This window comes from Ranitomeya variabilis, chromosome 4 (assembly GCF_051348905.1).
Source record: "Ranitomeya variabilis isolate aRanVar5 chromosome 4, aRanVar5.hap1, whole genome shotgun sequence".
Classification (NCBI taxonomy): Eukaryota; Metazoa; Chordata; class Amphibia; order Anura; family Dendrobatidae; genus Ranitomeya; species Ranitomeya variabilis.
In genome coordinates, this window is record NC_135235.1 from 489,849,897 (window position 1) to 490,138,254 (window position 288,358).

Consider the following 288,358-nt stretch of genomic DNA (forward strand, 5'->3'; position numbering starts at 1 on the left):
AGGGCCGCGCTTAGTAACCCGATGTTTACCCTGGTTACCAGTGTAAAATGTAAAAAAACAAACAGTACATACTTACATTCGCGTCCCCCGCCGTCCGCTTCCTTCCTGCACTGACTGACTGCCGGCCGGAAAGTGAAAGCACAGCACAGCGGTGACGTCACCGCTCTGCTGTTAGGGCCGGCGCTCAGTCAGTGCAGGAAGCAGACGCCGGGGGACGCGAATGTAAGTATGTAGTGTTTGTTTTTTTACATTTTACGCTGGTAACCAGGGTAAACATCGGGTTACTAAGCGCAGCCCTGCGCTTAGCAACCCGATGTTTACCCTGGTTACCCAGGGACCTCGGCATCGTTGGTCGCTGGAGAGCGGTCTGTGTGACAGCTCTCCAGCGACCACACAGCGACGCTTAGTGTGACGGTACCTTTACTCTGTACAGAAAAAAACAGCATAAAATCATTCATTAACCAAACTACCCAGTTTATTATTAAATAGAGATATAGGTCAATTTGAGAATGCAGATAATGTAATATTTGTATGCAGGTGAAAAGTGCGTCCGACTTTTCGGGGTACTGCCCCTCGTCAGTGCAAAGCAGAGATCTGGTTTGGCTGTGTGAGAGGCGTCTGAGCATTGCAGCTTTAAGTCTCCTCATCTCGGCATGCTTAGCATGTCAATCTCCGCAAGGAGAAACGATACTTCTTGGATATTGGTGAGCCCTTGGCACCCCAGTTCGACATTGCCCATACACTTTAATGGCCGAGACTGATCAGCAAAACTGATGAGATTAGGACATGCTCTTATTCTCATAAATCAGACACACAGACCCATTTTTAAAACTAATATGTGTATGGATCAATGAAATGCTATAAGTCAGTGTGCAGTCTGAGAGAAAAATCGTCAGCAATAAGATGTGGCACACGGATGTGTGAACGTAGCCTAAGGATGATCAGCTTTTCTTCTTCTTGTGTAAGCTGAAGTGATCTGACCTGCTTAGCCTTGGTCACTAGTTGTTTTGGCTACAATCATTATGGCAATGGCAACAGTGTAAGTTTGACAACAGATCATCTGTGCTAATATCCAGAAGGACTCAGGACACTTTGTGGGGCCTCAATAATTGTAATTTTTTACATCTTGTCTCGTACAGTACAAGTTCTGTACTTGTTATAAATTAAAAGAATTGTACTGCTCATTAAATGAATGTTTGTCGTCCTGAATTCTCAGTAATGGCGTACTAAAGTAATAATCACTGTAGAAGACCATAGCACCGTGTGATCATCTGGGCAATGTGCTGAGAAGGTTGTTACTGAGCAATGTGATCAACAGATAAGCCACAAGAGAGACATGGGTCATGACACTGCGTATACCTACTGTATGTAGCACACAGCTGGGTGTACAGGGAATTCTCATGATAGTCACTGCTAGGATACAACAAAAAGTGCCGTGAGAAAATATTCATACCCTGTGAACTTTTCCACTTTTTTTCCCTTTACACCCACAAACTTAGATTAATTTTATTGGGATTTTATGGGATATACCAACACAAAGTAGAAAGTATGAGCGATGTGCAAAGGAAATGATACATGTTTTTCTAATTATTGTAATGACCTAAATCTGAAAATTGTGACGTGCAGTTGTATTCAGCCCCCTGTAGTCGGATATCATTAAAAATAAAATCCCGAGTGACCAATTGCCCCCAGCAGTCGCATAATTTGTAAAGCAAGTCCACCTGTGTGTAATGTATTCTCAGTATAACTACAGCTGTGTGAAGGCCTCAGAGGTGTGTTTGAGAACATTAGAGATCAAACACCATCATGAAAACTGACATCCCAAGCAAGGAGAGCACTACATTTCTAATTAGTGAAGCAGTCAAGAGGCCCATGATCACTCTGGAAGAGCTGCAGCCATCCGCAGCTCAGGTGGGAGAACTTTTGCACAGGACAACTACAGGTGCTTTTCACAAAATTAGAATATCATCAAAAAGTTAATTTACTTCAGTTCATCAATACAAAAAGTGAAACTCATATTATATGTAGGTCATTACAAAAAGACTGATCTATTTCACGTGTTTATTTCTGTTTATGTAGACGATTATGGCTTACAGCCAATGAAAACCCAAAGTCATCTCAGTAAATTAGAATTATTAACAAAAAACACCTGCAAAGGATTCCTAAGCATTTAAAAAGGTCCCTTGGTCTGTTTCAGTAGGCTCCACAATCATGGGGAAGACTGCTGACTTGACAGATATCCAGAAGGCAGTCATCGACACACTCCACAAGGAGGGTAAGCCACAAAAGGTCATTTCTAAAGAAGCTGGCTGTTCACAGAGTGCTGTTTACAAGAATATTAATGGAAAGTTCAGAGGAAGGAAAAAAGTATGGTAGAAAAAGGTGCACAAGCAACCGAGATAACTACAATTCTTTCAAGGCTGAAGTTAAGTAGTGGAATGCTGCTGGAGTCATTGCTTCAAGAGCCATCACACACAGAAGTATCCAGGACATGGGCTACAAGTGTCACATTCCTTGTGTCAAGCCACTCATGACCAATAGACAACGTCAGAAGCGTCTTACCTGGGCCAAAGAGAAAAAGAACTGGACTCTTGCTCAGTGGTCCAAGGTGTTTTTTTAAGATGAAAGTAAATTTTGCATTTCATTTGGAAATCAAGGTCCCAGAGTCCAGCGGAAGAGTGGAGAGGAACACAATCCAACCCGCTTGAGGTCTAGTGTGAAGTTTCCACAATCAATGATGGTTTGGGGAGCAGTGTAATCTGCTGGTGTAGGTCTACTGTGTTTTATCAAGACCAAAGTCAGCACAGCCGTCTACCAGGAAATTTTAGAGCACTTCATGCTTCCCACTGCCGACAAACTTTTTGGCAATGGAAATTTCATTCTCCAGTAGGACTTGGCACCTGTCCAAACTGCCAAAAGTACTAATACATGATTTAAAAATAACAGTATCACTGTGCTTGATTGGCCAGCAAACTCGCCTGACCTTAAACTCAAAGAATTTATGGGTTATTGTCAAGAAGAAGATGAGAGACCCCAGACCCAACAATGCAGACGAGACGAGCTGAAGGCTGCTATCAAAGCAACCTGGGCTTCCATAGCACCTCAGCAGTGCCACAGGCTGATTGCCACTATGCCACACCGCATTGATGCAGCAACTGATGCAAAAGGAGCCCTGAACAAGTATTGAGTGCATTTACTGAACATACATTTCAGATTTTAAAATCATTTTTCAAGCTGGTGTTATAAAGTATTCTAATTTACTGTGATAATGACTTTTGGGTTTTCATTGGCTGTAGCCCAAAATCATCAACATTAACAGAAATAAACACTTGAAATAGATCACTCTGTTTGTAATGACTCTACAGCTCTGGCAAAAATTAAGAGACCACCACATCAAAACCCTGTCATGGGCAGCCCAATCTCCAGACCTGAACCCCATTGAAAACCTCTAGAATGTAATCAATCAGTAATCAGTGTGAAACACTGGTGGAAAGCATGCCCAGATGCATGAAAGAGGTGATTAAAAATCATGGTTATTCCACAAAATATTGATTTCTGAACTCTTCCTGGGTTAAAACATTAGTATTGTTGTTTCTAAATGATTATGAACTTATTTTCCTTGCATTATTTGAGGTCTGAAAGCACCATTTTTTTTAATTTATTTTATTTTATTTTTTTAACATTCTGACCACTTCTCTTTTTCAGAAAACAATATACAAAATGTATTGCTTGGAAATTCGAAGACATGTCAGAAGTTTATAGAATAAATGAACAATTTAAATTTTACTCAAAAATATACCTATAAAGAGAAAAATCAGACAAACTGAATATTTTGCAGTGGTCTCTTAATTTTTGCCAGAGCTGTATATAATATACGCATGAGTTTCACTTTTTGTATTGAAGAACTAAAATAAATTAACTTTTTGATGATATTCTAATTTTGTGAGAAGCACCTGTATTAGTCGTATACTCCACAAATCTGGCCTTTATGGAATTGTGGCAAGAAGAAAGCCATATTTGAAAGCAAGCCATAAGAAGTTCCATTTGCATTTTGCACAATGACATGTAGCGGACATAGCTAGCATGTGGAAAAAGGGGCTGCACATCACTCTGAAAACACCATCCTCACCATCAAACATGATGGAAGCATCATGCTATGGGGATTCTTTTCTTCAGCAGGGACAGGGAAACTGGTCAGAGTTGATGGGAAGATGGATGGAGATAAATACAAGACAATAGTGGATGAAAATCTTGTCCTGCAAAAAACAAGCCGCCATACAGCTCCATCAGCAGAAAATAGGGATTTTTGTGTACTCACCATAAAATCCTTTTCTCCGAGCCAATCATTGGGGGACACAGATCATGGGTGTTACGCTGCTGCCACCAGGAGGCTGACACTGAGTAATACAAAGAAAGTTATCTCCTTCTCCACAGTATACACCCTCATGCTGAATCCCAGAGAACCAGTTCGGTGCAAAAGCAGTAGGAGATCAATAACAACATATAAGAGTATAACATGTCAAATTACAGAACAAGCACAAAGCCATTAACAGGGTGGGGGCTGTGTCCCCTAATGAGTGGCTTGGAGAAAAGGATTTTACACAAGAATCCCTATTTCTCCTTCGCCTCATTGGGGGACACAGACCATGGGATGTCCCAAAGCAGTCCCTGGGTGGGGACAACATGACAGATCAGGCCCTGTGTAATCGCTGCCTAAAAGCACGCTACCGTGGCCTGCAGAGTCCGCCTGCCAAGACTCAACTGCAGAAGTCTGGATGTGAATATTATAGTGCTTCAAGAATGTGTGCGGACTGGATGAAACCGCAGCCTTGCAGGCCTACTGTGCAGACACCTGGTGCCCAGAGGCGTAGCTAGGGTTTCAACTTAGGGGGGGCGAAACATCTGAGTGGGCCCCTAACCAGCTAACCCTGATTACAGCTACGGCTGCGCACTCTAAATGTGAATATAGGGGAACCTCAGAATATGACCCTACTGTTATTGAAAATAAATCTATATACAAAAACGAACATTGACTTTACCACCATATTGTGACCATATGCGACTTTGATGGTCACAATACTCTGAGTGCCCCTATAACAATAATGCTTAAGTGCCCACTTAACATTTAATAATGTCCCCTAAGTTCCCCCATGTACTGCTCCATTATACACAGTATGGTGAGCTTAAAGCTTCCTTATACACAGTCTAAGGCCCCCACAGCTCCCCTATACACAGTATGATGATTCTATAACTCCCCTATACACCGTATGATGTTCCCACTGCTCCCCTTTACACAGTATGATGTTCCCACTGCTCCCCTATAGATAGTATGAGCCCAATGCTCTCCTATACACAGTATAATGCTAACAGAAGTCCACTATAGAAAGTATAATGCCCCCCAGAGCTCCCCTATATACAGTGTAATGGGCCAACAGCTCCCATATGCACAATATGCCTTCACAGTTCCCTATACACAGTATGATGGGCAAGCAGCTCCCGTCAAATAGTATGATGTCCCCTACAGTTCCCCTGTACACAGTATGATGGGCCCACAGCTTCCTTATACACAGTATGATGGGCCTGCAGCTCCCATCAAACAGTATGATGTCCCTCACAGTTCCCCTGTACACAGTATGATGGGCCCACAGCTCCCTTATATACAGTATGATGGGCCCGCAGCTCCCTTATACACAGTATGATGGGCTCGTAGCTCCCTTATACACAGTATGATGGGCCCGCAGCTCCCGTATACACAGTATGATGGGCCCGCAGCTCCCGTATACACAGTATGATGGGCCCGCAGCTCCCTTATACACAGTATGATGGGCCCGCAGCTCCCGTATACACAGTATGATGGGCCCGCAGCTCCCGTATACACAGTATGATGGACCCACAGCTCCCTTATATACAGTGTGATGGGCCCGCAGCTCCCGTATACACAGTATGATGGGCCCGCAGCTCCCATATACACAGTATGATGGGCCCGCAGCTCCCTTATACACAGTATGATGGGCCCGCAGCTCCCGTATACACAGTATGATGGGCCCGCAGCTCCATATACACAGTATGATGGGCCCGCAGCTCCATATACACAGTATGATGGGCCCGCAGCTCCCTTATACACAGTATGATGGACCCGCAGCTCCCGTATACACAGTATGATGGGCCCGCAGCTCCCGTATACACAGTATGATGGGCCCGCAGCTCCCTTATACACAGTATGATGGACCCGCAGCTCCCTTATACACAGTATGATGGGCCCACAGCTCCCGTATACACAGTATGATGGGCCCGCAGCTCCCTTATACACAGTATGATGGACCCGCAGCTCCCTTATACACAGTATGATGGGCCCACAGCTCCCGTATACACAGTATGATAGACTCCCAGCTCCCTTATACACAGTATGATAGGCTCGCAGCTCCCGTATACACAGTATGATGGGCTCGCAGCTCCCGTATACACAGTATGATGGGCCCACAGCTCCCGTATACACAGTATGATGGACCCGCAGCTCCCTTACACATTGTATGATTGGTTCGCAGCTCCCGTATACACAGTATGATGTGTGCACAGCTTCCTTATACACAGTATGATGGACCCGCAGCTCCCTTATACACAGTATGATGGGCCCACAGCTTCCGTATACACAGTATGATGGGCCCGCAGCTCCCTTATACATAGTATAATTGGCCTGCAGCTCCCGTACACACAGTATGATGGGCCTGCTGTCCCTTATACACAGTATGATGGACCCGCAGCTCCCTTATACATAGTATGATGGGCCTGCAGCTCCCTTATACACAGTATGATGGACCCACAGCTCCCTTATACATAGTATGATTGGCCTGCAGCTCCCGTACACACAGTATGATGGGCCTGCAGCTCCCTTATACATAGTATGATGGGCCTGCAGCTCCCTTATACACAGTATGATGGGCCCGCAGCTCCCTTATACACAGTATGATGGGCCCGCAGCTCCCTTATACACAGTATGATGGGTCCGCAGCTCCCGTATACACAGTATGATGGGCCCGCAGCTCCCGTATACACAGTATGATGGACTCACAGCTCCCGTATACACAGTATGATGGGCCCGCAGCTCCCGTATACACAGTATGATGGACTCACAGCTCCCGTATACACAGTATGATGGACTCACAGCTCCCTGTCATGGTTTGGATGCCCTGGTCATTTACTCCTCCTCCGGCGTATTCACTATTTTGTGGCACTGCTGCAGTGCCGCTGCTCAAACTTGTGAGCGCAGCTTCTGACAGGCCAGAAGTTAGAAGCTATGTCACAAGCGCTCAATGTAAGACTATGAGGCTATGTGCACTTGTTGCGGATTCACCGCGGATTTCCTGTGTTTTTTGTGCAGATTTCACCTGCGTTTTACCACCTGCGGAATCCTATACAGGAGCAGGTGTAAAACGCTGCGGAATCTGCAAAAAGAATTGACATGCTGTGGAAAATACAACGCAGTGTTTCCACGTGGTATTTTCCGCATCATATGCACTGCAGATTTGGTTTTCCATAGAATTACATGGCACAGTAAACCAGATGGAAAACTGCTGCGAATCTGCAGCGGCCAATCCGCAACGTGTGCACACAGCCTGAGAGTGAGAAAGAGGCCAGAACGAGGCTCCCACAGACTTACATTGATTAGTGACCTCTGCGCTGCTCCATGAAACACTGGAGCCGCAGACAGGCCACAAACTGCAGGAGACGGAGCCGAGCGGAGACTAAAACAGATGAAAACGCCAGAAGGTGAGTATCAGACAGGGGGCAGGGGACGGGGATTATCAGCACCGCTCCAGCAGTGAAATAAATAATAATGCTGGAGTGGTGCTGTAAATGCGATACAGCTCTTGGTTACTGTAAGTGGGCTCCTTATACTAATACTCATAAAAGACCCAGGTGGTACGTATCAAAAGCCCCCTACTCCCCATCTCCAGCCTCCCCAGACAGCAAATATTACATGATGGAGTACATATAATATCAGAACAAAACATTATAATATTCAGCCCCCAGTGACCTGTCTCCCCTCCCCCACTTCAGCCCCAATACCCCCATCATCTCACATCCACCCTTCAATGCCTTGTCCCACCTCACCCACCTTCTACCCTCACAGCACCCAAATGGTCTTACATTCACCCCCCCAGTACCCTGTCCCCCCCTCACTCACTTTCAGCCCCCACAATACATACCTCCCAACTCCCAACGGTCTCACAGTGACATACCTGAATTTAATAACTTAATAAGTTCCATCCCCACTTACTGATAAAGTTTGCAGGCAGGACCAGGAAGTGTAAGTGAAATGCAAGGTGGGCACTAGGACCCAGCGTGCCTGAGCCAATCCCAGCGTGCACAGAGTGAAGAAAAACCGCAGCCAGGAAAAGCTTCATGGTCAGGTCAGAGGGGCGAAACCATTCACTGCAGGAGGGAGACTGCAGCCGGCACTGTGCTAGCAGCCTGCAGAGTCTCCGTCAGACGGGAGCAGACATTATACTGCTCTGCTCCTATGCGGTGTTCTGCCTCGTCACAGAAGTGTCCCTGCCCTGGCTCCCAGTGGGCCCCTTCATGTGACAGGGCCCGGGGCGACGACCCCCTCTGCCCCCCCCAGTAGCTACGCTACTGCTGGTGCCTAATGGCCCAAGAAGCCTATTGACTGAGTGGAGTGTGCCCTGATTCCCGCTGGGATAGGCTGACCTCTGAAGTGGAAGGACTCCTGGATGGTGCAACGAATCCACCTGGCGATCATAGTCGATAAAGCTGCTAAACCCTTCCTGTGACCATCAGGAAGTCCGAATAAAGCGTCCGACCTTTGGAAGGATGCCGTCCTCGATACGTACCTTCTGAGAGCTCGTACTTCGACTAGAGTGGAATGGTGCCGAACAAGATGAGGGAAGAATGATGTCCTCATAATGGTGGAAGTACGATACCACCCTGGCAACAAGGGACAGGAACTGCCTGAGGACAACCTTGCCTTGATGGAAATAAGGAAAGGAGTCTGAAAGGACAGAGCGGGTAGCTCCGAAAAGTCACCTGAATGACGTGACTGCAGAGAAAAAAAAGGTGACCTTCCATGACTGTAAAGTCAGTCCAGATCAAAAGGAGTCTCCTGCAAGACCCCTAGGACCAATTAAGGTCACAAAGATCTAGCAGTATGCGATAGGGAAGTACCACATGAGGCGAGACCCTAACGGCAGAGGAAGCCTGCCACCCAGTTTCCTACTCCTGGGATGTGCCCTGCCGAGATCATCGGATTTCGATGGGGTGACCCGCCAGAAGACAGTGGAACTGCTGTAGGGCAAGCCGTAATGCTAGGTTCTCCAGAATATTGATCGGGAGCCTGGATTCCAGAGTTGACCGGCGGCCTTGAGCAGTGTGGTGAAGACTGGCATCGGTAGATACTATTAACCATTGAACCAGGAAAAAGGATCTCCCCTAATTGAGGGAGGAGCTCAAAGTCCACTTTCTGAGAGCCTTGTTTCGAGGAAGAAGCACCAACCCTCAGGAGGTGTCCAGGACCATCCTCAAAAAGGATATCCACTGGGCTGGAAATGGGGAAGACTTGCTTAAGCTTATCAGCCAGCCCAGGTGAGACAGGGTATTGCAAGTGATACAGAACGACTCAGCGCAGTCCTGGAAGTACGGTCCCTTGACTAGAAAGTCGTCCAGATAGGACAGAACAACCACGCCCCTAGAGTGCAAGATGGACATGACAGCCACCATGACCCTTGTGAACACTGTGAGAGCGGTAGCAAGGCCGAAGGGTGAAGCCGTGAACTGAAAATGCTGTTTGCAAATGGTGAAGTGCAGAAATTTTGGTATAGGGGAAAAAAAAAAAAATCGGAATGTGGAGATAAGCATCCCAAATGACGATGGATGTTAGAAACTCCACCTTTGTCCATTGAGGTAATAACCGAACGGAGGAATTTCATCCGAAAAAGGCAAACCCTGATAAACTTGTTAGAAATTTGAAGTCCAGGATCGGTCTTACTTTTCTGTCCTTTTTTGGGACCTAGATCCCTTAAATCTAGACTGTCTTGGACAACCCTTCCACTGCTGGTTGGGTCCATAGGAAACCTGCGATCCTTTGTTCCTGCGTGGGGAACACCCTGATTGGGAAGTAGTGGTCCAGCCTGGATTGGTTCCAACTTTTCGGGGAATAACCGACCACTCTGGTAAGGGAGTGATGTCAGACTTTTTTGGACGCAGAGTCCGCTTCCCTTTCTCTGAGCCATGATGCCCTTTTGATTATGGATGCCATTTGCGGCTGATAGCGCCACGCAACTAGTCGCATCCAAAGAGGTGTACACCACATAGTCTCCCACTCGAGAGATTTGATTGGCAAGCTGTATTGCCTCCGGGAGAAGGTTCCTGTTCCCAGTCGGGATACTGGTGGGTCTACTACAGGAGACTCAGCCCAATCTTCCCTCAGATCTCTATTTTTTGTTTTTTAACATGTACCCAGAGAAGCTGCCAGGTGGTAGAATTCGCAGCTGTATCCAGCAGGTCAGGATAAACTGTCTCTAGCGGTCGCTGCTGTCTTTAGACGGTGCAGAGTTAAGGTGATGAACCCTCGATCCACCATCGGCGGAGAGGGACCGTCCGCCTCCTTGCATCATCCGCTAAACAGTGGTGATGCAGTGGGGGCTGCTTGGACGCCAAAAGGGGGGTGCCTCTGTACATCGATGAAGTTCAAGCCCCCCGGGTGGAGAGGGCTAATTGTCCGGCAATGGCCTGGCTGCAGAAGAGGATACATGGAGGCGACACTCCATGTGCTTGTCTGTTGATGGTGTGGGGAGATCGGAAACTTGAAAGGATCCGTCGCCCCTGTCATCTGACAAAAAAGATGAAAAATGAAAAGGATTAAAATGAAAAAGGAATTTGGTCTGAAAACCAGACCCGGCATGGCATCCTACGTTGCGGGGGAAGATACATGGAGACGACACATGCTCGCCTGTTGGCTGAAAAGGATACCGCGCTGGCTTCCTGAGTGAATCGCTTACCTGTCATTCACCCGGACGCTCCCGGTCCAGGTGAATGACAAATGTTTTATGAGGGAGTTTAGACGTTTTGGAGGAGTTTAGTAGTTTTGAAGGACACTGCGTGATTCGGAGCAGAACCGGAGTGCTCGTCAACCTACAGAGGTTGGTTGACGGCTTCAATAAGTAAATCCACTATTTTCCGGAAAACTGGCAAGACCAGATCCAGTAAACCTCCGAATCATACTGAGAATCATCTGGTGAGAGATAGACCGCGAGAAGCGGTGCTCGCGGATCCCAAGGCATTTGATAGCTTGGTAGACGTACTACGGATCCGTTATCTAGACGCCTGCATGTTTCTAGACTGCTTGCGGCCCCTGTTAGCCAACGGCTCCCTTGTAGAGGAGGATCCATCTACCTCAGTCATGGGAGCTGCCCGATTTACAGAGGGATTCAATCGCTTCGGCCAGAGAAGCCATAAATTGCGACAGTGATGAAACCCACTTAGGAGAACTAAGTACACTGGGCTCGGCGACTGTGGAGGGCTCCTGGGCGTATTAGGGGTCGCAGTTTGTGTACCCTGCAAGGAATGCTAGAGGTATATACCAGCTCAACTCTAAGGCAGTGCAGCACTGCAAAGTTGTGCAGCAGAGCACTCTGTCTAAAAAGGGGGAGCCTGCGGGTATTGTGGCAGTGTAACACTTACCCAGTTCCTGTGCCCCTGAGAACAGTCGTTTTCCTATGTGGGGGCAAAAGGCAAAAAGAAATGCTGTACGCTATAGTATGGCGGCTTGTGGGACCTGCGTGCCTCCAGAGCAGCTTGCCCGTCACCTGAGTCCAAATATGGCCTCCATGAATCAAAGAAAACACTCTTGCAGTGGGCGAGAAGTGCCAAGCGTATTGCAGAGTGAAGAAGACTGTAATTGGGGACTCTAGACTGGTCATGCGCCTTTAAGACCAGGGAGTACACTAACCATAGTAGCCAGAACAATATTTCAAGTGACTGCAGTTTGTAAAGCCCCATTAACGTCAGTTATACTACTATACTACACTAGACTGGTGCGGCGAGAGTTTACATGGTGGCACCCCTGCAGTTACATGGAGAGCTCTGCATAAAAACAGCTAAAGAGGAGCCATCACTGGGGCAGAAATGTACAGTTTTTGCCCTCACCTAATTTCTCTGCCGGAGGTACTGCGGGGAGGGGGTGCGGGGGGAGAGTACAGCGCCTCCTTTCCCGGATCCTGAGTCCTTGAGTTCGCATTGGATTAGCGCTGCCCCCAGCGCTGAATGCCGCCGGGTCCTATGCAGCAGCCGCTTCCGGATGCCAGCTCATGAGGTGGTCATGGGGGGAGCAAGATGGCCGCCGAGAATATCAGAGCCACCACAGCGCGTCATAGTGCGGACGGGGTTAGGGGTTGCGGTCTAGTGAAGGCCAAAGCCGAGGACTAAATTCTTCGGCACCAACGCAGGAAAGGGCCGATACGTGCCCCCTGCTGCCAGGATGGGCCCCCTTATCAGCGCCGCCCCAGACCGCCTGTATGGAGCCCTCCAGCCCCGGCACTTACCCGGAGAAGCTGCCGGGTGGCAGGTAAGCCAGCTGTATGATGCAGGTCCTCTTGCTGCTGCTGGTCTTGGACGGTGCAGGGATAATCTTGCGTTGCGTTGAGAAACACGTGATGGTGTCTCCGCAGCTACTCTACAGGCATTTGCATATTTCCCATAAGGGATGGGGGCAGTGTTCTGGATCACTGCGTTGAGAAACACGTGATGGTGTCTCCGCGGTGTTGGGTGTTTTGGTCTCCCCGAGGTCAATCATCCGTGCCTTTACAGCCTTTTTACTAGGCACTGCTCCTAATAGCCAGTTTCCTACTCCACACTGATGAGGGGCAAAAACCCCGAAACAGCTGTCTGTGGATGGATACCATGCTTGGCATAGGTGGTTTTCCTTTATTGGATGTTTTCCTTTATTGGATGCTGCCCTTCCCGTGGTTGTTCCTTCCCGGGGAAAGGCCTGGCTATGCACTGCTTGCGTTGAGAAACACGTGATGGTGTCTCCGCAGCTACTCTACAGCCTCCTGGTGGCAGCAGCATAACAACCATGGTCTGTGTCCCCCAATGAGGCGAAGGAGAAAATACAAAAGTTATAGCTCTCAGAATAAAGGAACGCAAAAAAATCATTATTTTTTCTATTAAAGTTTTCATTGTGTAAAAGCACCAAAACATAAAAACACGATATAAATGTATCGCTGTAATTGTACTGACCCGAAGAATAAAGCTACCTTATCAATTATACTACAGAGAACAGAAAAAAAAATTCCTGAATTGCTGTTTTTTGTTCTTTCTGCCTCCACAAAAATCGGAATAGAAAATTATCAAAAAACGTCATGTGGCCGAAAATAGAAACAATAAAAACATCAAGTCATCCCATAAAAAAATAAGATGTCACATGACTGTCGGCTGAAATATGGAAAAATTATAGCTCTCAAAATATGTCGATACAAAAAAAGTTTTGCAATAAAAAGCGTCTCTAAGTGTGCGACAGCTGCCAAACATAAAAACCTGATACAAATTTGGCATCACTGTAATTGCACCAACCCGAAGAATAAAGTCATCTAATCACTTATACCGCACGAGGAACAATGTAAAAAATAAATAAAACCAATTCTTCACTTCCTGTTGATTTGTTCATTCTGCCTCCCAAAGATCGCAGTAAGGCTCAGCTCACATTTATCCTGCGCTCTGCGCTTACACTGGGGTTTCTGTGTGAATCTCTGAAATACGCGATTCAGATAGAACCCCTGGTCGGAAGATTGCCTATAATGACGCAGATGGAGGCACTTTGGACGCCGTCTAACCTTTGATCTGGTGGTGTCAGTCTTTTTAGGTCTGCATAAAAAATAGGTCTGCCAGTTTTTGCACTTTTGAAAAGAAGGACAATGCTGAACAAGGCCAGGGGGGAGTCCAGAGTAACTCTGCTGCCTTGGGGGTTTCATCTGAATCAGGTCACTCAGAGATTTAGATGGAAACCTCAAAGTAAGTGCTCAGCGTAGAGAGCCGAATAAATGTGATCCCATACGTTATTTAAATGTTCCCAATAAAAGCTTCAACTAATTCCACAAAAAAAAGCAAGTTCTCACTCAGGTCCGTCAACTGTTGATGGAAATATAGGGGGCTTCCATGTTATTGGTAGTACACATGCTCTAGAAAAGATACCTTGAGTGCTCCTGATAATCAGCTGTTCGGCACCATAGTTGCATGTGTCGCGGCGGTGTGACAGTGACAACACATGCATGGATAGCCTGTTTGTTGGGTTCTCCATGAATGTGTTGTGACTGTTACACAGCCGCAACACAGAACAGCTAATTATCGGGAGTGATCCAGGTTACCGAGGCAGCTATTCGGTAAGCACTATAGCTATTCAGATAAGTGCTTATCCGATGCTATTCAATCAACACTAATAAAGACAGCTCAAAGTCATATCGAAAAATTTTACCACTATCATGAAGTACCATGTGTCACGAAAAAAAACGATCTTAGAATCAGTGGGATTCGTTGAAGCATTCCAGAATTATAACCTCACAAATTGACAGTGGTCGGATTTAAAAAAAACTAGGCCCGTTCATTAACCTACAAAGTGACTCGGTCCTTAAGGGGTTAAAGCATGGAGTCTGCCACAGCAGGATCTGCTACCTGACAGTTTGCTCAGGATGCCCCCTCATTGCCATCTATATAATTCTAAATGTGATTGCCATTATAAGAAACCCCAATTTGGGTATTGTCTGCTCTTGAAATAGCAGGATTACTTACCGTTAATGCTCTTTTAATGAGTCCATGAAAGCACCCACTGGAGAGATAGGGATCTGCCCCAAGGAACAGGAAACCAAAAGAAGAATAAAAGGGGCGGTCCGCCTCTCCTCATCAGTTTAAGGGGTTAAAGCATGGAGTCTGCCACAGCAGGATCTGCTACCTGACAGTTTGCTCAGGATGCCCCCTCATTGCCATCTATATAATTCTAAATGTGATAGCCATTATAAGAAACCCCAATTTGGGTATTGTCTACTCTTGAAATAGCAGGATTACTTACCGTTAATGCTCTTTTAATGAGTCCATGACAGCACCCACTGGAGAGATAGGGATCTGCCCCAAGGAACAGGAAACCAAAAGAAGAATAAAAGGGGCGGTCCGCCTCTCCTCATCAGTTTAATTTTCAGAGTACCCGGAGGGCCGCCAGTATTAGTCAAAATATTTACAAATATATATCTTAAACTTATATACTCAATAGTAGTAATTCAATTGAATTTATAATTTAATAGGGAGGCATGTGACTGGGTGCTGTCATGGACTCATTAAAAGAGCATTACCTGTAAGTAATCCGGCTACTTACCCTTCGCCATGACAGCACCCACTGGAGAGATTTCCAGAGACCAACACCTAGGGGGGGGGGGGGGACCACCGTGCTGAGGATAGTCCTGCCAAAGTGTAGGTCAGAATTTGATGAAAGATCAAGCCTGTAGTGATTATAGAAAGTAGAAGGAGCCAACCACGTTGCTGCCTTACATATGTCCTCAATTGGAACGTTTCCCCTTTCGGCATAGGAAGATGCCATAGCTCTGGTGGAATGTGCCTTAACGCCCTCCGGAGGTTCCTTATTTTTCATGGAGTAGGCCAGCCGGATAGTGTCTCTAATCCATCGGGACAATGTGGCTCTTGTGACTCCATACCCCTTCTTTTTTCCCTGGAAGGATATGAACAGAGCCTACTCTGCCTCCAACTACTAGTTTTTTCAATATATTGTAAAACTATTCTCCTGACATCTAGAGTGTGAAATTTTCGTTCTTCAGGAGTGGAGGGGTCTAAAGAAAGTGGGAAGGTGTATCTCTTGTGACCTGTGGAATTTTCCTGCTAACTTAGGAAGGTATAAGGGGTCTGGTTTTAAAATTAGTCTGTCTTGAAATGTTAGAAGGTAAGGTGGATCTATTGATAAGGCCTGAATGTCGCTGACTCCTCTAGCCGATGTTAACGCTACTAAAAAGGCTGTTTTTAGCGACAAGTGTTTTAGAGATAATGTATCTATAGGCTCAAATGGAGGTTCTGTTAGAGAGTCTAGGACTAGGTTTAGATCCCAAGGAGCTACTCTAGGTATGTGGACAGGAGTAACTCGTTCACAGGCCGTGATGAAGCGGGACACCCATTTATTACCAGCAATATTATGGCCATAGAGGGCACCCAGAGCGGACACCTGGACTTTTAGTGTATTAACCGACAGACCTAACTCTTTCCCTTTCTGTAGAAATTCTAGGATAGATTTTATTGGAACTTCTGAGGGGTTTGAACCTGTATGGAACTGAAGAAACTTCTTCCATATTTTAGTATAAATCTTTGTAGTAGATGGTTTCCTGCTAAGCAGGAGTGTATCAATTAGACCTTTTGAAAACCCTCTGGAATTTAATATCTGCCTTTCAAATTCCAGGCCGTCAAGTGGAGGCTGTCCACTTGGGGGTGGAAGAAAGGTCCCTGAGAGAGTAGATCTGGGATTGAGGGAAGGACCCATGGATCTGTCACCGACATTGATTGCAGGCACGAGAACCATGGTCTCTTGGGCCAGAATGGTGCTATCAATATTATCCTGGCCTGTTCTTCCCTGATTTTCCGTATTATTTGTGGAAGCAGAATTATCGGAGGGAAGGCATATGCCAGTTTGAATTGCCAGGGTATTTGAAGAGCATCTAGAATGTCCGGGTGGTCTGCACGGGACCGAGATGCAAATTTCTGTACTTGTCAGACCTGTTTGCTATGAAACAGAACAATCTGGGGCCTGCCCCATAATAATGTTATTTTGTGAAAAATGTGAGGATTTAAACACCATTCTCCTTGATGTAGAGTGTGTCGACTTAGAAAGTCTGCCTGTTGATTGCTCTCTCCTTTGATGTGGACCGCAGAGAGGGACAACAGATGCTTTTCGGCCAGGATCAAGGTATTCTTTGCGGAAGACATTAGAGCGTCTGATCGAGTACCGCCTTGTTTGTTTAAATAAGCCACCGTCGTAGTGTTGTCTGAACAGACTCTGACATGATTTCCTCGAAGCTGTGGGAGAAATTTACGCAGTTCATAGTTTACTGCATTCAACTCTTTTAAATTAGATGAATATAAGATTTCTTCCTCATTCCATATTCCCTGGCAGAAATTATCCCTTATATGTGCGCCCCACCCGTGGGGACTAGCATCAGTAGTCACAGTGTAGGATGGCGTTATCACCCAAGGGACACCCCCGGTTAAATTCTTATTATCTTGCCACCACACCAAGGAAGCTAGGACCTCCTGTGATAACGTTATTTTTGATTCAAGGTGCCCTAGGAATTTTCTCTGTTCCCGAAGAATTTGGGGTTGCAATGTTCGGGTATGGAGTTGTGCCCACTGGACGGCTGGAGTACAGGAAGAAAGGGATCCTAATAAGGACATTCCTTCCCTCAGGGACATTCGGGGTTTGTGAATAGTAGCCGCTACTTTCCCCTCTATTAGACATATTTTTACCTGAGGGAGTAGACATTTTTGTTTTGTGGAATCTAGATGGAACCCTAGAAATATCTGGAGAGAAAGTGGGAAAAGTCTGGATTTTTCGGAGTTGATGATCCAGCCTAGGTTTTGTAAAGATGAGACATTGTCAGCTAAACGTTCAGCACACTGAAGGGATGAATTTCCTACAACTAAAAAATCACCCAAATAGGGGATGAATAGTGTCCTTTTGGCAAAGGTAGGCCATCACCTCTAAGATTACTTTGGTGAAGATTCTTGGTGCTGTGGAAAGACCAAAGGGCATGGCCGTGTACTGGAAATGATGAATCTCCCCATCGAGTTTTACTGCGACTCTGAAGTATTTTTGATATCTGTTATGGATAGGGAGATGGTAGTAGGCATCTTTCAAATCAATGCCGCCCATTTTACAATTTGGATAAAGGAGCTTAATGGTAGATCTAATAGATTCCATTTTAAACGTATAATTTTTAATAAACGTATTGAGTTTTTTAAGATTTATAATTGTTCGGAATGAACCATCGGGTTTAGGGATTAAAAATAATGGAGAGTAGAACCATCTACCCTCTTGTCCCTTTGGTACTTTAACTAAGACATTTTTATTTATGAGACTTTGTATCTTTAGTTCAAGGGCCCTTTGTTGTATTGGTGAGCTAAGGGCTGTTAAAACAAAAGAATCATGGGGAATTTGGAGGAATTCTATTTTAATTCCTTCTTTAATAATATTTAGAACCCAGGAATTTGACGTAATCTTTTGCCATTGGGGAAAGAAAAATTTTAACCTACCCCCTACTGGGGTGACTGGTGTCTTAAAGGGAACCTGTCACCCCGTTTTTTCGGTATGAGATAAAAATACTGTTAAATAGGGCCTGAGCTGAGCATTACAATAGTGTAGTTTGTGGACCCCGATTCCCCACCTATGCTGCCGAAATACGTTACCGAAGTAGTCGTTTTCGCCTGTCAATCAGGCTGGTCAGGTCAAAAGGGTGTGGTGTCCTCCCCCAGATCTTGCGTAGTTTTCCGTTGGTGGCGTAGTGGTGTGCGCATGTCCAAGGTCCAGATTCCTCTGCCAGGGGATTTCAAAGAGCGCGGTGTCCGTTATTGCATTGGTGATCGGTGGGCGCGGCCATCTTCCTTTGGCCGCGCGTGCGCAGAAGCGGCGCTGTGCTGGCCGCGACGCTCTGCTGGCCGCGGCTTCAGGAAAATGGCCGCCGCGATATCCATCTGCGCACGCGCGGCATCCCGCGGCCATTTTCCTGAAGCCGCGGCCAGCAGAGCGTCGCGGCCAGAACAGCGCCGCTTCTGCGCACGCGCGGCCAAAGGAAGATGGCCGCGCCCACCGATCACCAATGCAATAACGGACACCGCGCTCTTTGAAATCCCCTGGCAGAGGAATCTGGACCTTGGACATGCGCACACCACTACGCCACCAACGGAAAACTACGCAAGATCTGGGGGAGGACACCACACCCTTTTGACCTGACCAGCCTGATTGACAGGCGAAAACGACTACTTCGGTAACGTATTTCGGCAGCATAGGTGGGGAATCGGGGTCCACAAACTACACTATTGTAATGCTCAGCTCAGGCCCTATTTAACAGTATTTTTATCTCATACCGAAAAAACGGGGTGACAGGTGCCCTTTAATATTTATTGTCTCTACGGAAGGGGGGGCCTTTAAACATAGTACCACTCGGTTTTCCCTCTCTCGTGGCCCACCGCGACGGTCTTTCATTTTGCCTTCTTTTTCCGAACGGTCTCCTCCTAAAAGTCTTCCTATAGAAAGGAATTGAGGGGTCAGGGAAGGCTTTTTTCCTTTCTTTTGCTTTTTTGAGGATCTCATCCAAAGCTTTTACAAAATAGAAACTCACCCTCACACGGAATAGCACAGATCTTGGCCTTCGATTGTGTATCCCCCTTCCAACTCTTCATCCACAACGCACGTCTGGCATTATTTACTAGACCTACCGATCTTGCTGCGAGGCGTAGAGAGTCAGCTGATGCATCGGCCATGAATGCTGCTGCTGCTCCTCTAAATAATGGTATCGCATCCCGCAATCTTTGTCTAGAGACTCCCTGTTCGATCTGTTGATCTAACTGATCAATCCAGACAAGCATGGATCTAGCAGTGCACGTACTGGCAATTGTTGGTTTAAATATGCCCGTGGAAGCTTCCCATGATCTTTTTAATGACGATTCCGCTTTCCGATCCAGAGGATCAGAGAGTAGGCCTGCATCTTCAACCGGTAAAGCTGATTGTTTTGAAGTGGAGGCGACCGCTGCGTCCACTTTAGGAATCTTAGTCCATGATATTAGCTCATCGTCATTAAAGGGGTACTTCCTTTTGGAGGCTGACGGGAGAAAACCTCTCTGGTCTTGTTTTTCCCATTCAGTCTTTATCAATGCCTTAACAGCAGGAATTACTGGAAAGGCTCTTCTTTTTCTCTCTGCTAACCCTGCAAACATGATGTCTTGTGCAGTTTGGTCATCTTTTGTATCCTCACAATCTATTGTATTCCTGATGGATTTTACTAGGTTGTCAACCCCATCAAGGGGAAAACAAGACCGACCTTCAATGTCAGATGGTACTGAAGAATAGGATGACGTATGCGAGGAGTCTGAGTGGATGACGCCTTCATCATCGGACTCAGAGCTGGATACTACTTTCTCTTTACTGGATTTCTTAGGGGGTGCGCTGGCTTGTGTAATGGCCTGTAACTCTTCCCTGATTATGTCCCGTATATCTGTAACAGACATAGATGGACTCTGCATGGTTTCAGTAACACATTGGTTGCAGAGTTTTTTAGGGTAGGAATCTGGGAGAGGTTCATCACACAATGCACACTGTTTGTGTTTGGATTTTTGTTTCTTTTTGGCCTGGGTGAAGAAGATATTGTGGAAAAGAGTGTCAGCTTTATAGGCAGAGGTTTTTTACACTCACCCAGTGAAGCTGTACGGTACCGGATCAGGTGGCCGAAGCGCCTTCCTGGATCTAGAATCCGTGGCATCGCTCCTGCGGCTGGCATCTGAGGACCTCCTGCTGGCTGGATCACCTGCTGGGTCCACCGTCTTGCCTGGGGATGACATGTTGCATCGCCTGTGCGCTCGCAACTATCCCCTTTTATAGGTAGAAGACCCGGTCGCTTTTTTTTTTTTTTTAAATTTGCGGTGTACTGTGCATGCGCGAAACCGCGCTTTCCCCCACCGCTGTTGAACGCCCCGGAAGTGCTGTAATCACTTCCGGGCAGGTAATAGCGACTCACACTATGCTGCCCATGCGCGGCCGCTCACCTCAGCGCTATGGAGCAGTATTCCGGCTGCAGCTGCCGCTGGGGACCATGCCATGGATCCCGGACTCCATATTTCCGGCCCGTGTCGAGCCTTCTTATAGGCCGCACATCCCGCTGAGCTTCTCTAGTGAGGCCGGGAGGCCTCTCCCGGACCCGGCCATCACATACGCCGGTCAGACGAGGGGGGAGCCATCTAACGGAATCTCCCCCGACGCTGCATCTGGACCGCATCCCCTGCCGTTCCCGCAGAGACCACACAGGCGGATGCCCCTGGCCCAGGTATGGTCTTCTGAGAATCCGGAGAATCCAGAGATCCTGTCCCCTGGGAACAGGAAACCTAAACTGACGAGGAGAGGCGGACCGCCCCTTTTATTCTTCTGTAGGTTTCCTGTTCCTTGGGGCGGATCCCTATCTCTCCAGTGGGTGCTGTCATGGCGAAGGGTAATAACACTTGTTATTTTTCCAGTTAGACTACATTGCCACATTGAGTATTTGATGACTTTTTGATGCTTCAGATCTTCTGTACCTATTATCTAGATTAGAGATTAGGTTACTTGTGTTTTTTCAATTGCGTTTTTGAGTGCTTTTTTTTTTAACATACGTTTTTATTGCTTTTTCACTCTTGTTGGTGTGTCATTTATTGAATAAAGCCGCTTTGTTTTTGATACTTCCTGGTATTTGGCTTTAACAAATCTATTGATACAGTCATGTGCTGATTACATGTTCTGGAGGGTCACGTGTCCTACAGAAATCTATAGTCGGCCTTTCCCTACCCTCGAGTTTCCACGGCATTTGTTGAACGTGGAAATTCGCGATATTGGTTGAAAATCACGAGTAATAAAGATAGCATATTGTGAAGATAAGATTTAATAAAATTATTAACATTAAGTATTTACAATTTACACTCATTAGAAATCAGATAATGGAAGGAGTTGTATTCATTCCTATCTAGTACATGCCGTGTACTGCAGAGAAGGGTCCCGAGGGGAACACATGGAGGTTCTGGTTTGCCTTTATATCATGTGCTCTTTAAAGAGGTTCTCCGGAAACAGAAAGAACTAAATATCGTTCTAAATAAATTCCTAAGTACATTGAACAAAAATATAAAGGCAACACTTTAATTTTTGCTCACGTTTTTCATGAGGTGACCTAAAAGATCTAAGACTTTTTCTATGTAGACAAAAAATTGTTCAGAAATGTGTCTAAATCTGTGTTAGGCTGTGTGCACACGTAGCAGATTTTTCGCGTTTTTTTCGCTATAAAAACGCTATAAAACCGCGAAAGAAACACTCACATTAAGCATCCTATTTAATAGAATGCAATCCGCATTTTTTGTGCACATGCTGCGTTGTTTTCCTGAGCGGAATCGCATTCCAGAAAAAAACGCAGCATGTTCATTAAATTTGCGGAATCGCGGGGATTCTGCACACCTAGGAATGCACTGATCTGCTTACCTCCCGCATGGGGCTATGCACACCATGCGGGAAGTAAGCAGATCATGCGCGGTTGGTACCCAGGGTGGAGGAGAGGAGACTCTCCTCCACGGACTGGGCACCATATAATTGTTAAAAAAAAAAGAATTAAAATAAAAAATCGTGATATACTCACCTTCTGATGGCCCCGGAGTCTTCCCGTCTCTCAGCGGTGCATGCAGCCGCTTCTGTTCCCATGGATGCTTTGTGTGAAGGACCTGCAATGACGTCGCGGTCACGTGACCGTGACGTCATCGCAGGTCCTACACAAAGCATCTATAGGAACGGAAGCCGCTGAGGAGATCGGCTGCCTTTGGAAAGTGAGAATAACCTTTTTTTTATTATTTTGAACATTATATCTTTTACTATTTTTGCTGCATAGGCAGCATCAATAGTAAAAAGTTGGTCACACTTCTCAAACACTATGTTTGACAAGTGTGACCAACCGGTCAATCAGTTTTTCAAGCGATGCTAGATCGCTTGGAAAACGCTAGCATTCTGCAAGCTAATTATGCTTGCAAAACGCTAGTTTTTAGCAGGAATAGCATGCCAATTCCGCATGTGATATACCCGCATCAGGAGTTGCAGAATTGCCGCGGAAATTTCCGTGGCAATTCTGCGACGTGTGCACTTAGCCTTAGGCCTCTTTCACACTTCCGTCTTTCTTTTTCCGTCACAATCCGTCGTTTTGTGAAAAAAACGGATCCAGCAAATGTTTCTGCTGGATCCGTTTTTTCCCACAGACTTGTATTAGTGACGGATTGCCTTCCGTTTCATCCGTCATGCACAGGATCCGTCGTAAAATTGCTGTCCGTCGGGCAGAAAACGTACAGAGGAACGTTTTTTCTGTACGTCGGAAAATCACTTAGCGACGGATCCTGCGCTGTCAGTCGTTGGCTATAATGGAAGCCTATAGACGCAGGATCCGTCGCTGACTGTCAAAAGCAGGAATCCAGCGACGGGTTGTGTCTTTTGAAACTGAGCATGCCTGGAAGAATTTCCCATCAGGGAAATTCTCTCTCTCTCGCTCTCTCTTTTTACTATTGATGCTGCCTATGCAGCATCATAGTAAAAAGATATAATGTTAAAAATAATGAAAAAAAAAAAAAAATCGTGATATTCTTACCTTCCGGCGTCCCGCACGGCCCCTGCAGCCTTCCCGATGCTGCCAGCAGCTCCCGTTCCCAGTAATGCATTGCAAAATGACCCGATGACGTCATCACAGGTCATTGCTCGCAAAGCATTACTGGGAACGGGAGCTGCCGGCAGCATCAGGAAGGCTGCGGGGGCCGCCGGAAGGTAAGAATATCACGTTTTTTTATTATTTTTAACCTGGGTTGTGTTGTGTGTGCATTTTTGCAGTGGAAAAAAGCGGCAAAAACGCATACACAACGTGCGCACATAGCCTCGACGGATCCGTCAAAAAAACGGACCCAGTGCACCCGTTTTTTACAATCTCCACAGGATCCGTCTTTTCAACATGTTGACGGATTGTGATGGATTGTAAAAAACGGAAGTGTGAAAGAGGCCTTAGTGAGCAGTTCTCCTTTACTTGGTTGATCCATCCATCTGACAGGTTCGGTATACCAAGATGCCACATACTGTGAAACTGCACGTTAGAGTTGCCTTTTAGTGTGGCCATCCTAAGGCACCTGTGCAATATTCATGCGGTCTAATCAGTATCTGGATATGCCACACCTGTGAGGTGGATGGGTTATCTCGGCAAGGAAGAGCTCACTCACACAGATTTTAGACTCATTTGTGAACAATATTTGAGAGAAAAAGGACTTTTGTGCACATAGATAAAGTCTTAAATCCTTGAGTTCCGCTCATGAAAAATTGGAGCAAAAACAAAAGTGTTGACTTTATATTTTTGTTCAGTTTACATTTAATTAGCAAATCACAATCGCTTTGTCTAGTATTGCTCCACTAATACTACTGGCCTGTGACCATGAGCAGTAGAAGCTCTGTCCTCCTTCATTTGTAGGGAGATGTGCTCCACTAATATCACTGGCCAGTGACCATGTGCAGTAGACGCTCTGCCCTTCATTTGTAGGGAGATGTGCTCCACTAATATTACTGGCATGTGACCATGAGCAGTAGAAGCTCTGTCCTCCTTCATTTGTAGGGAGATGTGCTCCACTAATATCACTGGCCTGTGACCATGAGCAGTAGAAGCTCTGTCCTCCTTCATTTGTAGGGAGATGTGCTCCACTAATATCACTGGCCTGTGACCATGAGCAGTAGAAGCTCAATGCTAAATGTTGTACAAAAAATCTGAATACCATAGATGTATGGCTAGAACAGTATTTAAAAAGGTGGTTATATATATATATATATATATATATATATATATATATATATATTCAGAAAGTTGTAGAAGAAAAAGATGTGGCATACTATACTGACAAAAAAATATATCAGAAGTCCCAAAATAGTGCTCAGCACAACTCAAAATCATGATATTAAACCAAAAATCCCCAAAACATACTAAGGGAAAAAGAGGCATAAGCAAATACAAACAATGTCAAAAGAAACAGGGTAAAGCTCAAAGTATATGCAGCTGGGAATAGTAACCACACCAGGTAATATAATAATCCTATATATCAGCAGCAAGCAGGGATAAAGGTATATTGCACAATTTTTAATTATCGTGGAAACCAAGTTCCTAAGGTGCTCAATCTATAAACCTCCAATATACTTTGTAATCTGCCCAACTAAAGGTGCTAAAGTGCCTAAAGCAAAGGGCATATCCATGTGCTGACATATCCCATATTAATGCAAGATGTGAACTTACATATCTGGATTTCCTGGTGGTTACTATTCCCAGCCGCATATTCTTTGAGCTTTACCCTGTTTCTTTTGACATTGTTTGTCTTTTAGTTTACCTATTAAAAATGGTTTTAAAAGTATTTATAGCTTATGCCTCTTTTTCCCTTAGTGTGTTTTGGGGATTTTTGGTTTAATATACTATACTGACAGTACAAAGATCTCTCTCTGGCTGCCGGATCTTATTCGCACAGATGAATGATATTAAATCAATTAAATCATCAATGGGGACAGATCATATCCTCCAATTTCTTTACTTATCACAAAATTGAAATTATGCATAGAAACGCATGTAGTTAAATGTTTCATATTCAGGGTATTGCTGTGTACCTCTCTAACAGTAGACAGTCCACATTCAGATATGCAGGAAACATAGCCAACGATGAAATGAGCAGGAAATGCAGTAGTAATATTACAGAAAAGATAAGTGAGCGATGACTGGTGATTATTAAGGCAAATGCTGTTTTAGGAATGGTCTGATACAGTGCAGTTAATGATAATCTGACCCTGGAAAAAATAATCCCAAAGTCAGATTACCAAGACACTGCTATATGGCACTGACCCTAAGACTATGTTCCTACAATGCGTTTTTGGTGATTTTACGCTGCATATTTCAGGTCCTATACCTATAAGGTTCTTTGTTCATGCCCCATGGTAATTTCCAATAAACCAGCACTTTGTTTACCACCATGCCAGATTATAGGAATTTTACTGCACATAACCAACACTGCTCTGCTACAACCATGTAAATCAGTGCAATTAGAGAAAAGTGATATCTACTGCTAAAATCCCTGATATTCCAAGTCTGAGGGTTTCCTGTAATTCACTATTTTGCAGGTTTGGGTTTGTTGTATATCAAGAAGTCGGAGATGTCGTGCCAGATGTTGCTGTCGTCATACAGGTAAGTCATGGAGGACTGTAGAGATGGCTGGAGAGTGTGTCTTTGGTATTCAAAGAGCCACAGGACAAAACCCCATACTAAGGCAGCAAACCAGGGGAACACGTCATGTTTCGGCTCTGGGATGTACCCTTTCTCTACTGCCAGTCTTGACAGACCAAAGAGGACACGAGACAGCAGGTACATATTTATCTGGTAGGAAAACAAAAGCGTTAATACAATACAGCTCACATAAAAAGGGAATGTCTAAAGGTACCTTCACATTAAGCGACGCTGCAGCGATAGCGACAACGATGCCGATCGCTGCAGCGTCGCTGTTTGATCGCTGGAGAGCTGTCACACAGACCGCTCTCCAGCGACCAACGATGCCGAGGTCCCCGGGTAACCAGGGTAAACATCGGGTTACTAAGCGCAGGGCCGCGCTTAGTAACCCGATGTTTACCCTGGTTACCAGCATAAAATGTAAAAAAAACAAACAGTACATACTTACATTCGCGTCCCCCGGCGTCCGCTTCCTGCACTGACTGAGCGCCGGCCCTAACAGCAGAGCGGTGACGTCACCGCTGTGCTGTACTTTCACTTTCACTTTACGGCGCTCAGTCAGTGCAGGAAGCGGACGCCGGGGGACGCGAAGGTGAGTATGTACTGTTTGTTTTTTTACATTTTACAATGGTAACCAGGGTAAATATCGGGTTACTAAGCGCGGCCCTGCGCTTAGTAACCCGATGTTTACCCTGGTTACCAGTGTAAAACATCGCTGGTATCGTTGCTTTTGGTGTCAAACACGACGATACACGCCGGTCTGACGACCAAATAAAGTTCTGAACTTTGTTCAACGACCAGCGATATCACAGCAGGATCCTGATCGCTGCTGCGTGTCAAACTAAACGATATCGCTAGCCAGGACGCTGCAACGTCACGGATCGCTAGCGATATCGTTTAGTGTGAAGGTACCTTAAGATCATGAAGTGTAGTTATTTTATAATGAAGAGTTACACAATTTTGTCATATACACTGATCAGCCATAACAGTTATGCAATTGACGTGAATAACAATCTCCTCATGACAATGGCACCGGTCAATGAGTAAGATATATTAGGCAGCAATTCATTCTTGAAAGAAATGGACAAGTGTAAAAATCTGAGTACATCTGACAAGGGTTATACTGTGATGACACATAGACAGGGGCAAAGTATCTCCAAAATGCTCAGAGTGTCCATGCTGACCCCAGCCCACTGTTGAGCATCAGAAATGACCAGTAAAGCAATGGAAGAAGGTGTTGAAAAGGTCTGCAAAGACCCTCATACACAGAGTAAAGTTGTCAGAACCCATTGTTGGTGGGACCAGATGGCCATCTGGTGCTGATGGAACCTCCTGATTCTCCCCAAACAGAGGGGGGAAAGAATAATTGGATACCTCACATGAAAACACTATATTCCTTAGTTCACAGGAGAGGCTGTCAGTGATTTTATTCTCTCGACTCCCATTAATAACATAGTAGCCCAGAAAATTGTCCTAAGGTCATAAATGGTTTACTCTCTGGAAAAATCCCTTAAAGATGCTATTTTGGCAGAGTTCCTAATCAAGCAATTATCCTTACCTGGCTATTAATGTTATTATTCTCTCCGAACACCAGCCACCCGCCTACACAAGCTGCCAGGAAGGAGTGAAATTGCCATTTGCTTCCATGTATTTTCTCTTGAGCAGCCAGGAGACTCTTATATGTGAAGACGAAGTAAGCCAGATTCCGAGAATGTGTGAACGTCGCTTGGAAGATCGCTTTCAACTTGTCTTTTAGACTGAAGACACAAGAAGAAAATAATCAGTCTTGATATGAACATTTCCACATGATTGTGGACTCATTTCACCTCCGATAACAGCACAGCAGTAATGACGTTAATAAGAGAGAGTGTAATAGCTCAGTACCATGACCATCTTCATAAAATGGTGACAGATTCCTTACAGTAACATCAGTACCTACAGCTGAAACCGGAAGTTTACATACACTATATAAAGAGACACATATGGATGTTTTTCTTAATATCTGACATGAAATCAGAATAAACCTTTCCCGTTTTAGGTCAATTAGGATTACCATAATTATTAATATTTGCCAAATGCCAGAATAATGAAAGAGAGAATGTCTTAAGATATTTTTATTACTTACTGTAAAGTCAAAAGTTTACATACACTAAGATTACTATGCCTTTAAACAATTCTGGACAGCCCATATGATGATGACATGTGTTTGGCAACATCTGATATAATTAGAGACACACGGGTGGATGTATTTTAATGCACACCTGAAACCCACTGCTTCTTTGTGTAGCATCATGGGAAAGTCTAAAGAAATCAGCCAAGATATCAGGAAGAGAATTCTGGACTTGCACAAGTCTGGCTCATCCTTGGGTACAATTTCAAGATACCTGAAGGTGTCTCATTCATCTGTACCAACAATTATACGCAAGTACAAGAAAGATGGGATTTCCAGCCGTCATGCCACTTAGGAAGGAGAGGGGTTCTGGGCCCCAGAGATGAACGTGCTTTGGTCCGACATGTGCATATCAACCCAAGGACAAAAGCAAAAGACCCTGTGAAAATGATGGCGGAAGCTGGTAAGATTCTGTCAATAGCCACAGTGAAACGAGTACTGTAATAACATGAGCTGAAAGGCCACTCTGCCAGGAAGAAGCCATTACTCCAAAAGAAACATTAAAAAACCAGATTAATGTTTGCAAATGCACACAGGAACAAACACCTTAATTTTTGGAGACGTTCTGTGGTCTGATGAAACTAAAATTGAACTTTTTGTGTATAATGACCATCGTTACGTTTGGAGGAAAAAGGAAGAAGCTTGGAAGCCTTAGAACACCATCCCAACCGTGAAACACGGGGGTGGTAGCATCATGTGTTGGAGGGTCACACTAGGGTGTGATCTTCTTAATTGTCTGTGGTCAAGTTGTATCTCAGAGATTAACCTGCACATGGAGAAAAACCACTCGTGATTAACGCCACAGTCACTAGCAGCAAATCTGTCCATTTTGTCTGCAAGCGTTCATTTTGGATATCTTCATTCAGGATACATATCATTAACAGATGTTGGGGGGTTGTTTTGCTGCAGGAGGGACTGGTGCACTTCACAAAATAGATGGCATCATGAGAAACGAAGATTACGTGGCAATACTGAAGCAACACCTCAAGACATGAGCCAGGAAGTTAACGCTTGGGTGGAAATGGGTCTTCCAAATGGACAATGACCCGAAGCATACTGCTAAATGGTAACAAGTGGCCTAAGCATAACAAAGTCAATGTTCTGGAGTGGCCATCACAAAGCCCTGATCTCAATCCTATTGAAAATTTAAGGGCAAAGCTGAAAAGGCCGGTGCGAGCAAGACGACCTACAAACCTGTATGAGTTACACCGGTTTTGTCAGGAGGAATGGGCCCAAATTCCGACCAACTATTGTGAGAAGCTTGTGAAAGGATATCCCAAACATTTTACCCAAGTCATTCAGTTTAAGGGCAATGGTACCAAATACTAATGAAATGCATGTAAACTTTTGACTTTGCAGTTAGTAATAAAAATGCCTTAAAACATGAGTGGGCAATTAATTTTCCCGAGGGGCCACATGAGAGACCGTGACTGTTGTGGAGGGCCGAACCAATAGGGTGAAATTAATTCTACTCAATGTTAATATCTATATATTATATTATTGATAATTATATTAATATTAACACTGAATATTAAGCAGAACTAAGTATGCCGACATACCACTATATATCGTTTGAACCAGAGTACAGCCCTTCTGTATATAATATGAGCCCCCCCACAGCCTCCTCTATATACTGCATGAGCCCCACACAGCCTCCCCATGTGCAGCGCGACACCCCCTTATAAGCCTCCCTATGTGCAGCGCGACACCCCCCACAGCCTCCCCATGTGCAGCGCGACACCCCCACAGCCTCCCCATGTGCAGCGCGACACCCCCCACAGCCTCCCCATGTGCAGCGCGACACCCCCCACAGCCTCCCCATGTGCAGCGCGACACCCCCCACAGCCTCCCAATGTGCAGCGTGACACCCCCCACAGCCTCCCCATGTGCAGCGCGACACCCCCCACAGCCTCCCAATGTGCAGCGTGACACCCCCCACAGCCTCCCCATGTCCACAACAACCCCATAGCCTCCCCATGTCCACAACAACCCCATAGCCTCCCCATGTCCACCCAAACATCCCATAAACATGAAAAAAAGGAACACCTCATACTTACCTCGGTCCCATTCCCCCAGCGCTCTGCTCCTGTCTCTGTGTTTCTGGTGCACTGACTCTCCACAGTATACAGCTGACACAATGAAAGGAAGTCATTGCATCAACTGTTTCACAAGTTGATTGGTGGAGGAAGTGGCTGGAGGCCCCTCCTCCACCAATGAAGTCAGCGCAGATGGAGACAGCGAGCGGGCAAGCACGGTGCGGCCCATGGGCCTCTGTTTTCCAGCCCCACAGCTGTCTTGGTCCGTGGGCCGGACTGAGACAGCCAGAGGTGTTATGATCTGACCTTGGAGCCGCATGAGACTTTCTCAGGAGTAGGTGGAACCTGTACTGACCGCAAACCCTAAACTATCACCGCAACTAGAAGTAGCCGTGGGGTGTACATAACACATCCTAGACACTTCGACACAGCCGGAGGACTAAATACCCCTATAGATGGAAATGGGAATTCTATCTTGCCTCAGAGCAGAACCCCAAAGGATAGGCAGCCTCCCACAAATATTGACTGTGAGTATTAGAGGAAAGACACACGCAGGCAGAAATCAGGATTTAGCAAAAGAGGCCACACTAGCTAAATAGGAAAGGATAGGACAGAATACTAAGCGGTCAGTATTAAAACTCTAAAAATATCCACAGCAGATAATACAAAAATTCGCCCTCTAACTAAAGACATGGAATGCATATCTGCATCTCCTGAGAATCCAACTTGACTGAAATATCCAAACACAGTCTAAGCTGGACAAGAAAAAACATTGAATAGTACTGAATTGTAAAGCACACAGCATGTGTGCTGTAGAAACAAAAACCAGACACTTATCCTTGCTGATTTGACAGCAGGGCAGGAGGAACCAGACAGAGATGCAAAACCTCCAAGAACAATGGACAACTGGCAAGGGCTAATGAATCCTGCACACCTAAATATCCCAGTCAGAGCTGCAATCAGCAGGGGCACCTGCCCAGGATTGCAACCCAGGGACAACTGCATTACTACCAACAACCACCAGAGGGAACCCAAGAGCAGAATTCACAACACAGAGGGCCGGATGTGGCCTGCGGGCCACACTTTGCCCAGGTCTGCCTTAAGACATTTTCTCTCTCATTATTCTGGCATTTGGCAAATATTAATAACTAGATGGTGGCCCGATTCTAACGTATCGGGTATTCTAGAATATGTAGGTAGTATATAGCACAGGCTACGTACTATATTGCACAGTGACGTAGTATATAACATAGCTACGTAGTATATAACACAGCGTACGTAGTATATAGCAGAGCTACGTAGTATATAGCAGAGCTACGTAGTATATTGTAGAGCCACGTAGTATATTGCACAGCTACGTAGTCTATTGCATAGCTACGTAGTGTATTGCACAGCTACGTAGTGTATTGCACAGCTACGTAGTATATTAGTCAGCGAAACGTATTTTATAGCAGAGCCACGTAGTATATAACATAGCCACGTAGTATATTGTAGAGGCACGTAGTATATTGCATAGCTACGTAGTATATTGCATAGCTACGTAGTATATTGCACAGCCACGTAGTATATTGCACAGCCACGTAGTATATTGCACAGCCACGTAGTATATAACAGAGCCACATAGTATATTGCACAGCTACGTAGTATATAACAGAGCACGTAGTATATTGCACAGCCACGTAGTATATTGGACAGTCACGTTGTATATTGAACAGTCACGTTGTATATTGCCCAGCTACAAAGTATATAGCACAGAGATGTAGTATATAACAGAGCCCACGCAGTATGGAACACAGCCCACGTAGTATATAGCAATGTGGGCACTATATGCGTGGTTAAAAAAGACTTAAAATCTACTATATAATTGTCTAAGGGTCACTTCCGTCTTTCTGTCTGTCTGTCCTTCTGTCTGTCAAGGATATTCATTGGTCGCAGCCTCTGTCTGTCATGGAATCCAAGTCGCTGATTGGTCGTGGCAAAACGCCCACGACCAATCAGCGACTCGCACAGTCTGGAAGAAGATGGCCGCTCCTTACTCCCCGCACTCACTGCCTGGCGTCCGCATACGCTGTCCGGTCACCGCTCACACAGGGTTAATGCCGGCGGTAACGGAGTGCATTATGCCGCGGGTAACGCACTCCGTAACCGCCGCAATTAACCCTGTGTGTCCCCAATTTTGTACTATTGAGGCTGCTTATGCGGCATCAATAGTAAAAAAATGTAATGTTAAAAATAACAAAAAAACTGATATACTCACCCTCCGTAGTTCGCCGAGCCGCTGGCGCCGGCCGCCATCTTCCGTTCCCGGCGATGTATTGCGAAATTACCCAGAAGACTTAGCGGTCTCGCGAGACCGCTAAGTGTTCTGGGTAATTTCGCAATACATCCTGGGAAAGGAAGATGGCGGCGGCGCCAGCGGCTCGGCGGAGCTTCGGTGGATCCCAAACGTCGGTAACCGCTTCCTGGATCCAGGAGCCAACGGAAGGTGAGTATATAACTATTTTTTTTTTTTTTTTTTTAACAGTGATATCATTCCCACATTGCTATATGCGTGGGCTGCGCAATATGCAACGTGGCCTGCGCAAAATACTACATGGGCTGCGCAATATACTATGTGGGCTGCGTAGCATAATACGTGGGCTGCGCAATATACAACGTAGGCTAGGCAATATACTACGTGGCCTGCGCAATATACTACGTGGGCTGCGCAATATACTACGTGGGCTGCGCAATGTACTACGTGGGCTGCGCAATGTACTACGTGGGCTGCGCAATGTACTACGTGGGCTGCGCAATGTACTACGTGGGCTGCGCAATGTACTTCGTGGGCTGCGCAATGTACTACGTGGGCTGCGCAATGTACTACGTGGGCTGCGCAATGTACTACGTGGGCTGCGCAATGTACTACGTGGGCTGCGCAATGTACTAATGGGCTGCGCAATGTACTACGTGGGCTGCGCAATGTACTACGTGGGCTGCGCAATGTACTACGTGGGCTGCGCAATGTACTACGTGGGCTGCGCAATGTACTACGTGGGCTGCGCAATGTACTACGTGGGCTGCGCAATGTACTACGTGGGCTGCGCAATGTACTACGTGGGCAATATACTATGTGGGCTGCGCAGTATAATACGTGGGCTGCGCAATATACTATATGGGCTGCGCAATATACAACGTGGGCTGTACTGCGTGGGCTGTGCTATACACTACACATACATATTCTAGAATACCCGATGCGTTAGAATCGGGCCACCATCTAGTAAAAAATAAACATATACTCACCTTCCGAAGGCCCCTTGAAGTCCCGGCGCCTGTGTGCGGTGCACGCTGCAGCTTCCGGTCCCAGGGTTGGTATGAGCGCAGGACCTGTGATGACGTCGCGGTCACATGACCGTGACGCCATGGCAGGTCCTTCTCTCATAGCATCCTTGGCACCGAAACCTGCCGCTTGCACTGCCTAGGACAGCGTGCGACGTCGGAAGGTGAGAATAACCTTTTTTTAATTATTATTATTTGTAACATTAGATCTTTTTACTATTGATGCTGCATACGCAGCATCAATAGTAAAAAGTTGGTCACACAGGGTTAATAGCTGCGTTAACGGAGTGCGTTAAACCGCGGCATAACGCGGTCCGTTAACGCTGTCATTAACCCTGTGTGAGGGCTGACTGGAGGGGATTATGGAGCGGGCACTGACTGCGGGGAAGAAGGAGCAGCCATTTTGCCGCCGGACTGTGACCGACGCTGATTGGTCGTGGCTGTTTTGCCGCGACCAATCACCGACTTGGGATTTCCGTTACAGACAGACAGACAGAAAGACGGAAGTGACCCTTAGACAATTATATAGTAGATTATGGTAATTCTAACTGATGTAAAACGGGAAAGGTTTATTCTGATTTCATATCACCTATTGAGAAAAACATCCATGTGTGTCTTTTTATATAGTGTATGTAAACCTCTGGCTTCTACTGTATCTACAGGCAAGGTGACAAACATTTCACCTCTAGGACTTCTCGTATGATCATGATATAGTGTATGGTGGAAGCTTGCCCTCTGGGGTCCACACAATCCTGACAATGAAAGTACCAATCTGCTTTTTAATTGATCACTTGCTCCCTAATTTAAGCAACTTTCCAAGAAGACTTCACTAAATAGAGTCTGTAAGTCATTTAGCCAAGTGCTTTGTAAAATGGTAACAAATCTGTCAGACCACCAGCTCATGTTCTGATGGCTCCCTCTGCTTTCCTCCTCCCTGCTCTCAGTGTAAGGCCGAAGTCAGCACTACAAATGGCAGTGAGATCTATCTGAATGTGACAGCTTCATGTATTCCTATGCCGCGGTCGTGCTCGGGTCGGGAGCGCCAGAGTGCACTGTGTTCTGATCTTGCTATGATTTATACAACTGCGTCCTTAGTGTCAGGGAGGGGTTTGTACCTAGACTTTATTTCACAGCATGTATAGGGGAGAAAGGATTTCAGGGTTGGCAGGCAAACAGGATCTAGAAAAGGAGGAAAGCGTCTTCATTAGTGAAGCACGCTCGGGTGGTCTCCAAGTAGTTGTTAGTGCTCGGAGATTTAGTTTTTGTTGACGCAGCTGCATGATTTACAGCTATTAGCCAGCCTGAGTACATGTGGGGGTTGCCTGGTTGCTAGGGAATTCCCACATGTATTCAGGCTGGCTAGTAGCCGTAAATCATTCAGCTGCGTAAACAAAAACTAAATCTCCGAGCACTAACAAATACTCGGAGATCACCCGAGCGTGCTCAGGAAAACCCGAGCAACGAGTGTACTCGCTCATCACTAGTCTTCATGTGTAGTAAGTGCAGGATAGAAGCTGTGTATATATGGGCTAATAAAAACGGCAGGTCTCTGGATACACACGGACCTGACATCCACTCTAAAAGGGAAAAACATATTTTTGCCATAGTTATCCATAGTTTGGACAGTATAGTTGCCATTTTACAATTTTTATTTAACCCCTTCACCCCCAAGGGTGGTTTGCACGTTAATGACCGGGCCAATTTTTACAATTCTGACCACTGTCCCTTTATGAGGCTATAACTCTGGAACGCTATGACGGATATTGGCGATTCTGACATTGTTTTCTCGTGACATATTGTACTTCATGATAAAGGTAAAATTCATTCGATATAACTTGCGTTTATTTGTGAAAAAAATGGAAATTTGGCGAAAATTTTGAAATTTTCCAACTTTGAATTTTTGTGCCCTTAAATCACAGACATATGTCACGCAAAATACTTAATAAGTAACATTTCCCACATGTCTACTTTACATCAGTACAATTTTGGAACCAAAATTTTTTTTTGTGACGGAGTTATAAGGGTTAAAAGTTGACCAGCAATTTCTCATTTTTACAACACCATTTTTTTTTAGGGACCACATCTCATTTGAAGTCATTTTGAGGGGTCTATATGATAGAAAATACTCAAGTGTGACACCATTCTAAAAACTGCACCCCTCAAGGTGCTCAAAACCACATTCAAGAAGTTTATTAACCCTTCAGGTGTTTCACAGGAATTTTTGGAATGTTTAAATAAAAATGAACATTTAACTTTTTTTCACACAAAATTTATTTCAGCTCCAATTTGTTTTATTTTACCAAGGGTAACAGGAGAAAATGGACCCCAAAAGTTGTTGTACAATTTGTCCTGAGTACGATGATACCCCATATGTGGGTGTAAACCATTGTTTAGGCGCATGGCAGAGCTTGGAAGGGAAGGAGCGCCATTTGACTTTTCAATGCAAAATTGACTGGAATTGAGATGGGACGCCATGTTGCGTTTGGAGAGCCCCTGATGTGCCTAAACATTGAAACTCCCTACAAGTGACACCATTTTGGAAAGTAGACCCCCTAAGGAACTTATCTAGATGTGTGGTGAGCACTTTGACCCAAGTGCTTCACAGAAGTTTATAATGCAGAGCCGTAAAAATAAAAAATCATATTTTTTCACAAAAATGATCTTTTCGCCCCCAATTTTTTATTTTCCCAAGGGTAAGAGAAGAAATTGGACCCCAAAAAATGTTGTGCAATTTGTCCTGAGTACGCTGATACCCCATATGTGGGTGTAAACCATTGTTTGGGCGCATGGCAGAGCTTGGAAGGGAAGGAGCGCCATTTGACTTTTCAATGCAAAATTGACTGGAATTGAGATGGGACGCCATGTTGCGTTTGGAGAGCCCCTGATGTGCCTAAACATTGAAACTCCCTACAAGTGACACCATTTTGGAAAGTAGACCCCCTAAGGAACTTATCTAGATGTGTGGTGAGCACTTTGACCCACCAAGTGCTTCACAGAAGTTTATAATGCAGAGCCGTAAAAATAAAAAATCATATTTTTTCACAAAAATGATCTTTTCGCCCCCAATTTTTTATTTTCCCAAGGGTAAGAGAAGAAATTGGACCCCAAAAAATGTTGTGCAATTTGTCCTGAGTACGCTGATACCCCATATGTGGGTGTAAACCATTGTTTGGGCGCATGGCAGAGCTTGGAAGGGAAGGAGCGCCATTTGACTTTTCAATGCAAAATTGACTGGAATTGAGATGGGACGCCATGTTGCGTTTGGAGAGCCCCTGATGTGCCTAAACATTGAAACTCCCTACAAGTGACACCATTTTGGAAAGTAGACCCCCTAAGGAACTTATCTAGATGTGTGGTGAGCACTTTGACCCACCAAGTGCTTCACAGAAGTTTATAATGCAGAGCCGTAAAAATAAAAAATCATATTTTTTCACAAAAATGATATTTTTGCCCCCAATTTTTTATTTTCCCAAGGGTAAGAGAAGAAATTGGACCCCAAAAAATGTTGTGCAATTTGTCCTGAGTACGCTGATACCCCATATGTGGGTGTAAACCATTGTTTGGGCGCATGGCAGAGCTTGGAAGGGAAGGAGCGCCATTTGACTTTTCAATGCAAAATTGACTGGAATTGAGATGGGATGCCATGTTGCGTTTGGAGAGCCCCTGATGTGCCTAAACATTGAAACTCCCTACAAGTGACACCATTTTGGAAAGTAGACCCCCTAAGGAACTTATCTAGATGTGTTTTGAGAGCTTTGAACCCCCAAGTGTTTCACTACAGATTATAACGCAGAGCCGTGAAAATAATTTTTTTTTTTTTCTCAAAAATGATTTTTTAGCCCCCAGCTTTGTATTTTTACAAGGGTAACAGAATAAATTGGACCCCAAAATTTGTTTTCCAATTTGTCCTGAGTACGCTGATACCCCATATGTGGGGGGGAACCACTGTTTGGGCGCATGACAGAGCTCGGAAGGGAAGGAGCACCATTTGGAATGCAGACTTAAATGGATTGGTCAGCAGCCGTCACGTTGCATTTGCAGAGCCCCTGATGTACCCAAACAGTACAAACCCCCCACAAGTGACCCCATATTGGAAACTAGACCTCCCAAGGAACTTATCTAGATGTGTTTTGAGAACTTTGAACCCCCAAGTGTTTCACTAAAGTTTATAGCGCAAAGCCGTGAAAATAAAAATTCTTTTTTTTTTTTCACAAAAATGATTTTTTAGCCCCCAGTTTTGTATTTTCACAAGGGTAACAGGATAAATTAGACCCCAAAAGTTGTTGTCCAATTTGTCCTGAGTACGCTGATACCCCATATGTCGGGGGGAACCACTGTTTGGGCGCATGACAGAGCTCGGAAGGGAAGGAGCGCCATTTGGAATGCAGCCTTAAATGGATTGGTCTGCAGGCGTCACGTTGCATTTGCAGAGCCCCTGATGTACCCAAACAGTACAAACCCCCCACAAGTGACCCCATATTGGAAACTAGACCTCCCAAGGAACTTATCTAGATGTGTTGTGAGAACTTTGAACCCCCAAGTGTTTCACTACAGTTTATAATGCAGAGCCGTGAAAATAAAACATCTTTTTTTTTCCCACAAAAATGATTTTTAGCCCCCCAAATTTTTATTTTCCTAAGGATAACAAGAGAACTTGGACCCCAGAAGTTGTTGTTCAATTTGTCCCGAGTACGCTGATAACACATATGTTGGGGTAAACCCCTTTTTGGGCGCACGGGAGAGCTCGGAAGGGAAGGAGCACTGTTTTACTTTTTCAACGCAGAATTGGCTGGAATTGAGATTGGACGCCATGTCGCGCTTGGAGAGCCCCTGATGTGCCTGGACAGTGGAAACCCCCCAATTCTACCTGAAACCCTAACCCAAACACACCCCTAACCCTAATCCCAACGGTAACCCTAACCACACCCCTAGCCCTGACACACCCATAATTCTAATCCCAACCCTAATCCAAACGTAAATGTAATCCAAACCCTAACCCTAACTTTAGCCCCAACCCTAACTTTACCTCCAACCCTAGCCCTAACCCTAACCCTACCCCTAACCCTAACCCTAAACGTGACTGAAATACGTGGCACTGAAATACGTGGCACTGAAATACGTGGCACTGAAATACGTGGCACTGAAATACGTGGCACTGAAATACGTGGCACTGAAATACGTGGCACTGAAATACGTGGCACTGAAATACGTGGCACTGAAATACGTGGCACTGAAACACGTGGCACTGAAATACGTGGCACTGAAATACGTGGCACTGAAATACGTGGCACTTAAATAAGTGGCACTGAAATATGTGATACGTGGCACTGAAATACGTGGCACTGAAATACGTGGCACTGAAATACGTGGCACTGAAATACGTGGCACTGAAATACGTGGCACTGAAATACGTGGCACTGAAATACGTGATACGTGGCACTTAAATACGTGGCACTGAAACACGTGGCACTGAAACACGTGGCACTGAAACACGTGGCACTGAAACACGTGGCACTGAAACACGTGGCACTGAAATACGTGGCACTGAAATACGTGGCACTGAAATACGTGGCACTGAAATACGTGGCACTGAAATATGTGATATGTGGCACTGAAATACGTGGCACTGAAATACGTGGCACTGAAATACGTGATACGTGGCACTTAAATACGTGGCACTGAAACACGTGGCACTGAAATACGTGGCACTGAAATACGTGGCACTGAAATACGTGGCACTGAAATACGTGGCACTGAAATACGTGGCACTTAAATAAGTGGCACTTAAATAAGTGGCACTGAAATATGTGATATGTGGCACTGAAATACGTGGCACTGAAATACGTGGCACTGAAACACGTGGCACTGAAATACGTGGCACTGAAATATGTGATACGTGGCACTTAAATACGTGGCACTGAAACACGTGGCACTGAAATACGTGATACGTGGCACTGAAATACGTGGCACTGAAATACGTGGCACTAAAATACGTGCAACTGAAATACGTGGTACTAAAATATGTGGCACTGAAATACGTGATACGTGGCACTGAAATACGTGGCACTGAAACACGTGGCACTGAAATACGTGATACGTGGCACTGAAATACATGGCACTGAAATACGTGGCACTGAAATACGTGGCACTGAAATACGTGGCACTGAAATACGTGGCACTGAAATACGTGGCACTATGACTGTCAGAAAATGTTCATTAAACGGTTAGGGGTGAGGTTAGGGGTAGAGTTAGGGTTTGGATCCCTTTATCACCTTGATGGTGGTGGGTGGCTTTTCAGTGTGTTTTCTGTTTTTTTCGATAAAAATGCATGCGTTTTTAACGCAAACAAACGCATGTGCTTAAAAACGCAAGAAAATACTGCAGGTTGTATTTCTGAAAATGAACGCATGCAGAAAAAAACCGCATGCGTTTGAAAACGCGACCAAACGCGTACAAAAAAACCGCATGCGTTTTCAATGTTAAATATAGGGAAAAAACGCTGCAGACAAAAACGCAAGTGTGAAACCAGCGACGCTTTTTATAGCAAAAAAGTTTTTGCGTCTCCACATTTTGAGACCTATAATTTTTCCACATTTGCTCCACAGAGTCATGTGAGGTCTTGTTTTTTGCGGGACGAGTTGACGTTTTTATTGGTAACATTTTCGGACACGTGACCGTTTTTGATCGCTTTTTATTCCGATTTTTGTGAGGCAGAATGACCAAAAACCTGCTATTCATGAATTTCTTTTGGGAGAGGCGTTTATACCGTTCCGGGTTTGGTAAAATTGATAAAGCAGTTTTATTCGTCGGGTCAGTATGATTACAGCGATATCTCATTTATATCATTTTTTTTATGTTTTGGCGCTTTTATACGATAAAAACTATTTTATAGAAAAAATAATTATTTTGGTATCGCTTTATTCTCAGGACTATAACTTTTTTATTTTTTTGCTGATGATGCTGTATGGCGGCTTGTTTTTTGCGGGACAAGATGACGTTTTCAGCGGTACCATGGATATTTATATCAGTCTTTTTGATCGCGTGTTATTCCACTTTTTGTTCGGCGGTATGGTAATAAAGCGTTGTTTTTTGCCTCTTTTTTTTTTTTTTTTCTTACGGTGTGTACTGAAGGGGTTAACTAGTGTGGCAGTTTTATAGGTTGGGTCATTACGGACGTGGCGATACTAAATATGTGTACTTTTATTGTTTTTTTTTTTTAATTTAGATAAAGAAATGTATTTATGGGAATAATATATTTTTTTTTTTTTCATTATTTTGGAATATTTTTTTTTATTTTTTTTTACACATTTGGAAATTTTTTTTTTTACTTTTTTACTTTGCCCCAGGGGGGGACAATACAGATCGGTGATCTGCCAGTTTGCATAGCACTCTGACAGATCACCGATCTGCGAGAAGTACAGGCTGCTTCACAGTGCCTGCTCTGAGCAGGCGTCTGTGAAGCCACCTCCCTCCCTGCAGGACCCGGATCCGCGGCCATCTTGGATCCGGGTCTGGAGCAGGCAGGGAGGGAGGTAAGACCCTCGCAGCAACGCGATCACATCGCGTTGCTGCGGGGGGCTCAGGGAAGCCCGCAGGGAGCCCTCTCCCTGCGCGATGCTTCCCTGCATCGCCGGCACATCGCGATCATGTTTGATCGCGGTGTGCCGGGGGTTAATGTGCCGGGGGCGGTCCGTGACCGCTCCTGGCACATAGTGCCGGATGTCAGCTGCAATATGCAGCCGACACCCGGCCGCGATCGGCCGCGCTCCCCCCGTGAGCGCGGCCGATCGGCTATGACGTACTATCCCGTCGGCGGTCATACGGGCCCACCCCACCTCGACGGGATAGTACGTCAAATGTCGGGAAGGGGTTAAAATATAAATATATGCAGCAAATATCTGCCATTCGGTGAGACTTTTGGATACAGGGTGGTGGACTTACGATTGAGCCTGTAGAGAGTTCTGTACGCGCCCCACATAAAAGACAAGTATATATACAGTTATATACCCAAAAAAGTGCTTTAGTAAGTCAGTAAAAAGTAGGTAGGAGTATTTAAAACAAGAAAATGATAAGGGTGCCCATACTTATGCACCTGTCAAATTTTGTTTGAATGCAGATTGCACATTTTCTGTTAGTACAATAAACCTCATTTCAAGGCAGAAACATTACTGTGTCCAACAGTTATTAGATATATGAAACTGAAATAGCTGTTGCAAAAAAAACAAATTTTTATAAAACATTAAGCTTAAGATTAATAGGGGTGCCCAAACTTTTCCATATACAGTAACAGTGCCTACAAGTAGTATTCAACCCCCTGCAGATTTAGCAGGTTTAATAAGATGCAAATAAGTTAGAGCCTTCAAACTTCAAACAAGAGCAGGATTTATTAACAGATGCATAAATCTTACAAACCAAAAAGTTTTGTTGCTCAGTTAAATTTTTATAAATTTTAAACATAAAAGTGTGGGTCAATTATTATTCAACCCCTAGGTTTAATATTTTGTGGAATAACCTTTGTTTGCAATTACAGCTAATAATCGTCTTTTATAAGACCTGATCAGGCCGGCACAGGTCTCTGGAGTTATCTTGGCCCACTCCTCCATGCAGATCTTCTCCAAGTTATCTAGGTTCTTTGGGTGTCTCATGTGGACTTTAATCTTGAGCTCCTTCCACAAGTTTTCAATTGGGTTAAGGTCAGGAAACTGACTAGGCCACTGCAACACCTTGATTTTTTGCCTCTTGAACCAGGCCTTGGTTTTCTTGGCTGTGTGCTTTGGGTCGTTGTCTTGTTGGAAGATGAAATGACGACCTATCTTAAGATCCTTGATGGAGCGGAGGTTCTTGGCCAAAATCTCCAGGTAGGCCGTGCTATCCATCTTCCCATGGATGCGGACCAGATGGCCAGGCCCCTTGGATGAAAAACAGCCCCACAGCATGATGCTGCCACCACCATGCTTGACTGTAAGGATGGTACTCTTGGGGTCGTATGCAGTGCCATCCAGTCTCCAAACGTCACGTGTGTGGTTGGCACCAAAGATCTCGATCTTGGTCTCATCAGACCAGAGAACCTTGAACCAGTTAGTCTCAGTGTCCTCCAAGTGATCATGAGCAAACTGTAGACGAGCCTTGACATGACGCTTTGAAAGTAAAGGTACCTTACAGGCTCGTCTGGAACGGAGACCATTGCGGTGGAGTACATTACTTATGGTATTGACTGAAACCAATGTCCCCACTGCCATGAGATCTTCCCAGAGCTCCTTCCTTGTTGTCCTTGGGTTAGCCTTGACTCTTCGGACAAGCCTCGCCTCGGCACGGGAGGAAACTTTCAAAGGCTGTCCAGGCCGTGGAAGGCTAACAGTAGTTCCATAAGCCTTCCACTTCCGGATGATGCTCCCAACAGTGGAGACAGGTAGGCCCAACTCCTTGGAAAGGGTTTTGTACCCCTTGCCAGTCTTGTGACCCTCCACGATCTTGTCTCTGATGGCCTTGGAATGCTCCTTTGTCTTTCCCATGTTGACCATGTATGAGTGCTGTTACAAGTTTGGGGAGGGTCTTAAATAGTCAGAAAAGGCTGGAAAAAGAGATAATTAATCCAAACATGTGAAGCTCATTGTTCTTTGTGCCTGAACTACTTCTTAATACTTTAGGGGAACCAAAGAGAATTCTGGTGGGTTGAGGGGTTGAATAATAAATGACCCTCTGAAAATACTTTTTACAATTTAAAAAAAAAATAAACAAAGAAATAACATTCTTTTTTGCTGCAGTGCATTTCACACTTCCAGGCTGATCTACAGTCCAAATGTCACAATGCCAAGTTAATTCCAAATGTGTAAACCTGCTAAATCTGCAGGGGGTTGAATACTACTTGTAGGCACTGTAACTGTATATGGTCATGTGTGGCCGCTGGACGGGAGCGGACGAGAGCTACGAGAACGAGAAAGTATGGGTGCAAGAAATAAACTCTTTCCACCTGATTACGGCCTATTACCAAAAAGAGGACAAAATTGCCCTCTAAGTCGAATTCTGTCCGGTCCTACATCCCCTATAGACGATAGCTCACCTTCCACTCTTAAACAGGAATGTCATCACCAGCGCGTGCGGGGCCCGGATCTTAGCTCCATATCTTCAAAAAAGAAGAAAAATTCATTTAATAAAGAAATCAACTTTTCATTGTAGATGGATCATATTACTACAGGTCACAGGGTAAAAGAACCTGCTGCAGTCCCAAAAAGATGGATCTACTGACCCCAAAATGACCAAACCTGGGCCTTCCCTGGCTCTCTAGAATGAGAGATTAATATGGATGCCATAAAAGGGGTCTCATTTCTTATTTTGATTTCCTTCTGTAAGTCACCCAATAGGTCTGCAGAGAAATTGTGTGGCCACCCACAGCTTCATATTGAACGGCACAGTGATATCACGGAAAGGACAAGATACATGAAGCTAGGAGATGGCGGATGTGCCAATGTGGCTACGCCTAATGATCTGGTTATGTAAACGAGTCCAGAAGGCCATATGGTGGCTTTTCTCCCATAATAGTCCCACTGAGGCATTAAAGGGATTGTGTTAGGGTACAAGTCTGCAGTCACATAGACTGTATGCGCTCAGTATTCTCCAATGCCGGGAGCGGGTGGTCATGTGATTTGCACACTTACGGTCACATATCGACTAGACGTGTCTGGCCAGTACATCGCATTGAGTGAGGCCACGCACGTATGCAAATCACGTACTTGCGGTTACAGAAGAATCGCACTGCATGCTGTCAGGGTGCACAAGACTGCAGTCACGCAGAGTAATGTGTATGGTCAGCCTAACAGTTCAGGTCAACATGCTAGTGCCAAAAGTTACATATTGTGATGTGCGAATAGAAGTCTGATGCAAATAAAGCTTAAAGGATTTGTCCAGGATTAGAAGCAGAAACGGCTCCACTCTGGTCCTTTGGCCATGTCTGGTATTACAGCTCAGTCGTATTGACACTGTAGAAAGAGATGTTACACAACCGTCTACTTTAGTTGATGTTTTTAATTTCTAAGATCACTGCAGTGGATAAAAACAAATGAGAGCTTGGCCCAACTGTATGCAGCCAGGGGGTTCTGTGTAGGGAGCAGCCTGGCGTCTAGACTTCCAGCTTACCCTTCTCTAGAGCTCAGCAGTAACGCTTCCATTTACATCGGGGCCATATTGTGACTTTGGTCACGTATCAGGAGTCTCACGCAGACCGTGGGGACTCAAACTTGTCACCCGAGCACCCGCGATACTCGGCGCACACCCGAGCACCCTGGGCAAACTCGAGTAACGAGCACTACAGATGTATCATGGTCACATCTGGACCACAATGACAATTATTACGCTCAGAGCAGTCTTCACCTTGGACAACATATTTACCGTGTGGCCCTGACCTTCCTGACAGCAAACAGAGATCATGGGGGAACTGATCTAGAAAAGCCCTTTAAATGGAATCTGTCAGCAGATGCATGCTTCCCTCTCTGAGAGCAGCGTAATGTAGAGGCAGAAACACTGATTCCAGTGCTATGTCTTCTACTGGGCTTCTTGCTGCAGTTTTGGTGATCTGCTGCAGATCTCCTAGTCTTCTCAATGAGCAGCTCTGACTAACCCGCCCACACCATTGAGTGACAGCTTTTGGCCCACACTGCATAGGCAGAAAGCTTCTAATTAATGGTGAGGGGTGGGGACAGCCAGAGCTCACGAATGGTGGAGACTGCATAGCAGGAGCTCATCACTGAGAGGAAGTTCAGTAAGTGACACATTGCAGTAATAAGGGTCTGTCAGTGGCAAATTTATCTAGCCTTTAAAAATCAATGGCTCTTCCAAAGAATAAGCCACCAGCACTTGACTGGCTATCGGCACCACTTCCACCCAGCTACTGAAGAGGCTGCGGTGCCTAGGAGAATGCCACGGCGGCTGCACACTGGCCCGCACTGGAATTCTAGAATAGGACATTGCACCATTGCTCTATTAAAGTGAAGGGGACGACGATGCAATAATAAGACTCCGGCCCTGGCACGTGTGCCGCAGGGGAACCAGTCTGCATCTGTCCAGGGGTTACGTGCTGGGCTGCACTGCTGGATATGGCTGCCTGCTACACCGCTCCATTCAAAAAGGGGGCACAGGACCCCTGAGTAGCATCAAGTGTTGATTGTGGGAAACCCCTTTAAGGCAGCCATCATCCTTGGTCACCACATCCCTATGATCACCTTATCCATCACGTTGCATGGACGGCTGGCCCTGACAAGTGTAGGGTGTGGAGCCAGAGCCCCTTCCCTGATATCAGGGGTCCCAGCATGCCCCCCTCCACCAGCACGTCCCCCTCCACCAGCATGTCTGCACTCACACTGCTCCATTGCGGAACCCCTTGATTACGGCCAGGGCAGCGCGGTATCGCCTCCTCTTGAGCAGCTCATTCACAGCCCGGAGCAGAGACCTCGGGAACACAGCTCCTGCCATTCTGACAGTTTGCAGCTCTCCACTTCCGGGTTCAAAGACCATTTGCGTTCCACTGTAGGTGTAGTGCAAGCGCTAAATGTGTCCGTGCAGGGAAAAAAAAGTCTTCTTGCCCTTAGTTCCGTTGAACGGCTATTTTGCACTCGGCTTATGCTGAACGGTAATTTCTAATGTATTATCAAGTCCTGCTGTATTACCTCGTAGATTAATCACCCGTCTCGCCATACCTCACTATGTATACACCGTGAGGGCATTTACACTGTGAAGTTCTCGTGCTTTGTATCTATACATTGTTTGCTTTCTTATAATTAAGCAAACGGTGTTTAGATTAGAAGAATTCACGTGTGGTCTGCCGCCCTCTGCTGGCCATGCCGGGGATTGCGCCTAGACGCATTTCCCATAATGCTGCTCTTAGGACTTCTGCAGCCTGCAAGATGGCGCAAGCAATATTTGAGGCATTTGAAGGTAAAAACATCAGAATAGTTGATATTTGATTTTTGATTCTGCATGTTCAATCCATGGCCGGATAATTTGTGAGATTCGTGGAGCGGGGGGAGGGCGACTGCTGGAAGAGCACAGGGGTTATGTGCAGCAGAGGGGGGCAGGCTTCCGGGAAAAGCTCAGTCCCAGGGAGAAGGGTGGGGACTAAGCATCTGTGTGGAGGATATGTCCATGGCCCCTCAGTCATCACTGACCTGTGCACATGGATGTGCTTCCATCCTGCTGATGATGCCTGCACAGGCTCTGGGATCCCCATCCTGCAGATGACGCCTGCACAGGCTCTGGGATCCCCATCCTGCAGATGATGCCTGCACAGGCTCTGAGATTCCCATCCTGCAGATGATGCCTGCACAGGCTCTGGGATCCCCATCCTGCAGATGATGCCTGCACAGGCTCTGAGATTCCCATCCTGCAGATGATGCCTGCACAGGCTCTGAGATCCCCCATCCTGCAGATGATGCCTGCACAGGCTCTGGGATCCCCATCCTGCAGATGATGCCTGCACAGGCTCTGAGATTCCCATCCTGCAGATGATGCCTGCACAGGCTCTGAGATTCCCATCCTGCAGATGATGCCTGCACAGGCTCTGGGATCCCCATCCTGCAGATGATGCCTGCACAGGCTCTGGGATCCCCATCCTCCTGATGATGCCTGCACAGGCTCTGGGATCCCCATCCTGCAGATGATGCCTGCACAGGCTCTGGGATCCCCATCCTGCAGATGATGCCTGCACAGGCTCTGGGATCCCCATCTTGCAGATGATGCCTGCACAGGCTCTGGGATCCCCATCCTGCAGATGATGCCTGCACAGGCTCTGGGATCCCCATCCTCCTGATGATGCCTGCACAGGCTCTGGGATCCCCCATCCTCCTGATGATGCCTGCAAAGGCACTGGGATCCCCCATCCTGCAGATGATGTCTGCACAGGCTCTGGGATCCCCATCCTGCAGATGACGCCTGCACAGGCTCTGGGATCCCCATCTTGCAGATGACGCCTGCACAGGCTCTGGGATCCCCATCCTGCAGATGATGCCTGCACAGGCTCTGGGATCCCCATCCTGCAGATGATGCCTGCACAGGCTCTGGGATCCCCATCCTGCAGATGATGCCTGCACAGGCTCTGGGATCCCCATCCTGCAGATGATGCCTGCACAGGCTCTGGGATCCCCATCCTCCTGATGATGCCTGCACAGGCTCTGGGATCCCCCATCCTCCTGATGATGCCTGCAAAGGCACTGGGATCCCCCATCCTGCAGATGATGTCTGCACAGGCTCTGAGATCCCCATCCAGCTGATGATGCCTGAGCAGGCACTGGGATCCCCATCCTCCTGATGATGCCTGCACAGGCACTGGGATCCCCATCCTGCAGATGATGCTTGCACAGGCTCTGGGATTCCCCATCCTCCTGATGATGCATGTACAGGCACTGGGATCCCCATCCTGCAGATGATGCCTGCACAGGCTCTGGGATCCCCATCCTCCTGATGATGCCTGCACAGGCACTGGGATCCCTATCCTCCTAATGATGCCTGCACAGGCTCTGGGATCCCCGATCCTCCTGATGATACCTGCACAGGCTCTGAGATCCCCATCCTCCTGATGATGCCTGAGCAGGCACTGGGATCCCCATCCTCCTGATGATGCCTGCACAGGCACTGGGATCCCCATCCTGCAGATGATGCTTGCACAGGCTCTGGGATTCCCCATCCTCCTGATGATGCATGTACAGGCACTGGGATCCCCATCCTGCTGATGATGCCTGCACAGGCTCTGGGATCCCCATCCTCCTGATGATGCCTGCACAGGCTCTGGAATCCCCATCCTCCTGATGATGCCTGCACAGGCACTGGGATCCCTATCCTCCTAATGATGCCTGCACAGGCTCTGGGATCCCCGATCCTCCTGATGATACCTGCACAGGCTCTGAGATCCCCATCCTCCTGATGATGCCTGAGCAGGCACTGGGATCCCCATCCTCCTGATGATGCCTGCACAGGCACTGGGATCCCCCATCCTCCTGATGATGCCTGCACAGGCTCTGAGATCCCCATCCTGCTGATGATGCCTGCACAGGCACTGGGATCCCCATCCTGCAGATGATGATTGCTCTGGGATCCCCGTCCTCCTAAAGATGTCTGCACAGGCTCTGGGATCTCACTACAGGAACTGCCCTTGTTACATATTTTCTAGCATCCAGAAAATAATCTCCATCTTTGCAGATAGTATGAGTTGCCCTACATGTGGATTGGGACTGATGCAGCCCAGGCATTTTCATGGATACAGGCCCACGGCTTCTGTAACCTCGCTCTTTAGATAGTGTGTGACTACAGGTCATCCGCACATGGTGTGCGCTACGGAGCTAATCTACTGATTATGGGCAGTTTAAATGGCCCAATAATGGTGCGCCTTCCTGATTATAGGCTCATTTATAGGTCAGTAATCCGCTGACGTGCAACGATTTTTAGCCGGCTTATCAATCATGGTTTTTGGTAGCACGTTGCTCCTGGTACATAGGACATGTGCTCCTGACACATACAGAACATCCTATGTGCACAGAACCTATTCACAGTCGCTGTGTGAACAGAGACATGCAGTTCTGTGTGAATAAGCCATATAGGATGCGGACTGACTTGTATATAGCAGATCAGTGGTCATATACATGTAACAGCGCAGACGGCATACAGCTGCAGCGCGCGTCGTCCTACTCTCCTGCCACATGTAATGACAGTCAGGTCTCACTCAGAACATGTTCGTAAGAAGCGGGTGTCTATCTGTGGTTTTCATTATTTCATTTCCATTATAGTCTATGGTGCTGTTCATATGCCCATGTTTATTTTTCACACTGTCTTCCCCCTAAAAAATCAGAGAGCTTTCTGGTTTTTTTTATCAGCGTCACAGACAAAATCACCTCTGCAAGTTTATGGACCTGCTGTGATAATCACGGATCGCACCAGTGCCCAATCTGTGTGGTCCGAGACTGACATTGTGCTATATGGGAGAAGTTTGTAATTAATTCATTTTTTTTCATATGTGAAAATCACTAATGAAATACTGATGGTAACAACTGTAATGCTGATTAAACTCGGACCATTTTTGAGGACATGAAAAATCATTGACGTGAATGAGACCCAAGTTAGGGGATTGAGATATAAGCTAACTAGAGATGGGCGAACACCTGGATGTTCAGGTCCGGCAGGTTACAAAACGTTCAGGTATCAGAACAGTACCCGAACCTGGACCCCATTCACTTGAATCTGGCTCCCCAAACATCCAGTGTTTACCACACTGTCACTCTATGACACTCTTCCTCCGGCTCCCGACATACTTACCCGACCCTGCGCGCTCCCGGTGTGTGTGCGCGCGTCATCCGACCTCTCCACTTCATGGCTCGTCGCCGGCTCCTGATTCTCGTCGGCTGCACATGCACAATTCGCTTACCAACTTCAGCAGCGCACGCGCACCTCCTCAGGCTGGGCTTTGGTCGCTCCTTTCTATGATCCTGCAGGTTCCTGACCCGGAAGTCCTGCGGTACTCTTCCTATATCAGGCAGCCTCTCCTCCTGTTCTGTGCCTGACTGTCATTTGTGTTTCACGCTTGATCCAGGTCCCTCGCTTCCCTGCGCTTTTCTGTCTACCTGCCTGTCTCCAGTTTTGTGCCCTGCCTTGTATCCTGTGCTACCCTACCCTGTTACCCCTCCGTCAGCTCTCCTAGTGCCATCCGTCCGTCCCTGTCTGCTCCTAGCCTGTCCCGTGTCTCCAGTTCCTCCTGAGTGTTCCTCCTCCGTCGTTCCTTGTCGGATCCGTAGCAGCCCTTCCTGTAGTCTCCAGTCTCCACTACCTGTTCCCTCGTCTGCCTTTTCGTGTGTCTCCAACCTCCTGATCCCGGGTATCAGCTTCCGCAGCAATAGTCTCCCCTGGGCCTGCCCCTGACGCTCCCTGTATAGGGGGTGGTCCACTAGGCCAGCTCACCCTTGGGAGGTTTGTTGTCGCGGTCCTGCGGGTTCACTTTAGGAGTTCCACTAACCTTACACATTCTGACTGGAAATGTGCGACCTTCTTCAATACACTTACATTGAGGTAGGCCACGCATGTCCAGTCGGAATGTGGACGGAAGTATGTATATCACACACTTTCAGTCACATGACTGCTCGGTCTCTTCACCGGCACTGGAGAATCTTCACAGCGTGCTGTGCGAGCTGTAAGGCTTCAGACGTCTGCAGTCACATAGAGTGACTGCTAAAGAGGCCAAGGCAGTAAGCGTCTGACAGGTCCCAGTCATGCACCTCCTACCTGTTACTTCAAAGAGCACTCTGAACATATCCCCACCCCTGCCTGCCGTCTAGTGCTGCCACCCTTCACAATCAAAAATGCCAAAAAGCAGCTAAGCTTATATGCATTAAAAGGCCGGCGTCACACTCAGCATAGGGAAATACGGTCCGTATCCGTGTGTCATCCGTATGGCTTCCGTACGGCGATTATTTTTTTTTTGCGCAGGCTTGCAAAATGGACAAATCATGGATCCATTGGCTAAAATATTCCTAAAAACATATATACAGTCTATGTGTGTATATATATATATATATATATATATATATATATATAATTCAGCGCAAGATAGCATAAAGGCCGGTAATTCAATTGCCGGCTTATGTTCTCTCCTTCACAAACCCGACAGGATATGAGACATGGTTTACATACAGTAAACCATCTTATATCCCTTTTTTTATTACATATTCCTCTTTAGTAATGTAACAAGTGTCTGTGTGTAAAATTTTGAAGCTCTATCTATTAAATTATAGGGTTAAATCCTGGAAAAAATTGGTGTGGGCTCCCGCGCAATTTTCTCCGCCAGAGTGGGAAAGCCAGTGACTGAGGGCAGATATTAATAGCCTAGGGAGGTACCATGGTTATAGGACCCCCCCCTGGCTAAAAACATCTGCCCCCAGCCACCCCAGAAAAGGCACATCTGGAAGACGCGCCTATTGTGGCACTTAGCCTCTCTCTTCCCACTCCCGTGTAGCGGTGGGATATGGGGTAATGAAGGGTTAATGTCACCTTGCTATTGTAAGGTGACATTAAGCCAGGTTAATAATGGAGAGGCGTCAATTATGACACCTATCCATTATTAATCCAATAGTATGAAATGGATAATAAAACACACACACACACACACATTATTAAAAAGTATTTTAATGAAATAAAGACACGGTGTTTTAATATTTTATTATACTCTCAATCCACCTGAAGACCCTTGGTCACCTGAAATAAAGTTAAACAAAACGAGAACAACAATATCCCATACCTTCCGTCGATCAGTCTTGTCCCAAGCTGTAAATCCATCTGAAGGGGTTAAATCATTTTACACCCAGGAGCTCTGCTAATGCCGCTGTGCTCCTGCCTGTAAAACTTGGTGAATGAATGGAATGCAGGGGAATGTCCTATAGTTACCTCGAGTCGCGGTGATGCGCCCTCTGCTGGATGAACTCATATGAACTCGACCGTGGGAGCTTTTCTGAAGACTGATTGACGGAAGGTATGGAATATTGTTTGTTTTGTTTAAAGGGAACCTGTCACCCCATTTTTTCAGTATGAGGTAAAAATACCGTTAAATAGGGCCTGAGCTGTGCGTTACAATAGTGTATTTTGTGTACCCTGATTCCCCACCTATGCTGCCGAAATACCTTACCAAAGTCGCCGTTTTCGCCTGTCAATCCAGGTGGTCAGGTCAAATGGGCATGGTGACATCGCTGTTTCTTCCCCCAGATCTTGCTTATTTTTCCGTTGGTGGCGTAGTGGTTTGCGCATGCCCAACTGCCGAATCCACAGCGCAAGTGAAGAAAAAAAGCGCGACCTGCGCTATTCTCCTGGTTATCGGTGGGGGCGGCCATCTTCCTGAGGCCGCACATGCGCAGATGGAGCGCTCTGCTGCCCGGGGCTTCAGGAAAATGGCCGCGGGATGCCGCGCGTGCGCAGATGGGGGTCGCGGCGGCCATTTTCCTGAAGCCGAGTTCACATCTCAGTGGGGTGGGATCCTGACAGTGGCCTAGCGAACAGAACAGAACGTTACGGAGCCGCGCCTGCACTCGAATGCGGTGGCATCCTAAGAAAGGAAAAGAAGCGAGGTTTACTGTGGAGAAGTGAGAAACGAGATCGCAGCAAAAAGGAGATAAAGCCAGTAGGAGTCGTGCCGTAAGATCGAGGCAACATACTACTGAGGCGCGTAGCCGGTGGCCAGAACGCCGAGGAAGTATTAGGCTCCAAGCAATACTTCAAACAGCGGCAGGACAGTTAATTTTAGGTTGGCTGTCTCACCTAAATCACCTAAGCAGACATAGGGGGCAATTGTGGGAGAGGGGCGACGCTAGGGTCCTGGAAGAACTCCAGGCCTACCCGTCATACGGGTGCGTCCTATCCATATCATCTGGGGGACGGAGAAGAACATCAGAACAGAAACGAGAGTTGTGAGAAAGAACATCAGAAACAGACACAACAGTTGTGAGGACTATCCCGTGGTGCTCAGCAGGGAGGTACTACAACACACAGGCACTAGAAGGTAGGCACTGATTTCCACCTGCAAAGGGAACTCTGGATGTGCCTTCGGATCGGCCGGTCTCAGCCAGCCCTGTTAGCAGTACTCTGGAATGCGGATCCTGAAGCCTTCAGTAAAGAGGTAAAGAGACTGCAACCTTGTGTCCTCCTTATTCATCGCGCCTTGCACCACGCACCACCATCACACCTTTCATTGGACGCCCCTTAGCAGGGTCACGGACCGGGTCTAGCCACCGTGACAACCCCAGGACAGAGACAGAGAGGCCCGGTACCGAGTACCCCGCGGCCCTGCGTCTGGGGGCGCTCCATCTTTATTTCATTAAAATACCTTTTAATAATGTGTGTGTTTTATTAACCATTTCATACTATTGGATTAATAACGGATAGGTGTCATAATTGACGCCTCTCCATTATTAACCTGGCTTAATGTCACAATAGCACGGTGACATTAACCCTTCATTACCCCATATCCCACCGCTACACGGGAGTGGGAAGAGAGAGGCTAAGTTCCAGAATAGGCGCATCTTCTAGATGTGCCTTTTCTGGGGTGGCTGGGGGCAGATGTTTTTAGCCAGGGGGGGTCCTATGACTGTGGTACCTCCCTAGGCTATTAATATCTGCCCTCAGTCACTGGCTTTCCCACTCTGGCGGAGAAAATTGCACGGGAGCCCACGCCAATTTTTTTCTGGGATTTAACCCTTTAATTTAATAGCTAGAGCTTCAAAATTTTACACACAGACACTTGTTACATTACTAAAGAGGAATATGTAATAAAAAAAGGGATATGAGATGGTTTACTGTATGTAAACTATGTCTCACATCCTGTCGGGTTTGTGAAGGAGAGAGCAAAAGCCGGGAATTGAATTACTGGCTTTTATGCTATCTTGCGCTGAATTATATATATATATATATATATACACACCTATTCTATGTGTACACATTTATTCTACCTATTCTATTCTATGCTGTCAGTGTGATTTTACTGTACACAGCACTGAATTGCCGGCTTTTCTCTATAACACCGGTGCATATTTCTCGCAAGTCACACGCATGGTCCGTGTGTAACCCGTATTTTTCTCGCCCCCATAGACTTTCATTGACGATTTTTTTGCGCAATACGGTGACAAACGCAGCATGCGTTCTTTGGAGGGCCAGGTGCCGGGAAAGGTCAGAGAGGCCCGGCCCCTGCGCACTGCAGTACTTTGCTCTGCCCTCAACAGGGCAGACAAAGTACGCCTGCGCAGGAGCCGCAGCAGGAAGAAAAGAAGAGGACGTCATCGCATGAAGATGGGACATGCCGGACCCGGACCACGACACCCATTGTACCAGGACCGCCCCTGGGTGAGTATAATCTAACCTCTTTTTCTCATCTTTTAGGATACATCGGGGGCTTATCTACAGCATTACAGAATGCTGTAGATAAGCCCCTGATGCTGGTGGGCTTAGCTCACCTTTGATTTTGGGGGTGACAGGTTCCCTTTAAGCCTCACAACAGTTTAGCGTGCTGGAGGAAAATAATCTGGCTTTATATCACTGACACCATTAAGCGTAGTGACACATATCTCCCATCCAGTATTTTACCATCAATATATGTATTGCTGCCTGTACAATACACTCAAAGTCACAGCTCTGCTAAACCCAGTCCCACTGTCTGCTTGTTATACAGGCAGACATGTAGTATTGTTGACTCCACCTTAATCACACACAGCTCTGCTATGCATGGATTACACTCACACTTCTGCTTTCTATACACACTCAGTTTTTTAGTGTACAGATTGCTATCACAGCTCTGCTTAAATTTCTGTCCATGTATTCCAAGTTTTGCCAACAAAGGTTTAAAGCAGGGGTAGGGAATTTATTTTCTGCGAAGGGCCATTTGGATTTTTATACCATCCTTCAGGGGCCATACAAACTCTGCCCACAAAGTACATCCTGACTCTGGCACTGCTTTCAGGACGTAATCTTTCATTGCATGCCCTTCAGTGTTCAGTAGTGAACACTGTGTGTGTGCGCTAACAGAGCAAGATGAAATTAATGAGCTTCTGGCAATCAAAATACAGCTCCTTGCCCAAGATTGCGGTCCCTGAGAATCTGCTCGGGGCCCGATAAAAGGTCATCGAGGGCCGTAAATGGCCCTGGGGCCTGAGGTTCCCCACCCCTGGGTTAAATGGACGTCATAACAATACAGCAGAGTTGAAATTGCTGCATATAAACAGCAGAATATTACAGCAATGCGCACTAGTTGTATTTGTGAAACAATAAATGCAGCTCTGACTTCTCTCACCCTCCAGTCATGAACATTGGAAACAAGAGACTGATGGAGCTGCAGGCGAAGCAGCTTGTGTAGATTGTGATACTCTCTGTTTGAAATTCCTCACTCAGCAGCTATTGAAACAAGACAGACAGCTACAGGGTTCATTCAGTCAGCCCCTTCCTCCTGCCTGCCAACTCCTGTCCCACTGCTGGGACCAGGCTGCTTCTCAGATGAGCAGAGAAGTTCAAGCCTCGCCTCATTCTCCTGCTCTTGAGCTGCTCCTTCCTTTCACCACCTCAGAGGGGCTTCTGCAGAGTGAGCGGCCCACAGCAGGGAGCAGTCCCTCTGGCAAATGCCAGAACGGCCAGACGGCCAGTCCGACCCTGCCTCTGACGTACCTATGTGACCCATCACAAGAGTGTAGAATTATAAAGAAAAAGGCTGTGTCAGTAAATACTTCCAGCATCTTTTCTTTCCACTTGGTGTTGTGCTCTTCCTCTGTTATTCCCTCCTGAAAAGTTATAAATAAATTGCACACAGGAAGTTAGCATTTGGGGGAAAGGGGACCGAGTCCCTAGACGGTATCAAATTGTCCAATCGGTGCTGCTGCATTTGATGAGAATAATTGAAACTACTACTGGACCACCCAAGGTCTTATAAGGCTGCGCTGCCTTCCTGATCACTGTGTATAGTATAAGATGCACTGGCAGTGCTTCCGTCTCCTGTCATGTGACCAGAAGCTGGTAAGTCCTAAGCCTCATTGAGGTGTCAGACCGGCCATGTGTATCCTGACCCCAACTTGACAGCCTCATAGGAATCTTCACAAAAAGATTTGGATGAACATTTGGCCTCATGTCTTGTATTATACAGTTTACTCGACCAACGTTATCAGGTGTAGTTGTAAGGTTACCAGCCTCCTCGATTCCATACCATCTTAAGATCCTTGAAGATATGCTGAGGAACCCTGGATCTCCCAGTATTCAGCACACATCATCATCCATATGAGAAGGCTGCACATTTTCTTGTTGTGTAAGGCTGCCGTCACACTAGCAGTATTTGGTCAGTATTTTACCTCAATATCTGTAAGGCAGAGTTCACATTGCGTTAGTGGGTGGTCGCTAACGGACAGCGTTGCACGGCGAAAATGTCGCAATTAACGTCGTGCAACGGCTCCGTTAGCGCACCCATTGACAGCAATGTAAATTTCGCCTGCAGCGCATCGCTAGCGCGTGCCTTTTTCGGCTCGCGCTAGCGATGTGCCGTTCTTTTGTAGCGCACATCGGACGCTGCTTGCAGCGTCCGCGGCGCGCCCGAGGTCCGTTCCCTGCTCTCGCAGATCGGGGATCTGCGAGAGCGGGGACGTTAGCGCGACCCCTAAACGCGGCCCCTACAAATACATTGCGTTAGCGCAATCCGCTAGCGCAAGCGCTAAACCGATTGCCCTAACGCAATGTGAACCTAGCCTAAGCCAAAACCAGGAGAGGGTGATAAATACAGAAGTGGTGCATATGTTTCTATTATATTTTTCCTCTGTTCCACTCCTGGTTTTGGCTTACAAATACTGAGGTAAAATACTGACCAAATACTGCTAGCGTGATGGTAGCCTAAGACATCATTTCCTCACGTGCAAGATATTCGGTTAAAAATAGGAAAAAAATAATAGTAGCCTCACCGTGGACATAAAAATTAGACCCCACGATTCACGAAAAAAAAGGAAGCAAATATTTAAATAATGAGACAAAGAAAATGAAGTTGTCCCTCGGATCACATCTTAAAAACCAACTGTATTTTCCTTACCCTCCCCGATCCAGCGCTTTGTCTTTGCCACTGCCTCGGTGTCAGTGCTGTACCCAAACAACAATCACCACTGTAGACAATCGGTGAGGCCACGGGCTCATGTTGTCATAGGCAGAGCTGCTGAGCTCAGTGATTGGCTGCAGCGCTGTTGATGTGACCTAACCGCTGCAGCCAAACAGAGACTTACGGTAGTTTACACCAGGTAAGTAAGCACAGTTTTTATTTATTTTTTTATACTGATAACTGAGCATGTAGGAAAAAGGTTTGTTAAAAGAGGATAACCCCGGTAAAACTGCATGTATGTAGAGAAAAACAAAAACCCTAGAATTATTAAATATATACGGTATATACAAATGGGATGGCATTTCGTCTGAATATGGTGCTCCAACTGATCCTGAGAATGACGGAGGATGATGCCTTAGTGATATGTCACTGCTCAGATGTCACACATCAATATACATCAGTCTCTGGCTTCTCTTTAAAACTGACTTGTTTTTTGTTTTCTAGGCATGGACAACCAGACTGTCCTTGCTGTTCAGTCCCTGCTGGATGGACAGGGTGGTGTGTCTGACCACACAGCTCAAAACGTCAGCAACTCTGCAGCCCTCCAGGGACTTGGTATGACGATGGTGCTTTTTCACATATTTTGAGGTTTTAGTTGGGTCCCATAAATCTGAAAACATCTAAGAACTATTAAAAACTGACTACTTGACAAATACTTTTTTTTGTACATGAGTTTAGTAATTGACATTTTACCACCACGATTTCTGGCGCTGCTCAATAAATCTGTAAAATGCCATAATTGTAATTCTCATAAGCCTTTTTAATTAAAGGGAATCTTTCAGCACAAAATGACTGTTGAAACCAAGCACAGGCACTCGGTCCACCCTTTTTGTGGTTGAGCAGTTCTGTGTACATGCCCACCTGTGTTTCATCTATCCTCGCCCTCACTTCCTTCATTGACTGCTCTGGCTTTACAGGAGGCCAGAGACGGATGGAAAACAAATAAGCAGGAAGGTGCACTGAACTGCTCGGCCATGACAAGAGAGCACCCAGTGCCTGCACTTGGTTTGAGCAGTCATTTTGTACTGGCACACTTAGCATTAAAGGGAATCTGTCAGCAGGTTTTTGCTTTGTAATCTAAAGACACCATGCTGTAGGGGTTAAAACACAGATTTCAGTGATGCCTCTCTTATCAAGCTCTGAGCTGTTGTTTACTTGCAATGATTGTATTAGCACCAGGAGTTTATCATTGCTGGACACTGCAGCACCTGCTTCCTGGTCTGACTCCTCCCCTTATGGGATAAGCCACTTAGCTACAGAGCCTGGAGTGGGCGGGGTTAGCTTTCTCAGCTCTGCTGTATTGCTAAATCTAAAAGCTCTGATTGTGTTGGAACCACTTCACCCAGTAATGTAAGTGATACATCATTGGATTCAGGGTCTATTTTCCTACGTTATGCTGCTCTCAGATGAGGTAGCAAAATCTGCTGAGAGATTCACTTTATATAGGTGCCCAGTATTATTATTACCACAGTTTTTCTGGGCATTACTACCTCATCCCTCTGCAGAAATTGCACAGTGGATCACACGTGAGGAGTGAGAGAGTCTGACAGGGATATTTTTCCATGCTTTGTGTCACAGATGGACCACTCGTCATTCACCCTATCATGGGTGTAACAGAAAACAATCTAGACAGCTTGGATGTAAGTTATGTGCCAACTTAATCAATGGGAACTAGGTGGGAGCCATCATTGAAGAAAGGTTACCCAACCATATACATTACCAAATTATTGGGATTATATGAGTATATTCTAAAACATTGCCCGAGTGTATCTGTATCTAATGTCCACAGACTGGATTGTGTCAGTACATGATGACAGAAGTGAATAATGAGCCCATATGCAGCATATGCTTATCTCTATATAAAGGCCCCATAACTGATGAGACACTGCATTAACATCCCAAAACTATGCAAAGAACCCCACCCCAAATGGGTATGAATACCTCAAGTCCTAATACTGCTTCTCTTTATTCTCTTTACAGATGATGAAGATGTTTTTCTATGCGGCAAATGCAAAAAACAGTTTAACTCCCTGCCCGCGTTCATGATCCACAAGCGGGAGCAGTGCCATGGCAATACCCCTTCCCTGGCATCGGTCTCTCTGGGTAATCACAGTGTGTATACCCCGCCAGTCAGCTCAGTGCAGCACCCTCCAGTTAACAGACAGGTGAGTCCAAATGGAGACATTGAGCACTGTGCATTAGATACAGGATCCAACCTGGCAGGGGTTGTAAGAAAAAGACTGTCGTTATTCCCCAGGAAAGTAAGTTATTCTGTTTCCGTGGGATAGATGATAACTTACTGATTGCTGTGGGTCCCACTACTACGGCCCCCGCGATACCAAGATCTGCAGAGCGCCACCTTGAATGGAACCTTTGTTCCATTCATGGTCTATGGGACTGCCTGAAATAACTGAGCACTGTCGAGCCCCTAGTGATCTCATATCCTAAAAGTAAGGGTTAAATTACTATTTGGCAATAATATTTAAAGTAATTGAGTTATTATTATTATTACACCTACTACATATTGGCATAGGATCTTGGAGATCAGAGTACCCCTTAAGAAGTCCTATGGGATCGTGGCAGAGGAAGTGTTGAGGGCCTACACTGTGTTACTAATGGGAACATTCATTCACCTGTGGTGATAGTGAGAATTTTAGATACGGTACTTTATATATAAAGGGAGGTTTAAAAGACAAGGTCAGACTCTGTGCATTATTGGTTCAGCCGTCATGTCTTGCGCATTTATTTATGGTATACAGTACATTTAATTTTAATTCTATGTCAAACAGATATCTACGTATATCGCAGTCCCCCCATCACCGCTCATCCAGACCTTAGTGCAGGGCAATGTGTTGGTGAATGATGAAGTCCTGCTTTCTGCAATGTCAGCACTTACCTCGCTGGATCAGCCCATGCCAACCACCCCAGCGCCTGTGCAGGTAACAGAAGGAAGACCAAAGTAATGTGTGTGTGTTTAGACCTGATCATGAAATATACAGTCACTTTATAGATATATATATATATATATATACACACTGCTCAAAAAATAAAGGGAACACTAAAATCCCACATCCTAGATATCACTGAATGACATATTCCAGTTGTAAATCTTTATTCATTACATAGTGGAATGTGTTGAGAACAATAAAACCTAAAAATTATCAATGTAAATCACGACTAATATTCGACGGAGGTCTGGAGTTGGAATGATGCTCAAAATCAAAGTGGAAAATCAAATTACAGGCTGAACCAACTTCAGTGGAAATACCTCAAGACACGGAAATGATGCTCCGTAGTGTGTGTGACCTCCATGTGCCTGTATAACCTCCCTACAATGCCTGGGCATGCTCCTGATGAGGCGGCGGATGGTCTCCTGAGGGATCTCCTCCCAGACCTGGACTAAAGCATCCGCCAACTCCTGGACATGGACAGTCTGTGGTGCAACGTGACGTTGGTGGATGGTGCGAGACATGATGTCCCAGATGTGTTCAATCAGATTCAGGTCTGGGGAATGGGCGGGCCAGTCCATAGCATCAATGCCTTCATCTTGCACGAACTGCTAACAAACTCCAGCCACATGAGGTCTGGCATTGTCCTGCATTAGGAGGAACCCAGGGCCAACCGCACCAGCATATGTCTCACAAGGGGTCTGATGATCTCATCTTGGTACCTAATGGCAGTCAGGCTACCTCTGGCGAGCACATGGAGGGCTGTGTGGCCCTCCAAAGAAATGCCACCCCACATCATTACTGACACACTGTCAAACCAGTCATGCTGAAGGATGTTGCAGGCAGCAGATCGCTTTCCACAGCGTCTCCAGACTCTGTCACATGTGCTCAGTGTGAACCTGCTTTCATCTGTGAAGAGCACAGGGCTCCAGTGGCGAATTTGCCAATCCTGGTGTTCTGTGGCAAATTTTCCTGCATGGTGTTGGGCTGTGAGCACAACCCCCATCTGTGGTCATCGGGCACTCAGATCACCCTCATGGAGTAGGTTTCTAACCGTTTGTGCAGACATATGCACATTTGTGTCCTGCTGGAGGTCATTTTGCAGGGCTTTGGCAGTGCTCCTCCTGTTCCTCCTTGCACAAAGGCTGAGGTAGCGGTCCTGCTGCTGGGTTGTTGTCCTCCTACGGCCCCTCCACATCTCAGTGTTTGCAGCAGTTCTCCCTCTGGCTACGACATCATTCACACGTCTGTGTTTATCACGGATGAATGAATAGATAATGACAAAGCTTCTCCTATCCTTTGCAATGTTATACACAGACAGCACATGGATGGCACACATATTCAATGTATTTGTGTTTTCCAGAGCAACCTCAGCATGCACACCGGTGGCACCTATCTCCATGCTCCCTCCCTGCCTCCCCGACCTCCACATCCACCACCACCAGCCCCTGTGGCACCAGGGCAGAATCTTATGGGGGTTCCTGTCCAGGCAAACAGTGGCAGCTGCAGTACTGTAGTGCAAGTCTACAGCTCTCCCATCAGTATGCCAGGAAACACTGGCATGGAAATCCACGGTTTGGGCATGACACCTTACACTCAGATAGAGGTAATTACAGTTGTGGTATTTTTTTTTTTTTTAAGCAATTTTAACTTTAGATATGTCAGGACTGAATAGTCACATCTTTCCTTCAACAGGAAGCCATCAGTAAGCTTTATCATCTAACACTAGTTGGTGATGGTTGTGAGCCCCTTTGGGGGCAGAGTCTGGTAGTGGATTATTACTGGGTGATGATCTCCTCGGATGATTCTTTCTGCAGGTTCCTAGCCAGTGTGTGGAGAGTACAGTTTATAACACTCCCCCAGTATACAGCCCCGGAAAACAGGGGCTGAAATCCAAAACTACAAATAGCTGTTTACCTTGTGCTGATGGGAACAATATGGGAAACCTGGAGCCCACCATCCCCAACAAGATCCGCCACTCTAAGATGGACAGCAGTGGTCAGAACGGTGAGTGTAGGCCGTGTCAGTCCGCGGCTGATGCTATCAGTGACCTTTGGCTCAGCAGTATGTAAAGGTAGTTGCCACTGCCACGGGTATTGGAGACTTGGATTTGAGCCGGTGTAACTGCATTTTTTTTATCAAACGTTTGATTGGTATCTACAGCTCTGGCAAAAATTAAGAGACCACTGCAAAATGTTCAGTTTGTCAGATTTTTCTCTTCATAGGTATATTTTTGAGTAAAATGTAAATTGTTCTTTTAGTCTATAAACTACTGACAACATGTCTCCGAATTTCCAAGAAATAAATTTTGTATTTATTTTCTGACAAAAATGGTCAAAATAAAATAAAAGTGCTTTCAGACCTCAAATAATACAGAGAAAACAAGTTCATAATCATTTAGAAACAACAATACTAATGTTTTAACTCGGGAAGAGTTCAGAAATCAATATTTTGTGGAATAACCATGATTTTTAATCACAGCTTTCATGCGTCTTGGCATGCTTTCCACCTGTCTTTCACGCTGCTTCTGGCGCAAAAAATGTAAGTAGTAGTGATGAGCGAGTATACTTGTTGCTCGGGTGGTCTCCAAGTATTTGTGACTGCTCGGAGATTTAGTTTTTGTGGACACAGCTGCATGATTTACAGCTACTAGCCAGCCTGAGTACATGTGGGGGTTGCCTGGTTGCTAGGGAATCCTCACTTGTAATCAAGCTGTTTAGTAGCCACAAATCATGCAGCTGCGGCAAGGAAAACGAAATCTCCGAGCAGTTACAAATACTCGGAGACCACCCGAGCAACGAGTATACTCACTCATCACTAGTAAGCAGTTCTTCTTTGTTTGATGGCTTGTGACTATCCATCATCCTCTTGATTACATTCCAGAGGTTTTCAATGGGGTTCAGGTCTGGAGATTGGGCTGCCCATGACAGGGTTTTGATGTGGTGGTCTCTTTTTGCCAGAGCTGTATTTTACCCCATTAGAGGGTCTAGTCTGTAAGTTTAATCCACAGTAAAAAAAATATATATATAATATTTTATTGCAATCGTGGTCTCAGTTGTTCTGATTTACATCCCTGCTTAGGAAAGCTGAAATCTCCAAAGTTGAAGTGTACGTTCTGCGATAAAGCCTTTGGGAAGAACTTTGATCTCCAGCAGCACATTAGAAGGTAAGACCTCTGTCTGTGGTCATTAACAGTTCAGTTGACCAGTACTTAAAGGGGTTGTGACACCAATAGCATTTATATTCTGTAGACCACAAGATTTGAAGCAGTTTTTCAATTCACATGTATTAACAATAATAGTTGTTTTCAAAGGTATTTCCGCTTCATCCTTATAGTAGCCTCTTTTATTGGTGGCCACTTTGCATCCATTTATGATCCTCTGATCGGCCACCCTTGTAGATCTCACCCCATGCATGCACAGTAGTAGAATGAAATTGAGCATGTGAATCTTGTACTTTCATGAGGAAGGGAGTGCGCTGAGGAACCACAAGACAGCGCTAAGAGAGCAGATATGTGACTAGGTGCTCTTACTTACACATGTTCACACTGCTATCAGTTCAGTCTATGCTGCTCTGGTGACTGGGAACCATCATACAGATGTAAAATGGGTAGAATTCTGACCACTTCTCCACTGACAGGGGTGTGTGTCAGGTCCCATTGGAATATAATCCACATTTATGGCAAAACTTGTGGATATACCTTAAAGGGAATCTGTCTCCAGGTTTTTTGCTACCCCATCTGAGAGCAGCATGATGTAAGGACAAAGACCCTGATTCCAGCGATGTGTCACTTACTGGGCTGTGTGCTGTAGTTTTGATGGAACAGTGATTTTTCTCAGCAGAAAATAATCACTAGAGGACTTTTAAACCTGCTGCCATGTAGTCCACCATATTCAAAAGCTCTCTGTATAATCCCTCCCCCACCACTGATGCCTTCTGGGTACACTGCATAGAGAGAAAACTGCCAATCAGTGGTGGGGGCGGGGTTATACAGAGCCTATGAATATAGATCACTACATGGCAGCAGGTTTACTAGTCCTCTAGTGATAATCTCCTGCTGATCAGTGCTTTTATCAAAACTACAGCAAGAAGCCCAGAAAGTAACACACCACTGGAATCGGGGTCTCTGCCTCTCAGCCTGTATCGTGCTGCTCTCAGATTAGGATGCAAAAACCTGGTGACTGATTCTCTTTAAATGTTTAAGATGGTAAAACTTCTTTAAATTGATATACTAGGATGAACAGGCACTTTGTATATAACTATGTCTTCAGATGCCCCAAAGCTATGTCAGAGGATTTCCTGGAGATTTCCTTAGGAAATAAAAGCCTTTGGCATAGATCTTAGATTTCTAATCTCTCGTTAACTTTTTTAGCCCTCTATATCACATTTCCGGGTTAGATTTGTGAATACATGGTGCTGTAAACGTTCCCCATGTTTGTAATGGACAGGGGAATTAAAATAAGTGACAATCACTGATCAGAGTCATTACCTCTTAACCCCAATGAGTAAATCAGGGTGCATACATGTTGGAGATGCTCTTTAAAGTGCAAATTTTAATACTTAGTTTGATGGACCAATTTGTCTTATTTGCACACCAGGGAAGCAAATTCTTTTACTCTGATCTTTCAATTGTAAGTGTTAAAGGTGCTCGAGAAATTAAAGGTCCCAGTAGTAACTGCTGATGCATGTTTCTAGGCTGTGTAGGCGAAATTGCCGAAATAATGACCCCTCCGTTCTGACTCCACTCATGACTCTGCAGCTATTGGCTTCCTGCAATACCACCAGCTTTCCATTCTTAGCTGGACCAGGAGGCAGATGGCCTTCTATCACTCATCACACCATGATTATGTTACACTAGATGGTGGCCCGATTCTAACGCATCGGGTATTCTAGAATATGTATGTATGTATGTACGTCGCACTGTGAGTGGGGGTTAAATTCCGCGCCAATATCGCTGATTGGTCGCACCCGGCTGGCCGATCAGCAAAGCGTGGTTCAAATCTGGCGCCAATTCGCGGCCGGACTGCGCCTGTCGCTGATTGGTCGCGGCCAGCCGGGCACGACCAATGACCGAAGCGGTGTTTAAATACCGCGCCAATATTGCTGATTGGTCGCGGCCGGCCGTACGTGACCAATCACTGAAGCGGTGTTTAAATCCCGTGCCAATATCGCTGATTGGTTGCGGCCGGCCGGGCGCGACCAATCAGCGAAGCATGGTTTAAATCCCGCGTCAATTCGTAGCTGGACTGCGTCTGTCGCTGATTGGTCGCAGGATGTCGGGGGTTCGGGGCGCTGGATGTCGGGGGTTCGGGGTGCAGGATATAGTACAGCCACGTAGTATATAAGACAGCCATGTAGTATATAGCACAGCCACGTAGTATGTGGTATATAGCACAGCCACATAGTATATAGCAGCCACGTAGTATATAGCACAGCCACGTAGTATATAGCACAGCCATGTAGTATATAGCACAGCCACGTAGTATATAGCACAGCCACGTAGTATATAGCACAGCCACGTAGTATATAGCACAGCCACGTAGTATATAGCACAGCCACGTAGTATATAGCACAGCCACGTAGTATATAGCACAGCCACGTAGTATATAGCACAGCCACGTAGTATATAGCACAGCCACGTAGTATATAGCACAGCCACGTAGTATATAGCACAGCCATGTAGTATATAGCACAGCCACGTAGTATATAGCACAGCCACGTAGTATATAGCACAGCCACGTGGTATATAGTAGCCACATAGTATATAGCAGCCACGTAGTATATAACATTGCCCACGCAGTATATATCAGTCACGCAGTATATAACACAGCCCACATAGTATACAGCAGTGTGGGCACCATATCTCTGTTAAAAAAAAGAATTAAAATAAAAAATAGTTATATACTCACCCTCCGGCGTCCACCGAAGTTGTCCCGATGCGTGCGAGGCTGCCGCCAGCTTCCGTTCCCAGAGATGTGTTGCGAAATTACCCAGATGACTTAGCGGTCTCGCGAGACCGCTAAGTCATCTGGGTAACTTCATAATGCATCTCTGGGAACGGAAGCTGGCTGCAGCCTCGCCGCTCGCGCGCATCGGTGAACAGCGGAAGGTGAGAATAGCACCATTTTTTATTTTTTTTGTTATTATTTTTAACATTATATCTTTTTAGTATTGATGCTGCATAGGCAGCATCAATAGTAAAAAGTTTGTCACTTATGCCGCGGTGTAACGCAGTCTGTTTAACGGACTGCTAAAACACTATGTGGGCGGCGGGCGCTGACTGCAGGGGAATAGGGAGCGGCCATTTCGTGGCCGGACTGTGCCCGTCGCTGATTGGTCACGGCCGGCTGGCCGCGACCAATCAGCGACTTGGGATTTCCGTGACAGACAGACAGACAGACGGAAGTGCCCCTTAGACGATTATATATATAGATGACAATTGGTACAAAGCTCTCTTACGATTTGTTTCTGTTGCAGTCATACCGGGGAGAAGCCATTCCAGTGTATTGTATGTGGCCGAGCATTCGCACAGAAGTCCAATGTCAAAAAACATATGCAGACTCACAAAGTGTGGCCAAGAGCTCCACCTGGCACCAACACGCAAGGACCCATGACTGTACAGGTCGTGCCACTTAACCCTTCACAGCCGGAAGAAGAAAGGGTTGAAAATGGAGGTAAAACTAAGTGCATCTGTTATACCAGTATGTAATGACCATGACTGGTTCGTTATGCTCTATTGGTATTTACAGTCTCCAGCCAGGTGCCACCTGAAGATGCATCTTCTCAGGATATAGACCCCTCTCAGAGTGGGGCATGTGACGGATCAGATGGCAAACAAGGAGTTCTGATCGATAGCTCTTACCACTGCCAGTTCTGCAACAGCAAGTTCAGCAGCTATTTCCAGCTCAAATCTCATATGACTCGACACAAACAGGAACAGGTAAGAATCCGGATGTTCATGTATAATTCATGGAACGACTGCTCATACCTGAACTGATATCTCTCATTGCTGCAAATATTTAATCTTGTTCATAAAGAGGAAAAAATCCTTCACATTCACATATTTCTCAAGGAGATGTATGGGATTTGAAAGCTGGACACTAAAGTTGAGCAAAAAGATTTCCAGTATCCTGATCTGGCATCCATGTCTGGACTCCATCTTGAGGTCACAGGGGTCCAGTAATCATCAGAGACACCAAGAATGCTGGCATTTCATTTTCAGCTGGGTCCTGATCTGGCTGCCACAGTCTACCGACATGGATCCTGGACCAAGGTCTTTCAAATCGTTTTACTCATCTCCAGAAACAACGCCACCTTTATTCATACAGTGGGGAAAATACGTATTTGATACACTGCCGATTTTGCAAGTTTTCCTACCTACAAAGAATGGAGAGGTCTGTAATTTTTATCGTAGATACACTTCCACTGCTAGAGACAGAAAATAAAAAAAAAATCCAGAAAATCACATTGTATGATTTTTTAATAATTAATTTGCACTTTGTTGCATGAAATAAGTATTTGATACAATAGAAAAACAAGAATATTTAGTACAGTAACCTTTGTTTGCAATTACAGAGGTCAGACGTTTCCTGTAGTTCTTGACCAAGTTTGCACACACTGCAGCAGGGATTTTCTCTCACTTCTCTATACAGATTTTCTCCAGATCTTTCAGGTTTCGGGGCTGTCGGTGGGCAACATTGAGTTTTGGCTCCCTACAAACATTTTCTATTGGGTTCAGGTCTGTAGACTGGCTAGGCTACTCCAGGACCTTGAAATGCTATTTACAGAGCCACTCCTTAGTTACGCTGGCTGTGTTTTGGGTCATTGTCATGCTGGAAGACCCAGCCATGACCCATCTTCAATTCTCTTACTGACTGAAGGAGGTTGTTGGCCTAAATTTCACAATACAAGACCCCATCCATCCTCCCTTCAATATGGTGCCATCTTCCTGTTCCTTTTGCAGAAAAGCACCCTCGAGGTACGATGTTTTCCCCCCCATGCTTCACGTTTGGGACTGTGTTCTTGGGGTTATAATCATCCTTCTTCTTATTCCAAATACTGCGAGCAAAGTTCTGTTTTGGTCTCATCTGAACACATGACCTTCTCCCATGGCTTCTCTGGCTCATCCAGATGGTCATTGACAAGTTTCAAACAGGCCTGGACATGTATTGGCTTGAGCAGGGGACCTTGCGTGCCCTGCAGAATTTTAATCCATGACTGCGTAATGTGTTACTAATGGTAATGTTTGAGACTGTGGTCCCAGCTCTCTTAAGGGCATTGACCAGGTCCTCCCGTGTAGTTTGGGGCTGATTCCTGACCTTTCTCTGAATCATCCTTACACCACAAGGTGAGATCTTGCATGGAGCTCCACACCGAGGAAGATTGACAGTCATCTTGTGTTTCTTCCATTTTCTAATAATTGTGCCAACAGTTGTTGCCTTCTCACCAAGCTGCTTGCCTATTGTCCTAGAGCCCATCCCAGCCTTGTGCAGGTCTACAATTTTGTCCCTGGTGTCCTTAGACAGCTCTTTGGTCTTGGCCATGGTGGAGAGATTGGAATGTGATTGATTATGTGTTTTTATACAGGTAACGAGATCAAACAGGCACAATTAGTACAGGTAATGGGTGCAGAGTAGGAGGGCTTCTTAAAGAAAAAGTAACAGGTCTGTGAGATCCGGAATTCTTGCTTGTTGGTAGGTGATCAAATATGTATTTAATGCAATAAAATGCTGTTTAATTATTTAAAAATCATACAATGTGATTTTCTGGATTACTTTGAGGTTCCCTTTTTTGGCTGCAAAAACTGATTTTTACATTTAAAGCATGTATGAGACACTGAGAGGTCAACATTTTCAGAAAAAAATGTGCTTTCCTGTGTTTATTTTTTTTCTTAAAAAACAAACAAACAAAAAAAAACACTGCAGCTAGATTTTAGTGGAAAGTTAATAGTTAATTATAAAACATACCACAAACAATAATTTGGTTTTGTCTGTGCTATTTTTTCCCTTCCCCATGACAGCACCGGTACATGAGAGATGGTCCCGCCCCCAAGAACAGGAAACCTGCATAGGAGATAAAAGATGGGGGCGGAACCTCTCTCCTCAGTTTTGGTTTCCTGTTCTTGCGGGGAACCTGCGGTGCTGCAGAGGAGGGGATCTCCTTTGTTTAACCGGTCACTGACCGAGGTCTGCGGTGGGAGCAGCGGCGACAGCGTGCGCGCGTCGCCCACATACCTGGCTGCATGTGCGTCCTTCCCCACCGCGGACTCCTCAGCGTCCGCTCCTGGCCGGAGGCTGGGCTGGGGGAGGAAGAGAGAGAGCATACCCATCCCGACGCTGGCGCCAAGTGAATGGGAGAACTTCCTGTTTGTATACCGGAAGTGACGCTAGACGCCGAAGGAGCGGTGTGCTGACACTCCCCGGGGGGGAGGATGTTCAGGGGCGCACACATCGTCTCCTGCCCACACTTATTTAAACTGCATGGCGGCAAGGAGACGCTGGTAACAGCCTCCTACAAAGATGGCAGATCCTGTGGAATCAGCGATCCCTGCAGAGACACCACAGCCCGTCGTGGTACTGAGGGTCCGGTGGGTGAGTGCCTTTGTAAGGCAAACAACATATCAGTAACACTGTTGTTTCTGTGTGTATATGCAGGGAAGGAAAGTTACCTCTAAGCAAAAGAATGAAGTATGTGCACTCTGTGATAAAAGCCTTCCCAAGACATATGAGAAGCGTATGTGCCGCTCATGTATAAAGGAAACGATAACTGAAGAATCGTCATCATTTCTTCAGAATATAAAAGCTATTGTAAGAGACGAAGTGCAGAGCACAGTAAAGGAGCAATTAAAGCATCATGAGTTGCAGAGCTCCGTAAAGCCGCCTTCTGTGCCCCAAACATCTGATATAGAATCTGAGGGTGAACCAGGAGAGCTTCCGGCCGAGGAACTCTCGGACCTGGACTCTTCGGATGAAGAGTGTGGTCGCCCATATGTGTTGTCAGAAGATGTGGGGAAATTGCTAAAACTGGTCAGATCCACATTGGGGGTGGAGACACCAAAAGAAAAACAAACGGTTCAGGACTCCATGTTCAGCAATTTGGAAGGGAAAAAGCGGAAAGTTTTTCCGTTTCATGATAACATATTAAATCTTATCAAAAAGGAATGGAAAAAAACGAATAAAAAGATTTCGGTTCCCCAGGCCCTAAAACGTAAATATCCCTTTGATGAGGAAATTTGCGAAAAGTGGGAAAAGGCGCCAAAGTTGGACGCGGCTATCGCAAGTACCTCCAGGGGCATAGCGCTTCCTTTCGAGGATATGGGTGCCCTAAGGGACCCCCTAGATAAAAAAGCGGATGCCTTTCTAAAATCAGCCTGGGAAGCTTCAACTTGGGTGTTCAAACCAGGGGTAGCGGCTACTTGCACTGCCCGTGCCATGGTTAGATGGCTAGATGAACTAAGTGACCAAATAAAAAACAAGTGTCCAAGAGACAGACTTCTAGAAGTTATCCCTTCACTACAAAATGCAGCAGGGTTCCTGGCGGACGCGGCCATTGATTCGGTACGGTTTGCTGCCCGGGCAAGTGCCCTCTCTAATTCGGGCAGAAGAGCCTTATGGTTAAAAAACTGGAATGCTGATTTTCAGTCAAAAGTGAAGCTCTGTGCTGTACCCTGTGAGGGGCAATATTTATTCGGGAGGGCATTAGATGAAATTTTAGAAAAAGCGGCGGACAAGAAGAAACACTTCCCTCCACCTCCCTTCTTTAAACAACGTTGGTATGACAATCGTCGGTCCTTTCGAGGATCGGGTAGAGCAGGCCGCGGCCGTCCAACGGATAGAGCCACACGGGGAAAACCCTGGGGTGAAAGAAGAGAGAAAGGTTTCCTTTTCAATAAACCTCCAAAACCAGATCCAAAACAATGACGCCATATTCCAAGTGGGAGGAAGGTTGCGGTTTTTTGTCCATCAGTGGGTAAGCTTACAGCCGTCTCAATGGATAATCAACTTGTTATCCGACGGCCTACATTTAAACTTTATCTCCCTGCCTCCTCACCGAATAAAAGTTACTCGTGTGGCCAAAAAGAACCAATTAGCACTCGAAAAAGAAGTTCACCTTCTTCTAGACAAAAAAGTCCTGGTAAGAGTACCTCCACAGGAAATAGGGAGGGGTTTTTACAGCACCCTATTCCTCACACCAAAACCAGATGGGTCATTAAGAACAATTTTCAACCTAAAAGAGTTAAACAAGTTCATCCGAGTGGAAAAATTCAAAATGGAGACTCTGAGAACGGCGGTAAAACTGCTGTATCCGGGATGTTACATGGCAGTGTTAGACCTTACAGATGCGTACTATCATGTACCAATCAGCATGGAGCATCAACAATTTCTAAGGTTGGTAGTGCAGCTGGGACAGGTCTACACCCATCTACAATACCAATGTCTCCCCTTCGGGGTATCAGTAGCTCCTCGTATCTTTACAAAAATAATTTCGGAAGTAGCATCCTTCGTGAGGAGAGAAAATATTCTACTAGTGCCCTATTTAGACGATTTCCTCCTTATAGCAGACAATCAAGAAGATTGCACAAGAGCAGTTACGAAAGTACGAGAGCTACTAACCAGGCTGGGGTGGATAATAAACTTAAAAAAATCAAGAATGATTCCGGTCCAGATACAGGAGTTCCTGGGAATTCAGTTAAATTCAATCGGACAAGACTGTGTCCTTCCAGACAGAAAGATCGAGGCCATAAAACAGCGAGTAAGACAAGTACAGACGGCCCAATCCGTCTCGGTGAGGGAAGCCATGTCCCTCCTAGGTATGCTAACTGCAACAATTCCGGCGGTCCAATGGGCACAACTGCATTCAAGGGACCTACAGTGGCAGATTCTGTCAGAACAAACAAAAATACCCTACAACTTAAATCGAAAAATCGTATTGTCACAACATGTACGGGACTCTCTAAGCTGGTGGCTAGATTCCGAAAATCTAAAAAAAGGGGTCCCATGGTCAATCCAGAATCCGGTGGTACTGACCACGGATGCGAGCCCGTTAGGTTGGGGAGCACACCTATCAGATCGGATCCTACAGGGTCTATGGGATCCACAGATGCAATTAGCCTCCTCAAACCTGAAGGAATTAACAGCGGTAAGGCAAGCGATTCTTCAAACGGAAGAGGACGTCAAAGGAAGACATCTGGTAGTGTTGTCCGACAACAGCACAACGGTATCGTATATAAATCAACAGGGAGGAACGAGATCAAGTCCCCTAATGGAAGAAGCAAGAAGGCTATTTCGTTGGGCCGAAAACCATCTCTTATCTCTTACAAGTACACACTTAAAGGGGTCGGACAACCTTGTCGCAGACTTCCTGAGTCGTCACGTCCTGCACCAGGGCGAGTGGTCGCTAAATCAAAAATTTTTTGGAGAAATCTGTGCCATCTGGGGGCTTCCTCAAGTGGATCTTTTCTCCACAAGGCAGAATCGAAAGGTAGAAAGATTCTACTCTCTGAACCCGAAAGAGAACCCGGAAGGAGTAGATGCGTTGCTGCACCAATGGAGATTCCAACTAGCCTACGCGTTTCCCCCAATCCCATTAATCCCTACAGTCCTGAAGAAGATCCGAGAGGAGAAATCGCGCATAATCTTAATCGCACCCTTCTGGCCAAAGAGAGCTTGGTTCACTTGGCTCAGACGTATGTCCATCTCGGACCCATGGATACTTCCAGATGTTCCAAATCTTCTGCACCAGGGTCCAGTGACACCTCCTCAGGTTCACAGTCTACACCTCACTGCTTGGAACTTGAGAGGGGACTTCTGCTAGCGAAGGGATTCTCGGATCCGTTAGTTACTACTCCTCTGTCCAGTAGAAAGAAGATCACAGCTGATAAATACCAAAGAGTATGGGGAAAATTTTTAGAATTTTCAGGCCGAAGGATAACAGATACCGTTCAGGAAGTCCCTATATCAGAAATCTTAGAATTTCTCCAAAAGGGTCTGGAGAGAGGATTATCTACCAGCACCCTAAAAGTGCAAGTCTCGGCGCTTAGCGCCCTGTTTGACCAAAAATTGGCTGATCACCCCTGGGTGTGTAGGTTCATTCGGGCCTCCTTTACAGCCAGACCATTCAAACCTCGTCCAAAGGTCGCTCCCTGGGTTTTAAATTTGGTTTTAAATGCTTTGACCACCTCTCCCTTTGAGCCTCTTTCCTCCATATCGGTGAAAGCGCTAACTTTAAAAACGGTTCTCCTGATTGCCCTTACCTCAGCCAGACGCATTAGTGAGCTCCAGGCTATATCTATAGACCCTCCTTACACTACATTCCTAGAGGACAGGGTAATTATAAAATCTGATCCGGCCTTCTTACCAAAGGTCAACTCAAAATTCCACAGGGACCAGGAGATAGTCTTGCCCTCATTTTGTGCCAATCCAAAATCCCAGGGAGAAGAAACCTTCCATTGCTTGGACGTCAGACGTTGCCTACTTCAATATATAGAAGTGACAAATCCATGGCGACAGTCTTCAGCCCTTTTTGTCTCCTTTCAGGGGGCAAACAGGGGAAAAAAGGCCACAAAATCAACCATTGCACGGTGGCTCCGTATGGCTATATCACTTTCCTATTCCTCTGCGGGGCAGGTCCCTCCACCTGGTGTTACGGCCCACTCTACTAGGGCTATTTCCACATCTTGGGCAGAGAGGGCAAATGCATCGATAGAGCAAATCTGTAATGCAGCAGTATGGTCTTCACCCTCTACTTTCTTCCGCCATTATAGATTAAATCTGGGGCTATCAGATCTCGCCTTTGGGAGAAAAGTGCTATCTGCCGTTGTCCCACCCTAGAGGTTCCTTCTATTTCTTCCTCTCATGTACCGGTGCTGTCATGGGGAAGGGAAAAAATGATAATTACTTATGGGTAATTTGATTTTCCAGATCCATGAGAGCACCGCTCTAATTCCCGCCCTATCTTGGTGATGGTTGTGTGATTCACAAAAAAAAAAAAAAAAAAAAAAATATATATATATATATATATATATATATATATATATATATATATATATGTAAAAAATAAATAAATAAATAAATAATATACATAAGATGGGGAAATAACCACTTAATATATAGTCTTTAGAGTTTAATATAATGTATATATGACTAAGACTGACATAGCGGTTACCTTGCTTTCTCTGTAAACAAACTGAGGAGAGAGGTGCCGCCCCCATCTTTTATCTCCTATGCAGGTTTCCTGTTCTTGGGGGCGGGACCATCTCTCATGTACCGGTGCTGTCATGGATCTGGAAAATCAAATTACCCGTAAGTAATTATCATTTTTCTTCTATTTTGGTGCATTTTTCGGGTTTACAACAGCAGACATACTAAGCAATTGTTTTATTCTCCACTGTAAAAAAAAACTACAGGGGAGATTTACGAAGCCAAATACTTAGGGTACCGTCTCACAGTGGCACTTTGGTCGCTACGACGGCACGATCCGTGACGTTCCAGCGATATACTTATGATCTCGCGTGTGTGTGACATGCTACTGCGATCAGGGACCCCGCTGAGAATCGTACGTCGTAGCAGATCGTTTGAAACTTTCTTTCGTCGTCAAGTGTCCCGCTGTGGTGGCATGATCGCATCGTGTAACAAAGGTGTGCACGATATTGTATACGATGTGCGCACAGTAACCAACGGCTTCTACATCGCAAATACGTCATGAAATTATCGCTCCAGCGCCGTGCATTGCGAAGTGTGACCGCAGTCTACGACGCTGGAGCGATAATGGAGCGACGCTGGAGCGTCACGGGTCGTGCCGTCGTAGCGACCAAAGTGCCACTGTGAGACGGTACCTTTAGATGAGAGAAGATACCTGGGGGGAGCAGCATTTGTGGCATAAATTAAGTGTATTGTTGGTATTTTGCGCAAATCTGTCATCATAACTAAAATTGCCAAATCTCCGTGCCCGGATGTAATACACCCCGAGTACTGCAGGAACTAAGTACAGTCATTGATAGACCATTATTTTTAATCTTTAAAGACTCCATAATAACAGGGTCTGTACCACAGGACTGGTGTATAGCAAATCTGGTGCCAATATTCAAAAAGGGACAAAAACTGAACTTAGGAAATTATAGGCCAGTAAGCTTAACCTCTACTGTGGGTAAAATCCTGGAGGGTTTTCTAAGGGATGCTATGCTGGAGTATCTGAAGAGGAATAACCTCATGACCCAGTATCAGCACGGGTTTACTAGGGACAGTTCATGTCAGACTAATTTGATCAGCTTCTATGAAGAGGTAAGTTCCGGACTGGACCAAGGGAGCCCAGTGGATGTGGTGTATATGGACTTTTCAAAAGCTTTTGATACTGTGCCACACAAAAGGTTGATATATAAAATGAGAATAATGGGGATAGGGGAAAATATGTGCAAGTGGGTTGAGAGCTGTCTCAGGGATAGGAAACAAAGGGTGGTTATTAATGGAGCACACTCGGACTGGGTCGCGGTTAGTAGTGGGGTACCACAGGGGTCAGTATTGGGCCCTCTTCTTTTTAACATATTTATTAATGACCTTGTAGGGGGCATTCAGACTAGAATTTCAATATTTGCAGATGACACTAAACTCTGCAGGGTAATCAATACAGGGGAGGACAATTTTATATTACAGGATGATTTATGTAAACTAGAAGCTTGGGCTGATAAATGGCAAATGAGCTTTAATGGGGATAAATGTAAGGTCATGCACTTGGGTAGAAGTAATAAGATGTATAACTATGTGCTTAAATCTAAAACTCTGGGCAAAACCGTCAATGAAAAAGACCTGGGTGTATGGGTGGATGACAAACTCATATTCAATGGCCAGTGTCAGGCAGCTGCTGCAAAGGCAAATAAAATAATGGGATGCATTAAAAGAGGCATAGATGCTCACGAGGAGAACATAATTTTACCTCTATACAAGTCACTAGTTCGACCACACATAGAATACTGTGCACAGTTCTGGTCTCCGGTGTATAAGAAAGACATAGCTGAACTGGAGCGGGTGCAGAGAAGAGCGACCAAGGTTATTAGAGGACTGGGGGGTCTGCAATACCAAGATAGGTTATTACACTTGGGGCTATTTAGTTTGGAAAAACAAAGGCTAAGGGGTGATCTTATTTTAGTGTATAAATATATGAGGGGACAGTACAAAGACCTTTCTGATGATCTTTTTAATCATAGACCTGAGACAGGGACAAGGGAGCATCCTCTACGTCTGGAGGAAAGAAGGTTTAAGCATAATAACAGGCGCGGATTCTTTACTGTAAGAGCAGTGAGACTATGGAACTCTCTGCCATATGATGTTGTAATGAGTGATTAATTACTTAAATTTAAGAGGGGACTGGATACCTTTCTGGAAAAGTATAATGTTACAGGGTATATACACTAGATCCCTTTATAGGGCGTTGATCCAGGGAACTAGTCTGATTGCCGTATGTGGAGTTGGGAAGGAATTTTTTTTCCCCAAAGTGGAGCTTACTATTTGCCACATGTTTTTTTGCCTTCCTCTGGATCAACATGTTAGGGCATGTTAGGCTATGGGTTGAACTAGATGGACTTAGTCTTCCTTCAACCTTAATAACTATGTAACTATCATATAATAGGCATCACTGGCAATACAGTGGCTCAGTGGTTAGTGCTGCAAGGCTGCAGAGCTAACCACTGAGCCATTGGATTAATCTTTTTAATCCTGGGTTCAAATCCCACCACGTACAACATCTGTAAGGAGTTTGTTTGTTCTCCCTGTGTTTGTGTGAGTTTCCTCCAGGTTCTTCGGTTTCCTCCCGCTCTCCAAAGTCATACAGATAGGGAATATAGATTGTGAGCCCCAATGGGGACAGTGATGACGATGTCTAAAGCGCAGCAGCATTAATGGCGCCATATAAGTGAGTAAAATAAATAAATCTTATAGGTGTTTCACCCTTTGAATGAGAAAAAAACGCTTGATCTCCACATTGGTGGTCTACAGCCTGTGTTTCGCCAGCTATTGTGAGTCTCGGCATGCCAAGGTGTGCTGAGACCTTTAGTTTTATCACATCTGGAGCATCCCAGACATGTGAACTAATGCTCCAGTGTTGGGTGTACCATTTTATGGCCAGACTGAGATCATTTCATATTTGATACTGCTGGATGTGATACCTTGTAGTCACTATTGCCTTTTTGCAGGTTTACAAATGCGTGGTCAAGGGCTGTGTTCACACCTCTCAGAAACTGGACCAATATTTGGAACACATCAAGACTCACCAAGAAGAGATGACGTATCGATGCCACATATGTAACAAAGACTTCTCTTCTCTGTATGAGATGGGCGTCCACCAATATTCTCATAGCTTGCTGCCCCTCATTGCCCCCAAGAAGGAGATGGCTGTGTACAAGTGAAGTATTATCCCATCTAATATAATGTGTGACAGATTACCCAGACTAGAGATTCATACCATGATCTGTCCAGGATCACTTGGGGCAGGTAGAGCGTAAAGAAGGCCTACCAGAAGGGTTTTTTCAGTGTACAATTGGTAAAAAAAACAACAATTTTCTCCTATCCAATATCTTTATGGAGATGAAGGGTGGATTAACCATTCCAGATATGGTTATTATGGTGGTTAATCTTGATCTCATTCCTCACAAAATGTAAAAACTAGTTTGATGCACATATCAGTCTAGCATGTCCAGGAGCTGTCCCAATTCTTATGCTCTGTAACTTGCAATCCACTTTTTTTGGAGTGGGCTGTCCTCTTCATCAGCATTTCACCATAACTATAGGTGCTGAAATTTTCATTTCCAAGCCTGCCATATCCATTGTCTTATCAGAACTGAGACCGTGACCATCGAAGGGAACCTGACACATGGTACCCGATCCACAGGCAGCATGTATGAGACACCGATGCATGAACTTTGCCTTGGGAAGCACTGTGGTGCTTAAGAGAAAAACCCACTTTGAAAGGCACCGGGGACCAAGCCGCACATGAGCGTAGTCGAAAAGACAGGTCCCCGACATCTTCTCCCCTCCGGCTCGCCTTGAGTGATGGATCGCTCTCGTTTTTCATGTATAGGAAGAGACCTGTCAGTCATTGGCAGCGGGGAGAGACAAGCTGTAGGGGACCCACCTTTCCAAATTGGTCACCTGTCTGACTTGGTGCCTAGCTGCTTTTAGGCTTTGAAATGCATCACTTCAGAGTCAAACCTAAGTGAAATCAGACAGCCTGTGGATAGGGCCGCATGTTTCGGCTGTCACGTTGTCTTTCTAGAAGACATACTGTTACCTTGGATCTGTATTACAATAATGATACATATAGCGTGATGTGCTGAGAAATATCAGATATCGGCTTGTTATCCAGCTGGATCGCATTGTTCCCTATGTCACAATTTATTTCCTAGATAAACAGGCATGGACTAATATGCATCGCACTCTTTATTTTAGGTGTTTAAAGTGCATGAATAAATACTCCACCCCAGAGGCACTGGAACAACATCTACAGACCGCCACACACAGCTACCCCTGTCCACACTGCCAGAAGGTGAGAATAGCCGCTATCACCCGCTTAGTAAGGCAGCATGCAGACACCTATTAACATTAGTATAATCTACTGCTGGAGTCAGATGTGACAAATGAATACGTTAACATAGAACATTTTTGGGATTCTGTGTGCCAGAAAAGAATGATTAGAAGAAGCTAGGGGGGGCAACTTTTTGAAACTAACAAGTAGAAAAAGAATGAAAAAAATTATAAAAAAAAGGCTTTAATCAAAAACTAAAAACGCTCAATGGTGTCCCCACATTATAACATGATCAAGTTCACGGGGATACTGGGGATACAATTTGTAATTATATCAACTAAAAAATTTATTAATATGGTATGACAAATACATAGATGTCACCTAGATGAATATATATAACCTAGGAAAATTATGACCCTTAATCTTCCTGATGGTGGCATCCTAAGTATGAAGGTAATGGTGCCCCCTCTCAACTCTGAAGATTGAAAGGGAGACAAACCCTCTGAGCATGGGGCATAAAGCAAAACGAGCGAGCACCTCTTCTTATAAATGAGTGGATCTGAGCAGAGGGTTGTCAGCATTGTATGTAAGGGTCAGACTGACAGATTGAGGATGGCCCAACAACCTATTTAATAGCCACCATTTGTATATGTCCAACTTGAGCAAGACTTTTCCCATTTCTGTTCTTAGGTGTTTCCATGTGAACGATATCTAAGGAGACACTTGCCCACACATGGAGGTGGCGGCCGTTACAAGTGTCAGATCTGTAAGAAATTATTTAGAAGGGAGCACTACCTGAAACTTCACAGTCACATCCATTCAGGTAGTCATGCGTCATTATGGAGAGTCGTGATTGGGGAGCTCTCTAGAGGGAGATATTTGTTTCTTAATTCTGCACCGACGTTCCTAATTTTGCAGCTTATTTCTTGCTGTTTTCAGGTGAAAAACCATTCCGATGTACACTGTGTGAGTCTGCATTCAATCGCAAGGACAAGCTGAAGAGACACATGCTGATACATGAGCCCTACAAGCAGTACAAGTGCCCCTTTGCGTACGTGTCTACCCCTCTTGCATTTTGCTGACTATAAATGGATTTTGTTATAAAACCTATATGTACATAGAGCAAGAAAAGTAAGGCGAGCTCTTCATAGGGCAACAGCACGGATACCAATATAGTGGTGAAGCAAAGACAAATTGTCCCCTTATGTTTTTGGGAACAATAAGGCATCAGGTGAGGCGTCTGGTGGCGACTTCTATCCTACTATAGAGAACAAATGCTGCTTAGTTGAACCGAGTGTGCATTTGTAGGGGGGGTAAATTGGCCGACAGTTCACTTTAGTATAAGAATGTGATAACAACAGCTACAGAACAACTTTTATTGTATGCAACGTTTTTTTCAGATCTCACACCGGATGCAACAAGGAGTTTAATCGTCCAGATAAGCTAAAAGCTCATGTTCTGTCACATTCAGGTAAGTTCCTACCTACGGCCAAGAGACTGAGCTTATATGTTTAAGGCTAGAATCCGCACTTTGTTAGCATCGCACATGGGCATAATATACAGGCTTCTAAACATTCTCTATGGCGGACAATACATGTTTGTTACCTGTAGGCGGGTGTGTGAAATTATACCTTGTACTTATTCGCTTTGTTTCCAAATCAGGAATGAAAATGCACAAGTGTCAGTATTGCTCCAAGTCATTCAGTCGTCGCGCCCATATGATAGAACATCAACGAAGCCATACCGGGAATTACAGGTTCTGCTGCCCCACTTGTGGCAAAGGGTTTACCCGGCAGAAGTATCTAAAAGAACACAAGTGTCGCCTCCATCTAGAAAGCGAGAAAGAACAGGTGAGCAGAACAAGGAGGTATTCTAGGCGATCTATGTTTAAGCAAAATAGTTCGCCTCCTAAATAAGTGGCAGGAAATAATTAGAAAGAAACATCTATAAAATATGAGCCTGCGTTGGCGGATACAGTAAATGCTCAGTTTATACACGCCTCTGCAGAGACAGTGTCTCCCTATTTCAAAAATTATTATTATTATTATTATTGTTATTAATTATAATAAAAAAATGTTTGGGTCCAATTCCATATGCGTTTTATAAAATGTGCTTCTATTCAGAAATGCAGCTATCAGAATGAGTGACCGGCCTCTCATACATTTCATGATTGCATGTGGTTTGTCAGTGCGGTGCCCGCTATAGCTGGATCTGTCACCAGATTTTACAATACAAACTGTATACGTTATATATGTCTCTCATAAAATGATTATTTTAGCATCAAAGGGAGAAACCTTAAAAAAAGGATTCCATGGCCATTTTGTCATAGCTTTCAAATTAAGTACACCGCTCCTTTTGATTCACATATTTCTGGTCGTGAAAAATTCAATAGCAGCCTTATGGAAAAACCAGGTTCCTCCTAAATTTACTGACATCATTGAGAAAATCTCACTACATAAAACATATGAATGGAAATTTGACCTTACAAATAATGTGTTTGAAAAATGTTATGAAAAATGGGATCCTTGGAGTCAAATATTCCTTTAATTTGCCTATCTCCGGTACTTATTTTATTTCTCTAATTTTAACTTCCGTGAATTGTGTAATACAGTTGCTGGAGGAAGTTTGAACTTGATGGGCCTAGGTCTTTTTCAACCTATGCAACTATGTAAATATTGTTCTTTTATTGTTCTTTTAGGCTATTGTTGTTTCATTGTTATTTTGCTCTAAATTGTTCAAATATGACTATACAATCTTTGTTCTCCCCTTATTTAGGGTACCGTCACACAGTACCATTTTCATCGCTACGACAGCACGATTCGTGACGTTGCAGTGTCGTATAATTATCGCTCCAGCGTCGTATACTGCGGTCACACGTTGCAATACACGGCGCTGGAGCGATAATTTCATGACGTATTTGCGATGTAGAAGCCGTTGGTTACTGTGCGCACATCGTATACAACCTGTGTCACATGATGCAATCATGCCGCCACAGCGGGACACTAGACGACGAAAGAAAGTTTCAAACGATCTGCTACGACGTACGATTCTCAGCGGGGATCCGGATCGCAGTAGCGTGTCAGATACAGCGATATCGTAACGATATCGCTGGAGCGTCACGAATCGTGCAGTTGTAGCGATCAAAATTGCACTGTGTGACGGTACCCTTACCCTTCTCCTCTTTCCTTTTCTTGCTGCCTTTGTTTCCCATTTTTTTCCCCCTTTCCCTTCCCCATATAAAAATTATTACGGTGACCAGTAAAAATTATTGAAATACAAAGTAAGTACACCAGCCTCACTAGGTTGAATAGTTCTTTGTTAGACACCCTGCAGCAACGCCCACGATTGGTGCTAGCACCGATCGCGGGCATTTAACCCCTCTGATGCTGCTGTAAGTAGTGACAGTGGCATACAGGAGCATCACACAGGGAATGAGTTTCCTGCATGCTTCCATCTGGACAACACGATGCGATTGCGTCGTCCTGATGGTCTCCATAGAGACCTCCGGCTGCAAGATGGCCATGGGGTCCTTCGGGGTCCTGCAGGGAAGGTGACTTGTGAGCACCTGCTGAGAGCCTCCTTCCCTGCCAGTCAGATGCTGATGAGAAACTTTGCAGTGCTAAAGCATTTAAAATTCCTGAATTGCTGTTTTTTTTTTTCATTCTGAAATAAAACCCATTCTTCACCTGCTGTTGATTTTTCCATTCTGCCTCCCAAAGATCGTTTTAAGGCTCGGCGCACATTTATCCTGTGCTTTACGCTGAGTGCGTACACCGGGGTTTCCGTGTAAATCTCTGAAATACGTGATTCAGACAACCCCAGAAGACAGATTCCATATAATGAGGCAGATGGAGACACTGTGGACGCCATAGGACCTGTGATCCGGCGGTGTCCGTCTTGTTAGGATTGCATAAAGGTGCTGTTGGCCACAGTTTTCTGCACTTTTGAAAAGCACACCGCTGAACAGAGGCCAGGCAGAGTCCAGAGTAACTCTGCTGCCTCATTATAGTGAATAGATCCATTGGGATTTTATTAGTGATGAGCGAATATACTCGTTACTTGAGATTTCTCGAGCACGCTCGGGGGTCCTCCGAGTATTTTTTAGTGCTCGGAGTTTTAGTTTTTGTTGCTGCAGCTGAATGATTTACATCTGTTAGCCAGCATAAGAACATGTGGGGGTTGCCTGGTTGCTAGGGAATCCCCACATGTAATCAAGCTGGCTAACAGATGTAAATTATTCAGCTGAGGTGAAAAAAACTAAATCTCCGAGCACTAAAAAATACTTGGAGGACCCCCGAGCGTGCTCGAGAAATCTCGAGTAAAGAGTATATTCGCTCATCACTAGATTTTATCTGTCACGTCACTCGGAGATTTAGATGGAAACCTCGATGTAAGTGATCAACTTAGTGTGCTGGATAAATGTGATCATAAATGTTATGTAAAATGTTCCCAATAAAAACCAACTCAATCCACAAAAAAAAGCAAGTCCTCACTCAGGTCTGTCATCTGTTAACGGAAATATAGGGGGCTTCCATGTTACTGGTAGCACAAAGGCTCTGGAAAAGCGAAATAACTCCTCACTCCCCAAAAGAAATTCAGCAAATTCTCCGCTCCCAAATCCAAATGCCCCCTCCATTCTGAGCCCCAGTGTGCCTAAACCACATTTAGCGCCCACATGTTTGGCATTTCTGTAGTGATGAGAGCTCGCCTAATTTACAGGTGCGTGTCTCCAGAAGCATGAGCTAGGCATAATGTACTGGTCACTACAACAGCAGTTTGGAATTTTCACTCAGCATCATCCACTGCTGCTTGTTTCTGGAAAACACCCATGGAGGCAAAATCGTCACTACATCTGTAGATACATTCCCAAAGGGTTATAATTTCCAAAATGCGGTCACTTGAGGGGGAAATCTGCTTATCTATCACTTAGGATCTCTTTATATGGATTCCGCAAACTATTCTAGGAAAATCTGCGCTCCAGGAGGCAAATAGCGTTTTGTCCCTCCCGAGTCTCTCCGCATGGATAAGCAGTACTGTACAGCCACATATGGGGTATTGCCACGTTCAGTAGAAATTGTGGGACAAATTTTGGTGCCATTTTTGTACCCATTTCGCATTATGAAAATGTAAAACTTAGGGCTAACACACAATCTTGGCGGTAATAAAGGTAAATGATTTTATCTTCATTAAAAGTCTGTGACAAACCTGTGGTGTCAGTATAATCACTGCATCCCTAGATGAATTCATTCAGAGGTTTCATTTGTAAAATAGGGTCACTTATGGGGAGTTCTGCTGTGTTGGCACAATGTAAAATGGCACCCAACAAGTGCAGCAAAATCTGCACTGTAATATGGCGGTTCTTCCCTTCTGAGCTTTGCACTGAAGCAAAGTAGTTTTTAATGGCATATGGGGTATCGGTAAACTCAGAAGTTGCACAACAAATTTTGGGGTCCATTTTCTCCTGTTACCCTTGTGAAAATGCTAAATTTGGAGCTAAAAAAAGATTTTTGCGGGGAAAATTAGATTTTTTATATTTTCACAGCTTTACGTTATAAACTTCTGTCAAGCACCTAGGAGTTCAAGGTGTTCAATACACATCTAGATAAGTTCCCAAAGGGGTCTATTTTCCAAAATGGTGTCACTTGTGGGGGTTTCCAAATACGACATGGCGTCCGCTAATTATTCCACCAAATTTTGCATTCAAAAAGTGAAATGGCGCTCCTTCCCTTCCAAGCCCTGCAGTGCGCCCAAACAGTTGTTTTCCTTCACAAATTAGGTATCGGTGTACTCAGGAGAAATTGCACAACAAATTTTATGGAGCAATTTCTCCTCTTACCCTTATGAAAATGCAAAATTTGGAGCTAAAAAAGATTTATCTGATAAAAATTAGATTTTTTTTTTATTCACAGCTCTATGTTATAAACTTCTGTGAAGCACCTGTGGGTTCATGGTGCTCAATACACATCTAGATAAGTTCCCTAAGGAGTCTAGTTTTCAAAATGGTGTCACTTGTTGGGGGTTTCTACTGTTTGGGCACATCAGGGGCTCTGCAAACGCGACATGGCATCTGCTAATAATTCCAGCAAATTTTACATTCAAAAAGTGAAACGGCACTCCTTCCCTTCCGAGCCCTGCCGTGTGGCCAAACAGTGATTTCCACCACATATGGGATATCAGCATGCTCAGGAGAAAGTGCACAACAAATTGTATGGTCTATTATCTCCTGTTATCCTTGAAAAAGTAAAAAAAAAAGTTACCGGTAGGTCTAAAGGAAATTTTTTGTGAAAGAAAAGTACCGTAAATGTTTATTTTTTCCTTCCAGATTCCAAAATTCCTGTGAAGCACCTGAAGGGTTAATAAACTAATTGAATGTGGTTTTGAGCACCTTGAGGGGTCACGTTTTTAGAATGGTGTCACTTTTGGGTAGTTTTCATCACATAGGCCCCTCAAAGTCACTTCAAATGTGAGGTGGTCCCTAAAAAAAAATGGTTTTGCAAATTTTGTTGTAAAAATGAGAAATTGCTGGTCAACTTTTAACCCTTATGACTTCCTAACAAAAAAAATGTGTTTCAAAGATTGTGCTGATGTAAAGTAGACATGTGGGAAATGTTATTTATTAACTATTTTGTGCGATATGACTCTCTGATTTAAGAGCATAAAAATTAAAAGTTTGAAAATTGCGAAATTTTCAAAATTTTCATTTTTTCACAAATAAACGCAAGTCATATCAAAGAAATTTTACCACTATCATGAAGTACAATTTGTCCGGAGAAAAAAATCTCAGAATCAGTGGGATCTATTGAAGCGTTCCAGAGTTATGATCTCATAAAGTGACTGTGGTCAGAATTATAAAAATTGGCCTGGTCAGGAAGGTGAAAACGGGCTTCAGGGGTGAAGGGGTTAAACAACAACCACAAGACGGATTTCATCAACCAAGGTATCATTTTAATCAGTATAACGGCGCCATCCTGACAGTGTCTGTAGGTTGCTGTGCACAATCCTGCTGACAGGTTCCTTGTAATTTTTTTTTATTTTGACCATTTTTATTTTTTGCTTCCTTCAAGATACATAATGGCTATGGCATTTAAGTGGTTAAACAGCAGCATTTTGAGCTAGCTTTGATTTTTGTGGTTAAAGGCTGTAAGTTAGTTGGCTGTATAACACAAATAACACCTGACTAGATTGGTTCATGGAGCAGATGTCTACAGGCCTGCTCCTGTGTCTTCATGCTTTCAGACTCTACAGGGTTTTGCCATTGGTTTATTACATATACGGTAAGTATCCCTATATAGGGTGACCATGTTGTTAGGGCATGGGAATGTCTGGGAAATCACTGTGGACTAAACAGTGGCCAGAGACCAGCCATATTATTAGGATGTAGGATTAACTAGCCTGGTTTGGGGGCAAATAAGCAAGTAAGATTAAATCCAGCTCACCATTGAAGACATCTTGGTAGTGCTCGGAGCTCGGAATACGCTGCGTCGAGGCTTGAGGTAATTAGGAAGATCCGGTGTGAAAATTAGAAAGATCCGGCTCAACGAACTGTGAACAAACTTTTATTCAGAAAAATGCTTGAAAGGAAATCCGTCCTGTGCTGAATTCTGTTGGGCATGGTCTCATCATTAAGTGGTCAGACTGCTGAAATCATTGTTAGTAGATTGCTGATAGGGACTATTTGTGTTGCAGATTATCTGGATTTCTGGATGTAGCGTTAATCTATGTTATTTGTCTATTCTAGGTCAGGAAGGGACAGAGAAAGCGAGGACGAGGGAAGCAAGATGAAGAGACTGGTGCTGAGGAGGAGGAAGAGGAGACAACACTGACAGAGTTGAAGAGCAGTAGAGAGCAACTCGATGAAACGAGTCCAGCAGAAGAGAATTATCAGCAAACTGACGCTGTTCTTTCTATTGTAGTCGATGGATCGGCAGCTGCCAGTGAAAGCTTGGCAGTGCCCTCCAACCAAGATACTTCAACCCCTACTACTGTGACACTAGCTGAGCTGCAGAATGCCACTGACCCCTCATGTTCAATGCTGGCAGTGCCCATATATATACAAGGTCCAGAGTGACCAAATGATTGTATATATGACAATATATATACCAAAAATTAATTTAGCAGAGAAAAACGTTGGCACTGCTACCACACCACCCAAACTCGAGGAAAACAGGAACAGTAAAAAACATGTAGAAGATGAGGAAAACGGCATATTGATAAAAGGCAACTTTATTCAGTCATGGGATCCCAATCGGAGACATCAAATGAAACAAAGAACAGTTGTTTCGCCTGAGTACACGCTTCTTCTGGCTCAGGTGCCAAAAGAAGCACTTACTCTCATAAAACAGCTATTGCTTATTTCATTTGATGTCTGCTTGCCATCCCATAACCTTATAACGTTACCTTTTTATGAAATAAATGTGGAGGTGCAAAGCTGCTGTGATTTGGAGTACAAAGGCAAAATGATTACAAAGAGCATTCTGAGCATGCTAAGAAATGTGTACACGTGTAGTTTACTGTATTTACTATACCTACAAATGTGAGGTTGTTGGCCTAAATTTTGATCAAATTGTGTGAGGACACCTACCTTCAACAAGGGTCCTCACGCAGATGGGTTCCAGCATTCAGCAGTGTCTACAAAATGAACCCAGGATGAAAACAACCTTAGACAGGTGCATGGAGACTAAACGGAGGCAGCCAGGTATATAAACAAATGCAAAAAGGTACGTTTTTAATACCCTAATGGGCTGTGTGATTCATGCCCTTGTTCCAATCCGTGTGGAAAGCCATTGCTTTCGACAATATTCGGTAATTTAACATCTGAACCATCACTTCATGATTTCTCCATTGTGCCCTTGCTTTTTCTGCTATGTCCAGCCAGTGAGCCAAAAAGTTTGGATTATCAGATCTTAGAAGATGCTGTAGTGTATTTATGCACATATTGTATATACGGAATTTATTTATATATTTTTTTCACTTTACCTGTGCGTAGATATAAGTGGCATTTTATTTGTGCGTGAATTAAACAATTCTGTATTTATACAAAGCCATTCTCTGTGTTGCGTGATAGCCAATGATGTCACAAATGAAAACCGTTGCTTTTAGCTTCTTCTACCTTGCATTGCAGTGCCACATAAGGCTACTTTCACACATCAGTTTTTTGCCATCAGGCACAATCCGGCTAATTTTTAAAAAAACGGATCCGGTGCAAATTGTGAAAAACCGATGCACCGGATCAATTTTTTGTATTGTTTACCTGGGCATAGAGTTTGGACTTCCTGTTCCGGGGAGGAGAGCGTGAGAGAGATGGGTGTCAGTGCTGGGTGTCAGCTGTCAGAATCAGCTAAGTGCAAGGAGCAGTCACAGACCGCTCCCGGCACTTTAACCCCCGAAATGCGATCGAACATGATCGCAGCATTCCGGGTGACGGCAGAGGACTGACAGCCCGTCTGCCTTTGGATCGGGGACCACGCGGTGTGACGCAGGTCCCAATCGTTGCCATGGTGACCAGATTTCGTCATGACGACATCTGGGTCACCAGAGCTAGGAAACATGATGATCATGCACAGTGTTTGATCAGCAAGTCTCTGTCAGTGCAGAGCTGACAGTTTCTACAGCATGGGGATGCCAATATAAATCTGGTATCGCTGTAATTGCACTGACTCAAATAAAAAAGTTGCCTTTTCACTTATACCGCACGAGGAACGGTGTAAAAATAAATAAAACCAATTTTCACCTACTGTTCATGTCATGTCGGACGCTGTTCAGACCAGGTCGTTCGACAGACAACGGTAATTCCGCTTTTGCTCTATGTGCTCATTGGCGTCGGCTAGATTTTATCTAGCTGGTCCGGGGTTAATTTACCTGGTGCTCGGATTGGAAGCTGGGCCATGCCCACTGCCTTTAAATAGTTCTCCTGAACTTTGGGCGTCGCCGATTATAACTTCTGTCTTGTGCGTTGTTATCTCGGTCTGGAGTGGTGAGCTAGGAGTTGGAGTATCGTTGCTGGTGGTGTATTTCCCTTTGTCTTATTTACTCCTTCCTATATTTGTATTTATTTTGCCCTGTGCACTTATTGTGTATTCCTGAGTGACTGCGGCGTGGTGTATATTTTTTCCGTTATCCTTGTCTGTGCTAACTGTGGGTATTGGTGTATTATCGTTTCACTGGGTGGCGGGCGGTGGTTTCAGCCTAGGGTTGAAACAGGAGACAGGGTGAGGTTCGAGGCCTAGACATGCACACCATCAGTGTAAACTCTAGGTAGAGGGTCAGTCAGGATTTCACTAGTCTGAGGGAAATTGCAGGGGCCCGGGTTATTTGCTCTTGCCCGCCTAGTCTTCCCGTGACAGTTCATTTTTTCATTCTGCATCCCAAAGATCGTAGTAAGGCTCGGCACACATTTATCCTGCGCTCTGCATTGAGTTCTTATACTGGGGTTTCCTTGTAAATCTCTGAAATACGTGATTCAGACAGAACCTCTGGTGGAAGATTCCCTATAATGAGGCAGATGGAGGCACTGTGGACACTGTCTGACCTGTGATCCAGCTGTGTCCGTCTTTTTAGGATTGCATAAAAGTGCTGTCGGACACAGTTTTGTTCATTCTGAAAAGGACAGCACTAAACAGAGGTCAGATGGAGTCCTGAGTGCCTCATTATAGTGAATGGATCCCTCGGGGGTTTCATCTGAATCACATCACTCAGAGATTTAGATGGAAGCCCCAAAGTAAGTGCTCAGCGTAGAGCATTGGAAAAATGTGACACCAAACGTTATGTAAAATGTTCCCAATAAAAGCTTCAACTCAGTCAACAAAAAAAAGAAAGTACTAACTTAGGTCTGTCATCTGTTAACGGAAATATAGGGGGCTTCCACTTTACTGGTAGTACCAAGGCTCTGAAAAAGCAAAATGACTCCTCAACCGACATAAAGAAATTCAGAAAATTCTGTGCTCCCAAATCCAAAAGCTCTCCTCTCTTCTAAGTCTAACCGTAGCCCCAATCCTAACCCTAGCCCGAATCCTAACCCTAGCCCAAACCTTCGATATAGCCGAACCCTAACACCAGCTCTAACCCTAACCCTAGCCCAACCCTAAAGGCTCCTATTCATTTGCGAGAAAAACGGACGAGTGCAATCCGATAAAAAAATCGGATTGCGCTCGGACCAATGTTAGTCAATAGGTGACATCTCATTTGCCATTTTTTTTCTCAGCTGAAATCGGACTGAGAAAAAAATTGCAGCATGCTGCGTATTGCTGCGTATCTCGTACGAGACTCGCCAATGCAAGTCAATGGGTGCGAGAAAAAAATTGTACGGCATATGGACCATCTGTATGCCATCCTTTTTTTTACAGATACCTTACCATTCTGTGGCATCTGTGGTAAATGGTCCTGTAAACGATTGTAGAAAAATAGTTGCAGAGAAAAAAAACGGATTGCGTATTCATGTAATACGGATGCTATGTGAGAAAAATTGCATTGTACTCGCATGGCAATCGTCCATTTTTTTTGGTCCAGATTACGGACCGTTTTTTTTCTCTCAAATGAGTATGAGCCCTAACTCTAACCCTAGCCCCAAGGGAAAAAAATACATTTTTTTAATTTTATTATTTTTACCTAAGGGGGTGACAAAGGGTGGTTTGATTTGATCTCGGCGGGCGCACTGCGCATGCGCCCGCCATTTTCTTCTGGGAAAATAATGTGGAGGGCCGTGGGACGAAGCCGGAGGGTCCGGAGATGCTGGAGGTACTGGGAGGGCTCGGGGCACCCCATTTCTCTCTACACTGGGATGCTAGATTATATTATAGGAGAGAGAAATAAATGGGAAATCTGACTTGTTTTTTTTTGCGATCGCCGTTATTCGGTGAATAACAGCGATCACAACACTGGAGACTGTAAAAACTGACCAGAATCATGTTCTCTGGGGTTCAGCTACCCCTGGTAACTATGGATATATCTATCTATAGATATATTTATAGATAGCTAGATACATCTATAGATACATAGATATATCTAACTATCCATGTATCTAAACCATGAAAAACCATACATCTATCTACAACTATCCATAGATATTGTGATGCAGCGGTAGGACCATACACAGTGAAACGGCAGTGACCCAAGCAAGTTCAAACAAAACGTTCTTTTATTGTGTTACTTCACACAGTCAATATAGTATACAGCTTCTTCATACAGTCCAGTAACAATGCATGGCTATATGATGCAGTCTATACACAGGCCGAACTTCCCTCTATCCAGTTTCCCTGGGTGACCGCACGCCGGTAACAAGTCTCTGTACTCACTCAGCGCACTGCACTCTTTATCCTCTGGAGTGCAGCCGGGTACACATAAGACAGCCCAAGATGCAGGGTGTCAGTCTCTCTGGTTCCTTTAGCCTGTGCTGCTCCACACAGAGAGCTCTGCAGACAACTGCCCTGTCTGCTTCCAAGAACACACTGACACACCTCCCCCACTACTCCAGGGCTTTTTAATCAGTCACTGCTTCACTATTCTAATTACAGCCACACCAGGGGCGGACACAGACTGCTTGGGGCCCCTGTGCAGGAAATGTGCCTGGGCCCCCCTCCTTTTAAGGCGACAAAGCTAAGGGACTGTGCTATACATAAGTGAGTACACTTTATACTAAGGGTACCGTCACACAGTGACATTTTCATCGCTACGACGGCACGATTCGTGACGTTGCAGTGTCGTATAATTATCGCTCCAGCGTCGTAGACTGCGGTCACATGTTGCAATACACGGCGCTGGAGCGATAATTTCATGACGTATTTGCGATGTAGAAGCCGTTGGTTACTGTGCGCACATCGTATACAACCTGTGTCACACGATGCAATCATGCCGCCACAGCGGGACACTAGACGACGAAAGAAAGTTTCAAACGATCTGCTATGACGTACGATTCTCAGCAGGGTTCCGGATCGCAGTAGCGTGTCAGACACAGCGATATCGTAACGATATCGCTAGAACGTCACGAATCGTGCCGTCGTAGCGATGAAAATGGCACTGTGTGACGGTACCCTTAGGGACTGATAGACATAATAATCGATAATAATGTCTTCCTCCACCTCCCCCTGTTCTTAAACCCATTATAAATCCCCCGCATCCCATTATTGCCCTCTCCCCCACCCCCCATGATTGACCTTTTCACCACCTCCATTATTCCTTTCTCCCCCACCACCCCATATCATTGCCCATTCCACCACCTCCATCATTGCCTCCTCCCCACCACCCCCATCATTTTCCTTTCCACTGCCACCATCATTTCCTCCTGCCCCACCACCCCTATCATTGCCCTCTCCATCAACCCAATCATTGCCTTCGGCCCCTTCACCCCCATCATTGCCCTCTCCTCCACCTACACACACACACAGCACCATTCACCTCTCTGCACACACACACCTCACCTCTGCTCACACAGTATCCTGTAGCCGCACCATCGCTGGCAGCTTCCTGTCTCACACAGCCGTGGCGCTAAATGATGATGTAATTCAGCCGCTGCTGTGTGGCAGGTAGCAGGATGGATCCATTCCCTGCAGCTCCGCTGCATTTTTCTCTTGCAGGCAGCGGAGCTGCAATCCCATGATGGCAATCTGGCCAGAGGCCCCCCGGAGACGGATAAACTGGCCAGATTGCCCTCATTATTAGCCACTCTGCAGGGATGGTTTTAGGCAAAGTGGGGCCCTAGGCAAAGTTTAAAATGGGGCCTCAAATCCTAACATATAGAGCATAATGCAGCCACCCCACAGAGTATGATGTAACCCCCATGGAATATAATGCAGCCACCCTCATATAGTATAATGTAGCCCCCCCATAAAGTATGATGCAATCACCCCTCATAGAATATAAATATAATACAGCCCCCCATAGAATATAATACAGCCCACCTCCCCATAGAATATAATGTAGCCCCATCAAAGAGTATGATGCAATCCTCCCTCATAAAATCTAATACAGCCCCCATAGAATATAATACAGCCCACCTCCCCATAGAATATAATGTAGCCCCCATAGAATATAATGCAGCCCCCCATAGTATATAACACAGCCGTCCCCATAGAATATAATGCACCCCCCATAGTATATAATACAGCATCCCCCATAGAAGATAACGTATAATGTACCCACCTTAGTATACAACACAGCCCGCATAGTATACAGCACTGCCCGCATAGTATACAGCACTGCCCGCATAGTATACAGCGCAGCCTCATAGTATACAGCGCAGCCTCATGGTATACAGCACAGCCTCATGGTATACAGCGCAGCCTCATGGTATACAGCACTGCCTCATAGTATACAGCGCAGCCTCATGGTATACAGCACACAGCCTCATGGTATACAGCGCAGCCTCATAGTATACAGCGCAGCTCTCCCCCCCAGAATGGCCCCACAGTCCAGTACTCAGTTATAGAGTAAAAAAAAAACAACAAACAACACAGCACACTCCTCACCTCTCCTCGTGCCCGCGCTGCTTTCAGTTCCTGCTCCTGCCGGCTCACAGTGAGTGCGCGGCAGTGTCTGTCAGAGGCAGAGCGGGGAATGATGAGAGAGGGAGCGTCAGCTGACGCTCTCTCCTCCATCATTGCTTTGAACTGTACCGGCAGACGCCGGTATAGTTAAATGCGGCGGGGGAGTCGGCGCTGGCGGCAGGCGGGCCCCCTGCCTCACAGGGGCCCCATAGCAGCTGCGTGATGTGCCGCTAGCTGGGGGCCCCTGGGGGAGCGAGTACCTAGGCAGCTGCCTGCCCCTAACGCCGGGCCTGCCTGCAGGGGCCCCCTGGAGCCTCCGGGCCCCTGTGCAGCTGCACAAGTTGAACAGGCGGTATGTCCGCCCATGCCTCTGTCTCTCTGTCACCAATCTACAAAAATATGGGAAAAAAAATCCCCAAAAATGCTTTTCTATGTAAAAATCTAAAAAAATTAAATATTATACACAGAACAAGTTACACATATTTAAAGACATGCACCCGTAAAGAGAATTTCTCAGTAGTTTTTTTTGTAATTTGAGAGCAGCATAATAAGGAGCTAGAAACCCTGATTCCAGGGATGTGCAACATCAAAAAGTTAATTTATTTCAGTTCTTCAATACAAAAAGTTAAACTCATATATTATGTAGAGTCATTACAAACAGAGTGATGTATTTCATGTGTTTATTTCTGTTAATGTTGATGATTATGGCTTACAGCCAATGAAAACCCAAAAGTCATTATCTCAGTAAATTAGGATAATTAACAAAAAAACCACCTGCAAAGGCGTTTAAAAAGGTCCCTTAGTCTGTTTCAGTAGCTCCACAATCATGGGGAAGACTGCTGACTTGAAAGATGTCCAGAAGGCAGTCATTGACACTCCACAAGGAGGGTAAGCCAATAAAGGTCATTGCCATAGAAGCTAATGTTCACAGAGTGCTGTATCCAAGCATAATAATGGAAAGTTGAGTGGAAGGAAAAAGTGTGGTAGAAAAAGGTGCACAGCCTTGAAAGCATTGTTCAGAAAAGGCCATTTAAAAATTTGTGGGAGATTCACAAGGAGTGGACTGCTGCTGGAGTCATTGCTTCAAGAGCCGCCACACACAGACGTATCCAGGACATGGACTACAAGTGTCACATTCCTTGTGTCAAGCCACTCATGACCAATAGACAATGCCAGAAGCCTCTTATCTGGGCCAAGGAGAAGAACTGGACTGTTGTCAGTGGTCCAAGGTGTTGTTTTCAGATGAAAGTAAATTTTGCATTTCATTTGGAAATCAAGGTCCCAGAATCTGGAGGAAGAGTGGAGAGGCCACAATCCAAGCTGCTGGAGGTTTAGTGTGAAGTTTCCACAATCAGTGATGGTTTGGGGAGCCATGTCATCTGCTGGTGTAGGTCCACTGTGTTTTATCACGACCAAAGTCAGCGCAACCATCTACGAGGACATTTTAGAGCACTTTGGAGATGAAAATGTCATTCTCCAGCAGGACTTGGCACCTGTCCACACTGCCAAAAGTACCAATATACCTGGTTTATAAACAACAGTATCACTGTGCTTGATTGGTCAGCAAACTCGCCTGACCTTAACCCCATAGAGAATCTATGGAGTATTGTAAAGAGGAAGTTGAGACACCAGACCCAACAATGCAGATGAGCTGAAGGCTGCTATCAAAGCAACCTGGGCTTCCATAACACCTCAGCAGTGCCACAGGCTGATCGCCTCCATGCCACAACGCATTGATGCAGTAATTGATGCAAAAGGAGCCCCGACAAAGTATTGAGTGCATTTACTGATTACATATTTCAGTAGTTAAACAAGAAGTTTCCCAAGATAAATATCAAAAATAACAGGTCCAAATTCAAAACGCATTATGAACACAAAAAACCCCAATAGGTGTAATTAAAGTAACAGGGGAATCAAATAATATGTTCAACCATAAAATCAATTTTATTAATAGAAATTAACACTTAAAAATCTGAGCATATTATCACTACCAAAGCAGGAAAGTTAGGGGATCATAAGAGAAAGTATAAAAAGGGGTAAAAATATATAATATAAATAGGTGTATGCAAAGCATAAGGCTTTGCCAAAATTGTACAAGTGAAATTGATGTAAACAGAGGTAAGTTACAAAGGGTTAAAAGATGTGAAAAAGGCAGAGCAACAATAGGGAAAAGTATAAAGTGAAAAGTATGGTCCCCAATAACACAGATAAAAATAGGTCTAAATGTGTCAACATACCATATGGCCATATAATAGAGAAAATAATTTTGTAGAAAGCTAATAATATCAATTATCAATTCATTAAATCAAATGATAAAATCCGTAACCTGATTGTCCACAAGCATCTATCATAATTAAATCAAGTCCATAAAGAGGTTCACAATCCCGGCTGTTCAACAGTCTATCAAGGCTCCATAATGTCTCATAGAAAAAAATAATAAAGAATTCACAGTCTAGCCAGAGACCATTTCTAGAGTTCATATATTCTGCAACAGATCCATGGAGTACAATAGAGGAGAAAAACAAGCTTGTTTGTAGGAAGACTTTCCTCCCCCAATTCTCCATCTCTTTATAGGATGAAAAATGTTCACAAGGTAGAAATCATCACATACATGGATATAGATAGGTGGATTAAAATCCGGCCTTCATGGCTGTATACTGCAGAGCAAACAAATAGGAGTTAAAATCAATAAAAAAACACAAACCCACCTCAGAAAAGATGCCTCCATATTTCTAAAAATGAACCAAACCCCAGATTTTCACTAAGCCTGGTCGGTACCCAATCTAAAAGTCCACTTGCTCTCAACGTAAGCGAGAGTTTTCTTGAGATCACCACTTCTCGGTCCCAAAAGAACTCTGAGAAGACTTGAATCCCTATGATGGAATTGTTGAAAATATCTTAGTAGGGTTTTAAATTGTTCAATATCATCCTCTGTCCTAGATTTGTCCATGTCTCTTAGGGTATGTGTCCACGTTCAGGAAATGCTGCGTTTTTGACGCAGCGCTGAGCCGCAGCGTCAAAAACGCAGCGTCCAGATGTTACAGCATAGTGGAGGGGATTTAATGAAATCCCGTCTCCACTGTGCATTAAAAAACGCATGCGTTTTTCCCGCAAAAACGCACATGCGTTGCGTTTTTTAAGAACGCAGCATGTTGCTACAATGGGCAAAACACGCAGGAACACCGCAGGTGACCTGCCAGTGACCTCAGGTGCATTTTTGGTCAGGATTTTATCTGCATAAAATCCTGACCAAAGCCTGAAGCAATCCTGACCGTGGACACGTACCCTTACATGTTCCTTGATACATACGTGAAGTTCTCTAGCAAGGAGACCAATGTAGATTTTCCCACCTGGACATCGGGCGTGATAGATCACCCATTAAATGGTGTCTGATGTCATATGTCTAATTTAATGACATTCCCCTGAAGGTAGTCCTCTCAGGTGTGTTCATAGTTGTCAATAATTGTGTCCTGTCCTGTTTATGAGACTAGGACACCTGCTGATTGTGCTATGTCGACCCCTTTGGATTGGCAGCTGCGGTACCAGGGACTACTTGGGAGTGGTACCTTGCGGCTACCTGCAGCTCAAGTCTGACTCCACCTTCAAGAGTTTCATTGAACACCAGATAGCCTTTAAGCTACGTCCCTCCCAGGAAGGCTCGGTCCCGTGCCACAATGGGTCCATGAACCACTTGCGAGCGTGACACCTATCATCTGCCACTGGGGAAATATTGACTGATCCCCATACACATCAGATTGTTGTCTGGTCCAGAAAGCTCTAAATCACTGGCTTTGGATGGAATATATCTAATGTGCCCCCCACATTAGATGCTGGATGATGGCTCCTGGACAACGTAACCACTTTCTGTCAGAAGAACCGGAGTTTTATCAGGGTCCTCTACAATACACACAGTGTACCACTTAAATAAAATAGCGCTCCTTCCCCTGGTATCCACAGGAGCAGCTTATCCTGGTCCAGATGAGGAGCAGTGCATTACATGTAGTATGATATTCTACGACTAAGGGCTACAGCCAGAAATGCGTAAGAATGTTACATGATTTTATCATCTGTCTGGACTAATTTTTTTAAAAGAATGAAATAAAGAAGAATTTTTTTTATTGAAATTCAGTTTGCTGATCCAATTTTTTTTCCATTACATGTAGTACTGTGCTGTAGAAAAGTGCTACTAGATAGCCAACCAGTGCATGCCCTTTAGTAGTACAGTTGATTTACCAGTGCTGGTTGGTAGGAACTTTCGGGTAATCACGTGTGCCGCACATAGTCTGTGAGTGCGTTATTGTATGATGTATGTCGTTTTATGGTACAATAGCCAAGAAAAGACAATTGTAAAGTTAAAGGGAGTGCCTTATACTATACAGGCCTATGGGGAATGTATTATACTATATTGAGGACTATTTGTCACATTATACTATATGGAGGCTCTCTAGGGGGCCATCATACAGTGTGGGGATTACAGTGAAGGAGCCATCAAGCAGTTTGGGGGCTACTAAGGGGTCAGTATACTGTGTGGGGGTACATTACAGTGAGGAGGCATCATGTTATGTATAAGAGAGCATCATGCAATGTATAGGGGAGCTGCTCAGGGGGGAGACTAGGGACATTATTCAATGTTAAGTGGGCATTTATTGTTATAGGGGAAATCAGGTTACTGTGACTATCAAAGGGGCACACAGGGCAATATTACTTTCTAGGGAGCAAAATGTGGGCACTGTTTTCTAGGGCACTTGCACCCAGCATTACTATATTATAGAGGGCTGCTTTAGAATTTAGAGGGCACAGAGAACCACACAGCAGGTGCAGTAATAGGGCAGCAGCATTGGGGTACTAGTAGGATGATGAGTTTGTGCAGATTAGGAATAGATGCTGAAAATATGAGAAGTGAAATGTGTCTTTGTTGTAATCTCTGCAGACGAGTCCTGGGTGGAAGAAGTTGTGTCGGTCTGGGCCAGATGGAAAAAGACCGGAAAAGTGGACAACTCCATCAGAAAGAACGTCAGTGGTAAGTCACCATCTGTAACTGTGCTGTGATCTCTTATATGTTCTGCAGGACTGGTATCTACCACTGACCATATGGCGGTAATATCAATATTGGTCTTTATATAGAGATTATTTTCAGCAACAGCACAGTTATCTGCTGAGGTTCTCCACTATTAGGGTGGGTCACCCAGTTATAATCAAGGTTACCTGATTAGGGGCCCACATAGAAGCTTCCCCCCCCCCCCCCGGACCAAAACCCTAGCTACTATGCCTCTGGCGTGCAGGGCCGCATTCGGCGGCCCTGCGTAACCGGACATGCGGCTTGTCTTTCCAGACCGCAGCATATCTTTATCTTGCGGAGACGCTCCATCTCCGCAAGATAAATAACACAGTCTATGAATACTATGCGGTGATTCCGCATGTGTTCAATTAACACATCTGGAATCACCGCGCATACAACAGGGAGTGGCACTTTGGGCGGAGTGGAGTATCCATTGCGTCCAAAGCTCTGGGTTTCCTGAACATGGAAACATACCCTTATTGTAAATCATTCTCGTTTGGATGTTTCAATAATGTGGGCCCATGGTAACCTGTATCTCCCCTCCACACAGTGACATATGTGTGATCGCAAGGTTCCCACTGATCTCTAGACTAGGGGTCCTCTCCTCATACACAGGGCAGCCCATGGAGACATTGGAATAGCGGAAGTGCACAAGAGACCACTGCTCCATTCAATGACCACTGCTCCATTCCAATCAACATCGAATTGGTCATCTGGAAATACTAGCAAATGCCAGATAGGTGGTCTGGCGGTGGGCCGCATCGGCCCACAACACTCGTAATATTATATGGAGGACTATGGGGGTGCATTATATTATAAGGAGGACTATACTTCTTATATGGATCTCCATGACTTCTATGTAGGCCCCTGATGAGTATAATGGTTTATTTTCTTTTATACATTAATATACAACGGCAGTATGGGAGACAAGTATATACCAGGATGGAGCACTGGATAGTTACGCCACTGAGGTCAGACTATACAACATTGCAACAAAGCTATAGGGTGCAAAATGAATAGGGTGGAAAATATTGTGGCATGGGGGCCCCATTTGAAAGTTCGCACTGGGGCCCATAACTTTGTAGTTACACCACGGTCTTCAGGGTGCTCGAATAATATGTTCAATTCCTCTTGGCTGCATGTCTCACGCCTGTTAGACAATCCCTGCGTGTGTGTTGTGGCTGCTGAACAGCCGTGAGACATGCAGCCGCGGGGACTGGAACATATTTTTGAGCATGCCGAAGACACTCCTAGCACCCAAGCATGCTCGGATAACACCTTAGCCCAGCACATTCGCTTATCAGTTATCACTACTCCTGACCCAACCTTATAGCCTCATAAAAAGCTAGGAGTCTGTATACAGACTGTGAGGTACGTCCCTCTTACCCCGGCCTAAAGGTACCTTCACACTGAACAACTTAACCATGATAACGATAGCGATCCGTGACGTTGCAGCGTCCTGGATAGCGATATCGTTGTGTTTGACACGCAGCAGCGATCAGGATCCTGCTGTGACATCGTTGGTCGGAGCTAGAAGGCCAGCACCTTATTTCGTCGCTGGATCACCCGCTGACATCGCTGGATCGGTGTGTGTGACACCGATCCAGCGATGTCTTCACTGGTAACCAGGGTAAACATCGGGTTACTAAGCGCAGGGCCGCGCTTAGTAACCCGATATTTACCCTGGTTACCAGTGTAAATGTAAAAAAAACCCACTACATACTCACCTTCTGATGTCTGTCGCGTCCCCCGGCGTTCTGCTTCACTGCACTGTGTCAGCGCCGGCTGGCCGTAAAGCAAGGCACAGCGGTGACGTCACCGCTCTGCTTTACGGCCAGCGCTTACAGTGCAGGGAAGCAGAACGCCGGGGGACGCGACAGACATCGGAATGGAAGTATGTAGTGTTTTTTTTTTTTTAAATTTACACTGGTAACCAGGGTAAACATCGGGTTACTAAGCGCGGCCCTGCGCTTAGTAACCCGATGTTTACCCTGGTTACCCGGGGACTTCGGCATCGTTGTCTAGATCGCTGCAGCGTCGCTAAATGTGAAGGTACCTTTACTCCTATCTTCTCAGCAGTACATAGTTCATGTGAGCACATGTGGAGAACCACTGCCATCACAATATGACTTCATGTGCCAGGCGCCCTCGTTTCTTTATCACCAGCCATTGCTTTCTGCTTTCACAGCAGTTTTTACAATCCCGATGCTAGTGCTTTATTAACCTGTACTAAAATCACTTCCTCCTTCCCACTTCAAGTCTGAGTCACCCAGCAGGATCTTTTTCCATGTCACATGATGATGACGACATAATGGGGTCACCAAGTCTCGTGCTGCAATGATACTAGTCAGCTATGAGCACATTCTTCCATTCATTCTACAGGAAAGCCCAGACACCCGTCATAGCTGAGCAGTATCGTAGATGCAGGCGGTGTCGTCCTGCAGCACTGCGATCTCACAGCAGTCTGATCATGATGGTGGCATTCTTTTATGATGGGGAATAACGGCTCTAATCGGGGTAACATGATCCGTGCCCTCCATGGCTCACATTATGTGGGGAGTCTGAGTACAGTACTATAAATTTATCAAAGGTCCCAAAATAATTGACACACCTCAAAATCATGCTTCAGAAAACCCACAATCCCCAGAAAATGATCCGGAAAGACAAGGTGTGGACTACATTTAGATTTTAAAATTTAAAATCATCTTTAATAAATACATATAATTAAAATACACAAATAACGAAAAAACTAAGGTAAAATAAACAGTACATATGGTTGGGAACAGTAAGTAAACTATATCGGGTAAAGCCTATTCCATACAGCTCTAAATGACCAATAAATTTAGTACAAAGGCTCAATTTATAAATAGTAAATTAATTTTTCCATAATCTCAAATTTCATGTTTAACACATAAACTGCCTGTACAAGTATATATATTGCTGAGCCATTATATAGCAAAAAAGTGCATAGTGCCTAGTAGAATGGGGTAAAAACACCCTCAGTATAATGCTATATATATATATATATATATATATATATATATATATATATATATGCACTCAACCATCCCGCAGAAGCTTCATTAAGGAACTGGCATATAAAGTGAAGTTCGCATGAACTTACATGATCAGCTGTCCCGATAAGCACTGTCCCAAACACCCCTGACAGCGCCGTTTCGCCTGACTGGCTTCCTCAGATAAGGGGCATATGCCTGAAAATGTATAGGAACATGTTTAAAAGTCATTGAATTCTTCCTTTTATAAAATAATAATAATAATTACCGAATAGGCCTCCTTCACACGTCCTGATATGTACCATGTACTTCACACGTCCTGATATGTACCATGTACTATATATGTAATATGTACTATTTGTGTCATATGTGTACAACCCGTGGGCCATCCGAGTGCACCGCTCATCTTTCTGGCTCTTGTGCTCCCCTCGTGATAACCAGCAGCTGTGAACTGCGGTAACCTCATTGATGTCACCGCTCATCACAGCAGTCGGGTTCTCGCGGAGTTCAGCTTGAGACCGCAGTGGCTGCTGCCCCAGTCTATGGAACTTTGTTCTCTGAACAACACTGGGTGAAAAAGACGGGCATTGATGTGGGACCTCCCTTTGGACTATGGCAGACCGGTGTGGATTATTATTTTTGTAATAAATGGGTGAAAGAGGGAAATTGTCTAGGAGTGATTTTTACAAATAAAGGACTTTTCCCCGTGTGTGTGTGTGTATTTATTTTGATCAGAGGATTAGTAATGGGTGTGTCTAATAGACGCCTCTCCATTAGGATGGTTTCACATGTCTGTTTATTCCCGGTACCAGAGATATCCATGTCCGTGTGTGTACTAAGTGTGGCACATGTGTGCCGCATCAGTACCACACGGACAGCTGCCGGGGAAGAAGTGCTACAGTAAGCGCTGTTCCCCGGCGGCTGGTGCTGAAGCCGGCTCTCGTCAATCTCCCCTGCTCTGCCAGCGAGCAGAGGAGAATGCTGAGCGTTATATTAAAGTCCGAACGACAGCAGATGAGGGCTTTTGGGACTGTTACCTCCATCATCTGACACCTGGTGCCGCTAATAACAGTGACAGTATGTGCGGATGATCGGGGTATTCCACAGCCGCCGCTGTGATCTAACAAAATAAATGAATGAAAAACCCGACGTGGGTTCCCCCTTATTTTCTAGAACCAACCAGACAAAACTTACAGATGCAGGCTGCAACCCTCAGCTGTCAGCCTCAGCATGGTTGGTTATCGAGAATAGAGGGGTCTTCACGTTTTTTACAATTATTTAAATAAATAATTTAAAAAAAACGGCGTGGGGTCCCCTCCATTTTTGACAAGCAGCCTTGCTAAAGCTCACAGCTGGGGGCTGCTATTCTCAGACTGGTAAGGGGCCATTGATATTGACCCCCCCAGCCTAAAAACAGGAGCCCACAGCTGCCCAGAAAAGGCACATCTATTCGATGCGCCTTTTCTGGCGCTTTGCCAGGCTCTTCCGAGTTGCCCAGTAGCAGCATCACATCAAAGACACCAAAAAAGCCAAACATTACAAATTAGTAATGACAGCATTACTGCCTGGGAAATGGAGCATGCAGATTAGCAATGCTAAAGGTACCGTCACACTAAGCGACGCTGCAGCGATAGCGACAGCGATGCCGATCGCTGCAGCGTCGCTGTTTGGTCGCTGGAGAGCTGTCACACAGACCGCTCTCCAGCGACCAACGATGCCGAGGCCCCCGGGTAACCAGGGTAAACATCGGGTTGCTAAGCGCAGGGCCGCGCTTAGTAACCCGATGTTTACCCTGGTTACCAGCGTAAAAGTTAAAAAAACAAACAGTACATACTCACCAGCGCGTCCCCCAGCCTCTGCTTCCTGACGCTGACTGAGCTCCGGCCCTAACAGCACAGCGGTGACGTCACCGCTGTGCTTTCACTTTCAGTTTAGGGCCGGCGCTCAGTCAGTGTCAGGAAGCAGAGGCTGGGGGACGTGCAGGTGAGCATGTACTGTTTGTTTTTTTACATTTTACGCTGGTAACCAGGGTAAACATCGGGTTACTAAGCGCGGCCCTGCGCTTAGTAACCCGATGTTTACCCTGGTTACCAGTGTAAAATATCGCTGGTATGGTTGCTTTTGCTGTCAAACACGGCGATACACGGCGACCTAGCGACCAAATAATGTGCAGACCTTCTAGCAGCGACCAGCAATTTCACAGCGGGATTCTGATCGCTGCTGCGTGTCAAATACAGCGATATCGCTCCCTAGGACGCTGCAACGTCACAGATCGCTGGCGACGTTGCTTAGTGTGACGGTACCTTAAGGCTAAGTTCACATTTGCATATCTGTGTGCAGCGTATCATCTGCATACGCAAACGCATGCCAAAACACATACAAACGCATGGTTACGCGTTTTTTATCTGCATCGGCTTACGCATCACGGCAAAAAAAAAGCTGCGTGTGCATGGGTTTGTGTATTCTTGCTTGCGTTTGCGTTTTTTATGCGCATGAGTTCGATATTTCCAGGAGGGCGTGTCTCAATCAGTTCCTGGACATGCGCAGTCCGAAGTACGCAAGGACATGTAAACGCATGCGTTCCCATAGACAGTGGGTTTTTTAACGCACTCATCCGCATGCGCCTATTTGACGGATTTTTGACGCCTCAAAAATGCAACATGTTGCGTTCACCGCGCCCAGCCGCACACCGCAAGACCACGCATGCGTACGCAAAAGCATGAGAACGCATGTCCCTGCGCACACCATGTTAAATATTATATGTACGCATGAAGCATGCGGATCATACATTGGGTACGCAGGACATGCGGATGTATGCGGATGCGTCGTTTTGACGCGCCTGCCGTACGCACAAAACACCACTTGTTCTGTTCCCGTGCAGTCGACGGACGCGTCCAAACAAGGCATCCGCGTGTCCTGCCTACCCAATGATAAAGATAGGTACGCAGGACGCATGCAGGAGTAGGCGGGGCTTAACGGAGGACGTACGCAGCCCTCCGCAAAGCCCCCGAACGCAAATGTGAACTTAGGCTAGCAGAGTCGCTTCCTCCCATAGGGGGCGTTAGCTTTCCTTGTGGAGGAGGCCTGCTCTGCATGCCAATGTTACCATGCATTACTTAGTTTATGGTTTTTATTTGGGGGGCGGGGGATTTGATTTAACCTATTCCAAGAGAATTAAAGCGACAGCGTCCCCTAATGCCAGAGCACGGTGTGAGCTCACTGCCACATGACCGTGACACAACTTCCATGAGCAACAGCCCTACCTACGTCACCTAACCCGACCTGCACACACCCATGACTAGCACGCATGCGCGCCCTTGTCTGACGTCACGTGACTCTAGTTCCTCCATCTAAGCTTCCTCATTACGGGCGGCCATCTTTGAAGTGGTTACAGCCTTACTAACCATCCTTGTCATATTGTGAGATGAATTTTGCAGCTAAAATAAAACCCGAAAAATGAACAACATAACAATAACAATGTGTCTGTCAGAAGTTTGTTTCCATTTTGGAGAGATTTAAGCAGATGTTCCCGAAAGTAAAATGGCTGCCGGGCAGTCGGAGGAACGCCCGCTTCCCGTGTGAGGGGAACCCGTGACTTGGTGACGTCAGGACGCTGGGGCTGACGGGACTAGTCCGGTTGTTGTCGTCGCAGGGAAAGAGGGTTCTGTGTGTCAGTGTGTGCTGCGAGCTCCAGGCCCGGCCGTGTACCAGAGTGACGTCCTCACCCCGGGGAGATGTCGGTGTTCGGGAAGCTGTTCGGCACCGGGGGGAAAGGTGGGAAAGGCCCCAGCCCCCAGGAGGCCATCCAGAAGCTGCGGGACACCGAGGAGATGCTGACCAAGAAGCAGGAGTTCCTGGAGAAGAAGATCGAGCAAGAGCTGACGACGGCGCGGAAACATGGCACCAAGAACAAGCGAGGTGAGGGCGGGGGGCAGCTTCGTCCTGGGGTGGGGGAGAGCTGCACCACTGCCACCGAGAGGGAGAGCTGCACCACTGCCACCGAGAGGGAGAGCTGCACCACTGCCACCGAGAGGGAGAGCTGCACCACTGCCACCGAGAGGGAGAGCTGCACCACTGCCAGAGAGAGGGAGAGCTGCACCACTGCCACCGAGAGGGAGAGCTGCACCACTGCCACCGAGAGGGAGAGCTGCACCACTGCCAGAGAGAGGGAGAGCTGCACCACTGCCAGAGAGAGGGAGAGCTGCACCACTGCCAGAGAGAGGGAGAGCTGCACCACTGCCACCGAGAGGGAGAGCTGCACCACTGCCACCGAGAGGGAGAGCTGCACCACTGCCACCGAGAGGGAGAGCTGCACCACTGCCACCGAGAGGGAGAGCTGCACCACTGCCACCGAGAGGGAGAGCTGCACCACTGCCACCGAGAGGGAGAGCTGCACCACTGCCAGAGAGAGGGAGAGCTGCACCACTGCCAGAGAGAGGGAGAGCTGCACCACTGCCACCGAGAGGGAGAGCTGCACCACTGCCACCGAGAGGGAGAGCTGCACCACTGCCACCGAGAGGGAGAGCTGCACCACTGCCACCGAGAGGGAGAGCTGCACCACTGCCACCGAGAGGGAGAGCTGCACCACTGCCACCGAGAGGGAGAGCTGCACCACTGCCACCGAGAGGGAGAGCTGCACCACTGCCACCGAGAGGGAGAGCTGCACCACTGCCAGAGAGAGGGAGAGCTGCACCACTGCCAGAGAGAGGGAGAGCTGCACCACTGCCAGAGAGAGGGAGAGCTGCACCACTGCCAGAGAGAGGGAGAGCTGCACCACTGCCACCGAGAGGGAGAGCTGCACCACTGCCACCGAGAGGGAGAGCTGCACCACTGCCACCGAGAGGGAGAGCTGCACCACTGCCAGAGAGAGGGAGAGCTGCACCACTGCCAGAGAGAGGGAGAGCTGCACCACTGCCACCGAGAGGGAGAGCTGCACCACTGCCACCGAGAGGGAGAGCTGCACCACTGCCACCGAGAGGGAGAGCTGCACCACTGCCACCGAGAGGGAGAGCTGCACCACTGCCACCGAGAGGGAGAGCTGCACCACTGCCACCGAGAGGGAGAGCTGCACCACTGCCAGAGAGAGGGAGAGCTGCACCACTGCCACCGAGAGGGAGAGCTGCACCACTGCCACCGAGAGGGAGAGCTGCACCACTGCCACCGAGAGGGAGAGCTGCACCACTGCCACCGAGAGGGAGAGCTGCACCACTGCCACCGAGAGGGAGAGCTGCACCACTGCCACCGAGAGGGAGAGCTGCACCACTGCCACCGAGAGGGAGAGCTGCACCACTGCCACCGAGAGGGAGAGCTGCACCACTGCCAGAGAGAGGGAGAGCTGCACCACTGCCAGAGAGAGGGAGAGCTGCACCACTGCCAGAGAGAGGGAGAGCTGCACCACTGCCAGAGAGAGGGAGAGCTGCACCACTGCCAGAGAGAGGGAGAGCTGCACCACTGCCAGAGAGAGGGAGAGCTGCACCACTGCCAGAGAGAGGGAGAGCTGCACCACTGCCAGAGAGAGGGAGAGCTGCACCACTGCCAGAGAGAGGGAGAGCTGCACCACTGCCAGAGAGAGGGAGAGCTGCACCACTGCCAGAGAGAGGGAGAGCTGCACCACTGCCAGAGAGAGGGAGAGCTGCACCACTGCCAGAGAGAGGGAGAGCTGCACTACTGCCACCGAGAGGGAGAGCTGCACCACTGTTACCGAGAGGGAGAGCTGCACCACTGTTACCGAGAGGGAGAGCTGCACCACTGTTACCGAGAGGGAGAGCTGCACCACTGCTAGAGAGGGAGAGCTGCACCACTGTTACCGATAGGGAGAGCTGCACCACTGCTAGAGAGAGGGAGAGCTGCACCACTGCTAGAGAGAGGGAGAGCTGCACCACTGTTACCGAGAGGGAGAGCTGCACCACTGTTACCGAGAGGGAGAGCTGCACCACTGTTACCGAGAGGGAGAGCTGCACCACTGCTAGAGAGAGGGAGAGCTGCACCACTGCTAGAGAGAGGGAGAGCTGCACCACTGCCACCGAGAGGGAGAGCTGCACCACTGCCACCGAGAGGGAGAGCTGCACCACTGCTAGAGAGAGGGAGAGCTGCACCACTGCTAGAGAGAGGGAGAGCTGCACTACTGCCGCCGAGAGGGAGAGCTGCACCACTGCCACCGAGAGGGAGAGCTGCACCACTGCCACCGAGAGGGAGAGCTGCACCACTGCCAGAGAGAGGGAGAGCTGCACCACTGCCAGAGAGAGGGAGAGCTGCACCACTGCCACCGAGAGGGAGAGCTGCACCACTGCCACCGAGAGGGAGAGCTGCACCACTGCCACCGAGAGGGAGAGCTGCACCACTGCCACCGAGAGGGAGAGCTGCACCACTGCCACCGAGAGGGAGAGCTGCACTACTGCCACCGAGAGGGAGAGCTGCACCACTGCCACCGAGAGGGAGAGCTGCACCACTGCCACCGAGAGGGAGAGCTGCACCACTGCCACCGAGAGGGAGAGCTGCACCACTGCCACCGAGAGGGAGAGCTGCACCACTGCCACCGAGAGGGAGAGCTGCACCACTGCCACCGAGAGGGAGAGCTGCACCACTGCCACCGAGAGGGAGAGCTGCACCACTGCCACCGAGAGGGAGAGCTGCACTACTGCCACCGAGAGGGAGAGCTGCACCACTGCCACCGAGAGGGAGAGCTGCACCACTGCCACCGAGAGGGAGAGCTGCACCACTGCCACCGAGAGGGAGAGCTGCACCACTGCCACCGAGAGGGAGAGCTGCACCACTGCCACCGAGAGGGAGAGCTGCACCACTGCCAGAGAGAGGGAGAGCTGCACCACTGCCAGAGAGAGGGAGAGCTGCACCACTGCCAGAGAGAGGGAGAGCTGCACCACTGCCAGAGAGAGGGAGAGCTGCACCACTGCCACCGAGAGGGAGAGCTGCACCACTGCCACCGAGAGGGAGAGCTGCACCACTGCCAGAGAGAGGGAGAGCTGCACCACTGCCAGAGAGAGGGAGAGCTGCACCACTGCCAGAGAGAGGGAGAGCTGCACCACTGCCACCGAGAGGGAGAGCTGCACCACTGCCACCGAGAGGGAGAGCTGCACCACTGCCACCGAGAGGGAGAGCTGCACCACTGCCACCGAGAGGGAGAGCTGCACCACTGCCAGAGAGAGGGAGAGCTGCACCACTGCCAGAGAGAGGGAGAGCTGCACCACTGCCACCGAGAGGGAGAGCTGCACCACTGCCACCGAGAGGGAGAGCTGCACCACTGCCACCGAGAGGGAGAGCTGCACCACTGCCACCGAGAGGGAGAGCTGCACCACTGCCACCGAGAGGGAGAGCTGCACTACTGCCACCGAGAGGGAGAGCTGCACCACTGCCACCGAGAGGGAGAGCTGCACCACTGCCACCGAGAGGGAGAGCTGCACCACTGCCAGAGAGAGGGAGAGCTGCACCACTGCCAGAGAGAGGGAGAGCTGCACCACTGCCAGAGAGAGGGAGAGCTGCACCACTGCCAGAGAGAGGGAGAGCTGCACCACTGCCAGAGAGAGGGAGAGCTGCACCACTGCCAGAGAGAGGGAGAGCTGCACCACTGCCAGAGAGAGGGAGAGCTGCACCACTGCCAGAGAGAGGGAGAGCTGCACCACTGCCAGAGAGAGGGAGAGCTGCACCACTGCCAGAGAGAGGGAGAGCTGCACCACTGCCACCGAGAGGGAGAGCTGCACTACTGCCACCGAGAGGGAGAGCTGCACCACTGTTACCGAGAGGGAGAGCTGCACCACTGTTACCGAGAGGGAGAGCTGCACCACTGTTACCGAGAGGGAGAGCTGCACCACTGCTAGAGAGGGAGAGCTGCACCACTGTTACCGATAGGGAGAGCTGCACCACTGCTAGAGAGAGGGAGAGCTGCACCACTGCTAGAGAGAGGGAGAGCTGCACCACTGTTACCGAGAGGGAGAGCTGCACCACTGTTACCGAGAGGGAGAGCTGCACCACTGTTACCGAGAGGGAGAGCTGCACCACTGCTAGAGAGAGGGAGAGCTGCACCACTGCTAGAGAGAGGGAGAGCTGCACCACTGCCACCGAGAGGGAGAGCTGCACCACTGCCACCGAGAGGGAGAGCTGCACCACTGCTAGAGAGAGGGAGAGCTGCACCACTGCTAGAGAGAGGGAGAGCTGCACTACTGCCGCCGAGAGGGAGAGCTGCACCACTGCCACCGAGAGGGAGAGCTGCACCACTGCCAGAGAGAGGGAGAGCTGCACCACTGCCAGAGAGAGGGAGAGCTGCACCACTGCCAGAGAGAGGGAGAGCTGCACCACTGCCACCGAGAGGGAGAGCTGCACCACTGCCACCGAGAGGGAGAGCTGCACCACTGCCACCGAGAGGGAGAGCTGCACCACTGCCACCGAGAGGGAGAGCTGCACTACTGCCACCGAGAGGGAGAGCTGCACCACTGCCACCGAGAGGGAGAGCTGCACCACTGCCACCGAGAGGGAGAGCTGCACCACTGCCACCGAGAGGGAGAGCTGCACCACTGCCACCGAGAGGGAGAGCTGCACCACTGCCACCGAGAGGGAGAGCTGCACCACTGCCACCGAGAGGGAGAGCTGCACCACTGCCACCGAGAGGGAGAGCTGCACCACTGCCACCGAGAGGGAGAGCTGCACTACTGCCACCGAGAGGGAGAGCTGCACTACTGCCACCGAGAGGGAGAGCTGCACCACTGTTACCGAGAGGGAGAGCTGCACCACTGTTACCGAGAGGGAGAGCTGCACCACTGTTACCGAGAGGGAGAGCTGCACCACTGTTACCGAGAGGGAGAGCTGCACCACTGTTACCGAGAGGGAGAGCTGCACCACTGCTAGAGAGAGGGAGAGCTGCACCACTGCTACCGAGAGGGAGAGCTGCACCACTGCCACCGAGAGGGAGAGCTGCACCACTGCCACCGAGAGGGAGAGCTGCACCACTGCCACTGCTAGAGAGAGGGAGAGCTGCACCACTGCTAGAGAGAGGGAGAGCTGCACCACTGCTAGAGAGAGGGAGAGCTGCACCACTGTTACCGAGAGGGAGAGCTGCACCACTGTTACCGAGAGGGAGAGCTGCACCACTGTTACCGAGAGGGAGAGCTGCACCACTGTTACCGAGAGGGAGAGCTGCACCACTGCTAGAGAGAGGGAGAGCTGCACCACTGCTACCGAGAGGGAGAGCTGCACCACTGCCACCGAGAGGGAGAGCTGCACCACTGCCACCGAGAGGGAGAGCTGCACCACTGCCACCGAGAGGGAGAGCTGCACCACTGCCACTGCTAGAGAGAGGGAGAGCTGCACCACTGCTAGAGAGAGGGAGAGCTGCACCACTGCTAGAGAGAGGGAGAGCTGCACCACTGCTAGAGAGAGGGAGAGCTGCACCACTGTTACCGAGAGGGAGAGCTGCACCACTGTTACCGAGAGGGAGAGCTGCACCACTGTTACCGAGAGGGAGAGCTGCACCACTGTTACCGAGAGGGAGAGCTGCACCACTGTTACCGAGAGGGAGAGCTGCACCACTGTTACCGAGAGGGAGAGCTGCACCACTGTTACCGAGAGGGAGAGCTGCACCACTGCCACCGAGAGGGAGAGCTGCACCACTGCCACCGAGAGGGAGAGCTGCACCACTGCCACCGAGAGGGAGAGCTGCACCACTGCCACCGAGAGGGAGAGCTGCACCACTGCCACCGAGAGGGAGAGCTGCACCACTGCCACCGAGAGGGAGAGCTGCACCACTGCTAGAGAGAGGGAGAGCTGCACCACTGTTACCGAGAGGGAGAGCTGCACCACTGTTACCGAGAGGGAGAGCTGCACCACTGCTAGAGAGAGGGAGAGCTGCACCACTGCTGGAGAGAGGGAGAGCTGCACCACTGCTAGAGAGAGGGAGAGCTGCACCACTGCTAGAGAGAGGGAGAGCTGCACCACTGTTACCGAGAGGGAGAGCTGCACCACTGTTACCGAGAGGGAGAGCTGCGCCGCTGCCAGCGAGAGGGAGAGCTGCGCCGCTGCCAGCGAGAGGGAGAGCTGCGCCGCTGCCAGCGAGAGGGAGAGCTGCGCCGCTGCCAGCGAGAGGGAGAGCTGCGCCGCTGCCAGCGAGAGGGAGAGCTGCGCCGCTGCCAGCGAGAGGGAGAGCTGCGCCGCTGCCAGCGAGAGGGAGAGCTGCGCCGCTGCCAGCGAGAGGGAGAGCTGCGCCGCTGCCAGCGAGAGGGAGAGCTGCGCCGCTGCCAGCGAGAGGGAGAGCTGCGCCGCTGCCAGCGAGAGGGAGAGCTGCGCCGCTGCCAGCGAGAGGGAGAGCTGCGCCGCTGCCAGCGAGAGGGAGAGCTGCGCCGCTGCCGTGACACATGCAGCTGCGGTACCGGACAGCTGATCAGCTGGAGCGATCCATGAACCCGGGTTCCCCCTGCAGCTTATTTGGTTAGTGCTGTAGCTGCCAAAAAAGCCGTGACCCGATCATCTCTAATCAGGAGTAGAACAGACATTTATAGGACTTTTCAGAAGTTTCCCAAACTCTAATGACAACATTTCCAGCACATCCTGCTTTGTACTACTGCACCCAATTCATTATATATTGTCGGAGTCGGGTGGTCTATTTTATAGCGACTCTCCGATTCCACAACCCCACAGCCCTGCTGGGAACAGGTCCCAGTACTCTTTAGTAAGGCCCGGGAGATGGGGGACACATAGTTTACTACTACAGCACTTGAAAGTAAAGAATTGTTCTAATTCCAGGCTACATGGCATGTGGCACATGGTGGATCTGGCAGGTGACGTCTCATTTAGACAGTTGTCACCCACCACTGTAAGGATTGGAAGCTGTCTGTCTGCTGGTGTCATGTGACCTCCACTGAGGAGGACATGAAAGTTGCTTGCTCAGCCGAAAATCTGCCTCTGAACTGCACAGCCCTTTCCAGTAAGGCCGGCGTCACACTCGGCGTAAGACAATACGGTCCGTATTTTACGGCCGAAATACGGTGAAATGTTCCCAAAATAGTGATCCGTAGGCAGGGTGTGTCAGCGTATTTTGCGCATGGCATCCTCCGTATGTAATCCGTATGGCATCCGTACTGCGAGATTTTCGCGCAGGCTTGCAAAACCGACATCTAATGGATTTATGTGCTCAAATGTTCATTAAAACATATATACAGTATGTATATATATATATGTCATTGAGACACATATATATATATATTCTGTATTTATATTTCATTCAGCGCGATATCTGTGAACAGCCGGTAATTCAATTGCCGGCTTTGCATTTCTCCTTCACAAACCCGACAGGATATGAGACATGGTTTACATACAGTAAACCATCTCATATCCCCTTTTTTTTTGCATATTCCACACTACTAATGTTAGTAGTGTGTATGTGCAAAATTTCAGCGCTGTAGCTGCTAAAATAAAGGGTTAAATCGCGGAAAAAATTGGCGTGGGCTCCCGCGCAATTTTCTCCGCCAGAATGGTAAAGCCAGTGACTGAGGGCAGATATTAATAGCCAGGAGAGGGTCCATGGTTATTGGCCCCCCCTGGCTAAAAACATCTGCCCCCAGCCACCCCAGAAAAGGCACATCTGGAAGATGCGCCTATTCTGGCACTTGGCCACTTTCTTCCCACTCCCTGTAGCGGTGGGATATGGGGTAATGAAGGGTTAATGCCACCTTGCTATTGGAAGGTGACATTAAGCCAGATTAATAATGGAGAGGCGTCAATTATGACACCTATCCATTATTAATCCAATTGTTGGAAAGGGTTAATAAACACACACACATGATTAAAAAGGATTTTAATGAAATAAACACAGCGGTTGTTGTAATAATTTATTGTTCTCGCAATCCATTTGCAGTCCCTCGCTTGGCAACATAATAAACGCACAAGATACATACCTTCTGATGTCCGATCACGTCCCACGAAGTAATCCATCTGAAGGGGTTAACTAATATTACAGGCACGAGCTGCAATAAACCACTCGCTCGTGCCTGTAATCCCCGGGTGCTGAAAGGAAAGCTGGATCTGTACTTACATTGAGTCGCGGTGATGCGCCCCTGCTGGATGTTCTCATGAACTGCAGCCTGGGAACTTTTTCCCACGCTCCAGGTCATATGAGGACATCCACCAGGGGGCGCCTCACCGCGACTGAAGGAAATGTAGGTCAATGACCTACATTTCATTCATTCGCCGGGGATTACAGGCACGGAGCACCGCTGCATTTGCAGGGCTCCTGCCTGTAATATTAGTTAACCCCTTCAGATGGATTACCTCGTGGGACGAGACGGTTCACCAGAAGGTATGTATCTTGTGCGTTTATTATTTTTCCAAGCGAGGGTCTGCAAATGGATTGCGAGAACAATAAATTATTACAACAACCGCTGTGTTTATTTCATTAAAATCCTTTTTAATCGTGTGTGTGTGTGTGTGTTTTTTAACCCTTTCCTACAATTGGATTAATAATGGATAGGTGTCATAATTGACGCCTCTCCATTATTAATCTGGCTTAATGTCACCTTCCAATAGCAAGGTGGCATTAACCCTTCATTACCCCATATCCCACCGCTACAGGGAGTGGGAAGAGAGTGGCCAAGTGCCAGAATAGGCGCATCTTCCAGATGTGCCTTTTCTGGGGTGGCTGGGGGCAGATGTTTGTAGCCACGGGGGGCCAATAACCATGGACCCTCTCCTGGCTATTAATATCTGCCCTCAGTCACTGGCTTTACCATTCTGGCGGAGAAAATTGCGCGGGAGCCCACGCCAATTTTTTCCGCCATTTAACCCTTTATTTTAGCAGCTACAGCGCCCAAATTTTGCACATACACACTACTAACAGTAGTGTGGAATATGCAAAAAAAATGGGGATATGAGATGGTTTACTGTATGTAAACCATGTCTCATATCATGTCGGGTTTGTGAAGGAGAAGGAAAAAGCCGGCAATTGAATTACCGACTTTTCACTAACACCGCTGCGTATTTCTCGCAAGTCACACTGCAGGTCCGTGTGGAATCCCTATTTTTCTCGCCCCCATAGACTTTCATTGGCGTATTATTTGCGCAATACGCTGACAAACGCAGCATGCTGCGATTTTGTACGGCCGTAGAAAGCCGTATAATACTGAACCGTAATATACGGCTAATAGGAGCAGCCCCATTGAGAAGCATTGTGCCGTATGTAATGCGAGTTTTACGTACGTAGTTTCTGCGCTCTTACGTCCGTAAAACTCGCCAGTGTGACGCCGGCCTAATACTTATGGCAATCTCGACCTCATGGACTCTTGCAGATCACACCTAAGATGCCCATTTGGGCCCTTGATGATGCCCCACGGGCCCGTTACTGATGTTACAGATCTGGATGTGCTTGGTGTTTTTGATATTTATGCCTACTAGGTAGGAATAGAGTTTGTTCTTCTGAAAACAGAAGAGCTGAAAGTAATTAGTCTTCTGGGTCTTCCAGATCAGAAAAGTCCGTCGGCCGAGCTTAATTAATTTACCACGGAAAAATCTGTGACTTGGAAGTTCTAAATTGAGGAAAGAAACTGACTAATGAAATAACAGGAGGTAGTAATCCGAGGCGTTTTCTACTGCTGTATGTAACCAGTGCATTTCTTTATTGGTCTGTGTAATCCACGGAGTTCAGTATAATGGCGTAGCCTGTGGAGGGCGCAGTTGCTGCACGTAGCCTGTGGAGGGCGCAGTTGCTGGTGTCAGCAGAAGATGAGATGCTGACGGGGTAAAAGCTCTCTGTCAACCTATCAGCACCTCCTCAGTGCGATCGTGGGTTGCTATGGCAGATATATCACAATTTGTATTAACTAGCTAATGAATGGTTAGTCAGGCTTTATCTTCTATCTCCTTTTTTTCATATATTTCACACAATGTGCACCCCATAAGACCTTAAAAGGCTTTGGGAACATTTTAACAACTTTAATATATATTTATTTTTTATTTCCCCTTTAAATGGGGCTGGTATGTTAACTCTGTTATAGGGGTAACTCTTGTCTGTAGAGCAGAGCTGGCTGGCTCTTCAGGGGCTTAGCAGCTCCTGTTTCCTCTCTACACCTAGTGATTACTATGCCCAAAGGGGAAGCACTGCTGGTACTTCCTAAGGCTACTTTCACACTAGCGTCGTGCACTGCACGTCGCTATGCGACGTACCGACGCTAGCTGTGAATGCGCCGCACAACGGGGGCAGCGGATGCAGTTTTCCAACGCATCCGCTGCCCCATTGTGAGGTGCTGGGAGGCGGGGCGGAGTTCCGGCCGCGCATGCGCGGTCAGAAATGCTGCAGACGACGCACCAAAAAACGTTACAAGCAACGGTTTTTGGTGGCGACGGTCAGACGCAACCGTCGCACAACGGTTGCGATGTGTGGCAATGCGTCGCTAATAAAAGTCTATGGAGAAAAAAACGCATCCTGCAAGCACTTTTGCAGGATGTGTTTTTTCTGCAAAGCGACGCATAGCGACGTGCAGTGCACGACGTTATTGTGAAAGAGGCCTAATCTGAATACACAGCCCTGGTTCTGTTTGTTTATGCAGCGACTGAAAAGGTAAACCTAGTAAGAAACCATTATATGTGGGGGTCTGGCTATGTCTGACAGTCATCTCATTGATCCCACAGCTACACAATCTCATGCAAGGTGCTCACCTGCATTGACGTTTCATTGTCAGGTCAGAGTAAAGTGCGGACTGCCCAGACATTTATAGTTAATGGACAGAAGAAGTGAAATGAAATCAGTAATTCAATATTTACCATGATTTTTAGATGCACTTCCTGTCTTTAAGGAACAGTTCTCCACAGGCTCCTGATCAGCAGGGGTACAATGACTGGTAACCCCTCTATACAAAGCTGATAATACAGGATCCTCCTTTTACAATAGGGATGTCCGAGCTGACCCTACTCCCTCCCTTTACAATGTCCTTTGCACACATGCACATGAGAAGCTTCAATACAAAAGATAAGGTCAGGGTTGTTCCACATGGCTAATACACGTGTTTTTTTTTTTAAGGCAGGAAGTTAGTGTAAGGGTTTGTGCCCACAATCTGGAATTAGCAGCGCCATCTATTGAACGCAGGTGAATCCGCATGTGTTCACTGAACCTTGCGGACTTACTACATTCAATACATTTCTGTTGCGGAGACTCGCAGGCACGTATAGTGGGCATGGGGTTTCTAGAAATCCCATCCACTATGCGGTCACATCTGGACGTTGAACAAGTAAACAGCGTCCACCCAACAGCAGTTCCTGATCGTGTGTGCGCACCTAAAAGATCCCCTGTTATTAGTATGAGATTGCAAGATTTCTATTTTTACTTCCAATTTTTTTTTTTTATTTAATGCATCTTTGATATGGAAAAATCAATTTCCAAAATTAAACTTTACACGCATACTTGACTTAAGCAATAGATCATTTTCTGGTGATGGCTTACCTGTTAAGGGGTTAAAAAGTTCAACACAAGTAATTAACAAGTCGTTCCTCGAAATTCAGCACAAAATGCCACATTTACCAACTACCGCAGTCTCGGAATTAGGGTACCGTCACACAGTGCCATTTTGATCGCTACGACGGCACGATCCGTGACGTCGCAGCGATCGTATGATTATCGCTCCAGCGTCGTAGACTGCGGTCACACGTTGCAATCACGGCGCTGGAGCGATGCCGAAGTCCCCGGGTAACCAGGGTAAACATCGGGTTACTAAGCGCAGGGCCGCGCTTAGTAACCCGATGTTTACCCTGGTTACCAGCGTAAACGTAAAAAAAACAAACAGTACATACTTACAATCCAGTGTCTGTCCCCTGGCGTTCTGCTTCTCTCCACTGTGTAAGCACCATAGCCGGAAAGCACAGCGGTGACGTCAGACGTCACCGCTGTGCTCGCTTTCTGGCTGGCTGGCGCTCACAGTGCAGAGAAGCTGAGACGCCGGAGGACAGACACCGGAATGTAAGTATGTACTGTTTGTTTGTTTTTACGTTTACGCTGGTAACCACGGTAAACATCGGGTTACTAAGCGCGGCCCTGCGCTTAGTTACCCGATGTTTACCCTGGTTACAAGCGAACACATCGCTGGATCGCTGTCACACACAACGATCCAGCGATGTCAGCGGGTGATCAAGCGACGAAAGAAAGTTCCATACGATCTGCTACGACGTACGATTCTCAGCAGGGTCCCTGATCGCTGCTGCGTGTCAGACACTGCGATATCGTAATGATATCGCTAGAACGTCACGAATCGTACCGTCGTAGCGATCAAAGTGTGACTGTGTGACAGTACCCTTAGACAACGCTCACACTATCAGTATTTGGTCAGTATTTTACATCAGTATTTCTAAGCCAAAACCAGGAGTGGTGATAAATACAGAAGTGGTGCATATGTTTCTATTATACTTTTCCTCTGATTGTTCCACTCCTGGTTTGGCTTACAGATACTGAGGTAAGATACATGTAGCTGACCTCTAACCTTTGACCCCTGGTGTAGGAAGGGAAGGCTGTGTTGGGTGTAAGGTAACCTTGGGACTGGCAGACAAGACATTGGTGTTTTTATTTCTTCCCGCAGCGTCCATAGTAATCCGCCTGTCCATTACCTACAGTGAGTAAGCCAGGTGTAAGAAGTGAACGGTCTATGTGCTGGGCGGGCCGTGTGTGGCCAGGGAGGGGGTGCACCGTTGCTAGGACAGTTGCTGGGTGTGTAGCGGCCGGTTAGGGTGCAGGGAAGAAGCTGTTTGTGAGAAATGGAGTAAGGCGGAAGCTGGTGAGACAGGTTCAGGCTAGCAGCATATTCAGCATTGATCCGGAAATGTGACGGATGTGTGGAGTAGTAGTATGCAATCCTTCTATTACTGGATTTGTGCACAGATTATTCTGACCACCCCCCTGGATCTCCAGTGAAAGCATAAACTGCCCCTTTCACACATCAGTTTTTTGCCGTCAGTCACAATCCGTTGGCTCAACGGATCCGTCGCAGATTGTGAAAAACTGATGCAACGGATTCGTTTTTTCGACGGATCCGACTAGCAGATCTGGCTAATTGGATCGGAGCATGCTCAGTTAAAAAAACGGAGTCTGCCGCCGCATTCCATCATTTGACGGATCCGGTGCCCATAGGCTTTCGTTCGAGCAAACGACGGATCACAAGAAACATTACTTTCTCCGTCTTCTCCGGCCACCAGACAAACAATTTTTGACAGATTCGGCAAACGACGGATCAAACATGAGGCCATCCGTCGCTAATACAAGTCTATGAGAAAAAAACGGATCCAGTGGCATCAGTCGCCGGATTCGTTTTTTTTCAAAATTCAACGGCTTGCTCCTGATGGCAAAAAACTGATGTGTGAAAGGGGCCTAATGGCGATTAATGCAAGTGATTAGCTAGGATAATGCCCAGCCTGAGCCCGAGTGCAGACCTTGGTCAGGGTACGTCCACCTGCTACACATCTGTCACGTAGCTGCACCTCTTGTGGAGGAAATCTGCAGCTGAACCTGTCACGTGAAAAAACGCTGTAGGCTCTGCATTAGAGCCGGCTGTCAGTCAGTGCCGAGGGTGCGGTTACAGCCGCTGCTCTCTACAGTTTTTTAATGTGCCAGGTTCCCTTTAATATTTGCAGCATGCTGAGGACCCTGTTGACTTACACATTACGCACATCTGTCAGAGGCTTGGTCAGATTCTGCCATTTTTGATGGGAATGTTAGCATCATGCTACAAAATGATGGTCCCCACTGTAAGGGTATGTGCACACAGTGCCTTTTTCAGGCGGGTTCGGTTGGAAATAGCACTTATGAAACATCAGGAATAATGAGCATAATATGCACACACAGTCAAAACGACTTGCTGTGCATGTTCTGTCTCTTGTTACTTTTTATCGCTCCAGTCTTCAAACGCTGCAAAGTGCCTAAAAGAAGAGACCTGACCATTCATTAGGTGGTTTCCACTGGACTGTTATGTATAGTGAGAAAAGAAGCCATCGGCAAGCATGCCGCAAAAACTACTAAGACTAGTGATCAGCGAGTATACTCGTTGCTCGGGTTTTCCCGAGCGCGCTTGGGTGGTCTCTGAGTATTTGGAACTGCTCGGAGATTTAGTTTTTGTTGATGCAGTTGCATGATTTACAGCTACTAGCGAGCCTGAATACATGTGGGGGTTGCCTGGTTGCTAGGGAATCCCCACATTTATTCAGCCTGTCTTGCAGCTGTAAATCATTCAGCTGCTGCGACGAAAACTAAATCTCCGAGCACTAACAAATACTCGGAGACCACCCGAGCAACGAGTATACTCGCTCATCACTAACTAAGACTCAAAAGAGGCGCTTCAGTTAGAACATCGCCAGCTTGTTCCTGATGAGTCTTCGGCTTCAGAAGCTATGCAGCGTCAGTGTGAACGTAACATTAGGCTATGTTCAAATAAATGTGCAAAGCTTTATGTAAAATGGCTTGTGCATTAGCACAAAGTCTAACCTTGGTCAGTGTGTTGTCAGTGCGCAGACTGCTGCGTACACTTCCCGCACACTTTTCTCAATGTAGCCCAAGTCAGTGGCGTCTACCAGGCGCTTCGGGGTCTGTTGTGCCAGACCTGGAACTCCTCAGACTGAGCAGATAAATTGAATTGGCACCTTCTGCAAGAAAAAAAAATAGTTGAATATTTCCCAAGCTTTTCTCCTTGCAAACAAGCTTTATCCACAAAAATCCCCAGGATCCTACTTTTATGCAGACCTTTAGGCAAAACAAAAAGAGAACCTTAGGTGACTAGCACCGTAGACTGTAATGTGTAAGTGAGGTACCTGACAGCACGAGTACAGAAAACACTGCGGCTTATGGCCTGATCGCTCCGGTAGGATTTTTACTGCAGATTCCACCATGTGTGAATGTTCCCCCAGGTATGTACTCCATTCTTCAAGAGAATCTGTCACCACATTTGACCTATGTAAACTATTAGAGTATGTTTCAACATGGCGTTTTCCGTGCGCTTTGGAGCCAGCTTTTGTACACTCGGTGATTCCACCTGTGTTCATTGAACCGTGCGGAATCACCGCATCCTATACATAGAACAGTGCTATTTATCTTGTGGAGACTGAGCGAGTCAAACCGACATGCTGCTGTCTATGAAGATGCCCCGCATGTGCGTATACGCGGGTCTGCCACCTGCGTCTTTGTACACATAGTGGATATGGGATTTCATAAACTCCCCTCCACTATGCTGTAACATATACATATTTGTCCTTGAACATACTTATTTAAACACTCCAAAATCACAGACTTATAACCAACCCTCGAAAATAACGGAAGGAAAAAGGAATGTACAAAATAATCATTACTTTTATTCAATATTCAAAAATTCCCAAAACATGATACAAAAATAACAAAATTATACAGGATGCCTCATGTCATGGAGACATGCATTCTCACTGCCCCCTAAAAGTTAATATTAGCCCAATACTAAATGATAAACGGCTTACTAAATATCACTATAACCTTTACTTTAATTGTTTTACAGCATAAACCAGAAAAATGCCTTGCTACTAATGTATAGAAAACCATTCATACAGTGCCTTACTGCGGAGTGGTATAATATAAATGTAAACATTGGCTACTGGATGCAACCCAGAGAGTGCCTTGGTGCATGTAAACAATAATGCAGGTGGTACCAAAAGTAAAACTGTGCATTTTGATTTAGTTTACGTTAGTGGGGAGTAAAACTGCTGTCTCCCACCCCAATACGGTACCTGCCCAGGTCTCAGAAATAATGCCCTATCAGGATGCAGCAAACCCACATAGTAAAGATGGCGGCAACATCAGTGCAAAATACTGGTGAGACAACCACTCACAACCTACTGATTCATGGAGGGGGTGATTACTTAGTATTAAAATAGCACACACAAGAAATAAAACATCATATATATTATTGGTGCATTTCTTTTTGAGACATGGGCAGCTGCCATCTCCTATCTCAGTAATTATTATTTTTATACATTTTATATAGCGCCATTTATTCCATGGCGCTTTACATGTCAAAAGGGGGCAAATATAGACAAATACAATAAACATGAGGAAAAAACAAGGCATACGGGTACATAAGGAGGGAGGACCCTGCCCGCGAGGCTCACAGTCTGCAGGGGATGGGTGAGGATACAGTAGGAGAGGGTAGAGCTGGTTGTGCGGCAGTTCAGTAGGTTGAGGGTCACTGCAGGCTGTAGGCTTGTCGGAAGAGGTGAGTATTCAGGTTCTTTTTGAAGGTTTCTATGGTAGGCGAGAGTCTGATGTGTTGTGGTAGAGCATTCCAGAGTATGGGGGAAGCACGGGAGAAGCCTTGGATGCGGTTGTGGGAGGAAGAGATGAGAGGGGAGTAGAGAAGGAGACCTTGAGAGGATCAGAGGTTGCGTATGGGTAAGTCCCGGGAGACCATGTCACAGATGTATGGAGGAGACATGGCTTTGTATGTCATAGTAAGGGTTTTGAACTGGAGTCTCTGGACGATAGGAAGCCAGTGAAGGGCTTGGCGTAGGGGAGAGGCTGGGGAGTAGCGGGGAGACAGGTAGATTAGTCGTGCAGCAGCGTGTAGGATGGATTGGAGTAGTGCCAGAGTGACAGAGGGGAGGCCAGAGAGTAGGAGGTTGCAGTAGTCCAGGTGGGAGATAAGGGCGTGAACTAGTGTTTTTGTGGTTTCGCGGTCAAGGAATGTGCGGATTCGGGAAATATTTTTGAGTTTGAGACGGCAGGATAGGGCATGGGCTTGGATATGTGTCTTGAAAGTGAGGGCAGAGTCGAGGATCACCCCGAGTCCCCGAGCATGCGGGACTGGGGAAAGTGAGCAGCCATGGACATTGATGGATAGGTCTGGTGGAGGGGTAGAGTGAGATGGGGAAAGATGATGAATTCTGTCTTGTCCATGTTCAGTAATGTAACAATCTGTCTTCACTGAGTGCGGATTTTACACCTGAATTGAGAATTTTAAGTATGAATGATCAGTCCTGAGGAGAAAGAAGCAGATTTCTCTGATAACACATATTGCAAAGTTTATTATTTTCACTTGTATTGATTTCTCAAATAAAAATGTAAACAATGGTTACACTTTAACCTGTTCCCAACATGCGCCGTACATATGTAGCTGCGGGAGCTGCATTCCCCCAAACCGCAGTACATGCACAGCGACACGCTTGAGAGCTGACACCCAGCTAGCACAGATTGCGGGCCTTTAACCCCTCTGATGCCGCTGTCAATAGCGACATCAAGGACCATCACACAGAGAGTGAGCTCCTTGTGCACTTCCTTCGGCACAACACGATTTGATTGCATTGTGTTGATGGTCTCCATGGTGACCCCCAGCCGCAAGATGGCCACGGGGTCCTTCAGGGAAGGTGTCCTGCTTAGATTAGAGCCTGTCACATGCAGATTATCAGATCAGTAATCTGTCAATGTAAACATGATGTCCCATCCTGGGACAATGTAAAAAAGTTATTAAAAAGTGTAAAAATATATGAAAAAAAAAAAAATTCCCAAAGAACAAAAAAAATTAAAATTTTTAATTCAATAAATTTATTTACGTAAATGAAAAAAAAAAAGAAAATTACACATTTGCTATGGCCGTGTCTAACGACCCAACCTATTTAACCTCTTCAGCGTATACTGTAAAAAAGATGAAAAACGAGGCAAAAACTTTCATACCCCTGAACAAAAAGTGTAATTAAACATTATCAAAAAGATGAATGTAAATTAAAATTGTACTGTAGAAAACATCTTGTCCTGCAGAAAACAAGCCGCCTTAAAGGGAATCTGTCACCTCATTTTTTCCCTATAAGCTGCAGCCACAGCCATCAGGGGCCTATCTACAGCATAAGCCCCAGATGTAACGTGAAACATAAGAAAAACAAGTTATATTATACTCACCCAGGGGCGGTCCCGGTTCTGTTCGGGTCCGATGGGCATCGCGGTCCGGGACCTCCCATCTTCGTGTGATGACATCCTCTTTGCTTCCTGCCGCGGCTCTTGCGCAAGCGTAATTCTCTGCTCTGTTGAGGGCAGAGCAAAGTACTGCAGTGCGCAGGTGCCGGGAAAGATCAGAGAGGCCCAGCGCCTGCGCACTGCAGTACTTTGCTCTGCCCTCAACAGGGCAGACAAAGTGCGCCGGAGCCGCAGCGTGAATACAGGAAGAGGACGTCATCGTAAGAAGATGGGAGGCCCCGGACCGTGATGCCCATCGGATCGGACCGCCTGCCCAGGTGAGTATAATCTAACCTCTTTTTCTCATCTTTCAGGTTACATCGGGGGCTTATCTACAGCATTACAGAATGCTGTAGATAAGCCCCTGATGCTGGTGACCTCAGTTTATAGGGCAAAATTGAGGTGACAGATTCCCTTTAAAGCTCTATCAGCAGAAAAATAAAAGATAAAGCAATGCAAAAATATTTTTTTTCTATAAAATAGTTTTTGTGTAAAAGTGCCAAAACATTAAAAAATATAAATGGGGTATCTCTGTAATCGTACTGACCCGAAGAATAAAGCTGCTTAGCAATTTTGCTACATGTGGAAGGGTATACAAAAGACCATTCCCGAATTGCTGGATTTTACGCACTCTACTTCCCAAAAAATTGGAATAGAAAGTGATCAAAAAATGTCATGTGCCCGAAAATGGTACCAATAAAAGCGGGTCATAAAAAAGAAAGACTCTTTTATCCGAAATATGGAAAAAATATAGCTGTCCAAATATGGCGATGCAAAAATGTTTTTGCAATAAATAGTCTTTTAGTGTGTGACAACTCCCAAACATAAAAATTTGATATAAATCGGGTATCGCTGTAATCGCACCGACCCGAAGAATAAAGTCACCTAATCACTTATACCACACGAGGGACCACATAAAAAATAAAACTAATTCTTCACTTGCTGTTGATTTGTTCATTCTGCCTCCCAAAGGTCACAGTAAGGCTCAGCTCACATTTATCCTGCGCTCTAAACTGAGCGCCTACATCGGGGTTTTCGTGTATATCTCTGAAATGCGTGATTCAGACAGAAACCCAGACGGAAGATTCCATAAAGTCAGGCAGATGGATGCACTGTGGACCGCATAGGACCTGTGATCCAGCAGTGTGCAGGCGTGCATAAAAACGCGAAATGGCTCCTCGCCGATCAAAAGAAATTCGGCAAATTCTTTGCTCCCAAATCCAAATCCCCCCCCTCCCTTCTGAGCCCCAGTGTGGCTAAACCACACTTTTAGCTCCTACGTGTTTGGCATTTCCGTAGCAATGAGAACCTAATTTACAGGTGCGTGTCTCTAGAAAAATGAGCTGTGCAGAATGTACTGGTCACTTGAACAGCAGTTTGCAATTTTCACTCAGCAACATCCAGTGCTGCTTGTTTTTGAAAAACACCCATGGCATAAAAATCATCACTACATCTGTAGATAGATTCCAAAAGGGCTATAATTTACAAAATCGGGTAACTTGAGGGGGGATTCTGCTTTTCTAGCACTTAGGTGCTCTGTATATGGAGTCCACAAACTATTCTAGGAAAATCTACGCTCCAGGAGGCAAATAGCCCTCCATCCCTCCCGAGTCTCTCCGCATGGATAAGCAGTACTGTACAGCCACATATGGGGTATTTCTACATTCAGCAGAAATTCTTTATTTTTTACATGAATATGGATCCCAGGGCCTGAAGGAGAGTCTCCTCTCCTTCAGACCCTGGGAACATCCAGGATCGCTCCCTGCACACGCCGTACCCAGCGTATAATACGACCCCCGACTTTTGGGACAATTTTTAGGGGTTAAAAAGTCGTCTTATACGCCGGAAAATACGGTACTCACCCCTCCGACGAACCCTGGCTATCACTGCTGCAAGCGTCTCCCTTCGTTCCTAAGAATGCAGAGAGTGAAAGACCTTCCATGACTTCGCGGTCAGGTGACCGGTCACGCGACCAATCACAAGACCACAACGTCATCGCAGGTCCTACACTCACTGCATTCTTAGGAACGGAGGCAGACGCTTGCAGCGGTGACAGCCAGGGTTTGTCGGAGGGGTGAGTATATCCATATTTTTTATTCTTTATTTTTTACATGAATATGGATCCCAGGGCCTGAAGGAGAGTCTCCTCTCCTCCAGACCCTGGGTACCACACGCCGTATAAGATGACTGGGCGTATAAGATGACCCCCGTCTTATACGGCGGATATATCCCAAATTCCATATTTTATATGGAAAAGTTGGGGGCCGTCTTATACGCCCAGTCGTCTTATACACCAGAAAATACGGTATATTTAATTCCCCCACATGTATCCCACATGGAGCAGAAGCCCCTTCTCCAGCTTGCTGTATTACAAAGATAGGTCCTGCCATGTGCTAGTAAAACAGGTTTCTTCAGGATCAGGGGGTGTATCTAAACCAGTGGACAATGTACTGGTGACATCATTCCCCACGCGTGGGGCTGGACATAAATAGACAACACATGTGCTTTTGGCTCTCTTCTCCAGGAATGATGATGGCCACTGTAACCTGTTACTTACCAGGCGTTAGGGATAGTGAGCCGCAGGTGGGAGGGCTGATATTGCATGTGTGATTTGGGTAATTCGGGCAGTTAATCGTAGGTTTTAACTGTGTGATATTACAGTATTAGCACTGTAGTATCATATATATATATATATATATATACATACATACATACATACATACATACATACATACATACATACATACATACATACAGTTAGGTCCATATATATTTGGACAGAGACAACATTTTTCTAATTTTGGTTATAGACATTACCACAATGAATTTTAAACAAAACAATTCAGATGCAGTTGAAGTTCAGACTTTCAGCTTTCATTTGAGGGTATCCACCTTAAAATTGGATGAAGGGTTTAGGAGTTTCAGCTCCTTAAAATGTGCCACCCTGTTTTTAAAGGGACCAAAAGTAATTGGACAGATTCAATAATTTTAAATAAAATGTTCATTTCTAGTACTTGGTTGAAAACCCTTTGTTGGCAATGACTGCCTGAAGTCTTGAACTCATGGACATCACCAGACGCTGTGTTTCCTCCTTTTTGATGCTCTGCCAGGCCTTCACTGTGGTGGTTTTCAGTTGCTGTTTGTTTGTGGGCCTTTCTGTCTGAAGTTTAGTCTTTAACAAGTGAAATGCATGCTCAATTGGGTTGAGATCAGGTGACTGACTTGGCCATTCAGGAATATTCCACTTCTTTGCTTTAATAAACTCCTGGGTTGCTTTGGCTTTATGTTTTGGGTCATTGTCCATCTGTAGTATGAAACGATGACCAATCAGTTTGGCTGCATTTGGCTGGATCTGAGCACACAGTATGTTTCTGAATACCTCAGAATTCATTCGGCTGCTTCTGTCCTGTGTGACATCATCAATAAACACTAGTGACCCAGTGCCACTGGCAGCCATGCATGCCCAAGCCATCACACTGCCTCCGCCGTGTTTTACAGATGATGTGATATGCTTTGGATCATGAGCTGTACCACGCCTTCGCCATACTTTTCTCTTTCCATCATTCTGGTAGAGGATGATCTTGGTTTCATCTGTCCAAAGAATGTTATTCCAGAACTGTGCTGGCTTTTTTAGATGTTTTTTAGCAAAGTCCAGTCTAGCCTTTTTATTCCTGATGCTTATGAGTGGCTTGCACCGTGCAGTGAACCCTCTGTATTTACTTTCATGCATTCTTCTCTTTATGGTAGATTTGGATATTGATACGCCGACCTCCTGGAGAGTGTTGGTCACTTGGTTGGCTGTTGTGAAGGGGTTTCTCTTCACCATGGAGATTATTCTGCGATCATCCACCACTGTTGTCTTCAATGGGCGCCCAGATTTTTTTGCATTGATGAGTTCACCAGTGCTTTCTTTCTTTCTCACGATGGACCAAACTGTAGATTTTGCCACTCCTAATATTGTAGCAATTTCTCGGATGGGTTTTTTCCTGTTTTCGCAGCTTAAGGATGGCTTGTTTCACCTGCATGGAGAGCTCCTTTGACCGCATGTTTACTTCACAGCAAAACCTTCCAAATGCAAGCACCACACCTCAAATCAACTCCAGGCCTTTTATCTGCTTAATTGAGAATGACATAGCGAAGGGATTGCCCACACCTGTCCATGAAATAGCCTTGGAGTCAATTGTCCAATTACTTTTGGTCCCTTTAAAAACAGGGTGGCACATGTTAAGGAGCTGAAACTCCTAAACCCTTCATCCAATTTTAATGTGGATACCCTCAAATGAAAGCTGAAAGTCTGAACTTCAACTGCATCTGAATTGTTATGTTTAAAATTCATTGTGGTAATGTCTATAACCAAAATTAGAAAAATGTTGTCTCTGTCCAAATATATATGGACATAACTGTGTGTGTATATGTGTGTGTGTATATATATATATATATATATATATATATATATATATATATATATATATATATATATATATATGTAATATACTTTATTGATGCACTCTTTTGTCTCAGCTAGTATAAAATATAAGGAAAAAAGGCACTATTAAGTGGATAATAATTATTAATAGTCAAGTTTGGCTTTAATATCGGACCTCAATAGATGTGCAGGGAGAGTTCCCCATTAATAACATTATTTATTAGTTATTTTTGCTTGCAACCCTATCCCTTTATCAGACCTCATAAAGGGACAATGGTCAGAATTGATAAAATTGGCTTTGTCAGGAAAGTGAAAACAGGCTCTGGGGTGAAAGGGTTAAAGCACTGGATAATGCCATTAATATGTCAATGGCATATTAATTGGTGATTTGAAATAAGTAAGTGCCCCTAGATCTGCGTGGTTCTAACACACATGGTCCAATGTGAATGAATAGTCTTGGTTCTTCCATTACAGCCAGTGTGAAATCTCCATAGAATATATTAATGCCTCCACCTTGTTTGCTTTCTGTTCCTAGCTGCCCTACAAGCCCTTAAACGCAAGAAGCGATATGAGAAACAGCTGGCGCAGATTGATGGGACGTTATCCACTATTGAATTCCAACGGGAAGCCTTAGAAAACGCCAACACGAACACTGAAGTCCTGAAGAACATGGGCTTTGCAGCTAAAGCCATGAAAGCCGCTCATGACAACATGTAAGTACAGTGACGTCAAGCTAATGGCGGTGTGCAGGGTGGTAGTCATAGATGGCAGCATGTCGGCAGAGCCTTTGGTTGTGTTCAGCTGACAAGTGTGGTGTTGTACTGTGAGTGGTGACATGGAGGGAGCCGTCTGACAGCTATAGCTCGCTCTACCTGCTGATGGGCTTATATTGCTTTTATAATACGGAGATGATTGTAGCCTTCACTTAATAGCCCTGTGCTTCTGACCACCACTGTAGTGATAGGTGGGTGAGCCATGATGAGGAATGGCACCCTCTTCCTGCCTGTTTAATAAGAGGTAATTGCAGTGACTTTTAGAAGACTTTGGCACAGTCTCTGGCGGTGAGTTGAGATGAGGGAAGAGGCAGACTGACACTATGGTGCCATCCATCATCCAAAAGTCTGTGCGGGTGCCATGACTAATAAAAACAAAGGGTCAGGGCTGAATACATCTTCTCTGCCCCTGACACTGAAGGAGCACTACACGAATCATGTAACTAATACACAGATCCTCATGGGTGGGTTGTAGGAAATGCTTAGAGGAGCACTGCCACCAAACTATTGCCTAACCTGTGTAAATGTGTATGTAGGGTAAAACATTGCCATGTGTGAATGTAGTGTAGCTCTGGTCCTCTTTTGGAGTCCCGTGACGGCTATTCCAACCTGCCATATCACACTGGGGTGTACGTCTGAGCCTGAAGTGGCTTTTACAATGTAAGTCTATGGAACTTCAGAATAAGGCTCCATAGATTTGCATTGTAAAAGAGACACAGCCCTCAGTAATAGAAGTGGTATGACCCAGAAGAGGTCCGTAGCGTCACTGGACACCTGCAACGATAGAAGTTTCTGGTGAGTGTGCTGCTGCACTTATACTACACTAAATGTGTGATTATACAGGTGTAAGGTACCTTCACATTAAGCGACGCTGCAGCGATAGCGACAACGATGCCGATCGCTGCAGCGTCGCTGTTTGATCGCTGGAGAGCTGTCACACAGACCGCTCTCCAGCGACCAACCATGCCGAGGTCCCCGGGTAACCAGGGTAAACATCGGGTTACTAAGCGCAGGGCCGCGCTTAGTAACCCGATGTTTACCCTGGTTACCAGCGTAAAATGTAAAAAAAACAAACAGTACATACTTACATTCGCGTCCCCCGGCGTCCGCTTCCTGCACTGACTGAGCGCCGGCCCTAACAGCAGAGCGGTGACGTCACCGCTGTGCTGTACTTTCACTTTCACTTTACAGCGCTCAGTCAGTGTGGGAAGCGGACGCCGGGGGACGCGAAGGTGAGTATGTAGTTTGTTTTTTTTACATTTTACACTGGTAACCAGGGTAAACATCGGGTTACTAAGCGTGGCCCTGCGCTTAGTAACCCGATGTTTACCCTGGTTACCAGTGTAAAACATCGCTGGTATCGTTGCTTTTGGTGTCAAACACGACGATACACGCCGGTCTGACGACCAAATAAAGTTCTGAACTTTGTTCAACGACCAGCGATATCACAGCAGGATCCTGATCGCTGCTGCGTGTCAAACTAAACGATATCGCTAGCCAGGACGCTGCAACGTCACGGATCGCTAGCGATATCGTTTAGTGTGAAGGTACCTTTAGGCAATGAAAAGTTTGGTAGAAGGACTTCTTTAAGCAGCCTACACCGTTGTGGATACTTAAAGAAGCCCTTCTCCCATCAAAGTTTTTCTCCTCTTAATATATTGTAGTCATCATAGTATACAGCACTGTGTACTTACAATTTCTCATTTACCTTTCCACCCAGCTAATTCTTCACTTTTCCATTTGTCTATGACCTAATGTTATTAACAATAACTAGCTGAATCCTTCTAAGCTTTATGCAGAAACAAGAAGTCTCTTTCCATGCATGAGTCATCATCGAAACTATAAATCTACATCACTGGAAAAGTCCCTGGCAGGAGGAGGAGTGGACCAGCTGGGTCAGGAGTTGAAGAGGGGGATCACTCATGCAGGGAAAATAACCTCCTGTTTCTACATAGAGCTTAGGAGTATTCAACTAGTCTGTCTTTAATCACGGGATGTCATAGACCTGCTGGAAAAGAGAAGAATTAACTGGAGAGAAGGGCAAAATGAGCAATTGTTACTGCACAGTTCTATATAATATGGTGATTGCAATATATTAAGAGGATAAAAACTATGATGGGGGAGCGCTTCTTCCAGTGTATACGTTACTGCAGAGGACGAGTTCCTTGCTCTATTATTGGAGGGTTGGGAAGACGCTTGCGCAGCAGGCAGCAGATCACTAGACTGACTTCATAATTTATTAGTGTAGAGCTCTTTCTTATTGTTTCAGCTGCTGCTCACATTTTTTTTTTTCAGGGATATTGATAAAGTTGATGAACTCATGCAAGACATTGCTGACCAGCAGGAGTTGGCTGCGGAAATCTCAGAAGCCATCTCTAAACCTGTTGGCTTTGGCGACGAGTTTGATGAAGTAAGTAACAGAAAGCCTTATCTGCCTCACTTGCACATCTTGCACTTCTCCATAAGGTGCACCATTTACTGTTGGGAGTAAATATGACGTGAGTGACCATAAATGAATTAATGTGCAGAATGACCACCACTGTTTCAGCCACGACTGAACGTGGTGGTTGACCTCCTGGTGGCTGTAGCATTGAGCACAGGAAACAATCGGACGTCTCCGATGTTGAGACCTCAGCTTTTTCCTGAATAGACCCTGCACTGGTGAAAATCTAATTTTCGTAGTACGCTCCCAGCAAATGACCCTGCTTCAGAATCACACTTTTTTTCCCACTATTAGGCACAGTTATTCCCTACATTGTTTTCACTGGTAAAACATGTACAATCCGTTAGTCCAAAACTGCTGATCGAGAGTTGTCACCTTTTGGGCTCTGCAGCAACTTGATCAGATCCATGTTTCCACGTATGAAAAAGAATATGGATTGGTGATGCTGTTTTCTGTTTTGTCCTCGGGTCATGTCTGTTTTGTGCAGCAAATAGGATTAGTGGCCGTGTGGTTTCGGAGCACTGACTATTTTTAGCAGGTTTTGCTTGGTCCTCCTAATTACCACAATTCTGAGCTAAACACTCGGCTGATGTCATGGCCATTACAGGAACAAGTTAAATTAGGGCTGACTGTGAAGTAGGTTGTCAGGCCTCCTGTAATGTTCTGTGAGCACGCTAACCTTGCAAACTCACTTGGGCCACAGCCATTTGTCATGTCCAGTTTGTAAAGGGATGAGAAGCCAGAATAACCCCACACTGAGCAGAACCGCTGACCACTAAATCTCAGCCTGTTCTACATGCACCTAGGGCTGTAATATTTATATGTACATCTGTATAGTCATGCGATACTCCGTCTTATGCTGACCTATTTCTGTTCATTCCAGGATGAATTACTGGCTGAGTTGGAAGAATTAGAACAGGAGGAACTAGACAAGAATCTTCTGGAGGTCCATGGTCCAGAAACTGTACCCCTTCCAAATGTGCCTGCTGCTAGTCTACCCGCAAAGCCTGGTGAGAGAGAAAAACAAAATAATTATTACTTTTTACAATCACTTAAAACCTTCTTAAATGGGTTGCCTAATCGGAGACACACCATTTACAAGACCGCTACTCCTGCTGCAAGCAGTTGAATACCCCTTTTCCTGGGTCATGCTTGCACCCTCAGCAAATAGCTGACTTTGTCTAGGGAAATCAATCATTACATAGCAGCCATCTAGATGAATGACTGTCCTTGTAACACAAAGACAGATTGAGACTGTCCAAATGGCTCATAAAGGGTGAAGGTCCGAAGGGATACTAAGGCTCCAAAGTGAACGGTGGCCTGCATTTAGCTTAAAGGTATTCCCAGCTCTAAGATCCTATCCCAATATGTAGTACTAGATGGCAGCCCGATTCTAAAGAATCGGGAGTCTAGAATCCATATATACTTTATTTATTCAAATGTAAGAATAATACAATTAATAAATAATAGTAAGAAAGAACAAAAAATGGCTGCACTCACCAGCTCTTGACAATTCTTGACAGTACGGCACATTTCTGATTGGTCGCTCGCGGCAGGCGGCAACCAATCAGAAAAGTGCCGCGCACCACGAAGGCATATATCTTTGTCCACCCTGAGCGGGTGTAGGACGCTGGTGACGTCACTTATCTCCGGACATTATCTCCGGACAAAGCCACGGAAGTTGGCACAAATTGCCGGAAGTAGTATTCTAGGCAATTATATATTAGATTTTAATGTTATCAGTGTTTACCTTTGAACGTTTATATTGTATTGTCCTGTCACCAGCCATGTGTACGATTATCGGCCGAAAGCCTCTCTGGAACCAATAATCACCCCATGTAAAGGTATCTTTATAAGTTAAAGATTCAGAATACTATGACTTTTATCATATCCTGAACAGTCAAGTTTTTTATGAACCGTTAAGGTTTTCTGGTTGAAGTAAAAAAAACTCTGAGTGTTTACAGTTTGAAACCATAAAATGTTGAAAAATTATGTCATTCTTGAGTATATCACTCAATGGTGCTCATAAACGTGTCAAATTTGATCTATAATATACTTTAATATACGTTACTTTAATCTTTAATATACTTAAGAACAGGGCCCCAGACATCACACAGGGGGTCTGAAACACCGCACAGTGGTCCAAAATATCGCTGTGCTCTGCCTGGGGCCCCATATGCTGCCTGGGGCCCCTGTGCTCTGCCTGGGGCCCCATATGCTGCCTGGGGCCCCTGTGCTCTGCCTGGGGCCCCATATGCTGCCTGGGGCCCATGTGCTCTGCCTGGGGCCACTGTGCTCTGCCTGGGGCCCCATATGCTGCCTGGGGCCCCTGTGCTCTGCCTGGGGCCCCATATGCTGCCTGGCGCCCCTGTGCTCTGCCTGGGGCCCCATAGGCTGCCTGGGGCCCCTGTGCTCTACCTGGGACCACTGTGCTCTGCCTGGGGCCCCTGTGCTCTGCCTGGGGCCCCTGTGCTCTGCCTGGGGCCCCATAGGCTGCCTGGGGCCCCTGTGCTCTACCTGGGACCACTGTGCTCTGCCTGGGGCCCCTGTGCTCTGCCTGGGGCCCCTGTGCTCTGCCTGGGGCCCCTGTGCTCTGCCTGGGGCCCCTGTGCTCTGCCTGGGGCCCCATGTTCTGCCTGGGGCCACTGTGCTCTGCCTGGTGCCCCATAGGCTGCCTGGGGCCCCTGTGCTCTGCCTGGGACCACTGTGCTCTGCCTGGGGCCCCATATGCTGCCTGGGGCCCCTGTGCTCTGCCTGGGGCCACTGTGCTCTGCCTGGGGCCCCATATGCTGCCTGGGGCCCCTGTGCTCTGCCTGGGGCCCCTGTGCTCTGCCTGGGGCCCCTGTGCTCTGCCTGGGGCCCCATGTTCTGCCTGGGGCCACTGTGCTCTGCCTGGTGCCCCATAGGCTGCCTGGGGCCCCTGTGCTCTGCCTGGGACCACTGTGCTCTGCCTGGGGCCCCATATGCTGCCTGGGGCCCCTGTGCTCTGCCTGGGGCCACTGTGCTCTGCCTGGGGCCCCATATGCTGCCTGGGGCCCCTGTGCTCTGCCTGGGGCCCCATATGCTGCCTGGGGCCCCTGTGCTCTGCCTGGGGCCACTGTGCTCTGCCTGGGGCCCCATGTTCTGCCTGGGGCCCCATGTTCTGCCTGGGGCCCCATGTTCTGCCTGGGGCCCCGTGCTCTGCCTGGGGCCACTGTGCTCTGCCTGGGGCCCCTGTGCTCTGCCTGGGGCCCCTGTGCTCTGCCTGGGGCCCCTGTGCTCTGCCTGGGGCCCCTGTGCTCTGCCTGGGGCCCCTGTGCTCTGCCTGGGGCCCCATGTTCTGCCTGGGGCCACTGTGCTCTGCCTGGGGCCCCATATGCTGCCTGGGGCCCCTGTGCTCTGCCTGGGGCCCCATATGCTGCCTGGGGCCCCTGTGCTCTGCCTGGGGCCCCATATGCTGCCAGGGGGCCCCTGTGCTCTGCCAGGGGGCCCCTGTGCTCTGCCTGGGGCCCCTGTGCTCTGCCTGGGGCCCCATATGCTGCCTGGGGCCCCTGTGCTCTGCCTGGGGCCCCATATGCTGCCTGGGGCCCCTGTGCTCTGCCTGGGGCCACTGTGCTCTGCCTGGGGCCCCATAGGCTGCCTGGGGCCCCTCTGCTCTGCCTGGGACCACTGTGCTCTGCCTGGGGCCCCATATGCTGCCTGGGGCCCCTGTGCTCTGCCTGGGGCCACTGTGCTCTGCCTGGGGCCCCATATGCTGCCTGGGGCCCCTGTGCTCTGCCTGGGTGTAGGACACTGGTGACGTCACTTAGCTCCGGACATTAGCTCCGGACATTAGCTCCGGACAAAGCCACGGAAGTTGGCACAAATTGCAGGAAGTAGTATTCTAGGCAATTATATATTAGACTAGATGGCAGCCCGATTCTAAAGAATCGGGAGTCTAGAATCCATATATACTTTATTTATTCAAATGTAAGAATAATACAATTAATAAATAATAGTAAGAAAGAACAAAAAATGGCTGCACTCACCAGCTCTTGACAATTCTTGACAGTACGGCACATTTCTGATTGGTCGCTCGCGGCAGGTGGCAACCAATCAGAAAAGTGCCGCGCACCACGAAGGCATATATCTTTGTCCACCCTGAGCGGGTGTAGGACGCTGGTGACGTCACTTATCTCCGGACATTATCTCCGGACAAAGCCACGGAAGTTGGCACAAATTGCCGGAAGTAGTATTCTAGGCAATTATATATTAGATTTTAATGTTATCAGTGTTTACCTTTGAACGTTTATATTGTATTGTCCTGTCACCAGCCATGTGTACGATTATCGGCCGAAAGCCTCTCTGGAACCAATAATCACCCCATGTAAAGGTATCTTTATAAGTTAAAGATTCAGAATACTATGACTTTTATCATATCCTGAACAGTCAAGTTTTTTATGAACCGTTAAGGTTTTCTGGTTGAAGTAAAAAAAACTCTGAGTGTTTACAGTTTGAAACCATAAAATGTTGAAAAATTATGTCATTCTTGAGTATATCACTCAATGGTGCTCATAAACGTGTCAAATTTGATCTATAATATACTTTAATATACGTTACTTTAATCTTTAATATACTTAAGAACAGGGCCCCAGACATCACACAGGGGGTCTGAAACACCGCACAGTGGTCCAAAATATCGCTGTGCTCTGCCTGGGGCCCCATATGCTGCCTGGGGCCCCTGTGCTCTGCCTGGGACCACTGTGCTCTGCCTGGGGCCCCATATGCTGCCTGGGGCCCCTGTGCTCTGCCTGGGACCACTGTGCTCTGCCTGGGGCCCCATATGCTGCCTGGGGCCCCTGTGCTCTGCCTGGGGCCCCTGTGCTCTGCCTGGGGCCCCATGTTCTGCCTGGGGCCACTGTGCTCTGCCTGGAACCACTGTGCTCTGCCTGGGGCCCCTGTGCTCTGCCTGGGACCACTGTGCTCTGCCTGGGGCCCCATATGCTGTCTGGGGCCCCTGTGCTCTGCCTGGGGCCACTGTGCTCTGCCTGGGGCCCCATATGCTGCCTGGGGCCCCTGTGCTCTGCCTGGGGCCCCTGTGCTCTGCCTGGGGCCCCATGTTCTGCCTGGGGCCCCTGTGCTCTGCCTGGGGCCACTGTGCTCTGCCTGGGGCCCCATGTTCTGCCTGGGGCCACTGTGCTCTGCCTGGGGCCCCATATGCTGCCTGGGGCCCCTGTGCTCTGCCTGGGACCACTGTGCTCTGCCTGGGGCCCCATATGCTGCCTGGGGCCCCTGTGCTCTGCCTGGGGCCACTGTGCTCTGCCTGGGGCCCCATATGCTGCCTGGGGCCACTGTGCTCTGCCTGGGGCCCCATATGCTGCCTGGGGCCCCTGTGCTCTGCCTGGGGCCCCATATGCTGCCTGGGGCCCCTGTGCTCTGCCTGGGGCCCCTGTGCTCTGCCTGGGGCCCCATGTTCTGCCTGGGGCCCCATATGCTGCCTGGGGCCCCTGTGCTCTGCCTGGGGCCCCATATGCTGCCTGGGGCCCCATATGCTGCCTGGGGCCCCTGTGCTCTGCCTGGGGCCCCATATGCTGCCTGGGGCCCCATATGCTCTGCCTGGGGCCCCTGTGCTCTGCCTGGGGCCCCTGTGCTCTGCCTGGGGCCCCATGTTCTGCCTGGGGCCCCTGTGCTCTGCCTGGGGCCCCATGTTCTGCCTGGGGCCCCTGTGCTCTGCCTGGGGCCACTGTGCTCTGCCTGGGGCCCCATATGCTGCCTGGGGCCCCTGTGCTCTGCCTGGGGCCCCATATGCTGCCTGGGGCCCCTGTGCTCTGCCTGGGGCCCCTGTGCTCTGCCTGGGACCACTGTGCTCTGCCTGGGGCCCCATATGCTGCCTGGGGCCCCTGTGCTCTGCCTGGGGCTACTGTGCTCTGCCTGGGGCCCCATATGCTGCCTGGGGCCCCTGTGCTCTGCCTGGGTGTAGGACACTGGTGACGTCACTTATCTCCGGACATTAGCTCCGGACATTAGCTCCGGACATTATCTCCGGACATTAGCTCCGGACAAAGCCACGGAAGTTGGCACAAATTGCAGGAAGTAGTATTCTAGGCAATTATATATTAGATGGGCATTTCCTGAAGGAAATACATGGTGCTTGAACAGCGCTACCAGCTTTACAGCAGCACTTTTCATACACGGGACTTAGGGGCGCGCTTACTTTTGCACCCGGGGCCGGGGGCGCGCTTACTTTTGCACCCGGGGGCGCACTTACTTTTGCACCCGGGGGCGCACTTACTTTTGCACCCGGGGGCGCACTTACTTTTGCACCCGGGGGCGCACTTTTGCACCCGGGGGCGCACTTACTTTTGCACCCGGGGGCGCACTTACTTTTGCACCCGGGGGCGCACTTACTTTTGCACCCGGGGGCGCACTTACTTTTGCACCCGGGGGCGCACTTACTTTTGCACCCGGGGGCGCACTTACTTTTGCACCCGGGGGCGCACTTACTTTTGCACCCGGGGGCGCACTTACTTTTGCACCCGGGGGCGCACTTACTTTTGCACCCGGGGGCGCACTTACTTTTGCACCCGGGGGCGCACTTACTTTTGCACCCGGGGGCGCACTTACTTTTGCACCCGGGGGCGCACTTACTTTTGCACCCGGGGGCGCACTTACTTTTGCACCCGGGGGCGCACTTACTTTTGCACCCGGGGGCGCACTTACTTTTGCACCCGGGGGCGCACTTACTTTTGCACCCGGGGGCGCACTTACTTTTGCACCCGGGGGCGCACTTACTTTTGCACCCGGGGGCGCACTTACTTTTGCACCCGGGGGCGCACTTACTTTTGCACCCGGGGGCGCACTTACTTTTGCACCCGGGGGCGCACTTACTTTTGCACCCGGGGGCGCACTTACTTTTGCACCCGGGGGCGCACTTACTTTTGCACCCGGGGGCGCACTTACTTTTGCACCCGGGGGCGCACTTACTTTTGCACCCGGGGGCGCACTTACTTTTGCACCCGGGGGCGCACTTACTTTTGCACCCGGGGGCGCACTTACTTTTGGTGGGCGGGGCTCCTCGGCCTCCGATTTGGTTGGCGGGGCCCCTCGGCCTCCGATTTGGTTGGCGGGGCCCCTCGGCCTCCGATTTGGTGGGCAGGGACCCTCGGCCTCCGATTTGGTGGGCAGGGGCCCGTCGGCCTCCGATTTGGTGGACGGGGCCCCTCGGCCTCCGATTTGGTGGGCGGGGACCCTCGGCCTCCGATGTGGTGGGCGGGGACCCTCGGCCTCCGATGTGGTGGGCGGGGACCCTCGGCCTCCGATGTGGTGGGCGGGGACCCTCGGCCTCCGATGTGGTGGGCGGGGACCCTCGGCCTCCGATGTGGTGGGCGGGGCCCCTCGGCCTCCGATTTGGTGGGCGGGGACCCTCGGCCTCCGATTTGGTGGGCGGGGACCCTCGGCCTCCGATTTGGTGGGCAGGGGCCCGTCGGCCTCCGATTTGGTGGACGGGGCCCCTCGGCCTCCGATTTGGATGGTGTGGACCCTCGGCCTCCGATTTGGTGGGCGGGGACCCTCGGCCTCCGATTTGGTGGGCGGGGACCCTCGGCCTCCGATGTGGTGGGCGGGGACCCTCGGCCTCCGATGTGGTGGGCGGGGACCCTCGGCCTCCGATGTGGTGGGTGGGGCCCCTCGGCCTCCGCTTTGGTGGACGGGGTCCCTCGGCCTCCGATTTGGATGGTGTGGACCCTCGGCCTCCGATTTGGTGGGCGGGGACCCTCGGCCTCCGATTTGGTGGGCGGGGACCCTCGGCCTCCGATTTGGTGGGCGGGGACCCTCGGCCTCCGATTTGGTGGGCGGGGACCCTCGGCCTCCGATGTGGTGGGCGGGGACCCTCGGCCTCCGATGTGGTGGGCGGGGACCCTCGGCCTCCGATGTGGTGGGTGGGGCCCCTCGGCCTCCGCTTTGGTGGGCGGGGCCGGGCCCTTCGGCCTCCGCTTTGGTGGGCGGGGCTGCTCGGTCTTCGATTTGGTGGGCGGGGCTCCTCGGCCTCCGATTTGGTTGGCGGGGCCCCTCGGCCTCCGATTTGGTGTGTGCTCTGCCTGGGGCCCCATATGCTGCCTGGGGCCCCTGTGCTCTGCCTGGGGCCCCATATGCTGCCTGGGGCCCCTGTGCTCTGCCTGGGGCCCCATATGCTGCCTGGGGCCCCTGTGCTCTGCCTGGGGCCCCATATGCTGCCTGGGGCCCCTGTGCTCTGCCTGGGGCCCCATATGCTGCCTGGGGCCACTGTGCTCTGCCTGGGTATAGGACACTGGTGACGTCACTTATCTCCGGACATTAGCTCCGGACATTAGCTCCGGACATTAGCTCCGGACATTAGCTCCGGACATTAGCTCCGGACATTAGCTCCGGACATTAGCTCCGGACATTAGCTCCGGACAATAGCTCCGGACAATAGCTCCGGACAATAGCTCCGGACAAAGCCACTGAAGTTGGCACAAATTGCAGGAAGTAGTATTCTAGGCAATTATATATTAGAAGTGTAATATTAACCCCTTCCCGACCTTTGACGCATACGCTGCGTCATGAAAGTCTGTGCCTTCCCGACCTATGACGCAGCGTATGCGTCATGGAATGATCGCGTCCCTGCAGATCGGGTGAAGGGGTTAACTCCGATTTTACCCGATCTGCAGAGACAGGGGGAGTGGTGCTTCAGCCCAGGGGGGGTGGCTTCACCCCCCCGTGGCTACGATCGCTCTGATTGGCTGTTGAAAGTGAAACTGCCAATCAGAGCGATTTGTAATATTTCACCTAAAAAACTGGTGAAATATTACAATCCAGCCATGGCCGATGCTGCAATATCATCGGCCATGGCTGGAAATACTTAAGTGGACCCCCCCCACCCCACCGATCGCCCCCCCAGTCCTCCGTTAGTCCTCCGGTCCCCTCCGTCCGCCTGCCGGCTCCCCCGTCCTCCTGTCCGCTCCCTCCTTGTGTGAATAAAGCCCCCCTGTGGTCCGATCACCCCCCCTGTGCTCCGACACCCCCCCCCACCACCCCTTCATACTTACCGATCCTCCCGGTGTCCGGCCGTCTCCTCGCTGGGCGCCGCCATCTTGGAAAATGGCCGGCGCATGCTCAGTGCGCCCGCCGAATCTGCCAGTCGGCAGATTCCTTACAGGTACATTTTGATCGCTGTGGTAGGTTCTATCACAGCGATCAAAATAAAAAAAATAATAAATAACCCCCCCCTTTATCACCCCCATAGGGACAATAATAAAATAAAGAATTTTTTTTTTCTTTTTCCACTAGGGTTAGGGTTAGAACTAGGGGTAGGGTTAGGGGTAGGGTTAGGGTTACGGGTAGGGTTATGGCATGTGCACACAGAGCGGATCGGCCGCGGATCCGCAGCGGATCGGCAGCGGATACGCAGCGGATACGCAGCGGATCGGCCGCGGATACGCAGCGGATCGGCCGCAGATCCGCAGCGGATACGCAGCGGATCGGCCGCGGATCGGCAGCGGATCCGCAGCGGATCAGCAGCGGATCCGCAGCGGATCAGCAGCGGATCGGGCGCGGATACGCAGCGGATCGGCCGCAGATCCGCAGCGGATACGCAGCGGATCGGCCGCGGATCGGCAGCGGATCGGCCGCGGATCCGCAGCGGATACGCAGCGGATCGGCCGCGGATCCGCAGCGGATACGCAGCGGATCGGCCGCGGATACGCAGCGGATACGCAGCGGATCGGCCGCGGATACGCAGCGGATACGCAGCGGATTGGCCGCGGATTCGCAGCGGATTGGCCGCGGATCCGCAGCGGATTGGCCGCTGCGAATTCGAAGCAGTTTTCCATCAGGTTTACAGTACCATGTACACCTAAGGAAAACCAAATCCGCTGTGCCCATGGTGCGGAAAATTCCATGCAGAAACGCTGCGTTGTATTTTCCGCAGCATGTCAATTCTTTGTGCGGATTCCGCAGCGTTTTACACCTGTTCCTCAATAGGAATCCGCAGGTGAAATCCGCACAAAAAACACTGGAAATCCGCTGTAAATCCGTAGGTAAAACGCAGTGCCTTTTACCTGCGGATTTTTCAAAAATGGTGCGGAAAAATCTCACACGAATCCGCAAAGTGGGCACATAGCCTTAGGGTTAGGGTTGGAATTAGAGTTAGGGTACCGTCTCACAGTGGCACTTTGGTCGCTACGACGGTACGATCCATGACGTTGTGTCTGACACGCAGCAGCGATCAGGGACCCTGCTGAGAATCGTACGTCGTAGCAGATCGTTTGGAACTTTCTTTCGTCGCTGGATCTCCCGCTGTCATCGCTGGATCGGTGTGTGTGACAGCGATCCAGCGATGCGTTCACTTGTAACCAGGGTAAACATCGGGTTACTAAGCGCAGGGCCGCGCTTAGTAACCTGATGTTTACCGTGGTTACCAGCGTAAAAGTAAAAAAAAAAAAAAAAAACGTACATACTCACATTTCGGTGTCCTTCAGGTCCCTTGCCGTCTGCTTCCCGCTCTGACTGTCTGCCGGCCGGAAAGTGAGAGCACAGCACAGCAGTGACGTCACCGCTGCGCTCTGCTCTCACTGTATGGCGGCACTCAGTCAGAGCGGGAAGCAGACGGCAAGGGACCTGAAGGACACCGAAATGTGAGTATGTACGTTTTTTTTTTTTTACTTTTACGCTGGTAACCACGGTAAACATCGGGTTACTAAGCGCGGCCCTGTGCTTAGTAACCCGATGTTTACCCTGGTTACCTGGGACCTTGGCATCGTTGGTCGCTGGAGAGCGGTCTGTGTGACAGCTCCCCAGCGACCACACAATGACTTTCCAACGATCACGGCCAGGTCGTATCGCTGGTCGTGATCTTTGGTAAATCGTTATGTGAGACGGTACCCTTAGGGTTGGAATTAGGGCTAGGGTTGGAAATAGGGTTAAGATTAGGCTTGTGGTTAGGGTTAAGGATAGGGTTAGGGTTGTGTTGGGGTTACAGTTGTGGGTAGGGTTGGGATTAGGGTTAGGATTAGGGTTGGATTTAGGGTTACGGGTGTGTTGGGGTTAGGGTTGTGGTTAGGGGTGTGTTGGGGTTAGGGTTGTGATTATGGTTATGGCTACAGTTGGGATTAGGGTTAGGGGTGTGTTGGGGTTAGTGTTGAAGTTAGAATTGAGGGGTTTCCACTGTTTAGGCACATCAGGGGTCTCCAAATGCAACATGGCGCCACCATTGATTCCAGCCAATCTTGCGTTCAAAAAGTCAAATGGTGCGCCCTCCCTTCCAAGCCCCGACGTGCGCCCAAACAGTGGTTTACCCCCACATATGGGATACCAGCGTACTCAGGACAAACTGGGCAACAACTATTGGGGTCCAATTTCTCCTGTTACCCTTGCAAAAAAAAAAAATTACTTGCTAAAACATAATTTTGAGGAAAGAACAATTATTTTTTATTTTCACGGCTCTACGTTATAAACTTATGTGAAACACTTGGGGGTTGAAAGTGCTCACCACACATCTAGATAAGATCCTTTTGGGGTCTAGTTTCCAAAATGGGGTCACTTGTGGGGGGGTTTCTACTGTTTAGGCACATCAGGGGCTCTGCAAATGCAACGTGACGCCCGCAGACCATTCCATCAAAGTCTGCATTTCAAATGTCACTACTTCCCTTCCGATCCCTGACGTGCGCCCAAACAGTGGTTTACCCCCACATATGAGGTATCAGCGTACTCACAACAAACTGAGCAACAAATATTGGGGTCCAATTTCTCCTGTTACCCTTGTGAAAATAAACAATTGCTTGCTAAAACATCTTTTTTGAGGAAAGAAAAATTATTTTTTATTTTCACGGCTCTGCGTTGTAAACGTCTGTGAAGCACTTGGGGGTTGAACGTGCTCACCACACATCTAGATAAGTTCCTTGGGGGGTCTAGTTTCCAAAATGGGGTCACTTGTGGGGGGTTTCTACTGTTTAGGCACATCAGGGGCTCTGCAAACGTAACATGATTCCCGCAGACCATTCCATCAAAGTCTGCATTCCAAATCGTCACTACTTCCATTCCGAGCCCCGCCATGTGCCCAAACAGTGGTTTACCCCCACATATGGGGTATCAGCGTACTCAGGAGAAACTGGACAACAACTTTTGGGATCAAATTTTTCCTGTTACCCTTGGGAAAATTAAAAAATTCTGGGCTAAAAAAATATTTTTGAGGAAAGAAAACACATTTTTTATTTTCACGGCTCTGCGTTATAAACTTCTGTGAAGCACTTGAGGGATCAAAGTGCTCACCACACATCTAGATTAGTTCCCTTGTGGGTCTAGTTTCCAAAGTGGGGTCAATTGTGGGGAGTTCCTACTGTTTAGGCACATCAGGGGCTCTGCAAATGCAACGTGACGCCCGCAGAGCATTCCATTAAAGTCTGCATTTCAAAACGTCACTACTTCCCTTCCGCTCCCCGACGTGTGCCAAAACAGTGGTTTACCCCCACATATGGGGTATCAGCGTACTCAGGAGAAACTGCACAACAACTTTTGGGGTCCAATTTCTCCTGTTACCCTTGGGAAAATAAAAAATTGTGGGTTAAAAAATCATTTTTGAGGAAAGAAAAATAATTTTTTATTTTCATGGCTCTGCGTTATAAACTTCTGTGAAGCACTTGAGGGATCAAAGTGCTCACCACACATCTAGATTAGTTCCTTGGGAGGTCTAGTTTCCAATATGGGGTCACTTGTGCGGGAGCTCCAATGTTTAGGCACACAGGGGCTCTCCAAACGCGACATGGTGTCCGCTAATGATTGAAGCTAATTTTCCATTCAAAAAGCCAAATGGCGTGCCTTCCCTTCCGAGCCCTGCCGTGCGCCCAAACAGTGGTTTACCCCCACATATGGGGTATCATCGTACTCAGGACAAACTGGACAACAACATTTGGGGTCCAATTTCTCCTATTATCCTTGGGAAAATAAAAAACTCCGGGCTAAAAATCATTTTTGAGGAAAGAAAAATATTTTTTTATTTTCATGGCTCTGCGTTATAAACTTCTGTGAAGCACCTGGGGGTTTTAAGTGCTCACTATACATCTAGATTAGTTCCTTGGGGGGTCTAGTTTCCAAAATGGGGTCACTTGTAGGGGAGCTCCAATGTTTAGGCACACAGGGGCTCTCCAAACGCAACATGGTGTCCACTAACGATTGGAGCTAATTTTCCATTGAAAAAGTCAAATGGCGCGCCTTCCCTTCCAAGCCTTGCCGTGCACCCAAACAGTGGTTTACCCCCACATATGAGGTATCGGCGTACTCAGGAGAAATTGCCCAACAAATTTTAGGATCCATTTTATCCTGTTGCCCATGTGAAAATGAAAAAAATGAGGCTAAAAAAAATTTTGTGTGAAAAAAAAGTACTTTTTCATTTTTACGGATCAATTTGTGAAGCACCTGAGGGTTTAAAGTGCTCACTATGCATCTAGATAAGTTCCTTGGGGGGTCTAGTTTCCAAAATGGGGTCACTTGTGGGGGAGCTCCAATGTTTAGGCACACAGGGGCTCTCTAAACCTGACATGGTGTCCGCTAACGATGGAGATAATTTTTCATTCAAAAAGTCAAATGGCGCTCCTTCCCTTCCGAGCCTTACCATGTGCCCAAACAGTAGTTTACCCCCACATATGAGGTATTGGCGTACTCAGGAGAAATTGCCCAACAAATTTTAGGATCCATTTTATTCTGTTGCCCATGTGAAAATGAAAAAATTGAGGCTAAAAGAAAATTTGTGTGAAAAAAAAAGTACACTTTAATTTTTACGGATTAATTTGTGAAGCACCTGGGGGTTTAAAGTGCTCACTATGCTTCTAGATACGTTCCTTGGGGGGTCTAGTTTCCAAAATGGGGTCACTTGTGGGGGAGCTCCAATGTTTAGGCACACGGGGGCTCTCCAAACGCGACATGGTGTCCGCTAAAGATTGGAGCCAATTTTTAATTCAAAAAGTCAAATGGCGCTCCTTCCCTTCCGAGCCCTGCCGTGCGCCCAAACAGTGGTTTACCCCCACATATGAGGCATCAGCGTACTCAAGACAAATTGGACAACAACATCCGTGGTCCAGTTTCTCCTTTTACCCTTGGGAAAATAAAAAAATTGTTGCGAAAAGATCATTTTTGTGACTAAAAAGTTAAATGTTAATTTTTCCCCTATTTGTTGCTTCTGCTGCTGTGAAACACCTGAAGGGTTAATAAACTTCTTGAATGTGGTTTTGAGCACCTTGAGGGGTGCAGTTTTTAGAATGGTGTCACTTTTGGGTATTTTCAGCCATATAGACCCCTCAAACTGACTTCAAATGTGAGGTGGTCCCTAAAAAAAATGGTTTTGTAAATTTTGTTGTAAAAATGAGAAATCACTGGTCAAATTTTAACCCTTATAACTTCCTAGCAAAAAAAAAATTTGTTTCCAAAATTGTGCTGATGTAAAGTAGACATGTGGGAAATGTTATTTATTAACTATTTTGTGTCACATAACTCTCTGGTTTAACAGAATAAAAATTCAAAATGTGAAAATTGCAAAATTTTCAAAATTTTCACCAAATTTCCGTTTTTTTCACAAATAAACTCAGAAATTATCGACCTAAATTTACCACTAACATGAAGCCCAATATGTCACGAAAAAACAATCTCAGAACCGCAAGGATCCGTTGAAGCGTTCCTGAGTTATTACCTCATAAAGGGACACTGGTCAGAATTGCAAAAAATGGCAAGGTCATTAAGGCCAAAATAGGCTGGGTCATGAAGGGGTTAATGTTGGCAAATACCTCCAAATGGAAATGTAGTATAGTTTTTGTGATTCGCTTTGTCTCTTTCCTCATGTGCAGGCTTTGCAGGACCTTAGGTATCCATGGTTTCGACCACTAGCAAGTAGCTAACTGGTACTATATCAGTGGTCGTAACCATGGATACCTAAGGTTCTGCAATACCTGCTCATAAGGAAAGAGACAATGAATCAGAAAATACTACATTTCTAATTGGAGGGATTTGCTAATAATAATATAATATTACTACATATTGGGATAGGATCTTGGAGATGGGAGTACCCTTTTAAGAGAAGTAAAAAGTAGCCCATCAGTCTTAAAGGCTATGTCTGATATCGCACAAGTTTTTATTGCTGCAATGCATATGAAATGAAACAGCAAACGATGTTCCTATGGATTCAGGGCTGGAGGTGCTGTTCACACCTGTGTCTTAGTGATGCTCTGTGTATTCTGAAGCTGCAGTCACTCTCCCTCCTGTCTGTCCCCCTACTTCTTCCTAACATTCATTAGATTAGTGGAAATTGGGTGGACGGACAGATAGCAGAGTAGGATATTTTTAAAGTGGACCTTTCACAATATTTTATTATTTAAACTGTAGGGGCAGAGAAGCTAATTATCTTTTTTCTTGTTTGTTTGCCACAGCTTTTCAGAGATGGATTTTAAAAGTATTATATGCAAATGTCCCCTTCAACTGATGGGGTATTAACATATTGTCCTCTGGGGTCATTTACTTTTTTTCCCCCCCTCTATTACTATTCCCAATTATATTAAGTTAGCGTTGTACAGAGAAATAGAAAACGCCTCAGCAGGTTAGAACCAGCTGACAACTCGCAGTAGTGTTTGTCACACTTGGCATTTTGGATCCATCCCAAGTATGTAATGACATGACAGCGCAGCTCTTTGCCTGCCACTGCAATGTCAGTAAGTGAAGGGTGCGAGATCTCACTTTGATCCAGATCACACACTATTCATCAGTGTTACCAGATCACTCGCCTGTTCAGACCTTCCATGCTGCTTTCTTATGATTGGACATTTCCATACAGGGGAAAAAGTAAACGCCCCCAGAGAATCTGTTAGCACCCCTTTTGGTTGCCTATACATTTCAAAAGTCCATATCACCACAATGCTAAGGAGACAAAAACAAAACACTTTAATTTGTCCCTTTTTACTGATATACACAGTTTAAATTCCAAAATATTATGAAAGGTCTTGAACCCCTTCCTGCTTTAGGGCGTGAATAAACGTTCTGGACAAGGGTCCGCAGTTGTGTGTGGGGGTGAGAGGAAGGGTGGGAGACTCGGAAGCTGAGCATGCTCCTTATGTGTAGATGCTACTATTACACAGTCGGCATCTGTGTCTTTAATAGCAGCAGCCAGTTGCTGCTTTGGCTGTTGCTGTTAACCATTTAGATGCCGCTGACAGATCTTTGGTATTTAAATGGAGCAGTTACTAGTGCATGATCAAAATATTGTTTGCACCCCAAATTGGTACAAATACAAGCGTCAGCTTACCACTCAAAAAGAAAGACCTCACACAGTGGACTCAATGGAAAATAAGTACCTCACGGGTACAAAGCAAAAACAAATATTTTTTACAAAATGTAGAACTTTTTTTCACTTAGAGAGCGAGAAAAACTTGATGCAAAATAGGTGTCCGTAATTGACCTGATCTATATAATCATGTTCCCAGGTAATTTTTACCACACCATGAATGCCATAAAAACAAGCCTCCAAAAAACGTGACTGAATGGCTTTTTTTTTTTTCAACATTTCAGAACACTTGGCATTTTTTTCACCCCGTTTTACAGTACACTATATGACAAAATAAGTGGTGTCACTCAGAACTACCCTTTTTTCTTGTCTGTTGGTGGAAATATAAAAGCGCTGGCTCTTGGAAGAAGGTGAGGAAAAATAACGAATGTGGGAAAATGAAAATAAAATAAAACCCCTGGTCATTAAGAGGTTCATCAAAATTATGCAACGTTGCTTCAGTTAATTAAATCTTTTTTTTTTTCCCCAAACACATTACCAGTAAATTTTTGAACGTGATCAGATTAATGCAGATGGATCTCCGCAACTTGTTCTGGAGCAGATGTCGTGTCACAGCAGCATACGGCATATTAGAGCGTGTGACTCCATGTCCTAATAAAAAAAAAAATATATATATATATATAATATATTTAGCCCCCCCCCAGTAAGCAGGAGGCAGGGTAACGGTTCTCTCCTGGGGAAAATAAATGAGGAAACCCATTCATTACAGTTGATGACCATGGTTCAGAGGCTACAGAATTCTAACTACACATGTCTGCCGCCTAAATACAGGACCTCTATCCAGTATTCCAGTATGTGTTTCAAAAACTAATGTTTTATTTTTTCATTTAACTTTTTAGCCAAGAAAAAGCAAGAGGAGGATGACGACGATATGCGAGAACTAGAAAATTGGGCAGCAGTGTAAAGTCTGGAGAAACCTTACATGGTCCATTGACAGACTGATTACTTGTTGGCATTGGGTGTACATATATCTGGGATGGAAGGGGGAGGGGTACAGAAAAGGACTCGGTGTCTTTCTACACCCCGTCTTCTTTCTCTGCTGGGAGCCTGGAGCGTAAATTCACAAAAACAAAACTGAAAGCGTCCGTGGCTCATTTTTGGTCTGATTTGGCAGGTAACGACTTTTGTCCTTTTCATCTATCATGTTAAAGTCCAGCGTTTGGCTCAACCTACAGATGCCAGACTGCCACCATCGATTCCTTGACGGTTGCTTCCCCTATCTGCTTGGCCTCACGTGCCTGTGCTGTCAATAAAACCCTGACTACATTACTTTCTTAGCTCTTGTCTCAAAAGCTTGGTATCCTTTAATAGCAATGTGCTGCTCACTATACACCACAGGTTCCAGAACCGCGGATGTCCCTGTTCACACTACTCACCGCTTCTACTTTTAGTCTTGCAGAGATCAGGCAGCAGCACAGGGGACTTTACATATTATTGGGGTCTTTATACAATGGGTATCCTGTCTTTACAGTGATGCAGTGAAGCTGGCACAAGGTGGCGCTGTCCTCACGGTTTTGTGCCCAGGCTCTAATGTGCACAGTAATGTCAGGCCAGGTATTCGGGATAATGAATTAGATAGGTTGTAGTTGTTTCACCTCCTAGCTGCAGATGGAAGATGGATCGTCCGTCTGTCCACACGTCATGTACGCTGGCTTTCATCCTTCACAATATCTTGTTTACAAGCATCTCGGAGCCTTTCTTCAATCACCTCGCACAACCATGTGCTCTTCTCTGCCGGGAGGAACAGTAGATCACCGGCCAAGAAGAGGGAAATTAGCAACCAGAGCTAAGGAGGTATAATAATTTAATTTACAAGCTGTACTTCTTCACACCAGTAATGTTACTGTTCGTTCGGATGATATGTGCGTTTTTCTTTTTTTTTCTTTTTTAAATATTCAGTTGGAAATAGTTTGCACTTTCTAATAAAAAATCTCTATATTCCTATCTTGTTTTTATGGAAGAATCGCCCCCTTTTTTTTTGCTTAGCAAAGACGCCCTTTTAATAAGTGCAACGTAGGATGAAGAGGCACCGCTCGGAAAGAAGTGTGTATACCCATATACAGTGTATGGCTGCACAGCTCTAGCTTTGTACATGGAGTGAATGTATTTTGCAATACTGTATGTTCCTGTTTATAACATTTCCAATTACTTTGAGATTGCATTCTCTCTGACTCATGACAGAAAATAAAATATATTTCGAAAAGTGATTGTGATTGATTTGTTCTCCGTTCTGTACAAAATGCTTTCCATTTTTGTGCTACTCTTGGTAATTCAGGAAGCTGAATTAGGGTCCTTAGAGTAGGAGAGACCATGTCAACTAGTCTTCCCAAACATACGCAACTCTGTGTCTATTAAATTATACCGTCTATTTTTTTTCGTATGCAGTTGTTTTGAAAAGAATTGACGGTTATTTAGGGCAGTAGGATCCTGGAGTTTACAAGCCAATTGTCTGCCAAAATGGGTGCCCTCTAACTTGTGGATGTATTACCAATCTCGGGCCATGTGAACATATTGCCTGAGTGAGCCACAGTCTTTAAAGGGAACCTGTGAGGTCCCCCGTGCCCCCAGAATGAGTAGTTGTGTCTGCATATGTATACTCCTGCCTAACAGTCCCTGTATTATATTACACACACAAACCTCTTTAGCTAAAGTATTTCTAAAGTCCATTTATGATATGTAAATGAGGCCTTTGACTAGTCCATTACTGTCCCCAGACTAAGCCCACTTAGCATTTTATCACGCCCCTGTATGCGCGATAACATGGCTTACAAGCACCGGCATCATCACCATTGCATGCACACAGTTTCTTTCAAGATTTACAGCAGCTTAAAGGTGTTGTTCTGAACTTTAAAATTGGCCTATCCTTAGGATAGGTCATCAATGTCTGATCGGTGGAGGTATGGCACTGCACAGCTGGGTTCTGAATATCCGCCCCATATTCGAAACAGTCGGTGAGCAGATGTGCAGTACCTGGTAGTGGCCACTATTCCACAACTGAAGGATAAGAAGAACTGAAAAAAATTAGAAGCACAGCCTCATCCGTTAGGACTAATGATGAACGAGCACGCTCGGATCAGGTGTTATCTGAGTCGCCGCAACTGCATGTGTTGCGGCTGTCGAACAGCCACGAGTCATGCAGCCGCGGCGACTCGATAATGCTGAAAATACTAGATTAGGACACGAGCGTGCTCAGATAACACCTTATCCCAGCACGCTCGCTCATCGCTAGTTAGGACACAACCTAGTCTAGATTAGATATCATACTTTCAATGTGCTCATATAATTTTCTAATATCTGCATAGTATAACCCACTTCCCCACATTGAGCACTCTTGGAGGCCTCTTTAGTGCTCAATAACAGTGTGCTTTTTCAGTTCATTAAACCCACTGTAATCTTCATTAGTATTTAATCACCTGTATTTAAACAGCGTTGAGGCACTGAAAGCATTTTCTGCTCTGACTCTCATTTTAGTTCAGCTTTAAAAAAGTGTTGCCCATGTTGGGGAGTCTGTGTATTATACATGCAGAGGCAGTAGGGCACTATCCTATACAGCCAGAGCTGCACATGTTGTTTTTTCATAGCTGTACATTGAAATTGGCTTCAAAGGAAAATTCTAGAAATTGTGATAAAAGAGCTAGTTTTGTTTCACCAACGTAAATAGATACGAAACATACTAGATTCCCAAACTTGTATTCATCCGTACAGCAAAGTTATTCTCTTTTAAATAGTTTAAAGGTGAATGTCGTAAGACAAATGGAAAATACTGTATTGGAATTGACTATTTTCTGTTTCAATCTATTGGCTTTACAAGAAGTGAAAACACATTGAGAATGATAGCCACCGGGAATCTGTCATAAGGACCTACCCCCCCCCCCCCCCCCAAGCCGTCTATATGGGCATATAGGTCATAGGAAGCTGCATAAAATGATATCTTCAAAACTCCTTGAGCAGCATGTCCATGGTCAACTTTCCTCCCACCTCTCATCTAACTCTCTCCTTGACAACCTCCAATCTGGCTTCCGCCCCCACCACTCCACCGAAACTGCCCTGACAAAAATTACTAATGACCTAGTCACAGCCAAAGCTAACAGACAGTTCTCCATCCTCCTCCTTCTTGACCTGTCCTCTGCTTTCGACACAGTCGATCACTGCCTACTGCTACAGATTCTTTCTTCCCTTGGCATCAAAGACCTCGCCCTGTCCTGGATTGCCTTATACCTATCCAACCGCACATTTAGCGTTTCCCACACCCACACTACCTCCTCATCCCGCCCTCTCTCTGTTGAAGTCCCTCAAGGCTCTGTCCTAGGACCCCTACTTTTTTCCATCTATACCCTTGGCCTAGGACAACTCATAAAGTCCCATGGCTTCCAGTACCACCTGTATGCAGACGACACTCAGATCTATCTCTCTGGCCCAGATGTCACCTCCCTGCTGTCCAGAATCCCGAAGTGTCTGTCAGCCATATCCTCCTTCTTCACCTCTCGCTTCCTAAAACTCAATGTAGACAAAACCGAACTCATCATCTTTCCCCCACCTCACGTATCCCACCTACCCAATCTATCTATTATGGTAAACGGCATCACGCTCTCTCCCGCTCCTGAAATCCGCTGCCTCGGGGTAACTCTTGACTCTGCCCTGTCCTTCAAACCTCACGTCCAAGCTCTTGCCACCTCCTGTCGCCTCCAACTCAAAAATATTGCCAGAATCCGTCCCTTCCTCAGCCCACAATCTACCAAAACTCTTGTACATGCTCTCATCATCTCCCGCCTCGATTACTGCAACACCCTCCTCTGTGGCCTCCCCGCTAACTCTCTTGCACCACTCCAGTCTGTCCTCAACTCTGCTGCCCGCCTAATCCACCTCTCTCCTCGCTACTCCCCTGCTTCTCCCCTCTGCAAATCCCTCCACTGGCTCCCAATCCCCCAACGAATCCAGTTCAAACTACTAACACTGATCTACAAAGCCATCCACAACCTATCCCCTCCCTATATCTCTGAACTAATCTCCCAATATCTTCCTTCACGTAATCTTCGTTCATCTCAAGACCTCCTACTCTCCTCCGCACTTATTCGTTCCTCACACAATCGCCTCCAAGATTTCTCCCGAATATCCCCCATCCTCTGGAATTCCATGCCTCAACACGTCCGATTATCCACCACCCTCGGATCCTTCAGACGGAACCTGAAAACCCATCTCTTCAGGAAAGCCTACAGCCTACAATAACCGAGCCGCCGTCTCACCACCGCCAGATCCGCCGCCGCCCACCCCTACCTTCTGTATCTTCCCCACTATCCCATAGAATGTAAGTCCGCAAGGACAGGGTTCTCTCCCCTCTGTACCAGTGTGTCACTGTAAACCTGTTTACTGTAAATGATAGCTATAACCCTGTATGTAACCCCTTTCTCATGTACAGCACCATGGAATTAATGGTGCTATATAAATAAATAATAATAATAATAAAAAAAATAATAATCTGAGGTCCAGTGTCTTATTCCAGAGAAATCTACATTTTTGTTATGTAAATTCAGGACTATGATCCAGACACTGATCTGCATGGGAATCTGCCTCCAGAGCTTATTTTGGATGAAAGAGGGAGTGACCAATGTAAAACATGTAATGGCAGACAGCTCGCTTTCTTCTGATCCACGTGTCTCACACTGGTAATGCCCCCTTTTATTTATGATATCTAGAGGCAGATTCTCGTGCAGATCAGTGGCCGGCCCATAGCTCTGAACAGATCATTTACATATTCCATAGAAATTCACATTTCTCTAGTTGCCTTCCACGACAGCCTCAGGAGGTTGTCTCCATACCCTAATGGGGGACAGGAAGCACAAGAGGTTAAAAAGCCCCTCCCACCTCCCATTAACCAGTGTCTTTCCTGTTCCCCATGGGGCATGGAGAGGTTCCTGGTACGCTGCGCGGCCGGCTCTGGCAGTGGTACCTGTAAATGTTTGGCGGGCAGTGGTGGTTGGGCCCTGGGCTTCCTCCTCCGCTTTCTGCTCCCGTCTCCTCGGATTCTGGGACCACTGTCCTGGTCCTCCTGCGTCCCCTTGCGGGGGTAAAGCGGACCAGCGATTCCCTCCCGGAGGCCTCCCTGAGCTCTCCGGCGTCTCCCCCTCCTGTGCACGCTGTTCGGCGACCCAGAAGTCACGGGGTGCTTCGGCGCTTCACTTCCGGGTCGGGCTCCTGTACAGGAGCGCTGTACTTCCGGGATTCCGGACCTCTGAACGGCGTGTAGGGCACGCTGCATCCTCGCACGCCTGCCCGGGACTGCGGAGGGGGAGGGGATGGCTAATTGCCAGGCGCTGTGGCAGCTTTTATTTTCTATATAAAGCTGCAGAAGGCGTCTCTCAGGTAAGCTGCTCAGATGGATACGTCTTGCCCTGCAGCTGCAGAGCCCAGCGCTCTCCAGGCCCCAGTAAGGGTGGCAGGGATGGGTCCCATTTAAGGGTGGTTTTTAGTATACATTCTTATACTGCTCTCTCTCTCATTTCAGGGAGACAAGCCTAAATCCACCTCTAAGCGCAAATGCGCTACATGTAATGAAAAATTACCCTTAAAATGGGAGAAAACATTGTGCCAACCCTGTACGGACAAAATAATCCGGGCTGAACATCCTTCACTAATTGAAGAGATACGTTCCTTGGTTAGGCAGGAGGTTCAGACCTCTATGGCCCCTCCCCCGCCGCCGCCACCACCACCCTCACCTGGTCCATCGCTTCCCAAGAAAAGAAAAATCCAGGAATACTCTGACGGCTCATATACGTCATCCTCAGTTAAATGGGAAGACGTCCTACCTCAGAAAACTCCTGAAATTAGAAAGTACCTGTTCTCTTCTGAACATATTGAGGAGTTGGTGTCTGCGGTGAGAAATACTATGGGGCTTAACCCCTTCATGACCGTGGGATTTTTCATTTTTCCGTGTTCGTTTTTCACTCCCCTCCTTCCCAGAGCCATAACTTTTTTATTTTTCCGTCAATTTGGTCATGTGAGGGCTTATTTTTTGCGGGACGAGTTGTACTTTTGAACGACATCATTGGTTTTACCATGTCGTGTACTAGAAAACGGGAAAAAAATTCCAAGTGCGGTGAAATTGCAAAAAAAGTGCAATCCCACACTTGTTTTTTTGCTTGGCTTTTTTGCTAGGTTCACTAAATGCTAAAACTGACCTGCCATTATGATTCTGCAGGTCATTACGAGTTCATAGACACCTAGCATGACTAGGTTATTTTTTACCTAAGTGGTGAAAAAAAATTCCAAACTTTGCTAAAAAAAAAAGAAATTGCGCCATTTTCCGATACTCGTAGCGTCTCCATTTTTCATGATCTGGGGTCAGTTGAGGGCTTATTTTTTGCGTGCCGAGCTGGCGTTTTTAATGATTACAATTCGGTGCAGATACGGTGTTTTGATCGCCCGTTATTGCATTTTAATGCAATGTCGCGGTGGCCAAAAAAAATGTAATTCTGGCGTTTTGATTTTTTTTCTCGTTACGCCGTTTAGCGATCAGGTTAATGCTTTTTTTTTATTGATAGATCGGGCGATTCTGAACGTGTCGATACCAAATAGGTGTAGATTTGATTTTTTTTTTATTGATTTATTTTGATTGGGGCAAAAGGGGGGTGATTTAAACTGTTATATTTTTTTTATTTTTTTAAATTTTTTTTAAACTTTTTTTTTTAACTTTTGCCATGCTTCAGTAGCCTCCTTGGGAGGCTAGAAGCAGGCACAGCACGATCGCCTCTGCTACATAGCAGCGATCTGCTGTTCGCTGCTATGTAGCAGAAAATCAGGTGTGCTGTGAGCGCCGACCACAGGGTGGCGCTCACAGCTACCGGCGATCAGTAACCATAGAGGTCTCAAGGACCTCTATGGTTACTGTCCTGACACATCGCCGACCCCCGATCATGTGACGGGGGTCGGCGATGACGTCATTTCCGGCCGCCCAGCCGGATGCGGTAGTTAAATGCTGCTGTCTGCGTTTGACAGCGGCATTTAACTAGTTAATAGCAGCGGGTGAATCGCGATTTCACCCGCCGCTATTGCGGGCACATGTCAGCTGTTCAAAACAGCTGACATGTCCCGGCTTTGATGCGGGCTCACCGCGGAGCCCTGCATCAAAGCAGGGGAACCGACATCGGACGGGATAGTACGTCCGATGTCGGTAAGGGGTTAAAGAGGAACCCGTTCCTCAAACTATACAGGACGAGTTATTTGGCATTCACACTGATAAACAGACTGGCTTTCCCGTACATAAGAGTATTATTGACATGATCAATAATGAGTGGGAACTTTCAGAGAAACGGCTAACCACCCCGTCAGACTTTAAGCAGAGGTTTCCTCTGGATGAGGATTCAATTAAATGGAACATCCCAAAAATAGATGTTCAGGTGGCTAAGGTGGCTAAAAAGACTGCCCTGCCGTTCGAAGACTCCTCCCAGTTAAAAGATCCTCTAGATAGGAAGATTGAAAGCCTACTTAAAAAATCCTGGGAAACCTCCACTTCGGCTCTCAGGTTTAGTATTGCATCTACCTGTGTGGCCAGGTCTCTCTTCCGCTGGATGGAAGAATTAGAAAACCACATGTCTCAGGGAACTCCGAGAGATGATTTATTGGACTCCTTGCCTATTTTACATAGAGCAACGGGTTTTCTTGCAGACACCTCCATGGAATCTATCAGTGTAGCCGCCAGATCCTTAGTCCAGACAAATTCAGCCAGAAGAGCGCTCTGACTCAAGATGTGGAGTGCAGATGTGACTTCAAAAATAAAATTATGCTCCATTCCCTTTAAAGGAGACTATGTTTTCGGGCCTTCATTAGATGATATCCTGGAAAAAGCCACGGACAGGAAAAAGACTTCCTGAGCAGAGACCCCCCCAGAAAACGTCTTTTTCGGCCCTCCCAGTCTCGGCCCTCCCAGTCTCAGCCCTCCCAGGCTAAGGGCAAAGGGAAAACCGGTAGATGGAGCTATGCTAAGGGGAAACCCAAAAATATCCTTATCCCCCAGCAGTCACAACAAGAGAAACAATGACTCCGATCCAGTAGGGGGAAGGATCTCGAACTTCATTCACAGTTGGCGGAATATCTCCAACAGCCCCTGGGTTTTAAGTGTTATCTAGCAGGGTCTTTTTATAGAGTTCGAAGCCCCCCCCCTCCCAGGATCTTAAGAGTCACCTCCCCGTCATCTCGGGAGACTCAAAAATTGATGATGTCAGGATTACAAGACCTGATGGCTTCGAGAACAATTTCTATGGTCCCAGTAAATGAGCAGGGAAGGGGGCATTATTCCCGTATATTCATGGTAAAGAAGCCCTCCGGACAAGCCCGGATCATAATAAACCTAAAAGCTCTCAATCAATACATCACTTAGGCCGCTTTCACATTTGCGGTTGTGTCCACAGCGTTTCTTCCGCAAATATCCGCATGCGTTGTGTATTCCTATAATTAACATTAGGAACGCATGCGTTTTTGTGTGTTCGCGTTTTGCCGCGTTTGACGACGCATGCGTCGTCTGTGGCTTGGCGCGGAAATGCAACATGTAGTAATTTTTAGAGGCGTCAATTTGCCGCCTGGAAATGTATGCGGTCGATTGCGTAAGGTTTGCGCCCAAAAAACGCATTGCAGTCTATGTAAATGCATGCGTTTTTAGCACATGCGTTTGGTTGCGTTTTTGAACGCATGCGTTTCAATTGAGAAAAACATGTCTAGACACTGATAAGCCACCCCCCACATACAAGGTGATAAAGGGAGGTAGTGGACATTTGCAGGTCACTACTCAGCAGACAGAGAACCAGACCAGAAAGACGAAAGCACCTTGGAGGAAACAAGACTCTGAACAATGTGAGTATATCCTATCCAATGCCTTTCTTTTCAATTTTCTGTCTCTACATGTCCTAATTTCTGCCATTTCTTTCTTTCTGCACGCATCAGAATGTCTTCTTCTTCTGATGATGATGAGCAAACGCCTGGGCCTGCACAAGGGGAACATGTCAGCGAAGTGAGTATTCACCTCCTCAGATTGGTAAGTATTCACTGTCACATCTACACATATGACAGTGTATATTTTCCTTTTTTCAGAGCACTTCTTCTACAGCGGAAGAGACTGGGCAGGAGACTGGGCAGGAGCAGCGGGTGGCACGGCGGCAGCGTGTAAGTATACCTGGCTGACTGTTTATTGTATCCTCATTTTACAATTCTTGAATCTTCATTTCTTTCTACTTCTCTCTTTCTTTCCCTTTTGCTTCAGCACTATTTTTTTTTTTTATTTCAATATTCATGCCATTCCTCTGCTTCTGTTTTCTGTCTTCCATATGTTAATGTCTCCAATATTAATGTCCTTTTTGTTTTTAGGTTCCAGAACGGGATGAGGACCTCATAGAGAATGACCAGGGAGAATGAGCACCTCATCTCCCTGGTCCATGAGCGAGTCCTGTTGTGGGACACCCGGGATCCACTGCATGCCAACAACGTGACGATCCGGCTGCTTTGGAATGAGGTGGCCACAGCGTTGTGGGATGGCTGGGCCAATGCCCCGACTCGGGTCCGTTCTGCATTTGGTAAGTATCGCAATGCAGTGTGATGCAGTCAAGACCTTGGCCATGCTCGCACAACTGTGTATGATGATAGAAAGTCATTAATTTTTCTCAGCACACACAGTTGTGTGACCACGGTCAAAAGACCATTGTCCTAACTATTATGATTTGTTTTGTCAACAGTGTCAAAAGTCAAAACACGTTGGCGATCGATGAAGGACCGCTTCAACAAGGACCTGCGCCAAGAGAGCCGGCTTCCAAGTGGTTCTGGAGCAAGGATCCGAAAATACAAGTACCACCGCATCCTTGCGTTTTTGAGACCGGTCCTTGCACGAAGAACGTAAGTATATTGGTTAAAAAAAGAAAAATGTTTTGTACTGCTACCATTTTTTGGTCACTATTTTGAATCAGTATTTGGAATCCAAAACCAGGAGTGATTGATACATGCAGAAGTGGGGCATGTGTTTTTTTTAATACTTTTCCTCACATAGTTCCACTCCAGGTTTTGGCTTACCAATAGTGATGTGAAATACTGAGCAAATACTGACAGTGTGACGGCAGCCTACGCAACAGATCTATAGTCATCAAGTCAGGTGTCAGAAATAATGGATTCATGATGCACAAATAATGGCTCCTGATTTCATTTTTCCTGACACTTGTCCTGGTGAGTATAGATGTGCCTTGTATGACCTCCATCGTCCATTCATATTTTCCATCAGTATTTGAAATCCAAAACCAGGAGTGATTGATACATGCAGAAGTGGGGCACGTGGTGTTTGAATACTTTTCCTCACATAGTTCCACTCCAGGTTTTGGCTTACCAATAGTGATGTGACACTTGTCCTGGTGAGTATAGATATGGCTTTTATATAGAGATGGCTTGTATCGCCTCCATCTTCTCTTCATATTTTACATGAGTATTTTGAATCCAAAACAAGGAGTGGTTGATGCATGCAGAAGTTGAGCATATGGTTTTATTATACTTTTCTTCCTACTGTTGTACTCCTGGCTTGCAAACTCTGATGTAAAATTCAGTCCAAATAGTGCTAGTGTGACCTCTGCCTTAATCTCAATGTTTATATTCCACAGGAGTTATCGTTTTGTAAATGTTTGGTATTTATTTATTTTTTTTTTTTTCTTTTTTCACAGCACTTGGAGCTCCACTGTTGGCCCAGGTTCTGGAGCGGTCCTTCATCAGTCAGCCACGGACCCATGCCAGCCATCCTCCAGCGCTGCAGCAAGTGGGCCTGCCACACAACCTGGAGACCAGGAAGCTGGTCCATCAGGTGTTTTCCTTCCCCAGTCCTCTGCCTGTAGCCAATTTTTTATGGGCTCCTCCCGGCAGCGGCAGAGGGCCGCGGACAGGTCACTCATGCCCGAGTTTTTGCACTTGAGCTCGGTCTTCCACGAGGGACTCAAGGCGATGGGTGACCGACTGGATACTGCCATTAGTCATATGAGCACACGTATCCAGGAGGTTACCACAGCCCTTGCCCAAGTGAAAGCCGACCTCCAGAGGCCAGCACATAATTTTTTTAATCAAATAGAACAGGGCATGTCGGAACACCTTAGTCCCGATCTCCAGATTAGTGTTATGCAGGCCTGCAATGCTGCTTACGTGCAGGCTATGCAGCAGAGTCGGTATTTTCAGCAGACAGTGGGGGCATTTCCAACAGTGCCCACACTGTCACGCTTTACCTCTATGCCGACATCTGCTGCATACCACTGCACGGCCACCTCCATTCCAAACACTGCCGGACCTTATTATAGCACCACCACCATGCCGAGTGCAGTGGGACAGCCCACCGCCACCACCATGACAACTGCTGCTCCTGCTTGGACCTCCTCCACTGCCACCACCATGCTGCAGCCGCAAGACCCTGGCCTGTCGTTCCCCGCCACCACAAGAATGCCGCTGCCGGACCGAGGCCTGTTACCCACCACCACCACAAGAATGCTCCTGCCGGACCCAGGCCTGTTACCCGCCACCACCACAAGAATGTCGCTGCCGGACCCAGGCCTGTTACCCACCACCACCACAAGAATGCCGCTGCCGGACCCAGGCCTGTTACCCGCCACCACCACAGAAATGCCGCTGATGGACCCTGCCCTGGCGTTCCCCGCCACCACAAGAATGCAAAAACAACGGCAGATGGACCGTGACAGGTCGGCCACCACGGCAAGGCCAATACAAAGTAGCCCAACGAGGCTCCCCGGACGGCAGCGCCAATCCAAAAAAGGGAAAGGCAATAAAAAAACAAAGACAATAGCTATCCCTCCCCCCTCACCTCCCAATGTGTCTGTAATGTCTGGTTTGTCTCAACCTTCTAGTTTGTCTCTGCCCTCTCATGTGTCTAGCCCAATCCTCGAATTTCCCGACCCCACTAGTTTTATTGCACCTTCTCCAGCCACCCCTGCATCGTCGATAGTTAGCCAGCCCTCACTGCTCCACACCCCCCAATTTCGGCAATCGACCCCAAGCAGGCGCAGTTAATTTTTGTTTTATTTTGTTAAAATAAATATTCATGTTTTTTTCCCCCTATAAGGTTTGGATAATTGTGTCTTTCACCGCCGGCAACACACACCGTGCGCCAAATCCAAAAATGCGCCGAACATATTTTTTTGGGCCACCTCCTAGCTCCAGTAGTTAGTTAGTACAACACAGAAGGTTTGTGTGTGTTTGGTATACAGAAAAGAGGTTGCCCAAAAAAAAAAAACACTTGTATTTTCACTCTGTGACTTTTTGTCGCAGACTGAAGACAAAATGGTGGCAATACACAGCTGAATACACAGCTGTAACTATACTCAACTGGTCGTGTCTTCACAAAATCGTTAGTTATGACACCAAACCGGCAGAGTAGAGAAATGCCTTGTATTACCTCCATTTTATCTTCTTTGTACATTAAATCTATTTAACACAAAGTGAAGGTACGATGTAGGTGATACAAGGCATATCTATACCCAACAGGACTTGTGTCTGAAAAAATAAATTCATGAGCTATTTATTGATGCATCATGAATTCATTATTTCTGACACCTGACTTGATGACTATTGATCTGTTGTGTAGGCTTCCGTCACACTGACATTATTGGCTCAGTATTTTACATCACTATTGGTAAGCCAAAACCTGGAGTGGTTAAATGTGAGGAAAAGTCAAATAAAAATATAAACACCACCTCTGCATTTAACAACCACTCCTGGTTTTAGCTTATATACTGATTTTAAGTAATGAACAAATACTGAGAATGTGATGGCACCAAACAGCCATCGTCTACACAGTCTGCCTCAAATACCTACTGGTGAACCGAGTCAGAACGCAATGACGTCAACAGCCAAGCCCAAAAACCGTTAGTGGTGTGTAAGCAAATACATGTGAGACATGGTGGAGATACTAAAAGAGAATTACTTTATTAAAACAAACATTATCAACAAGTTGAAAATAACTGTTACACACCCAAAGCCAACCGGACATTTCACACCATATTGTCCTGCCATTCCACACGTCCAAGGTCTGAATCAAAAAAGGCAGCAAATTGGTTCCGCATGTGGCCTACTTCAACTGTTGACCGCAGCGGGTGATGACGGTAATCAGGCAAAGGGTTTGCAACAGGTTCATCAAGTTCAATGGTGGGTCGCTCCTTAGCCAGAATGAAACTGTGGAGAACCACACAGGCTTTTACCACCTCATCCACTGTCTCCATTTTTAGATTTATGGCAGTTGCTAGAATGCGCCATTTGGACACCATAATCCCAAAGGCACACTCTTCTGTTCTGCGGGCCCTGGTTAGTCTGTAGTTATAGATCCGTTTTGTGCGGTTCAAGTCCCGACTTGAATAGGGTTTCAGGAGATTTTCACTCATCTGAAAGGCCTCATCCCCAACCATTACAAATGGCATCGGTGGGCCTTGAGTGTTGGGGAGAGGTCGTGGCTGTGGAAAATTAAAATTTTTGCCATAAACACGTTGGCCCATATCCGAGTTTTTAAAAGTCTGTGAATCGTTGCCACGGCCAAAAGCACCAATGCCCACTTCAATGAAGCGACAGTCCGCATCGGCTATTGCCATGAGAACTACTGAAAAATATTTCTTGTAGTTGAAGAACTGTGATCCCGTTCTGGCTGGTTTGATAATCTGGATGTGCTTCCCATCCACCGCACCCAAACAGTTGGGGAAATCACACACAGTCCAAAATTTATCAGCAATTTCCATCCACATGTCCTCCGTGGCTATGGGTATAAATTCTTCACGGAGAATGTTCCACAAAGCCCGGCAGGTGTCAAAAACTATTCCGGACAGGGTGGTAATTCCAAGGCGGTACTGGAAATGGAGGGATGACAAGCTCTCTCCAGTTGCAAGAAATCTGTAAGAAAGAAAAAATAATTTACAAAAATGCAAATATTACATGTCAGACCAGCAATAATTATGACTAGCATTTGTTTAGAATTATTACGTACCTTAAGGACCAGGAGACGTTCCTCTGGTGGAATCGCTCTATGGAGCTGTGTGTCCTGTCTCCGGATGGCTCCTTGGACGCGAGCAAGCAAATCCTGGAAAGAGTCTTGTAACATCCTGGTATATTCCGGGAATTTTTCCGGGTTCTCATTGAGCTCGACATACAGGGTGTGATATGCACCACTGCTCTCCCGCAGTTCTACAATGGGGTGTTGTCAAAAACGCCTACGCAGTGTCCTTCTCTGTCTTTCACGGTTTCGGTGTTTCTCCCAAGCAAACGCACACGCAAGAAAAATCTTGATGCTTAGATCCAGGTTGAAGTAAAAGCTATCCATGTGAAGATCCATCATGTCACAGGATACAGGAGCAAAATCCGAAGATTTCAGCAGTCCTAGGGTCTATATATAGATATCCCATAATACACGCCCTCTGTAGTCCCATTGGCTGTTTCTTGTGATCTAGATTTTTCTCCTGTAAATTTTTTCAACATGCGCACAAAAAACGCAAACGCATGAAAAACGCGTAAAAAAGCATGTAAACGCAGCGTTTTGCGTTAACAGCATGCGCTTTGAAACTGCTGCGTTTACACACGTTTTCTTGCATTTTTCTTGTCCTTGCGTTTGCGGATTAAACGCTGCAGATTAAAACGCAAATGTGAAAGTAGCCTTACCGCATATTCAAAATGGAGTCAGTAAAATCAGCCATCCCTCTAATAGCTCCACATTCACATACGACAACAATAGATCTCAAGGATGCCTATTTTCATATCCCGATACATCCTTCACAGTATCTGAGGAAGTATCTGAGAAGCATCTAGGAAGTATCTGAGATTTGCGGTTCAGTTAAATCAAAAGATTCTACATTTTCAATACAATGTTCTTCCCTTTGGGATCTCCTCGGCTCCCAGGGTTTTCTCCAGAGTCATGGCGGAAGCTGTACCTCACATCAGAAGCCAAAGTGTTGCCATAGTACCCTACTTGGACGACCTTCTAATCATTGGTCCTTCCGCCGAAATTCTCAATCAGAGAGTTGCCAGAACTCTAAACATCCTACAACTCTTGGGTTGGATACCCAATCTAAAGAAATCTCATCTTTTGCCTTCAAAGATGATAAAATTTTTGGGGGTCCTGTTGGACTCAGGGAACCAAAAGTCTTTCTTACCAGAAGATCACCGGAAGAAATTGGTATCCAAAGTCCTAGATTTCAAAAAACAAAGGTCCCCTACTCTGCGGACAGCGATGTCTCTTCTAGGGTCGATGACGGCCTGCATACAATCAGTCCAGTGGGCTCAGGCCCATTCCAGAGTTCTGCAGGCACACATTCTGGAAAACTGGAATGGAAATCCAATTTTCCTAAACAGAAGAGTATACACTCCAGGGAAGGTAAAAGCCTCCTTAGCCTGGTGGGTGATCCAAACAAACCTCAAAGGCGTGGATTGGGTACAAACTCCACTGGTGACAGTAACAACAGATGCCAGTCGAAGGGGCTGGGGCGCCGTTGTGTCGCAAGTCCCATTCCGGGGTCACTGGAATCACAAAGAAAGCTCCAGTTCCTCCAACCTCATAGAATTGATGGCAGTGGAGAGGGCCCCTCTAGCCGCCAACAGTCTAATTGTAGGTCAACATGTCCGAGTGTACTCGGACAATATAACGACTGTAGCGCATCTCAAACACCAGAATTTTTTGCTGGGCAGAAAAAAATCTCTCATTATCAGCAATACACCACAAAGGGTCGGTGAATGTTCAAGCAGATCTCCTAAGTCGTCACGACTTACAACCAGGAGAATGGAGCCTGAAGACAGACGTTTTCAGGATGTTGTCGAACAGATGGGGCCTTCCCGACACAGATCTGTTAGCTTCAAGTCAGAATGCACAGGTCGAGACTTATTTCTCTCTAACCCCAGAGACAAATCTCAGGGAGTAGACGCTTTTGCCCATACATGGAGGTTCCCGTTAGCGTACGTATTTCCTCCAATACCGTTGCTTGCAAAGACCCTTCGGAAGATCTGAGACGATCAGGTCCAGACTATCCTGGTAGCTCCAGCATGGCCGAAGAGGAGCTGGTACCACCTCATCAGGGAATTACAAGTGGATGGTCCAGTCTTTCTACAAACGTCGGACGATCTTCTCCTGCAGGGTCCCTTTCATCATCCGAACCCTCAAAAATTCAAACTGGCAGCCTGGCTATTGAAGCTAAGGTGCTAAGAGCTAAAGGGCTCTCAGAATCGGTGATCTCCACTTTACAAAAATCCAGGAAACCTGTTACTAACGCTATATATAGCAAAATTTGAAAAAGGTTCTCCTCATGGTGTCTCCCTTGTAATCCTGACCCCTTTCACCCTAATATCTCACAAATATTAGACTTTTTACAAAAAGGGCTGGAATTGGGGTTAAAACCGAGTACATGAAAAGTTCAAGTATCAGCCTTGAGTTCTGTCTTTGATCAAGACCTGCCAGGTCATCGTTGGATAAAAAGGTTTTTTGTCTCAGCATCAAGGCATCATCCAAATCAACAAATCTTTGTGCCATCATGGGACTTAAACATAGTCCTAAAGGGCCTTACGGCTCCTCCATTTGAGCCACTATCCTCTTGTTCCTCGCAGCTGCTGTCCTGCAAGACCGCCTTCTTAGTTGCCATATCCACTGCAAGACGATTGGGGGAAATACAAGCCCTTTCAATCAGAGAACCTTATCTCCCCATAAGGGACGATTCCATTGTGTTCCGACCTGATCCATGTTTTCTTCCAAAGGTGGTGTCAGAGTTTCACCGATCACAGGATATAGTCCTTCCATCGTTCTGTCACAATCCCACAAATCCGGAAGAACATAGATTCCATACTTTGGATGTACGTCGTATAGTTTTACACTATTTGGAACAAACTAAAGCTCTCAGAATTGACCAAAATCTCTTCGTTCATTTATCTGGCCGAAACAAAGGCAAAAAAGTAGCGAAGGGTACTATTGCCAACTGGATAAAAAAGGCCATAACTGAAGCATATTTAGCTCAGAATGTCACGGTACCTGCAGGCCTAAAGGCTCATTCCACCAGATCTACCTCCGTCTCCTGGGCTGAAAGGGCTGGTGCATCCACGGAGCAGATTTGCAGGGCTGCAACATGGTCTTCTCTACACACATTCACTAAACATTATAGATTGGACTTCTGGTCCAACTGGGATCTAGTCTTTGGCCGGAAAGTTCTCCAGGCTGTGGTCCCTCCCTAAATACAGAATTGGTTGGCATTCCTCCTGAGGCTGTCGTGGAAGGCAACTACAGAAAACAGAATTATTCTTACCGTTAATTCGGTTTCTAGGAGCCTTCCACGACAGCGTTAATTCCCTCCCGATGTTCTTGGATATTTTTTCTGAGAACCTAAAAGGTAACCGGTGCTATAGGTTCAGTTGTAAGTCACTGGTTAATGGGAGGTGGGAGGGGCTTTTTAACCTCTTGTGCTTCCTGTCCCCCATTAGGGTATGGAGACAACCTCCTGAGGCTGTCGTGGAAGGCTCCTAGAAACCAAATTAACGGTAAGAATAATTCTATTTTTTTTCTTATAATACATTGGATTGCACATATCAAGGTACCATGCACATGTTCTGTTCAAGGAGGAAATTACTTCTGTGTGCTCTTCCAATGATGTGTAATAACCAGCTTTGCTTCTATAATTATTCTATAAAGGAAGATAAGTTTAGGTAGGAATTTTTTGCAGCTTGTAGCCATGACGCACCGTGTGTTACCATTGAAATGAGAATAAATAAAGTTTGAGAAGGCAACAATTCTAGGATATCAAAGGGCCTATTAATGCAACAGCTCCAATATGATGGTGGACTGTTGTATATTCATGGACGTGGTCTGGAGTTGGGTACTGTCGGAGTAATGTACATTCTTCGGGAAGCAAACCTGTGCAGAGTTTAATTGATCTGCCCCTAATTAGGCATCAACCCATGGATTTTGAGTAGCAACTTGGCCTGCGTGATGGTTAGCTGGCGTTATGTATACAGTTTAGCTTGGTAGGAAATCCGATAAACTTAACCGATCAGCAGAATATTAGCTTGAAGCAACTGTCCTTCATATCCAAAGAGAGGGAACCGCACAGAATCTATGCTCTCAAGCATGCATGGACTTCAGTCAGACATTTGAGGAAGGTTGGTAACCCAACTGTCCTTTGACTCCTTGTCCGCTGGTTATTTTCCCTTCCCCATGACAGCACCTATACAGAGAGAAGGTCCCAGCCCCCAGGAACAGGAAACCTGCAGCGGAGATAAAAGATGGGGGCGGCACCTCTCTCCTCAGTTTGGTTTCCTGTTCCTGCAGGGAGCCTGCAACGCCAGGCCAGAGGGATCTCTGGCAGCGCCGGTCTGGAGACCGAGGTCCGCGGCGGGAGCAGCTGGCGGCATGTATGGCCACACTACTTACGAACCCAGAGCTGTATTGGTGGCGTCCTTCCCACTGTGGGCTCCCCGGCGTCTGCTCCTGGCCGGAGGCTGAGCCGGGGTAGGGACGTGCTCACCACTAAGCTGGCGCTGAGGTGAATGGGAGGACTTCCGGTTTCAAACTGGAAGTGACGTCGCACGCCGAGGGGAGCGGTGTGCTGACACTCCCGGTAGGGAGAAAGTTCAGGGGCGCTCTCCCCCTATACCATTTAAAGAGGCAGAGTGCAAAACAACAGCGGCAATAGCCTCTCTGACATGGCGGACCCGACTACAGAATCGCCGGTTCCGGTGGACATCCCACAGACTCCCATGGTACTGATGTTTCGGTGGGTGAGTGCCTTTGTAAGGCAAAAAAAACACATCAGTAACAGAGTTTTTCTGCATCATATTATGCAGGGAAAGAAAGCTACAGCCAAACAGAAAAATAAAGTGTGTGCACTCTGTGATAAAGCTCTCCCTAAAACCTATGAGAAGCGGATTTGCCGGTCATGTATAGATAAAACCGTGGCCGAGGACTCCTCATCATTACACCAAAACATTAAAGGCTATCGTTAGGGATGAAGTCAAAATCACAGTAAAGGAGCAGATGAAACAGCATGGGTTACATAGCTCTGAAAATCCACCTCCTAGCCCTGCCCAAACCTCTGACGTGGAATCAGAAGGCGAACTGGGGGAATTGCCACCTGATGATGACTCAGACTTAGAATCTTCAGATGAAGAGTGTGGTCGGCCGTATATACTATCTGAGGAACTGCTTAAGCTAGTCAGATCGACTTTGGGGGTCGAAACACCAAAAAAGCATAAATCAATCCAAGATTCTATGTTTAGCAACCTAGAGGGGAAAAAACGGAGAGTTTTTCCTTTCCACGAGAATGTATTAAATTTAATTAAAACAGAGTGGAAAAAAACAAATAAAAAAATGTCAGTCCCTCAAGCCCTTAAGCGTAAATATCCGTTTGATGGAGAAATCTGTGACAAATGGGAAAAAACACCTAAACTAGACTCCGCAATTGCGAGCACCTCTAGGGCCATAGCACTTCCCTTCGAGGACATGGGAGCTTTAAAAGATCCTCTTGACAAAAAGGCAGATGCCTTCTTAAAATCGTCATGGGAAGCATCGACATGGGCATTTAAACTGGGGGTGGCCGCCACTTGTACGGCTCGGGCCATCATAAAATGGTTAGAGGAACTGAGAGAACAAATAAGAGACAAATGTCCAAGGGACATTCTTAGAAGTAATACCCTCACTACAAAATGCGGCAGGTTTCCTGGCGGATGCCGCCATTTACTCGGTACGGTTTTCTGCCCGTGCATGTGCTCTCTCCAACTCTGGCAGAAGAGCATTGTGGTTAAAAAATTGGTCTGCTGACTTTCAATCAAAAGTCAAATTGTGTGCAGTCCCTTGTGAGGGGCAATATTTATTTGGAAAAGCACTAGATGAAATTCTAGAAAAAGCGGCAGATAAGAAAAAACACTTCCCGCAGCCCCCCTTCTCAAGACGCCGTTGGAATGATAACCGACGTTCCTTTCGGGGTTCAGGAAAAGCAGGCCGGGGTCAGCCAGGGGATAAGTCCACACGAGGGAAGACCTGGAATGAGAGAAGAGAGAGAGGATATCTTTTTAATAAACCCCCTCAAAAACCAGACCCCAAACAACAATGACATCAACATCCGGGTGGGGGGAAGGCTTCGGTTCTTTGTCTATCAGTGGGAAAAGTTACAAACCTCACAATGGGTAATCACCCTATTATCCGAAGGCCTACTGCTGAACTTCACCTCCCTCCCTCCTCATCGAGTAAAAATCACCCATGTGGCAAAAAGAAACCAGGTGAAGTTAGAAAGGCAAGTTCATCTCCTCATGGAAAAGCAAGTCCTTATAAAAGTACCTGCACAAGAGATAGTGAAAGGGTTTTACAGTACCCTGTTTCCCACACCAAAGCCGAATGGTTCACTAAGAACTATCTTCAACTTAAATTCCCTAAATCAATATATCCGAGCAGAAAAATTAAAAATGGAGACGTTAAAAACTACTGTAAGGGTACGTTCACACAGGACTTTTTTGCTGCTTTTTTTTGCTGCGTTTTTTATGCTAATTTAGGTGCGTTATTTTGGTGCGTATTTGGTGCGTTTTTTGGGTACGTTCACACAGGACTTTTTTGCTGCAGATTTTTGCTGCTTTTTTTATGCCAATTTTCAGCTGCTAGGACACTTCACAATGGCTCTTCACACCTCACAATGGCTCTTCACACCTTACTACCAGGAACTCCCTCACAATAGATCACAATCAGGACACCTCACAATGGCTCTTCACACCTCACTAACCACACCCCTAAGCTCTTGGCTGTGAGATCCCTTCCTGCTGGCCATGATTTTCTGCACAAAAAACGCAGCAAATAATGCTACATGTGTTTTTTCAGCGTTTTTGCAGCGTTTCTTTCATCACCCATTCAAGTCAATGGGTGAAAAAACGCTGCAAAAACGCAGCAAAAACGCTGAAAGAAGTGACATGCCCTATGTCCAAAAAAAGCAGCAAAGCAGAAAATAATGATCAAACAAAAAACCAACGTGTGTGCATGAGATTTCTGAAATCTCATAGGCTTTACTGGTACTGTAAAAAGCAGCTGAAAATTAGCATAAAAAAAAGCAGCAAAAAAAAGCAGCAAAAAAAAGCAGCAAAAAAGTCCTGTGTGAACGTACCCTAAAACTGCTATATCCAGGCTGTTACATGGCAGTGATACACCTCACAGATGCCTGCTATCATGTTCCCATTTGAGTAGAACATTAAAAATTTTTAAGGTTGGTAGTAGAAATAAATCAAATTCCCACTCATCTACAGCACCAGTGTCTCCCTTTCGGGGTATCGGTAGCCCCCCGAATTTGTACAAAAGTTATCTCAGAGATAGCATCGTTGGTAAGGAAGGAAAACATCTTATTAGTACCCTATCTAGATGATTTTCTCCTTATAGCAGACAGCCAGGAAGACTGCATAGAGGCAGTCACAAAAGTACGAAACCTACTGTCCAAATTAGGATGGTTAATAAATTTAAAAAAATCAAAAATGATTCCAGTCCAGATACAGGAATTCCTGGGAATTCAGCTGGACTCAATCAAACAAGTTTGTGTCCTTCTGAACAGGAAAATCGAAGCCATAAAACAAAAAATAAAGCAAACTCAATTGGGCCGGTCCATCTCGATAAGAGAAGCCACGTCCCTTCTAGGGATGTTGACAGCCACAATTCTGGCAGTTCAATGGGCTCAACTGCATTCAAGAGAGATACAGTGGCAAATCCTGACCGAACAGGCAAAAAATCCCTACAATTTAAATCGGAAAATCGCCCTATGGCCACAAGTTCAGGACTCTTTAAATTGGTGACTAAAATTAGAGAATTTAAATAAAGGGGTGCCATGGTCGGTCCCCAATCCGGTGGTACTAACCACGGATGCGAGCCCTCTCGGCTGGGGGTCCACTTATAAGATCAGATTCTGCAAGGCATATGGGATCCTCAAATGGAGTCGGCATTCTCCAACCTAAAGGAACTAACAGCAGTAATGCAAGCAGTTCTGCAAATAGAAGGGACTATCAAAGGAAAACACCTAGTGGTCTTATCCGACAAAAGCACAGCAGTCTCTTGCATAAATCGACACGGGGGGAACAAGGTCGAGGTCTCTGTTAGAAGGAGCCAAAAGACTATTTTCTTGGGCAGAAAATCACCTCTTATCCTTGACAAGCACACACCTAAAAGGGACGGACAACCTTGTTGCAGACTTCTAAAGCAGGCACGTGCTACACCAGAACGAATGGTCCCTAAATCAGGAAATATTTGGGGAAATCTGCGCCAGTTGGGGTATTCCACAGGTAGATCTCTTTGCCGCAAAACAAAACCGGAAGGTAGAAAGATTCTATTCCCTGAACCCAGGAGAGAACCCAGAAGGAGTGGATGCGCTGTTGCACCAATGGAAGTTCCAACGTGCCTATGCATTTCCCCAATTTCCGCTAATACCAACAGTGTTGAAAAAAATCCGAGAGGACGGGACACGAATAATACTGATCGCACCCTTCTGGCCGAAGAGGTCATGGTCCACCTGGCTCAGACGTATGTCCATATCGGACCCATGGATCCTTCCAGATGTTCCAAATCTACTACACTGAGGTCCAGTATCCCATCCTCAAGTACACAGCCTACATCTCACTGCCTGGAACTTGAGAGGGGGCTTCTGCTACCAAAGGGATTTTCAGCTCCGTTAATTGCTACTCTGCTATCCAGCAGGAAAAAAAATTACATCCGATAAATATCAGAAAATCTGGGAAAAATGTCTAGGGTTTTCAGGACGACGCCTGTCAAGTACCACTCAGAAAGTCCCAATAAGTGAAGTCTTGGAGTTCCTCCAAAAAGGGTTGTAATGGGGGTTATCTACCAGCACCCTAAAGGTGCAAGTTTCAGCACTTGGCGCCTTATTTGATCAAAAATTGGCTGATCACCCCTGGGTGTATAGGTTCATCCGAGCCTCCTTCACAGCCAGACCATTTAAACCTCGGCCAAAGGTAGCTCCCTGGGATCTAAATTTAGTGCTCCAGGCCTTAACTTCTCCTCCTTTTGTGTCTCTTAACTCCATCTCAGAAAAAAACTCTAACCTTAAAAACGGTTCTCCTGTTTGCCCTTACGTCGGCTCGATGCATTAGCCAAATTCAAGCTATCTCTATTGATCCTCCATACACTACCTTTTTGGAGGACAGAGTAATAATTAAAACTGACCCGGCCTTCTTACCAAAGGTCAATTCAAAATTCCATAGGGACCAGGAGATAGTTTCACCCTCATTTTGTGGCAACCCAAAATCCCAGGGAGAACAAACCTTTCATTGCCTTGATGTCAGACGTTGCCTAATTCAATACCTAGAAGTGACAAAACCATGGCGACAGTCTTCGGCCCTTTTTGTCTCCTTTCAGGAAGCAAACAGGGGAAAGAAGGCCACAAAATCTACTATTGCACGGTGGCTCCGCATGGCTATTGCACTCTCCCACTCCTCTTCAGCGTAATGCCCTCCACTAGGGGTAACGGCACACTTCACAAGAGCTATTGCCACATCTTGGGCGGAAAGGCCAAATGCGTCAATAGAGCAAATTTTTAATGCGGCAGTATGGTCTTCACCCTCTACCTTCTTTCGCCACTATAGATTGAACTTGGGGCTTTCAAGTCTTGCTTTTGGGAGGAAAGTCTTATCGGCTATTGTGCCACCCTAGGAGTCTTCTTCTATTTCTTCCTCTCTGTATAGGTGCTGCCACGGGGAAGGGAAAAAATGATAACTACTTACCGGTAATTTGATTTTCCAGATTCATGACAGCACCGCACTAATTCCCGCCCTATCTTTGTGATGGTTGTGTCTTGCACAAAAAAAATGTGTGTATATGTATATTAAAATATATATAAATGAAAAAAAAAAACACTGATGGGGATAGGTAACTATATCAAGTGACAACCTATAGAAATAGATGTAATATACATAAAACCCGAACTAACAAAGCGGTTACCTTGCATACTCTGTAAACAAACTGAGGAGAGAGGTGCCGCCCCCATCTTTTATCTCCGCTGCAGGTTTCCTGTTCCTGGGGGCTGGGACTATCTCTCTGTATAGGTGCTGTCATGGATCTGGAAGATCAAATTACCGGTAAGTAAATATCATTTTTCTCTGACGTCAGTACATTTTCTGCTATTCCTTGCTTATAATTTCACACATCCATGGGAAACATCATGGTGCTGTCCATTTTCTTATTGGACAGCTCATGGACTTAGAGTTTCATTGATCCATTCACACATCACTTTTAAAAACTGTCCCATGTCTCCTTTCTTCGAGACTCAAAGTATGTCCTCGTCCCATCAATTTTTGCTTTCAGACTCCACCATTAAAGTCTCTGTTAATCCATGAGACATGGGTGAAACTAGGAAGACAGACTTTGTGCTTCAGTCGTCCAGTTTCATATTTTTTTAACTGATGACTTCTGTTTACACGGACTTTCAACAATTTGAGACAGTATTCTTATTTCAGTGAGAAAAAAACTAGGATGACCGCTGAGAAAACACTGGTCCATTTGTCTGTAATGATAACGGTGATGGATGTAAGAATGAATGTAGTCCAAGTCAGACATTTGAGGAAGGTTGGTAGCACAACTGTCCTTTGACCTTTTGTCTGGACATTGGTTATTTCTCTAAAGTCAGTATCCAGCAGTTTCTGCTGTTCTATGCTTACAATTTGAAATACATTCTGTATCTGTCATCAGAATTACATCAAGGTAATCTCATGGATCGCATGTGTCCCTGACCTAACTGCCTCATGTGAACACTTACCTCTAGCTAATGTCTTGGTAAAGACTATATTTATGGGTAGGTCGGAACAAAGTGTGATTGGATGTAATTAAAATCACAGCATGGTGAAGGGTGGGGTGTCCAAGTCAGAAAGACTGGTACATTAATTAGTAAGTAATGGAAAACTGACTGAACAAAGAACTAGTCTGAACTAGTGCATACCAAAACAATCAGATCCATGAGATTACCTTGACGTTGGTGGATGGGCTCACAATTTTTGGCCTATTTTTATGCTAAGCATCTCATGTGTTTTTTCGTGAATTTCAAAAGCCATTATGCTATTCGCATTTCATGTATTTCACATTGACTTGCTTTAGTGCAATTTAGTGCAACCTTTTTCTTTATTTGCTATGTCAGTTGTTGTGGTATGCACTAATCTAGACTAGTTCTTTGTTCAGCCACTTTTCCATTACTTTCTAAGCATTAACAGGCAGGTATTTGCAACTTACCTGCCTGTTGTGCAGAGTGTCATTATTCCCTGGCACTGAGCAATCATAGACTGCTCCTGCCGGGGATTCAGCTACAGGGCAGGACTTCCAACGGCATTCTGACTGACATCTGGCTCCCTCAGCTAGGAAGCAGGGATCCGGCTGTCAATCAGAATAATGCCGGAAGTCACGCTCTGTCGACAGAGCGGAGCAGAAAATAAGTCTCCGCTCTATAGACGTGGCATCAGCAGAAGCTTCTGAATCCCCGGTATGAGCTGTCTGTGACCGCTCTGTGCCGGGGAAGAACAACGATTGACCGAACAGGCAGATAAGCTGCAGTTACCTGCATGTTACTGCTAACGTATATTTTTGTAAAGTTCCAGATATACCCTTTAAATTAAATGCCAAACTTATTTTTTGCTTAGATGAAAGAAGAGATGATGCATATTAGAGAAGTATATAATTATTTGTGTAGTGCTATAGGTTAGAATCTTTCATCCATCAGCCAGTAATCCATGGCCATTTAATTCTATTGAGTCCTACATACAATGCGTGCAGAATTATTAGGCAAGTTTTTTTTTTTTGGATCACATGATACTTTTTATACATGTTTTCCTACTCCAAGCTGTTCAGGCTTGAGAGCCAACAACAAATTTAGTAAATCAGGTGATGTCTAATGACCTCAAAACCCTATATAAGGTGTGCTTAATTATTAGGCAACTTCCTTTCCTTTGGCAAAATGGGTCAGAAGAGAGATTTGACAGGCTCTGAAAAGTCCAAAATTGTGAGATGTCTTGCAGAGGGATGTAGCAGTCTTGAAATTGCCAAACTTTTGAAGCGTGATCACCGAACAATCAAGCGTTTCATGGCAAATAGCCAACAGGGTCGCAAGAAGCGTGTGGGGTAAAAAAAGGCGCAAAATAACTGCCCATGAATTGAGGAAAATCAAGCGTGAAGCTGCCAAGATGCCATCTGCCACCAGTTGTGCCATATTTCAGAGCTGCAACGTTACTGGAGTAACAAAAAGCACAAGGTGTGCGATACCCAGGGACATGGCCAAGGTAAGGAAGGCTGAAAAACGACCACCTTTGAACAAGAAACATAAGATAAAATGTCAAGACTGGCCAAGAAATATCTTAAGACTGACTTTTCAAAGGTTTTATGGACTGATGAAATGAGAGTGACTCTTGATGGGCCAGAGGCTGGATCAGTAAAGGGCAGAGAGCTCCATTCCGACTTAGATGCCAGCAAGGTGGAGGTGGGGTACTGGTATGGGCTGGTATCATCAAAGATGAGCTTGTGGGACCTTTTCCGGTTAAGGATGGAGTGACACTCAACTCCCAGACCTACTGCCAGTTTCTGGAAGACCACTTCTTCAAGCAGTGGTACAGGAAGAAGTCAATATCGTTCAATAAAAACATGATTTTCATGCAGGACAATGCTCCATCAGATGCCTCCAACTACTCCACAGCGTGGCTGGCCAGTAAAGGTCTCAAAGAAGAAAAAATGACATGGCCCCCTTGTTCATCTGATCTGAACCCCATAGAGAACCTGTGGTCCCTCATAAAATGTGAGATCTACAGGGAGGGAAAACAGTACACCTCTCGGAACAGTGTCTGGGAGGCTGTGGTGGCTGCTGCACGCAATGTTGATTGTAAAGAGATCAAGCAACTGACAGAATCTATGGATGGAAGGCTGTTAGTGTCATAATAAAGAAAGGTGGCTATATTGGTCACTAATTTTGGGGGGTTTTGTTTTGCGTGTTAGAAATGTTTATTTCTAAATTTTGTGCAGTTATATTGGTTTACCTGGTGAGAACTAACAAGTGAGATGGGGATATATTTGGTTTTTATTTAGTTGCCTAATAATTCTGCACAGTAATAGTTACAGTACCTGCACAAACAGATATCCTCCTAAGATAGCCAAATCTAAAAATAACCCACTCCAACTTCCAAAAATATTAAGCTTTGATATTTACGAGTCTTTTGGGTTGATTGAGAACATAGTTGTTGATCAATAATAAAAATAATCCTCTAAAATACAACTTGCCTAATAATTCTGCACGCAGTGTATGTCTCTATCCGTCCCGCGCTCCTTACTACTTCTTGTTGATGAGTATACATTACATGATCTATTTATTTTTTTATGCCACATATTACCCCCTTCCCCATTCGGACTCTGTGTGTATCTACATTGAAATACAACTTTTTTTCCTATTCTTTTTTTATTTAGTGGTATCCTTTTTATATTGTATTTTCCCTCATTTTTTCTCTATTTGAAGCTCCATACATTTTTGTCCCATTGGCCAGTGTCAGCCACAGGCACACACTGCTAAGAATACTCATTATTGCACAAAGTGCTGAAAATTGGCCTTAGGTAGACAAGTATCGCTATGTCAATGCATCATTTCAGGTCACACAATGGAACCCCCGCCCTGATGAAATCGAGAATGTTAAAGGGAACCTGTCACCACGTTTTTGGAAGATGGGATAAAAATAGCGTTAAATAGGGGCAGAGGTGGGCGTTACATTAGTGTGTGTGTTATGCGTTTATTACCCACCTAAGTTGCCGAAATAACTTTGCAAAGTCTCCGTTTTCGCCTGTCAATCAGGCTGGTCAGGTCGCATGGGCGTTGTCTTCCCCCAGATTTGGCGTAGTTTTCCGTTGGTGGCGTAGTGGTGTGCGCATGCCCAAAGTCCGGAATCCTCTTCCAGGGGATTTAAAATAGCGCGGTGTTCGTTATTGCATTGGTGATCGGTGGGCGCGGCCATCTTCCTTTGGCCGCGCGTGCGCAGAAGCGGCGCTCTGCTGGCCGCGGCTTCAGGAAAATGGCCGCCGCGATATCCATCTGCGCACGCGCGGCATCCCGCGGCCATTTTCCTGAAGCCGCGGCCAGCAGAGCGCCGCTTCTGCGCACGCGCGGCCAAAGGAAGATGGCCGCGCCCACCGATCACCAATGCAATAACGAACACCGCGCTATTTTAAATCCCCTGGAAGAGGATTCCGGACTTTGGGCATGCGCACACCACTACGCCACCAACGGAAAACTACGCCAAATCTGGGTGAAGACACCACGCCCATGTGACCTGACCAGCCTGATTGACAGGCGAAAACGGAGACTTTGCAAAGTTATTTCGGCAACTTAGGTGGGTAATAAACGCATAACACACACACTAATGTAACGCCCACCTCTGCCCCTATTTAACGCTATTTTTATCCCATCTTCCAAAAACGTGGTGACAGGTTCCCTTTAAGGATTCTCTCAGTGGCATATTGAAATCATGGGGCCCCACAGCAAAAGGTCTAATTGCCCCCAACAAAAAAAAAGAACAAACAAACTATATTTTGTCAGGATCACAGAAGAGCATATCTCACAACTTTGCAGCCCTTACAAAGTAATTTTCCTCCTACTGAAGCAGCCCTAGATTCCCCTTTCATTGCACCCATACAGTGTGATGCCAACAAAAGTGCCAAACAAACCCTGTATGATACCCCCACAGTGAATTCCTTCACAGTACCCTCCACACGCACAGTATGATGACCCTACTGTACCCCACCTCAACTTCCCCAGCAAAGTAAGCTGACCCCAGTGAAGTATGATTTCCCATCTGTGACCTACCACAGAGCCCTCTATGCAGTATAATGGGCCTACATGCAGTATAATGGCCCCATACCTCACCACATGGTATAATGCCCCCCCCCACTAGTCATCCATACAGTAGAGTGGCCTACCCACAGTGTGTTGGACCCCACACAAACCTTCACATTGTATAATTGCTTGAATACAGTAGAAAGGCCCTCCATATTGGCCGCCATAAAGGTACATGGTCCCTCCAAATATAATTGCATGCACGTAGCTCTCCCAAGTATTATAATAGCCTTCCATATTGTATAATGGGCCCAATAGTCCTCCATATAGTATACTGCACCTCATATTCCTCTATACAGTATAATGCAATTCCTATAGTCCTCCATACAGTGTAATGCATTCCCTATAGTCCTCTATATAGTTTAATGTGCTCCCATATTCCTTGATATAGTATAATGCATGCTGTATAGTCTTCTATATACTGTAATGCATTCTCCATAGTCCTTACAAATTCCCCATAGTCCTCGATATAGTATAATGCACTTCCCATAGTCCTCCATATAGTGTAATGCATCCTCTCACACTTGGAGAGTGTAGTGGATTATACTTTTAATGCCATCAAAGTGCAAAGGCCACTGCTGCAACGCTTGTATCTTTAAGTTCATAAGCTGGGCTTCCTCCTTGCTCATTACATGTCCCAGATATTTGATAGTCTCTCAAAACAAGTGACCAGATATAGCATTGGTGTTTTCTTTGCTGTGACCTAGTCAGTACCAAACCTTTTATTTAAATTTGTTTGGTCGGGCCATCTAACGCTGTTCCAAACACTTACCAAGTGTCTAAGTATTCTAGAGAATTGTCAGAGTGTGAATCCTTCCCCCATAAGGAGGTCATCAAATGTACAGTATATATGTCTGCCCTGTAGTGCAGCAGTGTCCACACTTTTCAGGGATGAGAGTGTAAGAGGTGGCAGGGAACCTCAAGTGCCTCCTCTCCCCTGGACACTGTTCACATGATTACCTGCGGCACTTCATTGTTATTAATGTGCAGTGTAATGTTTATATACTGTGATGTCTTGTATCTGCCAAGTACTGTGCATATATTTAGGATTAGAGATAGATAATGGTGTTAGTTTAGGCACAGGCAGCAAAAAGTTAAGTAGATGAGAGGGGCACAGAGCAGAGGAGCACTGAGCAGGGAGATATAGGAAAGGCACTTCCTGTTTAGAATCAGACACCCATTCAGTTTGCCCAAGGGCAGGACGCATACAGTAAGACAGTTACAGGTCGTGGGGGTGAAGCTGCGGACGGCAGTAAGGGACCCCGGGTTGAATAATAGTCGGTCACTAGCTCAACTGGACCATTCCCAAGAAGAATCTGGGGTCTACGACCGGGGCGGGAGCAGCTGAGATGGCTTCCCGGCACTTTTCCTAATTGGAACCGGATGAGGGGCTGACCGGGAACTGTTGATGCTGAAGGTACAGATGGGAGAGGTAGAGGTGTGTGCACTACTGTTAGTGGTGCCAAGGTAGGGAAAACTCGAGCAACGAGTATACTCGCTCATCACTAATTGGTACGTTTTCTCTGCCTGGGGGTTCCACTGAACCATGACTGACTTTTTCCCCTTGAGGAGATCAGTTAGGGGTGTTGTTCTCCCTGAAAAACTAGTTATAAACCTCCAGTAATACCCGATGATTCCTAGAAGGTCGGGGCCAGTTCTGAATTGCCTCGATCTTATTTATTTGGGGTTTAATAACCCCATGGCCTATCACGTATCCCAAATACCGGGCTTCCTCAAGCCCTACCACACATTTCTTGGGATTCGCCGTCAAGCCCGCTGCTCTGGGCGAATCTACTACCGCTTGCACCTGGGACAGGTGGGTATGCCAGTCCGTACCAAAGATGATGTCATCCAAGTACACTGACGCATACTTCCAATGGGGTTCCAGCAATATGTCCATTAACCTCTGGAACGTGCCTGAGGCCCCATGTAGTCCAAAGGGCAGGGACAACATAGTGATACAGTCCTTTTGGTATTTTAAATGCAGTCTTTTCCTTGGCTGACTCCGTAAGAGGCACCTGCCAATAACCCTTGGTCAGATCGAGTGTGATAAAGTACTGGGCCTTGCACAGTTGCTTGATCAGCTCATCCACCCTGGGCATTGGGTAGAGGTCGAACTTGGACACCTCATTTAACTTACGGAAGTCATTACAGAACCATAACGACCCACCATCCGGCTTCAGGATTACCACAATCGGGCTAGCTCAGTCACTCCGGGATTCCTCAATTTCTCCCAGCTGAAGCATTTTTTCACCTCACTCGCGATGGCTTGTCTCCGGGCCTCGGACACACGGAACGGTTTCATTCATGCCCTTACATGGGGCTCAGTGACAATGTCATGCTGTATGACAGATGTATGACCGGGTCGTCCCGAGAATACATCAGCATTCCCTTGTATCAATTTATGCACCTCTCGCAGCTGCTGTTTCGAGAGGGTGTCACCTATCTTTATCTCTCCCTCGGTCTCCATCCGGGCCGATATTGGTGAGTTCCCAGATGACATGTTGGGAGTCACCTCTGTAAGCATACACTCCTGGTCCTTCCACACTTTTAACAGATTAACGTGATACAATTGTTCAGGTTTCCTATTGCCAGGCTGGTAAACTCAGTAGTTTACTTCACCCACTTTTTCCCAAACATCATACGCCCTTGCTACTTGGCCATAAGCTTGCTTTCGGTGGTGGGCAAAACCAACACTTGATCTACTGCTTTAAAGGAGCGGACCATGGCCTTTTTGTTATATATATGGCTCTGCGCTGCCTGAGCATCCACCAAATGCCACTTTACTATAGTCATGACTAGGGTTGAGCGACCTTTAGTTTTTTAGGGTCGAGTCGGGTTTTGTGAAACCCGACTGTCTTAAAAGTCGAGTCGAGTGAAATCTCGGCCGACCACAGTGAAAAGTCGGGTTTCGGCCGAAACACGAAACCCAGTGAAGATATATATATATATATATATTTTTTAATCTCTCTCTCTCTCTCTCTCTCTCTCTCTCTCTCTCTCTCTCTCTCTCCTCCGTCCCAGAACAGAAAATTTCAATTTGCACATTCCAAATCGCTACTGCGCACAAGCGATAACATGACGATAGGCGTTCACTCCCCTAACTCCTATGTCATCACTCTGCCCACGCTCATTCATTGGCTGAAAAAATGGCGCTAATCGCGTCATACGAAACGCGACTTTGGCGCCAAGATCGCGTACCGCATGGCCGACCCCACACAGGGATCGGGTCGGGTTTCATGAGACGCCGACTTTGCCAAAAGTCGGCGACTTATGAAAATGAACGACCCGTTTCGCTCAACCCTAGTCATGACCGCTGCAATTTGGTCCTGCATATAGGTCTTGTGCTGAATGACATTCTTTTCAGGTGTGGGCTCCTGCTTCCACATCTCTTTGGCTACGTTCAGCAGACCCCTAGGATGCCTGCCATACAGCAGCTCAAAGGGTGAAATTGACGTGGAAGCCAGCAGTACCTCCCGAATGGTGAACATCAAGTTGGGCAACGACATGTTCCAATCCATTCCATCCTTGGAGATTATTTTCTTCAACATGGATTTGAGGGTTTTGTTGAAGCGTTCTACTAACACATTGGTCTGGGGGTGATACAACGAAGTGGGCAACTATTTTATTTTTAGAAGCTTGCACATTTCCTTTGTCACCTTGGACATAAAAGGAGGCCCCTGATCAGTGAGGATCTCCTTCAGTAGCCCAAGGTGACAAAACATGGCAAACAACTCCCGGGCGATAACTTTGGCTGAGGTGTGCTGAAGCGGAATGGCCTCCGGGTACCTGGTGGCGTAATCTATGAGCACCAATATGTGTTGGTGGCCCCAGGCAGATTTTACTATCGGCCCCACTAAATCCATTGCAATCCACTCAAAAGGTACTTCTATGATGGGCAGAGGTACCAATGGTAGTTCATGGTGGGTGAGGTCAGTTGGAACTCCGGACACGTGTTACAGAATCTCTGAACCTCCACGTACAGTCCGGGCCAAAAAACCTGCTGCAGTATGCATTCCTGAGTCTTCTTGGACCCTATGTGCCTTCCCAGCATGTGGGTGTGAGCCATCTGGAGCACCGCATGACGGTAGGATTGGGGCACTATCAGTTGTTCTACCACCTCATCCCAGATTTTATCAATCCTATACAATAGGTCTTGGTTGACAGCCATGCAGGGAAAAATCGTTTCTGCACCTGGTTGCTGTGCCACTCCATTAACCTCTATCACCCATTCTCGTGCCCGAGCAAGGGTGGGATCCTGGAGCTGAGCTGTCCTGAGCTAACCAGGGGACTCTTCCTGCTCTGGGATCTGTGGGGTCTCCTCGACCTCTCCTGCCAATACCTCTAGGGGAAACCTATCGGGGTTACAATCTGTTCCTAGGTTGGTGACCCCTACGGCAGGTATCCCTGACTCGGGATATTCGGGTTCCAAGCCCAGAATAGCATTTACCTTGGGAGGGTTAACCCTGGTCTCCCATAGGGACCAGAACAGTGATAAGTATCTTCCCAATACAGACCCATACGAAAGAGGCTTTACCACTCTCACCATATGTCTTATCTCTCCACACAGGTTGGAAAACGTAACCTCCATGGTCGGGTTCTTTCGGAGTTCCCCATGTATGCATACCACCCCCACCTTCCGATCCAGTAGGGTTGTCCCCAGCAACAATGGACCCATGTACCAGAGTCACTAAGCTTCCTGAGTCCAAGAGAGCGTCCGTCTGGTTCCCGTTAATGAGTACCTTGTACAATTGGGGTTCGGTACCCACAGTACCTGTAGTGATGGTGCAGATGAGCTGGGTATACATAGACACTCGGCGAGTATAACCGCAGTCCATGTGTTCAGTTGTTAAGGGGTAGTTGACAGCCATATGCCCGGGCCCTTGGTACCGACAACACTTAATAGTTGTGACACGAGGGTACCTTGGGGACAGGGATCTGTTGTCACTCTCCTTTTGGGATGCCCCCTCAGTACGGGCTCAGTCAGGATTGGCCCCAAGGGCAGGTCGTGGATTTTTCCCAGGCTCCTAAGCCTTCAGAGCCTTATGTGACAGCTGGAGTGGAGCAGTGTCCCGTATAAAGTCCTGAGTGGCTGTATACCACTCAATCAGTCCTACCACCTGGTCCAGAGTGAGGAGACTCTACAAAGGACCACTGATACACCCGCTGAGCCCGCACATAGCTATTAACCCCCAGTTTGGCAAGGATCTCACCTTTCAGCTTCTCGTAGTCCAGAGCATCGTCCTGACTTACGTCTAGATATGCTTTCTAATCATCTCCCTTCAAAAATGGGGACACCACTTCAGCCCACTGGGATACCGGCAAGCTCTCCCGCTCTGCAGTGCATTCGAAGACTGTGAGGAAGGCCTCCATGTCATCCTCAGGACTCATCTTCCTCAGCGCAGACGGAACTTTGTACCGATCCTCAGACCAGAATGCGGTCGTTGGTGGGGCTGCCTCTCGCATAGCCTCGATCTGCTGCAATAACAGGATGTTTGCTGCTGTTGCTGAAACTGCTGCTCCTGACACTGCAGCTGCTGTTGGTGCTGCTCATGTTGCTGTTGCTGAGCAAGGACCAACTGCTTTAAAAGTTCCTCCATTTTGTCAGCAGGCTTGAACTGTAGCATTGCCGACTAGTGTTGAGCGATACCTTCCGATATGCAAAGGTATCGGTATCGGATTGGATCGGCCGATATCCAAAAAATATCGGATATCGCCGATACCCGATACCAATGCATATCAATGGGACACAAAATATCGGAATGGTTCCCAGGGTCTGAAGGAGAGGAAACTCTCCTTCAGGCCCTGGGATCCATATTCATGTATAAAATAAAGAATAAAAATAAAAAATATTGATATACTCACCCGTCCGGCGGCCCCTGGACCTTAGCGCTGTAACCGGCAGCCTCCGTTCCTAAGAATGCAGAGTCAAGGACCTTCGATGATGTCGCGGCTTGTGATTGGTCGCATGACCACTCATGTGACCGCTCACACGACCAATCACAAGCCGCGACGTCATCGAAGGTCCTTCACGCCCTGCATTCTTACGAACGTAGGCTGCCGGTTACAGCGCTAAGGTCCAGGGTCCGCCGGACGGGTGAGTATATCCATATTTTTTATTTTTATTATTTATTTTTTACATGAATATGGATCCCAGGGCCTGAAGGAGAGTCTCCTCTCCTCCAGACCCTGGCAACCATACGCACCGCACACTTCCGATTCCGATTTCCGATATCACAAAAATATCGGAACTCGGTATCGGAATTCCGATACAGCAAATATCGGCCGATACCCGATATTTGCAGTATCGGAATGCTCAACAGTATTGGCGACTTAATTTTTGACATGCAGCATGCTTTGGGGTATGCCTCCGTTCACACTGCCTGCATTCTCCACTACATGTAGTTCAGCAGTGTGCACACTATTCAGGGATGAGGCGGTGACCCAGGAAAAGTTCAAAGTAAAGTCTGTTTTAATAAAACAGCGTACTCACAAGCAAAGGAAGTAAATCAGATCCTCCGGATCGCAGCCGGGAATTAAAAACAGTCTGTGACTGGTTGTCGTGGGCGACTGAACCGTCGTGTACGCTCAGGGTGTCAGGCCTTTTGGCTCTGCTTGGCTCTGTGTTACCTCACATAGCTGAGCTCTGCAGAGCCTACTGCTCTGCCTGCATGCAAGACCAAACCTATCCCACCTAAATCCTTCCTGCAGGGTTTTCTCTCAAACTGGAATCTGTGGCCATAGGCCAATTGCAAGACCCAGCCTGGAGGAAATGGATCGACCCCACTTATTTCCTGCAGTCCATTTAGAAAATAAAAGCCCATACAAGCTTTTCCTGAATAATGCCAAGGCCGAAAAGATTGACCAGGTCCACGCTTACTTTTATTTTGCCCTGTCACTCACAGGCATCCTGCTATGACCACAAGGCACTCCAGCGGGTCTAATAGGACTCCGTCCGCATCCTGGGGGATACTTATCGATCCTCGCATATGATCCCCCTCCCTGACTCACAGCCCACAATACTGCTAACATCACCAGCTTGAAGGAGATGTAAGTGTCAGGATTTTTCTCTAAGTCTCGCAGTGTCCGACTGACATGGGGAATCATTTGCTCCAGACCATCTTGAACTTGGATCAATACAGTATCCAGCCCCTTCAGGCTATCATCATTATACAGCTCTGGCAAAAATTAAGAGATCACTACAAAATTTTCAGTTTGTCTGATTTTTCTCTTTATAGGTATATTTTTGAGTAAAATGTAAATTGTTCTTTTATTCTATAAACTACTGACAACATGTCTCCGAAGTTCCAAGCAGTAAATGTTATATATATTATCTGAAAATGAGAACTGGTCAAAATAACAAAAAAAAATGCATTGCTTGCACACCTCAATACAAAAAATAAGTTCAGAATCATTTAGAAACAACAATACTAATATTTTAAATGTTTTAACTCAGGAAGAGTTCAGAAATCAATATTTTGTGGAATAACCATGATTTTTAATCACAGCTTTCATGCATCTTGGCATGCTTTCCACCAGTCTTTCACACTGCTTTTGGGTGACCTTATGCCACTCCCGGTACAAAAATTTAAACAGTTCTTTGTTTGATGGCTTGTGACTATCCATCTTCCTCTTGATTACATTCCAGAGGTTTCCAATGGGGTTCAGGACTGGAGATTGGGCTGGACATGACAGGGATTTGATGTGGTGGTCCTTGATTGGCTTAGCTGTGTGGCATGGCACTTTGTCCTGCTGGAAAAAACAGTCCTCAGAGTTGGGGAACATTGCCTAAGCAGAATGAATCAACTGTTTTTCCAGGATAACATTGTATGCGGCTTGATTCATATGTCCTTCGCAAAGATTAACCTGCCCAATTCCAGCCTTGCTGAAGTATCCCCAGATCATCACCGATCCTCCACCAAAATTCAAAGTGGGTGCAAGACACTGTGGCTTGTACGCATCTCCAGGTCTGCATCTAAACTCATCAGAGAAGATTACTTTACTCCAGTCCTCTATGGTCCAATTCTTATGGTCTTTGGCAAACTTCAGCCTGGCTCTCCTTTGCTTCTCATTGATGAAAGGCTTTTTTCTAGCTTTACATGACTTGGGTCCTGCCTCTAGGAGCCTGTTACGAACTGTTCTTGCCGTGCACTTCACCCCAGCTGCCATTTGCCATTCCTTTTGTAGGTCACTTGATGTCATCCTGCTGTTGCTGAATGACATTTGAATAAGATGACGGTCATCCCGGTCAGTGGAGAGTCATTTTCACCCTCTGCCGGTCTGTAGCTTTGTTGTCCCCAAATTCTGCTGCTTGACCTTGTTGTAATGGACTGATGGAGGCAAGATGATGCTCATTGTGTCCATCTGCTAGTAAAGCCAGAATTGAGCCCTTCTTTTCCTCACTCAAGACTTTTCTTTTCAACTCCTTTCGCATGGTTTAAAGTTGTTTTTTCATTCCTATTACTTTTGGGATATTGCTAGCACTTGTTTTGCCATCCAGCTTGTCCTATTGCAAGAGGATTGTGAACACCACAGCAGTGTTTTTTTTATACTTTCCTTCGTTAAATAAGATTTGGTTCAGGTGATCACCTAATCAGAAGCACATTAAGTAGAATGAGGTGTACTCTGGTTGGAATTCAACTGATAGTTGAATGGAATGGCTGTCAGACATGTAGAGAAGCTGATTTTTATAAAACTGTGCAGTGGTCTCTTAATTTTTGCAAGAGCTGTATAAAGCAAATTGGCTTAGTGAAATCAGTATACGCCTGGATAGGAATCACAGGTGAACAGTCTCTCCAATTCCTGGACATCTCAATCTTCTTCCTTTACCCACACAATTGCTTTACTCTTGTTGGCCTCGGGAGCCATCCCATTTAGCCAAATGTGCAGGGGGGCCATGACTTTGGCAACATCCTATATAAATCTTCAGTAGTAATCGACTAAAGCCAGGAAGCTTCAGAGCTCTGTCACATTGCAGGGTAAGGACCACTGCTGAACTGCCCATACCTTTGAGATCATAGGCTGGATTCACTATATGTCCCAGGAACTTCTATTTTACTGGGTTTAAACTTCAACCCGTGCTCTTCCAGGAAGGTCAGCACTAGATCCAACTTCTCCCGATGCTCAGAGAAGATGATGAATTCTAGACAGATTAGTAGATACTTAAAGTTTAACTCCCTTAAACATAGTTATTTATGATTTATTATGTATTGCTTATATAGCGCTATCATATTCCACAGCACTTTACAGACATCATCATCACTATCCCCATTGGGGCTCACAATCTAAATTCCCTATCAGTATGTGTTTGGAGTGGGAAAGAAACCAAAGTACCAAGAAGAAACCAATGCAAACACGGGGAGAACATACAATCTCCTTGCAGTTTGTATGTTGCCCTTTGTGGCCTTTGAACCCAGGACACCAGTGCTGCAAAGCAACAGTGCTAACCACTAAGCCACCATGCTGCCCAAGATAATCCTGGTGGAAGGTAGAAAAGCCACCTTTCAAGAGAATCTGGAAGGTGGTTGGGACATTAAAAAGTCCAAATGGCATGTGGAGGAATTTAAAAGGAAATTGGGGGCAATTGCTAATACCTGCATGCCAGATCAAGGGTGGTGAAGAACTTGGCAAAGCTCATGGCTACCATAGAATCCTCTATCCAGGGAAGGGGATAGCCATTCTGAACAGTAAATGTATTCAAACTTCAGTAGTCTACACAAAACAACAAGCCTCCATCTTTCTTTTTCACCAGCACTATGATTAATGCACACAGATTGTTGCGTTGTTGAATAATATGGCATGCACTTCATCAAGGCTTTAGCTTCTTGATCAAAGACTATGGAGATGGGGCGGTATCGTTGCCGAATGAGTCTAGAATTTTTAGTGAAAATTTCATGCTCCAATGTTTCAGGCAGCTCAAAATCGGTCCCATTTCTGGATGTATCCCCAGCATGTGAGCCACATCTTGTAATTTGCTTGTAGACAATACAGTCCTGTCCATCTGTACATCCCTCAGGAGCACGTCTTCAGTATTGTCTGCTGCCCCATGACCAACTTGCCACACTACCAATGTGGTGAATTTTGCACCTTCCACCTCAGTATTCCAATTGGACCCTTTAGTGACTTGACTGTCCCTGAGAAGAAGCACTTTTACCATCAACACTTTATTCTTTACTGTAAGAGCAGTGAGACTATGGAACTCTCTGCCGTATGATGTTGTAATGAGTGATTCATTACTTAAATTTAAGAGGGGACTGGATGCCTTTCTTGAAAAGTATAATGTTACAGGGTATATACACTAGATTCCTTGATAGGGCGTTGATCCAGGGAACTAGTCTGACTGCCGTATGTGGAGTCGGGAAGGATTTTTTTTCCCCAATGTGGAGCTTACTCTTTGCCACATGAGTTTTTTTTTGCCTTCCTCTGGATCAACATGTTAGGGCATGTTAGGTTAGGCTATGGGTTGAACTAGATGGACTTAAAGTCTTCCTTCAACCTTAATAACTATGTTACTATGTAACACCCTGGATGCAAGAGTCACCTCATGACTCTTGCATCCAGAACTGGCTGAGAGGTTTTCGCAACGTGGCTATGGCCATAAAACAATCAGGAGGGGGTTGATAAGAGCGAGGAACACGCCTAGAAATGCTTTATTATACAATAATAACCTAAAAGCGAGAAATGACAGCAAGGATCAGGTACGACTGATCACGGGATACCATAATAAATGGTTTGAATTTAGGCAGATTGTGGAGAAGCATTGGGCTGTTCTACATACTGATCCAGTCCTCAAGCAGATTCTACCTGCCAAACCTTCTATAGTAGCTAAATGGTCAAGAAATATCCGTGACATTTTGGTACACAGCCATTATGAGCCAAATAAGAAGCAAGGTACCAGTAATGATTTAAAGGGCTTCTTTCCATGTGGCCGTTGTAAAGCTTGCACCAACTGTGTTAAAAGTAAGAAGTTTACTAATTTCGGTGGGTCTAAGACCTTTGAAATTAGAAAATTCATCTCATGCACGTCTAAGGGGGTGATTTATCATTCGACCTGCCCGTGTAGTAAGGTATATATTGGCCTCATCACCAGGGAGTTAAGGGTTCGTGTTCGGGAGCACATCCTGGACACTGAGAGGGCTAGAACAGCGGAGGATATCTCGAGTCTCAAGACAATCCCGAGGCACTATAAAAAATTCCATGATTGCAACCCCCAGTTTAAGAATGTAAAGGGAATAGACCTTGTTAGTTGGGGCCCCAGAGGAGGAGATCTCGGGAAAACCTTGGCCCAAGTTGAAAGCCGATGGATCTATCGGTTAGGCACCCTGGCTCCGCAGGGATTAAATGAGAATTTGGGTCTTGGATCCTTTTTGTGATGTTTTTTGGTCTCATCTTTGGGCTACTTGTGTACATATACATATGTGTGAGAGTCGGTTGTTTTAATTTTTTTTATTTAGTGTTTTGGGTGGAGGTTTTTCATGGTTTTAGACTTATGTAGTTCGTTTTTAATTTTTGTGCATTATTTTTCAGGTTCTCGTACTTGCATTTTCTTTGGGGTTACATGTACTGCTAACCAGATGATGTGATTCAGAGACAACATCAGGAGGCTATTATGAGCCCAGCGATTCAGAGACAGCATCAGGAGGCTATCATGAGCCCAGTGGTGTCCTCCACTTTTTAGCTTGGATCAAAGTTATCATCAGTCAAGTGACGCCTTCCAGTTTACAGTTTCAAATACAACGGACTTCATTATTAGTTTAAATGAATGACACAAATGGACTTACCTGTAAACCACGAATACGGACCAACCTGGGTATTAATGAGAAACTGGCCCCTTTGTCCATTGATTTGATATTATTTGCTTTGATTTATAATGGTGGGTTGGTCTGTGTGGGAAAGAACTAAGAGATATTGGCCAGAATTTTACTGGACTAATTTAAGCCATTATGATTTATGGAGGCCTTTTGATTAAACAATGGGCCTATCGGTATCTCTTTTTCATATTGTTTTTGAATGTTTGTTGGATGCTGTTTTTGTGGGGTTGGCTGTTGGGGTAACTAGCCAATACGACATCAGCCCCACATTGGCTGTGAGTATGGTTGTCCTTTGTGGTCCAATGGGGAATGAGGACTCCTTTTTTCCACTGGTGCGCACTACCCTGGATCACACAGGTGATGGTGTTGTTTGGCACCCCGTCCTGCAGGGGGGTCCCAGATGCTCCTCACTAATCCATTGTGTGATCTAGGCTTAGGTGTTGCCCCGGTATATGGTGTCTCCAATATGAGCTTGTATATTATTTATGTTTCCTCTTGGTTGTGCCATCCCTGCCATCTGGTGTAGCGTAACATGTAGGAAATGTCCTCAGAGATTGTGTTAGGGAGATTTTGCCCGTTATCCACTATAGAGATGGTGCTGGGAATTAGTTGTGTATTATTTTCATTCGGTCTACGGGAAGGAGTTATTGGCTATACCATCGTTTAAACCCTTGGCAATCACAGTGGGGTTTGTGTTTGGGGATGTGTTTCCCCCTGTGATGACCGATGTATAAAATCTGGGAGGCGGCGCCGGGAAGGAGTGACCTGGTATCTCCACGCTCTGGTAATTACAGTGGGGTTTGTGTTGTGGGGTGTGTTTCCCCGTGGGATGGTCGATGCCTAAACTTCTTCTCTAATGGCATATCTCCGCCTTGTGTTGCCGGGAGTTCTGCCCGGTATGATGTACGGCGATTGTTGGCCAATAGGGGCAGCCATCGGGTGACGTGCCGGGGACAGCCCCCTGCATCTGATTGGTGGATAAATAGAGGGTGTCTCTTGGTGACGTGCCGGGGACAGCTCCTGGTATTTGATTGGTGGACAAGTGGTTGGTGTCCCGGGATGACGCACCTGGGATATCCCCGTACGAGTAACCTGATTGGTGAGATTTGACTTTAAGTATTCTATGATGCCTGACCTTAGACACGCCCCCAGGAGGAAGCGGATGCGAAACGCGCGTCGGGGTAGTCAAGGTGTAGCGTGCCACGAGGCAGGGGAACAGCGAGTTTGTTCAGGTAATATGTACCGAGCAGATTGCTCATAACCTCGTGTGATGCTTTAGATATTACGGAGGTGTTACTTTTACGGCAGATGTAATGATTGGCTGTTTTTTCTGGAGACATTTCTTTGATGGTGGGACTTCTCGCCTTAGGCTTCACTGATAGAGTATGAAACTTTGGGATATGGATCATGTGCAATATTTGGCGGTCCCATATTGATTATTTGAGAAAGGGATCGGCTTTGGGCTTTGGGTATATCCCCCTGTGTATGACCATCTGTTGATTAATGAGTGATCATTTCTTTTGCACTGTCACTTTAAAATTTTGAGCATTCACCATGGGAACAGGTATAGAGGTAGCAGCAATTTTGCAATGTTACTGTATAACTATGGTACTGACTATAAGGGAATGTCCTTTTGGTGATCGTTTAAAATCTTTATAACAATTAGATTTAATATACCTGTTGTTCCCGTCGCTTACCTTGACAGTAATTTAATCTGATTTTGAGGCACTGTTTTAATGCTTTGTATTGTCTATATGTGAATAAAGGTTTCTTTTTAGTATTAAACACTTTGTGACTGAGTATAGTTTAATAACTCTACGGTCAATATGTTTATATATAAATCTTCAGTAGTAATCGACTAAAGCCAGGAAGCTTCAGAGCTCTGTCACATTGCAGGGCAAGGACCACTGCTGAACTGCCCATACCTTTGAGATCATAGGCTGGATTCACTATATGTCCCAGGAACTTCTATTTTACTGGGTTTAAACTTCAACCCGTGCTCTTCCAGGAAGGTCAGCACTAGATCCAACTTCTCCCGATGCTCAGAGAAGATGATGAATTCTAGACAGATTAGTAGATACTTAAAGTTTAACTCCCTTAAACATAGTTATTTATGATTTATTATGCATTGCTTATATAGCGCTATCATATTCCACAGCACTTTACAGACATCATCATCACTATCCCCATTGGGGCTCACAATCTAAATTCCCTATCAGTATGTGTTTGGAGTGGGAAAGAAACCAAAGTACCAAGAAGAAACCAATGCAAACACGGGGAGAACATACAATCTCCTTGCAGTTTGTATGTTGCCCTTTGTGGCCTTTGAACCCAGGACACCAGTGCTGCAAAGCAACAGTGCTAACCACTAAGCCACCATGCTGCCCAAGATAATCCTGGTGGAAGGTAGAAAAGCCACCTTTCAAGAGAATCTGGAAGGTGGTTGGGACATTAAAAAGTCCAAATGGCATGTGGAGGAATTTAAAAGGAAATTGGGGGCAATTGCTAATACCTGCATGCCAGATCAAGGGTGGTGAAGAACTTGGCAAAGCTCATGGCTACCATAGAATCCTCTATCCAGGGAAGGGGATAGCCATTCTGAACAGTAAATGTATTCAAACTTCAGTAGTCTACACAAAACAACAAGCCTCTATCTTTCTTTTTCACCAGCACTATGATTGATGCACACAGATTGTTGCATTGTTGAATAATATGGCATGCACTTCATCAAGGCTTTAGCTTCTTGATCAAAGACTATGGAGATGGGGCGGTATCGTTGCCGAATGAGTCTAGAATTTTTAGTGAAAATTTCATGCTCCAATGTTTCAGGCAGCTCAAAATCGGTCCCATTTCTGGATGTATCCCCAGCATGTGAGCCACATCTTGTAATTTGCTTGTAGACAATACAGTCCTGTCCATCTGTACATCCCTCAGGAGCACGTCTTCAGTATTGTCTGCTGCCCCATGACCAACTTGCCACACTACCAATGTGGTGAATTTTGCACCTTCCACCCTCAGTATTCCAATTGGACCCTTTAGTGACTTGACTGTCCCTGAGAAGAAGCACTTTTACCATCAACACCCTGGATGCAAGAGTCACCTCATGCTTGCTAAGGATGGCCAACCTCAATGACACCTGTCCAGCGTGAACTGTGCACACTGTTCTGGTGACAGCTACCCCTTCTTTCTGTAGTCCTGGCTCCACTAGTCCACTAGATCATGCCAGTCCTTGATTAGTGGCCACTACCATTAGCAACTGCATTTAATACCTCGCAGGGACTGCTATTAATTTGGAAGGGGTCACTTGAAGACAGCACAAATTCCCATGCAAGTTCCACAACTAGTTTTGGATCCAGAATTGTCTCAGATGGATCTTCAAGGCAGTATGTGGAGATTTCTGACTTGAAATAGTCTTCCAGTATATGGGCCACAATGTGTGGACCATTAGTGCATCGAAATCTTGCAACACATCCAGGCTAAAGATCACTGAAACTTCAAGGTACATTGCATTCTCTATCTTTAAAACTCCTTTTTTTTGGTTAATTCTCTTCTGCAGATTGAAATGTCCAACTGCATCACAAGTGTGGGCAGGCTGTTAGCAACCCTGATGCACACTCGGGTGTCACAGTTCACTGGGATTAGGAATACTTTTCAAATGAAAATCTCGACATGGCGGTTAACTGAGACCCCGTGTCGACCAGACAGATTAACTCTACCCCACTGAACTTCGCCACCACGACTGGACACTCTCCCACCAAGTCTTTTGCTTTTAGGGATTACAACTACATCTCTTTCTGTGCTTGTTCCACAACCACAGGATGATGTAGTTTAAATTCTCCTGACTACTAGTCACTGACAAGCTGGAGAAGTTCTTGGCAAGTTATTTCCTCCACAAGGGTGTCTGCTCGGCCCTGTGTACCTTTGAGGCATTGGTGCCCAAGTTATCATGGTTTTATCTATAGTTAACAGCATATCCGGCAGATCTTTCACAAATCCCTTCAGGGTTGCAGTTCAACACCTAAGCATTCCTGTAAATTGTTACCAAACTGTAGAAGGGTCTCATCTCCCTTTTGATGTTGGGTGAATAACTTTTTGTGCAGTGCGCATTCAGAAGATGTGTCACAAAACACATTCTCCAACATCCTGAGGATCTGTTTAAAAGTATGTTTTTCCCTTTCCAGGGAATTTTCAATACTCTACTAAATTAAATACATTGAATTTTGGCAGATGATTCAGCAGAACTCCCACTGGTATTGAATGCATTCTGACGACTACACCAAGTGTACGATAAGAGTGGTTAAGAGACAATGACACTGAGACTGGATTTCTCTTTAATACAGATTTACTGTTAGCTGAGATTAGAGAACATTGCAGATTTCGTAGACAATATTCAAAATAGTAAGTGTGAGTTCATAGTTTTAACTGGATAAGTTCTGAATGGATGCAACAGGCCAATAACTAAATCAGTCTCTGAATAATTGCAGTCAGATATGGTGGGCCCCGGGACTCGTCTAGCACTGTAGCTTGCATGTGTTCTTTTTGGGGAAGGCTCTGGTGTCAGATCCCTGTCCGGTAGACAGTCTCTTTCTGCACCATGTCACTCTGCCTGACAGCTGTATCCTAGGAGCAGTCACAGTCTGTCTCCTGATCCTAAAGCTCTCTATATTGCTTGATGGCCTACTGCCCTCACCAGTTGCTGTGATTCCTCCAGTTCTTTCTTTCTATCTGTTTCCTAGGACACACACTTTGACCTACGCACCTTACAAAATCCCAACTATTCCCGAATGGAAAGTTCCTAGGTTATTTATTTGGTATGACAGAGAGGTTTTGTGTCCATCTACTGATCACTACAGGTACATATTTTATTGTACGCTCTCAAAGAATCTCTAGATATTGCAGCACCATGGTCATGTGATATATATAGACTAAACATGAAATTGTGCATTTATATATATCATTATTTTATAGAAGCCTTTTCTTCTATTGATGAATTTCACGATTATTGTACAGTGTTTATCATTGTATGCATAGTGATAAAACACTACCCTGCCATGCCAGTTATGTGCCTCCCAGTCATAATGTCAAACGGGTGCCATAGTCCTTATATATAGCTTCAACCACACTGCCCTGATTTGTCAGATGTCTCATCTTCCCTGCTGCTGAACTCCAATCTCATATTCTCCGCTGCTGTGAACACCTGCCAAGAATTTGGTATCACAGCTCAGAGCACAGGCAAGGCCAATTCTTCTTTTGGGAAACATTTGCAGAACCTGGCAAATTTGAATTTCAAAATGTTTAATCATCTCTATTCTTCATCACTTGATATATAATAGTCTAATAGGTCATCATTGTCAGATTTATGAGAAAGTCTGACCTCTAGAATATCTGCTGACCAGCATCATGAAGAAGTCACAGCAGTTTAATAAGGCAAGCTGCAGTACCAGCCACAGCCACCTGTACATAAGAGCAGCTGAGCCGGTTTAACCATGAACTGGTATTTGGGCAAGTACCATGCACCTATCAGGGGGTTGATTATTAAGAATATTAAGCCCTCATACACATCGTTAGGCTAATGTCTTTCAAATCTGCCAATAATGTTGGGATCGGCCGGCAGTCTAATGTCTTTGAGAGCCTTAGACAATTGATTGTCAAGGGAAATTAAAGGGGTTCTCTGAAAAATGGGATAAAGTAAATAAAATACTTTTACGCATTAGACATTTTTTCTAAATACCTTTTTATATAAAAAAAACCTCTGCTTAATGTAGTGCACTCAGGGTTTTAACGATAGCAACTTCCACTTAGCCATGTGCAGCAGTCCTAAGACTGACTGCGTGAAGAGACAGACGTACTGCCTTAACTGCACTAAAGCTGTCAGGCTGACGGTTCATTCTCAGCCAGCTAGGGAAAGGCGTTTATCTTCTCCTTTAGTCTGACTCCATTCAGTGTCCTGTCAGGCTGACTGAACAGAGGAATGTGCATTCAGGATGCCTGGCCACAGCTCTGACATGACCTCTGTCTCGAGCAGATGTTCTTTACGCACCTGCCTTCCTACTGTCTGTCCTCTGAAACCTACAGGGTGGGCCATGTATATGGATACACTTAAATAAAATGGGAATGGTTGGTGATATCAACTTCCCGTTTGTGGCACATTAGTATATGGGAGGGGGAAAACTTTCCAAGATGGGTGGTGACCATGGTGGCCATTTTGAAGTTGGCCATTTTGGATCCAACTTTATTTGGAAGTTGTATCACCAACCATTCCCATTTTATTTAGGTGTATCCATATACATGGCCCACCCTGTAGAATGGCTGCACACTGATTTATGATAGTTGTCATCTTTAAAATCCTGACAGAGTATACTAGGTAAAGCATAGCTTATTGCTAAATAAAGGTATTTAAAAAGTTTTAATATTTAATTATGTATCATTTATTTTATTGATTTATTTTATTACAATTCTTGGAGAACCCCCTTAAGGATCCAGCAAGTTCCATTATATACTAAAATCTCCTTCTCTCATAGATAAGATGCTGCCAGGCATGTCTGGCAGTGCCTCTCTCAGAGGGAACATAGGAGAGCCCAGTAGAGCAAGCGCCTCTGTATATTGAAGAGATGGCCGAGATATCTGCTGGCCGAATTATCCATTGTGCTTCTAACAGCCATCTAATGTGTATTGGGGGCTGTATACTTAAAACTTTCACAGACCAAAAATTGATGGTCTCTTCTAATGATGGACCACCAACGTTAAAGCCTCTGAGAACTTCATTTTTCCTGATCTTCTGTAGCCGGTTGTACTGTTCAGTCGGTATAAGTTCTTCATCCAGGTCAATTTAGCATTTTCTTTCCTGAGACATAAGCCACAGCTATCACCAAGGGCATGATGAGAGATTAGTGGGACAAGTGCCCAGGGTGGTATTTAAGGGTGGGTGTTGGAGGGCACAATTTGTGAATTTTTTCATACGGAGAAATATTTCCTTGTATGAAATAGTAAGTATTCTGAAACCATGCTACTGTTTGTACTGAAACTATCACGCTCAATATACTCTTTACTCAAATGTTCTCATACTTATCGTCGGCTCATCATGTGAGGATTATGAAACATCTCGTAGCATTTACATCTCACCAGTATGGGTTTACTACTCCAGAATTGTAGACTGGATTGTTACAACCTCGCAAGAGATAAAGGCGTAAAAAACTCATGATGAAAGTTTTGTGATGGCTAAGCCTTCCTATGATTAGTCCCTGCTCACCTTTCCTGTCACAGCATTTTACTGGCCAGAGCCAAGTAAACAGCATTTTATTTCTAATGGATATTCTGCTGAGTATGGTTATGGATTTCTTAGGAAATGTAATGTATCTAATATATCACCGTGATTCAAGCCTTACACCAGACACAGGAAGGATTTATGCTCTGACTGCAAGCTACAAAAATTCTGCTCAAAGACTGCCAAAAAGACCTGTAGATTTACAGAATGGGCGGCTGTAATGCGACCTGATCCTTTACTCTATTTCCTCCAGATAAACATTTATGTTTCTTTATTTATTGGTATTTTCAATAAGACAGAAAAAGAAAAACAGCCATGTGTAAGTGTAGCGCCCCCACTGCCGCAGGGCCGAGGGGTACCCGGTACCGGGCCTCTGAGTCTCTGCTCTGGGGTTGTCACGGTGGCTAGACCCGGTCCGTGACCCTGCTGAGGGGCGCCCAATAATAGGTGTAGATGGTGTTGTGGTGTGGTGCTGGCCGCAGTAAATAACAAGGACACCAGGTTGCAGTCTCTTTACCTTTTTACTGAAGGTTTGGAGGTACCCAATCCAGAGCACTGTTAACAGGGCTGGCTGAGACCGGCCGGTCCAACGGCACATCCGGAGTTCCCTTGCAGGTGGGAATCAGTGTCTACCTTCTAGCGCCTGTGTGTTGTAGTCCTTCCTTGCTGAGCTCCCCAGGATAGTCCTCACAACTGTGTTATGGTTCTCAATGGCAAGAGAACATAGCCCAGCATACATAGGAACTAGCTCTTGGAAGGATGGAAACTTAAACTGACCATGAACTAAACCTGCCGCACAACTAACAGTAGCCGGGTAGCGTAGCCTGCGTTTTATCCCTAGACGCCCAGCGCCGGCCGGAGGACTAACTAATCCTGGCAGAGGAAAATATAGTCCTGGCTCACCTCTAGAGAAATTTCCCCGAAAGGCAGACAGAGGCCCCCACATATATTGGCGGTGATTTAAGATGAAAATGACAAACGTAGTATGAAAATAGGTTTAGCAAAATCGAGGTCCGCTTACTAGATAGCAGGAAGACAGAAAGGGTACTTTCATGGTCAGCTGAAAACCCTATCAATACACCATCCTGAAATTACTTTAAGACTCCAGTATTAACTCATAACATCAGAGTTGCAATTTCAGATCACAAGAGCTTTCCAGACACAGAAACGAAACTGCAGCTGTGAACTGGAACAAAATGCAAAAAACAAACAAGGACAAAAGTCCGACTTAGCTGGAAGTTGTCTGGTAGCAGGAACATGCACAGAAAGGCTTCTGATTACAATGTTGACCGGCATGGAAGTGACAGAGGAGCAAGGTTAAATAGCGACTCCCACATCCTGATGGGAACAGGTGAACAGAGGGGATGATGCACACAAGTTCAATTCCACCAGTGGCCACCGGGGGAGCCCAAAATCCAATTTCACAACAGTACCCCCCCCTCAAGAAGGGGGCACCGAACCCTCACCAGAACCACCAGGGCGATCAGGATGAGCCCTATGAAAGGCACGGACCAGATCGGAGGCATGAACATCAGAGGCAGTCACCCAAGAATTATCCTCCTGACCGTATCCCTTCCATTTGACCAGATACTGGAGTTTCCGTCTGGAAACACGGGAGTCCAAGATTTTTTCCACAACGTACTCCAACTCGCCCTCAACCAACACCGGAGCAGGAGGCTCAACGGAAGGCACAACCGGTACCTCATACCTGCGCAACAATGACCGATGAAAAACATTATGAATAGAAAAAGATGCAGGGAGGTCCAAACGGAAGGACACAGGGTTAAGAATCTCCAATATCTTGTACGGGCCGATGAACCGAGGCTTAAACTTAGGAGAAGAAACCCTCATAGGGACAAAACGAGAAGACAACCACACCAAGTCCCCGACACAAAGCCGAGGACCAACCCGACGCCGGCGGTTGGCAAAAAGCTGAGTCTTCTCCTGGGACAACTTCAAATTGTCCACCACCTGCCCCCAAATCTGATGCAACCTCTCCACCACAGCATCCACTCCAGGACAATCCGAAGATTCCACCTGACCGGAGGAAAATCGAGGATGAAACCCCGAATTACAGAAAAAAGGAGACACCAAGGTGGCAGAGCTGGCCCGATTATTGAGGGCAAACTCCGCTAAAGGCAAAAAAGCAACCCAATCATCCTGATCTGCAGACACAAAACACCTCAAATATGTCTCCAAAGTCTGATTCGTCCGCTCGGTCTGGCCATTAGTCTGAGGATGGAAAGCAGACGAGAAAGACAAATCTATGCCCATCCTAGCACAGAATGCCCGCCAAAATCTAGACACGAATTGGGTTCCTCTGTCAGAAACGATATTCTCCGGAATACCATGCAAACGAACCACATTTTGAAAAAACAGAGGAACCAACTCGGAAGAAGAAGGCAACTTAGGCAGGGGAACCAAATGGACCATCTTAGAGAAACGGTCACACACCACCCAGATGACAGACATCTTCTGAGAAACAGGAAGATCCGAAATAAAATCCATCGAGATGTGCGTCCAAGGTCTCTTCGGGATAGGCAAGGGCAACAACAATCCACTAGCCCGAGAACAACAAGGCTTGGCCCGAGCACAAACGTCACAAGACTGCACAAAGCCTCGTACATCTCGTGACAGGGAAGGCCACCAGAAGGACCTTGCCACCAAATCCCTGGTACCAAAGATTCCAGGATGACCTGCCAACGCAGAAGAATGAACCTCAGAAATGACTTTACTGGTCCAATCATCAGGAACAAACAGTCTACCAGGTGGGCAACGATCAGGTCTATCCGCCTGAAAATCCTGCAAGGCCCGCCGCAGGTCTGGAGAAACAGCAGACAATATCACTCCATCCTTAAGGATACCTGTAGGTTCAGAATTACCAGGGGAGTCAGGCTCAAAACTCCTAGAAAGGGCATCCGCCTTAACATTCTTAGAACCCGGTAGGTATGACACCACAAAATTAAACCGAGAGAAAAACAACGACCAGCGCGCCTGTCTAGGATTCAGGCGTCTGGCGGACTCAAGATAAATTAAATTTTTGTGGTCGGTCAATACCACCACCTGATGTCTAGCCCCCTCAAGCCAATGACGCCACTCCTCAAAAGCCCACTTCATGGCCAAAAGCTCTCGATTCCCAATATCATAATTCCGCTCGGCGGGCGAAAATTTACGAGAAAAAAAAGCACAAGGTTTCATCACGGAGCAGTCGGAACTTCTTTGCGACAAAACCGCCCCAGCTCCGATTTCAGAAGCGTCGACCTCAACCTGAAAAGGAAGAGCAACATCAGGCTGACGCAACACAGGGGCGGAAGAAAAGCGGCGCTTAAGCTCCCGAAAGGCCTCCACAGCAGCAGGGGACCAATCAGCAACATCAGCACCCTTCTTAGTCAAATCAGTCAATGGTTTAACAACATCAGAAAAACCAGCAATAAATCGACGATAAAAGTTAGCAAAGCCCAAAAATTTCTGAAGACTCTTAAGAGAAGAGGGTTGCGTCCAATCACAAATAGCCCGAACCTTGACAGGATCCATCTCGATGGAAGAGGGGGAAAAAATGTATCCCAAGAAGGAAATCTTTTGAACCCCAAAAACGCACTTAGAACCCTTCACACACAAGGAATTAGACCGCAAAACCTGAAAAACCCTCCTGACCTGCTGGACATGAGAGTCCCAGTCATCCGAAAAAATCAGAATATCATCCAGATACACGATCATAAATTTATCCAAATAATCACGGAAAATGTCATGCATAAAGGACTGAAAGACTGAAGGGGCATTTGAAAGGCCAAAAGGCATCACCAAATACTCAAAGTGGCCCTCGGGCGTATTAAATGCGGTTTTCCACTCATCCCCCTGCTTAATTCGCACCAAATTATACGCCCCACGGAGATCTATCTTAGAGAACCACTTGGCCCCCTTTATGCGAGCAAACAAATCAGTCAGCAGTGGCAACGGATATTGATATTTAACCGTGATTTTATTCAAAAGCCGATAATCAATACACGGCCTCAAAGAGCCATCTTTCTTAGACACAAAGAAAAAACCGGCTCCTAAGGGAGATGACGAAGGACGAATATGTCCCTTTTCCAAGGACTCCTTTATATATTCTCGCATAGCAGCATGTTCAGGCACAGACAGATTAAATAAACGACCCTTAGGGTATTTACTACCCGGAATCAAATCTATGGCACAATCGCACTCCCGGTGCGGAGGTAATGAACCAAGCTTAGGTTCTTCAAAAACGTCACGATAGTCAGACAAGAATTCAGGAATCTCAGAGGGAATAGATGACGAAATGGAAACCAAAGGTACGTCCCCATGCATCCCCCTACATCCCCAGCTTAACACAGACATAGCGTTCCAGTCGAGGACTGGGTTATGAGATTGCAGCCATGGCAATCCAAGCACCAACACATCATGTAGATTATACAGCACAAGAAAGCGAATAATCTCCTGATGATCCGGATTAATTCGCATAGTTACTTGTGTCCAGTATTGTGGTTTATTACTAGCCAATGGGGTGGAGTCAATCCCCTTCAGAGGTATAGGAGTTTCAAGAGGCTCTAAATCATACCCACAGCGTTTGGCAAAGGACCAATCCATAAGACTCAAAGCGGCGCCAGAGTCGACATAGGCATCCGCGGTAATAGATGATAAAGAACAAATCAGGGTCACAGATAGAATAAACTTAGACTGAAAAGTGCCAATTGAAACTGACTTATCAAGCTTCTTAGTACGCTTAGAGCATGCTGATATAACATGAGTTGAATCACCACAATAAAAGCACAACCCATTTTTTCGTCTAAAATTCTGCCGTTCGCTTCTGGACAGAATTCTATCACATTGCATATTCTCTGGCGTCTTCTCAGTAGACACCGCCAAATGGTGCACAGGTTTGCGCTCCCGCAGACGTCTATCGATCTGGATAGCCATTGTCATGGACTCATTCAGACCCGCAGGCACAGGGAACCCCACCATAACATCCTTAACGGCATCAGAGAGACCCTCTCTGAAATTCGCCGCCAGGGCGCACTCATTCCACTGAGTAAGCACAGACCATTTACGGAATTTTTGGCAGTATATTTCAACTTCATCTTGCCCCTGAGATAGGGACATCAAGGCTTTTTCCGCCTGAAGCTCTAAATGAGGTTCCTCATAAAGCAACCCCAAGGCCAGAAAAAACGCATCCACATTGAGCAACGCAGGATCCCCTGGAGCCAATGCAAAAGCCCAATCTTGAGGGTCGCCCCGGAGCAAGGAAATCACAATCCTGACCTGCTGAGCAGGATCTCCAGCAGAGCGAGATTTCAGGGACAAAAACAACTTGCAATTATTTTTGAAATTTTGAAAGCAAGATCTATTCCCCGAGAAAAATTCAGGCAAAGGAATTCTAGGTTCAGATATAGGAACATGAACAACAAAATCTTGTAAATTTTGAACTTTCGTGGTGAGATTATTCAAACCTGCAGCTAAACTCTGAATATCCATTTTAAACAGGTGAACACAGAGCCATTCCAGGATTAGAAGGAGAGAGAGAGAGGAAGGCTGCAATATAGGCAGACTTGCAAGTGATTCAATTGAAAGCACACTCAGAACTGAAGGAAAAAAAAAAAAAAAAAAAATTTTCAGCAGACTTCTTTTTTCTCTCCTTTCTCTGCCAATTAATTTAACCCTTTGTGGGCCGGTCAAACTGTTCTGGTTCTCAATGGCAAGAGAACATAGCCCAGCATACATAGGAACTAGCTCTTGGAAGGATGGAAACTTAAACTGACCATGAACTAAACCTGCCGCACAACTAACAGTAGCCGGGTAGCGTAGCCTGCGTTTTATCCCTAGACGCCCAGCGCCGGCCGGAGGACTAACTAATCCTGGCAGAGGAAAATATAGTCCTGGCTCACCTCTAGAGAAATTTCCCCGAAAGGCAGACAGAGGCCCCCACATATATTGGCGGTGATTTAAGATGAAAATGACAAACGTAGTATGAAAATAGGTTTAGCAAAATCGAGGTCCGCTTACTAGATAGCAGGAAGACAGAAAGGGTACTTTCATGGTCAGCTGAAAACCCTATCAATACACCATCCTGAAATTACTTTAAGACTCCAGTATTAACTCATAACATCAGAGTGGCAATTTCAGATCACAAGAGCTTTCCAGACACAGAAACGAAACTGCAGCTGTGAACTGGAACAAAATGCAAAAAACAAACAAGGACAAAAGTCCAACTTAGCTGGAAGTTGTCTGGTAGCAGGAACATGCACAGAAAGGCTTCTGATTACAATGTTGACCGGCATGGAAGTGACAGAGGAGCAAGGTTAAATAGCGACTCCCACATCCTGATGGGAACAGGTGAACAGAGGGGATGATGCACACAAGTTCAATTCCACCAGTGGCCACCGGGGGAGCCCAAAATCCAATTTCACAACACAACTGATTCTGTCTGTCTCTGATGTTTGTTCTCTCCGTCCCCCAGATGATATGGTTAGGACGCACCCGTATGACGGGGTAGGCCTGGAGTTCTTCCGGGACCCTAGAGTCGCCCCTCTCCCACAGCTGCCTCCGTTGTCTGCTTAGGTGTTTTAGTGAGACAGCCAACCTATAATTGACTGTCCTGCCGTGGTTAGAAGTAATGCTTAAAGTCTCTTACTTTCTCGGCGTTCCGGCCACCGACTGTTTGCGCCTCAGAAGGATGTTGCCTCGATCTTACAGCACGACTCCTTCTGGTCCTATCGCCTCTTTACTGTATTCCCGTTTTCTCACTTTTTGTGCTTTCTTAGGAATCTGTCAGGATCCCATCCCTGACAGGTCCTCTCTCTAGCTCTTCCTAGTTACTTCTCCCTGTCTTCCTGTCCAACCCCCAGTTTTACCAGAGTGTGAGGAGTGGCCTACTAGATAGAACCACTCCCCCTGGTGGCCGGAGTGTGAAGTGTAGTGTGAGTGTTACCTGGTCAGGTGAACTCCTTTAGTGCAGTCAGACGTAACATCACTCCCCTTAGTGGCAGAGCGACATTACTGCAACGACCAGGACTCTGGGGCGCTGCACTCCCCCCCGGTTAAATCCAGTACTCCCGGACTGGGAAAACAAGAACAACAATACATGTTAACAGAAAACACACAAAATTTTGAAATACCATAAACAATTAAACATAACAGTACTTCCCTTTATGGGAGGTGAGGACTCTTGAACGTTGCGAAAGTTAGGTCATGCACAGTTTATGACTCTCAGTTCAGTGGTTGAAACAGCGGGGACCCCAGGTAAACAAAGGGGTCCCCTTTTAGAAGTTTTTGGAGTAATTCACTGTCCATTACTCCGTTGTCCATTTTAAAACCTGCAACAAAAGATATGCACACAAACAATTGTTAACTAAATAGCAGCCCTCACTAATACCTCCAAGTGTTGTAGCAGAGGGGAGTTTGATTCTTGGTGCTGCGTGTCGACCTTCGCAGCGTAGGGGTTGCTGCTGGCCTAACAGGGCCCACTATGCTTGCTACCGCTGGTGTAGTGCACTGCCTTCTAACTACACTTCTAGTGAGTCTGGGTAGCACTGGCAGGCTGGAGCTCTCAGGGCTGCTGTTACCAACAGTGGGTACGGCAGGTTCGCCGATAGCAGAGGGAGGATTTGCTAGTTCAACGATCGGCACGGCATCTTCAGGTAGGGCTTGTTGAGGTTGCGGGGCCGGATGATCTGGTACCACCATTGGTTCTGGTGGGTTCGGCTGGTGGAACGTTAGAACAGGTACCATGATGGCCTGATTTATCTGAGTCCAGGATTGGGGAAAATCACCAAGGACAGTGTGGATCATCTCCTCCTTTTCTACAGGTGGGGAGGTTCCTGGATCCATTTCCCTTGCTCTCAGCTTATCAGGGCAGGCTTTAAGGTGGTCCCTGGATATCACCGTCGAGGTCTCCCCTCCATCCTTGCTGACGAGGCAAACCTTTGTGTTGTCGAAATCGGACGGCAGGACAGTATACGGTTCCGCTTCCCATTGGTCGTCGAGTTTGTGTAGCCTCCTCTTTCGTTTGAGTACGTGCTCACCAAGTGGCAAGGGAATTGCAGGGGCATGCTGGTTGTAGTCCCTTTCCTGTTTTTGCCTGGCCTTAGCAAGGCTTCTTTCCACGCACTCCTGTACCTTGCGGTACCTTTGCCGCCTCTCGGTAACCCAATCGGCATCCGGCGAGGTATCTTTGGGGGTTAGGACCCCCATGTCCAGATCAACAGGTAACTTACTAGACCTTCCTCGCATCAGGTACGCTGGAGTGCAGTTGGTGGAATTTACTGGGATGTGATTATATATGTCCACCAAGTCAGGCAACTTCGTTGGCCACAGGCTCCGTTCCTCTACGGGCAAGGTCTTTAGTAAGTCGATCACCACCTGGTTCATCTTTTCGCACATCCCATTGGTTTGGGGATGGTACGGTGTGGTTCTGATCTTCTTACACTCGTACAATTGGCAGAACTCTTGGAACACTTCCGCTTCGAATGCTGGTCCCTGATCGGTCAGTACCTTCTCCGGGTAGCCATGGGGCCTACAAAAGTACTGCTTGAAAGCCTTGGCGGCCGTCCTGGCCGTTAGATCCTTGACAGGCACAACCACCAAAAATCTGGAGTAGTGATCCACGATGGTAAGAGCGTAGACATAGCCTGACCGGCTAGGTGTCAGCTTCACATGATCCAGCGCGACCAGTTCGAGCGGCCGCTTGGTGATGATAGGCTGCAAGGGAGACCGTTGGCTGCCACGGTCCCTCCTGCGTAGGTTACATGGACCGCACTCCCGACACCACTTCTCAATGGCTCTCTTCATGCCAATCCAATAGAACCTCCCTCGGAGTAGCCTCTCCAGCTTCTTCCATCCGAAGTGTCCGGCTCCATCGTGGTAGGCTCCCAGAACCATGGGCGCATCTCGCCTTGGCACTACTATCTGCCATACCAATTCGTGAGTACGTGGGTCGATGCTTCTCCGGCACAGCTTGCCATCATGGATAAATAGTTTGCTTCTCCCCTTCCACAGCTGCTGGGTCTCCTGTGGATCATCTGGGCCGGGATGCAACCCTGCCTGCGTCAAGAGCTCTTTCACCCGACGGACCGCGGGGTCACCATCCTGGGTCTCCGCCCATCCGTGGTGGGGCAGGGGATTCGGCATGGCATCCGGTTGGTTCTTGTGCCTGTTCTTCACATGATGGGAGTTCTGAGTGGCTTTAAGGCGATGGAATGCAGGCAGCTCCACCTCTTCAAGTGCCTCCGGGTCTTCTCCCGTTTCTGGCAAATTGGGCATTCGGGACAGGGCATCGGCATTTGCATTCTTGCGTCCTGCCCGGTACTTGATGGTGAAGTCGTAGTTGGACAGCCGGGCCATCCACCGCTGTTCCAAGGCCCCGAGTTTGGCGGTATCCAGATGCGTTAGCGGATTGTTATCCGTGAAGATGGTGAATTTCGCTGAGGCCAGGTAGTGTTTGAACCTCTCTGTCACTGCCCAGACGATGGCAAGGAATTCCAGCTTAAAGGAACTGTAGTTGTCAGGGTTCCTTTCCGTGGGACGAAGCTTCCTGCTGGCGTAAGCGATTACCCTCTCCTGGCCTTTCTGGACCTGGGACAGCACGGCCCCCAATCCTACATTGCTGGCATCCGTATACAGCACAAACGGTTGGTCGTACTCAGGGTAGGCCAATACCTCTTCTCCCGTCAGTGCCAACTTCAAGCAAGCGAAGGATCCTTCCAGCCCCTCATTCCAATCAAATGGGGTGTTTTTCCCCTTGGTCTTCTTTGATTGGCCTACCAACAGGTCTTGCAAGGGCGCGGCCTTCTTGGTGAAGTCCTTAATGAACCTCCGGTAATAGCCTACCAGCCCGAGGAACTGCCGGACTTCGTGGAGGTTGCTGGGCTTCGGCCAGTCCTGGATCACCGTGACCTTGTCGGGGTCTGGGGCCACTCCTTCAGCGCTCACCACATGGCCCAGGTACTGCACCTTGGGTTTCAGCAGATGACATTTGGACGGTTTCACCTTTAAGCCAAAGTTGGACAGGGCTTCAAACACCTCAGCCAGGTGTTTCAGATGGTCTTCGTAGGTCTTAGAGAAGACAATGACATCATCCATATACAGCAGTACGGTTTCAAAGTTCTTGTGCCCCAGACAGCACTCCATCATCCTCTGGAACGTCCCCAGGGCATTGCACAATCCGAAGGGCATGTAGTTGAATTCGCAGAGACCCATCGGTGTCGTGAAGGCCGTCTTCTCTTTGTCCGCCTCCGCCACGGGAACCTGCCAGTACCCACTGGTGAGATCTAAGGTAGAGAAGTAGTTAGCAGATTTTAAGGCAGCCAGAGACTCCTCTATCCTGGGCAGTGCGTATGCGTCCTTATGTGTAATGCGATTCAACTGTCTGTAATCAACACACATCCTCATTGTACCATCCTTCTTTTTAACAAGGACTAATGGAGCTGCCCAGGGGCTACAACTGTCTCTCACCACCCCAGCCTCCTTCATTTCTCGCAACATGTCCTTGGCACACTGGTAATGAGCTGGGGGTACAGGGCGATATCTCTCTTTTATGGGTCGGTGATCTCCCGTGGGGATGTGATGTTGGATCCCTTTCACCTGTCCAAAATCTAAGGGGTGTTTGCTGAATACCTGCTCGTACTCGTGAACCACCCTGTAGGCCCCCTGTTTATGATGGGCTGGGGTAGAGTCAGTGCCCACATGCAATTCCCGACACCAATCTTTCGAGTGCCCTGCAGAACCGTTGTCCTCCGCCACGTTTGATGGGACCAAGGGTCCAGGTGTCTGTATCACACTATTATTGACAGCGAACAGTTTGGCGAGCGTGGCATACTTGGTGAGGTGGACCTCTTCCTCCCCACAATTGAGGACACGTACGGGCACCCTCCCCTGGCGGACATCGACCACCCCGCGGGCTGTCAGGATAGTAGGCCTATTGTCTGAATATATGGGTTCTACCAAGGCCTGGTAGTCCTTACCCCTGATGCCTATGGCTGCCCGACACCATATTAACATCTCACTCCTGGGGGGTATCGCGATGGGGTTTGAATCACTCACAGTGACACAACCAATCTCACCACCAGTCAGCTCTACCTGCTGTCTCTGCATCAGAGCTCTGATTTCTTTTTGCAGGGCGCGTTGTTCACTGTGGCCAGCGGTTTCTGCTACCTGTTGCAACAAAACAATAACTTCTGCAAGACAATTTTCTATAACATTAGTACCGATAGTCATCATGGGATTACATTCTCGTCGATCAATATCAACAATCACAATCCCTTGGGCTTTCAATTCCACCCGCCCCACCTTGATGGTGACCTCTTTATAACCCACTTGTGGCAACGGCTGACCATTACTGGCTATTATGGTGAAATCGTCATCGGGGCCACAAGTAATATCGGTGTCCTCCCAATACCGCTTATAAAGCACGTAAGGCATAGTTGTCACCTGAGAACCGGTGTCCAGCAAAGCGTTCATGGGAATACCGTCAACCACTACAGGAAGAACTGGTCGCCCTCCAATGTATTTGGCTCTCCAATGCTGCGGGCCTGACCATCCTACTCCTGGGGGTTGGCCCTTTGCCCCAGGGGTTGCTCGTTTAAAGGACTTGTACCTTGCAAGGTGGCCCACCTGATGACAGCGGCGGCAGATGGGTCGTCCGTCCCGATGGAAGCGATCGTCGTCCCGGCCTCTGGTCGGCGGAGTCCTCCTCTGTCACATCCAAGGGACATCCTCTGGTCTGGAGGCCAGCTGGATCTTCTCCTTAGGGGCCTCCTGTAGGGACTGTGCAGCGCCCCAGAGTTCTGGTCGTTGCAGTACTGTGGCTTCGCCGCTAAGGGGAGCCATGGTACGTTCGATGGCACCGAAGGAGTTCCTCCAATCAGGTATCACAGACACCAATATGTTTCACAGCTGGGCCTCCGGAGGGAGCTAAGGGTGCTATTCATTAGGCCACTCCCCACCATAGTGGGTAAACTGGGGGTCAGGCAGGAAGTTAGAAGAGAACGCTGACGGGATTGAACGGAGCAACACCCTGTGGCAGGGGGTGTTGTGAAGGGAGAGACTGTAGGGTCTCTGCCAGGGGTGGGATCCTGGCAGAGGCTTGGCATTGAAAGAACGTAACGGGTCCGCGCAGGCTCCTGGAAGCGGCGGGACTCAAGGAAAGGACTAGAAGCGAGACAGATTGTGCTGAGTGAGAAACGAGATCAAGCAGAAGGAGAATACCAGCAGGGGTTTTGTTGAAAGAGGCAGCACCCTGCTGAGGCGCAATACCGGTGGCCGGAACGCCGAGGGAGTGGATTAGAATACAGCTTCAAGCCATACTCCAAACAGTGGCAGGACAGTCGGTCTCAGGCGGGCTGTCTACCACATATCACCTATGAAGTCTTGGGGGGCAATTGCGGGAGAGGGGCGACTCTAGGGTCCCGGAAGAACTCCAGGCCTACCTGACAAACGGGTGCCATTCCAACCTGAATACAGGGAAGGGGTGGATTACAGAGGAACATCAAATCGAGTTGTGAGGGAACTTAAGAAACAGACACAACCGTTGTGGGGTTACTTTCCGTAAGCACAGCAGGGAAGGACTACAACACATAGCGCTAGAAGGAAGGCACAGATTTCCACCTGAGAGGAGAACTCTGGAGGTGCCATTGGACCGGCCGGACTTGCGTAGCCTGGTGAACCGTGTTCTGGACTGAGGACTCAGAGATCTCCAGTAAAGAGGTAAAGAGACTGCAACCTGGTGTCCTCGTTATTTACCGCGACTTACACCCCACAACTGCACCGCTCCACCGCTATCATTACTACCACCTATTACACCGGACGTCCCCCACTGACGGACAGGGCCACGGACCGGGTCTAGCCACCGTGACAACCCCGAGACTGAGAACTAGAGGCCCGGCTCCGGGTATCCCCTCGGCCCTGCGGCGGTGTGGGGGCGCTCCAAACTTGGCGTCACGAACAGGATCTACTTAAGCCTGAAGAATCAGGTCATGTGTGCCTAGAGACTGTGATTTACTGTGCTTGGACTGTACTTTATTGTAAGGCTGTGCTGCGCCATTAGCCGCCAAAAGTTCCCGCCAAAAGGCGCCGCCATTGCTACACCCAAGGGGAAGGAGGGCGAGTTATGGGCGGAGACTCCCAGTGTGGCGCGAGAAATGGCTACCGCCCCCTGCACTTCTGGCTGCAGAGGAATGACCTGCCCCAAAGCAGAAGAGAAACACCCCTTGATATGCAACGGCGAGAAGCGGGTGACGGAGAAGCCCGACCTCGGAGAAATGGCGGAGCTAGGTGCATGCACTGCCACCGACTATCAGGCAGCAATGATGAACGGCGAGTGCCTGAGCGAGGAAGAAGCGGTTCAGGCCTGCCTTTCTTCACCGGAGATGGACCGGAGGCCTGCGGATCCGACAGCGGAGTTACGTCCACCAATCCCGACCTCGAAGTTAGAGGAGGAGGAACCACAGCCAGCGGAGCCGAATCCGAGCATCCCATTGGAGGAGCCCCGGTCCGGGCTGCAGCAGACTCCAGCGTCCTCGTTAACGGACCAGAGCGACACCGATGGAACCACATCAGGCGCAGGTATGGGCGGCGCCCCTACTCCCCTGGACGGTTCTGCTCTCCCGACCGATCCTCCCCACAACAGTAACCCCGCGTTTACAATCGACCGGGCGGTTCTCACCCCCGGCGCGTTGGGGAAGTTGTTACCACCATTGCCAACCAGGTGGGGAGAGCCCATAGAAATGGACCCAGTAGGGGTGATGTTCCGATGGGATGTTCCCTGGGTCGAGCAGGATGGGATTCCAATGGAAGGTCTCACTATTGCGATACTTACCTGGGACCAATACAAACAATGCGTGCTCCAGCATTGGGGACAGCGCACCGAAGTTGAAAGACGGGAACTGCAGAGCAAAAAAATGATCTATGATGGGACGGATGCTGTCAGGCGAGGGACGGTGGCGGCATTCCACCCAAAGAAGGGGTGGGGTTCCATTTGGGAGTCGGGACTACCTACTGGCATCTTCGTTGCCGGCTATGATGTGGAGACTCCCTGCTGTGATCGAGAAGGTGAACCACTCCGGGAGGGGGATCAGGTGACGTATACCCGTCACTGGAACACACAAGGATGGCGTGCCCGGAAAGTTCAGCGATATGAGTCTGAGAGAATGGCACCTGTGGCCCCAACTGTGGTCAATCCAGGGCTGCCAGACCTTGTTACTGTTTCTACTGTACGCTTTGTAGCAGCTCCTGAACTTGCCGACAGAGTTAGGCTTCAAATTCAGACAGCAGGCGACCAGGTGGTCCCTGCGGAGCTTGCCGCTGGTGTCCGTGCTACAGTGGCTGGGGGGCAGGAGCCCGAGCCGCCTGAAAAAGAATAAACCTCGATACCATGAAAATGTAAATAGTTACTGTTTGTCTTTTATTCCTTTAAGTTGCTGCTAAACCCGCCCAGGGTTAATGGATCCCTCTGTTGACCCGGGATCCTCTTTGTTTGTTTTCCTTTTCTGAAGTTGTTGCACAAAAGTTATACAAACTGCAGAAATCATGGACTGTGCATGATTCGAACTTCCCTTGTAAATAGTTTGCACCTTCTTAAAGGTGCTCCCTACTGGTTTTAGCCAAAGACACTTTGCGAAGATATTTGCCCTATTTGTTTGAGCCAAAGACACTTTGTGAAGATACCTTTCCTACCGGTTCTAGTTAAAGACACTTTGCGAAGATACCATGCCGGAACCTTTGCATGGGCCGGTAGGCTGAGAAGACGAGCTACCTTAGAAAGACTTGGTCCCCTCTTAAAGGGGATGTGAGAAACAGAACTTGAGAGAGATACTGTTGCAGAACAGTAATGCCATAATGATGCCTTGAAAAGAAATGTAACTGTTTTACATGCTAAGTTATATGTGTTGAATTTGTTGAAATGTCTAAATGATGTTTGCAGAGAGAAAAGATGCAGAGAGCCCGTAGGGGTAGAGATAGAGGTCTGCATAGTTGAAGGTAAGCAAAGTGATAATGAGGGTGAGGATAGAAGGTAAACCCCGCGTCCCCATTGAAAGTTACTTTGTTACTAAGGACAGAGAGTGAACCCGTAGGGGTTAGAGAGTGAGTCCTTAAAGGAGCCGAGTAGAGCTGGCTCAGAGTTCTTTAAACGAAAGGAATGTTATGTCTATACCATGTATAGTAGAGAAAGGCAGTAGGCCCTGGATGAACAGGGCGGTCCTGTAAAAGAAAGGAGAGGCAGTAGGTCTGGTGCCATAGGGACAGGCGGTCCTGCAGGTTCAAAGTAGGAGAATGTGAAGTTACCTTACCCTGTAATGTGATTATAGGAAGGCCTTTGGTAAACTAAGAGTGTATGTTTCCTAAAGGCAATGTTAATTTATTGTTCCAGAATTTGCACTAAGTAGAATACCCGGTTGGGTAACAGGAGTTATGCATAGCCTGTAATTTATAATGTTGACCATGTTTGTAACGTTAAAAGTGTCCTCACCTCCCATAAAGGGAAGCCTGTTCAAGTATACTTATTGTTTTGCACTCAACAAAATTGTATGTCTGTTTACTAATCTGTATTGTTGTTTTTCTTCCCAGTCCCGGAGTACTGTGTTTAACCAGGGGGGAGTGCAGCGCCCCAGAGTTCTGGTCGTTGCAGTACTGTGGCTTCGCCGCTAAGGGGAGCCATGGTACGTTCGATGGCACCGAAGGAGTTCCTCCAATCAGGTATCACAGACACCAATATGTTTCACAGCTGGGCCTCCGGGGGGAGCTAAGGGTGCTATTCATTAGGCCACTCCCCACCATAGTGGGTAAACTGGGGGTCAGGCAGGAAGTTAGAAGAGAACGCTGACGGGATTGAACGGAGCAACACCCTGTGGCAGGGGGTGTTGTGAAGGGAGAGACTGTAGGGTCTCTGCCAGGGGTGGGATCCTGGCAGAGGCTTGGCATTGAAAGAACGTACCGGGTCCGCGCAGGCTCCTGGAAGCGGCGGGACTCAAGGAAAGGACTAGAAGCGAGACAGATTGTGCTGAGTGAGAAACGAGATCAAGCAGAAGGAGAATACCAGCAGGGGTTTTGTTGAAAGAGGCAGCACCCTGCTGAGGCGCAATACCGGTGGCCGGAACGCCGAGGGAGTGGATTAGAATACAGCTTCAAGCCATACTCCAAACAGCGGCAGGACAGTCGGTCTCAGGCGGGCTGTCTACCACATATCACCTATGAAGTCTTGGGGGGCAATTGCGGGAGAGGGGCGACTCTAGGGTCCCGGAAGAACTCCAGGCCTACCTGACAAACGGGTGCCATTCCAACCTGAATACAGGGAAGGGGTGGATTACAGAGGAACATCAAATCGAGTTGTGAGGGAACTTAAGAAACAGACACAACCGTTGTGGGGTTACTTTCCGTAAGCACAGCAGGGAAGGACTACAACACATAGCGCTAGAAGGAAGGCACAGATTTCCACCTGAGAGGAGAACTCTGGAGGTGCCATTGGACCGGCCGGACTTGCGTAGCCTGGTGAACCGTGTTCTGGACTGAGGACTCAGAGATCTCCAGTAAAGAGGTAAAGAGACTGCAACCTGGTGTCCTCGTTATTTACCGCGACTTACACCCCACAACTGCACCGCTCCACCGCTATCATTACTACCACCTATTACACCGGACGTCCCCCACTGACGGACAGGGCCACGGACCGGGTCTAGCCACCGTGACAACCCCGAGACTGAGAACTAGAGGCCCGGCTCCGGGTATCCCCTCGGCCCTGCGGCGGTGTGGGGGCGCTCCAACTGCACCGTCCGGGCCAGGGCGGCAATGCTCTTGGTCAGCTCCTGCATCTGGAGGCGGAGTCCTGCAGGGGAGTCGTCCTCTAGGCTCTGGGCATCGGCCTCGGCGGCGACTGGGGCATCCGACGCCACCTCCTGGTGGTACGTGAGAGCGGGACGCCTGGGAGGTGCTGCACGGCTGGGCTGTTGCTCCTGCAACGCCTGGATAGCTTTATCCTTGAATTGCGCAAAAGTCAAGTCTGGATTTTGCATGGCCAGGAAGTGCAATTGGCCCCGTTGGTGACTGCACAGGAGCCCCTCAATGAACCGCTCCTTCAGGAGTTTATTTTCATCCTGCATGCTGTCGGGATCACTCTGCTTAATAGCCCGCAGCGCCTCCTGGAGATTAAGGGCATAGTCCCGTAAGCTATCCTGCGGTCTCTGTTTGCATCCATAGAAAGTCAGTTTAATTTCTGTAGCAGTGCGGGTATCGAAGGTGGCTTTAAGCTTTGCAAAAACCTGCTGTGCAGTTCCCTTATCCGCAGCGGGCCAGGACTTCACTTCTCTCAGAGCCGCCCCGAAGAGTTGGCCGATTATCATATGAACCTTCTGAGGCTCCGTCAGGGGATAGAACTTGAGCAGGCTGCAGATTCCCTCTTTAAAATCATTTAATGTGTGCGACTCCCCGGAGTATCGCGGGAGCCAGGCCGCTCCGGGCAGGTACGGCATAGAGAAGGGCATTATGGCCTTTGTGGTAGCGGCAGTGTCCGACTGGCTGATGGGGGCAGCGGGCTCCGTGGCCACCAGTGGTGGTATTAGGGCCGCGGCTACGTCCGCTACGGGGACCGGAGCTGCCTCTGCGTTCACGGCTGCGACCGCCGCCTCCGCTTCCCCTGACTCAAACATGGCTGTCCCTTCCTCCCACTAACCTGCTGGAGGTCGGAGTTCCTCTTCCGGGGTTGGCACCTTACCGCGCTTTCTCGTTCCGCGCTTCTTTTTGACCGGTTCCGCCCACAAAGCTAAGGCTCCTCCCTCCGTGCACAGCGATGGCGAATTGTGGCAGGAACTCTTGGCGGCAATATCAATGCACAGTCTTTGCAATAAGTCACAGTCCAAGCACAATAAATCACAGTTCCAAGGCACACATGACCTGATTCTTCAGGCTTAAGTAGATCCTGTTCGTGACGCCAAGTTGTAGCGCCCTCACTGCCGCAGGGCCGAGGGTTACCCGGTACCGGGCCTCTGAGTCTCTGCTCTGGGGTTGTCACAGTGGCTAGACCCGGTCCGTGACCCTGCTGAGGGGCACCCAATAATAGGTGTAGATGGTGTTGTGGTGTGGTGCTGGCCGCAGTAAATAACAAGGACACCAGGTTGCAGTCTCTTTACCTTTTTACTGAAGGTTTGGAGGTACCCAATCCAGAGCACTGTTAACAGGGCTGGCTGAGACCGGCCGGTCCAACGGCACATCCGGAGTTCCCTTGCAGGTGGGAATCAGTGTCTACCTTCTAGCGCCTGTGTGTTGTAGTCCTTCCTTGCTGAGCTCCCCAGGATAGTCCTCACAACTGATTCTGTCTGTCTCTGATGTTCGTTCTCTCCGTCCCCCAGATGATATGGTTAGGACGCACTCGTATGACGGGGTAGGCCTGGAGTTCTTCCGGGACCCTAGAGTCGCCCCTCTCCCACAGCTGCCTCCGTTGTCTGCTTAGGTGTTTTAGTGAGACAGCCAACCTATAATTGACTGTCCTGCCGTGGTTAGAAGTAATGCTTAAAGTCTCTTACTTTCTCGGCGTTCCGGCCACCGACTGTTTGCGCCTCAGAAGGATGTTGCCTCGATCTTACAGCACGACTCCTTCTGGTCCTATCGCCTCTTTACTGTATTCCCGTTTTCTCACTTTTTGTGCTTTCTTAGGAATCTGTCAGGATCCCATCCCTGACAGGTCCTCTCTCTAGCTCTTCCTAGTTACTTCTCCCTGTCTTCCTGTCCAACCCCCAGTTTTACCAGAGTGTGAGGAGTGGCCTACTAGATAGAACCACTCCCCCTGGTGGCCGGAGTATGAAGTGTAGTGTGAGTGTTACCTGGTCAGGTGAACTCCTTTAGTGCAGTCAGACGTAACATCACTCCCCTTAGTGGCAGAGCGACATTACTGCAACGACCAGGACTCTGGGGCGCTGCACTAGTACGATTAAACATATACATAAGTACATATTAAAGTCGTTTATATTTATAAATTAATAGACAGCCCCTATCTGTTTAACTGCAGGTAATGTTGACTGCACGGCTTCTAATGGGTTAAACCGCCACAATTGGAGCTATCCATGATTAGCGTCATCTCCAACTGCCACAGTTGCAGGCAAGTGTCTGTGTCTTGGTAAGGTGTACATTAGCCCCCACACCTGTGTGAGGAAAGCTCCAGTGGGTGAGCGTGGCCTCCATCTCGGACATAGTTGTATTTATGGGCCATGCACATACTCTGTATTACATTATTCTCCACACTACTGTAAGGAGGAAGACATAGGCTGCAAGTACCTGTATTGAGCCGGGTCCGGAACTGCTGAGGCTGCGTCCCTTGTTTCCCGGGGGAAGGTAAAAAGGACTGGACCGGGGCTCTGACCCGGAAGCTGGGGGCGCGGTTATAAGTAAAAGCGCACGCAGCGTCGGGCAGTTTCCCGCTGGTGGTGACAGAGGCAAGGTGCGTGCGCAGGCGGCTCCAAGGGGTGAGCACACTGAGCAGACACGCGGCCGATCCAATGCCGGGATGCTGCCGGAGCTCCCCGCAGTAATAAGGAAAGAGCCGGTAGCCCTGTTTAGCTAAGCACCGCATGCCAGCCTAAGAGCCAGGGCAGAGTTCAGGACTGTTCGCTGCTGCCCTCGTTGTTGGACCGTGGTCTGCAGGACCTTGCTGGAGAAGCATCGCGCCAGTGGTTGTCGGCACTTCAGTCTTGGTGGGAACAGTCAGCGCGCAGCATAGAGAGAAAAGTGCAGCATGCTCCATAGCTGACAGAGATCGAGGTGCCATGTGCTTAGTGACCGTGAGTACCTTGCACGTGCTGCAAAGAGAGATCCGAGTACTGGATAGACTTTTGTAACCCACCTTACCAGGATATATACTTTCCTGCCCACGAGAGACCCTTATTGTGCTGTGGCCTTGTTTGCTCCGGCCGCATATGTTCATGGACTAGGGGCTCAGTGGAAGGTACCGGACACCGACCACTGACGCCAAAAAACGGACCGTTGTTTGCTGGACCCCACTGGAACAGCACCGCACCAAACCTTGTTGATATCATTGCCTGCTCCATAATTGCCATGGTCTGGAAGACGACTGAAAGTTGATCTAACACGAACTGCCACTATATTTTCTCTTGTTTTCATTGACTCTGCGCATCTTTTGGCATCTGAACTGTTTTTCTTCTCCCTTTAACTGTTTGCCTCCCTGCGAGGAGTATTCCCCTGTTAAGTAAAATTGTTAACCCTTGCTCTGCTTCCTGTTCATCACTGCATCTCGCAACCTGCTCACACTACCTCCTACTCTGCAATACTCAGCTTTTTTAAGACTTAGTATGATCATTGGCATACATCCATGACACTGGTATATACCTGTAATATAGAGAGTCATATATACTGGACTAGAATATAACGTTTGGGCTGCACATAGCCCCCCCCATATTTTACCCTGGCTTTGATGGTTTAGCTTCCACCCATTAACATAGCCCCTCCATGTGGGCACACTATGATTCCACATTTATATCTTGATCAATATCTTCGGATCTCAGATAATGTAGACCCATGATATAGAGAGGATAGACATATTCATCCCATACAGGAGCATATACATCACATCTCTGACCTGGCATTTTTCTTTATATGTGTAAAGTATAAATATGTTTCTGATGTATTATGGCCCCTTTTTCGTTCATTAAAAGGGTAAACTACCCCAAGACATTGAGAAAAACACTCACACACCTTGGCATGACATCAATACACCAAGGTTACATACCGGTAGCAGTTTTATTAGGAACCCATGACAGCACACCTGAGAGAGGGATCCGCCCAGCCAGGACAGGAAACCTACTGAAATAAAAGGGCAGTACCTCTCCCCAGCTTCAATTGGGTTACAGAGCATGAGAGGACCTCTGGGTTAATTTATACACCTAACCAAAACCACAGTATAAAACACCCAAACTACAGTGCACACCCATAAGGTGAAGGGTGGGGGGGAATATAAGGGTGTTGTCATGGGTTCTGGAAAAAACAGCTAACGGTAGGTAACCTTGGTGTTTTCCTTTCACCCATGACAGCACAACTGAGATATTTTTGGAGAATTGAAACACCTTAGGGAGGGACTACCACTTGCAGCACCCTTCTACCAAAGGTCAAGTCAGCAGAAGAGGACAGATTCAGTCTGTAGTGCTTAAAGAAAGTAGATGGTGAGGACCAGGTAGCGGCCTTACTTTGATCAATTGATATCTCCGCCTTTTCTGTTCAGGAGGTTGCCATGGTTCTGGTGGAATGAGCCTTGATGCCTTCAGAAACTGGAGTACCACTCGTAGTGTAAGATAAACTAATGGCCTCTCTGATCCATCTGGCAATAGTACCCTTGGATACCCCATACCCATTTCTGCTACTCTGAAAGGCTACAAGTAGGGACTGGACTTTCCTCCAGACTGGTCATGGACATTTACTCTAACATGGACCTCCTCACATCTAAGGTATGGAATCTTTCCTCGCCTGGATTTTCAGAGTTGTTCAAAAAGGAGGGCAAAGTAATCTCCTGGCTCCTATGGAATTTAAGAGCCACTTTGGGAAGATAGACAACAACAATTCTATCGTCATACACCTTTGTGTAGTGGGGACTTATGGACAGGGCCTGTATATCGCTCGCACTGCGGGCCGATGTCAGGGCCACTAGTAAAACCATCTTAAGTGTAAAGAACTGTGCAGCTAAATCCTGTAAGGGTTCAAATGGGTTTCTAGTTGGCACCTCTAAAACTAGATTCAGGTCCCATGGTGGAATCTTTGGGACTATAACTGGTCTGGACCTACTACAGGATTTTATAAATCGGGACACCCTACTATTTAAAGTTGCCGACCAACGACATCTTAGATGTGTTCGATGAAAACACCGATATGACTTTACATTGTGAAGGCCTCAACATGCCTTTGTGCATATGGCCTCCAGATGGAGACTAGAGGCTGGAAAGGCGCAAGGAACATCACATCAGACCTACTCTCAGGATTTTGGTGTAGGATGACATAATGTATGGTACACGGATCCCTCTACTCTTCATTCCAGGCACACAACCTGTTTGCAGGGCAGACGTTAGGGGCAGGCAGACCAGGTAGTTGCCAATCAGCGGTGTGGGTGGGGTTAGTGGTGTGGACGAGGTTGTGCAGGGCTTAGCATTCAGGGAACTGCTGGATCTGCAGGAGAAGAAAACAAGGATTTTATCAAAACTATAACAAGCAGCCCAGTATGTGATACATCGCTGGAATCAGCGTCTCTGCCTCTATATAATGCTTCTCTCAGATTAAATAGCAAAAACCCATTGACAAATTCCCTTTAATATGTCCACCGATCCTGTGATTCCCATATTTCCATGACTTTTCCTTCTTGGCATTACAATTTAATTGTCGAGGAGTGTAACAGCCTTAGTAGAAGCAATAATGTTCATTGAGATTTTTTGGAGGTTGATTTCACAATTATTATTATTATTATTCATTTTTATAGCGCCATTTATTCCAAGGCGCTTTACATGTGAACGGGGCAAATATAGACAAGTACAATAAACATGAGTAAAACAAGGCACACACAAGTACAGGAGGAGAGAGGACCCTGCCCGCGAGGGCTCACAGTCTACAGGGGATGGGTGAGGATACACTAGGTGATGGTAGAGCTGGTCATGTGGCGGTTCAGTAGACTGGGGATCACTGCAGGTTGTAGGCTTGTCGGAAGAGGTGGGTCTTCAGGTTCCTTTTGAAGGTTTCCGTGGTAGGTGAGAGCCTGATGTGTTGGGGTAGAGAGTTCCAGAGTATAGGGGAAGCACAGGATGCGGTTGTGGGAGGAAGAGATGAGAGAGGAGTAGAGAAGGAGATCATGAGATGATCGAAGGTTGCGTGTAGGTAGGTAACGGGAGACCATGTCACAGATGTATGAAGGAGTCAGATTGTGAATGGCTTTGTATGTCATTGTTAGTGTTTTGAACTGTAGCCTCTGAGCAATAGGAAGCCAGTGAAGGGCCTGGCAGAGAGGAGAGGCTGGGGAGTAACGGGGAGACAGGTGGATTAATCGGGGAGACAGGTGGATTAATCGGGCAGCAGAGTTTAGGATGGATTGGAGTGGTGCGAGAGTGCTAGAGGGGAGGCCAGAGAGTAGAAGGTTGCAGTAGTTGAGGTGGGAGATGATTAGGGCATGTACTAGTGTGTTTGTGGTTTCGTGGTCAAGGAATGCACGGATCCGGGAAATGTTTTTGAGTTGAAATCGGCAAGAGGAGGCAAGGGCTTGGATATGTGGCTTGAAAGAGAGGGTATAGTCAAGGATCACCCCGAGGCACCAAGCGTGCGGGACCGGAGAAAGTGAGCAGCCATTGACATTGATGGATAGGTCGGGTGGAGGGGTAGAGTGAGGTGGGGGAAAGATGATGAATTCTGTTTTGTCCATGTTAAGTTTTAGAAAACGAGCAGAAAAGAAGGATGAAATAGCAGACATACATTGTGGGATTTTGGTCAGTAAGGAAGTGATAGGTAGATCTGCGTGTCATCAGCGTAGAGATGATATTGCAAACCGTGGGATTCTATGAGCTGTCCCAGGCTGAAGGTGTAGATGGAGAAGAGTAGGGGTCCTAGAACTGAGCCTTGGGGAACACCGACAGACAGGGGGCGAGATGAGGAGGTGGTGTGGGAGAGGGAGACACTGAATGTCCGGTCTGTTACATATGATGAGATCCAGGATAGGGCCAAGTCTGTGATGCCAAGAGATGATAGAATCTGTAACAGGAGGGAGTGGTCCACAGTGTCGAAGGCAGAAGACAGGTCCAGGAGGAGGAGGACAGAGTAGTGTCGCTTGCTCTTGGCAGTTAGTAAGTCATTAGTCACTTTAGTTAGGGCAGTTTCAGTTGAGTGATGGGTTCGGAAGCCAGATTGTAACCGGTCAAAGTGGGAGCAGGAGGAGAGGTGGGAGGACAGTTCAAGATGGACATGCTGTTCCAGTAGTTTTGAGGCATAAGGGAGAAGAAATATCGGGCGATAGCTGGACACAGAGAATGGGTCGAGGGAGGGTTTTTTGAGGATAGGTGTGATTGATGCATGTTTGAAGGATGAGGGTGCAGCGCCCCCACTGTCGCAGGGCCGAGGGGTACCCGGTACCGGGCCTCTGAGTCTCTGTTCTGGGGTTGTCACGGTGGCTAGACCCGGTCCGTGACCCTGCTGAGGGGCGCACAATAAAAGGTGATGGAATGGTGCTGATGTTATGGTGCGGTGCAGTGCCGGTCGCGGTCAATAACGAGGACACCAGGTTGCAGTCTCTTTACCTCTTTACTGATGACTTCTGAGTCCTCAATCCGGAATACGGTTAACCGGGCTGCGCAAGTCCGGCCGGTCCGATGGCACCTCCAGAGTTCCCTTTGCAGGTGGAAATCTGTGCCTACCTTCCTGCGCTTGTGTGTTGTGGTCCTCCCCTGCTGTGCTTACGGGATAGTCCCAACTGTTGTGTCTGTTTCTCGTGTTCCCTCACAACTCCATTCTGATGTTCTCCCTCTACGTCCCCCTGATCTTACGGTTAGGACGCACCCGTATGACGGGGAGGCTCGGAGCTCTTCCGGGACTCCAGCGTCGCCCCACTCCTGTTGTTACCCCCCTGAGTCTTCCTGGGTCTGGGTGAGACAGCCCGCCTGTAACTGACTGTCCTGCCGTAGGTTTGAAGTTTGGCTTGGAGCTCTATACTTCCTCGGCGTTCCGGCCACCGGTTATGCGCCTCAATAGGATGTTGCCTCGTCTTACAGCACGACTCCTACTGGTATTCTCCTTGTTGCGTTGATCTCGTTTCTCACTCAGCACAATATACCTCGCTTCTTGTCCTTTCTTGGGGTACCGCCGCTATATCGTGCAGGCACGGTCCTGTAACGTTCTTCTCTGTTTGCTAGGCCTCTGTCAGGATCCCACCCCTGACAGGGACCCCCCTGAGTCTCTCCCTGCAACACCCTCTGCCACAGGGTGCTGCCTGTTCAATTCCCAGTCAGCTTCTTTCTAACTTCCTGCCTAACCCCCAGTTTTACCACACTGTGAGGAGTGGCCTAATAAATAGAACCCTTAGCTCCCCCTGGAGGCCAGACTGTGAAATGTATTGGTGTCTGTGATACCTGGTCAGATGAACTCCTTCAGTGCCATCAGACGTACCATAGCCCCCCTTAGTGGCGGAGCTACAGTACTGCAATGACCAGGACTCTGGGGTGCTGCACTCCCCCCCGGTTAAATCCAGTACTCCTGGACTGGGAAGAAAACAACAATACATGTCAGCAAAAAGACATACAATTTTGAAAATGCAAGTACAAGTAAACTTTTTAACAGAGCTTCCCTTTATGGGAGGTGAGGACACTTGAACGTTATAAACATTGTTAAACACTTTAAATAACATACTATAAATAACTTCTTTTACCCAACCGGGTATTTTACTAAGTGCAAAATTTGTGAACAATAATTTAACATTGCCTTTAAGGACGTACTCGCTAAATCCACTAAAGACCTTCTTATAAGACATTATAAGGCTACTCAACGTTTTTGCATTCTCCTACTTTACGTCTGCAGGACCGCCTGTCCTAACTGCTCCAGACCTACTGCCTCTCCTTTCTGTACAGGACCGCCCCTTTCCGCCTGGGCCTACTGTCCTTCCACTACTATACACAGTATAGAACATATCATTTTTCTTTCAGTTCAAGATCACTGAGCCATCTCTGTATGGCTCCTAGGAGGACTCACTAACTAACCCCGTACGGGTTCATTTCCTGTCCTCGTTCTTCAATCAACATCATTAAACATTTCTTACAATCAACTAGTTGACTACATTTAACTTTCACATATCAGCATCATTACTTTTCTTTTTAGAGCATCATCATTCTCTAAGTACTATCAATGAACATCCCCTTTAAGAGGGGACCAAGTCTCTATGAGGTAGTGCAACTTCTCAAGCTGCAAGTCCGTATGCAGCAAGGACTCCGGTACTGCTTCCAAGAACAGTTTCTTCGCAAAGAGTCCTTTCTTTTATAAAACCAGTAGAGAGCACCTTTGAGAAGGTGCAAACTATTTACAACATCAGTTTTTGAATCATTCACCATCCATGATTCGGCAGTCTCTTGATAACTGGAGCAAAAATGGGTAACAAACAAAAGCAATAGGGATCCCGGGTCAACAAAGGGATCCCTTTAAGAGTTAACCCTGGACGGGTGTTAGCAGCAAAACAGCAGAGAACAATGAACTATTTACAATCAATAAAGCATTCTTGCTTACTCATTACTCAGTTTCTGGTAGCCCCCACCGAGGCTTTACCTGGCAGGTGGCCCTCTGCGGCCCAGACAGGCTGGACTCCAAGTTTACTCCCGCGGCCAGGTGTACCCCGTGGGTTCGGGTCTTCTGCACGACCAGGTCGTGCGCTGCGATGAGTGTCTGCATGGGTCGATGGATGATGCTGGCAGCGGCGGAGGCTGCAGCAGCGGCTTCAGCGGCAAGCTCCTCCCCCTCGGTTCGGGATACCGCTAGAACGGCCGTGCAGCGCTGCATATCCCGGGCCCACCAGCTGCTCCCCTTTAGGTGCCGGCGATACGTTACCACATCCCCCGGCTTCAGGAAGGACTTGGCGCCGTCTCGACACAGGCAGGGCTCCACTTCGTCCTGGGTGATGCGGACTCTCAGGGCTGTTCCAATCTCCTGCACGAAGCCCTTCGCTGCCTGGGGCTGGTAAACAATTATGACGCCCCACTTCGGCAGGGAGCCCTCCAGCAACTCAACACGTGCCTCCCGCTCCACTTCCCGCTGGAACTCCGCAATCAGGTGGTTCCTGTATTCTCCCCAAGGGAAGGGCCCCATGTCTGGCCCCCCCGGTTCTTTGGGACCAGGCGGCGAGAATGCTGGGGCACCAGTGGCCGCAGCGGCGGCCGGGTCTGGTGCAGAGGTGGGGCGGTCTCCCTGGGGGTCGCGGCACTCAGTACCCCTACCTGGGGTGACTCCTCCGGCGTCACTCCATTCCCCTGGGGGAGGCACACGGGCCGGGGATCGCGCAGGCAAAGAATGCCCCATCGACAGCTCCCACGGGTCCAAATCCTCCAGCGGGGGCATATCGGAATAATCCTCTGGTGACGGGGGTCGATGCGGGGCCATCCTTTTCTGCAGGCCTTCTCTGGTCTCCAGTCCCACCTCATCTGAGTCATAGTTTCGTTTCTTCGGTCTCCGCCCGCCATAGAAGATCAGGAGGCGGATCTCCCCTGTTGACGGGCACGTCCTCAGGATGCAACAATATTTAGACTGGGCGGCCATTGTCTTTCGCGCTCTTCAGCTGGTCCACGCCTACTCCACGCCCCTCTTCTTCTCCTGCGCTCTCCTCAGCGCTGTAATGGCGGCGGATTTTGGCGGCAAGTGGCAATCTACAGTCTTTGCAATAAGTCACAGTCCAAGCACAATAAATCACAGTTCCAAGGCACACATGACCTGATTCTTCAGGCTTAAGTAGATCCTGTTCGTGACGCCAAAATTGCAGCGCCCCCACTGTCACAGGGCCGAGGGGTACCCGGTACCGGGCCTCTGAGTCTCTGTTCTGGGGTTGTCACGGTGGCTAGACCCGGTCCGTCACCCTGCTGAGGGGCGCACAATAAAAGTTGATGGAATGGTGCAGATGTTATGGTGCGGTGCAGTGCCGGTCGCGGTCAATAACGAGGACACCAGGTTGCAGTCTCTTTACCTCTTTACTGATGACTTCTGAGTCCTCAATCCGGAATACGGTTAACCGGGCTGCGCAAGTCCGGCCGGTCCGATGGCACCTCCAGAGTTCCCTTTGCAGGTGGAAATCTGTGCCTACCTTCCTGCGCTTGTGTGTTGTGGTCCTCCCCTGCTGTGCTTACGGGATAGTCCCAACTGTTGTGTCTGTTTCTCGTGTTCCCTCACAACTCCATTCTGATGTTCTCCCTCTACGTCCCCCTGATCTTACAGTTAGGACGCACCCATATGACAGGGAGGCTCGGAGCTCTTCCGGGACTCCAGCGTCGCCCCACTCCTGTTGTTACCCCCCTGAGTCTTCCTGGGTCTGGGTGAGACAGCCCGCCTGTAACTGACTGTCCTGCCGTAGGTTTGAAGTTTGGCTTGGAGCTCTATACTTCCTCGGCGTTCCGGCCACTGGTTATGCGCCTCAATAGGATGTTGCCTCGTCTTACAGTACGACTCCTAGTGGTATTCTCCTTGTTGCGTTGATCTCGTTTCTCACTCAGCACAATATACCTCGCTTCTTGTCCTTTCTTGGGGTACCGCCGCTATATCGTGCAGGCACGGTCCCGTAACGTTCTTCTCCGTTTGCTAGGCCTCTGTCAGGATCCCACCCCTGACAGGGACCCCTCTGAGTCTCTCCCTGCAACACCCTCTGCCACAGGGTGCTGCCTGTTCAATTCCCAGTCAGCTTCTTTCTAACTTCCTGCCTAACCCCCAGTTTTACCACACTGTGAGGAGTGGCCTAATAAATAGAACCCTTAGCTCCCCCTGGAGGCCAGACTGTGAAATGTATTGGTGTCTGTGATACCTGGTCAGATGAACTCCTTCAGTGCCATCAGACGTACCATAGCCCCCCTTAGTGGCGGAGCTACAGTACTGCAACGACCAGGACTCTGGGGCGCTGCAAGGGGAAGACAGCGTTTGTAAGTGAGAGGTTGAAGAGTTGTGTTAGGGTTGGGATGAAGACTTTTGCGAGGTTAGGGATGAGGTGGGACTGGAGCGGGTCAAGAGTGCAAGTGGTGAGATGTGATCTTGATAGAAGGATGGAGAGCTGATTGTCTGTCATGGTGGAGAAGCTGGCTTTGGAACAGGGCTGAGAAGTCAAGAGGAGGGGCATTGGGGGCTGCGGGCCAAAGCTTTGTCTGATGTTATCTATCTTCTGCTTAAAGAAAGAGGCAAATTCTTCAGCTGAAATGAGAGGGGAGGGAGGAGATGCTGGGGGACGGAGTAGAGAATTGAAAGTGTTGAAGAGCTGTTTAGGGTTGTGAGTCAGGGAGGATATGAGAGATGAAAAGTAAGTTTGTTTTGCGGCAGTGAGCGTGGACTTGAAGCTGGCGAGGGACTGCTTGTATGCAGTGAAGTGCTCAGCAGAACGAGATCTCTTCCATCGCCGTTCAGCGATCCTGGGAGCCCGTCTCAGTTCTTTGGCCAGGCTGGTTAGCCAGGGCTGCCTGTTGATTCTACGAGTTTTGCTATGCATGAGTGGGGCGGCCGAATCGAGTGTTGCTGTTATTGTGGTGTTATAAAAAGAGGCAGCAGCATCTGTGTCATGGAAGGAAGCTATGTCTGTAAGAGGGAGAAGGGACTCAGAGAGTGATTGTAAATTGAGGTGTATGAGATTTCTGCGAGGGTGAGTGAGTTTGTGGAGTGGAGGTTGCACACTAGGAGGGGAGAGAGAAGAAAATGTCAGTAGGTTGTGGTCAGACAGGGGGAGGGGTGAGTTAGTGAGTTTAGTAAGGGGACAGAGGCGGGTGAAGATGAGGTCCAATGTGTGACCATCTTTATGGGTGGCTGCGGATGACCATTGAGTGAGACCAAAGGAGACACTGAGCGATAAAAGTTTAGAGGCGGCTGAGGTGGAAGTGTCAATGGGGATATTCAAGTCACCCATGATGATAGTGGGGATGTTGGCTGAGAGGAAATGAAGTAGCCAGGTGGTGAAGTGGTCAAGAAAGGTGGAGATGGCTAGTTCTGGGGGGCGGTAGATGACAGCCAGCTGGAGATGGGAGGGGGAGTGTTATGATCCCAGTGGCTGGGGATCACAGGAAATACTAGCTAAGTAACTAAACATAGACACGAGCTCTAGGGAGATGGTAACTGGACTGACCGCAAAACCTGATCCTATCCAAACACACTAAAGGTAGCCGGTGAACGTGCCTAAAATCCTGGACGTCTCGACGCAGCCTGAGAAACTGACTACCCCTAAAGAGAAAGCAAGACCTCACTTGCCTCAAGAGAAATAACCCCAAAGATATAGGAAGCCCCCAACAAATAATAACGGTGAGGTAAGGAGAAAAGACACACGTAGGAATGAAAACAGATTCAGCAAATGAGGCCCGCTAATACTAGATAGCAGAAGACAGATAGCGAACTGTGCGGTCAGCAAAAAACCCTACCAAAATATCCACGCTGAGAATTCAAGAACCCCCACACCAACTAACGGTGTGGGGGGAGAAACTCAGCCCCCTAGAGCTACCAGCAAGCTGGGAAATCAAATATTAGCAAGCTGGACAAGAAACAAATAGAACACTGATGATCAAAAAATGAACAAAACGGAAACTTAGCTTCTCTTGAAGAGACTGGGAGCAAGGTAGTCAGAAGGAATCAGAATAGCACTGAATACATTGACAGCGGGCATAGACTGAGAGTCCAAGTGAGCTTAAATAGAAAACCAGCCCACAGATAACGAGACAGCTGATGCCAGTCACAAACCTGCAGAAAGACAGCACTCACACAGTACCACTTGTGACCACAAGAGGGAGCCCAGAAATAGAGTTCACAACAGTACCCCCCCCCTTGAGGAGGGGTCACCGAACCCTCATCAAGACCCCCAGGGCGATCAGGATGAGCCGCATGGAAGGCACGAACCAAATCGGCCGCATGGACATCAGAGGTGACAACCCAGGAATTATCCTCCTGACCATAGCCCTTCCACTTAACTAAATACTGAAGCCTCCGTCTGGAAATACGAGAATCCAAGATCTTCTCCACCACGTACTCCAATTCGCCCTCAACCAGCACCGGAGCAGGAGGCTCAACAGAAGGAACCACAGGCACCACATACCTCCGCAACAAAGACCTATGGAACACATTATGAATGGCAAATGATGCTGGGAGGTCCAAACGAAAAGACACCGGGTTAAGGATTTCCAAAATCTTATAAGGACCGATGAAGCGAGGCTTGAATTTAGGAGAGGAAACCTTCATAGGAACATACCGAGAAGACAGCCATACCAAATCCCCAACACGAAGTCGGGGACCAACACCGCGACGGCGGTTGGCAAAGCGCTGAGCCTTCTCCTGTGACAACTTCAAATTGTCCACCACATGGTTCCAAATCTGCTGCAACCTATCCACCACAGAATCCACCCCCGGACAGTCAGAAGGCTCAACCTGACCCGAGGAAAAACGAGGATGAAAACCAGAATTGCAGAAAAAAGGCGAAACCAAAGTAGCAGAACTAGCCCGATTATTAAGGGCAAACTCGGCCAATGGCAAAAAAGTCACCCAATCATCCTGATCAGCCGAAACAAAACATCTTAAATAAGTTTCCAACGTCTGATTAGTTCGCTCGGTTTGGCCATTCGTCTGAGGATGGAAGGCCGACGAAAAAGACAAATCAATGCCCATCTTAGCACAAAAAATCTGCCAAAATCTGGACACAAACTGGGATCCTCTGTCAGACACAATATTTTCAGGGATGCCGTGCAAGCGTACCACATTCTGAAAAAATAAAGGAACCAAATCGGAGGAGGAAGGCAACTTAGGCAAGGGCACCAAATGGACCATTTTGGAAAAACGATCACACACCACCCAGATGACAGACATTCTCTGAGATACTGGAAGATCTGAAATAAAATCCATGGAAATGTGCGTCCAAGGCCTCTTCGGGACAGGCAAAGGCAAAAGCAAACCGCTGGCACGAGAACAGCAAGGCTTAGCCCGAACACAAATCCCACAGGACTGCACAAAGGAACGCACATCCCGCGACAAGGAAGGCCACCAGAAGGACCTAGCCACCAAATCTCTGGTACCAAAAATCCCAGGATGACCTGCCAACACCGAAGAATGAACCTCGGAAATAACTCTGCTGGTCCATCTATCTGGGACAAACAGTCTCTCTGGTGGGCAACGGTCAGGTCTATCAGCCTGAAATTTCTGCAGCACTCGTCGCAAATCTGGGGAAATGGCAGACAAAATCACTCCCTCTTTGAGGATACCAGCCGGCTCTGAAACTCCCGGAGAGTCAGGCACAAAACTCCTAGAAAGGGCATCAGCCTTCACGTTCTTCGAACTAGGCAGGTACGAGACCACGAAGTCGAAACGGGAGAAAAACAACGACCAACGAGCCTGTCTAGGATTCAGGCGCTTGGCAGACTCGAGATAAATAAGATTTTTGCGATCAGTCAAGACCACCACACGATGCCTAGCTCCCTCGAGCCAATGTCGCCACTCCTCAAATGCCCACTTCATAGCCAACAACTCCCGATTACCAACATCATAATTCCGCTCGGCAGGCGAAAACTTCCTTGAAAAGAAGGCACAAGGCTTCATCACAGAGCAATCTGAGCTTCTCTGCGACAAAACAGCCCCTGCTCCAATCTCAGAAGCATCCACCTCGACCTGGAAAGGAAGAGAGACATCAGGCTGACATAAGACTGGAGCTGAAGAAAACCGGCGCTTCAGCTCCCGAAAGGCTTCCACTGCCGCAGGAGACCAATTAGTCACATCAGAACCTTTCTTGGTCAAATCCGTCAAGGGCTTAACCACGCCAGAAAAATTAGCGATGAAGCGACGGTAAAAATTAGCAAAACCCAAGAACTTCTGAAGACTCTTAACAGATGTAGGCTGAGTCCAGTCATGAATAGCCTGGACCTTGACTGGGTCCATTTCAATAGTAGAAGGAGAAAAAATAAAACCCAAAAAGGAAACCTTCTATACTCCGAAGAGACATTTTGAGCCCTTCACAAATAAAGCATTAGCACGCAGGACCTGAAACACCATCCTGACCTGCCTCACATGGGACTCCCAATCATTAGAAAAGACCAAAATGTCATCCAGATACACAATCATAAATTTATCCAGATATTCTCGGAAAATGTCATGCATAAAGGACTGAAACACAGAAGGAGCATTAGAGAGTCCAAAAGGCATCACCAAGTACTCAAAATGGCCTTCGGGCGTATTAAATGCTGTTTTCCATTCGTCCCCCTGCTTGATACGCACAAGGTTATACGCACCACGAAGATCTATCTTGGTGAACCAACTGGATCCCTTAATCCGAGAAAACAGATCAGACAATAATGGCAAAGGATACTGAAATTTGACCGTGATTTTATTTAGAAGACGATAATCTATACAAGGTCTCAGAGAACCATCCTTCTTGGCCACAAAAAAGAATCCTGCACCAAGAGGGGGGGAGGATGGGCGAATATGTCCCTTCACCAAAGACTCCTTTATATAACTCCGCATCGCGGCATGTTCTGGTTTAGACAAATTAAAAAGTCGTCCCTTAGGGAACTTACTGCCAGGAATCAAATTTATAGCACAATCACAATCCCTATGAGGAGGCAGGGCATCGGATCTGGGCTCATCAAATACATCCTGGTAGTCCGACAAAAACTCAGGGACCTCAGAAGGAGTGGAAGAAGCAATTGACACCAAAGGGACATCGCCATGAATCCCCTGACAACCCCAACTTGACACAGACATAGCTTTCCAATCCAGAACTGGATTATGGGCCTGCAGCCATGGCAGACCCAAAACTACAACTGTTGTGGATTCTGTTTTTGGGCTCCCTCTGGTGGTTACAACTGGTACTGGGTGACTTTGGTGGGTTGCGGTCTCTGGTTTCCACCTGTCCATCAGAGGCTGGGTGTTTCCTATTTAACCTGGCTTTCCTGTCATTCCCTTGCCGGCTATCAATGTATCAATGTGTCTCTGTTACCTTTGCTACCTGCTCCTAGGCCTTCAAGACAAGCTAAGTCTGGATTTCCCTGTTTCATGTTTGCTTTCATGTTTTTTGTCCAGCTTGCAGATATGTAATTCTCTGCTGCTGGTTGCTCTAGTGGGCTGAAATTACCACTCATGTACCATGAGTTGGCACATGAGTTCAAGTAATTTCAGGATGGTATTTTGAAGGGTTTTAAGCTGACCGCGCAGTTCACCTTTTGTATCCTCTGCTATCTAGCTTAAGCGGGCCTCATTTTGCTGAATCTGTTTTCATAACTACGTTTGTGCCTTCCTCTCATTTCACCGTCATTATATGTGGGGGGCTGCTATTTCTGTGGGAATATTTCTCTGGAGGCAAGATAGGTCTGTGATTCTTCTGATAGGGGTAGCTAGATCTCCGGCTGGCGCGACACGTCTAGAGTCCCCCCAGGAACGTTCCCCGGCTGCTGTTAGTTGAGTGTTGAGGTTCAGGATCGCGGTCAGCTCAGGTTCCATCACCCTAGAGCTCGTCCTGTTTTTGCCCGTGTTATGTGTTTAATTCCCTGCCATTGGGAACATGACAGTATAGCCGGCCCACAAAGTGTTAATTGTTTGGGCTGAAGCAGGAGAAAAAGAAGTGTTGAAGGGAAATTTTTTTTTTTTTTCCCTCAGAGTTTTGCTGCCTAGCCCTTAATTGCTGTCTAGCTGCTTCTTACCTCCTCTTAACCCTTGAATGGCTCTGACCTTAGCTGTTTAACATGGATGTCCAGAGTTTGGCTTCCAGCCTGAATAATCTTGCTGCAAAAGTTCAAAACATACAGGATTTTGTTGTTCACACTCCTATGTCTGAACCTAGAATTCCTATTCCAGAGTTTTTTTCTGGAGATAGATCTACCTTCCTGAATTTCAGGAACAATTGCAAATTGTTTCTTTCTTTGAAATCTCGCTCCTCTGGAGACCCTGCTCAGCAGGTCAAGATTGTAATATCTTTCCTGCGGGGCGACCCTCAGAATTGGGCATTTGCATTGGCACCAGGGGATCCTGCATTGCTCAGTGTGGATGCGTTTTTTCTGGCACTGGGATTGCTCTATGAGGAACCTAACCTGGAGATTCAGGCTGAAAAGGCTTTATTAGCCCTCTCTCAGGGGCATGATGAAGCGGAAGTATATTGTCAAAAATTTCAGAAATGGTCGGTGCTTACTCAGTGGAATGAGTGCGCCCTGGCTGCAAACTTCAGAGATGGTCTTTCTGAGGCCATTAAGGATATTATGGTGTGGTTCCCTGCGCCTACAGGTCTGAATGAGTCTATGGCTATGGCCATTCAGATTGATCGGCGTTTACGGGAGCGCAAACCTGTGCACCAGTTGGCGGTGTCTTCTGAACAGGCACCTGAGACTATGCAATGTGATAGAATTCAGTCCAGAAGTGAACGGCAAAATTATAGGCGGAAAAATGGATTGTGTTTTTATTGTGGTGATTCAGCTCATGTTATATCAGCATGCTCTAAACGCACAAAAAAGGTTGATAAATCTTTTGCCATTAGTACTCTGCAGTCTAAGTTCATTTTGTCTGTAACTCTGATTTGTTCACTGTCATCCATTTCCGTCGATGCCTATGTGGATTTGGGCGCTGCCCTGAGTCTTATGGATTGGTCATTTGCCAAACGCTGTGGTTTTAGTCTGGAGCCTCTGGAAGTTCCTATTCCTTTGAAGGGAATTGACTCTACACCATTGGCTAGGAATAAACCGCAGTACTGGACACAGGTGACCATGCGCATGACTCCCGTTCATCAGGAGGTGATTCGCTTCCTTGTACTGTATAATTTACATGATGTACTAGTGCTTGGGCTGCCATGGTTACAAACTCATAATCCAGTCCTGGATTGGAAAACAATGTCTGTGTTAAGCTGGGGATGTCAGGGGGTTCATGATGATGCACCTCTGATTTCAATCGCTTTATCTACTCCTTCTGAGGTCCCTGCGTTTTTGTCTGACTATCGGGATATTTTTGAGGAGCCTAAACTCAATTCGCTCCCTCCTCATAGGGATTGTGACTGTGCTATAGAATTAATTCCTGGCAGTAAGTTCCCTAAGGGTCGTTTATTTAATCTGTCAGTGCCAGAGCATACTGCTATGCGGAATTATATTAAGGAGTCCTTGGAAAAGGGACATATTCGTCCATCTTCGTCCCCTCTGGGAGCAGGTTTTTTTTTCGTGGCTAAAAAAGATGGTTCCCTGAGGCCTTGTATAGATTATCGCCTTCTGAATAAGATTACAGTCAAATATCAGTATCCATTGCCATTATTGACTGATTTGTTTGCTCGCATTAAGGGGGCTAGGTGGTTCACTAAGATAGATCTTCGCGGTGCGTATAATCTTGTGCGGATAAAGCAGGGTGATGAGTGGAAAACCGCATTTAATACGCCTGAGGGCCATTTTGAGTATTTGGTAATGCCTTTTGGACTTTCTAATGCTCCTTCAGTCTTTCAGTCCTTTATGCACAATATTTTCCGTGAATATCTGGATAAGTTTATGATTGTGTATTTGGATGATATTTTGGTGTTTTCTGATGACTGGGAGTCTCATGTTCTACAGGTCAGGAAGGTGTTTCAAGTCCTGCGGGCCAATTCTCTGTTTGTGAAGGGCTCAAAATGTCTCTTCGGAGTCCAGAAGATTTCTTTTTTGGGGTACATTTTTTCTCCTTCTACTATTGAGATGGATCCCGTCAAGGTTCAGGCGATTTGTGACTGGACACAACCTACATCTGTTAAGAGTCTTCAGAAGTTCTTGGGTTTTGCTAATTTTTATCGTCGGTTCATTACTAATTTTTCCAGTGTTGTTAAGCCTTTGACTGATTTGACTAAAAAGGGTGCTGATGTTGCTGATTGGTCTCCTACGGCTGTGGAGGCCTTTCAGGAACTTAAGCGCCGGTTTTCTTCTGCTCCTGTGTTATGTCAACCAGATGTTTCACTTCCTTTTCAGGTTGAGGTTGATGCTTCCGAGATTGGAGCGGGGGCGGTTTTGTCACAGAGAAGTTCCGATGGCTCGGTGATGAAGCCATGTGCGTTCTTTTCTAGAAAATTCTCGCCCGCCGAGCGCAATTATGATGTGGGTAATCGGGAGCTTTTGGCCATGAAGTGGGCATTTGAGGAGTGGCGTCATTGGCTTGAGGGTGCTAGACATCGTGTGGTGGTCTTGACTGATCACAAAAATCTGATTTACCTTGAGTCTGCCAGGCGTCTGAATCCTAGACAGGCTCGTTGGTCGTTGTTTTTTTCTCGTTTCAATTTTGTGGTTTCATACCTGCCAGGTTCAAAGAATGTGAAGGCAGATGCTCTTTCCAGGAGTTTTGTGCCTGACTCTCCTGGAGACTCTGGGCCTACTGGTATCCTTAGGGATGGGGTAATATTGTCCGCCGTCTCCCCAGACTTGCGACGTGCATTGCAGGAGTTTCAGGCGGATAAACCTGATCGTTGTCCACCAGAAAGACTGTTTGTTCCAGATGATTGGACCAGTAGAGTCATCTCCGAGGTCCATTCTTCTGTGTTGGCTGGTCATCCTGGAATATTTGGTACTAGAGACTTGGTGGCCAGGTCTTTTTGGTGGCCTTCCTTGTCAAGGGATGTGCGCACCTTTGTGCAGTCTTGTGAAGTGTGTGCTCGGGCTAAGCCTTGCTGTTCTCGGGCCAGTGGGTTGTTGTTATCCTTGCCTATCCCGAAGAGGCCTTGGACGCACATTTCCATGGATTTTATTTCAGATCTCCCTGTCTCACAGAAAATGTCCGTTATCTGGGTTGTGTGTGACCGCTTTTCTAAGATGGTTCATTTGGTACCCTTGCCTAAGTTGCCTTCCTCCTCTGAGTTGGTCCCTTTATTTTTTCAGAACGTGGTTCGTTTGCATGGGATTCTGGAGAATATCGTTTCTGACAGGGGATCCCAGTTTGTGTCTAGATTTTGGCGGACGTTTTGTGCTAAGATGGGCATTAATTTGTCTTTCTCGTCTGCATTCCATCCTCAGACGAATGGCCAGATGGAGCGAACTAATCAGACCTTGGAAACTTATTTAAGGTGTTTTGTTTCTGCTGATCAAGATGACTGGGTTGCCTTTTTGCCACTGGCCGAATTTGCCCTTAATAATCGGGCTAGTTCTGCTACTTTGGTTTCTCCTTTCTTTTGTAATTCGGGGTTTCATCCTCGTTTTTCCTCTGGTCAGGTGGAGCCTTCGGATTGTCCTGGAGTGGACGTGGTGGTGGACAGGCTACATCAGATTTGGAATCAGGTGGTGGACAATTTGAAGTTGTCTCAGGAGAAGGCTCAGCAGTTTGCTAATCGCCGTCGCCGCGTGGGTCCCCGACTTCTTGTTGGGGACTTGGTGTGGTTGTCTTCTCGTTTTGTCCCTATGAAGGTCTCTTCTCCTAAGTTCAAGCCTCGGTTCATCGGTCCTTATAAGATCTTGGAGATTCTTAACCCTGTATCTTTTCGTTTGGATCTCCCAGCATCGTTTGCTATTCATAATGTGTTCCATCGGTCGTTATTGCGGAGGTATGAGGTGCCCGTTGTTCCTTCGGTTGAGCCTCCTGCTCCGGTGCTGGTGGAGGGAGAATTGGAGTATGTTGTTGAGAAGATCTTGGATTCTCGTGTTTCCAGACGTAAACTCCAGTATTTGGTTAAGTGGAAGGGTTATGGTCAGGAGGATAATTCCTGGGTGGTCGCCTCTGATGTTCATGCGACTGATTTGGTCCGCGCCTTCCATAGAGCTCATCCTGATCGCCCTGGTGGTTCTCGTGAGGGTTCGGTGACCCCTCCTCAAGGGGGGGTACTGTTGTGGATTCTGTTTTTGGGCTCCCTCTGGTGGTTACAACTGGTACTGGGTGACTTTGGTGGGTTGCGGTCTCTGGTTTCCACCTGTCCATCAGAGGCTGGGTGTTTCCTATTTAACCTGGCTTTCCTGTCATTCCCTTGCCGGCTATCAATGTATCAATGTGTCTCTGTTACCTTTGCTACCTGCTCCTAGGCCTTCAAGACAAGCTAAGTCTGGATTTCCCTGTTTCATGTTTGCTTTCATGTTTTTTGTCCAGCTTGCAGATATGTAATTCTCTGCTGCTGGTTGCTCTAGTGGGCTGAAATTACCACTCATGTACCATGAGTTGGCACATGAGTTCAAGTAATTTCAGGATGGTATTTTGAAGGGTTTTAAGCTGACCGCGCAGTTCACCTTTTGTATCCTCTGCTATCTAGCTTAAGCGGGCCTCATTTTGCTGAATCTGTTTTCATAACTACGTTTGTGCCTTCCTCTCATTTCACCGTCATTATATGTGGGGGGCTGCTATTTCTGTGGGAATATTTGTCTGGAGGCAAGATAGGTCTGTGATTCTTCTGATAGGGGTAGCTAGATCTCCGGCTGGCGCGAGACGTCTAGAGTCCCCCCCAGGAACGTTCCCCGGCTGCTGTTAGTTGAGTGTTGAGGTTCAGGATCGCGGTCAGCTCAGGTTCCATCACCCTAGAGCTCGTCCTGTTTTTGCCCGTGTTATGTGTTTAATTCCCTGCCATTGGGAAAATGACAGTATAGCCGGCCCACAAAGTGTTAATTGTTTGGGCTGAAGCAGGAGAAAAAGAAGTGTTGAAGGGAATTTTTTTTTTTTTTTCCCTCAGAGTTTTGCTGCCTAGCCCTTAATTGCTGTCTAGCTGCTTCTTACCTCCTCTTAACCCTTGAATGGCTCTGACCTTAGCTGTTTAACATGGATGTCCAGAGTTTGGCTTCCAGCCTGAATAATCTTGCTGCAAAAGTTCAAAACATACAGGATTTTGTTGTTCACACTCCTATGTCTGAACCTAGAATTCCTATTCCAGAGTTTTTTTCTGGAGATAGATCTACCTTCCTGAACTTCAGGAACAATTGCAAATTGTTTCTTTCTTTGAAATCTCGCTCCCCTGGAGACCCTGCTCAGCAGGTCAAGATTGTAATATCTTTCCTGCGGGGCGACCCTCAGAATTGGGCATTTGCATTGGCACCAGGGGATCCTGCATTGCTCAGTGTGGATGCGTTTTTTCTGGCACTGGGATTGCTCTATGAGGAACCTAACCTGGAGATTCAGGCTGAAAAGGCTTTATTAGCCCTCTCTCAGGGGCATGATGAAGCGGAAGTATATTGTCAAAAATTTCAGAAATGGTCGGTGCTTACTCAGTGGAATGAGTGCGCCCTGGCTGCAAACTTCAGAGATGGTCTTTCTGAGGCCATTAAGGATATTATGGTGGGGTTCCCTGCGCCTACAGGTCTGAATGAGTCTATGGCTATGGCCATTCAGATTGATCGGCGTTTACGGGAGCGCAAACCTGTGCACCAGTTGGCGGTGTCTTCTGAACAGGCACCTGAGACTATGCAATGTGATAGAATTCAGTCCAGAAGTGAACGGCAAAATTATAGGCGGAAAAATGGATTGTGTTTTTATTGTGGTGATTCAGCTCATGTTATATCAGCATGCTCTAAACGCACAAAAAAGGTTGATAAATCTTTTGCCATTAGTACTCTGCAGTCTAAGTTCATTTTGTCTGTAACTCTGATTTGTTCACTGTCATCCATTTCCGTCGATGCCTATGTGGATTTGGGCGCTGCCCTGAGTCTTATGGATTGGTCATTTGCCAAACGCTGTGGTTTTAGTCTGGAGCCTCTGGAAGTTCCTATTCCTTTGAAGGGAATTGACTCTACACCATTGGCTAGGAATAAACCGCAGTACTGGACACAGGTGACCATGCGCATGACTCCCGTTCATCAGGAGGTGATTCGCTTCCTTGTACTGTATAATTTACATGATGTACTAGTGCTTGGGCTGCCATGGTTACAAACTCATAATCCAGTCCTGGATTGGAAAACAATGTCTGTGTTAAGCTGGGGATGTCAGGGAGTTCATGATGATGCACCTCTGATTTCAATCACTTTATCTACTCCTTCTGAGGTCCCTGCGTTTTTGTCTGACTATCTGGATATTTTTGAGGAGCCTAAACTCAATTCGCTCCCTCCTCATAGGGATTGTGACTGTGCTATAGAATTAATTCCTGGCAGTAAGTTCCCTAAGGGTCGTTTATTTAATCTGTCAGTGCCAGAGCATACTGCTATGCGGAATTATATTAAGGAGTCCTTGGAAAAGGGACATATTCCTCCATCTTCGTCCCCTCTGGGAGCAGGTTTTTTTTTCGTGGCTAAAAAAGATGGTTCCCTGAGGCCTTGTATAGATTATCGCCTTCTGAATAAGATTACAGTCAAATATCAGTATCCATTGCCATTATTGACTGATTTGTTTGCTCGCATTAAGGGGGCTAGGTGGTTCACTAAGATAGATCTTCGCGGTGCGTATAATCTTGTGCGGATAAAGCAGGGTGATGAGTGGAAAACCGCATTTAATACGCCTGAGGGCCATTTTGAGTATTTGGTAATGCCTTTTGGACTTTCTAATGCTCCTTCAGTCTTTCAGTCCTTTATGCACAATATTTTCCGTGAATATCTGGATAAGTTTATGATTGTGTATTTGGATGATATTTTGGTGTTTTCTGATGACTGGGAGTCTCATGTTCTACAGGTCAGGAAGGTGTTTCAAGTCCTGCGGGCCAATTCTCTGTTTGTGAAGGGCTCAAAATGTCTCTTCGGAGTCCAGAAGATTTCTTTTTTGGGGTACATTTTTTCTCCTTCTACTGTTGAGATGGATCCTGTCAAGGTTCAGGCGATTTGTGACTGGACACAACCTACATCTGTTAAGTGTCTTCAGAAGTTCTTGGGTTTTGCTAATTTTTATCGTCGGTTCATTACTAATTTTTCCAGTGTTGTTAAGCCTTTGACTGATTTGACTAAAAAGGGTGCTGATGTTGCTGATTGGTCTCCTACGGCTGTGGAGGCCTTTCAGGAACTTAAGCGCCGGTTTTCTTCTGCTCCTGTGTTATGTCAACCAGATGTTTCACTTCCTTTTCAGGTTGAGGTTGATGCTTCCGAGATTGGAGCGGGGGCGGTTTTGTCACAGAGAAGTTCCGATGGCTCGGTGATGAAGCCATGTGCGTTCTTTTCTAGAAAATTCTCGCCCGCCGAGCGCAATTATGATGTGGGTAATCGGGAGCTTTTGGCCATGAAGTGGGCATTTGAGGAGTGGCGTCATTGGCTTGAGGGTGCTAGACATCGTGTGGTGGTCTTGACTGATCACAAAAATCTGATTTACCTTGAGTCTGCCAGGCGTCTGAATCCTAGACAGGCTCGTTGGTCGTTGTTTTTTTCTCATTTCAATTTTGTGGTTTCATACCTGCCAGGTTCAAAGAATGTGAAGGCAGAAGCTCTTTCCAGGAGTTTTGTGCCTGACTCTCCTGGAGACTCTGGGCCTACTGGTATCCTTAGGGATGGGGTAATATTGTCCGCCGTCTCCCCAGACTTGCGACGTGCATTGCAGGAGTTTCAGGCGGATAAACCTGATCGTTGTCCACCAGAAAGACTGTTTGTTCCGGATGATTGGACCAGTAGAGTCATCTCCGAGGTCCATTCTTCTGTGTTGGCTGGTCATCCTGGAATATTTGGTACTAGAGACTTGGTGGCCAGGTCTTTTTGGTGGCCTTCCTTGTCAAGGGATGTGCGCACCTTTGTGCAGTCTTGTGAAGTGTGTGCTCGGGCTAAGCCTTGCTGTTCTCGGGCCAGTGGGTTGTTGTTATCCTTGCCTATCCCGAAGAGGCCTTGGACGCACATTTCCATGGATTTTATTTCAGATCTCCCTGTCTCACAGAAAATGTCCGTTATCTGGGTTGTGTGTGACCGCTTTTCTAAGATGGTTCATTTGGTACCCTTGCCTAAGTTGCCTTCCTCCTCTGAGTTGGTCCCTTTATTTTTTTCAGAACGTGGTTCGTTTGCATGGGATTCCGGAGAATATCGTTTCTGACAGGGGATCCCAGTTTGTGTCTAGATTTTGGCGGACATTTTGTGCTAAGATGGGCATTAATTTGTCTTTCTCGTCTGCATTCCATCCTCAGACGAATGGCCAGATGGAGCGAACTAATCAGACCTTGGAAACTTATTTAAGGTGTTTTGTTTCTGCTGATCAAGATGACTGGGTTGCCTTTTTGCCACTGGCCGAATTTGCCCTTAATAATCGGGCTAGTTCTGCTACTTTGGTTTCTCCTTTCTTTTGTAATTCGGGGTTTCATCCTCGTTTTTCCTCTGGTCAGGTGGAGCCTTCGGATTGTCCTGGAGTGGACGTGGTGGTGGACAGGCTACATCAGATTTGGAATCAGGTGGTGGACAATTTGAAGTTGTCTCAGGAGAAGGCTCAGCAGTTTGCTAATCGCCGTCGCCGCGTGGGTCCCCGACTTCTTGTTGGGGACTTGGTGTGGTTGTCTTCTCGTTTTGTCCCTATGAAGGTCTCTTCTCCTAAGTTCAAGCCTCGGTTCATCGGTCCTTATAAGATCTTGGAGATTCTTAACCCTGTATCTTTTCGTTTGGATCTCCCAGCATCGTTTGCTATTCATAATGTGTTCCATCGGTCGTTATTGCGGAGGTATGAGGTGCCCGTTGTTCCTTCGGTTGAGCCTCCTGCTCCGGTGCTGGTGGAGGGAGAATTGGAGTATGTTGTTGAGAAGATCTTGGATTCTCGTGTTTCCAGACGTAAACTCCAGTATTTGGTTAAGTGGAAGGGTTATGGTCAGGAGGATAATTCCTGGGTGGTCGCCTCTGATGTTCATGCGACTGATTTGGTCTGCGCCTTCCATAGAGCTCATCCTGATCGCCCTGGTGGTTCTCGTGAGGGTTCGGTGACCCCTCCTCAAGGGGGGGTACTGTTGTGGATTCTGTTTTTGGGCTCCCTCTGGTGGTTACAACTGGTACTGGGTGACTTTGGTGGGTTGCGGTCTCTGGTTTCCACCTGTCCATCAGAGGCTGGGTGTTTCCTATTTAACCTGGCTTTCCTGTCATTCCCTTGCCGGCTATCAATGTATCAATGTGTCTCTGTTACCTTTGCTACCTGCTCCTAGGCCTTCAAGACAAGCTAAGTCTGGATTTCCCTGTTTCATGTTTGCTTTCATGTTTTTTGTCCAGCTTGCAGATATGTAATTCTCTGCTGCTGGTTGCTCTAGTGGGCTGAAATTACCACTCATGTACCATGAGTTGGCACATGAGTTCAAGTAATTTCAGGATGGTATTTTGAAGGGTTTTAAGCTGACCGCGCAGTTCACCTTTTGTATCCTCTGCTATCTAGCTTAAGCGGGCCTCATTTTGCTGAATCTGTTTTCATAACTACGTTTGTGCCTTCCTCTCATTTCACCGTCATTATATGTGGGGGGCTGCTATTTCTGTGGGAATATTTCTCTGGAGGCAAGATAGGTCTGTGATTCTTCTGATAGGGGTAGCTAGATCTCCGGCTGGCGCGAGACGTCTAGAGTCCCCCCAGGAACGTTCCCCGGCTGCTGTTAGTTGAGTGTTGAGGTTCAGGATCGCGGTCAGCTCAGGTTCCATCACCCTAGAGCTCGTCCTGTTTTTGCCCGTGTTATGTGTTTAATTCCCTGCCATTGGGAACATGACATACAACATCATGCAAATTATGCAGCACAAGAAAGCGAATCACCTCCTGATGTACAGGAGTCATGCACATGCTCACTTGAGTCCAATACTGAGGCTTATTCTCAGCCAATGGCGTAGCATCTATTCCCCTCAGTGGAATAGGAAATTCCAAAGGCTCCAGAACAAAACCACAGCGCTTGGCAAACGACAAATCCATAAGATTCAGGGCAGCACCTGAATCCACAAAAGCCATAACCGAGTAGGATGACAAAGAACAGATTAAAGTAACAGACAAAATGAACTTAGGCTGTATAGTACCAATGGTGACAGGTTTAGCGATTTTTTTTAAGCGCTTAGAGCATGCTGAGATAACATGAGTAGAATCACCACTGTAAAAGCACAACCCATTTTGACGTCTATAACTTTGTCGCTCAATTCTAGTCAGAATTCTGTCACATTGCATTGACTCAGGTCTCTGTTCAGAGAACACCGCCAGAGGATGCGCAGATTTGCGCTCCCGCAAACGCCGATCAATCTGAATGGCCAAAGCCATTGAATCACTCAGACTTGCAGGCGTGGGGAACCCCACCATAACATTCTTAATGGCTTCAGAAAGACCCTCTCTGAAATTTGCAGCCAGGGCACACTCATTCCATTGAGTAAGCACTGACCATTTCCGAAATTTTTGACAGTACACCTCAGCTTCATCCTGACCTTGAGAGATAGCCAGCAAAGCCTTTTCTGCCTGGTTCTCAAGATTAGGTTCCTCATAAAGCAGTCCAAGCGCCAGAAAAAACGCATCCACATTCAGCAATGCAGGATCTCCTGGAGCCAGAGAGAAAGCCCAATCTTGAGGGTCGCCGCGTAACAAGGAGATAACAATTTTAACTTGCTGAGCGGAAATCACCAGAGGAACGAGGTCTCAAAGATAGAAACAATTTACAATTATTCCTAAAATTCAGAAACCTAGATCTATCTCCAGAAAACAACTCAGGAATAGGTATCTTTGGCTCAGACATAGGGCTATGAACAACAAAATCCTGAATATTTTGCACCTTTTCAGCAAGATGATCCACACTAGAAGTCAGACTCAGAATATCCATGTCTGCAGCTGAGCTCAAAACCACCCAGAGATTAAGGGGATGAGAGAAGCTAGACAAACTGCAGCAAAGGAGGAAAAAAAAAATTGTACTCAGGACTTCTTTTATCCCACTTCATGCGATGCATTAAACACTTTCTAGGCCTGCTGCACTGTTATGATCCCAGTGGCTGGGGATCACAGGAAATACTAGCTAAGTAACTAAACATAGACACGAGCTCTAGGGAGATGGTAACTGGACTGACCGCAAAACCTGATCCTATCCAAACACACTAAAGGTAGCCGGTGAACGTGCCTAAAATCCTGGACGTCTCGACGCAGCCTGAGAAACTGACTACCCCTAAAGAGAAAGCAAGACCTCACTTGCCTCAAGAGAAATAACCCCAAAGATATAGGAAGCCCCCAACAAATAATAACGGTGAGGTAAGGAGAAAAGACACACGTAGGAATGAAAACAGATTCAGCAAATGAGGCCCGCTAATACTAGATAGCAGAAGACAGATAGCAAACTGTGCGGTCAGCAAAAAACCCTACCAAAATATCCACGCTGAGAATTCAAGAACCCCCACACCAACTAACGGTGTGGGGGGAGAAACTCAGCCCCCTAGAGCTACCAGCAAGCTGGGAAATCAAATATTAGCAAGCTGGACAAGAAACAAATAGAACACTGATGATCAAAAAATGAACAAAACGGAAACTTAGCTTCTCTTGAAGAGACTGGGAGCAAGGTAGTCAGAAGGTATTAGAATAGCACTGAATACATTGACAGCAGGCATAGACTGAGAGTCCAAGTGAGCTTAAATAGAAAACCAGCCCACAGATAACGAGACAGCTGATGCCAGTCACAAACCTGCAGAAAGACAGCACTCACACAGTACCACTTGTGACCACAAGAGGGAGCCCAGAAATAGAGTTCACAACAGGGGAGTAGATGCGGACGGAGTGCACCTCGAACGAGGGAAGAGTAGCAGAGGGTGGTAGTGGAATTGGGGTAAAGGAGCAGGTATCGGACAGGAGCAAGCCAACCCCTCCACCACGTTTGTTGCTGGGGCAAGGGGTGTGAGAGAGCTGGAATCCACCATAGGAAAGAGCGGCTGGAGAGGCTGAGTCAGAGGGGGTGAGCCAGGTTTCAGTGATGCCGAGGAAGGAGAGTTTGTTATTGATAAAGAGGTCGTGGATAAATGACAGTTTATTGCAGACAGAGCGTGCCTTCCATAGTGCTCCAGGTAGGGAAGTTGGGGGATTGGGGGCTGGATGAATGGGTATGAGGTTACTGTGGTTGCGAAGACATGTAGAGGATCGTGGCAGAGATTAGAAATGAGTGTGGGGATGTGATGAGGAGGGCCAGGATTTGGGGATATGTGGCCAGCAATGAGGAGCAGCAGACAGAGCGTTAGAAGGTGTGAGCTGGATAGGTCATGATGTGGCCGTGTGTGCCTGGAGAGAAAGGATTGTATGTGGGGGAATAGTTCTGTGGAGGAGGTGAGGTGGCTGGGGAGGATGGAGGAAGAAATGACTAGTTCCTTACTGGATGGAGGGATTACAGGAGATAGGAAGAAATAATGTAGTATGGGGGTGAATGTTAAAAGAAACCGAAACATTATAGTAGTTTTCTATTCCTTTACCTTCCAGTCAATTCCAGTCCAATTCTAGTCCAATTCATTGTAATTAAAAATCTGTAATTTAAAAGATGGAATTTCAAAGATGGTCAGACACGTCTGGTCAGACTCATGGCTTTGAATTTATGTGCACCTAAGGGCTTGCAGCTGAGAGGGGATGTGGGCATGTGTGTCCAGAGCACATGTTCACAGTTAAGCCAGGTTATAAAGAGGGGGTGGGGTAGATTGGCCACTCAGGTATGCAAGGAAGAGGAGTGAAGTACATATGGATAGAAAACAATGGGTAAGCAAAGCATACCAGGGGGCAATTACATGCACTTCACATAGACAGACATTGCAGGAAAAGCTGAGTAGATGAGCAGCATACCAGGTGGCAATTACATGCACTTCATATAGACAGATGGATTGCCCCCACACTAGGGCAATGGGGTACTCGGCACCGGGTCCTTCGATTCGTTGGATGTCCCAGTGGCCTGACCCGGTCCGTGGCCCTTTAAGGGGTGTCCGATAAAAGGGAGAGTTTGTATAATGTTCGTGACGCCACCTGTGGTATTTGGTCAGGATGACCGACACTGCTTAGGGGTCTGCTGGGGTGATGTTATGGCAGCTAGATGGTATACCTTCCCACAGGTGAAGTATATCCCCAGGGCTTCCCAGAGTGTAGATGGTGACGGTGGATGATGTGAGGCACAGTGAATAACGAGGACACAAGGTTGCAGTCTCTTTACCTTTTACTGAAGGCTTCAGTGTCCACAGTCCAGGGCACCGGATCACAGGGTAGGCAGAGTCCGGTCGGTCTGAAGGCAAATCCAGAGTCTCCTTGCCAGGTGGAATTCAATAGCCTTCCTATGCGCCCAGTAACACAGTAGGTTCCCACTTAAGTAAGCTCTAATGAGGTCCTCACTGTTATTACTCTTCTCACTGTTCCCCATGGTCGGATAGAACAAAACCCATATGACTGATGGCCTGAGGCTTGTTTATAGGGACCCTAGAGATGCCCCAACCCCCATAAGTTGCCACCGTGTCTTCTTAGGTATTAAGGTCGGGCAGCCAACTTGGAATTGACTGTCCTGCCAGTCTCTGGAGCAAGGCTTGGAGACAGTTGCTCCCTCGGTATTCCGGCCACCGGATCGCGTACCAGAAGGATGCCGCTTCTCTTGGCCACTATCCTCTCTGGTATCCACTTGTTGCTATGCCTTCGTTTCTCACTCACTGCAATACACTTCCTTTCAATATCTCTTTCTTTGGATGCACGTGGGGCAGGCGCAGCTCTGTGGACCCTCGTCCTCCGCAGACCGCAGTCTGGATCTGGCTGGAACCCACTCCAGCCAGCTTCTGCCAAACTCCGTCGGGCTGTTACTGACTAACTTCCTAACCAACCCACCAGTTTTACCTATCTGTGAGGAGTGGCCTAGTAGATAGAACCTTTGCTCCCCCTGGTGGACTGGAGTGTGAAGTCTGTTGTGTGTGGTTGTGATACCTGGACAGAAGATCTCCTTTATTGCCTTCAGACGTAATATCGCTCCCACTGGTGGAAGAACAACATTACTGCAATGACCAGGACTCTGGGGCGCTGCACAGACATGGCAGGAAAAGCTGAGTAGATGAGCAGCATACCTGTGGGTAGACAAAACAACTCGATTAGAGGATAGAGGTGGTGATGAGGATGATGAAAGTACAGCCGTGATGAATGGGTAAATGCTTCATGGAATTCTAGTCTAATTCATAGTAATTAAAAATCTGTAATTTAAAAGATGGAATTTCAAAGATGGTCAGACACGTCTGGTCAGACTCATGGCTTTGAATGTATATAATAATAATAATAATGTGATACATCGCTGGAATCAGCGTCTCTGCCTCTATATAATGCTTCTCTCAGATTAAATAGCAAAAACCCATTGACAGATTCCCTTTAATATGTCCACCGATCCTGTGATTCCCATATTTCCATGACTTTTCCTTCTTGGCATTACAATTTCATTGTCGAGGAGTGTAACAGCCTTATGAGAAGCAATAATGTTCATTGAGATTTTTTGGAGGTTGATTTCACAATGTTTCCTCTTAATCTGGAAAAACATATTAATGAATTAAAAGTGATTTTCATTCTTTTGTTTGAAATATGTTTCCCGGGTCCAGAACGTTCAGCTATTACCGAAGCGTTGTTTTGTGTCATATCTGATTTGTGATGATTCCGTCATTTCTGCCTGGTCATATACTGATTATTCCCTATTCATATATTGGGAGCTCATCATTCAGGTAGCCAGAAATGCTTTGATACATTATTCCTATTTGTATTCATACCTGTTAAATCTAATATACGTGTTATATCCGATATTGCTGTCACTCATTGAAATATTCATGTTTTCCCTCTTCAGAATCATATTATGTAAAAAGTAGGATCTGAGATTGAAAAGCTGCAACCCAATTTTGCATGCAAGTCAGCCCCTCCGCCTCGTCTCTAACCCCTGTTGCTTTTTAGATTGACAGCCAAGAATAGCATCGTATGTTTAGTGTCATCGGCTGTCCCTGGTGATTTTTACATGACAGACGGAGAGTTTTGTCATCAGTCCTGCCCACCACTATGGGGTGCTGTTGTATCATCATCGCTAGTATCGTTGATATAAAACCTCCTAGCGCACATGACGGCATGTGTTGATATGTCAGATCTCATTTAGTAAAATGTGTTATAAACTAAGGACTATGAAGCTGAAAACACAACAGCAATGGGCCTGAACAATGCGAAATTCATCTGTGTGCACATGACAGAAAATTTCACACTTCTACATTGAAGAAAAATGGGAATTCTAAATGTACCAAAAACCTTTGCTGTGAAGATACTAAAGATGCCTAATTAAAAATGTTATTTTTTTCTTATGTAAAATGACAGAAGTTGAGAAAAAAAGACGAAAAGACCATAAATACACAAAATGTTATCACTTACAAGCAGGATTTTCATACGTGCCTCCCAACTTTTAAAGGGAAGAGAGGAACACATTAAAGGAGTTGTTCAGCCTTAAAGGGAACCTGTCACCTAAAAAATCAAAGGTGAGCTAAGCCCACCGGCATCAGGGGCTTATCTACAGCATTCTGGAATTCCTGAAAGATGAGAAAAAGAGGTTAGATTATACTCGCCTGTGCGGGTGATCCGATCCGATGGGTGTCGCGGTCCGGTCCAGCGCCTCCCATCTTCTTACGATGACGTCCTCTTCTTGTATTCACGCTGTGGCTCCGGCACAGGCATACTTTGTCTGCCCTGTTGAGGGCAGAACAAAGTACTGCAGTGCGCAGGCGGGACCGCCCCTGGGTGAGTATAATATAACCTCTTTTTCTCATCTTTCAGGTCACATCGGGGGCTTATGTACAGCATTACAGAATGCTGTAGATAAGCACCTGATGCCGGTGGGCTTAGCTCACCATCGATTTTGGGGGTGACAGGTTCCCTTTAAACTACAAGTCTGGGTGTGAATACTGACATTGCGTGCACTGGTCCCGGCGCTGGCAGTAGGTGGTCTTGTGACCCTAAGGAGGTGATTTGCATACTTCCGGCCACATTCCATCTAGACTGTATCCAGCCTCACTCACTACACTTATAGAAATATTCTGACGTGTGGGGCATTAATTGGATTCAACTGTATCGGTGTCCAGATACAGGACCTGAAATCAGGACTTGTCACCTGTCTTCCAGTACAATGGGACAACTTCCTAAATCTGGGAATGTCCAGCTGGATCTATAATGGAGGTTGAGAGGCATGTATGTAAAATGTCATGGCACCATTACAATGATTGAGTTTCTGTGACCTCATAATGTAAAGGAATTTCTAAAATTAGTAAACGCCTTTAGTAGTGATAAAGAGACAATTGCTTTGGCATGGGGATTCATTTTTCCAGTATTAGTTATTGTCTAATGTGAGTAAGGACCCTTGATCATTGCTGCACAAAAGTGTTATATGGGCGGTCATAGACACTTCCATGTAGCAGGTCTAGGGATTACTGTCAAATTCTGAGGATCTACCACCATAGTTAGAAATAATTAATAGAGTGTTTAAGTCCCATGCCTGGCTTTCTTGGAAATGCAACTGATCCATGGTGGGATTCCTACTTTTTGTTGGGGTTTACATAATTTTCACCCCTTTCAACACAGGAGTCTCAGAAGATGCAGGACAGTTTACAACTGAGTGGTACTTCACAAAAAGTTAAACATGGCCTTTAAATTCTTCTTGTTAACCCTGCTGTGGAACCATGAAAAAAATCACTGCTTTGGTACCATGGGGTCTATATGACCCCAGGCTCAAAATCATCATATTTCATTAAAATGAACATGCTGGCTGTTCAGAATAATCAAGTTTTATTCTCTCGTCATTTCAGAACACAGTTATGAAATCAAACGTAACTTTGAAGTGATTTATTTGTCATCAGCAAACACAAACCGACATTTATACCAAAATACTTTTCTAATAACTAAAAGTATTCAAATTTAATAAAAAAATGAACAATAACTGCAACTGTGTGAATTTTAGTAAAAACATAATGATAACGAATGATCTGGCAATAAATTTAGCCCTTGCATTCACTGCACGTCATAGTGCCATGTTCTTCACAAATGAACTTCTTGCACTCATTGCAAACAAATCTTCGATCGAGGACAAACATAGCAGCGTTTGTGCTGTCCTGTAACATTGCTGGTGTCACTTGGAAGTGACTAGCCATTGTTTATTTACAATTATATTACAAAACCTGTGAATAAACAGAAAATATATATTAAAAAAAAAGTCAGACAATAAAGGTACTATGGGGTCAGGAGAGTCCCAAATACAGAAAATTTAAAATAACTTTGAAACAAAATTGAAAAACAAATTCAAAATATCATCAACATAAGCAGAAATATGTTACTTGAAAATACATAGAAGGTCAATGTCTGAGATTGACCAGTTTTAGAAATATTTCAATTTATTCAGTGCTGGGGTCTATAGGACCCCATGGTTCCACAGCAGGGTTAAAGTGGACACAGAATGCAGTAGTGTCTGAAGAGTGAAACTAAAGTTTTTTTAAATTTTATTTTGTCTATGTTGTCGAGATAATAGCAATCAAAGTATTTGGCAGATAAGGAGATAAGTTGTTTAAGTCAAAGTGGCTGTAATCAGAAAATCTTCACTGCCTGAGTGTTTTTCTTCCCCCTCTATGATACTTACCAATCATCAACAGGTAGCAACATTGCAGAAAAAGCAAACATCCCCATCATAGCTTATCCCGGGTACACATTAGCATTTCAGTCCGCAGCGTGGTGCTGCGGACTTCTTTCCTTAAGCTCCGCCTACTTCTGCATGCGTCATGCGTACCTATCTTTAACGTTGTGTATGCAGGGACATGCATTGTATGTGGATGCATCTGCGTGCGTCGCTTTGCCGTGCCCGCCGAACGCAGCATGTTGCATTTTTTGCGTTTGGTGGGCACGTCAAAACAACGCACGCGGACGCATCCGCATTCAACGCATGTCCCTGCGTACACAATGTTAAAGATAGGTACGCAGGACGCATGCGAAGTAGGCGGAGCTTAAGGAAAGAAGTCCGCAGCACCACGCTGCGGACTGACACGCTAATGTGAACTTAGCCTTAGAGCTAGTTTCACAGTGCGTGAGATGTATGACAGACCACTCTGATCTCCTAGTCTATACCTTCTGCTAGATTAGAAAGCGCAGATGACTAACACCTTTCAGATAAGGTCCATATGGTGGGATGGGCAGAACAGGTAAGTTTAGCTGTGTCATGTTACAAACCCTTCTACCATCTCTCCTTCTCTCCTAGCGCTGTCAGCCTTGCTGTACCAACCCTCCCACCACACTACCTGTCCTGAGATGTGTCAGTAGTCACACTTATGGCTGTTGTGCTCTGGGTCTCCTACACTCCCTCTCCAGTGAGTTCAGGTAGGTCAATATATTTCACACAGCCAAGAACAGACTGCTCCTGTGTGAGATGTAATGACAGCCTGCCCTCACTTCAGTGTGAGTACGAGTTGCCTGAACACAGCAGACTATAAGTGTGATTACAAACATGAAGAAAAATAGAAAGGCAGCACTCCCTGAGATTAGACTCGTAGAAGTGCCACCTGTGCACGAAACAGCCGTCCTCCTTCAATCTCCCTGCATGTCTCCCCTCACACGCCGCTATGCCTCTTTGGATGTCCGTATGAATTGAAATAAAGGACTTCTTTTCACTACAGGAAACAGTGAGTGCTGTCTTTCCGTATTTCGTGTTTGCATACTACTTATTGGCTACCACAAGCATCAAAAGTTTCCTGAACAGCTGTTATTGGCTTTTACAACAGTTCGTCCACTGGTGCCTAAGTATTCCTCACCTATTCTGAATTATAAGCGTGATTACATCTCTCACGCTATGGTGGAGCAAGTTTTTTTCTGATGCATTTTCTGAGGTGCTTATAATTGGTCTGCATCATACAGGAAGAAGAAGTACACGCCCCAGTGAAAACTCACAGTTAACTCATTAGGTGCCAAATATTTTGATTGTTAACAACTCAGAGGCAAAGAGGTGAAATAAAATGTGTTTATTCCGATCTGCAGCTACTATTACAATGTGTCCGGTTCAACATGAAAAAAATTAGTTAGAAATTTTGGATTATTGGACTATTTATTATCTTACCAGAGTATCATCTTACTGAAGGTCCAGATGAGCTAATAGGGTGAAGGTACAGGGGTTGTCTAAGAGGGAATTCAGACACCCTCATTTAGGAAGCTTACTTACTCATACCTATTAACCATAATAAAAAATAAAGATCACATAACCTATCACTTAACACTAATGTCCATTATCCTGTCCATAAGAAAACTCAAACATCCTCATTTAGGATGTTAATCTATAAACCATAATAAAAGCTACAAATAGCATACAAACAGTCACTGAACACTAATATCAAATATTCAGAAGAATATCGAACAATACAGCATACGGAATTACTAGGAGATTATGAAACTGTGTGAAATAATCTTTCCAAGTTTACAGTCTATGTGTTCATTACATCTCAGAGGCTGTAGCTTTCGCTGACCATAGTAACATTTGCCTTTATTACTTTTTAATTCAAGCGGCATTGATTCAAAGCTATTTGAAGCAAAAAAAAAAAAACACATTTCCACTAGTGATGAGCGAGCACTAAAATGCTCTGGTGCTCGCTATTCGAATTAAGCAAATCATAATGCAAGCTTTACCTGTGTGCATTTTTGCTACTAGGCAGCCAACCCCTCTAATGTTTGGGCGAATGGGTGGTTGTTCTCATCAGTAGCTTGCACCTGTGCTGCTTTAGCATTTATTAGGGTTGAGCGACCTTAACTTTTATAGGATCGGGTCGGGTTTCACGAAACCCGACTTTCTCAAAAGTCGGGTCGAGTGAAATCGGCCGATCCTATAAAAAAGTCGGGGTCGGGGTCGGAAACTCTCCTTCAGGCCCTGGGATCCATATTTAAGTGTAAAATAAAAAATATTGATATACTCACCTGTCCGGCGGCCCCTGCAACTTACCGAGGGAACTGGCGGCCTGCTTTGGTTAAAATGAGCGCGTCCAGGGCCTTTCGTGACGTCACGGCTTTGTGATTGGTCGCGACGGCCCATGTGACCGCCACGTGACCAATCACAAGCCGCGGACGTCATTCTCAGGTCCTAAATTCCTAGAATTCTAAATTCTAGGAATTTAGGACCTGAGAATGACGTCCGCGGCATGTGATTGGTCGCGTGGCGGTCACATGGGCCGTCGCGACCAATCACAAAGCCGTGACGTCATCTTAAGGTCCTTCACGCGCTGATTCTTAGGAAGGAAGGCTGCCGGAAAGAAGCAGGGCGCGTCCGAGGGTGAGTATATTCCTATTAGGTATATACTCACCCTCGGCTTCTTTCCGGCAGCCTTCCTTCCTAAGAATCAGCGCTTGAAGGACCTTAAGATGATGTCACGGCTTTGTGATTGGTCGCGACGGCTCATGTGACCGCCACGCGACCAATCACAAGCCGTGACGTCACCGCAGGCCATTCACGCGCTGATTCTTAGGAAGGAAGGCTGCCGGTTAGTACCAGGGCACGTCAGAGGGTGAGTATATCAATATTTTTTATTTTGATTCTTTATTTTACACTTAAATATGGATTCCGATACCGATTCCCGATATCGCAAACATATCGGAACTCGGTATCGGAATTCCGATCCCAGATTCAGAAGATCGCCGACCTCATGGCCAACCCCACACAGGGGTCGGGTCAGGTTTCATGAAACCCGACTTTGCCAAAAGTCGGCGACTTCTGAAAATGGCCAACTTGTTTCGCTCAACCCTAGCATTTATTATCGGGGGCCTGCTGCACCCTGCGAGTGCATCTGTCATTTGGCAAGGTTTTGGTGAGGCTGCTCTTCATGTTGTGTTTTTTTGAGTTTTTCTATGTTAGCTGTTTTTGATATTAGAGTAGGACTTGCAAGTTGATGAGGACCCTTGACGTTGGGTTGCAAGCTTATCCATTTTGGCCAAAATTGTAACTAATACCTCATCTAATGTATTATATACATTATTTAATTTTTCATCTTTTTTGCACTTTTTATCATCTTTTTGCAGGGTGCGGCAGGGCCCCCTTTATGTTGTTTCTTGTGTGTTGCATGTATATATATAGTGCTGGACGGCCCGCCTGCTAATACTATGGGCGTGATCAATAGGTTGTCCAGACACTGTGCATCACATTTATCTATATGAATAGTGTCTTATGCAAGCTTTACCTGTGTGCATTTTTGCTACTAGGCAGCCAACCCCTCTAATGTTTGGGCGAGTGGGTGGTTGCTCTCATCAGTAGCTTGCACCTGTGCTGCTTTAGCATTTATTATCGGTGGCCTACTGCACCCTGCGAGTGCATTTGTCATTTGACAAGGTTTTGGTGAGTCTGATCTTCATGTTGTGTTTTTTTGAGTTTTACCCTGTGGTCTGTACCCTGGACTGTGGATGCTGAAGCCTTCAGTAAAGGTAAAGAGACTGCAACCTTGTGTCCTCGTTCTTCACTGCGCCTCACACCATCCACCATCTACACCTCTGGGAAGCCCTGGGGATACACTTCACCTGTGGGAAGGTATACCATCTAGCTGCCATAACATCACTCCAGCGGACCCCTTAAAGCAGCGTCGGTCACCCTGACCGAATACCACAGGTGGCATCACAAACATTATCCCTTTAAAGACCTTTCCCCCTTTTACAATGGACCTCCCGAGGGCCACGGACTGGGTCAGCCACTGTGACATCGCCCTTTGAGAACCGAAGGACCCGGTACCGAGTACCCCGTCGCCCTTGGGGGCGCTTCAATTTTTTGATGTCACGAACAGGGTCTACTTAAGCCTGAAAATTGGGTCATGTGCGCCTAAGAACTGTGCCAGAATTGTACTTGAACTGTGATTTGCTAAAAGACTGTGTATTGCAAAAGACCGCCAAAATTCCCGCCAAAACCGCTGCCGTTACAGCGCCACGAGGAGCGCAGAAGAAGAAGGGCATGTCGTCTTGGGCATGAATGAACTGAGAAAACTAATGGCCGCCCAGTCCAAATATCTCTGTACCTTGAGGACGTGTCCGTCAGCAGCCGAGATCCGCCTCCTGATCCTCAATGGCGGGTGGAGACAAAGAAACAGAAACCGCCCCCGGAGAAGAGAGCGGGAGAAGGACAAGGAAGGAGCAAGCCACGTGGAAGACGCCGTGGCCAGCCATCCGGAACCAGGCCGAGGGGTAGAGGCTGAGGACTCCCCCAGCCACCTTCTGAGGCACAGGATCCGGTAGCCGGAACACCGAGGGAGCAACAGTCTCTATGCCTTGCTCCAGAGACCGGCAGGACAGCTAATTCCATGTTACCTGCCTGACCTATAATCAGGAGGCACGGTGGCAACTTGTGGGGGCTGGGGCGTGCTAGAGTCCCTGTAAAAAGCCTCAGGCCATCAGTCATTTGGGTTTGTCCTATCCTTACCCTGCAGATGCGGCTGAGCACCAAGGTCGCATGTCGGACAATCCCTGCGGAGGATCCACCAGCACCGCCTCCAGCACCACTCCCTGCTTCGCCTCCAGAGCTGCTACCAACCCCGCTGCAGACGCTGCCGTTAGTGGAACCAACCGGCACCGAAGACACCGTTGTGGCAGGTAAGGACGCTGACCCTGCCCCGGTGACAGAGGAACTGCTGATAGGCCCCGTAACAGCAGCTGCAGCCCCTGTTGTAGCAAATGCCTACACCCAAGCTATGCAGCCTTCCATTGCGGCCCATGATCTAACGATCCACGAAAGACAGACCAATGGGGTTTATCTGGCATCGGGTGTAACCCTGGACCCTACCCTTCCCAGGCCAGGAAGGATTATGTGCCAAGTGCAGCCCTGGAAGCCGTCCAATTAAGCTTTGAAAACTGAATGTAAATAGTTAATTGTTCATCCTTTACTACTTTCAAGTACTGAACCCGTCTAGGGATAATTCTTAAAGGGATCCTCAGTTTTGCACAAGTTTCGTTTTGTATCAAAGAACTGTGAATCATGAACTGCGCATGATCAGAAACTGTCCATTGTAAATAGTTGGCACCTTCTTAAGGGTGCTTCCTACTGGTTTTACAAAGGAGGCTTTTACAGAGACTGTCTCTAATAGAAATTGCTGTTAATCTTGTTGTAAAAATTACTTTGCTTTTCAGACCTGAAGAAAAACCCGTTGGTGAGGCAGAATTCCGGGTCAGGATACACGTCTTGTAGCTCACCCAAGACCAACGTTGGGGGATCATCACGGGTCCCTCACTCACGTCACTGAAATTACTAAACTGACTTGAATCTTGATGTGACTGTTTGCACTACCTCATTGACAGACTTGAATGTTATTTGCTCTTAAAGGGAATGTCAAATCATTGCACTTTGCTAAGAAGTTGCTGTATTACATGGTAATACAGCAAATAAAGTTAGAAATTTAGATTCAGATAGTAATAATGTTTACATAGAGTTAAAGGTAGATAATTTGGTATGATGTACTTTGAATAAAATTTGAATAAAATTGAGGTTAAGATAAATGGTAGGTTGAATAAATTGAAGAAAATGCAGTGAGCCCGTGGAGGTTGATGGATAATCCTGCATGTGTAAAAGAATAAAGAAAAATGTTGATTTGCACTCTGAGGTTCTATATTAGTATACCCTTAGAGGGTACTTGCACTTAGTAATAGTATACCTGTATGGGTAATTGTGTCTCATAGTTAGTAACTGCTTCCTACTTGGCTTAAAGTCGTATGCACCATGTAAATATGTTCTTGTTTGTAACGTTGAAGTGTTCTCACCTCCCATAAAGGGAAGCTTAGTATAATTAACTTGTTTTATAGCATTTAAAAATTTGCATGTCTTTTTGTTAATGTGTTGTTTTCTTTTCCCAGTCCCGGAGTACTGGATTTAACGGGGGGGGGAGGGGGGAGAGGGGAGTGCAGTGCCCCAGGGTCCTGGATGTTGCAGTAATGTCATTCTTCCACCAGGGGGAGTGATGTTACGTTTGAAGGCAATAAAGGAGATCTCTTTACCAGGTGTCACAAACCATGCAACACACTTCACACTCCAGACCACCAGGGGGAGCTATGCTCCTATTTATTAGGGCACTCTTCACAATTAGGTAAAACTGGTGGTCTGGATAGGAAGTGAGTCTGAAGCTGGCTAAGCTTCACTCAGTCAGTACCTGTAAGGCAGACAGAGAGGAAGGAGGAACACCAAGAGGTTGCCGACAGGGTGGTCCCTGACAGGGGTGGGATCCTGTTAGAGGCCTAGACAAAAGGCCACGGAGCTGCACCTGCCCGACGTGCGGCAGCATCCTAAGAAAGAGACAAGAACAGTGAATTGTATTGTAGAGGGTGAGAAACGAAGTCATAGCAAAAGGAGAGGAAACCAGAAGGAGTTCGGCCCTGCGAAGGCTGCCTCCTTCTGAGGCGCAGGATCCAGTAGCTGGAACACCGAGGAAGCAACAGTCTCTATGCCTTGCTCCAGAGACTGGCAGGACAGCTAATTCCACGTTAACTGCCCGACCTATACCCAGGAGGCACGGTGGCAACTTGTGGGGGCTGGGGTGTGCTAGAGTCCCTGTAAAAAGCCTTAGGCCATCAGTCATACAGGTTTGTCTTATCCTTACCATCAGGGGGACAGAGAAAGAGACATAACATCTAGAACATCTACATAAGTTGTGAGGACCTTATGAGAGGCTCAGCAGTAAGGTACTACAACACCTAGGCGCTAGAGGAAGGCTACTGATTTCCACCTGGATAAGGGACACGCTGGAATTGCCTTAGGACCGGACTCTGCCTACCCTGTGGTCTGTACCCTGGACTGTGGATGCTGAAGCCTTCAGTAAAGGTAAAGAGACTGCAACCTTGTGTCCTTGTTCTTCACTGCGCCTCACACCATCCACCATCTACACCTCTGGGAAGCCCTGGGGATACACTTCACCTGTGGGAAGGTATACCATCTAGCTGCCATAACATCACCCAGCAGACCCCTTAAAGCAGCGTCGGTCACCCTGACCGAATACCACAGGTGGTGTCACGAACATTATCCCTTTAAAGACCTTTCCCCCTTTTACAACGGACCTCCCGAGGGCCACGGACCGGGTCAGCCACCGTGTCATCCCCCTTTGAGAACCGAAGGACCCGGTACCGAGTACCCCGCCGCCCTTGGGGGCGCTCAATCTTATGAGCTGAAAGTATACTATTTGTAAATACACATTAAAAAAGTTGTCCCCTACTTTAACATTGATTGCCTATCGTTAGGATAGGTCATCAATGTGTGATCAGTGGGGGTGCGACACCCGGCATCTCTCCTGATCAGCTGCTGCTGGTGTCGGTGGTGGCCAGAACTGACCAGTTATGGAGCTGCACTGTGTACCTCTGTCCAGTGTCGGACTGGGGTGACAAGGGCCCACCAGTAACATTGACTTTGGGGGGGTCCACTTTTCACCTGCACACAAATATTATACTATTGTCATTCACAAATTTATCTATATCTCTATATAATATATAATAATACACTGGGTAGCTTGGTTAATGAACGATGAGATGCTGCTTTTTTTCTGTACAGAGTGAATCAAGTGAATTATGCCAAGTACTACCCATACAGTGGGGTTGGGGGCCCAGATCTACACAGGGGCCCACCGGGGGATTCCCCTGTTACCCTGTGGGCCAGTCCAAGCCTATTTGTTACATATGGAGGAAAGACAATTATGGCAGCTAAACGGGAAAGGGTTCTTTACAGTAAGAGCAATCAGACTGGAATGCCGACCACAAGAGCTAGTAATGGCAGTTACTATAACAACATTTAAAAAAGGTCTGGATGCTAATCTAGCAATATAAAATATATAACTTTGAAAATAGGTTGAACTTGATGGTCCTAGGTCTTTTTTCAACATGTAATTATGTGTACTGTACATTAGGAAAATGCTTTAAATGTAATTCCCTATAATATTATTTTACAAGTAATTTCCCCTTATTTTTTTCTGTGTAAAGTGCTAGCTATAAATCCAATCTCTTGATTTAAAAAGTGCAAAACACTCCTGAAACACTTGCATGTTTAATCTGTATTCCTTATGGTGCCTAAGGGAAGCCATAATGATAGGTGCCTGCTTGGTAACAAGTGCAGTTATTTGTCTCTATAATGAAGTGAATTACCAATGATGAAAGGGTTAATACTTGGGTCCTACATCAGTAATGGCCTCTGCAGTAACCATGACAACTGTTATGAGGTCATAAACAAGTGTGATAAAGAAGATTCCATAATAGAAGGCCGCACTGCCACTATCAGCGCCATTACTGATGCGCCTGAGGACGTTGAGCTTGACCACCCCACGTAATGTGCCGACCTTGGTGAAATTTGGAGGTTCTAGCAGGGAAAGGGTTTGTCTGCTTTAGACACCCCCAGGGCATGGGAAGATAACCGAGGAGGGGGGGTCCCCAGCCCAGGATCCCTTCCTGTTACCCTCTACAAAGAGCTGCTCTCCTTTGGAAGTTAATGGAAGCACCACCTATGACTTTAATGGGTGATAAATTGGGATGGGAGAAGGGGGGAGGGGGTATTTCTCCTATTAGGGGTTATCCATTATGAACAATCCCTGTGACTAAAAGTCTAAATTTATGAGAGGTGGACCTGGATCTGTAAGGATGAAATGGTTCATCCATCTGGGCCATCAGATCAACTAAATTGGGTCTAACAACCAATGTTGTGACCGATATCACAGCCAGATCTCTCCCACATAATGGTTTAACATAATTATAGTCTATATTTGTTATGTCGTTCTCTGTAAATCTGGTAAAATGTACAAATGTTAAAATTTGTTACATCTGTTATATATTGGCACTAACTCTCCAAGCCCAAGGGAAGGGTGATCCTCCAGCCATGGTTTCCTAGAGGTTTTTACCACAGGTTTTTTTTCCTCTCCTGAGTGCTGGAGGGTGACTCTTCGTGAGTCAGGGGTTGTGCCATTTTTTGTGTCATGTGAATGTAAATAAAATTGAGAACGTTTGACACCTAATTACAATGCTTAGTGTATTTATTTTGTGTGCGTCTGTGTGATTAATTTTGTTTGGGAGTCGGGGTCCATCACATATCACTGTGTCATAGGGCCGGACATCTGCCGGCCACAGTTTTGCCCCAGGTGTTCCTCCTGCTCTGCTGAATATCATGGAACAGAGAAGACAAGCAAGTGTGCACTCATCATTGGAATAAGGACTTATATTACAGCAGGATTACAAGCAGCATCCTCTCCTAATTCGCACATTGAGTATTTTGGCCAGTATTTTACATCAGTATTTGTCAGCTAAAAAAACAGACAGGAGCAAACACTGAGAAAAATAATAACTGAATGACTTTCACCTCATCTGTGTTTTGGATCCACTCCTGGAGTCTGTTAACAAATACTGATGCAAAATATTGCCATGTAAAAGTGCTGTAAATCCTTCGTGACTTCATCATTACATCGATGACAGCACTGCAGTCAGTAACTTAGCTCAGTGACTCTGCTTGAGTTGACATCATAAGCTGCTGCGCTCACTAATTGTCTGCAGCGCTGTCGATGTGAAGTCAGCGCTGCAGAGAATAACAGATACCATTGGTGGCACCAGAGATTCAGCCCTGGAACAGGCAAGAGTGTGTAAAGTACAGGGGAACAGATATTTCACTTTCTGAATACCCTTCATAAAAACCGACGCATTTCAAACCAGGACTAAGAACGTTGGTTATTATAGAAAGTGTTCACTTCAACCTTTTGCAAAGTTTGTACATTTTTTCTCTTTTTTAATGGAGTAAATTAAAAAATTATATTCTGGAAGCAGGATTCTTTACCGTTCTTGGACTTGTTTACTTTTTTTAATAGTACAAAAATTGAGATGTGTTGAATTTTTGAAATCTTGCGAATTATATGTATTTTATTTGCAGGATTTTCCCATACACTTTAATGAGATGCTGAATATGCGCATATAAAAATTCATATGGGTTTTTATTACATTTCAACAGCAAAAAATTGGATGTAATCCACATGCACACATAATATTATCAATAAAGCATTATCAAAGCTCACAGCAAACAGGAAGTGTTCAAAACAAAGTAATTTTAATTAAAAAATTATATTAAAAAAGAAGCAAGAGCGAAACTGAAAAAAATGCAATAAAAACATGTAAAAAACACTCAAAAGGCACTGAAGAAACACAAATCACCTAATCTGGCAAGTTGAAGAATTAAATTCTGCAGGAAATCTACAGCGTCAAAATCTCACCAAATACTCATCGTATAATTTCACTGATTGGGAAATGAGAGACAAGTCTGCTGCCAATGGGAGAGAATTTGTGGTCTAAATTATGAGATTGTCCAGCTAAGAAAAAAGTGCACAAAAAATCCCAAAACTAACCATTTTGATATGGTGTCTTGAAGAATGCTAAGGAATACAGAGGTATCCTTTGTCCGTGATCCTCATGGTCAGTGTGGTTACAGAGAACATGGCTTGCTCTTGCCTCCGGACGGCTGTTATACCCTGCAGTAACTGACAATTAATGGATATGAATACGTGCTGTATTGTGAGCGGCAGCCAAGGCCGTAGTCATGGCCCAAATAGGTGTTTGCTTTAGCGTGCCCTAACGACCCGCATCACATATATACTGTCTCACTTGACTGGTTCTCAGAGGCCTCCCAGGGACTCAGGGACACTTCTTCACATACAGAGACAGAGTCCAATTTCAACTTAAAATTTAGAACTTTGCTTGTTTCCAATCGCAGCACGTCCACATCAGTTACGTCATCAACACAGAGTTCTGCACAGTTCACATCCTTCGCTTTCCCTGTGCTCTTCCCTATCTCATTTAGGTTGTACCTGGTTTGTCCCGTCTGTCAACCGGTACTGCAGTGTCTTCCTTTTTCAGCTTCGCTACATTGAGGAGTTCCCTTGTCTGCCCCAGACATAAGGGCATCTGCCCAAGTAGAAAGCTGCCACATTTTGGAGCGACCTGTGTTTCTGTTCTGTGGTGACTTCTGCCATCACCTGTGCTCTCACTTCTGATGTCCTGCTGCTCTCACTTCTGTTGTCCTGCTGCTCTCACTTCTGCTATCTCCTCTGCTCTCATTTCTGCTGTTCTGCTGCTCTCACTTCTGCTGTTCTGCTGCTCTCACTTCTGCTGTCCTGCTGCTCTCACTTCTGATGTGCTGCTGCTCTCACTTCTGTTGTCCTGCTGCTCTCACTTCTGCTATCTCCTCTGCTCTCATCTCTGCTGTTCTGCTGCTCTCACTTCTGCTGTTCTGCTGCTCTCACTTCTGCTGTCCTGCTGCTCTCACTTCTGCTGTCCTGCTGCTCTCACTTCTGCTGTCCTGCTGCTCTCACTTCTGCTGTCCTGGATGACTGGGCTTCACACCTAATGTTACGTGGCCTATTGCTTAGCTGGGGGCACCCAGGCCCAGATGACCTGCCTGGGCTCCCTACCCTGACTGACCCAAAACCAGGAAATCCTCCTTACTTACCCACAAATGGCCCCTCCTAAGTTAACTGTTACTATTCCTGAATTTCAATCTCTAATCTCAGTGTGCTATAATGCCCCCCTCTAGTGGCTAACCCAGACTCTTAAAGCTGCTTAAAATGTACAGAAACCGGCCAATACCCCATCACCATTTTTTTTAAACCAAAATTTAGAAAATTTAAGGGAAGCGACAGTTTAATAAGGAGGCACAAGTCTCCTTTAGGAGCCTCTAAAAGCCAGCAATGGTCTTTGTCTGGACAATGTAAAGTGCTAACAAATATATATGCCCTATCTAACTAACAATTTGTGAAAAGACATATTTGCTGACAAGGGACAACTGAACGCTGGACTGGACGTGGTTGCTGACTGTTGTGTCTGTTTAACTGCAGGTTGTGGGCAAGAGGCATCAGCGTCTCCTTCCTTGACAGCAAATTGGGAAGGGTGTAACACAGGGGAATAGAATTACTCCATGTATTTAAATCAGGTACATAAAGCACCCATCCGGAGTTACTTCATTGATGAAAGAAATGCAATTTGCAAAACAGTAGCAGACCTACATAGTGTCCTGATGGCACCAAAAAATGCTATGTTGACGGCATGGAATCTCATTTACTCAGGAAACTTTTCAGGAACCCAGCTAATTCTTCTCTTTTCCATTAGCTCTATATCATGTGATGCAGAATTGTAGTTCTAATGATGACTCATGCAGGGAAGAGAGGCTTCCTGTTTCTACATAGAGCTTAGAAGGATTCAGCTAGTCTGTTTTTACTCACCTGATGTCATAGACCTAATAGAAAAGAAATTAATTAACTGGGAAGAAGGGAAAAAGGGCACAAGGGAAAAATGAGCTATTGTGAGAACATAGTGCCGTATAATATGATGATTGCAATATATTAAGAGGAGTGCGTTTTAAAATGTAGTTTCCTTCAGTTGACACATTTTGTGATGCCGTCAGATATTATAGCTTGTCTTCTAGAGTTTATTTAGGTGTCTGGTTCATGTAGGAAACTGGGCTCATAAGATGTTTCTCTTCAAGAAGTGCAATGAGAAATCATATCTATCCCCTTATATGGATACATTTTGGTCAATGATTTTTAAACGATTTTTGTCATTTTTTTGGTCACGATGTACATTTTTTCCATAAATGTGGTTTTTGTTTGAAAGGATTGAAGAAGATCAACATTTTCCAACTTCTACCTATTTGACAGTGAAAAGTGGACAGCATTATGATGCCACACGCATAGCGTCAATTTATCTATAAAAAAGCTGGACAAGTGAGTATGCCCATAGACTATAATGAGTACTTGTATATAATGGCTAGAACGCTATGAGAATATTGGATGAGTGAAAATGATCTAATATTTCTTTACTCTATCTTATACTCATCAACGATTACAGGCTGTTAATAGCCAACAGCTGCATTCACAATTTTACAGAATAAATAGCAGTAATCTGCCAGCAGTAATTTCTGACTCAGATCAGTGGGACTCTTCACACCCCATAAAGATCAGCACAAGTGCGGTTAGAATGAGTCACAGCACTTGTGCAAGCACTACAACCAGTGTCGGACTGGGGTGACAAGGGCCCACCAATAACAATGACTTTGGGGGGCCCACTTTTCACCTGCATGCAAATATTATACTACCTTCGTTCACAAATTTACCTATATCTCTATATGATAATAAACTGGGTAGCGTGGGTAATGAATGATGAGATGCTGCTTTTTTCTGTACAGAGTGAATCAAGTGAATCATGCCAATTACTGCCCATATATTGGGATTGGGGGCCCAGATCTACACAGGGGCCCACCGGGGGATTCCCCTATTACCAGCCTGTCTCCGTCTACTGTATAGTGGCTGCCATGTCTTCAAATCAATACCCCTGCCAACACCGAGAACTGTTGATTGGCAAAGATGCTTGGTGTCGATTACCCAAGGATCAGACATTGATGACTTATCCTACCATAGTGGACAACCTCTTTAAGATTTGTGATACAAAGCACTTGCTCAGTCAGGTTCCTGTGGAACCCATCCATGAGAACGGGTCCCATTCACCAAATCTTAAATGTTAACGCTCCACTAACACACACTCTGGTAAAAATCATATGTTAACCTATTCTATAAAACTTCTTTTCATACCTGTGCTAATCTACCCCACAAAACTGTAACTACCTACAGAAATAACAGTCTCGGAGACCACAAAGGAAGTGCAGATTTCTAGACAGAATCAGGAAATAAATGTAAAAATAACTCATTTCGGGGCTGTAGGGTCAGAACTGTTCTTCCTGGTTATTTCATGTGTTATTTCATATTTATAGTATTGGTAACAACATTATAAAGAACATGTGTTTCTGCCAAAGAGATAAAAGCAGGGTGTTACTTATTCTAGAATATGATTGTAGTGCGACACATATCAGGACAATCAGGACATTTATCTATAGCTCTACAGTGATTCCTAATGTGAGAATACAACTCAAGTGTAAAATCGGCTGCATATAATTTTGAACTAGCGTCTTTATTCTTCTAGGACTCAGTAATATTTCAACTAAGAGTTTTACTACGGAAAAAAAACAAGCAATTCAGCATAATTTAGGGAAGTCGTTTCTGAAAACCCTCCAAGCAGCAATGATTGGCACATGGCTACATGCCCAACGGTCAAATAGGTTTAGGTCTGTTACTGTGACAAAATGCAGTTGTAGTAAAGCGTTGTCCATCCATATGGTGTTAGAGAGCAGTGAAAAGAAAACTAGCAGGGAGGCTCTTATCTTCACCTGATAGAAAGATGCCAGAATAAAAATCTTAGTCCAGAAGACAGCGAGCTGGTCTAGGGAATTAAAACAACGCTCACCAGTTACCCCTGATGAAGCACATTGTGGGAAACGTGCATTGGGCTTTGCTGGGCTTCTTGATTTCTTCTCTATTTCTGTCTTGTATTATGGTACCTGATAATGTATTGCATGTGCATGTTTTTTATTTTGACATATATTTATCATGATCACAACTGTCACTGTGGACAACTATTTGTAAAGGTATTTTGCATCATTACTTTTGTGTATCAGTGTAATATGGGTTCCATTAATGATTTAGAATTTCATGACACTGCCTGGCATCCTACATATTCTATACAATCTGCGTATGCATACATGTTTTTTGTTCCTGGGGCCACTAATAGATGTGTACTATACCATATGCACATGTAAAGGTCTATATGGCTATTATTCACATACAGTGGGGAAAATAAGTATTTGATACTATGCTGATTTTGCAAGTTTTCCCACCTACAAAGAATGGAGAGGTCTGTAATTTATTATATTGTTTAACAGGACCATGGGGGGTGCATTATACTGTATAGATGACCATGGGGGGTGCATGATATTGTATAGAGGACCATAGGGGGGTGCATTATACTGTATGGAGTATCATTGGGGTCTGTATTATATTGTATGGAGGACCATGGCAAGTTCATTATATTGTATGGAGGACCTTGGCATGTGTATTATATTGTATGGAAGACCATGGGAGTGCATTATATTGTATGGGGGACCTTGGCATGCGCATTAAATTGTATGGAGGACCATAGCAAGTTCATTATATTGTATGGAGGACCATTGTGAGTGCATTATATTGTATGGAGGACCATGGCGAGTGAATTATATTGTATGGAATACCATGGGGGTGCATTATATTGTATTATTGTATGGAGGACCTTGGCGAGTGCATTTTATTGTATGGAGGACCTTGGCATGTGCATTATATTGTACGAAGGACCATTGGGAGTGCATTATATTGTATGAAAGACCTTGGTGTGTATTATATTATATGGAGGACCATGGCGAGTGCATTATATTGTATAGAGGACCATGGGGGTGTATTATATTGTATGGAGGACCTTGACGAGTGCATTATGTTGTATGGAGGAACTTGGCGTATGTATTATATTGTATGGAGGACCTTGGCGAGTGCATTATAGCATTATATTGTATGGATTGTATGGAGGACCTTGGCGTGTGTATTATATTGTATGGAGGACCATGGCGAGTGAATTATCTTGTATGGAAGACCATGGCAAGGGCATTATATTGTATGGAGGACCATGGCTAGTGAATTATATTGTATGGAATACCATGGGGGGTGCAATATATTGTATTATTGTATGAAAGACCTTGGTGTGTGTATTATATTATATGGAGGACCATGTCGAGTGCATTATATTGTATAGAGGACCATGGGGGTGTATTATATTGTATGGAGGACCATGACGAGTGCATTATGTTGTATGGAGGACCTTAGCGTATGTATTATATTGTATGGAGGACCTCGGGAGGTGCATGATATTGTATGGAAGACCTTGGCGAGTGCATTATATTGCATGGGGGGTGTATTATATTGTATGGAGGACCATGATGAGTGTATTATATCGTAAGGAGGACAATGGGGGGTGTATCATATTGTATAGAGGACCATGGCGAGTGCATTATATTGTATGGAGGACCATGGGGGTGTATTATATTGTATGTAGGACCATGATGAGTGCATTATTATGTATGGAGGACCATGAGGGATGTATTATATTGCATGGAGGACCATGGGGGGTGTTTTATATTGTATGGAGGACTTTGTCATGTGTATTATACTGTATGGAGGACCATGACGGGTGCATTATACTGTAAGGAGGACAATGGGGGTGTATTATATTGTATGGAGGACCATAGCGAGTGCATTATATGTATGGAAGACAATGGCGAGTGCATTATATTGTATGTAGGACCATGGGAAGTGCATTATATCCTATGGAGGACCATGGGGAGTGCATTATATTGTATGGAGGACCATGGCGAATGCATTATATTGTATTGAGGACCATGACAAGTGGATTATAAAGTATGGAGGACCATGGGGGGATGTATTATATTGTATGGAGGACCATGGCGAGTGCATTATATTGTATGGAGGACAATGGCGAGTGCATTATTTTGTATGGAGGATCATGACGAGTGTATTATATTGTATGGAGGACCATGGGGGGATGTATTATATTGTATGGAGGACCATGGGGGGATGTATTATATTGTATGGAGGACCATGGCGAGTGCATTATATTGTATAGAGTATCATGGCGAGTTCATTATATGACTTACTAATGACTTACTCATAGCCAAAGCTAACAGACAGTTCTCCATCCTCCTCCTTCTCGACCTTTCCTCTGCCTTCGACACAGTAGACCACTGCCTACTGCTACAGATTCTTTCTTCCCTTGGCATCAAAGACCTTGCCCTGTCCTGGATTGCCTCATACCTTTCTGACCGCACATTTAGCGTTTCCCACTCCCACACTACCTCCTCATCCCGCCCTCTCTCTGTTGGAGTCCCTCAAGGCTCTGTCGTAGGGCCCCTACTTTTTTCCATCTATACCCTTGGCCTAGGACAACTCATAAAGTCCCATACCTACCTCTCTGGCCCAGATGTCACCTCTCTGCAGTCCAGAATCCCAGAGTGTCTGTCAGACATACAGTATCCTCCTTCTTCACGTCTCGCTTCCTAAAACTCAATGTAGACAAAACCAAACTCATCATCTTTCCCCCATCTAGCGCATCCCCTTACCTGATCTATCTATTTCGGTAAACGGCATCACGCTCTCTCCCACACCTGAAATCCGCTGCCTCGGGATAACTCTCGACTCTGCCCTGTCCTTCAAACTGCACGTCCAAACTCTTGCCACTTCCTGTGGCCTCCAACTCAAAAATATTACCAGAATCCATCCCTTCCACAGCCCACAATCTACCAAAACTCTTGTGCATGCCCTCATCATCTCCCGCCTCGATTACTGCAACACCTTCCTCTGTGGCCTCCCTGCTAACTCTCTTGCACCGCTCCAGTCTCTTCTCAACTCTGCTGCCCAGCTATTCCATCTCTCTCCTCGCTACTCCCCTGCTTCTCCCCTCTGCAAATCCCTCCCCTGGCTCCCAATTCCCCAACGAATTCAGTTCAAACTCCTAACACTGATCTACAAAGCCATCCACAACATGTCCCCTCCCTATATCTCTGAACTAATCTCCCAATATCTTCCCTCACGTAATCTCCGAACGTACCAAGAACTCCTACTCTCTTCCACACTTATTCATTCCTCACACAACACATTGTAAATTTGAATAAATAAGAAGATTGCGAAAGCACTCACTAAGCTTAGTGTGGTTCAGTCCTTTAATTGAAGACAATTTTCATAACAGCATGTTCACGGCTCAGGGAAGTGCTGGTGGAGGGGAGGTGAGCAGGGATCGACGACGGCCGTTTCGCGCTAACACCGTGGAAGCGCTGTGTTAGCGCGAAACGGCCGTCGTCGATCCCTGCTCACCTCCCTTCCACCAGCACTTCCCTGAGCCGTGAACATGCTGTTATGAAAATTGTCTTCAATTAAAGGACTGAACCACACTAAACTTGGTGAGTGCTTTCGCAATCTTCTTATTTATTCATGATCGGTGCATCTGTTTTCATGCGAGCACCTCCATTGCTGAAGTTGGGCTTTGTGTTACACCGCATTTGGACTGTCTGTCAATGCTCTAGGTTGAGAGGCTGTGCAGCACCACTGTTTTTTTCTTTTTTCTACACATTGTAAATTTGTTTACTGTAAACGATATCTATAACTCTGTACCTAACCCCTTTGTCATGTACAGCACCATGGAATTAATGGTGCTATATAAATGAATAATAATAATAATAATAATAATTATATTGTATGGAGGACCTTGGCGTGTATATTATATTGTATGGAGGACCATGGTGAGTGCATTATATTGCATGGAGGACCTTGGCATGTGTATTATATTGTATGGAGGACCATGGCGAGTGCATTATATTGTATGGATTGTATGGAGGACCTTGGCGTGTATATTATATTGTATGGAGGACCATGGCGAGTGCATTATCTTGTATGGAAGACCATGGCAAGGGGATTATATTGTTTGGAGGACTCTGGCAAGTGCATTACCCATCATTTATGTAGATTTTAGTGAAGTGAAGTTTTCCTTATGGCTGCCAAAATACAGCTACTTGTACAGTGGTGGAAATAAGTATTTGATTCCTTGCTGATTTTGGAATATTTGCCCACTGACAAAGACATGAACAGTCTATAATTTTAATGGTAGGGTAATTTTAACATTGAGAGATAGAATATCAAAAATGAAATCCACAAAGTCACATTGTATAAATAATGTTATTATTATTATTACTTATTATTATAGCACCATTTATTCCATGGCTCTGAACATGTGAAAAGGGGTACAAATAATAAAAAACAAGTACAATAATCTTAAGCAATACAAGTCACGTCTGGTACAGGAGGAGAGAGGACCTTGTCCACAAGGGCTCACAATCTACAAGAGATGGGTGAGGATACAATAGGTTAGGGTAGGGCTGATCGTGCAGCGGTTTGGTGGATCGGTGGTTACTGCAGGTGGTAGGCTTGTAGGAAGAGGTAGGTCTTCAGGTTCCTTTAATATAAATTTATTTGCATTTTGCAGTGATAAATACGTTTTTTATCCCTCTGGCAAACAAGACTTAATGCTTGGTGGCAAAACCCTTGTTGGCAAGCATAGCAGTCAGACATTTTTCGTAGTTGATGAGGTTTGCGCACGTCAGGAGGAATTTTGGTCCACTCCTCTTTGTAGATCATCTCTAAATCATTAAGATTTTGACTCTGTTGCTTGGCAACTTTGAGCTTCAGCTCCCTCCGTAAGTTTTCTATGGGATTAAGGTTTGGAGACTGGCTAAGCCACTCCATGACCTTAATGTGCTTCTTTTTGGACCACTCCTTTGTCGCATTGGATGTATGTTTTGGGCTACTGTCTTGCTGGAAGACCCAACCACAACCCATTTTTAATGTCCTGGTGGAGGCAAGGAGGTTATCCCATTGATGCGGTAAAGTAGTCCTGTGCCCTTAGTAGAGAAACATATCCAAAACAAAATGTTTCCACCTCCATGCTTGACAGTGGGGACAGTGTTCTTTGGGTCATAGGCAGCATTTCTCTTCCTCCAAACACGGCGAGTTGAGTTAATGCCAAAGACCTCAATTTTTGTCTCATCTGACCACAGCACCTTCTCCCAATCACTCACAGAATTATCCAGGTGTTCATTGGCAAACTTCAGACAGGCCTGCACATGTGCCTTCTTGAGCAAGGGGACCTTGAGGGCACTGCAGGATTTTAAACCTTTACGGTGTAATGTGTTACCAATGGTTTTCTTGGTGACTGTGGTCCCAGCTGCCTTGAGATCATTAACAAGTTCCTCCCGTGTAGTTTTAGACTGATCTCTTACCTTCCTCTTGATAAAGGATACCCCACGAGGTGAGATTTTGCATGGTGCCCCAGATCGATGTCGACTGACAGTCATTTTGTATTTCTTCCATTTTCTTACTATTGCACCAAAAGTTGTCTCCTTATCACCCAGCGTCTTACGTATGGTTTTGTAGCCCATTCCAGCTATGTGAAGGTCTATGATCTTGTCCCTGACGTCCTTATAAAGCTCGTTGGTCTTGCCTATGTTGTAGACAGGTAAATAAAAGATAAAAATAAAGGTAAAATAAAGGTGACTATGTAAGCTGTCTTTAATGCAGGTAATGAGTGGATTAGGAGCGTCTAACTGGTCTGTAGGAGCCAGAACTCTCAATGGTTGGTAGGGGATCAAATATTTATTTCTTACTACAAAATACAAATAAATGTATAATTTATACAATGTGATTTTCTGGATTTTATTTTCGATATTACATCTCTCAATGTTAAAATTAAACTACCCTTAAAATTATAGACTGTTCATGTCTTTGTCAGTGGGCTAAGTTACAAAATCAGCAAGGGATCAAATACTTATTTCACCCACTGTAACTATTTTGGAGAGTGAGCATATATACATATCCTAAAGCTATGTATACTGAAATTCCAGGAAAGCATGTTACTATTGTAACGTTAATTGTGAAAATAAAAACCTAATCCACCCTCCCCACAAACAAAAACTACTTCCTAAAATGTTATTAGTGATACTTAAGTAACTTTGCTTTAACTGGAGCCAACATAATCAACAGCCAGCAAAAAAAATCCTTCCACCCCCTATCTCGAAGGCAGGGGAGTCATTGCAAACTGAAGAATAATTTGTGAAGCCGTTGTGATTAACTAACTGCTTCATTAAATAAGTTGTACTATTTTCTGTACTTTTCACTTCCTAAAAAAATATAGGGGTCATGACCATCTTTATACAATAAATGCAACCAACCCAGTCTCCTCCGTATAATGTGCCAATGTCATCACCGAGCCGAACAATTAAAAAGTATTTGGGGAACAGCTATTTAGACTTAATTTTCACACCAACCATAAAATGGTAATTTCTGCAGTTGGACGAATTCTAACACTGCAGAATAAGTTAATTTGGCAACTTAAGGATGTTTAGTATACAATTATCTACATATAATCAATGGTTAAATACTAAGGGGAAGCATTGAAGAGGGAACAGACCCCCAACATGAGCTTACTCCTCACCCCAAGCCTGTAGGGTGGGCTCTAGTCTTTACTGCAATTTACAAGGTCTAAACGATTTTTCATTTTCTTTTTGTAAATGAGGTCTAATACTGTAACTATATAATATGATCAGTTTAATTACCATTTTCAGGTTCTCTGCTTGCTGTTACTGCATGGAAAAATAGGTTGTAAATATGTTCTGTTTATACACTAAGGCTATGTTCACATTAGCGTCATGGCTTTCATTTAGAACAGAGATATGACCAATGTGTCGGAATCATTTTACTGACGGGTCATTTTGACTTGATTTGACTGGCTCATAAATTTCATAAATGAATGCCATGGAGGACATCCTTTCCTGATGTCAGTTGATAGTGGGGCATCTTAGCAATTTTGAAGGATTTTCGTTTGATAAGGGCTTTTGAGACTGGGTACATTCTACCTTAATGGGGCCTTTTTTGGACATTAATATTGAGTATCTCTTATTGAGATAGATCATGAATATTAAGATTGGCAGGTCCAACTCCCACACCCCCACCAATCTGCTAACTGAAATGGCTCAGCTCCATATCTTGTGCAGAGGCTGTGAATGGTACAACAAGCTTTCTCCTATACAAATGAATGAATGCAGTACCAATTATGGCCACTACACAATGTATGGCGCTGTGTCCCGCAGTCTGATCGGAGTGGGTGCCGGGACTCGAACCACCGCTAATAAAATATTAATGACCAAGGATAGGTAATTTACATGAAAGTAATGAAAAATCTCGATAAGTCATTTTCCTACATATTACATGATATTGTTTGGAAAAATTGCACTCTGTATGGTATCCAAACCCCCGTAGTGCTGGACAGACAGTTACATAAATCTGAAGCTCTAACTCTGTGCCTTATGAAGCACCATTGACTTTAACTTTGTCATGTGTGCATTATTTAGTGTCATTGGGCTGTACGTGTTCAGGTCGTTCTTTACAAATAGATGTCATAGGTGTCAGGTGACCTAGTTAGACCTGAACAATGGTAATTAATCTGTCCTTGTCTTCAATACAGAAGGTATATTGACATGTACTAATATTCTCTGCCAATCCTTCCATTCTCAGGTGTGACCATCTCTAATTCACAGCACAATTGACAGGATGTGCACCTTACATCATAGTAATGTATACAAAAAGGTGCTTAAAGGGAATCTGTCAGCAGGTTTTTGATATGTAATCTGAGGACAGCACGATCTGGGGTTAAAACACTGACTGAATCCAGCCATATCTCACTTATCAAGCTGTATGCTGTTGTTTACTTATAATGAAGGTTTTATCATCAGGACTTTATCACTGCCAAGACTACAGCAGCCGGTGAGACCTAATCCAACCACATTCCCTCCTGTGTTAAGCAGCTCACTGTTTATAGACAATGTACATAGAGAGCCTAGTTTGGATGGGCACAGCTTTCTCAGCTCTGCTTCATCCTACATCTAAGAACTCTGAAGAACTCTGATTGTTTCACAACTAGTACAGGCAGTAAACTAAGTGATACATGGTTGGAATTAAGATCTCTTTTCTTAGGCTATGTTCAGATATTGCTTTTTTGTTACTTTTCTTTCTGCAGCCAAAACCTGATCTCTTGGCAATATAAAGCTACAGACAAAATGCACGTTTTGCTTCCTTTTTTGCTTTGTTTACTTTCACACATTGGTAGGACATTGTGTTAGTAGGGCATTATTTACTTTCACACATTGGTGTGACATTGAGTTTGTAGGGCATTATTTACTTTCACACATTGGTATGACATTTAGTTATTAGGACATTGTTTACTTTCACGCATTGGTAGGGCATTGAGTTAGTAGGGCATTATTTACTTTCACACATTGGTGTGACATTGACTTTGTAGGGCATTATTTACTTTCACACATTGGTATGACATTTAGTTAGTAGGACATTGTTTACTTTCTCACATTGGTATGACATTGAGTTTGTAGGGCATTGTGTACTTTCACACATTGGTATGACTTTTAGTAAGTAGGACATAGCTTACTTTCACGCATTGGTAGGGCATTGAGTTAGTAGGGCATTGTGTACTTTCTCACATTGGTAGGACATTGACTTTGTAGGGCATTATTTACTTACACACATTGGTAGGACATTGAGTTCCTAGGACATTGTTTACTTTCTCACATTGGTAGGACATTGACTTTGTAGGGCATTGAATTAGCAGCGTATTATTTATTTTCACACATTGGCCAAACATTGAGTTAGTAGGACATTGTTTACTTTCTCACATTGGTAGGACATTGACTTTGTAGGGCATTATTTCCTTACACACATTGGTAGGACATTGACTTTGTAGGGCATTGTTTACTTTCACACATTGGTAGGGCATTGAATTAGCAGCGCATTATTTATTTTCACACATTGGCCAAACATTGAGTTAGTAGGACATTGTTTACTTTTTACACATTGATAGGACATTGATTTAGTAGGGCATTGTTTACTTTCACACATTGGTAGGGCACTGAGTTGGTACTTTTACACTTATCACTAATTTAATTCAACTGTACTAATACTAAGAGCCAAGCTCATATCAAGACAACCCTGTCTTTTATGTGTAAAATAAACGAAAAATAAAAATAGCAGGTAAAAAATACATGAATTAAGTTAAAAAAATTCCACACCCAATCTAAATTATGGCTTTTAGCCCAGTCCCCTAAAAAATTTATGCCCGATATATAAAAGTTTGTTACAGACTGGGGAACACATTTTTAAATGTATTTTAGTAATTCTTTGTGGTTACAAAAAATAAAATAAAAACACAATGGGGACATTTAATTCCATTAATTTTCCATCGATATCAGCAAAAAAACAGAAAATATAATAGTGACATAAAAATGAAGGTCAATGTATCACAAAAAAAATGATACAAAATTTGCTTGAACATCTGAATGAGAAAATTTTACAGGTCCTTAAACTGCATGTAAATAACCCCTCCAAAATTGTGTCTAGTCAGGAACAGGGGTATAAAGCCTGGTCTTGAACTGGTGAAAGATCAAGATAATTTCTTACTTTTTAACATGAACAGGTAAAGATGAAATCATTGCATAGTCCTTTCAGCTTTACTAGTGGAACTATTGAGGCCCGTTAGGAACTGCAGGAATTACAATTCTTTATCATTGTTTTCTATGTCACGTAGAAAATTCTTTCATGATATTGAAATCTGAAAAGTAATAAAAGATCCATTAAGAAAATGTGTGCAACATCTGTGTCCATGATCCTTGAATGCAGTTGGTCTGGCTTTTTATGAAAAAGTTATAAAATAAAAGAGCACTTGTATAACACAATGAGAGCTCAGTGTCCAGAATCAATTATCCTCAAGTATTTCTTGGATTATAACTAAATCATAAGATTTCAATCCGGCTTAGTGACAATATAGAATGGACCCTCATGGAGAATTGCACGAGGGACCTTGGAGTCCAGAATCTATTAACCTATCATCGATAGGCTGGATTCTCACACAGCCATTAGGTTTGTTTTTTTGTGCTGTTTTCAGATGATTTTCGGTTGTCCATAGGGCAATATGAAATTCTCTATACCTAATGGTGGAGATTTATTAGTACTGGTGAACTGTGTGATCCAGTATATCTCCCTATACAGCATGTTCGCTCACTTATTGAGCACAAATATCATTATGTTGGTATGATTTTTTTAATGGCCTTCGACTTGATCTCAATCCATGGTGATTTGATGGAGGAGCGCTATGTAGAAATATCGATCTTGTGCGAGCCTAGAAAGGTCCACCTGGGTCTTCTCTGCTGTTATCTTGATTGTATCAAACCATAGGCTTGCTGGTCTTCCTCTTCACTTTGCTCCTTCTATTCTCCTGACCATGATCTCCTTCTCCAGTGATTGCGGCCTTTGTATGATTTGTCAAAAGTAGGCAAGTCGTAGCTTGGTGATCTTTGCTTCGAGTGAGATGTCTGGCTTGATTTGTTCCAAAATAGATTTTTTTTCTTTTCTTCTTGACATCCATGATATTGATGCCATCCATAATATTGATAACATCCTTCTCCAGAGCTGCAATTTGAAGGTGTTGCTTCTTCTTTTGTCTTTGTTTCTTTATCGTCCAGGTATCACATCTGTATGTTACCACAGCTAAGGCCAAAATATGATATGGTATGATAGGCCCTGCCATATGCTAATTTATGTAATGTTATTCTCGACAGCCATGTAGTAATCTTACGTAGTTGTTTGCCTGATCTATTAAAAATCGGCATATAAGCATAATTTCTTTCAGTGCTTCCTAAGTGCCAGAATTTATGAATATACTTATTGGTAGGCAGTATTATGTTCATTAAGTTATGTACATATTGCATTGCTACACTACTGTTTATTTTCCATTATATTATTTTGGTTCTATGACTGCGTTAAAACAGATGTGCGGCAAACTGTGTGACATGTTCTGTGATTTGCTGCATGGTTGATACAAGTGAATGTGACCCATATAAATGCCATGCTTATAATAATAATCTTTATTTTTATATAGCGCTAACATATTCCGCAGCGTTTTACAGGTTGCCCACATTATCATCGCTGTCCCCGATGGGGCTCACAATCTAAATTCTCTATCAGTATATCTTTGGAATGTGGGAGGAAACCGGAGAACCCGGAGAAAACCCACGCAAACACGGAGAGAACATACAAACTCTTTGCAGATGTTGTCCTTAGTGGGGTTTGAACCCAGGACTCCAGCGCTGCAAGGCTGCTCTGCTAACCACTAAGCCACCCTGCTGATATGAGCACATGAGAGTTTTATCTTTCTTCTTTAATCCATGTTATTTTATAATTGCTTTGTACATACATACTTTGTCTCATATTGTAACATCTTTATATACCTTTTATAAACACTGCCTGTTCTTTTATGGAGTAAAATATTTCAATTACTAGTTTCGTTCTCTTGCTCTACCCGTACACCTAAGCCTCTGAAGTGAATTTCGCTACTGTTTTGGGTTAGCTTCGGACCCGTTAATCGAAGCTGGTGGCGGCATACCTTGTCCTGCGCTTTTGGGAGTCATTGTAGCGACGGCGGCATTGATAATTATTGTTCCTGCCTGAGTGGGAGTAGTTATATCGCCCTTGCTGCAGCATGCCCACTAGCCAGTACAGAGCAGGCAGCCTTTCTGGTGACTAATTACCCCAGGTGCAGTACCTAATCTGACCTGAGGGCAAGGGGGGCACCAGAGAGCTGCAAGTTCTCAAGCGGAACTGTAAAGCGGGATATACATAAATCCCTGCAGTTCGTGTTATATTGCAGAGCAGTGGGATAACTAAAATTAGCCTCTGCGGTAAATTGAGAGGTCAATAGCCTTGTTTGTATTTTCATCACATTGGAGCAGTGGAGGGATAACTAAGATAAGCCCCCCTGCACATGTGATAGCCGTGAGCTGGCCAAAGGTCACCCCGATCGTGACGTACTGTTGACAGTCATGGTGTGAATCGTGACATATTGCTTATAGTGGATGTCGAAAATTGAAAATAATATTGGTGAGTATATATTAAAAATATGGTGCTAATCTGCTTGGACTAACCATATAGATTACTTCAAACCATGCAACAAAGCTAGTTTAACTACAGTAACAATGATATAAAGATGGAAAGTTGAGGAAGGGACAAGGCCAAAGTAATCCCTTCAGCATCAAAGACACTGGGGTACAGCTTGTTTCTCAGGCAGTTTGCCCATATATTCACACAAGTGAAAGAAAAGAAATTGTCATAACAGCATGTGTTAAAGTAATCAATAGAGCAGGCGGCCCATATTATCTGAATATTGCATTCTATTGAAAGTTGATGTAGTGAGTGCGCACTTAAAATATAATTCAAGGTCACAGGCCTGACATTTCAAAAACCAGAAAGAGAAAGACCGGCACACAGTCCTTTTAAAAAAATTGTGTGCTTGAGGAAGGGATGCATGGTCCAGACTTATTAAGGTAGGAACCTCAGCACCACAAAAGAAAATGAGACGGTATGTCTTGCTGCAGTGTAAATTTATTTGGATTTGGTAACGGTCTTTGTCAAGGACATGTGTGTGGCGCGAGAGCCAAGAACCATGAAATTCAGCAGGGTGTAAGCTGGTCGAAATAGCAGGTCGAAATGCTGGACTACATCTGCTTTTGACTTCTTGCTGAAGGCCCTTTAGTGTTGGTTTGGTGTACTTTCTCCTGTAATCCTTGTGAAAATGCAAAATCTGGGGCTAAAAGAACATTTTTGTGGAAAAATTGTGATTTTTTTAAATTTTATTTTCACGGTTCTATTTTATAATCTTCTGTGGAGTACCTGGGGGTTCAAAGTGCACACTACACATGTAGATACATTCTGTGAGGGGTCTAGTTTAAAAAATGGGGTCACATGTGGGGTTTTCCAACTATTTAGGCACCTCAGGGGCTCTCCAAACACGACATGGTGTCCGCTAATGATTCCATCAAAGTTTGAGTTCAAAAAGTCAAATGACGCTCTTTCCCTTCTGAGCCCTGCCGTGTGCCAAACAGTAGTTTTCCTCCACAGACATTTCACAACAAATTGTGTATTGCATTTTTCTGTGTCACTCTTGTGAAAATGAAAAATTTGGGGCTAAAAGAACATTTTTGTGGGAAAAATGTGACTTTCTATTTTCACAGCTCTACGTTATAAACTTCTGTGAAGCACCAGAGAGTTCAAGGTGCTCACCACATGCAGCGCCCCAGAGTCCTGGTTGCTGCAGTAATGTCATTCTTCCACCAGGGGGAGTCATATTACGTCTGATGGTACTAAAGGAGTTCATCTTTCCAGGTATCACAAAACAGACACCACACTTTACACTCCAGACCACCAGGGGGAGCCATGCTCCTATCTAGTGGGGCACTCCTCACAGAAGGGTAAAACTGGTGGGCTGGATAGAAAGTTAGGGAAAAGCTGACTGGGCTTTGCCCAGGCAACACCTGTCAGGCAGACAGGGGGAGAGGAGGAACATCTGAGCTGCAGACAGAGGGTCCCTGTCAGGGGTGGAATCCTGACAGAGGCCTAGCACGAGACAGAAAGACACGGAGCTGCGCCTGCCCCACGTTCGGCAGCATCCTAAGGAATGACAAGAAAGGAATTGTGTTGCAGGGAGTGAGAAACGAAGTCACAGCACAAGGAGACAACACCAGAAGGAGTTCTGTCCTGTAAGAGGCTGCCTCCTTCTGAGGCGCGTAGCCAGTGGCCGGAATACCGAGGGAGTAATTGACTCTACGCATTACTTCAAAGACCGGCAGGACAGTCAATTCCAAGTTGGCTGCCCGACCTTAACACCTAAGAAGACACAGTGGCAAATTGTGGGGGTCTGGGCATCTCTAGGGTCCCTATAAACAAGCCTCAGGCCATCAGTCATACGGGTATATCCTATCCATACCATCTGGGGGACAGAGGGGAAGAGATAACATCTAGAACATCTACGAAGGTTGTGAGGACTATCCCGTGGTGCTCAGCAGGGAGGTACTACAACACACAGGTGCTAGTAGGAAGGCTACTGATTTCCACCTGGATAAGAGAACTCTGGATTTGCCTTCGGCCTGGCCGGACTCTGCCTGCCCTGTGAACGGTACTCTGGACTGTGAATGCTGAAGTCTTCAGTAAAAGGTAAAGAGACTGCAACCTTTGTTTCCTCGTTAAACACTGCGCCTTACATCATCCACCATCACCACCTACACATCTGGGAAGCCCTGGGGACATACTTCACCTGTGGGAAGGTATACCATCTAGCTGCCATTCCATCACCCCAGCGGACCCCTAAGCAGCGTCGGTCACCCTGACCGAGTACCACAGGTGGTGTCACGAACACCAGACAAAGTACACCTTTAATTGGATGCCCCTCAGAAGGGCCACGGACCGGGTCAGGCCACCGTGACATCCCCAGAACCGATAAGGACCCGGTACCGAGTACCCCATTGCCCTTACGCGTGGGGGCGCTCCAACTATTTTGGGCTGGGGTGATGGAATGGCAGCTAGATGGTATACCTTCCCACAGGTGAAGTATATCCCCAGGGCTTCCCAAATGTGTAGGTGGTGATGGTGGACAATGTAAGGCGCAGTTAATAACGAGGACACAAAGGTTGCAGTCTCTTTACCTTTTACTGAAGACTTCAGCATCCACAGTCCAGAGTACCGTTCACAGGGCAGGCAGAGTCTGGCCAGGCCGAAGGCAAATCCAGAGTTCTCTTATCCAGGTGGAAATCAGTAGCCTTCCTACTAGCACCTGTGTGTTGTAGTACCTCCCTGCTGAGCACCACGGGATAGTCCTCACAACCTTCGTAGATGTTCTAGATGTTATCTCTTCCCCTCTGTCCCCCAGATGGTATGGATAGGATATACCCGTATGACTGATGGCCTGAGGCTTGTTTATAGGGACCCTAGAGATGCCCAGACCCCCACAATTTGCCACTGTGTCTTCTTAGGTGTTAAGGTCGGGCAGCCAACTTGGAATTGACTGTCCTGCCAGTCTTTGAAGTAATGCGTAGAGTCAATTACTCCCTCGGTATTCCGGCCACTGGCTACACGCCTCAGAAGGAGGCAGCCTCTTACAGGACAGAACTCCTTCTGGTGTTGTCTCCTTGTGCTGTGACTTCGTTTCTCACTCCCTGCAACACAATTCCTTTCTTGTCATTCCTTAGGATGCTGCCGAACGTGGGGCAGGCGCAGCTCCGTGTCTTTCTGTCTCGTGCTAGGCCTCTGTCAGGATCCCACCCCTGACAGGGACCCTCTGTCTGCAGCTCAGATGTTCCTCCTCTCCCCCTGTCTGCCTGACAGGTGCTGCCTGGGCAAAGCCCAGTCAGCTTCTCCCTAACTTTCTATCCAGCCCACCAGTTTTACCCTTCTTTGAGGAGTGTCCTACTAGATAGGAGCATGGCTCCACCTGGTGGTCTGGAGTGTGAAGTGTGGTGTCTGTTTTGTGATACCTGGAAAGATGAACTCCTTTAGTACCGGCAGACGTAATATCACTCCCCCTGGTGGAAGAATGACATTACTGCAGCAACCAAGACTCTGGGGCGCTGCACACACATCTAGATACATTCCTTGAGTGGCCTAGTTTCCAAAATGTGGTCACTTGTGGGGGTTTCCACTGTTTAAGCATGTCAGGGGATTTCCAAATGCCACATGGCGTCTGCTCTCGATTCCAGCTATTTTGCGATCAAAAAGTCAAACGGTACTCTTTCCCTTTCGAGTCCTGCCATGCGTCCAAACATTAGTTTTCACCCACATATAGGGAATCAGCATACTCAAGAGAAATTGCACAACAAATATTGGGGTTCATTTTCTCCTGTTACCCATGTGAAATTTAAATATTTGAGGCTAAAGTAAAATTTTTATGAAAAAAAGTGTTCATTTTTTCCTCCCACGTTGTGAAGGAATAAACTTCTTGAATGTGGTTTTCAGGGGTACAGTTTTTAGAATGGTGTCAATTTAAGGTATTTTCTGTTATACAGGCCCCCCAAGGTCACTTCAAATGCGATGTGGTCCCTAAAAAATGGTCTTGTAAATTTTGTTGGAAAAATGGAAATCCCTGGTCAAGTTTTAACCCGTTTAACTTCCTAACAAACAAATTATGTTTAAAAAATTGTGCTGATGTAAAGTACACATGTGGGAAATGTTATTTTCTAACTATTTTGTGTGACATATCTCTGGTTTAAGGGAATAAAAATTAAACGTTTGAAAATCACGAAATTTTTTACAAAATCCCATTTTTTTCACAAATAAACGCAAGTCATATCAAACAAATTTTACTACTATCATGAAGTACAATATGGCATGAAAAAACACTCTCAGAATCAGTGGGATCTGTTGAAGTGTTCCAGAGTTTTTACCACATAAAGTGACCCAGGTCAGAATTGTAAAATTTGGCCATGTCATGAAGGTGAAAACAGGCTTTTGGGTGAAGGGGTTAATTCGGCTTTTTCAGGTGACAGGTTACCTTTAAAGTCCCATACAGATGTCTGCGAAACATGGTTCACGTATTGGCTGCAAGACTCCAAACCCGATTTCCACCTTTACGGCTGTTAAGTTTGGATCAGGAGACCAACGGCCAGTCCGCACATCATGGTCCTTACACAGACTATGTATAGACGTCTAAGTGAGTTGCAAATTTGAAGGCATATGCACAGATAAAGAAGATAGGAGAACTGATCCTCAGATGATTCCAAATTGTTGTAATTGTAACCCTGTTGGATGGCTGTAATGATGGATGCTGCTGCTCGCCGCTCTGCAATTACATGAATCTACATTATGTTTCTGCTTTTAGCTTCCATCACTCGTCTTCATCACTATACCTTTATCTCTCCTGCTTGTCACCCTGCACCTTCACAACTTTCATGGTAGAATATGTAATGTAGGATGCAAAACTTGTACGTGGCTGTGTGCTGCCCCTAAAAATATGAGGTCAATCAACCCAGTTCTGAGCAAGAACACGTCACATACCTCATCTCCATTATTACAAGTCTGAATGACGAGGGTCTAGTCAGAAGCATATGTTTCCTCCTTCTTCACATTTCACACACCATTCAGCAATTTGTGCTTTAACCTGTAATTATTCTGAAAAGACGCTTATACTGTAAATATAGCTACCTCTGTATGCAGTTACATTCGTATCTATGAGTATGTGGAAAGGGGCAAAAAGGCAGGACTTATGTTATGTTCACAGAAACTCAAACAAAGTAATTATATGTTCACACAGATTTTTTCAGCGGTAATAAAAATCCTTCAAGTTTTTTTTCCCAGAGGAATCTACTTCAGGAAACACAGCTTTTTGCTTTGTTTTTTTTGGAGGTGTTTTTTTCCTGAGGCTTTTTTGAAGCAATTTTGAACAGGTTTTGAAGATTTTTTTCCATACAGTGTTTTGCATCCGTCTCACTTGACAATTTCAAGTTTGGAGCAAATTCCACAAAGAATCTGCCTTGAGGAAGTGACATGTCACCTCTTTTTTCTGTAGTGAGATTTTCAAAACCTAGTCAGAAAAAAATAAAAAAAAAACCTCACCATACAAACAGCAAAGTAGATTTTTCATTAAAGTGAATAGGGAGAGTAGTTAGATTTTATATAAAGTGTTATTTGGGTAAGTGCACAGTTTTTGGAGTTTTTGGAGCAGAAACTGGTGATGTGCACTCAATATCTTATTCATTCAGATTTTGCAGAAAATGTTCAAAAGAATGAATAAGCAAATTACCTCTTCAGAGAAAAAGAGGACTTAAACTCTATAGCGCCACTTGTTGGCAGTAGCGATCCTACAAGTCACAATCAACCCTTTAACGAGTCGTGCAATATGACTTAGGATAAAAGCCAAATCAGGTATCTCAGTTCGCAGACATGGTGTTTCGGGCTGTTGGCCCTCGTCAGTACGAAGCATGAACTGATTTGTCTAGGTGAGAGGCTCTGGACTGAGGTCTAAGGGGTCTGAGCATACCAGCTCTGGCTTGTCAAGGTAAGGAGGCTTATTCGCTGTGCAAAAGAATGAATACATGCATTTCCAAGAAAAACGACCTGCTGTTCATATAATCAGGTTTTTCAAAATATTTTAACCACTTGAAGGTTGTAAATATGACAAGAGAAGGTAAAAGAAATCACATGTCCATTCTTCTGATGTATTCCACTCGGAAAATCTCTGTACTTTACAATACAACTCAATGAGAAAGCTCAGTAGACACCCAGAAGACTCAAATTTTGGAGCATTTTGCCATTATTTTTCTTAAGCATACACTAGCAGGTTCTTCACTATGCAATGGAGTAAAAAAAACAACTGGAAAATTATCGTAAAAACCATGGCAAAATTCTACAAAAACATCTAAGTAGTTAAAACCCTCAGAAAAATGCTCTGGAAATTACCAAAAACTATAAAAAAAGACGCTTCAGGAATAAAATTTCCAGCATTTTCTGAAGTGTTTTCCTGACTCTGAGCAGAAACTTTCCAAATCTTCTTCAACGCTCCTCCAAAACGATATGTGTCTACTCTGAAAACTCAGCAAAAAGACTCTGCGTGCATAGCATTGTATGAATTTAGCTATGTGTATGTTCTCACTGTGAGTTTTTGATCCTGTATATTTTTGCAGTGCAAGCATGTTAGGTTATGTGCACACGTTGCAGATTTGGTGCGTTTTTTAGCATTTTTTTCTGCGTGGATTTGTGAGAAAACCTGATGCCAGTGTAGGAGGGTGGTGCTGTTATGGACAGTAAGGAACATGCTATTAATTTAAGAGACTGAACCCCCTTGTTTGGCAAATGGAATGTTCTGTTTCTCCCTTGCAATAGACTGTGTGAATGAACTGGACTGTGCAGATGGCAGGAGTGGAGCCTGAACAGCATGTGTGAGCTGAGGCTGCTTCTGAGAGAACTTTGTGCTGATAGCTGCAAGAGAGGAGAACTTTGTCCTGATATAGCTGCAAGAGAGGACCCCCAGCCTGTAACGGAGTGGACTTGTGAGATTTGACAGACTTTTCCGGGTGCAGCGAGGGTGGCTGTCCTGTGTTAGTTTGAGGAGCATTGAAGATACCGAGAAAGGGATTTACAGTTTCCAGGAGCACCTCCAGGACCCAGAAGCAAGGAGAAGACCACATTTCATGGAGCTGACAGAAAGCCGTGCGCACCACCGTACTAGACTGTTGGGGGCCCCCCAGGACTGGATCTGAGTCCCCAACATCACCGTGAGTTTGTTCCTGTTTTGTGCACATGTCAGGGCCTAGTGTAGGCTTCAATAGTCAGAACGCGGCAGCCGTGAGACCTGCTTAGTAAAGGCCAGGGAGGTTATACATCGCATAGCATCATTCTTTGTTTATTGTTTGCATTTACTTGTGTGACATATATTGAGTCTGTAACAGTTGGAGCACCGTGCTATTTTACGGACAAGCTAAAGAATATAACTCTTGTAAATTATCTTTTGCCATTGCATACCCTTGTTTGCATCTTCCGCATCCACTTCATTCCTTGCCTTCCAATAAATCTACCCTTTGTTGTTTGCACCTCATCTTGTGTACAGTAGTCTTCCTGCACTGTGGTGGTTCCCCGGCCATCGCTTCACCAGCAAAGTGAATGAGAAACCTGACGTGTTATGCACATGTTGCGTATTTTTGACTTGCAGATTTGGTGCAGAAAATAATCTGCAGCATGTCACTTCTCTGTCTGTTTTTGCCCTGCATTTTTCACCATTGACTTCACTCAAACCAATCAAAAATGCAGGGCAACAATGCACCAAAAACACAGCAAAAATGTGCATTTTTGCTGCTGCGTATTTACTGCCAAAAGGTGCAGAAATAATGCAGAAATTTCTGCATCCATTTACTCAACATGTGCACATAGCCTTACAGTTCCAACAAAGTGGATGGGATTAATAAAAATCTAATGCCCACTGTGATTTTTTTTTACACGGCGTAAACTGAGCTGCGCTGCATTTTTTAAATCCACAGCATGTTAATTTCTTGTGTGGGCATACTGAGATACTGAGATTTATGTGCTGATTTTCTACATACAATTGCATTAAATGCATAAAATTTGCTGGTTAAAAAAAGCATATCACTTGAAACGCATGTACACCACACATGACTGAATCAATAAAGTTTTTTTCAAAGTGAAATACCAGGAAGCATCAAAAACAGAGCCAAACACTCATTGTGGGATTGTAGCTTAAAAACTCTGTGTGAACCTATCGTAAGGGCCTTACAATATCAAACGTCCGTTATCAAATAACGACAATAAAAGGAAAAAAAAGGTATAAAGAACATGTGTTCACAGATTTCATGCAATGTTACTGAATTTAGGAGGTTCTGTACTGATACTTCAGTATGTGGGATGTCCAAAGAAGCTTGGCTTTGTCTAATACCACAGTTCAACCATGCTTAGCCCCCTTCAGTCAGGTGCATCATACATTAACCCCTTTCTGCCATCGGATGGAATAGTACGTCCGATGGCAGAACCCCCGCTTTGATGTGGGCTCCGGCGGTGAGCCTGCATCAAAGCCGGGACATGTCAGCTGCTTTGAACAGCTTACATGTGCTCGCATTAGGCACGGGCGGAATCGCGATCCACCCACGCCTATTAATGCCTATTAACTAGTTAAATGCCACTGTCAAACTCTGACAGCGGCATTTAACAAGCGCTTCTGGCTATCCATGTGGAAATGCATTTACAATGCATGTGGGTTTTTACCTGAAATACTGGCCTGCTGGAGATTATTTTGGAGAGCTCTGCCCCTGCTCATTCTGTTCATTCTTGCACAAACGAGTACAGTGCTAGTCACCATTATTGGCACCCTTTATTTGTTTTTCTTAGACTGTACCACATCTTCAGAAATAAATGGAAATGCATCATAGTTATATCCTCAGGATTTTTTAAATAGTGGTCCAAAGTAATAACATAATAAAACATTGTTTTTCAACGTACATGTTACAATTTCAAAGAAGAACCAGAATAAACAACATGTGCAGCAATAAAGGCACCCCTAATTAATACTAGGTTGCACATCCTTTCGCATTGATGACAACCTCCAAACATTTCTTGTAGCCATCTGTAAGCTTCTTGTACTTCTTAGCTGGTATTTTTCTCCCACTCTTTCTTTGTAGTTTGCTCAAGCTCTTGAATGTTTGCAGGGTTCTTTTTTCCAATGGCAGATTTCAGCTCACCCCAAAGATTTTCACTGGGATTAAGGTCAGGACTTATTGCTGGACATTTTAAAACAGTCCATTTTTTTTCTTTCTCAACTATTCCCGTGTACTTTTGGATTTGTGTTTTGGGTCATTGTCTTGCTGGAGGACCCATGATCGTCAACTCAAACCAAGTTTTCTTACACTGGCAATTCTCTGATTTCATGATTCCTGTTATACGGTGTCAAGGCCTCCAGTACTAGATGCAGCAAAGTACCCAGCATTACAAATCCTCCACCATGTTTAACTGTTTGTAGGGTATTCTTTTCCTTATAAGCTTCATTGCGCAGTCTGGAAACAAACTATTGCTTTGCATTGCCAAAAGACTCTATTTTTGTTTCATCTGTACACAGAACATTTTCCCAGAAGGATTGTGGTTTGTCAAGGTACTTTTAATCAAGGATCTATTTAAGTATTTTTTTCAGAAATGGTTTCTTTCTTTTCCTTTGCCAATAAAGCTCTGTTTGGTTTAGTGTGCGGCGTATGGTACATGTTGAAACCATGACCCCAGACTGTTCCAGGTTGGCCTTCAGGTCTTTTGATGTTTGACGTGATGTTTTTTCCACCATTCACAGCAACCTACAAAGACATCTAGTATCCGTGCCAGTGACAGTGAAGAGGACTGTAGGTAGCGGTCCTGCTACTGGGTTGTTGCCCTCCTACATCCCCCTCCACATCTCCTGGTATACTGGCCTGTTTCCTGGTATCTGCTCCATGCTCTGGACACTGTGATGACTGTTACACAACTACCCTTCTTGGCACAGCTCACATTGATGTGCCATCCTGATGAGCTGCACGACTTGACTAACTTCTGTGGATTGTAGACACCACATCATGCTGCTGTACAGAACCTCTAGGGGTGAGAACGATGACAAAATGCAAAAGTGACCAAAGCAACAGCCAAAAACGATGAGAACAGAGAAATGATCTGTGGTCATCCCCTGCAGAACCACTCCACTCCTTTTATAGGGGTTATCTTGCTAATTGTCTATCATTTCTACCTGTTATATGTTCCATTTGCACAACAGCAAGAGAAATTGATTCCATTGGTGTTGCTTCATATCTGGACTGGTTGATTTCACAGAAGTATGATTGACTTGAAGTTACATTGTGTTGTTTAAGTGTTCCCTTTAAGTATGTATATATATATATATATATATATATATATATATATATATATATATATATATATATATATACACTCACCGGCCACTTTATTAGGTACACCATGCTAGTAACGGGTTGGACCCCCTTTTGCCTTCAGAACTGCCTCAATTCTTCGTGGCATAGATTCAACAAGGTGCTGGAAGCATTCCTCAGAGATTTTGGTCCATATTGACATGATGGCATCACACAGTTGCCGCAGATTTGTCGGCTGCACATCCCAAAGATGCTCCATACAAGGCAGGATGGATCCATGCTTTCATGTTGTTTACGCCAAATTCTGACCCTACCATCCAAATCTCGCAGCAGAAATCGAGACTCATCAGACCAAGCAACGTTTTTCCAATCTTCTACTGTCCAATTTCGATGAGCTTGTACAAATTGTAGCCTCAGTTTCCTGTTCTTAGCTGAAAGGAGTGGTACCCGGTGTGGTCTTCTGCTGCTGTAGCCCATCTGCCTCAAAGTTCGACGCACTGTGCGTTCAGAGATGCTCTTAGGCCTACCTTGGTTGTAACGGGTGGCGATTTGAGTCACTGTTGCCTTTCTATCAGCTCGAACCAGTCTGCCCATTCTCCTCTGACCTGTGGCATCAACAAGGCATTTCCGCCCAAAGAACTGCCGCTCACTGGATTTTTTTTCTTTTTCGGACCATTCTCTGTAAACCCTAGAGATGGTTGTGCGTGAAAATCCCAGTAGATCAGCAGTTTCTGAAATACTCAGACCAGCCCTTCTGGCACCAACAACCATGCCACGTTCAAAGGCACTCAAATCACCTTTCTTCCCCATACTGATGCTCGGTTTGAACTGCAGGAGATTGTCTTGACCATGTCTACATGCCTAAATGCACTGAGTTGCCGCCATGTGATTGGCTGATTAGAAATTAAGTGTTAACAAGAAGTTGGACAGGTGTACCTAATAAAGTGGCCGGTGAGTGTATATATATATATATATATATATATATACTGTATATATATATATATAAATAAGGCTAAAAAAGCCACAGCCAGCTCAATGACACGACAGACCGAAGGAGCACGGAGATATCGTCCTGACCAAGACGTGCAGCAATGGAAGATGAAGAAAATGTGTATACTCCAGCTTCTAAAATCTTGAAATGCTTTATTGGTGCATATAAATATAGCGTGATTAAAATCCTTGCTCAAAGGTGGATGCAGTCATAAGGACAGACAACGCGTTTCAATCTATGCGATCTTAATCATGTCTAACAGCATATGAGCATTGCCAGTATTCATAGTACTAAGAAACCAATCACTATGAGTTTCACAGTCACATGACTGAGAAGTCGCAGGTCCTACCATATAACAATAAAACTAAATATAAATGAATAAAAACTATTTAACAATAATGATATAATATTCAGTTTTTCTTATTTAAACCTAACGGTGATCTTATTTGTAAAATGTATATCCAATACGCTTCCCTGGTTAGGAGGCGTCTTTTGATATCCCCACCACGATTTGAGCATTTAACCAATTCTATGCCCTGGACAGACATCGTTGCAATGTTACCTCCGTGGCAAGTAGCAAAATGTTTGGCAACCATAGATACATTTCTATTACCTCCGTTAAAATTACTTGCATCTCTTATATGTTCAGAGATTCTCGTTTTGAGCTTTCTGGTGGTACATCCCACATATGAAACTTTACTCTGTGTACAGTTGATCTGGTATACCACATTTTTAGAGTGGCAATTTATAAAATCTCTAATTTTATAACTTTTAGAGTTATCATAATTAGTGAATGTATTGCCTAATTGGCTAGATGCACATGTGCTGCATGCAATAGTGCCGCATTTATAGAAGCCTTTACATTCCAACCACGTATTAGATTTAGGTTTGGATGTGTACTGACTTGGAGAAATTAAATCTCCTATGGTTGGGGCTCTTCTGGCTACTATGTTAATGCCATCATTTAGTATATTTGACAAAATGTCATCCTGTTCTAAAATAGGTAGCCGTTTCTGTATAATCGATTTGATCTCATTGAAATGGGAACTATCCTGAAGGCAGACATAGGGTTTATTTTGCTTAACTGCCCTACTTTTTTTTAGATTTAAAATTAGATTTTAATAGATTTTCTCTATCTTTTTTATCCACCATATTTCGGGCTCTTTTTAGGCACAATTTAGGATATCTGCGCCTATCAAGTCGTGTTTCCAAATTGTCAAACTCTCTTTCTCTGTCTATTGTTTTACTGCAATTTCTCTTGAGTCTAGTAAATTCTCCCACCGGTATGGATTTAATTGTGTGGGAGGGGTGACTACTCTTGGCGTGTAAAACCGTATTTCCACTCATGGGTTTGATATGCGTTTTGCTGTGAATAGATTTACAGCACTCACCCTCCAGTTCTAGATCAAGGAACGATATACACTTATGTATATATATATTGAAATGTTAGAGACAAATATTTTATAGTTTATGGAAAATTATTGAAGCCCATAGGCATCTCTATAAAACTCGAAGAAGCCAGTAAAATAATTGTACAAAATAAAAAACATCCCAGTCACAGTTTGTAAAAAACGCCATACCTAAAATGTTTGAAATTTATAATATTTTTCTTTTAAGTGGTTAAAAATGAAAAAAAAAAAGTGTATTAATGAATTCTTAAAGAGTGACACGTTCACAAAGACAACTTAAACAACTCTATGGTGTTGTAAGGACTCTACCAAATCACGCTACAGAGTGTCAGTTGGTATCCTGTAAAAATGACATTATAGCTAAAGGGAATATTGAAGTTAACCGTGGGCACACTTTTCAGGTATTGTAGACTTTACAGCCTCAAGCCTCTATAGATTGTACTCTGTGTTTATGTGCATTATGTGCTTTCAGTTTAGACCGAAAGAACAAAGCAATGTACAGTAATGTAATGTATTTTTCAACTGCAATGTACCGAGAAAATAAAATGGATCTTAACACACATAATACATTAGTCATAAAAGGAAACACAATATTCCATTTGTTTTATTTTTAAAGCAAATCTGCATGCAAATACTGTCCCAAATTGCTCCCGGTGAAGAACAAAAAAAGTACAATCTCCATAAAAAAGCAACTTCCACACTATACTTGTAAAAGTCCTCACGTCATAATAGAGTGGCAGCAACTGTCGCCTCTAATAGTATAAGAGGCATTTACAT

General features: G+C 46.2%; 3 protein-coding genes and 1 long non-coding RNA gene across 6 annotated transcripts; 2 read left to right on the forward strand and 2 right to left on the reverse strand.

The window, feature by feature from the left end:
- Positions 1-21,664: 21,664 nt before the first annotated feature.
- On the reverse strand, positions 21,665-46,085 carry PXMP4 (peroxisomal membrane protein 4). Of its 2 annotated transcripts, XM_077251958.1 has the most exons (6): positions 45,931-46,085; positions 43,639-43,701; positions 27,613-27,811; positions 25,677-26,204; positions 24,514-25,615; positions 21,665-24,228 (listed from the first exon to the last, which is right to left on the reverse strand). In XM_077251958.1, exons 1-4 carry the CDS (start codon positions 46,083-46,085, stop codon positions 25,941-25,943), a joined length of 681 nt encoding a protein of 226 aa, XP_077108073.1. In that variant the 3' UTR covers positions 21,665-24,228; positions 24,514-25,615; positions 25,677-25,940. The 2 variants fall into 2 exon arrangements, with proteins under 2 accessions (XP_077108073.1, XP_077108072.1); XM_077251957.1 differs by having other exon boundaries at positions 24,514-26,204.
- A 44-nt stretch (positions 46,086-46,129) lies between these two features.
- On the forward strand, positions 46,130-87,700 carry ZNF341 (zinc finger protein 341). 2 transcript variants are annotated; one of them, XM_077251956.1, is made up of 16 exons: positions 46,130-46,200; positions 57,649-57,759; positions 59,185-59,369; positions 59,994-60,143; positions 61,516-61,758; positions 61,970-62,159; positions 63,234-63,318; positions 66,630-66,826; positions 66,902-67,092; positions 77,335-77,543; positions 78,587-78,683; positions 79,353-79,485; positions 79,602-79,713; positions 80,063-80,133; positions 80,325-80,512; positions 86,401-87,700. In XM_077251956.1, the coding sequence occupies exons 1-16, from the start codon at positions 46,191-46,193 to the stop codon at positions 86,728-86,730; spliced, it is 2,502 nt and encodes an 833-aa protein (XP_077108071.1). In that variant the 5' UTR covers positions 46,130-46,190; the 3' UTR covers positions 86,731-87,700. The 2 variants fall into 2 exon arrangements, with proteins under 2 accessions (XP_077108071.1, XP_077108070.1); XM_077251955.1 differs by lacking the exon at positions 46,130-46,200 and adding an exon at positions 46,370-46,505.
- Positions 80,355-104,499, reverse strand: LOC143765368 (uncharacterized). The gene is made up of 5 exons (XR_013213376.1): positions 104,476-104,499; positions 101,323-101,410; positions 87,244-87,290; positions 86,099-86,204; positions 80,355-80,491 (listed from the first exon to the last, which is right to left on the reverse strand). It is a non-coding gene; the product is annotated as an uncharacterized LOC143765368 (long non-coding RNA).
- Positions 104,500-104,811: 312 nt separating this feature from the next.
- On the forward strand, positions 104,812-149,282 carry CHMP4B (charged multivesicular body protein 4B). Its single transcript, XM_077251959.1, has 5 exons — positions 104,812-105,130; positions 128,105-128,282; positions 130,638-130,752; positions 131,669-131,795; positions 147,919-149,282. Exons 1-5 carry the CDS (start codon positions 104,947-104,949, stop codon positions 147,981-147,983), a joined length of 669 nt encoding a protein of 222 aa, XP_077108074.1. The 5' UTR covers positions 104,812-104,946; the 3' UTR covers positions 147,984-149,282.
- Positions 149,283-288,358: the final 139,076 nt, after the last annotated feature.

What these genes read in the sequence shown, in the direction of transcription:
- PXMP4 (XM_077251958.1), bottom strand. Translation starts at nt 46,085, where the DNA reads ATGGTCTTTGAACCCGGAAGTGGAGAGCTGCAAACTGTCAGAATGGCA. An exon ending in GGGTTCCGCAATGGAGCAGT is followed by an intron (nt 43,702 to 45,930) that starts GTGAGTGCAGAC and finishes TCTTTTTTGAAG; the next exon opens with ATATGGAGCTAAGATCCGGG. An exon ending in ATAATAACATTAATAGCCAG is followed by an intron (nt 26,205 to 27,612) that starts GTAAGGATAATT and finishes TTTTCCTACCAG; the next exon opens with ATAAATATGTACCTGCTGTC.
- ZNF341 (XM_077251955.1), top strand. Translation starts at nt 46,409, where the DNA reads ATGCCGGGGATTGCGCCTAGACGCATTTCCCATAATGCTGCTCTTAGG. An exon ending in CTCGACACAAACAGGAACAG is followed by an intron (nt 67,093 to 77,334) that starts GTAAGAATCCGG and finishes GCCTTTTTGCAG; the next exon opens with GTTTACAAATGCGTGGTCAA. An exon ending in TAGAAAGCGAGAAAGAACAG is followed by an intron (nt 80,513 to 86,400) that starts GTGAGCAGAACA and finishes TGTCTATTCTAG; the next exon opens with GTCAGGAAGGGACAGAGAAA.
- CHMP4B (XM_077251959.1), top strand. Translation starts at nt 104,947, where the DNA reads ATGTCGGTGTTCGGGAAGCTGTTCGGCACCGGGGGGAAAGGTGGGAAA. An exon ending in AAAGCCGCTCATGACAACAT is followed by an intron (nt 128,283 to 130,637) that starts GTAAGTACAGTG and finishes TTTTTTTTTCAG; the next exon opens with GGATATTGATAAAGTTGATG. An exon ending in TTGGCGACGAGTTTGATGAA is followed by an intron (nt 130,753 to 131,668) that starts GTAAGTAACAGA and finishes TGTTCATTCCAG; the next exon opens with GATGAATTACTGGCTGAGTT.